Here is a 278,307-nt window from a genome sequence, read left to right on the forward strand (position 1 = left end):
AGTAAGTGGAAAACGGAAAAAATAAAAATAGAATGGGGAAAAATGGTGGGGGGGGGAGGGGTTTTGCGAGGAGGACATTATCTCCGAAGCGCCATCTTTTTCCAAGACCTCCTGGCAACCTTAGAGCCAGCAAAACTGAAAGATGGGGACCCCATCTCACACCGTCAACCACCATCAACGAGCGCAAGAGACAGAGATATTGAGAAAGAAAGAAAGGGAGGTAGGCTTACAGAGAGAGCATTACCAAACAACATGGTAGCTTTGAGGGCGTGGCTTGCCAACAATTCCATTGGTCGAAGTCCAAAAATGTCTGCTTAACGAGAGAGAGAGAGAGCAACTGCTGCCTGTGCGTTTGTATCTGATAGCTGAGAGTTTGTATCTATATCTGTACAAGAACTGGCCTGACGACTCGACAACTTGTCGGGCGAAACGCTCTCACAACGGTTTCGCAGCTCGAGCGGACAAGAAGGGTTCCCGGTGGCTGAAAAAACCTGTGAAAATTATCAACAAATCACGACGGGATTTTTGCGCGTGTTTCTAGTGCAGCTTAGTGGATTTATCTGCACTGACTTAAAGTTTTTAAAAACGTTTTGTGTAAAAGGTTGACTAAAAAATTCCAAAGAATTCGTTGAGATTATAAAAAAAAACTGCCTTGTTCAGTGGACTTTCCCATAAATATACATTTTCCGGACCAATAATAGGAAACATTTTCCTGCCTAAAAGTCCATAGACGCCTTCAAGATTCTCTCCTCACTGTGGACCCCGGCGACGCTGGCGGGCGGCGCAACAAACGGAGGAGGAGGCGGTGGCAGCACCAACAACTCCAGCACCACGCCCGACATTCCGCCCTCCAAGGCCAAGTTCAAGATCACCGTCGTGAGCACGCCCAGCCCCTCCCCACCGCCCACGCCCCCTTCTGCGATGCTTGCTCAAATGGTCGAGACCAGTTCACCGCCGGCGGGTTATACCCTCAAAAGATCGCCCAGCGATCTTGGCGAGCAGCAGCAACCACCTAGGCAAATCTCCCGATCTCCGGGAAACTCGGCCGCCTATCACCTGACCACCGCCATGCTCCTGAACTCCCAGCAATGTGGCTACTTGGGCCAGAGACTGCAATCGGTGCTCCAGCAGCAGCAGCATGCCCACCAACAGTCGCAGAGCCAAACCCCATCCTCCGACGACGGCAGCCAGTCGGGAGTCACAATTCTGGAGGAGGACAGAAGAGTAGGCGCTGCAGCGGCATCCCTCTTCACCATCGACAGCATTTTGGGCTCCAGACAACAACAACAACAGCAACAACAGGCTGGAGGATCTGCTGCTGCTGGAAACCAAGGCAACCACATCGGCAGTAATGGCAGCCAAAACGGTCTGACCTCGAATGGCATCAGTTTGGGACTGAAGCGGAGTGGCGCCGAGTCGCCCGCCTCGCCCAACTCCAACTCCAGTTCCAGCGCCGCCGCCAGTCCCATCCGACCGCAGAGGGTTCCTGCCATGCTGCAGCATCCCGGCCTGCATCTCGGTCACTTGGCGGCGGCAGCGGCCAGTGGTTTTGCCGCCTCTCCCTCGGATTTTCTAGGTAAGATTAGCTTTCAATCATTATATTCATTTAAATTATTGCAAAATTGGAAAAACTCAGTATGGTGCTTTTGTTGTAATATATAATCCATGTCAATATCGCTCTAAATAGTGATTAAACCCAAACTAGAGCGTAGGTTAGTTATCCCAGTGATAGAAACTTTACATTTCGAAATTGTGAATAGAACTAAACGGCCTTTATAAAGCTTTTTTAAGCTGATTGAAAAGGCTTACACAAATATTTTGTTAATTCCTCATTTCCTTCAATCAGTGAACACTTTTCCAAATATTTTTATTCTCCTATCTTCTTTCAAACTGTTATTGCGAAAACACCTTGAGGAAATCTACTCATGCAGTCAGCAATCACCCATTCACCCACTCTCATCCTGACAGTCTCACCCACTAAACCGAACCACTCTCATTCCCAAGCGAATCCTGAATGGCATTATTCATAATTAGGCAATGATCCGTGAAAGATGATTCCGCATTTCCCTTCCATTTCCCTTCGATTTTGCAGTGAGAGGATTTGCATTGGGGTCTAAGTCTCAGAAAAACTGTTTCCAGGGTGGTTTTAAGATGGGCCCGGGTTTTGTGTTGATTCGAGCGTGGATCTCGGCGGAGATTTATGCAGAATCCCGCTTAAATTCATTCAAAGGCTCCCCCGCAGGACATGAATATTAAAAACGTGGGCGCAACTTTTTTCCCCTAGCTTGCTGCAACCGGAAACGGAAGCCTCACATATGTTTACAGCTGGGGTCAATATAGTAGATTCAGTTAGAGTTATCCTACGCAACACTTTTAGTGAGAATTGATTTTATTATTTATAACTTGTGTTTTGATTTCACTTTATAGTATATTGGTTTTTATATTAACAAATGGAAAATCTTTTAAATTGTAACTACTCATTTTATCTCTGTTGTAAAGTCAACATGGCGGTCGTTTTTTTTTCCGCGTTTCGTTATGCGCATTTTTAAGGATTTACCCAGGAATATACCACTTACCCCCGCCTCCCTTGCCACTGCTTATTTGATGATGATATGACTGTTATTACAGCCAGGGAATAATGAATTTCCTTTTTGTTTTCCCTGCAGTGGCGTACCCCAACTTTTATCCAAACTACATGCACGCGGCTGCGGTGGCGCATGTGGCCGCTGCTCAGATGCAGGCGCATGTGAGTGGAGCAGCCGCCGGATTGGCGGGTCACGGTCACCACCCCCACCACCCCCACGGCCATCCGCACCACCCGCATTTGGGCGCCCACCACCACGGCCACGGGCAGCACCACCTGGGGCATCTGGGCCATGGGCCACCGCCGAAGAGAAAGCGTCGCCACCGCACAATTTTCACCGAGGAGCAGTTGGAGCAACTGGAGGCCACCTTCGACAAGACCCACTATCCGGATGTGGTGCTCAGGGAGCAACTGGCCCTCAAAGTAGATCTCAAGGAGGAAAGAGTTGAGGTGAGTTCAGAGTAAATCTTAAATTAGTAAAGTGGATTTAGAGATTGCATTTCCTCTCTAAAATGCTCAAAGATTTTTAAAAGAGTTTATTGATTCGAAATGGTTTGAAATATTATTGGTATTTAAGGGATACAGTACCATAAGCATAATTGGTTTCATTTATGAAATTTTTAAATTCAAGAAACAAATCAAAGCTAACTTTTCATGACTTACAAAATCAGTCACAATTCAATAAGGTTTTAAACTAAGTTTGATGTGTGATGAACAGAAATAATGGCTTCACTTTATAGCAGCCTCCCGCACCCCCGTTTTGACCATCAAACCAACAATCTTTTCTTCTATTTGGCTCTAATTTCACGCTCGTTTTAATTCCCCGCGTGAAACCAATTGAGTGCTACACCTCCGCTCTCACCCACTAACCATCATGAATCAGATTCCAAATCTGAATCGCTGGCATCTGCATCGCAATCTCTCTGCTGTGAGAACTTCTCGTTGTTTATTTAGTTGTCAGCGGCGCACATTTTGCGGGGCTTCTTTGCCGGCAAAAGCAAAACAATGCCAATCCCAATGATTCACTTAATTTGGGTAATGGGACTTGGGATACAACCGCATGTTTAAACGGAGGGTGATGGTTATTTGCTTGGTGGTTGTCCCTGAATCGTATCATTGTTAATGTAAATATGCAGGGATTCCGATTCCGTCTTCTGCGTCCTTGTAAATCCCACCCCGAGGGCCCCCAAGGGATGAACCATCCCTTTAACATCGACAATTGTGATTCAAAGTCCATTAGTGTCGAGGAAACCCGACAACAAACAAACAAATTGAGAGGTCACCAAGGAGGAAAGTGACTGCAAAAGTTGACAATTTAATTTGTTCACATTTTTGGTGCCTTGATGGGTTGCTATTTCGCGTCTTTGATACAGATTAACAACGCTTTTCGGGACCCCTTAGTTTCCCTGTTTCCCTGGCAATATGTTTGTCAACCGGTCAAATGTTTAACCTAACCCATCCAACCCCAATGTGAAACCCCTTCTTTGAACACCCTCACCTTTTGGAACGAGCAAGGAAGAAGGACAAGTGCGACATTTGTTGACACTCGACGGGGTGTGGGCTTATGTTTAGCCTTCAGCTTAAGACAACTTATACATTAACATTACTAAACATTTAGGATAATGAGCGGCGTTACTTAACCCGCAGGCGTATTGACGCCTGCTTTTTGATTAGGCGACAAACTTAACCCGCGGCCAACATTCGAATCCAAAACGGATTAGAATGCAGGTTGTGAGTTTAATGAGGGAGTTCTCTAAAAAAAATGAAAATACAATGGGGAAATGTCTACCAACTTTTCAACTAATTGGAAACCGGTGGATTCAAATCTGCTAGCTCATGGGGGCGACTAATTAACATACAACACACAAAAAGAGACTTCAAACTTGTCTCTGACAAGCAAAGTGGATGAAGAAAGAGACGGCATCAATCCCCAATCCACAATCCCCAATCTTGTGCTCAGTCATCGCTCGTCATTGACTTAAGCAGCATAATCAACTTCAAGCTCTGGCTTCCAGCTTGGAGCCTCGGCTTTCGACTGCTACTGTTTAGCATATTTGCATGCCAAGAGTTGCCACTCGAGACCCCTTGCGTCCCGCGATGCCAAGATGGTCTCCCTAAGTCCCCAGTCCGACCATAAGTGGCAATAATTATTGAAAATCTTGCCTAAGACAAACAGCAGTTATAACAAAAGAGAAAACAGAAGGAAAAAAGCGAACAAAAACTAAAGCCTACACAGGGGACATATAAATTAATCGGTGATCTGTTAAGTAACATTCGGTTAGAAATCATGCAGATAAAAATACTTTCATGAAGTAATCAAGATTAATATTTAAGGCATCAGAAACCCGATGGAAACTTATATGATTAGAAGAGTTTTTTTTGATAAAACTTGTATATCAAATTAAAAAAAAAACAACTTATCAGAAAACATTTAAACTACTTTTGTTCACAGAAAAAGTTAAAAAACATTTACGTAAGATCTTCGCATACTTAAACAAAGCTCGGTTCTCACAGATTTGTTTTCGAAACTTCCTCCCAACTACGCGTAATTATTCATTTCCCATCCAAAGATAGCTCAGCATATAAATGATCTGCTTATTTTGACTTCATAATTTACAATTATTATTCTTATTTAGACACTCGAGAGTCGGGTGGTATTGGTGGATCGGATTGGTTTGGACGGGATAGAGTTGGATCGAAGCGAGATCGGGTAAAACAGTAGCCCTACCTGTAGAGCAAACAAACTCGTTCGCTTTGTCAGTCTGGCTCTCTTTTTTCGCCTTACCTTCTTTGGTGCGTGCAAGTCAAATACGCCTAATCCCGCAGCTCAAGTGATCGCGGTGATTTCGTTCTCCGATCAGCGAGATAGAGAGGGATATATGGGAGGAATGCCTGAAGGGGACTTTAAATATTTGCCTTTGGTCGTCGCCAAGAAATTAGTAATCATCAGCTTGGCATAATTTGTGCTCCCCTCTCTCTCTCTCGTTCCGATCGCTCAACTCTACAAATATTGATGTTACCCCTTCGCAGACTCACATAGAGAATGGTAAGAAACGGCAGGCAGAAGAATGTGCCCACTCATCACTCCTCCATTGTGAACTGATCTGTGGTGTGTCTGCTGTTTTCTACTACTTTGTCGTTTTGTTTTGGCCAGGAATTGAAAAGGGCTTGTCACCCTATTGCCTTTCTTTCAAGGATCATCCCATAGCTCAAGCGTTGCCGCTTTGAAGTTGCACAATTGAGAGGCTTCTCAATCTCAAAATGGGTTCTGCTGGGCCACCTGCGTTGGCAATTAACTAAAATATTGCTTCTTTATTATTATTATTGTTGTCTTTCCTTAGATACAATAAACACATCTCCTTCCCCGATGTTTGTTTAGCCTCGAAATTGAATTAAAAACGGCAATGAGCTGGAATCATCAGATTTTCGTTAATTTTACCCGAGGTCACAAACCACCCAACCAACCACCACCCACTGAGTGGGCCACTCAACCACCCACTTTCCTTCCGCAAATCTCACACCCCAAACTCCCTGCAGTAAATGCTGTTGTTATAATTTTTCTTAATTTTCCATTATTCAAACACTTGAGTTTCGAGCATGCGAATTTTTCTGTATCCCCCCGAGAATTTGCGGGCAGCAAAGTGCGTTTATAACCTCAAGGCATGGCTAATGGAAAAGGGCAGGACTTTTCCGAGGGGAAGAGACACTTTTCCCATGTTTTCTTTACAGTTTTGGCTGTCGAAGCGTGTAACCATAGACAAATATTATTGCTGGGGGAGAAATGGGCCCTCGAAGCTGCATAAATTTACACAAAAACGCAAAAGTGAGTGGGTGGGTGGGTGATACAAAAGGTAAGGGACAGGTGCACTCCTTACTAAGCTTTTAAAAGTTCGCCCGTGTCGGCGATTAGCAGCAATAAAGTTACAGAAAAATATGGTTACTTACCGTTTACCGTTTTTTGAGGGTGAAAATTCATTAATTTTGATGGGCAAAATGTCAGAAAAATAATAGAACATCTTTTTCTGACTTATGGTCGATGTTTAAATATTCCTATAATCCGCATCACAGTTCATAATTGCGCACTTTTGATTTTGTAAAGAACAAATATTTCGTTCCTCTGAGCTGGAATATCTCAAAAAATTATGGAAAGTATTAAAGACAAATTTTTCACTCACCAATTTAGTATATGTTCGTCTCCCTCTTCTCATTTCTTCTATGCTTTGCCATTCTGAATAAATGAACAGTTAGATGATGTTGACGTACGATCCATTACTGGACATTGCTACTATGCATTTTGTAGACACGCGAACTTGGATTTATTTAAATTAATTAGTTATGTATCACTTAATATTGAATCATTAATAAAAAAAAAACAATTTAAATTGCATTCCCATTTAGAAAAAACAAATAAAAAAATGGCCGCCACAGGTATGCATGTATGTATGTATGTATGCATGAATGTATGTAAGGCAGAAAGCCCACACAAACATGCATACATATATACGCATTGCTGGTTTTTTTCTTTGTTGAAAAGCGTCATCATTGAAGTTCTATCATCTTTAAGTTCATATTGATTTGACAAATTAATTAACTCTTTTCTTTTGGTTATTTAAATGAATAAAAACTCGTGGGCTGCAGCACTGAATTTGCACCGCCATTGCACTTTGCCTTCCAAATCATAAAGAAAAAAAATGGTTGCCAAATAGTGAAACTGCAATGCATTTTTGTTGAATCTTTAAGTGCACAACACAAACATCAATATTCTTAATATATTTAAATAATTTGTGACTTTTTATTGCAATTTTAAACACCGAATAACACATTGTACGCCGCGGCTTTCCACTTTTGCAAATGAGTTCTTCTTCTTGCTCTCACAATTCCAACCATTTGCTCTTTTTTCTCTCACACTTCCAGCCATTTACTGCGTTGGAAAAGACCTTATCTGGACATTTAAGTTGGCTTTCCAATTAGAAAAACAACAAATAAAAAAATGTCAGCTTCAGGTATGCATGCATGTATGTATGCATGAATGCTTGTCAGGCAGAAAGCTCACACACACATGCATACATATATACACATTGCTGTTTTTTTTTCTTTGTTGAAAAGCGTCATTATCAAAGTTTTAGCATCTTTAAGTTCATATTTATTTGACAAATTAATTAACTCTTATCCGACATAAAAATGCGCTTTTCTTTTGGTTGTTCAAATCAATAAAAACTCGTGGGATAGATCACTGAATTTGCACCGCCGCCATTGCACTTTGTCTTCCAAATCAACAAGCCAAGAAAATGGATCCCAAAAAGTTAAGCTGCAAAGCCTTTTTGTTAAATCTTTAAGTGCACAACACAAACAACAATATTCTTAATTGATTTAAATAATTTGTGACTATTAACTGCAATTTAAACCACCGAAAAACACATTGTACGCCGCAGCTTTTCACTTTTGCAAATGAATTCTTCTTCTTGCTCTCACATTTCCATCCATTTGCTCTCCTTTCTCTCACACTTCCAGCAATTTACTGCTTCTTTTTCTCGTACTTCCAACTTGCATTTGTTGGTGGATTTCCAGCACCTTTTCTGGCGATTTAAATTTGGTACTAATGCGATCAGTAGCGCGGTCATTGGAATTAATTTTTGTTCTTAAAAAAGAATTTTGAAGCTCTTAACATTATACTGTTGTTAACTCTTATTTAAATTAGATAGACTCTTATACTATATCAGCTCTTTAATTAGTGCACATATGCACTTAACCCTTATGTACATACCTGCACTTAAATAAAAGGGCGAGCAATTTTCATGGCTCCACGATTTTAATCCAACAACACGGCAAAAACAGCGTCAACAAATTGCCAAAAATGGTTGGTAGAAAACTGGGAAGAGAAAATGGGGGGGGGGATGGAAAGGCACCACCCACCCATTTTGGTGACGAAGTTTCCAACCGACTTGTGCTGCCATTTTGGACTAATTAGAGCGACTGGCAAAAAGGCAGCCGCCATTTTGTGCTTTCCACCGCCCCATTTTCCGCCCAATCTGCCCCTCCCATTTTTATTAGCCTCTCCTAGACCCAGCCAAAATGTAATTTTCCTTTTTATTTTTCGGTCGCCTGGCTGGCGATGTTTCATTGTATTTTGGCTTTTGCCGGGGACAAAATTTTCCGGTCCAGGAAAAACACGAAAATGTTAGAAGGGAAAAATCGAAAGAGCAGGTGCAGCGATTATCGAAGCGCAAAGTTATCATAGCAGTGCAACTATGTGCTGCATTTTTGGGAAACATTTCATGGTAATCCAGCCACGCAGTCAGCAGACTGGCCAAAAAATCCAAAAACAACACACACACATCATGATGGTCAGTCTGCCATAATGCCCCGCCCCTTGAATTTCCCAATTTCCCAGGGGGGAAAGAAAAGGGGGGGCGTAGCGTAAAGCGCTTTTGTAGTTAATTAAAAATCAACTGCCGTGGGTCTGTTTGTTCAATGGATTTCATGCACGTTTTCGAATGTGTGCCGCTTCGGCCTTTTTGCCCCCTGGACTTTCCACCGCCGCCCCCTCGATTTTCCTGCGGTATCAGCGATTTATGCGCTTTTGGATGAAAAATCTGTGGCAATATTTGCAGTGGCCAGTGGTTCCAGAGATCTCGCGACTCCAAGGCGCGAGCCAATGCATGTCAAGTTTTGGCTCTTCCCGGTCCAAAAAAAAATCTGCATCGGACTCCTTTCTACACTGAAAGAACAAGTACTCTTTATACTCAGGGTATAATTAGCCATAAAGCTAATTTTTAATGAAAAAAGTTGTTTTCAAAAATGAATTGAAGAAACAAGTCAGTGTTGTCCTACTGATTTCAAAATCGTACTCCAGCTTAAATTTTTTTTTTCAAAACTGTTTTTGTGATTTTTATCTTAATAGGTATTACATTTCTTATTTTAAGACAATTAATCCTATTTTGAACGGAAGGGAATTTGGAATGGAGTTTTTGAATTTCATCTTTTTGTCTAACCCTTTGCGTATTATAAAGAAGTTGTTCTTGGCCTTTAAATATTCATACATCTCAGAGCTCAACAACGTTTGTGATTCAAGTCACCTTTTGCATATTATAACGAAGCTTTTCTCCGGTTTTAACACATTCATTTATCTCAGTGGGCGAATGCAGTTTCGCCATTTTGTTGCCATGTTGTTGAAGCCATCGCCATCAATCAACATGGAAAATCGCACACCACACAGATTCAGATTCAGATTCTGCCCCCTTGAAACAGCCACTTTTTTGCTTCTTTGTTTATTTAATTTCTCCAAATTTTCTCTGCGATTTTTGCAAGCGTGCCACAGCCAGCGAAAAGCGGCAAAAAACGCGCCCGCGGTTATGGCCAAATTGTTGTGCGTTAGTCAGATTTTAAACGCGTGGCGGAGGCGGAGAACTGGAGGAGGTGCAGGTGGAGGTGGAGGAAAGCCCGTCCGGAAACACTGTTGGCCGTACAAATTACGGGATTAGCAGAGCGCGCGTTTTTTTCCGGCGCACACACATGGCTAAACCCAAACCCAAACCCGGTTTTGGTAGTTCCGCCGGATTAGGGTTCAATGCGGTTCGCTGGCTAACATTTAATTAAAATATGAAACTTTAATAAGCGAATATGGCGAAAAAAATCAATCAGGCGGTAAAAATCGCCCGTGGCAAGTATTTTAGTTTTTATGGTTTTAGAAATTACGGATTAAAACTGTTGCATAGGTAATTATGGAGTTAGTTTGTGTTGACATAATTAAGCTGGCTAAATTCATTGCTGCAAAATTTTTGAAAAACGCCATGCATTTGTGTGGTCGTCTATGTTGCTTTAATAACTTAAGCTCATAAAATAATGCAAATTATGAAAATAAATATGTAAAATATACACACACAAACAAAAGGGAGTTGTCAAAAATCTAATTAAGCCGGGGCGAAATTGAAAAGTAAGTGCAAAATTCAACTGACATTTGGCGAGGACATCAAACGCGTTGCCAACTGGCAAAGTTCAAAGGTTGCTAGGGCAATGCAAAACAAAAAAAAAAAGAAAATGAAGTCCTAAGCAAATAAGTCCGTAAAAGCAGCTGCAAAAATGTTCACAAATTCCAAGCAAACTTAAATGAGCTCAAATATGAAATTCAGAGTTGCTTATAAGTTTATCGCATTTCTCTGTCATTTGCACATTTTCCACTTCCGCTTCCGCTATGTTGTTTCAACAAATTCAGTCGATTTGCTGCATAAACATTTGAACAAACCCCAGAGAAAACTCAACTTTTTCCTTGCAATGATAACATAATGGAAAATCAACTTTTCCACCGCTCCTAATTGTTCTAATTAAACTTTTTCCTGGCCGCCAACGACTGACTGCAAATTTTGCGCCCAGAATTTCCCCAGTATTTATTCAGCAAATAATCAACAAACAGACGGACAAATAAACAAATAGGGGTTGCAAACTCACCATTGCACTCGGATTGGGCAAATAGAGAATCGCAGGGAGAATCGGAGAGAGAAAAGACTCCGCCCTCTGAAAAGGAGTGGGTTTTTTGGGGTAGCTTTGGGGGCTAATGACAAGACAGATGGGTTCACTGCCCACAAGGGTGATTACATAAGGGATTCGTATTCCTCCTCTCCAACATCAAAACTCCCTTTTCCCGGAAAGAGATAACCTCCTGATGATGATTAACCCCTAAGTCACTTCACAGCCGCCTTTTGTTTTAATTAACTAAGTAGCAAAGGGTGGAGATTTAGCCGGAAAACGAGTAAAGTGGGACCTATGAAGGTTGTAGATGGGGTAGAAAAGCCTATGGGCGTGGCCAGAGACTAATTAAAAAGACCAAAAAGAATAAGTAAATACAGGAGTAAAAAAGAATATGGTTTTTTAACCTGACTTATCAGGAATACGCAGAAATGGCTGCGACAAAATTGTTTTCATTTTCTGTTTGCTAACCCTTAAATCTTAAATACAAAAATTAACTAGTAAATACAGGAGTAAAAAGAAAATGCAGTATCAGAATTACATTCTCTGTTTGTTAATCTTCGAATTAAGCAATGGACAAAAAATGTTTCAAAAACCCCTGTGGCACATAAATACATTTTTTTCTGTGACTTATTAATTTTAAATATAATACTTTGTTTCTTACATGTTAATAATAACCCTTACTTTCCTAAAAACATACATTTTTCCTTTTCTTTTGAACTACCCCATTCTGAATTCTCAATAAATAACAATTACAATAAGTCATCTCATTAAATCCGGAAAAATGAGAAAAGTAAATGGGAGTGGGTGGATTGCTGTCCTTGGCAACTGGCAAAAAGATAAACGCCAAGACTGAGAAAACGATGACTTGGAAGTGGGGTGAAAATTACTTAAAATATTTATGAGCAGAAATCCCAAGGAGCAGACGAAAGAATTTCCGAGCAAAACGGATGAAAGTGTTTTTGAAGCCCCGCGCTTAAAAGTAACCTAGGTAGCCAGCCAACCACCCAGGTCACCTAACCACTGAACCGAACAACTTGGCCAAGCGAAACAGTTGAGTTATATTGTGTTTATAACAATTTTTATAGCTAAAAATTAATACTACAAATTTAAGTTAATAAAAAACAAAAAGTTTTAAATTTTTCCCTATTAATAGAGTATTTTCCTATTATTTTTTCAGGTTTGGTTCAAGAACCGTCGGGCCAAGTGGCGCAAGCAAAAACGTGAGGAGCAGGAGCGGCTGCGAAAGTTACAGGAGGAGCAATGTGGCAGCACCACCAATGGCACCACCAACACCAACGGCAGCAGCGGTACCACCAGCACCACTGGAAATGGTTCTGCATCCGTAAAATGCCCCGCATCCGATCACTATTCCACGCAATTAGTGCACATCAAGAGCGATCCGAATGGGTATAGCGATGCCGATGAATCATCTGATCTGGAAGTGGCCTAAACAGTAGCCTAGTGGTTGAGTGTATATATGAAGAGCTAACCAAAAGTCGTAGGAATATTCCTAGGGCCAATTGATCAATGTCGAAACGGGGCTAAGAAGTCATTTAAAATAAGTATAAATTTACTTTTTATGATTTGAATGGTACTGGTACCCTTACAAAAATCTGTCAAATTGCATTTACTTACAACCCGTTAAAAATATTTAGGCTTAGTTAATTGAGTTAAAAAACTTATTTATTCATCGAATTGTTTATATGACTGAGTATCTAAAATTATCAAGTTCAAGGAGTAAATTTAAATGGACATTGCAAAATCGGCCCTTATCTCATAAGTTTTGTTTTGTATATAGACAAGAATAACATTTTTGAGCATTTTTTGTTACTAAGTTATAAGTTGAAAAAACACTAAGAAGAACTAGAAAAGTAACTTAATTATATTTAGTTAAATCTGTACAGTCACTAATTTTAGGTAAACACGTATGTGTGTGCGAGTGCATGTATTAAACTTTGAAGGTGTGAATGTGCATTTTGTCTTAACTTTTTCGTGTCCTGTGTCCAAGTCCAAGGTTAATTGCATCTAATATACAAATCTCCATTAAAGCCTATTGATAAACAAGCAACACATACCATACTAGACGAACGTTAAGTGTCATTCCTCCAACGATTAATTCTAATGTTAAAACTAACTTATTGAAAACCGAAAATAAAACAAAAAACTCGCCAAAAGTCAAATGAAAATGCCAAGAGAAGTTGTTTAACTTTGGGCTGGGAAACTTTGTATGATAAGTGGGAAGACCCGGCAAGAATCTTTCACACCTGCCACTCCGGGTAATAGGAGATCCCAGGATAACTGAAAATGGGAAAGGAAAATTGGGAGAAATTGGGGGAAACTGGGTGGAAAATGGGGGGCGGCAGCGGTCAGCCTGTTAGCAGCTTCGATGGACACTTTAATGGCTTCGCCTCCAATCAATTTGCACACAGACACGGACCACACAAAGGATCTGAAATGGCAGATGGGGATGGGTATGGAGGTGGGGCAGGAAAATCTATATGCATCTGCATCTTCTCCGCTCTGCGGCAGATGTATCTGCATGTCCTCTGCTGGCATTTGATGGCCATTCTCATTCTTGCATTGCGAATCGGGGGCAGTACCAAAACAAGATGGGAAGGCCACTTAAATCATCCCCTGCACTAAGAGAAAAATTGTGCTAAAATAGTATTTAATAGAATTATGGGACAATAACATTGTCTTTATAAATTAGGCAATAATTCATTTTTAAAAATATTAACAAATCAGTAAAATACAATAAGAAAAAAAAGATCCCAAATTGTGAGCATTTAAAGAAGAGAATATATTACATATGTTATCTATCTATTCTTATTATATTTGACTGATTTTTTAATACTTTTTTAACATTTAAATCGGACGCAATTAAAAAAAATTAATAGTTTTAAATCTTAACCTATCATGGCAAACATTTAAATTAAAAGGTATAATTTGTATACCTCTATCTTTTTTTAATAATATTTTACTTCTTATGTTAGGCATTAATACATTAGTATTTTATATGAGTAGTTTTGATATTCTTTTTTGTTAATTTTCTATACTCTAGTAAAATCGATTAAACATCTTTAAAAGAATAAAAATATAATCATAAATATTATTTTAAGTAGCCTCAACATTCACATATCCAGAAAATAGTTAAAATTTATTGATAAATTTTCTAATTATTTATTTTTTATATTAATAAGTCGGTGAAACTAATTGCTTTTTGGAAAGTGTCATGATTCTTTCTGTTCGACTTATATCACCGCCCCTGACATTCTGCTATCTTGCATTCTGCCACCCGAAATTTGACTGACAAATTGTTCCTTTTGGACTGTATTGTGTCCTTTTCAGCTTGTTTGCTCTCCACATTTTTTTTTTTGTGTTGTGTTTTTTTTCTTTTGCCAAAGTTTCCATCTTGTTATTTTCCTTTGGCAGAGCCAGAGCTGCAAGTTCAGGCCCATTGAGGTGAGAGAGACTCCGACGACTCGAATCGATGGCCAAAATTCAAATTCAAATTCAAATTTATTCTATCTTGACCTGAGGTTTTGGCTCCTTGTCTCACCCTTTATTTTGGTCCTCTGCGATTCCTGAGTCACCATTTTGTGCCCTGTCATTGCCCTGACTTATATTTGCATAGGCCATCCCGTACGATATGATCTCGAGTTACCCGAAAATCTCCAATCCCGAATCCGTGATCCTGGCTTCTGGTTTTTACGACGGGTTTTATTGTTTGCTGCCCGTTAATAGTTCGTGTAAAAATCTACAAATATTTGCACTCTATTAATTTTTCTGATTTCTTTTTTCCACTCCCCCGTCGCAAACCGTTCTCGTGTTTCTTTTGTTTTTCTAGTGCACGCTTCGCATAATTTTTTCCGTTCCTGTTCTGCATCAACACGAAATTTAATATACACTTCCCGGCCCATTTTCCCCCTACTCTTCAGTTTATGCCTATTTACTCGCATACAGACATAAAGGCTTTTTTTCGTAGTTGAAAACAAAATTTGTGCTTTTTTATACGATAGGTACGGTGCGTTTTAAAATTATATGGTTTGGTTAGCTTATTAGTTTTTGTACAAAAATATAAATTTATAAATTTAATATTTCTAAAACGAATGTGAGCTGTAAATATTTTTGTAGTTACGAAAGGTTTTATGTGAAAACATATTTCACGCACTGTAGGCGGATAAAAAAATGGTAAGCGAATTTTTTATACATTTTTTTGACAATTTCTTTTGACCCGCGAATGTACGTGTAAATGTATATGCAGCATATGAAATATTTACCCATTAAATTTGCCTTTAATTAAATGTGTTTGCCTCCCTGCCCTCAAGCTCGTTCCCCTTCAGACTGCTTTTTTTTCCTTTTTTATAGGAGCCAAGGGAGGAGGTCGGTCGACATTTCGTTTGTTGAAATAAAAATATTGTTAATTGCAATTTATTCACATGAACACCTCTCCGTGATCCAAACGGCAATGGGAGGACGCGGATGTGGGGCCAGAAGTCATTTCAGTCGCATTCGATTTTAATATTTCATTATTTAATATTGCCCTGTCGCAGTCGGTAGTGCAAATCGAATGCATATGCATAATGAATAACTCATTTGGAGAGATTCATGAGTGCCGGGGAAACTAATTGCGAAAGGATTGCACTGGCAGAGGAATTATGATGGCACATTGGAGGACCATTGCTCCGGGGAAGGATTAAAGCCGATTTAGGTTGCAATATGCTGGGATAGGAACTGCTTATAATTTGTATTTTTTAGGATATATGCATCAGGAAAAAGTCAATAATTTTAAATCCTCTTGATGAAGAGCCCGCAAAGGTTTTATAATTAAATGTATTTTTAAGATATCTGCATCAAAAAAAGGAAATAATTGTAAATCCTCTTGATGAAGAGTTCGGTAAAGTTTCTACAACTAAATGCGTTGTATTAACAATGACTCTTGTTAAATTTGTTATATTTTTTAAGATACATACATATATATATATATATTTATATATATATAATAAATAATTTTTAATCCGCTTAAGGAAAAGGCGGGAAAATTTTTATAATTAAAAGTATTTACTTACAATCATTTTAATTAAATGCTTTTTTTATAAAGGGTACCTTTGCGGTTTTAATCCTTAGTTATATACAATTTTTGTTATAATTAAAAGAATTTACAATCATTTTAATTAATTTTTGCAGTTTTAATCTATAGTCACATTAAATTTTACTATACACTTTAAAACCCAATTAAATCAAAACCATCTCCAGTTATTTTTCTATCCATCAATCAGAACAGACCCATGTCATAGCTCTTGGCAAGAATCCTGCCGTAGATTAGCAGATGAAGCAGGTGAGTTTAATCCATAAAATGTGCGATTATTGCGTTTATGCGGCCCGGGGCGCATTCGATATAAAATATAAACAAACGTTAGAGAAATTACAGCACAAAAGCCGAGCAAGGAGCAGAGCCCTCAGCTCTCCATCGCAAGGATGTCCTTATACCACACATGCCTTATGTATGTAGGTATATACCTGTAAAGCGCCCCCCTAAAAACCCACCTCCCCATTGCCCCTTGTTTTACAAGGGACCGACGCTTATTTGACTATCGATTAAAGTTTGTGGTCCTTGTGCACACAGCCCCGAGTGGCGAGTGCTCGTAATAATACCGAAGAAAAGATTTTCGATTAATTTTAAATGTGCCAGAGCAAGGAGTAGGAATCAGTTTGACAGGCTAGACAGACAAAAAACTATGTCGAAATTAAATATGATTTGAAGAAGCTCAGTCTACTCAAAATCAGTTCTTTGAATAAAGGCTAAAAATGTTTAAACATTAAAATGTACATTTCTGGAGCCTATAAAGTATATTTATTCTTGAAGAATAAATTTATTTAGAAGAGTGGATTAGAAATGTCCGCCTGTCCGTTTGTCTGTCCGTTCGTCTGTCCTTTCATCTGTCCGTTCATCTGTTCGATTCTTTTAGTTTTAAATTAAACTTTACGGTCTTCTTACAGAAAAAATGAATTTTAGTAAGAAATCGAAATAGTTTTGTTTTATAGAAAATTTAAATTTTGTAAAAGCTGCCAGGCTACATCAACTTTTTCTGGCCGAAGTTTGTTTCTTTTCTTGTTTTAACCGTGTTTAAAAAATTAAAAATATACAATTTTTTACTGACTTGTCAGATCTTCAATCACTTTTGGAAAAAAGACAGGCGAATTTCAGTGCGCATTGTTGCGCGACCTCATAACAGAAGATTATCCAATGGCAACCGGTCGCATTCTCATCCTCATCCGCATCCGCATCCGCAACCATGGGCCGTCATGTCAACCCTCGACCGGGGATAATAAACATTTTTTGGCCATCCGAGCGTGCTGGTGTGTATCTGATTCTGCGGCCTGTCCGCCCGCTGCGACATACACCTCAGCCTCAATTAGCTTATTGTCCTCGTCATTGTCAGATGCAAAATGGCTGACGACAGCATCCAAAAAGGGGGGTGGCATCTGGGTGGCCCTTGGCCTCGCAAAATCCACAAGGAGCTTGCCAAGGTGTTAAGCTAGCTGAGCCGGGTGCCCGTGCCTCCAGCAGCCAGTCTTTCACTCTCCGACGGGCCTCACCCAGCGTCAATCCCTTTAAGGCTTTGGCTTAAGTCCTGCAAGCTTTGCAGGCCCAGGAACTGTCTAATCCAGCCAGGGACACTCGCTCACTCACAATATTAATTAAGGCTAAATACGAAAAATATTTAAGCAAAATTTAGCAATAGCCCTTATAAACATTTCTGGAATTTGAAAATTAAAGAAAACATATTAAAGACAAACTTAAAACACAAACGACCTTACAGAAAAAACTTTCTTCCACAAAATCTGGGCAAAGGTATCAAACGAATGGGTATAAAAATATTGCCCTCAAGCCAGTTCTAAATCTCTAGATTAGAAGTCGACTTATTAATATATATTAAACAAATTTTCCATTCTATAAAACCACAATGAATACATTTTAATGAGTGTATGTTTTAAAATGATAGAGTAATGTCGGTTTTGCGATACATACATATTATAAATAAAACAACCAAAGTTAATTTGATAAACACACTGTTCATTGGAATTTAAATATAAAAACACATTTCATAAACAGAAGTGCTTTGCTTTAAATCCAACTTTGCCAACCCCGCCATTTGCCGCCCTCATTATGCCCTCATCCGCTATGAGCTTTTCCCTAAGCCGAGGCAGCTTGTAAATGAAGTCCAGGAGGGTCCTTCCCAAAGACTGCTTAGGTTCAGGTCCTGCAGGAGTCCACGGTTATCACAGTGAATGGAAATGGAAATTACAGTCGGCAGGAAGAGGAGAGCATTCAGAGACTCTTTGGCAATTGTTAAAAAGCAAAGCAAATGTTATTGCCGAACAAACAAAACTGAAACCCGAAATCCATTCAAATCGCACAATTAGTTTGCCTCTAATCCGACCCACAAATAGGGCGTGTGCAAAAGGGTGGGGCGTGGCAGGGGCGTAGGGGGATTCCATTGTTAGGCACACACATGCGGAATCCATAAAAGCTTAAACAGAACCTCGCCGGAAAAGGTAGCCAAGGACTCAAATTCCACTCTTCATACATTCAATTTTTCATGGCACTCAAACAGAATTTCTTTAAAGTTTTAGAAAACTTCACATTTTAGTTGTCAATTAAATATTTGTATTGTGTTACTGTTAGAAAAGTAAAGTTAAAGTTAAAAAGTGTACAACTTTTTTATAATCTCAAAGTTCTTTTTATTTGTTCAAAAATTATTTTTTCAAGTATTTTAAATCTTTAATCATTAAGTTACGGATTTTCTTAATCTAAGCAACGTTTGCAATTTAGCACTCTAAAATGATGTCACGATAATTAAAAATCAGAAATATGTTCCAAAGAAAAAATACCAAATTGTACGAAAAATTCAAAATAAATTTAAATTATGTCTTCATAAGTATAAATTGTAAATTAAAATAAAATTACCAAAATAAAAAGGTGTTTTAAAAGTTTTTAACGATAAATTGAAATCATAAATATAACCAATATAATTAATAACAAATTTTACCCAATCTAAAAAGTGTTTGGAAATATTTTTTGTAAAGTGGGGCGACCTTGCTTGGTGTTGAACTTAGGCTACGGCTTATCGACATTGACTAGAAAACAATAATAGAACTAGAACATGCTTCACACTTCATTATCCCCCCTCTAATCACCTTCATTTCCACACAAAGAGATGGAGCAACTTCAATTAAAGCTAGGATTGGATTAATTTAAGTTTACGATTAACTAAGAAAATAATTCACCTATGTTGGATTCACATAACATCACCAGCTCCCACTGAACCGCCTTCATGCTGGTGATGATGATGCAGTTGCTCCACGAGATCAGCGATTCCCTCCACGCCAATGCTCAACGATGGCAGCGTCTTGTCCAGCACCAAAAGTGAGGGTGGCGTCTTGGGATCGCCCTCCTCCATGCCAAAGGCGGACATGCCAATCCCCTCCAGGCACAGTTCATTGGAGGAGCCAACCAGCTGGGAGTGACCCACATAGGGCTGCATTTGCGACTGCTCCATGCTGAGGAGGCAGTCCGCCTTGAAGCTGTCGATCGTGAACTGGTCCACGTCCACGCTGAGGAACTTCATGTCATCGTAGCCGGAGGAGCCATCGGTGGTCATGTCCAGATTCAAGGAGGCGGCGAATTCCAGACCCTGCACTGATGAAAACAATTTAATAATAAAAATAAATATCTAGATAGTTAATTTATTGTTGAATATTTCATATTTAAATAATATATAAATTCATTATGTTGTACAAAATTATAATTTAATAAAATAAATTTGACCTAAACAGATTGTATTAAGGTTTAATATAAAATAAAAAAAAAAATATTTGATTTCCAAATTTAAAATAACAAAATTGCAGTGAACGGAAATTAAAGGGAAAAATAGTTAAATACTGTAATTTAATTTCTGTTGTCAGATATTAAAATCTATTCCAAAAATCGTGAAATAAAAAAACAGTTTTAGATGTTTATATTTAAAATAACTAAAAATCGCAATGGATGAACATTAAATTAATAAAATCTATTCCAAAAATGGTCAAATAAAAAAATGTATATTGAAAAAAAAATGTTCGAACTGCAATTGAGTATGTTTTTTACCAGTGTGATGGTGCTGATTCTGCTGATGCTGCTGGTGAGGATTCGAATGGGTTTGCATCTGTTGTGGCGGGTGCTGTTGTTGCTGAAGTTGATTTTCCGGGTCCATCTGCGGTTGTGTCTGCGCTTGCGTTTGCGGTGGATAGGTGGACCATTCCATGGAGAGACCACTGCCGCCTCGCTCCAGTCCCAGGTGGTCAATGTTGAGGTTGAGGAAAATGTTTGGCGACAGGCGGGAGGGCGACAAGGCTCCAGTGACGTAGGATGCCTTGAGTTCGTTGTCCAGGGAGTTGGAAGACTGCGGTGGAGTATCCGGCAGTAGGTTGCCCCCACCACCTGAAACATATACTTATTACAAAGTTACTCCCTGAAATCCTTTCAAGACTCCTACCCAGCGCACTATCCAGTTGACCCAGCACAGCACTATCGTCGTAGGCCACATCGAGATCCAGCGCTCCCTCCTTGTACTCCCCGCCCGGACCGACGATCTTCTCCTGCTTTCGCCACTTGGCCCGCCGGTTCTGGAACCACACCTGCACCCGTGCCTCCGTCAAATCGATGCGAACGGCCAGCTCCTCGCGGAAGAACACATCCGGATAGTGGGTGCGCTGGAATGCCCTCTCCAGCTCCTGCAGCTGCAGCGTGTTGAATGTGGTTCTGTGGCGGTAAGACAGTTCAATTGTTTATTAACGAATGTGCAAAGTATATATGGCTAATAGGAGCACTTTTATTTTTTAAATTCTGACTACTTTCGGTGAATGCCACACCCGATAACTTTACTAGTTAAAGGGAAGACTCCTTATATTCATCTAAAGTTTTAAATATTAGTTTTTGTCTCTTTGTAATTTGTAGACCTCGAATTAGGCATATTTGCAAAATGTTTTATGATTGTAGTAAGAAGATTGTAATACCACCAAAGTTCGTCTCTTTAAAAATAAAGTTAAAAATGTAATGCCTGAATGTTTAAAAAATTGTTGAATATTTGAAGGAAACGCAAATGCAAAAAATATGAATAATATATATATAACATTATCAAAAGCTTAAAACATTACTTTAAAATACAATTTTCTTAAAAATTCAGTCTCTTTATCGGTTAGTCACTTTTTCCAAATAAATAAAAAGTTAAAATGTAATTTATTTAAAAGAAGTTTATTTCTTTAACAGCACTATTTTTAAGGTATATATATATCCTAGAAGATCTCTACCTGTATCGCCTCTGCTTGCGCTTCATTGTGCCTTTGTCCATGCGAATCCTGAGTTGGGTGTGGGTGAGATTAGATGGATGGAGTAGATGGTGAGGTGGTGGCCACCACTGCGGCTTGGATCTCGCTCAATCTGAATATCTCCCTTGGCTGGATGGATGGGAATGGGAATGGGGGGGGTCTTCAAGCCCGTCGTGACATAGTCGCCGAGTGTTTTTCTATTTTTTAACGATTTTCGTCGACACTTCGAGGGCTTCGCGGCGATGCTTCGTTTCGCTTTTCCGCTTCGACAAATTCGACTGCGGAAAAACTGTACAATAACAACAGCGGATGGAGTCTCCCCAGAAATGCAGAGCTCAGCATAAATCCGCCACCAGAGGAAGCAACATCTCCTCCGGATTTCCGTCTTCTTGTTACACTCGATTTTAGCAGTTTGATGGCTATTGGGCAGTCAGATTTTCCGGCTGTGCATGTCAAACTGTGTGGCACAGGCAATGCTCTTGCCTCAACGACGCGAATTCGACTGAGGAGGATTTGGATGTCCACAGCGGACAGTGACAGTAGTGCGTGCTACCCGTCGACAGAAGCCCTAGAAGTCGCCCCGAGTCCACTGTTCCTCACACACTCGCGGGCTCCCTACGAGCAGAGGTCTATTCCATAGACTATAGTCGTCTACAGCCCAAAGGTCTGACCCGGTCTAGCCTCTTGGCCAGTCGTTCTAGCCGGACGCAGTTCGTTATGCCACAGGCGCTCCACCTGACCCAAGCTGGCCAAAATGGAAGGCACAGTGAGCTCATAGTAGGAGCGGAAAGAGGCGTTGGAGGATGGAATTTGGAAATATAGTTAAAGTAAACATAGAGGTACAACTTTTTAGCCTTCTTTAAAAAATAAAATTTTTAATTATTTTTCTATTAATACGGAAGACTAACTAGTAAGTATTAGAAACAAAAAATTATAAACAAAGTTTTGAATAATAATACCAGCAAAACATGAAACCAATCCAAGACCTACATAATTTATTTACTCAAAAAAAGAAATTGTCGAGGAAACTGAACTATTTTACATTAATTTAAAACAAAGCTACAAGAAAACAATATATAATTTTTTTTTAATTGAAGAATACCATCAACTTGAATGAAACTGATTGGAAATCTACAAAATAAGTTTATTTCCTCTGCAGAAGGAAATTCCGGAAAATTTAAATCCAATCGGAAATCCATTGAAACCAAGCCCATTTTACCCAAAAGTATTCTATAGTAAAACGTTATCGGAGCTATTTCGGAACCCAAAAAACCCACCCTGGTCAATGTCATCAATGGGTGGGGATCAGATTGCCTGCGTACAGTGTACACACATGTCTGGGTCAGTGGGCTTCCTTTGAGCACTGCCATTCCCACTGCCACTGCCACACCCACAGCCACCTCCACCTCTGGCGGCACTTGAGGCCTTAAAGCCATTTCCCCATTGAAAGCAGCAAAAAAGTATAAATAGCCGAACGACTCAACCCCATCAGCCAGTGGGCCACTTGAGCCTGGCGTGGTTTGTTGCCATTGTTGTGGTGTGTCAACTGTTGAATGTCCATTGTTTCATCCTGTCCAGGTGACGGACCGTAATGGATGCTGCTTGGCTGCTGCTGCCCTCCACACAACTCAGCCACAAAAGGTAATCCGAGCGGCGACCTTTGTCCTAAATGGGTATAAAAGTGTGGTGGCTTCTTGGCCAGAGCCCCAAAAGGAGTTCAGCACTGGCCAAGCACAGATCGAGCAGGATGCCGTGGGTAAGACATCTGAAATCTTAACAAAAATGTATAGTAACTTTACCTTTTTTTCCTCCACTAGTTGCCCTTTTCCATAACAGCGCTGGCGCTACTTAGCCTGGCTAATAAAGGATATGCCAATCTATACTCCAGTGATGGAGTCTTCGACGAGTTGGTGGGTCTAAGGAGCTGCGAACCGAAATGTCTGGAGCAGCAGGTGGAGGAGCAGCAATCCGATCGCAGCAGTACATCTAAAATGCTGAGTGCCCTTTTCGGCTTTGGTCCTAGTACTACACATCCCACAGAAATTACGATGGCGATGCCACATCAGCTGCCGCCCATGTATTACAACGATTTCTATGAGGATTTGCTGACCACCAAACGCAACGATGTCCATTCCACTGGCTGCGATTGTAAAGTCACGGTTTGTTTGTTTGTTTTTCCATCAATCATTAGTGGATGTTTACAGCTTTCTTTTAATCCCATCTAGAACGAACTCTTGGATCTGGGCAGACTGCATTTTCCTCGCTACCTGATGAATGCTGTTTGCGAATCGCACTCCGGACGGGACATGGCCAAGTGCACCCATGGGTCCAACTGCAGGCCACTGGAGTACAAGGTAAAGGTACTGGCACAGGGTCTACAGTCGGAGCATGAACATGCCAACTCTTGGATGAGCAACGAGCAATCGTGGCAGTTCAAAACCGTCACCGTAAACGCCGGCTGCTTCTGCGCCAAGTGATTGAGAAACGTTGAGGAACTGCCGATGTGTGAATGTGTAATATTTGTATATTAAAGCGCCAAAAAGACGTCAAAATTGCTTTATTGCTGAGAGGAGATTCAATTTGGATAAGGTTCTAATTTAAACGTCACGTACATAAATAAGGCATTGTTCGGGTCTTACAGAATATATAGACATGTTAACGAAGGATATATTGAGCTGGACAGGACATTTAAAGTACTGTGATAAAAAGTATTTCCCTATCATATTTAACTTTAATCAATAAGTAGAATTTTCTGCAGTTGAACATCACGAAATAATTATTGCTCTATAAAGCCAAATGCAGTCTAATCAAATTTGATAATTTACTATCTCAAAAAAATGGAATGAAAGAATAGAAACAAATTATTTGGTATGGGAAATGTTTCGAGATGTAATGCCTCACAAAATTGAGATATTCAACGGGCATGTCATTTTAGACAGCATAGAAAAATACATAAAAATACACAAAATATATGATAGGGGCTATGTTTCAAGTTAAAAAATTTAAATGTTGTTCGTTAAGAGTCTGAAAAATATTCGAGATAAGAGTCTACTTGTTAACTTGATAGAGGAAATGTTTGCAATGAAGAAGAGATACGTAGCTTGTTTAGAGTTTGTAAAGTATTCGAGATAAGTCTACTCTGTAACTTCAAGGCACTTGGACGGTCTACTAAACAAATGGACTGTGTAATCTACTTAGCTTACGGACGGATTTGTCGAATTAATACATCGGAGCGTTCTTATAATGCCGTTCGAGGCTAGGAGCGTGGAATCAGCCAGGATCCCACCCCTAAAAGTGTGATGATCAGGCCCAGACCGACTCCATAACTTTGTCTTGAGGTAGCGCCACTCTGTAATATGTTAGGATTAGATATTATAACTTTTTAACTTCATTTCTACCCACAATCACAAAGTAGTTGCACCGATCTCCCTGGCAGCACTCATTGCAGGCCCAATCCTCGTACCAGATGTGGGTGCAGTACAGCTGCATGTATCGTTTCCTCTTGGACTGGCACTGCTCCTTGGTCATGCATCGCTTGGACACATAGTACTGTTTGAGGGCTCCTTCCGAGAAATACGGCTGGGAGCCCCAGCGGATTTCAGTGCCGCAGACATTCTCGAAGGGCTCGCAGGTCTTGATGGTGTTCAGGCACTTTTCCGTATTGCCCGTCTGGTTGGAGCACACATAGCACTCCAATCCAGCCACAAAGTTCACTAAAAATATATGGTTTATTGGTTTAATACAAAAAGAAAACAATATTTAGGCGTGGCCCAAAGTCGGGCTTCAAAACTGAAGACTCACCCTGCGAGCACAAGTAAACTGCGGCAAGCGCCACGAGGGCTATCTCCCAGGATTTCATCGCTTATATCTTAAGTAATCTTGATTGATAAACAACCGATTAGCTGCAGGTAAATAAACGCTTTAAATTAACAAACACAACCACTCCCAAAAAAACATTAGCAACAAATTAGAAGAACGCGTGCCCTTTGCAGCACTAGTTTTCTGTCTTTACACAACACTGGAACTGGACGTTGGGTAGTGCTGCCACCTGTGGCTCTTAGTATTTGTTAGCTTGAAAACGGCTAAAAAAGTCTGTAAATTGTCTTAGCTGTCAGTGCTACAAGTTTAACCTGTTTAAGGCTAGATTTAGCTTCATTGAAAATGGTATAGTTCATGAAATTCTAAGTAGCCTATAGCGATAAATCTAGCTAATATGTAAGTCCATATAGTTAATAAATATAAATAGGCATTTAACTTGACTTTTTAAAATATTTTTAATTCAGATTCTTGCTCAACTGATCGACAGCTCAACTCCAAGCAACTCTGACATCTTTTAGCATTAATGCATTATACATAGCTAAAATTAGCTATGAATATTATGAGGCTAATAAAAGCCAAAACAAGCCAGATCCGGCGGAAAGGGAGCCGGTCTGCCATCACTGATTCAGCATTAAGTGCGCGCAACATTTTCTGCGCGAGATTTGCACAGGCATTCTGATCGCCGCCGCCGCCGGTGTTGATCCTCCTGTTTCCAGATTAAAGACGAATATAACGCGACACCAAGGACTCCGACTCGGACCCATGGCCAAGAATGAGCTGAAGGAGCTGTCACCGCCCAGGAAGCAGCCGGCAATGCCCGAGGGATTCCGCCAGCTGAAGACACAGGTGGCCGGCCACACATTTGAGGAGTCCAACGCGGAGGCAGTGGGTCTGCTGCAGGATCCCACCGCCGGATGCGTGCTGAAGCCCATGGGCAAACCGGAGTGCGGCGAGCGGGAGCTGCGCTTCTATGAGTCACTCGCAGCGGCAGGTGCTTCAGGTGATAATGACCTTGCCCTGCTCCGCGGTCACGTCCCCCGATTTTACGGCCCCCTGAAACTGGTTGTGAATCGGCGCGAACGCACGTTCCTCCGCCTGGAAGACCTTACGCGTGGGATGAGCCAGCCATGCGTCATGGATGTGAAGATGGGTAAACGAACCTGGGACCCGGAATCCTCGCCGAACAAGCGAAAACTGGAGGAGGCCAAGTACGTGATGTGCAAGCAAAAGCTGGGCCTTTGTTTGCCAGGATTCCAGGTGTACCTACCCAAGGATGCGGAGGAGGAGGAGGAGGAGAAGAAGGAGCATCCAACAATCCTGCGACATGGCAAGGACTATGGCAAGAGCTTGAATGTGGAGGGCTTCAAGCAGACCATGGCCTTGTTTTTCAATGCCAGCACAAGTGATTCCAAGACCAGAAGAGTCGGAACGGAGCTGCTCCTGAAGGAAGTGCTCCGCCAGCTGCAGGCAATCCTCTCCTGGTTCCAAAGGCAGCGCCTACTGCATTTCTATGCCAGTTCTTTGCTCATCTGCTACGATTACTCGAGACTGGCGAATTCCAATACCCAAAAGTCCCTGCTCAATGGCCACCATCGTCTCGAAAAAGATGATGACCCTGCCAATTGGGTGCGGGTCAGAATGATCGACTTTGCTCATGTCTATCCAGCGGATCGGGCCCTGCCAGATGAGAACTATCTGTTCGGCCTGAGGAGCCTGATAGAAGTTGTCCAGTCAATACTCCACCGATGATCATGCAACGGGACCAAGACCACCCAAAGATGTACTTGATGCAGTTGTTCCAATCTCTCATTGCAGTGAGACACTTTTGTATTATTGCCGAAGCCAAAAGATTAGTCCACAGTAGTGGCCCGCCTGTTCAGGGGTTGGCTAGCTACTCTAAACGTAGAATAAAACCCGGTTTTTTACACATTTGTAATGTAGTTTAGTGCGTGCTGGATCTTGGGGGATATTAAATATCTAGTCTCTGGTTTCCATGAAATAATAAAAACCGTATGATTTGTCATTGCATTATCTGTTCGACTAGTTCAGGCGAACAGTAAATATTTACGTTAAGTAAATACCCATCTTATCTGATAAAAGATAGTAAATCGCATGCGATTAGAACAAGAAACAGGTTTTGTAATGCTTTAAGTTCGGATTAGCGACGGCAAAGATGAGAAAAACATATTCTGCTATAGTTTGAATTGATATATTTGTATCTTAACGAATCTACTTGCTAGATGTTACAACTTAGAGCGCATAGTCCAGTTCGTACCGCTCGTACTGGTTCTTCGGATCGTTGGTAATCCGGGGATACCCGGCAATCAGTGCGTCCTGACCTCCAATGTACAGCGAATTGTAGATCTTCCAGTAGACATCCCTCACCTTGCGAGCGGGATGGAAAAGTCCCTGCAGCGTGTACTGCAGGATCTTGATGGGTCCCAGCGAAACCCTCAATCCATCCACGGAGTCCATGAAGGCCTGCACAAGATGGGGGGATGTTTCGAATATATTGGGCCACACGTAGTTGAGCAGATGCGTTAGAGCATCCTCGCAGCCGAAGCCATAGACGCCCAGAGACATATGCTTGATGGCCGAGCAGGCGGTTTGTCTGTGCACCAGATCTCGATCCATGAGGGCATCCTCCAGGAGCGGGCAGACAGCATATATGTAATCCTTGCCCATTTCACCGATATATTCGAAGAGGAAGGACAGCGACTTAAGGACACCGTTCTGGACGTTCAGCTCGGGCACACGGTACTCGTTCATCAGCGCAGGGAGCACGGTGAAAGGACGACACGACTCGGCCACAATGGCAATGGCCACCGTGGTGCACACGCGGTTCTGCCGCTCCTGCACTTTCAGATTATTCAGCAGAGTGGCCAGGACGTCGTGGGGACCAATAGCCTTGGCTATGTAGCCGAAGGTGTTGACCGTGGCCCTCCGGATAGCCTTCTTGTGGGCCTTGAGCAGTTCCAGGAGCTCAAAGCAGATGCGCATCCACTCGCGGGCAGACACATACTCTGGTCCACGATCCGCGATGCGGCCCACCAGGTCAATACAGTTCTCTTGCACCTTCTCGTGACGATTCTTTAGAATGGGTGTGAGCCGGGGCAGCAAGTCCTTGATGGGAGGCGTCATCTTGGTCATGCCAATCACGTTTACAATGGCCTTCAGGGCTCCCAGGATGCTGCCCAACACCTCCGGGTACTCCTCACCCAGGTACTCGTATAGCACAACACCCAGATGTCCCATTAGCTTCTCCTCCTGACACGTTTTCATGACCACCGCTATCCTGGAGATCAGATCCGCGGCTTGCTGACGCACCTTCGCGGATTTGTTGTTCAAACGCCAGAGAATCGTACCGCAAATCTGCGGCAAATAGGGCTTGACGCGCTTGCCCAGCTGATTCACAATGGTGCCGAAGCCATTCAGCATCACCACATCCTCGGTGGTCTGCTCCTGGAAGGCATACAGAATGCCATCGATGAGCTGCTCCTCCAGGCGCGAGTCGATGTCAGCTGCTCCCAGATTGCCCATGATCTTCTCGACCGTTTCCATCACCATTTTCCTGTACTGTTCGTTCTCGTCCTTCAGGTCATCCACCACACGATTGATGATCTCAGAAGCGCCCACCTTGTTGGCAATCTCCACGGTGGTGTCCACCAGCTGGCGGTAGTTGCGTCTGTCCAGCGCCATGCGATGGTTCCAAAAGAACTTGAAGAAGTGCGGCAGAATCTCCTCCTTGATGTACTGCGGTTCCACACCATCGGTGGCGCAACACTGCTTCACCACCTTCAGTACGATTTTCTTCATTTCCTCATCCGGCGACTGGAACTCACGGATTAGGATCAACATCACCTCACGGGTGTAGTAGTTGGCATACTCGGCATCCATCAGGGGAATCAAATAGCCAATGGCCTTGAGGAAGGCGGCCAGACCTTTGCCGCGATGGGTGCGAATACCCTTCCAAAGGGGCTTCAGCACGGAATCGAACGATTCAATGCCGTACGGAGTGGCTGCCTCCGCCAGGGCAGCAATGGCCAAGGCCGTAATTGTGCGCACCTTCTGCTGCTCATCCACCAAACCGTGCTCGATAATCTCCACCAGCGCCTTCAGATGGGGCAATATGGCGCAGCCCATTAGGATGGCTATCTGCTGCACAATCTTGATGCCCGTGTGACGTGCCTGCCACGATTTCTTCGACTTGCACACGGCTTTAAGGAAGGGCAACAGGGAGGGAATTCCCAGAGCTGAAGCCACAACGGCAAAGGCTCGCGCTGTGGTGTTTCTCACATACTCATCGATGTTGTCAATATCCGGTCTCATGGTGGAGATCATGGTGGCCAAACCGGCGGCCTTGGCCAGATTAGAAATGATTTCCCTGCCCTCTATGCGAGCATAATGATCTTCATCAATCAGTAGCGGTTCTATGACCACCAAAATCTTGTGCACATAGGGTCGCACCAAATCATCGAGTTTGTAGAGAACGCGATCGATCACCTTGACCAGCAAATGCCGCTCTTGATCCTCCAAAGTGGGCGACATGAGCAACGGTAGGATTTGGTTGAACAAAGGACCTGCTCCGAATTCCCTGGCCTTGTCTGTAATCTGCCTCAATGCTGATTTTCTCATGGGCGGCGAACCGTTCTTGATGGTCAGCAGCAGCTTCATGATCTTGCGCTCCTTGAGCTCCTCGGGCGACAAAGCATCTTCGTTGACGTCCACCAGAAGTTTATCGAAATATTGCGCATCCTCTGGCTTCATAAACGGCAGATTCTGCCCCTTTGGTTGATTATCCATAAATTTAGCATTTTTATCCTCCACTTGAATGAAGAATCCGGCTGGTGTGCCAGCAATTGGCGTGGGTGTGGCCATCAGCTTCCTGCCGGGAGTGCGAAGTGGCACATAGCCCGCCGGTGGGGGTAGAATCTTGTAGCCAGGCGGAAAGATCTGGTCCAGCTCGTCGTCGGTGTAGGGCCTGTTCCTCTCGTCGATCTCCTTTTCCCAGCGATAGGCCTGCAGCTGCTCGGGCGTCATGGCCGCCAGGGCTCCTGCCGATGGGGTGGCCATGGCCATTGCCTTGACTCCAATGGGTGTACTGCCTCCAGGCGTCAGCATTGGCGTAGCATGTCCCGGAGTTGCATGTGGCGTCATGCTGGGCGTCATATTCGGGGTCATGGCATTCGCGTTTGTGGGCGTTATAGCCGGCGTAGCATTCGATGGGGTCTCATCCCAGCGAGAGCGTCGCTTGGAGGCTCCCGGCGTAGACTCAATGGAGATGCTCTCCCCACCAGCTCCGGATCCTGTGCGATCTGGCTTCGGGGTCTCGGCCCATCCGCTGTGTCCGGGAGTCTCGCGCTCCGTCTTTGGCGTCTCATCCCAGCGATTCCTCCGCGCGGACTTCTCGTGTCCGGGCGTCTCATGACCCGGCGTCATGGCGTGAGCCGGTGTGGCGTCCCAGATGCGGGTGCCCAGGCCTGGAGTCGCTCCCGGCGTCTCGCTGCCCTTGTGTCCCGGAGTCTCATCCCAACGATGGTCCCCGGGAGTTTTCTGCGGAAGAACATTTATGATTAGTTATGCATTAAGAGTATAAAATGTGAATTTTCCAAAATTGTGAAATTGGTTAAGTTGCATAGTTATACCATTAATACTATATCTACTCACATCTTCCCAAGTAGGCGTGGCGGCGCTGCTGGGCGTGGCCACCTTGGCCGGAATAAAGCTGTCGCTGACCGTCTGATCCCATCTGCCCCGCTTCCTGCCGCCGTCCTTGGGAGCAGCCGACTCCCCATTGGCAGACGACGACGATGCGGAGGAGGAGGCGGACTTAACCAGAGTGCCCTCTTTGGTTTTCTCCAGGATGCGGCGCCGCAGCTCAGTTTCCTCGCCCTTAAGCATCTGCTCCCGCATAATATCCGTGTAGGTGCGAGAGCCCACATCCGGCGTCTTGCCGCCCTCGGCAAAGGGATCCGCTCGATCCGGTGAGATGATGATGCGACGACGCTTCTGCCGGTACTCATCCTCACGATCCGCAATCGTGGGACGCCGGCGATCCGCCATGGGATCCACATCCTCCTTTCCGTGGGTCACGTCCTTCAGCACGGAAGTGGGCGCCGTGTAGGTGGTGTGTTTCTGGGGCACCGGGAAGCCGTCGTCCTCCTCGTCCTCGTCTGCCTCCTCGGCATCGTTGGCCGCAATGGAGGTGTTGTAGCCCTCGTAGCGCCCCTGCTTCCCCTTGGCCTTCGCCTCATCGTCGTACAGGTCGCTGTCGAAGAAGCCACCGCTGCCCAGCAATCCCACGCCAGCTGCCGCAGCAGTGGCCTTGGCCAGCTCCGTCTTCTTCTCCTGGATCACGCTGATCTGTGCCTCGATGTCTGTGGGAAAAGTTTTTATTGAAGTAAATTGATTTTCATATAAGACCACCAGCCAGGAAAACCGGTGGTTTCAAAATGGCATGTGCAGGTGTTTCCGGTGGGTAAACTTGGTGCTCCTATGTACCAGGAGACGGTGGTTAGCCATGGCACTAAATTATTTGGCTTACCTTCATGTGTTCGCGGAATATTTTCCATTTTTAAAGAATTTTATCAAGACGCGTACATGAAAAATCTTTGGATCTTAGAGATGGACTTTTTGCGATAGATCGACAGTGACAATATTGCTAGCTATTATCGAAATGGCTAAATGAATGTGACCAATAAAAAAAGAGATTTAATACCTATCAAAAAAAGCTTATGTATATAACAGATAGAGATACTAACCCAGTTCTGATTCCAAGATATGTTAACATATATTTATGGGAAAATAAAAATAAGCAATGCTAAGTAAAGATATTATATAAACCTTTGTAGTTAATCGTTTTATTTAACTTAAATGCTTTTTATACAAAAAATATGGGACAAAAGATTCGGATTCAAATTTGAGTATTAGCATCGAAAATTAATCGATAGTTTTGCGCCAGGCCAGCCGTGCGATTTCCAGTGATTGTCTCACCACTAACAGAGAACTCGCGGCACGTGTTTATTTTTGTTTTGTCCACTTATTGAGCTGCTGCGAATGATGTTGGCCAAAAAACAGAAAATGCAGGTGGAAGCGGACTCTGAGCAGCAGGCCACGCCCCACACGATACAGGCGCGCCTCATTTCGGACACGGGCGAGGAGGCGGGGCCGCCCATCGACCTGCCGGCAGGGATTACCACCCAGCAACTGGGCTTGATTTGCAATGCACTGCTGAAAAACGAGGAGGCCACACCGTATCTGTTCTTCGTGGGCGAGGACGAGATCAAGAAGAGCTTGGAGGACACACTGGACTTGGCTTCCGTGGACACGGAGAACGTGATCGACATTGTGTACCAGCCGCAGGCGGTTTTCAAAGTGCGTCCGGTCACGAGATGCACGAGTTCCATGCCAGGACACGCGGAGGCAGTGGTTTCCCTCAATTTCAGCCCGGATGGAGCACATCTGGCCAGCGGAAGTGGCGACACCACAGTGCGACTGTGGGATCTGAACACGGAGACGCCCCACTTCACCTGCACGGGTCACAAGCAGTGGGTTTTATGCGTCGCCTGGGCTCCAGATGGCAAACGCCTGGCCAGCGGCTGCAAAGCTGGCTCCATAATCATCTGGGACCCGGAGACGGGCCAGCAGAAGGGTCGCCCCCTTAGTGGACACAAAAAGCACATCAACTGCCTCGCCTGGGAGCCGTATCACCGAGATCCCGAGTGCCGGAAACTTGCTTCCGCCAGCGGAGATGGGGACTGCCGGATCTGGGATGTGAAACTGGGCCAGTGCCTGATGAACATTGCAGGACACACGAATGCCGTCACTGCCGTACGCTGGGGAGGAGCAGGTCTTATTTACACATCATCCAAGGACCGCACTGTGAAGATGTGGCGCTCTGCTGATGGTATCCTATGTCGCACATTCTCTGGCCACGCCCACTGGGTTAACAACATTGCCCTCAGCACGGACTACGTTCTGCGTACGGGTCCATTCCATCCGGTCAAGGATCGCTCCAAGAGCCACCTCAGCCTGAGTAGTAAGAATTCATTAATTCTTAATTAAATATTATAAATCCATCTTAAAAATATTTTCATAGCTGAAGAGCTGCAGGAGTCCGCCTTGAAGCGCTACCAAGCGGTCTGCCCGGATGAGGTGGAGTCCCTGGTTTCCTGCTCCGATGACAACACACTCTACCTGTGGCGCAACAACCAGAACAAGTGTGTGGAGCGCATGACAGGCCACCAAATGTGGTCAACGATGTGAGATATTCACCGGATGTTAAGCTGATAGCCTCGGCTTCCTTTGACAAATCGGTGCGTCTGTGGCGGGCAGCAGATGGTCAGTACATGGCCACCTTCCGGGGTCATGTGCAGGCTGTATACACGTTGGCCTGGTCGGCGGACTCCCGCTTGATCGTTTCCGGCAGCAAGGACTCCACGCTGAAGGGTAAGTAATGTATCCAAACTGTGCCGACTCTTTTTAACCCATTACAAATCATTTTCATTTAGTTTGGAGTGTACAAACCAAGAAGCTGGCGCAGGAGTTGCCTGGACATGCGGATGAGGTGTTTGGAGTCGACTGGGCGCCCGATGGTTCTCGCGTTGCCTCTGGAGGCAAGGACAAAGTCATAAAGCTGTAAGTCATATAAACTAGACATATTTTTTTAACAATATTAATCGGTTTAATTGCATCTCTCAGATGGGCCTACTAGATACATTTTCATCTTGTACACTTAAGAAAATACTAAGGAACTTAGGAATAAAGCAATGGTCCTGAGTAAACGCCTTCGTGTTCTCTTCGTCTAAATGCTTTGCTGTTGTAAGATCTTCACAGTTTGCTTGTAGCGAGTCTCAAAGGTTTCCGCACTGGAAAAGTAGGCGTTCGGAACCGCTGACTCGGATTGCAGGGCCTTCTCGGCGGCCACAAAACCAGCGGCCACGCACTCATCGAGGATGCGCCCGCGCAGCAGGGCAGTGATGAATCCCGCACAGAAACTATCGCCCGCCCCCGACACATTGACAATGTTGTGCACCATGGGAGCGGCATAGAAGCGAGTGCAGTGCGGCGGTGTGGCTTTGCTCACGTCCAGGAGCAGCCTGGCATCGTTGTCGGCATCCTGGCGATAGCTTAGCAGCACCCCGTGGTCCCCCAACGTGGCTATGATGCAGTTAAAGTGGCAGTCGATTTTCTTAATCATGGCTTTCGCCTGCTGCAGCAGTTCCGCTTGAGGCAGCTTGGTGTCTGTGTCTGGATTCCAATTGACCTGCTGCCCGGTGATGGCCTCGGTGATGGTCTTCAACTCCTGGAGATTCGGTTTTATCAGGCGTATGTTCTTGGTCAACTCGGGCAGCAGTTTGAATGGCTTGCCGGCGATGAACATATCCGTGGGCTCGAAGAAGACGGGAATCTTGTTCATCTGCGCCTGCTGCAGTATGCTGGCCATGGCCTGCTCCGAGATGTTGCTGTCCATGATGATGAGCGGTGCTTCCCGGAAGAGTTGATGGTGCGCCTGAAGCGTTTCCGGCGTAATGCTCTGGTGGATTTCCATGCTGCCCAGGATAAGCTTGCAATCGCCAAATTTATCGAAGATCACCGAGCACAATGAGGTGTTATGGCTATCGGCTAGGATGAGACCACGCTGCAGTGCCTTTGGCATCATCTGGAGCAGTGTTTGGCCCATCTGATCGTTGCCCACGGCGGATATGAGGTTCACATCCCCGTACAGTTTGTAAATGCCCTCCGCAATGTTGCGACCCACTCCGCCAGCTGCCTGTGTGGCCACCGCCGAGTAGGTGGCTCCATCCAGCTTCATGTCGCGATTGTGGTCATCCACTCTGAAGGAGAGATCCAAAATGGAGGCTCCCACAACCAGTGGTTTGCGTTCGAAGCTTTTCTGAGCTGGATTCTCCTGATTTGTGGACACCTCGCAAAGCGAGGCAGCAATTTGAGCAGCCACTTTGGCATTGTTCTTGATCAAAGCTATGTTGGACTTTAGGCTCTTTCCCTCGGTGATTTTGGCTATGGCGGCCAGCAGGAAAGGAGTCACATCCTTGCCAGAAATGCCCTGTTCCTTGGCCTGCGAAGATGCCTCTTTGATGGCCTCCTCAATTTTCGATTTTTCGGCAGCAAACTCCTCGGGAATAGGCACTCCAATCAGCAGTCCCGACTCCATTTTCAGTTCTCCCCAGGATCGCAACAGCTCCGCCGCCTCCTTGGCACTACTTAGGTTATAGGGCACCTTGCAACCGCTATCACGTGTGTAGAAATCGGGAAACACGCCTCCGGGACTCTCGAAACTGGCCACACAAACGCCCTGCGTCTCCAGGTACTCCAGCGTGCGGGGAATGTCCAGGATGGATTTGACGCCGCTGCAGACGACGGCCACCGGAGTGCGACCCAGTTCGGTGAGATCGGCGGAAACGTCCAGCGACTCCTGTCCCTCGCGATGTACCCCGCCAATTCCGCCGGTGGCAAACACTCGGATTCCAACTCGGTGGGCAATGAGCATGGTGGCGGCCACAGTGGTGCCCCCACTCTGTCGGCGGGACACCACAAACGGCAGATCTCTGCGGGAGCACTTGATCACCTGCTCCCGGGGCTTCTTGGCCAGCGTGGTGAGCTCCTCGCGCGTCAGGCCCACCTTGATCCGGCCGTCCAGTATTCCAATGGTGGCGGGTATGGCTCCATTAAGACGCACTTGCTCCTCCACCGCCAGCGCAGTGAGGACATTCTCCGGCATCGGCATTCCGTGCGTTATGATCGTGGATTCCAGGGCCACCACTGGCTTTTGGTGCTGCAGCGCCTGCCGAATCTCCGGATGGAGCACAATGTGCAGGCTCCGGCGCACCGCCAGGCGGTTGGCGGAAAACGGAAACAGGAAACATCTCCGGAGCAACATCGAAATCAAAATCAAAACAAATCAAATCAAACGCACGCCTGCTGATCTGCAGGTGCTGGGAAAAGTGTGACCGTTTTAGGGGGATAGATTTTATTCCAATAATTGGGATATTCCATGAATGCTTGAATTGCTGAATTTCCAACAGCGATTTAACGGTTTTTCAAACTGTAAGTTTCCACACGATTTCTCGGGGTAACGGGTTTTCGTCTTATCAGACTATTCTATTCTATCCAATTAGTGAATTTCTGGAACGGTTGAATTTCTGAACGTTTTTGAATGGCATTTAACCAATTCGGCTGAAAGAGATTTCATTACACTTTCTCTAAAACATTTCTACAGTAAGAACCTTAGGAGCTGATGGTGATATGAAGATACCTCATATATATGTATGTATGTATACTTAGTAACTTTTTTCTCTTACACAAAATACATAACAAATCATTCCGCCAAGGAAGGTGGTATCAAACATCCCACATAGCAAGTGATTCTGAGAAACTATGGTACCATTTAAAAATATTTGTATATTGCTGGACAAAATGAAACAAAAATCATTTCGCAATTACTTTCAAACATCCATTTAAAAAGCAAAAATCTGTTTCAACAATTGTAAATTTCTAATAATATTATATATACAAAAAATAATATATATTATATATATATTTGTTAGACAATAGACACTACAAACAATAACAACATCCAAGAGAATTCTTAACAAACATCCCTCACTTAATTGAATCTGAGAGCGAAACATTTTCATATATATTAATTCGAAAATCGAATCATATATATTATATGATTTAAGAGATATATATATCTTATTCAATCAAATTGAAAAAGCAAAAGAGAATATTCTATTATTTAAAAACATTTGTATATTGTTATAATTCTTATCAAAAAGCCCACATTGCAAGTGAGAAAAAAAGGCGAGAAAAGTGCGCGGTCTATTTTCGGAACTCCCATCTTATTCCTACGCCCCGTCATGAGTACCATTCCGAATCCCATCCATCCAGATCCACATGCACATCCATCCCATATCCCATCCCATATCCCATCCCATATCCCATCCCATATCCCATCCCATCCGAACCGAGAGGCGTCTGCGGTTCAACAGCCGCTTGGGCAGCCTCATGCCGAGAATCCGCACAAACTGAACTGAACTGAGGCAATGGCAAACCGAAAGCATCGGTGTAGGAAATGTGGAGCTATTTTTAAGCACTGGGGCGACATTTTTCTTGTTTTCTCCCCGATTTCGTTTGCGAAAACACATAAAAATGTGCAAAAAAACAATGAGCAGGCCGTAGATATTAATAAAAGCAGCGCTGCTCGGCTGCGTTGGATTCGTATGGTTCCACTGGCGAATGGTGGGCCTGTCCACTGCATTCGTGAATTCGCCCGTGGAGTTGCACATCGTGTCGCTAGAAGCTGGTCATTGAGTAAGGTGAGTTACTCTTTCAATTTTATGTAATATATACCAGAGATTAATGCCCATTTTTTCTGCTGACCAACAAAACAAGACAAAAGTATGAATGTGGAGAAGCTGAAGCGCTTGCAGGCGCAGGTGAGGATCGGGGGAAAGGGCACTCCGCGCCGCAAGAAGAAGGTCATGCACCAGACGGCGGCCACCGACGACAAGAAGTTGCAGAGCTCGCTCAAGAAGCTATCGGTGAGCACGATTCCGGGCATCGAGGAGGTCAACATCATCAAGGACGACCTGACCGTGATTCACTTCAACAATCCCAAGGCGCAGGCCTCGCTTTCGGCCAATACCTTCGCGGTCACGGGTCACGGGGAAACCCGGAAAGTGGTCGAAATGCTGCCGGATATCCTACCCCAGTTGGGTCAGGAAACGGTCGTCCAACTGCGTATGTTTGCCAACGCCATGAACAATCAGAAGGGAGGTCCCTCCAACGGAGAGGAACCCATTGCCGTCGAGGAGGATGATGATGTGCCCCTGCTCGTCGGAGATTTCGATGAGGTGGCCAAGGTGGAGGCCACCAAACAGCCGGAGCAGGCACCAAAAGCTCCTGCGGAGAATAAACCCAAGGATAGGCAACAGAAGCAGCCCCAGAAATCCAACGAGAAACCCAAAGAGAAACAGGACAACAAGAAGGGTCAGGGCAAGGATAACAAGAAGAACGATCAGCAGGGCAACAGCAAAGACAAGCAGGATAAGAACAAAGATCAGGTCAAAGGTCAGCCAGCTCCTCAAGCCAACAAGGCTGAGGCACAAACTGCGGAGGCTCCCAAACAGGATCTACCAAAGCCGAAGCCAGAGCAGTCCAAACCCATTGAACAGAAGGTGGAGCAACCCAAACCCACTAAAAACCAGCAGAAAACTGAAACTAAACCTACTGAGCAGAAAGTAGAGCCACCCAAGGCGACAGAGAAACCCTCTGAAAAAGCCAAGCAGACTGATCAACCCAAGGCCAATGAACCAAAGGTGGATACCCAACCCAAAGTCACCGAACAGAAGATGGAGCAACCAAAACAGGTGGAGCAAAGGATTGAAGTTAAGCCTGCAGAGCAAAAACAGGAAACACCCAAGGCTACTCCACCGGAGACTCCTCCGAAGGCGCCAACTCCTGTTCAGAAGGCTCCATCTCCTGCTGTTCAGACTCCCACAAAGGCTCCATCTCCGGCTGTCCAGACTCTTGCCGAGATTGTGGCTTCGGAGCCGCCCAAGCAGGCAACACCACCCGAGAAACCGGCTCCTAAAATTGAAGAGCAGCCTGCTCCAGCTAAAACTGAACCGCCAGTAACCACTGCTCAGCCACCCAAGACTGTTTCTCCTCCCAAGAACACTCAGGATAAGCCCAAAGAGGCAATTTCAGCGCAGAATGCAACAGAGAAACCAAAACAAAAGACTCCGCCACCTGCCAAACAGGCTACTTTGGCAGCAGAAGAACCAAAGAATGCTCCCGAGGCTCTAAAAGCTATAGAAACCCCGAAGATTGCTGACATAGCTGCCAAGACTCCAGCTGCAGAAGTGGCCAAATCTACAGCTTCCGAAGAAACTAAACCTCAAGCACCAGAAGTGGCAAAACCTACAACTCCAGAAGTAGCCAAGCCACTAGCTTCCCAAGAAGCCAAGCCACCAGCTGAAGAAGCAGCAAAACCTGAAGCTCCAGAAATAAAGGATTCTGAGGCACCAGCAAAACCCAAAGATCCAGCTGCAGCTGCTCCTGGAAAGCCAGCGGAGGCGGGAAAGCCTGCTTCACCCAAGAAGGAGAGATCTCCGCCTAGCAAGCCAGTGACGCCCCCAGCTCCAGTGGCCTCCACAACCCCTGTGGCTGCACCCTCCCCAGTGGCTCCCTCCACTCCGCCAACGACTCCCACCTCCATGCCAGCCTCTGTGGCGGCTGTGACTCCGCCATCTCCTGCCGCCGTCACACCGCCATCGCCCGCTGCACTTACTCCGCCACAGAAGCAAAATGCCAAGAAGCAGGAGGCAGGTGGACAGAAGCCAAAGCAACAGCAGCCAGCCAACAAGCCGCAGCAGGCGCAGAAGCAACCACCAGGAGCAGGAGCAGGAGTCAAGCCCCAGCAGAAGCAGCCGAATCCAAATCCAAATGCCAAACCAGCTGTGGCTCCAAAGCCAGCCCAGCCTGCAGGGAAACCCGCTACTCCAAAAGCACCCAATCAGGGCAACCAACCCAATCAACAGCAACAACAACAGGGAAAAGCGGCAAACAAGGCTTCTCCGCCCAAGCAAACTGGAGCAACTGGAGGGCAGCAGAAGCCAGCGGCGAACTCCCCCAAGACCACGCCCTCTCCAAAGGCGGCTGGCTCCCCGAAAGCCACCTCGCCCAAGGCCGGGACTCCTCCCAATCCCGCATCCGCTCCTGCAGGCCCTAATTGATCCCGCCTCTAACATGCCCTTCAATTTGATCCCTTGCATTTCAAACCTACCGCGCATTTTCACACTCAGTTTTCGATTTCAAATAATATCTATTTACCCCAGGTACTAAACGTTTTGGATAAATTGTGCTTATTATATTTTTGAATAAATTTATAAATTTTCAAAATATGCTAGCAACTTCATTGATATGTGCGCCTTCCATTTGAAGCAAATGTGACTAATTTTTTATTAACTTGATTATTTAACTTGATCTTTATATCATCTTCATATAACCTCATGGGAACATTCCTCAGTGACTTAATAGTGTGGAGGATGTCTTCCTCATAAAATATGCCAAAATATTTGAATTTTCTTAACAAAATTTGAAAGTTGGTCCTAATTCTAAAATCCTTTCACATCAATTTTAAAAAACCAGTTTTTAATTTACATTTTTATTTCGGCACCTTTTGAATTTTGTAGAGAATTGTTTACGATTTGAGACAAGCGTGACTTATTTTCCTATTAACTTGGTTATCAACAAATTTAATTCTTTTATTTTAGTCGATTTAATCGACCATCATTAAGTAACAGCATTATCATATATCACTTCAGATGAAAATTAGTAAGAAATAAAAATAATTCCAGCATGTCTTCCTCGGAAAATATGCAAAAATCTTCAAATTTCTATAGATACAATTAATATCAACTTAATTATTTATGAACAGAATGTACTCTGGCGTTAGAGATGAATTTCTGTTTATCTGATTGTCTAATTCCACAAGAAATTGAAAAAACAAAAACAATTCTTGGCTTGTTTACAACGTATTTTGAATTTCCCGCTTACTTTGATATATGATTTATCGATATCGTACCCAACTAGGCCAGCCCTAGTTCGATAACATCTAAGGGCTTTACATATCTTATAAAATAATTGGATTTAAGTGCTTTTCGGGGGCTAATTGGCCTTGGCGTGACTGCCGGAGGGCTTCTCCTCCTCCTCCAGGGCCTGCTTCTTTTCCGGATTCAGCTTCCAGACGGCATAGTTCAGAGCAGTGGCGAATCCCAGCCAGGCGAGATAGGGTACAAAGAGCAGTCCGGCGACTTTGTTCACCCGGTAAAACAGAACTCCACACAAACCGGCGGTGGCCGTCAGTGCGACTATGTCAATAAGCCCCTGATGGAGGAAATGGATTAGATGTGATTAGATATGACAATGCTAATGCTAGTGATCCGTGGTGATATCACCAGTATCCAAAGCAGTACTCACGCCCTTGATGTTGTGCTGCCCGAAGAAGATGGGCGACCACGCCCAGTTAAGGGCTAGTTGGGTACCATAGGCGATTAGAGGCAGCCTGGCCGCCTCTCCTCCAAATCCTCCGCCATCGCGCCACACCAAATACGATCCGTAGCCCATGCCGGCGTACAGGGAGGTCCACACCGGAGCAAACACCCAGTTGGGGGGCTTGAAGGACGGGAACTTGAGGTGGGCATACCAGTTCTGGATGTGCTGCCTGGTCAGCCACCCATTGTAGATCCCGCCCAGATTGGGCAGGACTACGGCTCCGGCGATGCGGAGCATGTTTTCAGCACACGGACGATCAGCCATTTTCGAAATTCACACTGCAAATGAGTCGCAATATCGGCGTACGTTCTGTTTTCTCTGTTTTGTTTGCCGGCGACGATGGTGATTTCATTCGAATGCGCTAGTGTTGCGTGTGCACGGGGCGAATGCGCGACGGCTGATTGTGTGGGTAAGCTCTAGAGATGACCATTCGGCTCTATTCAAGCTAAATTTTTGTAGAAGGACAAAATATACAAATTAAAAAATATACGGAAACCAAATATTTAAATGTTAATCATGCAAACATATCTTAAACTTATAGAATTGGTTTAAAAGAATTTAGAAAGTAATTTTGCATAAACATTTCTACAAAAGCACGCCTCAATACATTAAATTTAGCTTGGAATTCTTTTTCTATTATGTATTTATATAAGAAAATTTTTCATGGTAAAAAACTAAATTAATATACATTTATTGACAAATATTTATTGATGATGAAGCTATTTTAAATATAGTTTCTAGCTTGCTTGTAAATTTCAGTTTGTTTATTTATTTCAGTTACTTATCAATAAATTTTTGAATGATTAATCAATCGAAAATTTGGCGTAATTTAATGTTGACATTTATTCCAATTTTATTGAATTCCTTGTGTTTATCTAGGTTATCATAGTTAACTTATTAAACTGCCAGGGCTGGACAAAAAACGTTAGGTAATGAAAATTTGGAATTTCAAAAACAATGCCTACTTTTGTTTATTGCTTATCAGTTGTAGTTCGCATTTCTTGGGAAATACCCTAGTTTTTTTTTTAAGAAACTGCAGGTCATTTTGTTTGCTTTCTCGATTACAATTGAAAAGTGCAGGTGAGTGCGATTAAAGTGGTATACATTATCTGATAAGTGTTGAACTCATAGAGCAAAGAAAACACTAATATAACAAATATATGGTGAAATAAAACTCAATATTTACTTACACTTCTTTGTTTTGGCTTAATCACCCTCAATGTCGGCTTTGAACCATTTGTTTGGCGCAACCCTGACAACCGTTGCTAAAGAAACCCATTTTCACAGTGTTTTGGTTTCTGCTGTTAACTTTTAAGGGCATTTAAGAGAAAACCATTGAGATGACACTGTATTTCGACACAAAAATAGAATTCCTGGATTCGGATGCGGTCAGCACCATCAGCAGTTGGCATCCCAGCGAACCGCTCTTTGCAGTGGCTTCTTTTAGCCCCGAAAGAGGCGGTTCTGTGACCATTTTTGCAGATACTGTGAGTATTTAATAACATAATCCTTCCGTTATGGAGTCTTCGTTATTGGAGACTATACACAAGAATGTTGCAATGCAATACACAGCTCGAAAACCCTTTTTTTTTAGCTCTTTAACGCTACTAATTTACTAATTACTAATTTGAAACTGTTAGCTTTTAATCACGTCCCAATTTAAGAAAAATGGTGGTCAAATAACTTTTAAGGCTTAAGAACAACAAATCCTTACGTAGCCTGGAGCTGAAATTCAGCTTAAATATTAATGTTCTTTGGCCGAATCATTATCGACCAATCAAATTTTATAAAATATAAATTAGACAAAATAGTGTTTTAAAAATAATAAAATAAACATTAAATAACAAGTTATACTTACACTGCTATCAAGTCAAATAAATAAATAACAATAAGAAAAAAAAGGGAGAAACTATAACTTGTTTAGCTTGGATCAAGTTCCTCTGAGTAATAGAAATAAAATTATTTTTAATTTTTTTTAGATTTAATCAAAGTACCTATTTTTTTGTTTGGATCAAGTTTTCCATAAATCTAAAACCAATGTACAAAATTGATGTAATAAGTTTTGATCAAGTTACCCAAGAATTTTAAATCAATGTACAAATTAAACTAAATTTTGCACATAAGTTCATTTGCGTAGGTCTTTTGATCGGGGTAAGTACTAATCTCTTCAAATAGTGCTATTAAAAAAAAAACTTATAGAAATGTACAGAAATAATCTGGAAAAACATTTTGCAGGGTGAGCCGCAGCGGGATGTCACCTATCCGGTGCACGCCACCTCCCAAGCGACGGCGATGTGCTGGCATCCGGAGAAGGCGCTGCTGGCCAGTGGCTGGGAGCACGGGGACATCCACGTGTGGTTCGCCGGCCACAGGGAGTTCGCCAGTGTGAGTGCACCGCACAAGGCGGCCATTGTGCTGCTGCAGTTCAGCGAACAGGGCGGACGGATGGTGACGGCGGATGCCATGGGCTTGGTCACCGGATGGCGCTGCGATGGTCAGTACCAGTTCCTGACCATGTTCTCCCACGACCTGCGGGAGGTGCTGCTGCTCATCTGCTTCCGCCGCACGGTGGAGAGTGAGGTGCGCGAGGAGATGGCCAATCTGGCCAAGGCAGCGGTGGCCGGAGACGAGAACGCCCTGGACACCCTGACCAACTGGAGGCCCAGAACTGCTGCCCGGAGCATCACCCATTCGGGGGTGAGGGACAACCACTGCTTCTACGCCTGCACCCAGGGAGGAGTGGTGTTCTACATCAACCAGGGAGGCGCCTGCGTGGAGGTCATGAAGTGCGGATCCCTGCCGCCCATTGTCCAGATGTTGTGGCACCCCAAAAAGTAAGAAACATTGCCTATATTATACATTTAAATATAAAGTTGTGGTAAAAATAACAGTCCATTTTCTTGTAAAACAAAAACGGTATCTAAAGTTTACTTAAAACTTAATTTATATGTTGTTATTTTTATCACTTATTTAAGCCCTTTATATTGTCCTTCTACTATTATCTTACCCGCATATGAAAATTGTTATATTGTATACCAAAAAGGCATTTTCATATTCGTTTATAATTTGTTCCTATTAACGTACTAACGTACTATTAATTAGCCTGCTGCTGTGACTTTAAACCTTTGCTTTTTTCAATTTTAGGGACGCCGTAATCTGCCTAATGGAGGACTTGACTGTCACTCTGTTTTTGGTAGAATCCACGGGCATTCTCACGGAACTGGATCGCGTCAAGATGAGCGGACGTGGAGGAGGTCGACAGGGAGGCATCGCCTGGTCTGGAAACTCGTTGGCCATCATCACCGGTTAGTAATAAACATGTGCTCTGGCACCTACTCTTCCAAACTAAAGTTCCACCCCATTAGGTGATCTTTTCGTGCGCATTTGGGACATCGAGAGGAGTGACAATTACCTGCTGAAAATGGATCTGCCCAGTGGAAACCAGATAGGTTCAACCTTGACCAGTTTGAGCAATGGCACCATGTCGTCGTCGAACCAATTCTTCAGCCATGACAGCACCGAGGGCAGCAGTGTGCCCCGCAAGGCACCGAAGTTTGGTCAGATGAGTGGCGAAGTGTTCACCTGTCTGGCCTACAGCTTAACAAGTCAAACGCTGTGTGCGGGAACCTCTCAGGGCAATCTGTACACCTGGAAGCGGAGTGGCAGCCGGCTGGTCAGTGCTCCCGAAGATGCCTGGCAGCTGACGAACATATCGGCGGTGAGAGGAGCCATCCGGAGCTGTGAGTGGGGCTTCAACGAGCTGGCCAAACCCTGCATGCTGGTCAACTGTCTGTCCAATGTGTTCATGCTAAAAGAGCAGCCCCTGCTGGCGTTCTATACCCGCGAACTGTGGGCTGTGCAGCGGTCAGCCAAAACGGTGCAGTTGACGCACTGCAGCGGTCGCGAGACCACTGTACAGTCGGAATTCGCCGTGACTGCCTTGGCCTTGAACGAACTGAGCCTGGTGATGAGTAATGGCCGGAGCATCTCGTCCTACAGTCTGCAGAAAGTGGAGAAGAGCCTGGATGAGTTTGAGGAGATTCTGGAGGCAGTGGAGGGCAGTGCTCCTGCATCTACAGCTACTACTACTCCCCTGAGTGTGAAGCTGCTCCAGACCTTTCCCGCCGAATGTTTGGCCCTGAGTCTATACAACCAGAACATATTCTGCTTGGCGAGCAGTGACATCATGGTCTACTCCGTGGGCGGAGTGGTGCTCCATCGCATCCAAGCCAGCGACATTGAGGGGAAGATCATTGGCATGGATTTGAGTGGCTGCTATCTCTCCGTTTTCACCATGAATGGCTATGTCAAGGCCTATGATGTCTCCAGGCACGATCCCAAACTGCTTTTCCCCAGCAAATCCGGACATGACATTTTCGATGACTTCGGAGAATTCATCCTGGTGAAGTGCAATAGTCTGGGCAACCATTTGGCATTGGTCATAGCCAGTAGCAATTTCACACCCATATCGACTCTATTCTGCTGGGACTTTGAGCGCAATAATCTACTTGAATATGATTTGGTGGAGCAGGAAAGTAGCTCTTCATCCAGTCTGCCTGTTCGGATTTTCTGGGATGCAGAGGAACCTCGTCTCTTGGCCATGGAGGTTAAGTCCATGACCACAATGCAGAAGACTCTGCCGCAAAAGAACTCTCCCAGTCACTTTGTTGTTTCAAAGATATTACTTTTATTTTATTCGGAGAAAGGATGCCTCAATGTCCTTGAGACTCAAGCCATGAGTCCAGGCTCCCAGTTATTGAGTCTTTGTGTGCCCAATGTGCTGCGCCTCAAGATCAATGCTGTGGAGGAGCAGCCTCTGCAGGATTTCGTGGACCTCCAGCAATGCGATCCAGTCATACGCAAGCGAGTCCTGAACTTCAGTCTCTATGTGGCAGAGGGAAACATGGATCTGGCGTATCGCAGCATTCGCTCCATTCAATCCAAAGTGATCTGGACAAATCTGGCCAAGATGTGCGTGCACACCAACCGATTGGATGTGGCCAAAGTCTGCATGGGCCACTTGGAGCAAGCCCGCTCCGTCCGTGCCCTACGGCTGGCCATTGAAGACGATGATCTGGAGAACGAGGCCAAAGTAGCGGTGCTGGCCATTGAACTGGGCATGATTGAGGAAGCCAAGGACCTCTACCGCCGATGCAAGCGTTTCGATTTGCTCAACAAGCTGCTCCAATCGACCGGGCACCTGGATGAGGCACTGCATCTGGCCGAGACCGAGGATCGCATTCATCTGAAGCACACGTACTACCAGAAGGCGCAGGAGTTGCGTGAGAGGGGCGATCTCAAGGGCGCCCTGGAATACTTTGAGAAGACACAGAATCCGGCGCAGAATATTACACAGCTGCTGCTGGAGAATCCGGCGGCCATGAAGCGCTACATTCAGACCACCAGCGATCCCAAGCTGCTCAAGTGGTGGGGCCAGTACATCGAGAGCTCCGGCGACATGGATGCTGCTCTGGCTGTCTACCACAAGGCGGAGGATTGGTTCTCTCAGGTATTTAGGTATCAAGTTTTAGCAGGGTTTAAAAATGCCCTCAATGCTTTACAATTTTTGATTTCTCTGCTATAATTGTACACATTTTTTTTGGAGGCCAAAAGCAAAACAACAACCATTTCCAAAGCAAAAGCAATGTTTCTAATTTTGCTGTTAATATTGCTGCGAAAGCCATTTTAAATCTGTTTTTCCTATGCTTTTGGATGTTCAATATTCTATTAATATTGCTGCGAAAGCAATTTTATGGCAATATAAAGCAAATCAAAGCAATCTTTCAAGCTTAATATTAATGGAAAAGGTATCTTTCTTTTTCGGCCAGCTATTCTGAACAAGAAAGCAATGTTTTGCCTTGCTTTGGGAAATCCGAAATGCTGACCATCAACGCAAAAGCAAAGTCAAATGCAATGAAATGCTTTCACAACACAGATTTTGTGCTTTTGCTTTGCCTTCATTATAAAGTTTTTCGCTTGATTTGCTGTCTTCGCAGCAAAGCAAAGGGAATACATTATTTTCAATATACCTTTTTGTGCTTTTGCTGTGCTTTTATGAGAACTAACAACTTGCTCTTTTTCAGGTGAAGATTCTTTGCTACTTGGGTAAGATCTCCAAGGCGGATGCGATTGCCAGGCAGTCTGGAGACAAAGCGGCCTGCTATCACTTGGCCAGACACTACGAGAACGTGGGCAAGTTCCAGGAGGCCATTATGTTCTTCACGCGTGCCCAGACCTTCAGCAATGCCATACGCATCTGCAAGGAGAACGACTTTCAGGAGGAACTCTGGACAGTGGCCAGTTCGTCAAGGCAGCGGGACAAGGCCATAGCGGCGGCCTATTTCGAAGAGTGCGGGAACTTTAAGCATGCCGTGGAGCTCTATCATCGGGCTGGAATGCTGCACAAAGCATTGGAGATGGCCTTTGAATCGCAACAGCCGGAAATTCTGGAGATCATAGCTTCTGATCTGGTGCCGGAGTCGGATGCCGAGTTGATCGACCGGTGTGCGGACTTCTTCTGCAGCATCGAGCAGTTCCAGAAGGCAGTACAGCTGCTGGCCAAGACGAGGCACCTGGAAAGGGCTTTGAGCATCTGCTTGGAGAAGGGCGTGCCCGTGACCGAAGAGCTGGCCGAGATGCTCACCCCGGAGAAGGGGGAGTTTGAGGAGGCCACGCGAGTCCACATCCTGGTCCAGTTGGGCGAGTTGCTCCAGCAGCAGGGTGACTACCACAGTGCCACCAAGAAGTTCACCCAGGCCGGAGACAAAGTGCGGGCCATGAAGAGTCTTTTGAAGTCGGGCAACACCGACAAAATCATATTCTTTGCCAACATGTCCAGGCAGCGTGAGGTCTACATTATGGCCGCCAATTATCTGCAAGCATTGGACTGGCAATCGGATCCACAGGTCCTCAAGCACATTGTCACTTTCTATACAAAGGGCCAGGCCTTCGATTCCCTGGCCAACTTCTATGCCATCTGCGCCCAGATCGAGATCGAGGAGTTCCAGGACTACGGCAAGGCCCTAACCGCCATGCAGGAGGCCTCGAAGTGCCTGGAGAAGCTCAGCCACGCCCAGCACGCCTACAACAATCTGCAGCGTACGGTGGCGGATGTCAAGGCCATCTTGGAGATCCAGCAGGCGCTGCGAGAAGGCGACCACCAGCTGGTCATCGGATCCTGCCGCAGCATGCTTAGTAAGTCGACTTCCTTAAAGGGAAAAAAAGGCTTTTTAAACTTAAACTACTCTTAAACTACTCTTTAGTTAAAAAACTAAAAACAAAAACATTTTAAAACATTTTTTTAGCAAATCAACTTTTTTTCTAAAGATAATGTAGATATATTGGTTAGAAAATCCATTTTTATTGATAAAATACATTATATAATTAAATATATATATAATTTAAGAAATCGCTTTAATAGTTTTTAAGTTATTTTGGTAAAGAGGCCATTTCTAGAACGCGGTTAAAATTAAGTTGGCACACTTATTTTAAATACTCATATCTTTGTTCTAATCAGCTTCAAACTTCGACAATATAAACAAAAATTAAATTATAAAATTGCAATTTAACAATCTTGTCTTTTCACATCAAGTTAAACCGGAGTTGCCGCCCATACGCCACGCCCACATCCTGTCCATGCTGGTGCGAGCCCTGGTCTACGCCAAGCAGTATCCCGAGGCTGGAAGAGCCCTCAAGGAGCTGGCCGTGAAGGACAACTCGTGGAGCGCCGCGGGGCTCTTGGATCGCGGCATAGTTCAAAAGATCGCCCATGAATGCGACCTGGATTTCGAACTCATCTGGAACTCGGGACGTCAGGTGACCGCCTCCACAAGCGGCACTGCCACCGTCACTGGAATGAGCAGCACCTCGGCCATGACAACCAGTGATGATGACGAGGCCGATGACGAGGAGATCACAGAAGAACTGCATTAGGTGATTCAATTCAGGGGCAGCGCAGAACTAGTCATGGCCCTAAATAATCCGCAGGTCGGATAAATTGTAAATATGCTATGCAAACGCCATAAATGGGGAAAATATTAGACTATCCTTAAAGCTAAAAACCCCAGTTATGAGAATTTGAAAAGTGGTTGCTTGAGATATAATCAATTCTTACCACCAGAGGTATTTCTACAACCCCCCTATTTCCCAATTAGAATTACGGACTATTTTTTGATTACTCAATTAGAATGATTGCCCTAGATGGCGGCTTATTCAGATGCACATTTACATTCTCCCAGGAACATATGGAATACTTCCGCAAGGACATCTTCCTGGGGAACATCTTTTTGTGGAAGTACTCCATTTGTTCCTGCGAGAATGAAATGGGCACGTCGTTCAAGTAGCAGAACACTGCATTCTCATTGAGAAAATTCAGAGCAATGTCACAACAATAATGACTTAATGGCATAACTATGATTAGTTACACGCCTTGTGGAAAGTACCTTTTTCTAAATCAAGTAGTAAACAAACGTCACTACGTGCAAAGTTCATAAACAAAACCCAGTGGAGGCAATGAGCAATCTATAAGCGAGTATTTAGCCAGATTGCTCACATCAGCTCTAGAAGAAGCCCCCAACCACCACTCCCTTTGACCCACTGGGCAATTTATGAATGAACCGTATACGGCATACGATATACGCGGGCCTAGTAAAAGCTTTCGTTATAAAGACGTACAGTGGGCGCAAGTGATAGACGTCACACCAAAACAAATATAAACAGTGATATGGATTTGGATCGTCATATTTGCCACCGGCGCCAGCGGAACAGAGGAAGAGAGCGGGCCATCGGATCGGATCGGATCGGATGGGCATGAATCACTTGCTCAAAAGCGTCCTCAGCTATGAAATCAGAATCATTTCCAGGAAGTCAGCGAAACTCAAACAAGCCGAAAGAGCAATTGAACGCTGATGTGCTCCAAATGGGTTATCGTCGGGGAATAAGCGTTATCCACGCACGTCAATAAAGTTGATTATTTTTGTACCAAAGCAATTTAAAGACCTCATTTGTATAAGTATTACTAAATAAAAACGTCATATGTTTTGTATATTACTTTAACAAGCCGAAAGAGAAATTGAAAGCTGATGATCTCTAAATGGGTTACAACAACTCCATTATTTTTGTATCAAAATAATCTGAGGAGCCTATTTTTATATTAAATTTTTAATTAATACAATAAGATAAATTCTTGACTCAAGTTTGTTAATGGACAGTTTTATATATATGGATATATAAAAAATATCTGTTCTTACAAAAAGTTGATTTGGTATACACATTAGAGAAACGTTTTGTTTGCTACGTTTGTAAACTTGATATCTGTAAAAAGGCTTCTGAAACACTTAAAAGTCACTGGGTAAATATTTGTTTTTTTTTTTAGTATTTATATTTATAAACATTAAATACCATCGATCTCTTTTTCTCTGTGTGATTTCAGTGAGGCGACCTGTTGCCAAATATCTCAGAGATACTCCGATATACTCACAAGTAGGCATAGGCCACAGACAACTAACGACTCATGCCCGATTTCCCAGAAAAATTACGAGGCAAAAGCAAGAAAAACGAATCCAAAACGAGAGGGGAATCGATGAATGAATTTTCGTTGGCCGCCAAACGACCTTACACCCACCGCCACCACCTCCTCGGGCCTACAGAAAGCCTGGGGAACTCCATCGGCTACCCAGCGATCGGCGGTTTGTTTGCTCTATGGACGAGTGAGTCATTCGGACAACTACAACTACTACCAGTTTCACTACGTCATGCTTAAGGTTGTTATTTGCTTACGATAAGCGGAGCAATCGGGAGAGCGTAAAGCTCTGGTGCCGAGTGGCCAATTCGGTCGGCAAACTGGTCCGAGCATCAGACAGCCCCTCGTTTGCAGACCGTTGATCATGGGGCTGCCGAGAGAGCCGGAGAGAGTGCAATAGCTTACGGAACCACGACTTCGTCATGTCTTTATCACCATGCGCCGAGTGGCCAATTCGACCGGCAAACTGGTCTCCAGCACCATATACCCCCTCTCTTGCAGCTAATTGAACATGGGGCTGCCGAGAGACCGGGAGAGAGCGTAAAAGCTCTCGGCGCAGCCGTGACTTCGTCATGGCTCTATCACATAGCGCCGGTGCTCCTCATTTGTTCCTCACTCGCCAATCCAATAGGTTCGCACGCTCGAGCAAAGATCGTCGATCTAGAGTGATCTACGGCGCTACTTTTGACCCTTTCGGTGGTTCTCTGTAATCGGTCAATAACGGTTATTAAAAGTTTTTCCTATCGCTAACTTTCCGCAAAAGATTTCCGCGATTTGCGGCACGTGCAAAGCCTACAGCTGACTCCACTTTTTGAGCCGGCAGGTGAAATACCGTGGCCAGAGGTGAATCATCCAGTCAGCCGGATCCACATCCTAAGTCCGTTTCGTTTTTCCACGATCATCAACCGGTTGAAGGCGATTAATAAATCCAATTCCGAGAATATTGTGATTAACTTAAAGCAAAAGTAAATTGTATGAATTTTATAGTGCAAGCCAATCGCCAAAAATAACTAACTGGGTCTTCGAGTTTTCACCGGTTAATGATCTTAAAGTGTATTTACCAGAAAACAAGGACTAGCCCAACATCCTAGTAGGGTTTTATTTATAAAACAAAACGGCGATAAATAAATTAAATTCTTAGAATTGTGATTAACTTAAAGCAATAATAAATTGTATTTATTTTATAGTGCAAACCGTCGCCAAAAATAATAAATGGGTCTACGACTTCCTAAGCCTTAAAGACCTTAAAGTGTAATTACCAGAAAACGAGGACGCATTTATTTAAAAGCGATAAGTTTAAAACTTTATATAATAAATAAATTGAATAATTTTAAAATGCTGATTCAAGCAAATTATGACGAACCGAAGTGAAAAGAAAAAGCCAAAAAAGTCCTTTAGCTGATAGTGTTTGTGTAACCAGCAGAAATCATTTGGAATTATCCTAAAATTTAATGGCCATTCTGCAGAGTAGCCGACAAAGCCACAACCAAATCCCACTCCACATCCAGACGATTCATAGTGTTTGGTGCCAACAGAGGTCCATTGATGCCATGCACCAGGATGTCCGGCCAAAAAGCATCGGAACCGGAAACGAGGCCCAACTGGAAGCGAAGGAGAAGAAAATGGGGGCAGATCCTGGAGCTGAAAAGGAGAGCTCTCCCAGCAGGAGAAGAAGGAGAAGGCGCTGCAGCAGCACTTCCACCAGTGACTCCAGTGGTTCCTCCGATTCCTCAACAGGCTCCGATACGGATTCCTCCTCCAGCAGTAGCAGTAGTAGTAGTAGTAGAAGCAAAACCAACTTACCACCCGCCCTCAACTTGCAAGTGCCACTCCCACTGGCCACACCCACTGGTCACTCGCCCAACCCATCTCCACCATGTAGAAAGGACTCCGTCGATTCCAATCGCAGCATCTCGCCGGTGGAAGTGCCTGTGGATCCACACGCCTGGTCCTCCGAGGACATTGCCAGCTGGGTGAAGTGGACAACGCGTAAATTCAAACTGGATCCAGAGCCGTTTATCGACAGGTTCCCCAAGGACGCCCAGGAGCTGTGCGAGCTGACCCGCGCCGACTTCTGGGTCTGTGCAGGATCGAGGCGTGGCGGCATGCTCCTCTCCAAGCACTTTGCGCTAAGCCTATACCACGCCACCGGACGGGAGACTAGTCCCATGCTCAACGACGACGATCCTGGTGAGTAACTATGAAAAAGTGTGAACAATAGTGTTCCAAGAAAGATTTTGTAAATTTGGTCTAACCACAGCAAACCAAAGTTTTGCTTTGTGTTTTAAATGAAACGATTTTAACAACATGTTTAAAATTTTGTTGCATTTCAAAACTATCCCCAACCATAATCTACATTCTTGTTCCTTGAATTACTGTAAAGAAAAACAGGGACTCAAGCCAAATAAATATATGTATATATTATATTATATTTCTCTTTTATAATGATTGTTTTAAATGAAAAGCTTTAAAAGTCATGGTCATACCTTTTTTTGTTTTAAAAGCCTAAACTATTCTGAAAATGCTGAGTTTCTAAAACTTATGCATTAGAAATGGTATTTAATTAAACGTATTTCGAATCTCACAGCGATCTTTAATCGAACCTTTTATAAAAGGACTTGGATTCACTTAGTGTAGTAGACCCACATTTTTCCCACTGTCCAGCAGGAGTAGCAAAACAACAGCGTTAATCTCGGACCACATAAATCTGAAGCGTCCAGAGGTCAGAGATTGAGCTGCTTGGTAATTGGGTTCACGTGCTATTCCCAGTGGTGCGATTCTCAGACTGTCGAATCCTTTGTGGTCAGGCATCAATTGAATCCTTTCGAGCTCCGCCAGCAGCCAAATGGCAACTTATTAAGATGTTGACTCGCTGATAGAGGCGTTACTTATGTGTTTCATTGATTGTTTGTCCCACCCTCCGCTCTCCTTGATTCTTCCCCTATTTAATGTGTTGATAAAGAAGCAAAGTGGTTCAAGGGAATGAGGAAAACCCACCTTTTAATTACCTTTTCCTTGACTTTGCCAACTTTCAGACTCCATAAACGTAAATCGCTTGGGAAAATCTCTGCGTGACAGCAGCAAAGTATGCAACACTTTTCCAGTTATTAACTGCTGATGAGTGGGGTCGCCCAAAAGGGCGGGGGGGGCGTGGCTTAGCGGGCGGTCGCGTCAAGTGATGAACTTAATAATAAACGATGTAAATATGATAATTTCTCGCAGGATGTGGCATCTAATAATAAAATCAAAATAATCCCATGCCAGCGACAAAAGTCGCCGAGTCAAGTCTTAGTCGGGCAGAAAAGTTGCGTGTGGGTGGCTGTGGGTGGCAGTGGGCGGCAGTTGGCGGCAGTGGGTGGTTGGGGTGGTTTGGATGGCTTGTCAGTGACAACAGCTCTGCGGGTGGTCAGCTTTCGGGCACAGGAAAATATTCATTCGTCGCATCCTTCCTGTGGCAGGAAGAGCAGCTGAAAAGCAGAGGAAAGCCTCCTGATTTGGGTTTGGCATATGTTGGTAGGAGGGCCGTATATATATAGCTATATAGCTGGCTTGATCCCGAGAGCAAGCGACGTCGATTTAATTGATTTGTTTTTTATGCCAAAGAGGATTACGCGTCGTCGCCGTCACGCAGATTTCATTTGTTGTTGAGGGCTACAGTTGTTCCAATGTCTGAGTCACCGCCTCTTTACATCGCTCCCATAAGGACAGATATCCAGGGTATATAGGAATTATTATAGGATGCAACAGTATAAAACCCTATAAAGCTCTTTTTTTAAGTTAAATTTTAAATTTATTAAACAAAAAATAGACAAAAATCGGTATGTTTCAACTAGTGACTTCAAAGACCAGGGAACAATTTATTAAAATAATTAAACGTTTAATTAAATAGATAATTTAGAACAGTATTTTAAAAATTTGTTTAATGACATGATATTTTCACATTAGAATAAGCTTGAACGATTGTTTTGATCATTAAGGATGATGGTTCTTTGTTGACTATTCAAATAGTTTCAACTGTCTAACTATTTTCAAACATATTAATTAATATTTTAGACAAGAATGCAGAAGCATTTTCTTGGATATTGGAAAATACTTTCCCACGCTCAAAGTTGTTTGCAATATTATCAAAATAACTAAGTGATTCATACTGGGTATTTATTAGTCGAATAACTGAAAAACAGCCTTATAGTTGTTTATTGTGTGCATTTAGGTTGGTTGGGTGGGTTGGGTTGGTTGCTGGTTGAGTGGCTGCACGTGGCCTCTGACTTTTGTCACTTCTCCGGCAAATGCCGAAGCAGCATTTACCACCAGCTGCGCAGGTGAGCCAAAATCGTTGCCGCAGCTTCGCTTGCTCCTCGGATGCTTGGCGAAGATGCCAGTCTGCCAGGCATCCATTTCGTCCGGTGATAAGGACCGAAATCCGACCAGCGATTTTGGATGACATTTCAGTTGCCAAATGGCCCTCGTCCGAAACGGTTCACAAGCTCCCGGGGAAAACTATAAGCTATAAAACTAATTTTACTTCCGAGTCAAAAGTCAAACCATTTGAGCATTTAAAGAAAACTATTAAAACTAAAGTATTGTGTTAAAAACAACAGTTTTAAAGTCAACAGCCATTGAAGAATTGAAAAATTAGCAACTGCTTCTTATTTACTCAATTTTAAGCAATTTCTTATTTAAGGAAATATTTAAAAGATATGAAAGTAACATAAATTTTGAAATAGTTTGAAATGTATTAAAATTAAATACATTTTATGCCGAACACATAAGCATCAACGTAAAAAAAAAACAAATATGTGTACAATCTGAATATCGATGGAATCAAAAAACAATATTATCAAGCCATTTAAGAGATGCCAATTAATTCTATTAAATACAGAGAACAAATAAACAAATAAAAATACGCCGGTAAAAGAAAACCAAATCTTCAAGAATGGTATAAGTTTTAATTGATACTTAATTGAACTTTGATCACAAGCTACTACCATAAAAACAACAATATTTGTTAAGTTGCAAATTTGGCATCTAGTGTAATTTTCAAAAGATTTAAAAAAGACCCACCATGAGTGTCAGCGTAGACGTGGGCGTCATGTGGCGCCTGTCTGAGGATTTCAACCGGCGGTTCGGCCTCCGGATGCAGACGGCACCGCCGGTCGGCCAGCATCCCCATCCGCACCACCCGGCCGTGCACCACCACTACCACCACCACCACCAGCATCACCAGCATCCGCACACCTCGATGATCTTCAATGGTAAGAGCGGCGTACATATGGCCGAAAATTCATCGGAATTTCCGCTGAGGCAGGGCCGAAATCAACGCGAAATATGTGAAATGAATGAACGGCGGCGAGGAGATCTCTCAATGGCAACCATTCGATCTCTGGCATTTCCGGCGAGCGGTGTGCCTAGAAATATGAATGGACACGAGAGATGGTGGGTCCAACGCTGCGGCATAGACTAGAAGTGAGAATTGTGTCTTGTGGCCGCGGCATTGCTTGATCAGCGAATGAGTCAACATTGTTATGGCACATTCGTGCTTTTGCAGCGGCTCTTTGAGGGGATTTTCCCCGTGGAGGTGCTCAGAGTACGGGATATGGGATTGTCCCCATGGCCAATAAACAAGAAAATTACCTGAAGGAGATTTTTATTCACAGGTGCAGTGCGTCTATGCATTAAGTTTAGAAACCCCATCTAAACTTACGCCACTTTAAAAAGGCAAAACTTCGATTTTAATAAAACTAAATAATTTGTGATTTAAACTATATAACAAAAAGAATTCTTGTAAAGTCCATATACTCAGCTGGTTTTCTAATATAGTTAATTAATTTAATTTCAATTACTGCCACAAAAATGCCACAAAATATATTGACCTATTTAAAGGTTTTCGGTATTTTGGAACATGTCAATTTATTTAACAAATTGTAACTTAATTTATGTTTTATAAATATATTCCACTCAATCTTAGTCGTGCAATTCGTTTAGTCGAACAGACCGGTTTTTCTCTGTGTGCAGTGTGAGTGCCAGGATTTATGTCCGTTTGCGGTTGATTTTCTGTGAATCCGCGCTGGCTTATGGCATTCAGTTCAGTTCCACTTGGCACTCTTGCCACGTCGTCGTCCCCCACCAGAAAATCTTGTTCCAATCGCGATTCTCTCTGGCTCGCTCGCTCTTTCAGTATCTCAGCGACCAAAGTATCTGTATCTGTATCTGTATCTGTATCTGTATCTGTATCTGTATCTGTATCTGTATCTGTATCTGTATCTGTATCTGTATCTGTATCTGTATCTGTATCTGTATCTGTATCTGTATCTGTATCTGTATCTGTATCTGTATCTGTATTTGTATCTGTTGCTGGAGGGGGCTGTATCTGTATGCAAGTATTCGCCACTAATACCCCGCCCCCGTCTCTTTTTTCAGATCCGTATCAGCTGCTGAACGCTGCCTCGCACCGATTGGTCGCCCAGGGCTCCGGGGGCCAAATTCAGTTGTGGCAGTTTCTGCTGGAGCTGCTCGCCGATTCGTCCAACGCCGCCGCCATCAGCTGGGAGGGCCAATCGGGCGAGTTCCGGCTCATCGACCCGGACGAGGTGGCTCGCAGGTGGGGCGAGCGCAAGGCCAAGCCCAACATGAACTACGACAAGCTGAGCAGGGCTCTCAGGTGAGTTTCGATTACTAAAGGGTATACTGCAGGGGTATACTGCATTACATTTAATATTACGCTGGGCATTATTCATTTAAATGAGAAGAATCATTTTTGAAATATAAAAACATTTATATAAAAATATAGTTTTCTCAAAACGTTAATTTCTTAAATATTAGCCGTTGATTTAAAAAAAAACTCATTTTGAAAAAGTCTGCAAACAAAAATAACAGATAGAAACTTCGTTTGGTTGATAATAATATATAGATTTTCTTGCAAACGACATCAAATAATTAATTACAAATTTTCTACAATTTAAAATCATATTTTTGGTTAAAATAATAATAATTTCTGAATGTGTGTAAATAAGTATTTGAATTTTTTTAATTAAGTACATGTTGTAAATTTGAGACAATTGTTTCTTTACTCTAAAGAACGAAGTTTGTAACAAAAAACTTGTTTTGAAGTTCAGATTGTAAGTTCAAGTAGTAAGTATATTATACCCAATTTATAATTAAGATCTCAAGTCATGGTAAAGAAAAGCCAAATTTATAAGATCTTATTTTTCCCAATTCACAGATACTACTACGACAAGAATATAATGACCAAGGTGCATGGAAAGCGGTATGCCTACAAGTTCGACTTCCACGGCCTGATGGCCGCTTGCCAGGCTCAGGCGCAGGGAGGAGATCCGGCCTCCGGTATGCTGGGCTCCTACAACCACCACGGAGGTGGGGCGATGCAGCTGGCCCGCCACCCGCCGCCGCCGCCGCCACTGCACCACCATCATCAGCACCACCAGCACTCGCACTCGCATCCGCACCAGCACCACTTCCTGCATCCGCACCACACGTCGCCCGCATCCACTAGCTCCAGTCTGGGATTCCCCTCGCCGTCGCCGGCCTCGTCGCAGCCATCGCCTGGCCAGGCACCCGCCGCCTCCTCCTCATCCGCATCCGCATCCACGTCGAATTTTACTGCTCCATTCCAAGGTGGGACTGCGGCCGGAGACCCAACCAGGACATCCTCATCGTCGACGGGGAACTACGACCAGGGCACTCCCACCACAAACGCATTTAATTGAGCCAGCAGAGCAACCCCAATTTGTCGCCAGGGTTGTGAGTTCCGAAGGATGCGGATGCGCATTGGACCACCCACTGCGCACTGAGAGCGTGGAGCCAACCATCCACCACCCACTTCCAACCACCCATCGAGGGTCAGACCTTTGGCCGTAAAAAGGTCATTTCGCATAATTCCAGCTACTTTGGGTTAATTGAGGAATTGTGATAACCTGGAGCATCGCAGAGCAATACTCGGAAACGAGAGCCAATTTGTTACTTCGCCTGTTGTCCTTCGCTTCTAGTTGTAAGCACACATTGGGCAGAGATCCCTTATTCCAAACGGGGTCTCACATCATTAAATAATTATAAGTTCGCACATAGAGTAAACAGTATTTACTTAATACATGAAAACGTAAATGCAAATATTAAATTTACAGTGCACCTTTACCTTAATTAAGTCTTGATTTTACATACTTTCGAGATGAATTGGCAACGATTGGCTTACTCAAGATAAAGGTGCATTGCGTTGAGTTTTTAAGGATCTAGAGCTATACAGCACAGATTATGGCCAGGATGAAGAAGGCCAGACTAAAGGCCACGAAGAAAATGCGATCCACGGCGGTGGCCAGCAACGCCCAGTCAAACTGGATGGCCTTGTAGCTCGGCATGCCCGAGGGATTGATGCCCAGCGGATTGGCGGCGTCGTCCTCGTCTGGGTTTTCGTACAGGTGCTCGCCCATCTCCTTGGTCTGCTCCTCCTGGGGCTCACCGGTCGTGCTGAACTGCGAGAGGAGCAGCCAGGTGCCCAGCTTCCCGTGGAGCAGCTTCTTCAGCACCTCCGGCACGCTCCTCTTGTGCTTGGCAGTGGCCAGGTACAGGACCATCACCTCAATGATCGTAGAGAAGCTTAGAAAGAGCAGGGTGGTGCTGTAGAAAATCACTGGAAGAAACGGATAACGTTTGGAGTTGATTAATTAAAAGTATTTTATATTACAGTTTTTATGGCCATGCTGAGTAGCATATCAAAAATCCCAGCCGCTGCATCGTTTACAACCAGCCTTAAAGAAATCGACAATAGTTGGAAGTTAAGATTTGAAAGTGTCCTTGGAAGAATAATTAGCAAGTAACTAAAATATTATAACCTCATTTGATTTTAGATAGTCTGCCTAGCATATTGAAACTATTAGAGTATTTAACGAATTGGTACAGCGGCTTCGTCTTTTGGAGTTTATATTTGATAGCTTATTTAATATAATTAACTATTATTATCTCAATTCCCTTTATATAGCCTTAATGCCTATGCTGCATAGAATATCAGAACAGTAGCTGCATCGTTTACAACCAGCTTTAAAACCAAGAACTCACCCACAAGCGGCGTTTTGTTGGACAGCACGGGCAGCAGTTGGGCGAAGTACATCAGGAAGGCGGCGATCACGATGATGAGCAGCCCGTTGATCATGATCTTCTCGCCACCCATGTGTGGTGGAAGCCAGAAGGCGGACAGTGCCAGGATGACGATGCAGGAGGCCGGCGTGTAGATGACGGCAGTATACATCGAGGATCGACGCTCGGCCGTCAAAGTGTACTCCATGTATCCGTAATAGTCCTGGCTGACAAACTTCGCCCTGGAGTCCACAATCTGCCACTCCGGAGACTGCACCTGGTCGTCGTAGTCCAGCGATTTACCCTTTGTCGTCGTGTTATCCGGCATGATGTTCTTCAGGCCCCAGGAGCCTATCTTCAAATTGCACGTCTGTCGGTCGTGTGGCCAATTCAGCATATTCAGGTTGCAGTAAGCCGTGTACAGGGCCGGAGGCATCCGCCGGAACTGGCCATCGTGACTGAGAATCACCTGGGTGTCCGCCAGTAGGCCACCCTCGTCGCCGTTGAAAAGCGTGATTTGTGGCGTCCACACCTCGCTGGCCTTCAAAGTTATCTCCTTGATGTTGTCATATTCCGATGGTTGCCACACGCGCTGCTCATCTCTCCAACGCTGTAAAGGATTACGTCAGTTAGTGTAGGATGTTTAATACTCCTAACTATATAGATTTCACAACTGATTCTTGAGAAGTGTGTTATATACATAAAAACAAGTGTAATGTTTCGAAAATCCGCAGTACCATTTCAGTAAAATTCATGGGGTGTACATTAAAATATGGAAACCATAATGTTGTCAAATACAGCTCATTTAGATAATGTTTTTACAAATTCCATTTATACTCGTATAATTTAATGTTTATCAAATGTAAGTGAACTTTAGGAAAAACACAACTTTATCTCTCAATATACGATATACGATGCAGGGGAAAGAACGGATTGTACTTACGATATTCAACCAGCAGTTGGTGTTATATGTATATGTACTACCGTATTTTATGTGGAGTTTAATGTTTATATGGATTGGACCTACGATATTCAACCAGCAGTTGTTGGTGTATATGTACTAACGTATTTTATGCGGAATTCAATGGGGAAAGAAAGGATTGTACTTACGATATTCAACCAGCAGTGGGTGGTCAGCTTGCCGTTCATCTCATCGATGTCGATGTAGTTGATCACCATGCCCAAGGAGACATTTGTGGGAGCACCTTGGAACTGGGGCTGCACATCGCTGTCGTAGTTGAGGAACAATCCTGCGTGGAGGCGATCCGGGGCCTTGACATTGTCGTTCCTTGGGTCCGGATCGGCTGTTGGGTATTTATATAGCAGTTATCAGCGGCTTATGCAACTGCAGAGATACAAACACTTACAAGTGGCGCCTGGTACGGAAGCCGAAAACAAAAACAATATCCCGACTAGCATTTGGAGTAGTCCAAGACCGGAAATCAGCGACTTTATCTTGGTAGACGACGGCATTGTTGAGAAAATAACTATGTATGTATATAAGTGTCTGCAGTATCCAATGTCCAATGCTTGCCTCGCGGAATCTGAAAGGGAACTGAGCTCAGCTCGCGGCTTGGCACATGGCCGAGGCCTGGATATCTCTGTGGATTCTCTGCCGGCGTTGGAGATAAAAGCCCACATATTGCATTTTTGTGTGGGATCCGAACTCATTTTAAGTTCGGAGAGAAACCGATTTGTAGCTACAATTTTCCCAGAACCGTAGTTTATTCACCCTTTTAACAAATTTTGCATAGGAAAAATTTGTATCACATAAGTCGACAATATCCTGCAGAGATCAAACCTTGATTTTCCGTTACAGTCGGACCCCTGACTGATTCAGAAAATATTACTAAACTCATTTTTTGTATGGATTTTTTTTTTTTTTCATTTCGGCTATTATTTATTCCTTATATTATTTTTTTTTAAATAAATTTATTTTGTTTATGGATTGTTTAAATATGTTTTAGCATTTATTACTATTTTTTGGTTATACTTTTATTATCTATTCTGTCTTATTGTATTTCAATTTAAATAAATTAGGATATTTTCCGTTGTAAATGGTATTTAACTTCTCCGGTATATTTATGGTATATTTTCGGCTGAACGCCGAACGGTCACACCATCTAGATTGTTGACGTGTGCTGCTGCGTGTCATTTCACGGTTTTTCACCCTCGCAAGCCGGCGACTTTTCAGCTCAGCTCAGGACAGGATTGGATTTGGATTTGGCGACCATGGCGGAGGAAGTGCTCGGAACCGTGAAGGAGGTGCTCAAGGGCATCATCGAGAATGTGAGCGCGCCGAAGAACGAGTCGGCGCCCGCGGAGAAGAAGCCCTCGACGCCGGAGGGCATGGCTGTGGCCTACAGTAGCCTGGTGGTGATGGCCATGCTGCCCATCATCTTCGGCTCCATTCGGTCGGTGAAGCTGCACAAGCTGAAGAAGGTATGTGCCCAGGCTAGGAGATCATGTCCAGAATTGCGCTTAAACCAAGAACTTTGATACCCTGCAGTCCACGGGCGAGAAGGCCGACACGATGACCAAAAAGGACGCAATGTACTTCCCGCTGATCGCCTCGTGCGCCCTCTTCGGGCTCTACCTGTTCTTCAAGATCTTCCAGAAGGTGCACATCAACTACCTGCTCACCGGCTACTTCTTTGTGCTGGGCGTGATTGCGCTGGCGCACCTGCTCAGCCCGGTGATCAACTCGCTGATGCCGGCCGCCGTGCCCAAGGTGCCCTTCCACATCCTGTTCACCAAGGGCGAGGGCAAGCACAAGGAGGACATCGTGAACTACAAGTTCTCCACGCACGACATCGTCTGTTTGGTGATCTCCTCGGTGATCGGTGTGTGGTACCTGCTGAAGAAGCACTGGATTGCCAACAACCTGTTCGGCCTGGCATTCGCCATCAACGGCGTGGAGATGCTGCACCTGAACAACTTTGTGACGGGCGTGATCCTGCTGAGCGGGCTGTTCTTCTACGACATCTTTTGGGTGTTCGGCACCAACGTGATGGTCACCGTGGCCAAGAGCTTCGAGGCGCCCATCAAGCTAGTGTTCCCCCAGGACCTGATCGAGAATGGCCTGAATGCCTCCAACTTCGCCATGCTGGGACTGGGCGACATCGTCATTCCGGGCATCTTCATTGCCCTGCTGCTGCGCTTCGACGACAGCAAGAAGCGCAAGACGCGCATCTACTTCTACTCCACGCTGATCGCCTACTTCCTGGGCCTGCTGGCCACCATCTTCGTGATGCACGTGTTCAAGCACGCGCAGCCGGCGCTGCTCTATCTGGTGCCAGCCTGCATGGGCACCCCGCTCCTGGTGGCTCTCATCCGCGGCGAGCTGAAGGTGCTCTTTGCGTAAGTCTCGCATCTATGTTGATATTTTCAAATATGTTAAACTGAGAAGGTTTATCCCCCTCCAGATACGAAGACCATCCCGAGGAGAAACCGGAAAAGAAGGAGAAGAAGGAAAAGGATGAGGGCACCAGCTCGTCCAGCAGCAAAAAGAAGGAGTCAAAGAAGGGCAAGTAAGGCCAGTTTGGACGCTCCCCGAACAGCATCTCCACCATTCGTTCCATCGTAACATGTCTTCAGCAACTAGCCAAGCTCCACTCTCTATCGCAACCCGTTTCTTCTACGGCACACCGCTACAAAAGACTATTCACTTATTGAGTTTTAGCTACGTTCCTTGGCCAGGCACAACAACCTTATTTAGTTTGATTAGGTTACAATTGTAGAAAATTACTTGTCAACTTTTTTACCAGAATCAAATTTAAATGTAGAATTCTATTAATTTATGTGGCTCCGCGCAAAGGAGGCGTACATTTAAGAAAACAGTTTATATACAAATATATTCCAATTTTTTGTAAAACAGCCCCTTTTCCAATAAATCCGTTAAAAGGTATCTGATTTAATAGGGAACCACTAAATATTAACAAATACAGCATTGCATTTCATAAGACCAAGTGCAAACATTAATGTAAACAGTTTAAATACGAATAAATTCAAATTTTCGTAACACCAAGGCTATGCCGTGTAACTTTTTTTGATTGGGTATGTGAATGACTGCTCACATAGGTATTCTTTAAAAAACAAAGTTGGTTTTATATTTGTGTTTTAACTTGTCACCTAAAAATATGTTGGGATCTCCTTTAGTTATAATAAATACTGTGATAAAGCTTGGGTATAATTTAAAAGATAGGCTTTATTTTAAACAATTACATGTACATTATTTATAAAAACAAAAATTTATTTTAATGTCATTTATTAAGTAAAATAAGGAACAGTTTGACTTAAATCTTTAAATAATTTAATGTACCGAATTTGATTACCTAAAAACTAGTTTGAATTTAAATAATTTAAAATGTTTAGTATATAAATGGTATTTTTTGTTAGGGTCACACTTGCTATCGATAACAATCGAGTGTGACCGTTTGCTTGGGCAAATTTAGACCTTTTGCGTGGACAAGACAAGCGTTCCTTTCCTGCGAAAATTGCGCTAGAATTTGCAAAAACCGTAAAACCCGGCGGCGGATAGCTAAAACTGGTCAATTTGCAGGCCTGTTGAAGTGTAAGCAGCACCGGAAAGGTAGGTCTACGCACCATTGGTTGGAGAAAAACCGCAAAAAGATAGTGCACACGCCAGTTACCCACACACACACAATTGCAGACAGACGCGCGTGCAAAAGCAAAGTGGGATTGTCAGAAAAGCAGGATTTCGGACTACATCTTGGGCAAAAGTAGGTGCTGACCATGTCCGGCATTGCAATCACGCGATTGGGCGAGGAGCGGAAGGCGTGGCGCAAGGATCACCCCTTCGGATTCGTGGCCCGTCCCGCCAAGAATCCCGACGGCACCCTCAACCTGATGATCTGGGAGTGCGCCATTCCCGGCAAGAAGTCCACGCCCTGGGAGGGCGGCCTCTACAAGCTGCGCATGATCTTCAAGGACGACTACCCCACCTCGCCGCCCAAGTGCAAGTTCGAGCCGCCGCTCTTCCACCCCAACGTCTATCCCTCGGGCACCGTCTGCCTGTCGCTGCTCGACGAGGAGAAGGACTGGCGCCCGGCCATCACCATCAAGCAGATCCTGCTGGGCATCCAGGACCTGCTCAACGAGCCCAACATCAAGGACCCGGCCCAGGCGGAGGCCTACACCATCTACTGCCAGAACCGCCTGGAGTACGAGAAGCGAGTCCGCGCCCAGGCCCGCGCCATGGCGGCCACCGAGTAGTCCGTGTAGTCTAGGTCCGCCTCCAGGTCCGAACCCACATAGGCATTAACATTAACAAACACACACACAAACACACATCTAGACGGAAAGCGTTTTCGTGAACGCTTCCACATCTATTTACTTTTACTAAGTTGACCTAATTGAACGAAACTCTACGGCACACAAAATCCACATTTGATTATATCTTTGCTCGATACCAGCTACTATGTGTAATTCATCATTTGAATAAAATCTAATAAGTCGATGCGTCATGTGGTTAGTGGCTACGTGGCACCCAGTTGTCACTCCTTCCCGGCTTTTAATCTTGGCAACTCCATAAGGAGAATCTTTAATTTATATAGTTGAGTGCATCATAAGTACATAATTTCAATAAAAATGTAATAGCTGTAAATGTGCAAGTAGGAGTACATCGTTTGAAAGGCTTTATCTCAAACTGATGGAAATAATTTGCGCTTGAAATCTTTAACAGTAATTCCAGGAAAGGATTGTGCTTATATATTTTCATTATTTAATAGGCTCCTTTAATTTTGAGTAAAGTCCGTCGTAAGTACTGCACAATTGCGTTTATCATTTAAATAAAAATTTAAAAGTTGCAAATGTGCCAGTATATAGTTTGAGAGACTTTCTCAAACTGTTGGAAAAAATTACTTTAAAATGAGATCGAACGTTGATCGTGCCACCGATAAGCCAGAGCAAGAGCGGTAATACAAAGCTCTTAAATTCCTGGTTTTAGTTCAGTTAATAACAATTTATTCACAGGCGCCTGATTTTCAAATTTGGTTTGGGGGTATTTTTTGATGTTCAAAATGGCCACCTTTAAATACGTTTTCCTGTCGATCCGGCCACCTTTCGTGGGAAATTAATCTGGCAGCGCACCTGCACGATTGCGGCATCCTCTTGTATAAAATTGTTGCATGTTTTTAGTCAGCCAAGAATTGTGCTCGCTGACAGAAGCTCATGTAACTGCGCGGTTAAAACCATCTTAAAAAAAATGATATCTCCGCCTATTTGAGGTCGTTAAACTTCGGAATTACTTGATTCTGCATGCCAAGCTACATGATAAAATTTGCACAAAATCGGACCGAAATTTCAAACCAAGTTTTAAACGCAGATTTTTAGATAACTAAGCCAAAGGACTTTAAATATATACCACTTTGAAATTGGATGCTTGAAAAAAAAGTTATGGAATTTAAACTTTAAGTTTTTGTTCACATTTTGCAAGGTTATTTTTCGGATATCAATTAAGCAGTTATATCGTAAAAATAACAAGCCAAAATTAAAACAAAAAACGTAAATGCAGTTTTCTAGAGGCTTAAGCCACAAGACTTTAGAGATATACCACTTTGACATCAGATGCCTGACAGAAAAGTTATGGATTTAAAACTGCAGGTTTTTGATCAGTTTTCTGCATAGACGATTTTTCCGGAGATTAGGAAAGGGGTTACATCATAAAATTGGCCTAAAATCGGCACGAAATTAGAAACTTAGTTTTGAACGCAGATTTTTAGAGAACTTAGCCACGCGACCTTAAAGATATAACACTTTGAAATTGGATGCTTGAAAAAAAAGTTATGGAATTTAAACTGTAAGTTTTTGTTCACATTTTGCAAGACTATTTTTCGGATATCAATTAAGCAGTAATATCGTAAAAATAACAAGCCAAAATTAAAACAAAAAACGAAAATGCAGTTTTTTAGATGCTTAAGCCACAAGACTTTAGAAATATACCACTTTGGCATCAGATGCCTGACAGAAAAGTTATGGATTTAAAACTGCAGGTTTTTGATCACTTTTCTGCATAGACGATTTTTCCGGAGATTAGGAAAGGGGTTACATCATAACACTTGCCAAAAATCGGCCCGAAATTAGAAACTTAGTTTTAAACGCAGATTTTTAGAGAACTAAGCCACACGACTTTAAAGATATGCCACTTTGAAATTGGATGCTTGAAAAAAAAGTTATGGAATTTAAACTGTAAGTTTTTGTTCACATTTTGCAAGGCTATTTTTCGGATATCAATTAAGCAGTAATATCGTAAAAATAACAAGCCAAAATTAAAACAAAAAACGTAAATGCAGTTTTCTAGAGGCTTAAGCCACAAGACTTTAGAGATATACCACTTTGACATCAGATGCCTGACAGAAAAGTTATGGATTTAAAACTGCAGGTTTTTGGTCACTTTTCTGCATAGACGATTTTTTCGGAGATTAGGAAAGGGGTTACATCATAAAATTGGCCTAAAATCGGCCCGAAATTAGAAACTTAGTTTTGAACGCAGATTTTTAGAGAACTTAGCCACACGACCTTAAAGATATACCACTTTGAAATTGGATGCTTGAAAAAAAAGTTATGGAATTTAAACTGTAAGTTTTTGTTCACATTTTGCAAGACTATTTTTCGGATATCAATTAAGCAGTAATATCGTTAAAATAACAAGCCAAAATTAAAACAAAAAACGAAAATGCAGTTTTTAGAGGCTTAAGCCACAAGACTTTAGAGATGTACCACTTTGACATCAGATGCCTGACAGAAAAGTTATGGATTTAAAACTGCAGGTTTTTGGTCACTTTTCTGCATAGACGATTTTTTCGGAGATTAGGAAAGGGGTTACATCATAAAATTTGCCTAAAATCGGCCCGAAATTAGAAACTTAGTTTTGAACGCAGATTTTTAGAGAACTAAGCCACACGAATTTAAAGATATACCACTTTGAAATTGGATGCTTGAAAAAAAAGTTATTGAATTTAAACTGTAAGTTTTTGTTAACATTTTGCAAGGCTATTTTTCGAATATCAATTAAGCAGTAATATCGTAAAAATAACAAGCCAAAATTAAAACAAAAAACGTAAATGCAGTTTTCTAGAGGCTTAAGCCACAAGACTTTAGAGATATATCACTTTGACATCAGATGCCTGACAGAAAAGTTATGGATTTAAAACTGCAGGTTTTTGATCACTTTTCTGCATAGACGATTTTTCCGGAGATTAGGAAAGGGGTTACATCATAAAATTTGCCAAAAATCGGCCCGAAATTAGAAACTTAGTTTTAAACGCAGATTTTTAGAGAACTTAGCCACACGACTTTAAAGATATGCCACTTTGAAATTGGATGCTTGAAAAAAATGTTATGGAATTTAAACTGTAAGTTTTTGTTTACATTTTGCAAGGCTATTTTTCGGATATCAATTAAGCAGTAATATCGTAAAAATAACAAGCCAAAATTAAAAAAAAAAAAACGTAAATGCAGTTTTCTAGATGCTTAAGCCACAAGACTTTAGAGATATACCACTTTGACATCAGATGCCTGACAGAAAAATTATGGATTTAAAACTGCAGGTTTTTAGTCACTTTTCTGCATAGACGATTTTTTCGGAGATTAGGAAAGGGGTAACATCATAAAATTGGCCTAAAATCGAACCGAAAATAAAAACTTAGTTTTGAACTCAGATTTTTAGAGACTAAGCCACACGACTTTAAAGATATACCACTTTGAAATTGGATGCTTGAAAAAAAAGTTATGGAATTTAAACTGTAAGTTTTTGTTCACATTTTGCAAGGCTATTTATCGGATATCAATTAAGCAGTAATATCGTAAAAATAACAAGCCAAAATTAAAAAAAAAAACGTAAATGCAGTTTCCTAGAGGCTAAAGTCTTGTGGCTTAAAAGTGCCTCTAGAAAACTGCATTTACGTTTATGTTGTTATTTTTACGATATTACTGCTTAATTGATATCCGATAAATAGCCTTGCAAAATGTGAACAAAAACTTACAGTTTAAATTCCATAACTTTTTTTTCAAGCATCCAATTTCAAAGTGGTATATCTTTAAAGTCGTGTGGCTTAGTTCTCTAAAAATCTGCGTTCAAAACTAAGTTTTTATTTTTGGTTCGATTTTAGGCCAATTTTATGATGTTACCCCTTTCCTAATCTCCGAAAAAATCGTCTATGCAGAAAAGTGACTAAAAACCTGCAGTTTTAAATCCATAACTTTTCTGTCAGGCATCTGATGTCAAAGTGGTATATCTCTAAAGTCTTGTGGTTTAAGCCTCTAGAAAACTGCATTTACGTTTTTGTTTTAATTTTGGCTTGTTATTTTTACGATATTACTGCTTAATTGATATCCGAAAAATAGCCTTGCAAAATGTGAACAAAAACTTACAGTTTAAATTCCATAACTTTTTTTTCAAGCATCCAATTTCAAAGTGGTATATCTTTAAAGTCGTGTGGCTTAGTTCTCTAAAAATCTGCGTTTAAAACTAAGTTTCTAATTTCGGGCCGATTTTTGGCAAGTTTTATGATGTAACCCCTTTCCTAATCTCCGGAAAAATCGTCTATGCAGAAAAGTGATCAAAAACCTGCAGTTTTAAATCCATAACTTTTCTGTCAGGCATCTGATGCCAAAGTGGTATATTTCTAAAGTCTTTTGGCTTAAGCCTCTAAAAAACTGCATTTTCGTTTTTTGTTTTAATTTTGGCTTGTTATTTTTACGATATTACTGCTTAATTGATATCCGAAAAATAGCCTTGCAAAATGAGAACAAAAACTTACAGTTTAAATTCCATATCTTTTTTTTCAAGAATCCAATTTCAAAGTGGTATATCTTTAAAGTCGTGTGGCTTAGTTCTCTAAAAATCTGCGTTCAAAACTAAGTTTATAATTTCGGGCCGATTTTAGGCCAATTTTATGATGTAACCCCTTTCCTAATCTCCGAAAAAATCGTCTATGCAGAAAAGTGACCAAAAACCTGCAGTTTTAAATCCATAACTTTTCTGTCAGGCATCTGATGTCAAAGTGGTATATCTCTAAAGTCTTGTGGCTTAAGCCTCTAGAAAACTGCATTTACGTTTTTTGTTTTAATTTTGGCTTGTTATTATTACGATATTACTGCTTAATTGATATCCGATAAATAGCCTTGCAAAATGTGAACAAAAACTTACAGTTTAAATTCCATAACTTTTTTTTCAAGCATCCAATTTCAAAGTGGTATATCTTTAAAGTCGTGTGGCTTAGTTCTCTAAAAATCTGCGTTCAAAACTAAGTTTTTATTTTCGGTACGATTTTAGGCCAATTTTATGATGTAACCCCTTTCCTAATCTCCGAAAAAGTCGTCTATGCAGAAAAGTGACCAAAAACCTGCAGTTTTAAATCCATAACTTTTCTGTCAGGCATCTGATGTCAAAGTGGTATATCTCTAAAGTCTTGTGGCTTAAGCCTCTAGAAAACAGCATTTACGTTTTTGTTTTTATTTTGGCTTGTTATTTTACGATATTACTGCTTAATTGATATCCGAAAAATAGCCTTGCAAAATGAGAACAAAAACTTACAGTTTAAATTCCATAACTTTTTTTTCAAGCATCCAATTTCAAAGTGGTATATCTTTAAAGTCGTGTGGCTTAGTTCTCTAAAAATCTGCGTTCAAAACTAAGTTAACAATTTCGGGCCGATTTTAGGCCAATTTTATGATGTAACCCCTTTCCTAATCTCCGAAAAAAGTCGTCTATGCAGAAAAGTGACCAAAAACCTGCAGTTTTAAATCCATAACTTTTCTGTCAGGCATCTGATGTCAAAGTGGTATATCTCTAAAGTCTTGTGGCTTAAGCCTCTAGAAAACTGCATTTACGTTTTTTGTTTTTATTTTGGGCTTGTTATTTTTACGATATTACTGCTTAATTGATATCCGAAAAATAGCCTTGCAAAATGAGAACAAAAACTTACAGTTTAAATTCCATAACTTTTTTTTCAAGCATCCAATTTCAAAGTGGTATATCTTTAAAGTCGTGTGGCTTAGTTCTCTAAAAATCTGCGTTCAAAACTAAGTTAACAATTTCGGGCCGATTTTAGGCCAATTTTATGATGTAACCCCTTTCCTAATCTCCGAAAAAATCGTCTATGCAGAAAAGTGACCAAAAACCTGAAGTTTTAAATCCATAACTTTTCTGTCAGGCATCCGATGTCAAAGTAGTATATCTCTAAAGTCTTGTGGCTTAAGCCTCTAGAAAACTGCATTTACGTTTTTTGTTTTAATTTTGGCTTGTTATTTTTACGATATTACTGCTTAATTGATATCCGAAAAATAGCCTTGCAAAATGTGAACAAAAACTTACAGTTTAAATTCCATAACTTTTTTTTCAAGCATCCAATTTCAAAGTGGTATATCTTTAAAGTCGTGTGGCTTAGTTCTCTAAAAATCTGCGTTCAAAACTAAGTTAATAATTTCGGGCCGATTTTAGGTCAATTTTATGATGTAATCCCTTTCCTAATCTCCGAAAAAATCGTCTATGCAGAAAAGTGACCAAAAACCTGCAGTTTTAAATCCATAACTTTTCTGTCAGGCATCTGATGTCAAAGTCGTATATCTCTAAAGTCTTGTGGCTTAAGCCTCTAGAAAACTGCATTTACGTTTTTTGTTTTATTTTGGCTTGTTATTTTTACGATATTACTGCTTAATTGATATCCGAAAAATAGCCTTGCAAAATGTGAACAAAAACTTACAGTTTAAATTCCATAACTTTTTTTTCAAGCATCCAATTTCAAAGTGGTATATCTTTAAAGTCGTGTGGCTTAGTTCTCTAAAAATCTGCGTTCAAAACTAAGTTTATAATTTCGGGCCGATTTTAGGCCAATTTTATGATGTAACCCCTTTCCTAATCTCCGAAAAAATCGTCTATGCAGAAAAGTGACCAAAAACCTGCAGTTTTAAATCCATAACTTTTCTGTCAGGCATCTGATGTCAAAGTCGTATATCTCTAAAGTCTTGTGGCTTAAGCCTCTAGAAAACTGCATTTACGTTTTTTGTTTTAATTTTGGCTATTACGATATTACTGCTTAATTGATATCCGAGAAATAGCCTTGCAAAATGTGAACAAAAACTTACAGTTTAAATTCCATAACTTTTTTTTCAAGCATCCAATTTCAAAGTGGTATATCTTTAAAGTCGTGTGGCTTAGTTCTCTAAAAATCTGCGTTCAAAACTAAGTTATAATTTCGGGCCGATTTTAGGCCAATTTTATGATGTAACCCCTTTCCTAATCTCCGAAAAAATCGTCTATGCAGAAAAGTGACCAAAAACCTGCAGTTTTAAATCCATAACTTTTCTGTCAGGCATCTGATGTCAAAGTCGTATATCTCTAAAGTCTTGTGGCTTAAGCCTCTAGAAAACTGCATTTACGTTTTTTGTTTTAATTTTGGCTTGTTATTTTTACGATATTACTGCTTAATTGATATCCGAAAAATAGCCTTGCAAAATGTGAACAAAAACTTACAGTTTAAATTCCATAACTTTTTTTTCAAGCATCCAATTTCAAAGTGGTATATCTTTAAAGTCGTGTGGCTTAGTTCTCTAAAAATCTGCGTTCAAAACTAAGTTTATAATTTCGGGCCGATTTTAGGCCAATTTTATGATGTAACCCCTTTCCTAATCTCCGAAAAAATCGTCTATGCAGAAAAGTGACCAAAAACCTGCAGTTTTAAATCCATAACTTTTCTGTCAGGCATCTGATGTCAAAGTCGTATATCTCTAAAGTCTTGTGGCTTAAGCCTCTAGAAAACTGCATTTACGTTTTTTGTTTTAATTTTGGCTTGTTATTTTTACGATATTACTGCTTAATTGATATCCGAAAAATAGCCTTGCAAAATGTGAACAAAAACTTACAGTTTAAATTCCATAACTTTTTTTTCAAGCATCCAATTTCAAAGTGGTATATCTTTAAAGTCGTGTGGCTTAGTTCTCTAAAAATCTGCGTTCAAAACTAAGTTTATAATTTCGGGCCGATTTTAGGCCAATTTTATGATGTAACCCCTTTCCTAATCTCCGAAAAAATCGTCTATGCAGAAAAGTGACCAAAAACCTGCAGTTTTAAATCCATAACTTTTCTGTCAGGCATCTGATGTCAAAGTCGTATATCTCTAAAGTCTTGTGGCTTAAGCCTCTAGAAAACTGCATTTACGTTTTTTGTTTTAATTTTGGCTTGTTATTTTACGATATTACTGCTTAATTGATATCCGAAAAATAGCCTTGCAAAATGTGAACAAAAACTTACAGTTTAAATTCCATAACTTTTTTTTCAAGCATCCAATTTCAAAGTGGTATATCTTTAAAGTCGTGTGGCTTAGTTCTCTAAAAATCTGCGTTCAAAACTAAGTTATAATTTCGGGCCGATTTTAGGCCAATTTTATGATGTAACCCCTTTCCTAATCTCCGAAAAAATCGTCTATGCAGAAAAGTGACCAAAAACCTGCAGTTTTAAATCCATAACTTTTCTGTCAGGCATCTGATGTCAAAGTCGTATATCTCTAAAGTCTTGTGGCTTAAGCCTCTAGAAAACTGCATTTACGTTTTTTGTTTTAATTTTGGCTTGTTATTTACGATATTACTGCTTAATTGATATCCGAAAAATAGCCTTGCAAAATGTGAACAAAAACTTACAGTTTAAATTCCATAACTTTTTTTTCAAGCATCCAATTTCAAAGTGGTATATCTTTAAAGTCGTGTGGCTTAGTTCTCTAAAAATCTGCGTTCAAAACTAAGTTATAATTTCGGGCCGATTTTAGGCCAATTTTATGATGTAACCCCTTTCCTAATCTCCGAAAAAATCGTCTATGCAGAAAAGTGACCAAAACCTGCAGTTTTAAATCCATAACTTTTCTGTCAGGCATCTGATGTCAAAGTCCTATATCTCTAAAGTCTTGTGGCTTAAGCCTCTAGAAAACTGCATTTACGTTTTTTGTTTTAATTTTGGCTTGTTATTTTTACGATATTACTGCTTAATTGATATCCGAAAAATAGCCTTGCAAAATGTGAACAAAAACTTACAGTTTAAATTCCATAACTTTTTTTTCAAGCATCCAATTTCAAAGTGGTATATCTTTAAAGTCGTGTGGCTTAGTTCTCTAAAAATCTGCGTTCAAAACTAAGTTTATAATTTCGGGCCGATTTTAGGCCAATTTTATGATGTAACCCCTTTCCTAATCTCCGAAAAAATCGTCTATGCAGAAAAGTGACCAAAAACCTGCAGTTTTAAATCCATAACTTTTCTGTCAGGCATCTGATGTCAAAGTCGTATATCTCTAAAGTCTTGTGGCTTAAGCCTCTAGAAAACTGCATTTACGTTTTTTGTTTTAATTTTGGCTTGTTATTTTTACGATATTACTGCTTAATTGATATCCGAAAAATAGCCTTGCAAAATGTGAACAAAAACTTACAGTTTAAATTCAATAACTTTTTTTTCAAGCATCCAATTTCAAAGTGGTATATCTTTAAAGTCGTGTGGCTTAGTTCTCTAAAAATCTGCGTTCAAAACTAAGTTATAATTTCGGGCCGATTTTAGGCCAATTTTATGATGTAACCCCTTTCCTAATCTCCGAAAAAATCGTCTATGCAGAAAAGTGACCAAAAACCTGCAGTTTTAAATCCATAACTTTTCTGTCAGGCATCTGATGTCAAAGTCCTATATCTCTAAAGTCTTGTGGCTTAAGCCTCTAGAAAACTGCATTTACGTTTTTTGTTTTAATTTTGGCTTGTTATATTTACGATATTACTGCTTAATTGATATCCGAAAAATAGCCTTGCAAAATGTGAACAAAAACTTACAGTTTAAATTCCATAACTTTTTTTTCAAGCATCCAATTTCAAAGTGGTATATCTTTAAAGTCGTGTGGCTTAGTTCTCTAAAAATCTGCGTTCAAAACTAAGTTATAATTTCGGGCCGATTTTAGGCCAATTTTATGATGTAACCCCTTTCCTAATCTCCGAAAAAATCGTCTATGCAGAAAAGTGACCAAAAACCTGCAGTTTTAAATCCATAACTTTTCTGTCAGGCATCTGATGTCAAAGTCGTATATCTCTAAAGTCTTGTGGCTTAAGCCTCTAGAAAACTGCATTTACGTTTTTTGTTTTAATTTTGGCTTGTTATTTTTACGATATTACTGCTTAATTGATATCCGAAAAATAGCCTTGCAAAATGTGAACAAAAACTTACAGTTTAAATTCCATAACTTTTTTTTCAAGCATCCAATTTCAAAGTGGTATATCTTTAAAGTCGTGTGGCTTAGTTCTCTAAAAATCTGCGTTCAAAACTAAGTTTATAATTTCGGGCCGATTTTAGGCCAATTTTATGATGTAACCCCTTTCCTAATCTCCGAAAAAATCGTCTATGCAGAAAAGTGACCAAAAACCTGCAGTTTTAAATCCATAACTTTTCTGTCAGGCATCTGATGTCAAAGTCGTATATCTCTAAAGTCTTGTGGCTTAAGCCTCTAGAAAACTGCATTTACGTTTTTGTTTTAATTTTGGCTTGTTATTTTACGATATTACTGCTTAATTGATATCCGAAAAATAGCCTTGCAAAATGTGAACAAAAACTTACAGTTTAAATTCCATAACTTTTTTTTCAAGCATCCAATTTCAAAGTGGTATATCTTTAAAGTCGTGTGGCTTAGTTCTCTAAAAATCTGCGTTCAAAACTAAGTTTATAATTTCGGGCCGATTTTAGGCCAATTTTATGATGTAACCCCTTTCCTAATCTCCGAAAAAATCGTCTATGCAGAAAAGTGACCAAAAACCTGCAGTTTAAATCCATAACTTTTCTGTCAGGCATCTGATGTCAAAGTCGTATATCTCTAAAGTCTTGTGGCTTAAGCCTCTAGAAAACTGCATTTACGTTTTTTGTTTTAATTTTGGCTTGTTATTTTTACGATATTACTGCTTAATTGATATCCGAAAAATAGCCTTGCAAAATGTGAACAAAAACTTACAGTTTAAATTCCATAACTTTTTTTTCAAGCATCCAATTTCAAAGTGGTATATCTTTAAAGTCGTGTGGCTTAGTTCTCTAAAAATCTGCGTTCAAAACTAAGTTTATAATTTCGGGCCGATTTTAGGCCAATTTTATGATGTAACCCCTTTCCTAATCTCCGAAAAAATCGTCTATGCAGAAAAGTGACCAAAAACCTGCAGTTTTAAATCCATAACTTTTCTGTCAGGCATCTGATGTCAAAGTCGTATATCTCTAAAGTCTTGTGGCTTAAGCCTCTAGAAAACTGCATTTACGTTTTTTGTTTTAATTTTGGCTTGTTATTTTTACGATATTACTGCTTAATTGATATCCGAAAAATAGCCTTGCAAAATGTGAACAAAAACTTACAGTTTAAATTCCATAACTTTTTTTCAAGCATCCAATTTCAAAGTGGTATATCTTTAAAGTCGTGTGGCTTAGTTCTCTAAAAATCTGCGTTCAAAACTAAGTTTATAATTTCGGGCCGATTTTAGGCCAATTTTATGATGTAACCCCTTTCCTAATCTCCGAAAAATCGTCTATGCAGAAAAGTGACCAAAAACCTGCAGTTTTAAATCCATAACTTTTCTGTCAGGCATCTGATGTCAAAGTCGTATATCTCTAAAGTCTTGTGGCTTAAGCCTCTAGAAAACTGCATTTACGTTTTTTGTTTTAATTTTGGCTTGTTATTTTTACGATATTACTGCTTAATTGATATCCGAAAAATAGCCTTGCAAAATGTGAACAAAAACTTACAGTTTAAATTCCATAACTTTTTTTTCAAGCATCCAATTTCAAAGTGGTATATCTTTAAAGTCGTGTGGCTTAGTTCTCTAAAAATCTGCGTTCAAAACTAAGTTATAATTTCGGGCCGATTTTAGGCCAATTTTATGATGTAACCCCTTTCCTAATCTCCGAAAAAATCGTCTATGCAGAAAAGTGACCAAAACCTGCAGTTTTAAATCCATAACTTTTCTGTCAGGCATCTGATGTCAAAGTCGTATATCTCTAAAGTCTTGTGGCTTAAGCCTCTAGAAAACTGCATTTACGTTTTTTGTTTTAATTTTGGCTTGTTATTTTTACGATATTACTGCTTAATTGATATCCGAAAAATAGCCTTGCAAAATGTGAACAAAAACTTACAGTTTAAATTCCATAACTTTTTTTTCAAGCATCCAATTTCAAAGTGGTATATCTTTAAAGTCGTGTGGCTTAGTTCTCTAAAAATCTGCGTTCAAAACTAAGTTTATAATTTCGGGCCGATTTTAGGCCAATTTTATGATGTAACCCCTTTCCTAATCTCCGAAAAAATCGTCTATGCAGAAAAGTGACCAAAAACCTGCAGTTTTAAATCCATAACTTTTCTGTCAGGCATCTGATGTCAAAGTCGTATATCTCTAAAGTCTTGTGGCTTAAGCCTCTAGAAAACTGCATTTACGTTTTTTGTTTTAATTTTGGCTTGTTATTTTTACGATATTACTGCTTAATTGATATCCGAAAAATAGCCTTGCAAAATGTGAACAAAAACTTACAGTTTAAATTCCATAACTTTTTTTTCAAGCATCCAATTTCAAAGTGGTATATCTTTAAAGTCGTGTGGCTTAGTTCTCTAAAAATCTGCGTTCAAAACTAAGTTATAATTTCGGGCCGATTTTAGGCCAATTTTATGATGTAACCCCTTTCCTAATCTCCGAAAAAATCGTCTATGCAGAAAAGTGACCAAAAACCTGCAGTTTTAAATCCATAACTTTTCTGTCAGGCATCTGATGTCAAAGTCGTATATCTCTAAAGTCTTGTGGCTTAAGCCTCTAGAAAACTGCATTTACGTTTTTTGTTTTAATTTTGGCTTGTTATTTTTACGATATTACTGCTTAATTGATATCCGAAAAATAGCCTTGCAAAATGTGAACAAAAACTTACAGTTTAAATTCCATAACTTTTTTTTCAAGCATCCAATTTCAAAGTGGTATATCTTTAAAGTCGTGTGGCTTAGTTCTCTAAAAATCTGCGTTCAAAACTAAGTTTATAATTTCGGGCCGATTTTAGGCCAATTTTATGATGTAACCCCTTTCCTAATCTCCGAAAAAATCGTCTATGCAGAAAAGTGACCAAAAACCTGCAGTTTTAAATCCATAACTTTTCTGTCAGGCATCTGATGTCAAAGTCGTATATCTCTAAAGTCTTGTGGCTTAAGCCTCTAGAAAACTGCATTTACGTTTTTTGTTTTAATTTTGGCTTGTTATTTTTACGATATTACTGCTTAATTGATATCCGAAAAATAGCCTTGCAAAATGTGAACAAAAACTTACAGTTTAAATTCCATAACTTTTTTTTCAAGCATCCAATTTCAAAGTGGTATATCTTTAAAGTCGTGTGGCTTAGTTCTCTAAAAATCTGCGTTCAAAACTAAGTTTATAATTTCGGGCCGATTTTAGGCCAATTTTATGATGTAACCCCTTTCCTAATCTCCGAAAAAATCGTCTATGCAGAAAAGTGACCAAAAACCTGCAGTTTTAAATCCATAACTTTTCTGTCAGGCATCTGATGTCAAAGTCGTATATCTCTAAAGTCTTGTGGCTTAAGCCTCTAGAAAACTGCATTTACGTTTTTTGTTTTAATTTTGGCTTGTTATTTTTACGATATTACTGCTTAATTGATATCCGAAAAATAGCCTTGCAAAATGTGAACAAAAACTTACAGTTTAAATTCCATAACTTTTTTTTCAAGCATCCAATTTCAAAGTGGTATATCTTTAAAGTCGTGTGGCTTAGTTCTCTAAAAATCTGCGTTCAAAACTAAGTTATAATTTCGGGCCGATTTTAGGCCAATTTTATGATGTAACCCCTTTCCTAATCTCCGAAAAAATCGTCTATGCAGAAAAGTGACCAAAAACCTGCAGTTTTAAATCCATAACTTTTCTGTCAGGCATCTGATGTCAAAGTCGTATATCTCTAAAGTCTTGTGGCTTAAGCCTCTAGAAAACTGCATTTACGTTTTTTGTTTTAATTTTGGCTTGTTATTTTTACGATATTACTGCTTAATTGATATCCGAAAAATAGCCTTGCAAAATGTGAACAAAAACTTACAGTTTAAATTCCATAACTTTTTTTCAAGCATCCAATTTCAAAGTGGTATATCTTTAAAGTCGTGTGGCTTAGTTCTCTAAAAATCTGCGTTCAAAACTAAGTTTATAATTTCGGGCCGATTTTAGGCCAATTTTATGATGTAACCCCTTTCCTAATCTCCGAAAAAATCGTCTATGCAGAAAAGTGACCAAAAACCTGCAGTTTTAAATCCATAACTTTTCTGTCAGGCATCTGATGTCAAAGTGCTATATCTCTAAAGTCTTGTGGCTTAAGCCTCTAGAAAACTGCATTTACGTTTTTTGTTTTAATTTTGGCTTGTTATTTTTACGATATTACTGCTTAATTGATATCCGAAAAATAGCCTTGCAAAATGTGAACAAAAACTTACAGTTTAAATTCCATAACTTTTTTTCAAGCATCCAATTTCAAAGTGGTATATCTTTAAAGTCGTGTGGCTTAGTTCTCTAAAAATCTGCGTTCAAAACTAAGTTTATAATTTCGGGCCGATTTTAGGCCAATTTTATGATGTAACCCCTTTCCTAATCTCCGAAAAAATCGTCTATGCAGAAAAGTGACCAAAAACCTGCAGTTTTAAATCCATAACTTTTCTGTCAGGCATCTGATGTCAAAGTGCGTATATCTCTAAAGTCTTGTGGCTTAAGCCTCTAGAAAACTGCATTTACGTTTTTTGTTTTAATTTTGGCTTGTTATTTTTACGATATTACTGCTTAATTGATATCCGAAAAATAGCCTTGCAAAATGTGAACAAAAACTTACAGTTTAAATTCCATAACTTTTTTTTCAAGCATCCAATTTCAAAGTGGTATATCTTTAAAGTCGTGTGGCTTAGTTCTCTAAAAATCTGCGTTCAAAACTAAGTTATAATTTCGGGCCGATTTTAGGCCAATTTTATGATGTAACCCCTTTCCTAATCTCCGAAAAAATCGTCTATGCAGAAAAGTGACCAAAAACCTGCAGTTTTAAATCCATAACTTTTCTGTCAGGCATCTGATGTCAAAGTGCTATATCTCTAAAGTCTTGTGGCTTAAGCCTCTAGAAAACTGCATTTACGTTTTTTGTTTTAATTTTGGCTTGTTATTTTTACGATATTACTGCTTAATTGATATCCGAAAAATAGCCTTGCAAAATGTGAACAAAAACTTACAGTTTAAATTCCATAACTTTTTTTTCAAGCATCCAATTTCAAAGTGGTATATCTTTAAAGTCGTGTGGCTTAGTTCTCTAAAAATCTGCGTTCAAAACTAAGTTATAATTTCGGGCCGATTTTAGGCCAATTTTATGATGTAACCCCTTTCCTAATCTCCGAAAAAATCGTCTATGCAGAAAAGTGACCAAAAACCTGCAGTTTTAAATCCATAACTTTTCTGTCAGGCATCTGATGTCAAAGTGCTATATCTCTAAAGTCTTGTGGCTTAAGCCTCTAGAAAACTGCATTTACGTTTTTTGTTTTAATTTTGGCTTGTTATTTTTACGATATTACTGCTTAATTGATATCCGAAAAATAGCCTTGCAAAATGTGAACAAAAACTTACAGTTTAAATTCCATAACTTTTTTTTCAAGCATCCAATTTCAAAGTGGTATATCTTTAAAGTCGTGTGGCTTAGTTCTCTAAAAATCTGCGTTCAAAACTAAGTTATAATTTCGGGCCGATTTTAGGCCAATTTTATGATGTAACCCCTTTCCTAATCTCCGAAAAAATCGTCTATGCAGAAAAGTGACCAAAAACCTGCAGTTTTAAATCCATAACTTTTCTGTCAGGCATCTGATGTCAAAGTGCTATATCTCTAAAGTCTTGTGGCTTAAGCCTCTAGAAAACTGCATTTACGTTTTTTGTTTTAATTTTGGCTTGTTATTTTTACGATATTACTGCTTAATTGATATCCGAAAAATAGCCTTGCAAAATGTGAACAAAAACTTACAGTTTAAATTCCATAACTTTTTTTTCAAGCATCCAATTTCAAAGTGGTATATCTTTAAAGTCGTGTGGCTTAGTTCTCTAAAAATCTGCGTTCAAAACTAAGTTATAATTTCGGGCCGATTTTAGGCCAATTTTATGATGTAACCCCTTTCCTAATCTCCGAAAAAATCGTCTATGCAGAAAAGTGACCAAAAACCTGCAGTTTTAAATCCATAACTTTTCTGTCAGGCATCTGATGTCAAAGTGGTATATCTCTAAAGTCTTGTGGCTTAAGCCTCTAGAAAACTGCATTTACGTTTTTTGTTTTAATTTTGGCTTGTTATTTTTACGATATTACTGCTTAATTGATATCCGAAAAATAGCCTTGCAAAATGTGAACAAAAACTTACAGTTTAAATTCCATAACTTTTTTTTCAAGCATCCAATTTCAAAGTGGTATATCTTTAAAGTCGTGTGGCTTAGTTCTCTAAAAATCTGCGTTCAAAACTAAGTTTATAATTTCGGGCCGATTTTAGGCCAATTTTATGATGTAACCCCTTTCCTAATCTCCGAAAAAATCGTCTATGCAGAAAAGTGACCAAAAACCTGCAGTTTTAAATCCATAACTTTTCTGTCAGGCATCTGATGTCAAAGTGCTATATCTCTAAAGTCTTGTGGCTTAAGCCTCTAGAAAACTGCATTTACGTTTTTTGTTTTAATTTTGGCTTGTTATTTTTACGATATTACTGCTTAATTGATATCCGAAAAATAGCCTTGCAAAATGTGAACAAAAACTTACAGTTTAAATTCCATAACTTTTTTTTCAAGCATCCAATTTCAAAGTGGTATATCTTTAAAGTCGTGTGGCTTAGTTCTCTAAAAATCTGCGTTCAAAACTAAGTTATAATTTCGGGCCGATTTTAGGCCAATTTTATGATGTAACCCCTTTCCTAATCTCCGAAAAAATCGTCTATGCAGAAAAGTGACCAAAAACCTGCAGTTTTAAATCCATAACTTTTCTGTCAGGCATCTGATGTCAAAGTGCTATATCTCTAAAGTCTTGTGGCTTAAGCCTCTAGAAAACTGCATTTACGTTTTTTGTTTTAATTTTGGCTTGTTATTTTTACGATATTACTGCTTAATTGATATCCGAAAAATAGCCTTGCAAAATGTGAACAAAAACTTACAGTTTAAATTCCATAACTTTTTTTTCAAGCATCCAATTTCAAAGTGGTATATCTTTAAAGTCGTGTGGCTTAGTTCTCTAAAAATCTGCGTTCAAAACTAAGTTTATAATTTCGGGCCGATTTTAGGCCAATTTTATGATGTAACCCCTTTCCTAATCTCCGAAAAAATCGTCTATGCAGAAAAGTGACCAAAAACCTGCAGTTTTAAATCCATAACTTTTCTGTCAGGCATCTGATGTCAAAGTGGTATATCTCTAAAGTCTTGTGGCTTAAGCCTCTAGAAAACTGCATTTACGTTTTTTGTTTTAATTTTGGCTTGTTATTTTTACGATATTACTGCTTAATTGATATCCGAAAAATAGCCTTGCAAAATGTGAACAAAAACTTACAGTTTAAATTCCATAACTTTTTTTTCAAGCATCCAATTTCAAAGTGGTATATCTTTAAAGTCGTGTGGCTTAGTTCTCTAAAAATCTGCGTTCAAAACTAAGTTTATAATTTCGGGCCGATTTTAGGCCAATTTTATGATGTAACCCCTTTCCTAATCTCCGAAAAAATCGTCTATGCAGAAAAGTGACCAAAAACCTGCAGTTTTAAATCCATAACTTTTCTGTCAGGCATCTGATGTCAAAGTGCTATATCTCTAAAGTCTTGTGGCTTAAGCCTCTAGAAAACTGCATTTACGTTTTTTGTTTTAATTTGGCTTGTTATTTTACGATATTACTGCTTAATTGATATCCGAAAAATAGCCTTGCAAAATGTGAACAAAAACTTACAGTTTAAATTCCATAACTTTTTTTCAAGCATCCAATTTCAAAGTGGTATATCTTTAAAGTCGTGTGGCTTAGTTCTCTAAAAATCTGCGTTCAAAACTAAGTTTATAATTTCGGGCCGATTTTAGGGCCAATTTTATGATGTAACCCCTTTCCTAATCTCCGAAAAAATCGTCTATGCAGAAAAGTGACCAAAAACCTGCAGTTTTAAATCCATAACTTTTCTGTCAGGCATCTGATGTCAAAGTGCTATATCTCTAAAGTCTTGTGGCTTAAGCCTCTAGAAAACTGCATTTACGTTTTTTGTTTTAATTTTGGCTTGTTATTTTTACGATATTACTGCTTAATTGATATCCGAAAAATAGCCTTGCAAAATGTGAACAAAAACTTACAGTTTAAATTCCATAACTTTTTTTTCAAGCATCCAATTTCAAAGTGGTATATCTTTAAAGTCGTGTGGCTTAGTTCTCTAAAAATCTGCGTTCAAAACTAAGTTATAATTTCGGGCCGATTTTAGGCCAATTTTATGATGTAACCCCTTTCCTAATCTCCGAAAAAATCGTCTATGCAGAAAAGTGACCAAAAACCTGCAGTTTTAAATCCATAACTTTTCTGTCAGGCATCTGATGTCAAAGTGCTATATCTCTAAAGTCTTGTGGCTTAAGCCTCTAGAAAACTGCATTTACGTTTTTTGTTTTAATTTTCGCTTGTTATTTTTACGATATTACTGCTTAATTGATATCCGAAAAATAGCCTTGCAAAATGTGAACAAAAACTTACAGTTTAAATTCCATAACTTTTTTTTCAAGCATCCAATTTCAAAGTGGTATATCTTTAAAGTCGTGTGGCTTAGTTCTCTAAAAATCTGCGTTCAAAACTAAGTTTATAATTTCGGGCCGATTTTAGGCCAATTTTATGATGTAACCCCTTTCCTAATCTCCGAAAAAATCGTCTATGCAGAAAAGTGACCAAAAACCTGCAGTTTTAAATCCATAACTTTTCTGTCAGGCATCTGATGTCAAAGTGCTATATCTCTAAAGTCTTGTGGCTTAAGCCTCTAGAAAACTGCATTTACGTTTTTGTTTTAATTTTGGCTTGTTATTTTTACGATATTACTGCTTAATTGATATCCGAAAAATAGCCTTGCAAAATGTGAACAAAAACTTACAGTTTAAATTCCATAACTTTTTTTTCAAGCATCCAATTTCAAAGTGGTATATCTTTAAAGTCGTGTGGCTTAGTTCTCTAAAAATCTGCGTTCAAAACTAAGTTTATAATTTCGGGCCGATTTTAGGCCAATTTTATGATGTAACCCCTTTCCTAATCTCCGAAAAAATCGTCTATGCAGAAAAGTGACCAAAAACCTGCAGTTTTAAATCCATAACTTTTCTGTCAGGCATCTGATGTCAAAGTGCGTATATCTCTAAAGTCTTGTGGCTTAAGCCTCTAGAAACTGCATTTACGTTTTTTGTTTTAATTTTCGCTTGTTATTTTTACGATATTACTGCTTAATTGATATCCGAAAAATAGCCTTGCAAAATGTGAACAAAAACTTACAGTTTAAATTCCATAACTTTTTTTCAAGCATCCAATTTCAAAGTGGTATATCTTTAAAGTCGTGTGGCTTAGTTCTCTAAAAATCTGCGTTCAAAACTAAGTTATAATTTCGGGCCGATTTTAGGCCAATTTTATGATGTAACCCCTTTCCTAATCTCCGAAAAAATCGTCTATGCAGAAAAGTGACCAAAAACCTGCAGTTTTAAATCCATAACTTTTCTGTCAGGCATCTGATGTCAAAGTGCTATATCTCTAAAGTCTTGTGGCTTAAGCCTCTAGAAAACTGCATTTACGTTTTTTGTTTTAATTTTGGCTTGTTATTTTTACGATATTACTGCTTAATTGATATCCGAAAATAGCCTTGCAAAATGTGAACAAAAACTTACAGTTTAAATTCCATAACTTTTTTTTCAAGCATCCAATTTCAAAGTGGTATATCTTTAAAGTCGTGTGGCTTAGTTCTCTAAAAATCTGCGTTCAAAACTAAGTTTAATAATTTCGGGCCGATTTTAGGCCAATTTATGATGTAACCCCTTTCCTAATCTCCGAAAAAATCGTCTATGCAGAAAAGTGACCAAAAACCTGCAGTTTTAAATCCATAACTTTCTGTCAGGCATCTGATGTCAAAGTGCTATATCTCTAAAGTCTTGTGGCTTAAGCCTCTAGAAAACTGCATTTACGTTTTTGTTTAATTTTCGGCTTGTTATTTTTACGATATTACTGCTTAATTGATATCCGAAAAATAGCCTTGCAAAATGTGAACAAAAACTTACAGTTAAATTCCATAACTTTTTTTTCAAGCATCCAATTTCAAAAGTGGTATATCTTTAAAGTCGTGTGGCTTAGTTCTCTAAAAATCTGCGTTCAAAACTAAGTTATAATTTCGGGCCGATTTTAGGGCCAATTTATGATGTAACCCCTTTCCTAATCTCCGAAAAAATCGTCTATGCAGAAAAGTGACCAAAAACCTGCAGTTTTAAATCCATAACTTTTCTGTCAGGCATCTGATGTCAAAGTGCTATATCTCTAAAGTCTTGTGGCTTAAGCCTCTAGAAAACTGCATTTACGTTTTTTGTTTTAATTTGGCTTGTTATTTTTACGATATTACTGCTTAATTGATATCCGAAAAATAGCCTTGCAAAATGTGAACAAAACTTACAGTTTAAATTCCATAACTTTTTTTTCAAGCATCCATTTCAAAGTGGTATATCGTTAAAGTCGTGTGGCTTAGTTCTCTAAAAATCTGCGTTCAAAACTAAGTTTATAATTTCGGGCCGATTTAGGCCAATTTTATGATGTAACCCCTTTCCTAATCTCCGAAAAAATCGTCTATGCAGAAAAGTGACCAAAAACCTGCAGTTTTAAATCCATAACTTTTCTGTCAGGCAGCTGATGTCAAAGTGTATATCTCTAAAGTCTTGTGGCTTAAGCCTCTAGAAAACTGCATTTACGTTTTTTGTTTTAATTTTGGCTTGTTATTTGTACGATATTACTGCTTAATTGATATCCGAAAAATAGCTTGCAAAATGTGACACAAAAACTTACAGTTTAAATTCCATAACTTTTTTTTCAGCATCCAATTTCAAAGTGGTATATCTTTAAAGTCGTGTGGCTTAGTTCTCTAAAAATGCTGCGTTCAAAACTAAGTTTATAATTCGGGCCGATTTTAGGCCAATTTTATGATGTAACCCCTTTCCTAATCTCCGAAAAAATCGTCTATGCAGAAAAGTGACCAAAAACCTGCAGTTTTAAATCCATAACTTTCTGTCAGGCTTGATGTCAAGTGGTATATCTCTAAAGTCTTGTGGCTTAAGCCTCTAGAAACTGCATTTACGTTTTTGTTTAATTTTGGTTGTTATTTTTACGATATTACTGCTAATTGATATCCGAAAAATAGCCTTGCAAAATGTGAACAAAAACTTACAGTTTAAATTCCATAACTTTTTTTTCAAGCATCCAATTTCAAAGTGGTATACTTTAAAGTCGTGTGGCTTAGTTTCTCTAAAAATCTGCGTTCAAAACTAAGTTTATAATTTCGGGCCGATTTTAGGCCAATTTTATGATGTAACCCCTTTCCTAATCTCCGAAAAAATCGTCTATGCAGAAAAGTGACCAAAAACCTGCAGTTTTAAATCCATAATTTTCTGTCAGGCATCTGATGTCAAAGTGGTATATCTCTAAAGTCTTGTGGCTTAAGCCTCTAGAAAACTGCATTACGGTTTTGTTTTAATTTTGGCTTGTTATTTTTACGATATTACTGCTTACATTGATATCCGAAAAATAGCCTTGCAAAATGTGAACAAAACTTACAGTTTTAAATTCCATAACTTTTTTTCAAGCATCCAATTTCAAGTGGTATATCTTTAAAGTCGTGTGGCTTAGTTCTCTAAAAATCTCGTTCAAAACTAAGTTTATAATTTCGGGCCGATTTTAGGCCAATTTTATGATGTAACCCCCTTTCCTAATCGCCGAAAAAATCGTCTATGCAGCAGAAAAGTGACCAAAAACCTGCAGTTTTAAATCCATAACTTTTCTGTCAGGCATCTGATGTCAAAGTGCTATATCTCTAAAGTCTTGTGGCTTAAGCCTCTAGAAAACTGCATTTACGTTTTTTTGTTTTAATTTGGCTTGTTATTTTTACGATATTACTGCTTAATTGATATCCGAAAAATAGCCTTGCAAAATGTGAACAAAAACTTACAGTTTAAATTCATAACTTTTTTTTCAAGCATCCAATTTCAAAGTGGTATAGAGCAGCCGTACTGTTTTCCTGTCCTGGCCATCTTGGCTGGCGGCTCTGCCGATGATGAGCCTGCCCCCTCGCCAGATCCTCCTGCTGCAGATCCTCCTGCTCCGGACTTATCACTGCCCGCGTCGTCCGTATCCTTGATGCGATGGGAGCAATAGTAGGCTTGATGCGCCTCCAGGGTGGAGGGCGAACTGAAGGCGATGCCGCAGGGCAGGCACATGAATCTGGCTGGCTTCAGCAGGGGTTCCACCACCGACTCCGGTGGGACTTGGTTCTCCGGCTTGATGAGCGGCGGCGGAGCCAGCAGACGAGAGTCCGGCAGGGTCAGCTCCTTGGCATCGGGCTTGAGGGCAGGATCCGAGGCCAGGAGCGCATTCAAACGCACCTTGGGGAACTTGGGCGAGGGACATGGAGAAGGTTCCGCCTCCGAGGGCGGAGTGGAGGGCTGCTCCAGCTTGGGAATCAGCTGGGGAGAGGAGCAGGGACTCCGGGGCGGAGTGCTAGGACTGTTGGCCACCGCTTCATTCTGCTCCTCCGACTGGTGATCCATCTCTGTCTCCCCCAAGTCCTGATCCTGCTCGGCAGTAGCCTCTTCTGGCTGATCGAAGTCACCATCTTCATCGCCTTCATCGTTATTGTTATTGTTGTTGTTGTTGTTCGTCTGGTGGACCCTGGCATCCTCCAGCTGATCCTCCAGTTCATCCTCCATCTGCTCCTGCTTCTCCACGCCCATCTCTTGGGCGGTCAAATCTTTGGAATCTGTAAAACAGAAAATGTATATTAGTGAATTAATCTTTAATTATTCTGCTTAAGACATTACGATGATTAGGATTATTAGAGGATTTCTTTTTAAATATAGAGATAAACACTTTTTTGTGCAATCTGTAAGATAATGTTCATTAGGGAAACATTTCTTATTGATAACGTAAAGTAATCTTGAAGTATAATTTATCTTTTTGGGACACTACTACTTTTTATTATAAATACAAAACAAAAATTAAATTTTTAAAAATGTGCCTAAACAGGTTTCCATTGTAAAATAAAGAGTTTAAAACTTAACACAAGAAGAAAAGAAATCCTAAAGTATATTAAATTGTCTAGCATTAGGATTATTAGACATTTCTTTTTCAACGGTAGCGTTTAATTAGTTTGTATAAATACCAAACAAAGATTTAATAGAAGCGTAAGCATTTTATAAACAGGCTTATGGAAAAATTTAATTATACACAAACGTTTTATAGAATATAAAATATTTTTTAAAGTTGCAAAAAGGGATCTTTTGACCCCAATCCAAGCATTCCTGGGAATCAGCTCCGGGGTCAGACTGTTACATGCCAGTTTAGTACCTCGATCGCCTTCCCAGAATCCATGGCATCCCATTTCTGCCAGCCTCTCGTGAGGAATCTATGTGTCAGCCAGCTGCTTGGCAATTATTATCGAACAAATTGTCAGTGGTCAGAGCTGTGAAAACAATGCGACAAGAGGAGCCGGCTGGACAAGCTGCTCTGCCCAAGATCGAGGAGCAGGGAGAAGTTTATCCACGCTGGCCATCTCTTACGTGGAAAACGCTGGTGGAAAAGGTAGAAGGAAAAGCGCATGGTGGCCAGCAAGCACTGATGATTAGGGCCCGCGGATCGCAGCTAAGTTCGAAGTTGGCCAGAATCCCCGAACTGACATCTGATTTGTTTCTGTTTGGGCCACTGCGAAATATTATAACGACCGAACGGCGATGCTGGCCGAGATTATGGCGGCGGACAGTGGATATGGAAGTGGTAGTGGAAGTGGACATGGACGTGGACATGGACATGGCACACACATGGCATGCAGATGGAGCCGCCGGATAAGCCTCGCAGTTTGCATCTCGCTTCGCCAGAAATTCGACATCTCGACCGCAGCAAACATTTGCTCTGCTCGTGCGGGCCACAGCTCCCAAAAGTCCCCTTTCTGGATTCCTCCTCTTGCCCCCGCCTTCCCTTCTTGGTGGCTGGAGAAGATGCGCGTTGACCTGTCAATTGATGGCTATTGAAATGTCAGCACATCCAGAGCGACTGAGTCTCAGGCAAGTAGGAAAAAACCAAAGGTTCCTACAGGAAAAAACATTTAAGAACTGGTACTTATAAACGATCTTACTGAACCAAAAAGTTATTCCTTTCCTTGAAAACTCACAGAAGTAGAAGAAAGAAAATCTTGGTAATTTTATTTTGGCCAACGGTACAAAAAATATTCATTAATACGCTAATAAAATCTAAGTTTAAATGATTCTTACAGTTTTTGTAGGATATTGTATGAAAACCAAATCAAACTCTATCTAAAACAGCTAAAGTTTCCCCAATTTTTCCCTGTGGGCATCAAGTTCGTCGCCTGAGTCTCTTGAATGCCCTGTGATTGTTTGTGTGCTGTTTATGTGTTGGTGCTGCTGCTGCTGCTGCTGCCACTGGAACTGCAACAAATATTGCAACTGTTGCCAAACTATTGACGGCCCGCCCTAATTGCCGCCGTCGATTTTTCACGAATTCACACAATTCTGCACGTGAGCAATCGGTTAGAAGAATCGCAACACCCCCAGCCCCGGTTTCTCCGCCAAATAAAGGGCTCTCTGCTGGCATTCCGAGGCATTCTGCTTATTTGTAAGATATTTATTGCCTTCGATTGGGTGGCGATAAGCCGCACACGTAAAGTGTTTTGTCCGGGAGAAGAGCAGCGAGATGGCCGAGCGCCGATAGAGTGCGAACGGGAGACTAACAGCTAACAATGGCTTTCAGTTTGGCTCTGGTTGTGGTTGTGGTTGTGGTTGTGGTTGTGGCTGTGTTTGAGGTTCTGGCTGGGATCTGGGATCTGGGATCCCAGCTTTGCCCCTAGCGACAGCTGCCTCTGCTTAAGGATTAGCCCAGGCCGGGATCTCTCGATCCAGGGGGGTTCAGCGGCATAGCATTTGGTGCAGCTGATCTCCTCCAGCGATTGTCTCGCGAGTGCCATCACAACACCCTCCCAAAGTTTTCATTGTTGTGCAGTCTCGGTTCTGAGCAGTGAAATCTCTTCCCCAAGATTTAGGCTTCATATGGAAAAAATTTGTTATGTTATTTTTGGAGATTTCTTTTACTAGATATTATCTTGCCAACTGTGTTTTATTTTAAAATTTATTGGAAAAAAAAGGTGAGAAACCATTTCATTAATTATTAATTAATTCAATTTCTATATTTGCATATAACGTATATTTCCAATCTATCGAAAATCAATGTAATAAATATTTAACTTATCAATTCAAAGCAGGTTTTTCATTGGAATCGAAAGATTTACATTTTATAATTCTTGATTAAATACTTCACTATTTCACTATTATAATTATCCCTATACATACACTAATAATAGACCACTTGCTAAGTTGTTTTTAATATTTGATAGAAGGCAAGTAAAGTAAATATTTCAAGATGGTTTTCTACTGTTTGCTACGTGGAAGAATTCCAAGGGAACATGCAGTCTTCGCTGAAACAGCGATCGGGCTATCGTTTGTTTAGCCATTTCATTACGTTACGCCGCCCCCCACCCTGTAACCCCCTCCTCACACCCCTCCCCCTCCTCCTGCGGCCAACGCCAACAATTGTTTATCAATTTGTTAAATCAGCTCGGCCGCCGTCTTCAGCTTCAGGTCTCTCTTCCCTTTTTCCCTTTGGCTGGAGCTGCGATCGATCCTCGCCGATAAGCGACACAACAAACACACACGCACTGGCAAAAAAAGGGAAAAGTAAAAATAAAAATCTGTCTATTGAATTTCAAATTATATAAATTACATTACATTGCATCATCAAAGTATTAAAATCTAATTGGAAAAAAAATTTAAAATCAATACTTTTATATTAAAAAAAAACTCAAAAACTGTAATGGTTATCAAAGGAAACAATATTTAAACTCAAATTAATTTAAAAAAATTGTTATATTATATGAATAACGGTCATAAATAAAAATCAAAGCGAATAATATTAAAATTGAGTACAAAATACATCGATTTACTACGCTTTTCTTACAAGTGCACAGTGAAGTTGAGAAGGGGATCCCAATCCAAGTGAGGTAGGGGATACAGGTGGGCAGGGGATGCCTGGCACTTTATCAGCCGGCAGATGATTGTTGCTGGTTTCTCACTTGGCCGCAACTTCACTCGGTGGGCGTTGTTGGCAGCCATAAACAATCGAACAATTTGGCCCAGGAAAAGAGGAAACGAGGAGGAGGGCAGCAAGGAGCCAGGAGAAGCAACAGATCCCCAGGATCGACCCTTTGTTCATTTGTCGCTGGCTTTCAACCCGCAGACCGCCGCCGCTGCTAATCGTTTCGGGGTCAGTTAACCCGAAATGGAGGAAAAAAGCCCAGCAAAACGAAAACGAAACTTTGGCAATCATTGCCAGATCTCTCTGTAGATGGAAGTAATCCCAAGGTGCCTAGGATGGCGGAGCAAGTCGCCAGTGCGTCTGGCTGGGCCTTACTACTTAGAGTTCCTTGGATGCCACTGGGGGTGTACGCGTAATGAGATTCAACGGGGCGGCGTTGTGCTGGATAATAAGTGCTGAAGCAGCAAATCGATTCAGTAGTATTAGATATTTTCGTACCATGTGTGCCGAGGTTTGAGTTTGGTGACTTTCAAAGCTTGACAGAAAATTTCGACAAGATCTGTTCATTTAGGACTATATGTAGAGCAATTCATTCCGGATTTTCATATCCTCTAAAGGCTTAAGATTTTACTTTGAAATTTTATAAAATAATAACCAAAAATACGCCTTTACGTACTGGTTTGTAATTTCGGGTGCATTTTCTTGAAGATTTATTATACTTTCTAATTTTAGAAAATAAAGACTTAGTCGAAAAGTGACCTAAATCCAATACTTATGAGTCAATAACTTTACTTATAGATGTACGATTTTGAAATTGCATACCTCTAATGGATTGTAGCTTTGTTTTCCATGCGTTTAGATGTAGGTTTGTGATTGCTGGTCGATTTTCTTGAAGTTTTAATGATGTAACTTTTTTCTAGTTATTATCAAAACAAATACAATTTTTCAAACATGCCTCATTAGTCACAGAAATTGTGCGCAGACTACTGCAGGCCGACTTGAAAATTCAGCAGGGAGTATAATTAAACAAATTACTGGAGTCGAAATCGATGATCGGGATTTTTTTGGGGGAGAACAGAAATTGAAAAACGTGAGTGAGCAGCCAAAAAAAAAAATAAAAAAAAAGGAGGAGGAACGGGGAAACGTCTGCAGCTGCCAATTGTGATAAGGGAAATCTTCATTTTCGCGCGAAAATTTTGCCACCTTGCCTTGGGTTTCCGGGACCGGGACCGGGACTGCGATTTCAAGTGGACTGCGGACTGCGGACTGTGAACCTGGCACGGGTAATCAACGCCATCAGCAGCTCTCGGGGATGCAGCCAGGTCTGTGGGCCAACTCCGCGCTTATCAATTGTTATTAATCAAAGAAAAGAAGGCCCCTCTGCGGCTCGCAAACGAATGCAAAGAGCGCAAAGTTCGCAAATTTCATTTCACTTCACACTTGGCCAGCAGAAGCAGGGGATACTAAGTTTCAGCAGATCTGTTTTTAGTTTATTTTTTGTTTTTTGCACCGTGTGTCCGTGTAAATAATCAACATTCTCATATCTTGGGGGCTTCCAAGCTATTCGTGATTTACTCGCCGTATCCTCTGCTCTTCTTCTCCGACTTAACTGCGATTCCGAGCTCTTGTTCTTGTAGTCAGCACCTCCGTTTGGGTTGTCTCTATGGGAACCCGGAGAGTAAAATTCCTTTGATTCAAGGATAAGCAATTTTGGCCCTTCTTCAGCCTCCTAAATGTATACCTTCTGTTGCCTTTTCACTCTTCGCTTGTCGTATTCCGGCCCAAATCAAACCAATAGGCTTCGAACAGAAGTTCGTATTTCGACCAGAACTAATTTAGTTCACTTGGTTCGACCAAAGTTGCTGATGTCAATGGAGGGTAGAGATTAAGAGGTTGAAATTGCAAGAGTGGGGGAGTTGTATACACCTGAGCGCAAAATTATAGCTCTGCAACTTGAAAAGGGTTTCAGTATAAATGTTTACTACTTATTTTGTTTTTTTTTTCGAATTGGTTTTAGTGACCATTAAATAATTGCATAAATCTAAACAATTGTAATAACTTTCATAACTTTTAACTTTAAGTTTTTGCAAGCGTATTGAAGATTAATCGTTAATTTTCTAAAATATACATTTTAGATTCTTTATTCCTATTTCGCTGTGTTATTTTTCTTACCGCAACTGTCTATTTAGACCAACCTATGTGGTACTATATCTTCGATCTATAGAAACCGAAACACAAGCCACAGACAAAGACAAAGACAGACGGCAGGCAATTCCTCGAAATCGCCCAAGTCAAAGTCTCTTTTTGATGTCTTAATTAAAAAACGTGCAAATGATGCAAGGGCAGGGGGCAGAAACAGGGGTGATCGTCTGGGCCTGTGCACAGAGTTCAATGTTGAGCAATTGATGCAACTGTTGAGATGTGTTGCTGCTGTTGCCTGTGTTGCAGTTGCTGTTGCTGTTGCAGTTGCATGGTGCGCTGATAACAAGAGGCGGGAGGAGGGTAGGAAAATTGTCGCAGTACTTGAAAATTTCGTGTGAGCACGCTCAGCGTCGATTGTTGCTGCATTGTTTGATCGCTTGATCAGCAGCAGCAGCAGCAGCAGCACAGCAACAGCAACAGCAGCAGGAGCAATTGCGATCTTGGCCATACACAATACTGTGTTGCCTGTTGCTCCCACAATCTCATGTGTTGCTGCTGCTGCTGCGGCAAGGAGTTGCTGCCGTGCCAGCAACTGTTGCACAAATTTAAATTGACCCAAGTGCAAGTTTGAATGTCGCTAATCTGCCATCGAATGTTGCTGGCTGGCTGGCTGGCTGGCGTTACCTGCAACATGTTGCTGCCGGGCTCATAATTTGCGTTTATTAAACAAGCCCGGCATTTGCATAAATGTCGCTCTCCCTGATTACCATCATCATTCGATGGTGGACATGGCGCAGCAGCAAAATCAGTTTAACTGCGGGAAGCAGCAGCAGCAACATGCCACAGCAGCAACATTTGCAATTGCTGTAAACAAATCACGCTTTTTGCAGATCAATCAAGCACTGACAACTGCCCCAAGAAGTCACAATTCAATTGTGATTTCCCCCTGCCTGCGATTCCATTTCCTTTTGGGCCATTTTCCCTTTGACACGACAGAGCAATAGCAACAGCTTGTTTCTCTTTACTGTTTTACTGGTGCACTCCGTTCGTGAGGGCGGATAACGGACGAAAGGGGCGTGGCAAGTCCAAAATCGTGTCTGGCATTGTGTTGCCTTCATTGCTCTTTTTTTTCGCTCTCTGTGCTGATGACTTTTGATGTGTTCATCAAGCAATCACGACAACAGCAACTAAACTGCGAGGGCAGCAGCAGGGTCTGGCATTTCTTTTCAACAGTAAATTAAAGAGGCGCGAAAATTGCCCGCAAGCTGTGTGAATGGGAATGAAATTCTCGCCGAAAAAAAGAGGGGGAAACAGTCGGTTCACAATGTGAAAAGGAGGCAGAACGAAGGACCCCACAGCAAGAGTTGCTGATGGGCAGAGGCGGGGAAACAGTCGTCCGAGTTGCTAACAAGATGCGCGCAGTCAGCGACAACGGCAACAACGGCAACAACAGGCAGTTAGCCAACTACAAAGCCAAAGGCCGCCAAGGAGTCCCTGAAGTCTAACTCCAATTCCAAGTTGGGTGCCCGATTCAAGTTCCCGGCGGACTTTTACTACCAGCCTGTTTGGCAACGCAGCAAAAAAGGCCACGCAACCTGGAAAAATACACGCGAATAAAAGGGTACTTTAATGTCAGTTCAAGAATGTTTCCAACTAATAAGTGGTTTAGCTTGAGATGACTTAAGAAAACACTTCTATAGATAAATATAAACAGAACAATCGAGTTTGTAAAACTAGTTAACATATCAGACAAAATATCTTGATGCCTTACAAATAATTTCTTTTGGTTTAATATTGTTAAAAAATATATATTTATTTAAATATTTCAATACATTGAGTTTTTCAATCACTATCTTTGATTAATTTGAAATTATTATCATTATACACTTATTTGAACATTAAAAACCGAAATTTAATATAATTTAAAGATATTTCTAGCAGAAATACAGTTGCTATACACATTACGCCAATAAAGTATGATAGACGCACCAAAAAGAAATGAATATACAATTTTCTCACCGTGATCTTATGAACTGACTAACAAAGCGGCAAGCCAGACACATCATTACCTACCAATTAGGCCCCGAAAAGTGTGTGCGTCTGTGTGGCGCAGGGTTTGAGTTGGGGAATGGGGATTGGGGCCAAAAGGAGGCAAGAAGCAGTTAAGAGGGAAAAAGGAGGAGAGTAGAATGGTAGCAAGACCAACACGAAGGCCCAGAGGACAGGGTTTGAGAACGAGAATGAGGCTGCGAATGGGATGATGGGATGATGGGATGATCGGGAAGGGGACTGTGGGGCTACTCTCTTGGTGGCACCATAAACGTTTACAACGTTGCGAATGAGTTGGGTTGGTCTTGTGGTTCGTGGACTGCAGGGGAGTGGCGGATGGGAGGTAGCCAAGTGACTGACAGGCAGCAAATAAGCCATAAATGCAGGAGGCATTCAGCCGAAGGAAGGACAGAGGGCTACCTGGAGATGATGAAGTGCAAAGTGCCTGCTAACAGCTTGTAATGAGCTCTGAAAGTGTTGCAAAAATTTAAGTAACTCAGGGGAGATAATACCGCTTTTTTTTACCTCAAAATTAAAACCATACACAATTCTGACTCGACAAATGTGGCAGTTTGAAGTCGATTTATGCGCATGGATTGCTGATCAACTTTCGCACTGTACAAATAAGTCAGTAAACACATCCAGCAATCATCAGCCAAAGCAAAATCAATCAGGAATCATCAACATCAATGACGAGGGTCATTCGTGCGTGAGTTAAGCAGTTGGAAAACGGCTAAAAGCCACGTTCAAACAGTCATGAGAATGTGGGAAAGTAAAAGAGGGTGGCTGTCACAAGGGGTTAATAGAAATCCAAGTTCAACTCAGATGACGAGCCAAAGAAAAGGAATTCATGGGATAAAAAGGCGCCGTGCTGATTTGCAGCTATTTGTTTGACGGGCATGTGTCAATGCTTAATGTCATTTCTCAATATCGATTTAAGTGGTTTAAAGCCTTTTAAAGGTGTAGGAGTAAGGAATAAATTATCAAAAGCTTATTCATCAGAAAGATTTTAAAAAGATGAGTTGAAGATCTAAAAAATATATAATTGTGCTTATATAAACTAGCAAAAAACATGTTTAATCAAATAAAGTAGCCTATACACTAAAAAACCTTTTCTTTTTATACTTCAATAATAGCTCTACTATTCGCCAAGTCGTGAGTTCCTAAAAAACTTTACGACATCTTTATGCAATCAATCCAAATTTTTAGGAATTTAGAAGACTTAAAAAGTAATGAGCCATAATTCCTAAAAAGAGTTGGGACGTTCCTTAGCGAAATTTAAATTTTATTCTAGACCTACAACTCCTTCTCCTAGAATCCCTTATTTTTGGGAACATGATAAAGAGCCCTATAATGCTTGCCATATACATAAAAAAAATTACAACATAAATCACACACGCTCACACTGGCACACGCACATTTACGAGCCAAACACACACACACGAACACGAACATACAAATTTCGGTTGTTGTATTAAAAATAATATCGTCGTCTGGTCGACAAAGATAAGAAAATTTATCCAAAGGATTGCGTTTGGTGTTATGGCCACCGCAAAAAGTGAGGCCAACCCCCTGGCTCCTTCTCCTTATCCTTCTCGTCCGATTTCCACCTCCTTTGTCTGCGCAACCGCAAGGACAAGGCAGAAAGGACTGTCCTCCTTCGACTTGATGCGAGTATTTTATGACCAAAGCCCCCAAGTCGAACCCATCATCATCATCATCATCATCCGAATCTGAATCCAAGGACCATGGGTCAGGCGGGAGTTTATGCAGTCAAGAGGCAGCAGGACCACCAGCTGCGATCTGTGGCCAGCGATAAGGCGGGAATACATTTCATAAATGCCGCGCCGCAAAAAGGATTACGGGGCTGCCACTTTGGATCCTGTTTCTGCTTTCGAGCACAGGGAAAAAATTATGAAAGTCCTAGATCAAAATTAACTATTTAGTTGAAAAATGTGAATAGTGCTTGAAGATATGAAGATAATTTAATATAATACAAACAATTGTAATTACTAAGCAACTAAAAGCAATGCATAAATATTGATTCGACCTTAGCATGTTCTTTTTTATATGTTTAGCAAACATTTACTTCCAGAAAAAAACGTCTGCTTGAAATTTATTGTTAAAATAGTACAAAATATATTTCTTCACCTGAAATCCTAAAACCCCAACTTTATGGATGCGAAATAAAGCAAAGCATAAAATACGAAGGCAATGAAGTGATATTGCAGTGCTTTATATACCCAATCATAAATCCAGAAAATAGTAGGCACCCAACCTGTACGATTTTACTGTTTTATGGTACACTTACACCAGCCCACATGTCGTATGCTTGGTATTTTTAGTAAGGATAAGAATGGAGGGGGCTTAAGTAGAGGGAACCAAGGGAAAGGGCTGTGTGTTGATGGAACGCAGCTGATAGAGCCGAGCGCCGTGTAATGGTTTTTTTTTCGATTACCCTGGCTGTCGATGTTTTTTGTGTTTGGCTGCACTCGCCGTTGCGCCTTTGGCCCGCAGCAATTGCAATGCGTCCCGCATGAACCCCAAAAAAAGTGGAGATAGAGATAGAGAAACGGAGCTTAAACCTTGTCAAATGATTAATTACATGCCGAAAAGCTATCTAACAATTTGACTCGCTGTCTGTGTGTGGTTCGGTTCGTTCGGTTTGGCTGGTTTGTCATTAAGCCAACAGCACAGCCCAGTGCGGCCACAGAGGGAGACATAATAAAAAATTATGCCATAGATAAAATGCCATTAGAGAGGACTTGAAGAGAGGGGTGTGCTGCCACGAGGGGGTCACCACTTAGCGCCATTAGAAGGCAGCCAACAGCCAACAACCGAGTGGCAAAGCAGAGTACCAGCCAACCAAAAAGCCAGGCCAAAAAGGGGGAGAGCCTGGGCTGCAAGTATGCAATTCTGCAAGATAAGCCGAAGCATTCATGAATTTCATAGATAAAAACCAAACACACACACAGGCACGAGGCAGGCGCTCACAGGGATACAAACACACACACACATACACACACACAGGGACACTGGGAGATGCGCTTACAGTACATTGCACAGAAGCAACAACAAATGAAGAGCGCCAAAAGTGAGCAACGTCATCATCATCATCGCCAGATACACCAGCGTGTGAAGCAGGAAAAGCGGAGTGAGGCACAGTGGCATCCAAGCAGCAGCAGCAGCAGAAGCCACCACCAACAAACAAGGGGCGGACCCAGAAAAACGTAAAAGATACAAAAGTACACACAGAAGATGGAATACCCTTCAGAGAGGAAAAAAGGTGTAACACTTAAATGTTCTGAAAATATCCTATGGATTTTAAGTACATTTGCTTATTGAAGGGCAAAGATCAGAAAATATTTTCATGATATTTTTATATCTTTTAGAAACTATCCAATATATATATTACGATTTCCTATTCCCCAAAATCTTATCTCGAACGAAGTTCATAAAACATTAAAATATTCCAAAAGTGTACTTTGTGTCTCTTTGCTAATTAAAGGCATTTTCAAGGCAGAAAACATAGACATATCCAAGACCGTTTAATGTTTTATAGAAAACTATCCGACTTTTAAAAATGTTTTGTTTTCCCCTTGTTGTTTTCCAAAGATCTTATCTAGAATGAATATAAAACAAATGAATGAATATATGATTTTAATTTAAGATCCTAAAAAAAATGAAAACCTACAATTAAATAAATAAAGTTTTCTAGGGGAATTAAATTCGAAAGACCACCACCACCGAGGGCCTAATCCAATTTGGCCGGCAATCTTTGGCCAAAAAATTGGGGGACAGTGGGTGGTGGCAGGGGGGCAGGCCCAAAGGAATGTCACACACTTTTCCCCACGTGTTTGTTGTTGGCTGACTGGCCTCGACTCTTCGACTCTTGGCGTCGCCATGGAGTGTCAACAGCCAGATAAAGATTAGCCCAGACAAACGCCCACTTTTTAGGCGAACTGTTACGCCCACTGGCCACTCGACCGCCCCCCTTTTTATGCCCCCATTCCCGATTCCATCTGTCTTTTTGGCCGTGGCCCTGTGTGTGTGTGTGTGTTGTGTGTGTGGTGTGCTGGAAATCTTTCACTGACGCAGCACAAAAACGGCCACGTGGAAGGGCTGAGATTTGGAGAGGCTGGGATAGGAATACCCTGCTCCAATTGCCCCCAGTTTCGGGGGATTATTAATGATGAATGCTCGAGATGGCAGCGAAATGGTGCGGAATGTAGTGCCCGAAAAGAGAAGGAGCGGAGTTGAGGTTTTAGATTACGGATTAAACTGCCCCATGGGATTTCGGATAATCTGAAAATTTATTGTTTTTAATTTGCTTCCTAATAAATATGAAATAAAAAACATATCTGTTTGTGCGATTAAAGAAATTATTAACTTTATTATGGAACTTTTTTTGCTCATTAACCTAAATCTAAACTAACCTTATTATAAATAAACAACCCCAAATTGGGTTAATTGCAAATCAAGAGTTAAATATTCAAAGCTTTTCGGCTAAACTCTAAAATTGTTCCCTGAACTTAACGATAATCCTCGGGGTTTACAGTCACCCTTTATCTACTGAAAACATTCAATTCCGCTCCTGGGAAACTCAGAAGGGTTGGGTTGGGGGGGACCGTGGGTCAGAGACATCGTCTCAATGACGTTGACATTGCCGATGATTATGAAGTGATATGAAATTGATGCCAATGATGTCGGAGTGAAGTCAAAATGCCACCCAAGAGGGAGGGTTAACCAAGGGGTTACAAAATAATGGAAAGGGCGCATATAAATAGACACTGAGTGCGAGCGAGAGACAGACTTGACCCGTTGTCATTTCCTGCAGTCCATCGGAGCGACTGAAACGAGGGTTGTGTCGCCGCCACCCTCTTTTACCGAATGGGTTTGGTTTATAAGGTCTGATGTCTGAGGTCTGAGGTGTCAAAATCACAAAAACCGCAGCAGGCGAATGGAAACAGTGCCAGTGCACTGATAAAAATTGTATTAAATTAGAGAGCTCTCTCGTCGTCTTCATCATTTTTTGGGATTAAATTTTTATTGGCGCAATATCAGCAGCTAGCAGCTAAGCGGCAGAGATGGGTAAATATTCCTGGGTCTACACACATCGAAAGGAAATTTATTATTGGGCATTAACGGGTTATGTCTGTCAGAGGGGGACAGCCATAGATAGAGAGCGGGACGGGGACAGTCGCCTGTTTCCTGCAGTCGCACAGATAAGAATTTATTTTTTGGCTTTGGCCCATTTCGTTTAAGCTGCAAACTTATCTCGGATTGAACGACGGACAAAAGACAACGGACAGGGGACAGGGGACAGGATGTAGCCTATTTGGAGGAGGATTTTCATATTCATTCGAGTATTTCCAGTCGACTTACCTCTACTGTCGACGGTCATCTCTTCTGTGGTATCGGAACAATCTCCTACAAGAGAGAGAAATTATAATTTAATCTAGGTATGAATGAATATTTAATTTATTTGCTAATAAAAAAGAATATTTCATAGTATTACCCAACCTAAGTCATAAACAAACGTTAGGATATGGGCTGAATTTTACGGATAATTTCCGCCCAAAGGTCTCGACTAATAGTTGCAGATATATATCGCAGATAGTTCCAGCCAAATGGGTTTACTTTAAAAGCGATAATAATTGCTGCGAGGGCCGCATTGTTTGGTTTTGTCCACCCATTCTCTGTTGCCCAGTATCTTTGTATCTTTTTCTGTTGGCAAAGTTACTACTACGCACAGTAGTTGGTTGGTTGGTTGGTTGGTTGTTTGCGAGGCCGGTGTCCAAGCCTTCACTTCACTTCACTCCACTCGATTACAATACAGTACCCGGTACGGTACGGTACCCCCTCTATACGACGTTCTCCTCTTCTCTGTGTTGTTTTTCTCATTTTTGATTTTATTTCGCTGATTATTCACTTCAAGGAATTATAATAACAATAATAACAACAATCCGCAGAATTCCTTCGTTTTTATTTCAGCTCCTCCCCTCGGCGGCCCCTTCTGCTTCCTCTTCTTCTTCGTTCGCCGCAGATCGCAGATAGCGCAGCACACACACAGATACAGATACTCGTACTCGTACTCACAGATGCAGATACGTATGTACATATGAGCCGGGCCAAACTGAGGCCGTGGAATGAATGTGAAGCCACACAGCGCAGATAGGCGACTGATAAACAACTGAAAGCTGGCTGCCATGGACGCGAAATGCGGACTTGGACTTGGACTACAGTGTCGGACATGTCGGACAGGACAGGCGGTACTCGGGGGACCCTTCTTCTCCCTCTTCCCCACACTTAAAGCCCCCTTTTTTCGGCCAGGGGGCCAGGGTCCAAAGGCTGGCTTCGATGGCAACTGCCGGGATTTGCCGTTTCCTACACCCACACATGACTTGCAGGTTGATTTGAGGGTTCAGCGAATTGAGCGGGAACTTCTACTGAACATCGTAATAAAACTATTCATAATTTATTTATATATTTGTGTATTTATATATATTAAAAGAATTTCATTTCATGTTTTTTTTTAATATAATGAATAATTTTAATTTAATCATAAATTTAAGTTCAGAGTGATAGGTTGAAAAAACAAACATTGTAGTATTATTTCTCTAGAAGTGATTAATACGTTTGCATACAAAGCCTTATACTCATTTCAATCCAAAACATAAGGAAATTAACATTTTAATAGAAAAAAATAACAAGACAAAATTTTATAGATTAAATTTTGTATAGTAATTTTCATTTCGTGTATGACGTGTATATGATTTTAGGAGTAATGTTAAACTTTTGTTGTATTTTTAAAAAATGAAAATTATATTTTCATTTAAACTTTCTTAAGTTACTAATAATGTCAACAAAGAAGGATATTTTTTGGTGTTTTTGGCATGGCCATAGTTGCTTTAAACTTCTTTGTTTAAACTTCTCTCACCTCTTGTGTTGCTGCTAAGCATTGTTTTCATATAAATAGTAATCCACTTGCTAGATAATCCAGGTTTAGTTGCGGCTTTTCACTTTCTCACTCGCACATGTTTTGGCTTTCGGATTGGGCCGTACTTATGCGGCAATTATGTTGTCACTTCACGTGGGAATTCACTTTGACTCACTCACTGTACACTGTAATACAATTATTCAAATTTGCGTTATGACGAACGTGTCGTATCGAATGGTTCGTTCGTTCTCTCTTCCTCGAACCGCTTTGAATATGAGTACCGCGCGTACCGCTCTTGGTTGCTGCTTGCTCCGCGTTCCACAGCAAACTGAAACTGAAACTCGGACCGGCTGAGGCAAGGCGGTGAGTAATGAAATTTTCGTGCGCCGCTGTGAGCTGTGAGCTGTGAGATACAGATACAACCGATACAGATACCGAGCGAACCGAGCGGCGATGACGATGACGACGCAGCACAGCACAGCACAGCTCAGCACAGCACAGCTCAGCACAGCACAGCACAGCTGATGTTTGTTGATGCCGGGACAACGCCGGGCCAAAGTTGTTTATCTTTGGTAGTCGAACTGGCACTGGATTCGTACTGGGATTCGTATCTGCAGCCGAGACACTCTCTTCGCTCCGCTGCCAACTGAAATAAGATATTGTGCCCGAGACCGAGGCTCTCTGCTGCGGTCGACTTCCTTCGCTCGCCTCGGAATTATTCGAAACAAAAACTGATAAAGCACTGATAAGCGGCGCAGCGCGGCGAGCTCTGCGCTTAGATAGCATCGCTGAAACAGAACCAACCAAGCAACCAGCCAGCCAACCAACCAACCAGCAGCGAACGGATACACAAACACTGAAACACCGAACCGACCCACTGCAGATACAGATACGGATACAGATACAAAGATACATTCAAAGAGGGTGTGCTTGTGTGTGTGTATGTGTGTGTGTGTGTGTCTGTGCGCGAGGGAGATGCTTTTTAGCGATATCGCGTCTACGGCTAATGGAATTCTGATTATTGCTTAGTGATAAGCGTTTTGTGTTTAATTGTATCTCTGTATCTGTATCTGAATGCACTGAGCAAAATGGGGTGTACAAAACATTTGGGCAATCTCTTTGGGAATACAAAAAAGGGATTCTTTGTTTGAGTTTTCGTATTTTTGAAGTAATCATACTCGTATTTAAGAAACTGTTTGTTTTAAGTCAACTTTTTGGTAAGATGAATTTAAGTACATTTCAGTGTATTTACTCTGGTACAATGAGATTTCGCACAGCGTTCGCCGACGCTTATCATTCACCTGCTGCCGCCGCATCCACATCCACATGGCCATTTCTATCTGCATCTCCATCAACTCTCCATCATCATTCTGCAGCTTTTGGCTCACGGGGCTGGTGCTTTTGTTCAGCGTTTTCTCGGGTTTCCTTGCGAGCGAGCTTATCGCCCGATGTAGATCTATTTTTATGCTGCTCTGGCTACTCTTTCCCTCGTTTTCGTTCCTTCCTGGCACTCCCCATCTGATTCTTATCGGCGTTTGGTTTATTTCCATTTCACTGGCAACTTTGCAGATGCAAAAAAAGAAAACGTTTTCTTCTTTCCCAGCGATAACAATCGCCGCCTGGTTTCTCCTGCTCATCCGCTTTTTCTCTCGTTTTGCTCTCCGTAATCAGCTGTTGCCACCGCATGATGTTGCGCATGCGTTGTGGCCTAGAGGTATAGTTATACGAATATCTACAGAGTTATAAGCAATCCAACCCACCACCACCCCCGCCGACGACTCCGTTGTTGTCTGCTGGCTGCCTTTGCGACGATTATCTCGTTAGCCATTGTTGACTTTTAATTAGATTCATTAAACGTGCCGCTTGCCGCCAACTCCCTTGCAACCCCCTTCGGTTAAACCCTGCGCCCAAGGTTTTCGGCACGACTTTAAGATACCCTAGATACCCACAAGGACGCATAAGTCTAGAGGAACGTGCAACAAAGAGGGGACTATTTGAATGATAAAAGACAAGACTTTAACAGTTTTTATTTCATATTTGACCTAGCTTTAGAAGCTGAAAGGTATCACGGTACAACACATTTTTCTTAAGACTTTGGCCAAAATACGAAGGAGTTTCAAGGGTTTAAAGGCTTAAAAAAGATATTTCATTTTATCAAAAATAAATAAAAAATAATGTTTATTGGTTAAACATTTTTTAAAACCATGTGTATATTTTATAATAATATATTATATTTTCCCTAACTTTTATCCTTTGTTATAAGCTACTGAGTATTTAGTGTTTGTAACTTTTTGCTTTCACTATCAACTTTAGCATTTCTTGCCTGCTTATGTGTTAGAATATATTTTCCACATTTTGTGGGTGTTTTTTTGTGTTTTGAGCTTATGCAGCGATAAACACTTCATGCGTGAATATCTGCAAAAAGGTTTTAGATAAATGCGCCCGCTGCGGTTGTTTGGCGTTGTTGTTGTTGTTGATGTTGCTGCTGGTTGTTGTTGGGGTGATGAACTGCCAACACTCGCACCTTCTCTTTCCCCCCTGTTTTGCCATCTCTCTTTTGGCGCTGGCAGAAGCAATTGTTTTGCAATTACGTTACTACAAGTCGGCACATACGATTGGCTCTGTGTGCGTGTGCATTTTTGTTGCTGTGTATCAGTGTTGTTACGTGCTCATTTATTGACATTAATATGAACAAATGCGACAGATCAACGTCTGCTGATTGCACTACATCGAAAAAGTGTTTTCAAGAAAATATGCTAAAAATACAAAGTCAACAACAACAAAGTACAGAAGCAGCAACTATTAAAGTTAAACACTACACAGAAAACATAAGCTATGCTATTTAAATTTAAGCTGGTTTTAGATTTTTAAACGAAAATAGAAAATAAGCCAGCTAAAAATTTTAGCGAAAGCAAAGCAATCAAGCGATGAATATTTGTTCTCTTTTTTCTCAAAAAATTTATTATAAACAAGTCATAATTTAATCATGTTTACAGTATAAAATAAACATATACATAAAATATGCAGCATTTGTACTGCAATTTAACATTAACATTTAACATTGTCTTGTTCTTACAAAAAAATTTTTTTTGCTATAAAGGTTTTATTTTTTTATTGATCTTCCAGTATGTTTCAGTGTTTTGGCTGCAAATCCGAATGACGCAGCACGTGGAGTCACACCCCCGCTTCCCTGCTGTTCCTTCTCTGACCTCGATGCCTCCACTCTCCCCCCCTCTTCTCCACTGAACAAAAAACTCCGCTGAGAGCGAAGATTCAAGCGAGTTGATAAGAGATCCTCACGCTGATAAAAAAACCAAAAGCAGCAAGAAAACTCACAGTTGTTGCTTATTTTTTTGGGGTTATTTCTACTTCTACTCTGTAGCCTTCCCTCTCTCTCTCTCTCCCTCTCTTTCTAGGTGTGTATATCCATCTCTTTCGCTGTTCGTCGCTTTATTTCATTTCGTTCGCTTTTCGGGTAGATGCATCGTTAAGATTAGCACAGGCAGCATTTGTTGTTGCTGTACAAAAAACATTTATCATGAAATAAATCTACTTAAGTTTTGTTTTTTTTTTGTCTGCGTTTTTGCCCCTCTCCAACTTCATCTCTCTTTTCAGACCACAACTTCTGCACAGGAAAATACTAATAATAGTTTTTTAATGCTTTTTTTTAAATCAAAAACATTTTTTTTACTTTGAAAATATGGGACCTAACATAAGCGTATTAAGAAATAATATGCAATCGTTACCCATTAAACACTACAGATATTTCTGAAATATTAAGTATTAATTTCTTATAAAAACGATGTTCTCAATTTTTAGTACAATTACAACAGTCCAAAAGATTTTTCGCTGTGTAAAATTTGTATCATTGTAACTTGAAACTCGCACATTACTATATAGCGGAAGAGAGGCAGGGGATCGGTGTTATATAATCAATGGAGCTCAGTTGCTCAACTCATTTCCACCGAAAAACACCAAAATTTTTCAACCTTGAGCTGACTCTTTCTGTCTCTCTCTCTCTCTCTCGCTCTCACTTACAATCGGTTGTCTCTTTCCCACACAGCAGGTGCTGAGCTGCTGACATTTTTGCTTCCCATTTCCCCCAACTTTTTTATTTACCCTTGTAGCCTGCATATTTATGAAGTCTGGCAGATAAGCGATGACTTCATTGTAGCGAAATTAAATCAATTAACATAAGCCAAGGTGCGAGCTAAGCCAGCAACCTCAGGGCCACCTTAAACCACCCTACACGCCACTGAGTACTTATCTCTGCGTGCCACCTTACCCCAGCTCGCTGTCTCTCTCTCTCTGTTTTTCTGTTTCCCTTTTCGGGCTAATCTAGCAATCAATCAAAGTGATTTAAATTTCATACCGCGTATCTGCACCACCACAATTTACAAATATGCTCGAGGTGGAGCTGGAGCTCGAAGTCCAAAATACATTTATGAAAATCACGATTAAGAACTCAACCGAAAGCCAGACTGAAGTTTGAGTTGTTGTCGCTGGAAAACAGACGAGGAGAAAAGGATTCACTACACTCCGAAAAATTCCTTGATTAAATGGAATTAGTATCGAAATAGTTTAAATATTTTAAAGTTGCAGTGCAAGGCGTGGCACTTGCAACTTTTATTATTTAATATTTTCAAGTGAATCACTGTAATATTTTATAGGACCTATCTTTATCTTCCCCATAAAATCCGATTCTTTACCTGCATCTGACTCATTTATCCGCCAAAGATCATCAATCTTTTATAGCCTTAGCTCCTTTATTTTCTACTGCCTGATCTTCGTCTATAGGAGTATGTTTATGCCCGTGAGTAATACAAACCCCAGTGGACGACGACTTGTTTTATTGACCTCATTTCTGGGGCCCTTGGCTCGAAAGTCTGGAGTTTGCTAAGTGGTCATAAAATATGCTTAATGCATCAGGAAGCCGCCTCTATGCGGGTGCCACAAGCAACCCCTTCGCCTCTCCTCGTCAGGTTTTTAACGTACAACGTATAGTACATACGCCCTGCTCTACTTCCCTTTTCGGCCGTCGTAAAACGTAAAACTCCTTATCTGGGATTTTCGACTGCGACTTCGGCTTCTCAGTCATCCGTTGGTAAGTGCGAGATTAAAATATTGGATAAAGCGGGAGCAGAAATGCACGGCGGGCGATAACGAAGAGTGGAAGTGGAAATGGAAATGGAAACGAATCGAAACGAAACGAAACGAAACGAATCGCTCCTTGGCTGTTGTCGCCGGTCTGGTCTTTCAAAAATATTTCTACGCTATCGACATCGCCGCCCTGTTTTAAATACTGGCTCGGCTTGAGGCTTGAGGCTCTCGGTTGCTTTGTAAGTGAGTGATAAACACGAGTTATCGCATCAATTAGTTTGGCGTCAAGTTGACGTCGTTAAAGGCAGCAAAACAAAGCCCACAGGCAGCCGACAGCCCGACTCATTTTCAATTTTTAACCAAGAAAGAGGCGCGGGCGAGAAGGCGCTCATATTTGAATGAGAAGGCGAAAGTCAAGCCGGAATGCCATAAAAACCTGAGTCGCGGTCTCCGTCCCTTTTTGACCCATCATGATTGTTGCCAACAATTCAGGGCTAAAATAGCTAAGAAAAGTAGGAAAAATAGCTAAAGACAGAAATGATTTTAAATTGACTTTTGATATTAAATCATTTGCTAACCTTTAAAGAATTTCAGCTAAATGTCCAAATTGGCAGCACTGTTGGTCAAGACGAAATTGGATATTTTATAAGACACAAGAGTGTCAATGATCCTATAACAGATATTGTCGTCCTTTTCTCTCTGCCCCTACCTGACTCTTTCTCCGTTTCCCTGTCTCTGGTGTCGCCGTACGCAAATTGAGCTGGAAAGTGGCTTGTAAAACATTAAACGTTTCTGGTCCAGTCGCCAGTCATCAAATGAGCAAACGACGCGTCCAAGGAGCGATGTGGGAGGGTCGAAGTCGGATTCCATTCAGATTCAGGTAGAGATGCAGATACAGCACACGCCAAATTCCGGGCTAATTGCCCAGGGTTCGTCTGTCGATGTCGAACTATCGCCCTCTCTCTCTCGGGCTTGCAGAGGCCGTCTCTTTCCCTGGTCTCCTTGGTCCTGTCAACGACTTCCACAGTGCGTCAAAAGATCTCGAGTGGATAACGATGACGATGACGCTGAACTGCCGACGACGAGGACGACGACGACGTCGGTTATCGCAGCCGGAAGTGCCATCATAAAAGGAAGGTGCAATAAAAATATTTTACACGCTCGCCATCTCTACCGCACCCACGGCAACCTTTGCCTGCGCCCTCTCTTTCCAAAATTTCAATGGGAATACCTCTTTTGGGTGCTTGCTTGATCAGCTCAATCGGAAAGGAAGTGGATGCCAAATGGCAGACCATGACAAATAATGCAATACACTTTCTCATTAGAAAAATGTCGAGACGAGACATCTTTAAGTGGTTTTAGATTTTCAAAAAATATGATGGCTGTTAATGGTGATGATAAATGGTTTCAAACCAAAGAATCCTTTACAATAAATTTATGGTTTCAATGTATTTGGGGTATAACTGTCAATGAAATCATAAATCCAACTATCTGCTGTAGTCGATATACCCTGTAACCAAGAAATTATCCAACAATGTAGCTGAGACAACCTTCCCTTGATTCACTACCGATTCTGATTTCTGCACACATGCAGGCCACATGTGAGATGACAACGGCGACGACGACGACGACGACGACGAAGGCCTCATCGGAAATGTTGGTCTATGCTGCCTTATCAGCTGGCACTGCTCCTGCTCCTCCCCAGATCCCATTGTTGACTGCTTCTGCTTCAGCTCCTGCCCCTTTTCCTGTTCCTGTTTCCCATACATGTATGTGTGGCTGACTAAAAGGAAAGATATCAGGGGAGCAGAAGGAATTGTCCTGAGACTCTGTGACTCATGGCCAAAAAGTGTTTCGGGGTCGCACCATAAAAATCATAACCATTTATGTCCTGTCTTTGCCCCACGTAAAAGTGTGCGGTGCCCCGAAGGCTTCTCCGCAAAAGAGAACTCATCAGTGCGAGTTCAGTGAGAGATTCCCATCAGCGAAAGTTGTGGTCAAATAAAAAAAAACACTTGTCCTGCGTAATAAATGCCCCCGCCCAAAGGGGCGTTCAAGGTTCAACTTCCAAGGATAATAACAATTTTCGTAAATTACAAATTACTTGTGGATCTGACTCTTTACATATATATGGGCTTGTACGCTCATGCCACCAAGGGAAAATTGGTAGTTAAGTATGTACAACTGAAGTATGAAATATTTTTAACAGAATTTACACCAATTAAAAATAAGACTTTATTATTAGTAAGATGGAAATGTAAATAAATAAGAATAACAAAACGAGAGTTTAATGAAATCAGTTTGTACTCTGAATTGCCTTTCTTTGCAGTCTTAAAAGTCAGCCCAGTTACTGATCTGTTGCAACTTTAATTCGGCAGCCCTATTTATTTGACCCCGGTTGTAAATAAGTCATGTTCATTTAAGCAAACTCAAAAAAGCACACACATAAATCGCTTATCCTTTATCCTGTTGCTGGTTTTTGGGGGCGTGTGGGTCAGCTGGGTGACTGGGCCATGATGATAAATCCTCATCCGACTTTGTGACTCTGCGGCCAGTGAGTGGACTGCAGCCGGCTAAATGACAAACTGCAAGGAGGCAGGACCAACAACAAAACACCAGCACGCAGGACAACGCAGCTGATAAGGAAAGTTGTGCGGCGAGGGAAGGGAATGAGACTCAAAGCGTTTGTCTCAGTGTAGCGAGCGAGCCATTAAATTGACAAAATACCAACAGAACGAGAGAGAGGGAGAGGGAGCGGGAGCTGGAACAGCCACAAAAAGGACATTCCTCAGAGCTGAGAGAAAAAGCGAGAGCGAGATAGGAGCCAACGCCATATTTTATATTTTACATTCTTATCGCAAAACTCTCACTCAGCCATTCCGTTTGGGCTGGAGGTTAAAAAGGGGGGTGGGGAAAGCAGGGCAGAGAGAAAGGGAGAAAGAGAAAACAGAAGCTGGAGAACTGATAACACCCGCGCTAATGGGACCAAACAATGCCAAATGGAGCAACGCAGCAGAACAACACAGAAGCGATGCACACAACCACGGCAAGGACACACGACTACCTCCCCATCCACCATCCACCATCACCCACACCTACACAACAAGGACACACAACACAGCAGCAACAACAATCGCACATCGGGTGTAGTAGACCCACCCAAAACTGGGCTGGGCCGTCTTATCTATGGCCATCAATCAGGCGAGCAGCGAGCGGCGATAAGCAAAAAGATTTTAAATGGAGTGCACACAGCCAACGAGAGAAAGGGAGAGGTGAAGGAGAGCGAGAAAGAAAGAGATGGGGACATACACTGAGCAAATAACTATTATATAAAAAACTTTCTTAGATGGTCTTCAGATTGATTATCACAATTAATCAAATTTAATTTTGATCGATTAAGCAATTTTTTTTAATCAACATTAAATTAAGTTTTAATTTAAATGTTTTAATGGAATTAATTCCAAGGGTTTCATATTATTTAACAATATTGTGTTGAAGAGTTCTAAGTTAGTTTAAGGTGTAAAAAAGGCAACTTTAAAAATATACATACATTCCTTTTTTTTAATTATGAAACAGGATTAACAAGATGCCATGTATTTCCTCCCAGTGTGTTTTGACAGGGGCAGCTCCCTTTTTGCTGCCCCATGCTATCTGCCGCCCCGCTGATGTCAGGAGCGCATCTCTGGCCGGGAATTGGGTGGCAGGGTTTTGTCCTACGACTGCTGGCAGAGATAAGCGAAGCTCAAACTGAATGCAGACAAAGGGGCGGGGATGGGGCGATAGTTCCTGGCCAGGTGATTCAGTGAATTCCATTTTCTGCTCGCGGCCCACGAATATTTTCACTTGCCGTTGGTGGCGTTGTCGTTATCAGTTCGCCCAGCTTTGCTCACGAGGATGTGAGGGGGTGGTAGGTGGGTGCTTTTGGGGGGTGGAAGGACGCGACAGGACACTGGAGGCAGTTGCTTATCATACACACACACAGAGGAACACAGTGGTGTTAACCATACGCCAGAAGCATCGGAGCAGCATAAAGCAATCGCGGCAGCAGGACAGAAACAATGACAACCAGTTGACAACCCCTTTCTGAACAACCCTACCCCCTTTTAAGCAACCAACCACGCCCCCTCAAAACCCCTTTGTAATCAAGCCTCTGTCGGTGTTGGAAAATGCGCAATTTTGCATTGAATGAAATGAAATTGTTAAATGAAATGATTCGCCTCCTTTCAAAGGCGATGGCGACGCTTTTATGCATTCGCCAATTGATTTCAGCCACGCCCACACTATCAGGCTACGCCCCCCTTGTGCTGTAGCGCCTTTACTTAATTAACTGAAGTGAAAATGGCGCCTGCATTGAAACTGATAAACAAACATTTTTCGGCCTCGACGGCAGGACCAAAAGACCCAGGAAAATTCCCATTGTGGCCAGAAAGAGGAGGAATAGTGGTAGTAGTAGTAGTTGGGGTAGAAGGGGTAGTAGGGGTAGTTCCACCGCTTATCGCAGTGTTTGGAATGTGCCAAGCCATCCGAGGCTCGACATCCAGGCAGCAGCAATGGAGATAAGGCGGCCCTAAACAGCAGAGCAGAGAACGGGGAACAGGAGTAGTAGAAACTACCCAGGCTAGCCCTAGCTCTATATTTTAGTGACTAAGGGGGTGTTTAGGGTTCCAGAGGGTCCTGACGTCCTTTTCATTGCGTGTGCGATACCAAAAATATACACAAACTCAGGTGTGCGGCCGAGCGGGGAAGAGGAAAGCACTTTGTGGTAAGCCAACTATACGAAAAGTCCATTTTATCTAAAAACCTACTTCTCGAGTTATGTTTTGGGCAGGTGACCACACTTTCCTATTTTTCCTTATTAACCTTCGCTCACACCTTTAATATACTGTGTTAAATATTTTTTTTTTAACATTTTTAATGTAATAATCTATATAAAAAGATCGTTTTATAAAATTTCTAAAATGTAAATTGTTTAAAAATGTATAAATATTGTTCAAATAAATACCCTTTTAGAACTTAACTTTTACTGTGCTTTCTCCGCGCACACACACACACACTCTTCACTCCGCGAAGTGCGTTTGTGTGTGTTGCCTTGTGTGTGGCGAAACAGGAGCGCAGGAATCGAGGACTCGGCTTTCAGATACATTTGTATCTTGCAGATGCCGAAGCTCATTGTGTGCGTATTTTTTGGCGACTTCGCTTCGCTTGTTGCTCTTTGACCGACCACGCAGCAATGTTTGGCAAATACTTGGCTGACCCAGATTATGCAATCGGCATCGGCAACGGCAAGAGGCCAAGGAGATATGGCGCAGAGGTCAGGTGTGCCGAGATATAGCCTCGCCTTGCTGCTCCGATATGGGCTCTGCATACCTTCGACTATAACCCGTCGAAGGGGGGCGAGGGGGAACAGTTCGATAACTATATCTCTGGACGCACGTGCAACACTCGCGAATTCATAAACACCGGCAGAGATTAAGTGGAACAGCTGAGCTCGCTGTTGCAGCTTATCAAACGCAGAATTATCACCACCTGCAGCTGCAAAAGAATATCAGAACAAGTTGCTAAAGACAAATTATCAAGAATCTAAAGCAGCAGCTGAAGCCAAATGGGATAATTAGATAGACAGCAAATCGGTTTGGAAACACATAGAGAAATATTGTACATAGAACAAGCAATTGATAGACTACAAAAAAAAATAATGATGATGATAATGATAATGATTCTTATTTTTAAATGGTAAAAAGTAATAAAAACAAGCAGACAATAGCCTCCAAAAAAAATTCATTTAAAAAATGCATAATTAAATCATATATTTAGATGGTAATAGGTAATTAGAATGAAGCTTAAGTATTATTTTCTCTAGTGTATCTCTAAGCAATTTCCTACTCTGGCCTCACAAAATTTGGCTCGATGCGAGCAACATTTAATGATGATTGCCCCTGATTGATAACATTTATTGCGTTTCGCATTCCTCTGCCCTTTAGCCACCATATGCACACACGGTTTCAACATATATAGTACATATATAAATGCTACTGATATATATCTTTTCGTTAATTTTTCGGATACAAAATTGTGGTTTATTTTGGGGGCCTCGTCGCTGTAGTCGATGCCAATTGCTGATTGGTCCGATGGACTCTTTGATGATAAGCGTTGCTTCTTTTTCTGCTGACGGCAGGCAGGCATATCCCCAAACCATAACTAATGCCTGAATAATTCATCAATCGATTCGAGAAAGTTAGACACATGACATATTAGAAAGGGCATTAATTTGATAGTAAAAATAAAGTGAATCGCACAATAAACTAATATTATTTTGATATAGTGGATCATCTTCCGCGTTTTCCAATTCTGATTAACTCTATAATTTCCTTTTTGTCGGATCGCTTAGATCCAGTTACGATCCAACTAAGATCCACGGAACTCGCTTTATGGGTGCTAAAAAGCTTCATGGTTTCCAATTCAACAGTGATAGGGAAAAAATCCGAAATTCGATTTCATTTACGACTCTGGGCCATAATATTTGTGACTTTATTTGGATCCCAGCCCCTCCCAAATTCGTTTGGGGTGTTGGATTACGCATGCAGGAGTATTGAGTATCGCTCAATATTGATGAGACTGTGGCTGTGGGCCAAAGATGCAAATGGTAATGGGAATCAAGTTGGCGCCCCATGACTAAATAACTAAATGTGCGACGCGAACAAACAGAGTCATAAACTTCTGCTTTATGACCATGCCAAACATACACACTCAAGCACTGTGGGCACACCTATAACAAGGTGTATCCGACACAGTTGCGGTCAAAATACTAACACTATAGTGCTAAAAAATATAAGGAAGTATATATTATAGTTTGTATATACCTAAAAACAATAAACTATTGTAAACTTCCTTTGGTTTTTGTAACCTTACAGAGGCTATTTTAATTTTTATTTAAAACGACTTTTAGAATATCGTTGTTTTCGTGACACCTTACAATTTGAATGTTTTTAAAATCACAGGTTGCTTTTGTGTACTTGTTTTTTGACCACAATTGCACATGGCTATATTGGAACATATATCGTCTGTCTATAGGGCGAACAACGCGCTTTGGGTTATATATCGACTATCGTTGGGTTAGGATCTCCTCTCTCCCTTGCCGCCATCTTTCTCATTTCCCTGAAAAGCCGAAACGAGTTATCGCTTAGTTGGCATCTCTTACTCCACTCCAACCCACCATCCCACCACCCCCAATCCCCACTTCCCATGTTAGCAGTAGAATATTTGCCAATAAAAGCAAAAACGAAAACTTTTTATAGACACGCATACACACACACACACACACACACACCAATTGGGGCAGACCTTATCAATCAATCTTAATTAATCACAAGCAAAGATCGCATAAAACCGAAAGGAATTGGAGGTGGGGCAGGTGATTGTGTGTATGCCACACAGGTGCCCCAATCGGAAAAAAAAAACAAACAAAAAAACAAAAGCAAACTAAATTCATTGGTTGCTGGGTCTAAGTTTTATATACAAATACAGTTCGGGCTCATGAAAGGAACCAAAGAATGTGAAATACAAAAGAAGTATTTTTAAATGCATTTTTCTCTTCATTAGTTTTTCTGAATACATTTTAAAAGCTGGAATGGGTACTATCTCTAAACAAAAATCATAACATAAAGGAAGTCATAATATCACACATTTAAACAAATTTCAAAAGAAATATTAAGTTCAATAAATTATAACGTTTTGAGGTTTTCGAAGAATTACGCGTGTTTTTTTAATTTTTAATGCTACGACTTATTCGTTCCCTGAATGAACTTAATTTTGCTTTAAATACTTTTAAAGGTCCCGTTTATGAAAGGTTCCTTTTAACATTTAATCAACACTAATAATATTTTAATCCTGTTCAAAACTACATTAATTTGTCCAAAATTTCTAAGGTTATTTTTTTCTGAGTGTTCCTTATCTCGTTTGGAATGAAACAAAAGGTAAAAGCAGCGAATCAAGGTATTCCCGGTCTGTATTTTCCCTGTTTCCTCCCTTGCTTTAGTCGCTCCTACTCGGTTGCCTCCACTTTCTGCCACACCTGCCCCAGTTTTTCTGGGTGAGCCAAAAGCGAACGGACTTTTATCAACTGCCGCCGTCGCCGTCGCAGCGATAATGAAGACGCCAGCGCCATCAGTTTGGGAATAAGGAACATCAGCGGATTCCGATTCCCCTCGTTTAACCTGCCCCGCCCCTTTTGGGAAGTTCCTCAAACAAAAGCCGCCGTCGTCTTTGTGGTTTTGCCTTGAAGCGCCACTCGAGCGCCACTTAGATGAGATGTCTTGATGTCTTGGCCGCTATATCTCGCCCCTTAACCCCCTTGTGCCCCTCATTTCTGTTATCGCACCCAACAAAAAAAAATAAAGAAAATTTTCATTAAAATGATTTATGGAAATGCGCTGACCGAAGCCAAGAAATGCGTTCGATTTGGATCGGAATGTGTATATAGCAGGCATCTGTGGGCAGGTGACAAATGGTGGCATTTAGTGTGGTTCTAACTTTTGCTCATAATTAATTACAATTTAGTTTATTAACCACCAAAGTTGTGTGGGGTTAATACGCGAAGGGGCAGTTTGATGAATCGACGTTGATAAAGTTGACAAATTTTGCTTTTAAGGTTTACCTAATGAGGGTTACCAAAATGAGGGAGTGAGAAAGTGGGACAAAATATTCAGGGGGTAGTGAAATCAAACCCATAAATGAGCACAAAATGCCAACTCAGCTGTGACGACAAATCAAAAGCCAGAATTAAGCCGAAGGATCAGGACTTAGGGCCTTGCTGAATCAGCAAAGTTAAGAAAGAAATAATGGGTAGCGAGAGATTTTAGATGTCTGCCAAAATATTAAAACATAATAATTCAGCATATCAAAGCTGGAAAATCGCATTAAAAAGCGCGTAACTTGCCATAAACAAAGAAAAGGGAAAACAAGAGACAGTACATGAACAGAAGAAGAAGACGACAAAATTACAGCGAGGCAGTAAAGTGAAAACAAAAATAACAACAATACCAACAGCCAGTTTAAGCTAGTTTGAAAATATAAACATTCAGTAACTCTTTAAGTTATACGTTATACTTTAAAACATAAATTAACAACGAAGATTTTTTTGGACCTTAAAACAGTTAAAATTTAATGTGTTTTACTGCACAATACCAACAGCAACAATTAAGTTTGTAAGAAGCCAATACCATGTAAAGACTGTTATATTATAATTAAATACTTAAGATTTCTCTGTGTTTCTTTTATTCCTTAATATTCCATATTATATAATTCCTAAAAAAAATACACTAAATTCTCCTTATCGGTGTGTTTATACTCCAAGTTTAACGACATACATATGTATTCCTGTAGCTTAATCTGGTGTCATCCTTTTCTCTCCAAAGGACATATAGATGTGTATATAAATATGCATCTCACCTTGAGCCTTTGCCCCCTGGTTTGTGTTTTTGTTGAGATTTGCGACCGGCATTGAACAGGCGCCCAGAAAAATGCAGAAAGGCGAGCCGGGGAACCCAGAGAAGGAACCCCAGACGAAACGGAGCGATATTCCGAAAAAAAGGCAAACAAAGAAACAGAAACCGATGGAAAAGGAGCTGCGGAGGGGTGTGTAGCTGTGTGTGTGCCCGGTGTTTATCTGTGAGTGTGAAGCAGGCAAATAAAAACGGCCTCAAAGATAAACAACATAAAAACAAACGAAGGCCAAAAGCCGGCAAAAAGTGAGAGAAAGAGAGAGAGAGAGAGAGAGCGAGAGCCCGAAAAATAAAGAGAAATCGAGCAGCAGGTGGAGGCAAACGGAAACAAACAAGCAAACAATCAAAATAAGAACAACAACTGCTGGTAAACAAGCAAACAAAACAGAAGCAACAACATATAAGCATTTTTCACCTGGGGAAAAAAAGGAATAAACGCCAATAAAGGTGTCCAGTAAGAAAGAGAGCGAAATATTTGGGGGTAGAAGAGATGGGAAAATGCTGAACTCGTGTTTTGTTTTTATTTTCAGTACCTGCTCCCTTCCTTTTTCCCTTTTAGCCATTCAGATAAGAATATTTTAGTCCACGTCCAGCTGATAAATCATTAAGGAAATAGGAAGTGAGAGGCTAGGATTAAGCCACCTCAGGACTTTCCAAAATTCCGCCAACTAAGCAACATTATTAAGCTTTCTCAGCTCTCTAACTTTCTTAATCGTAATCATGATTCATGACTCGAAAATCCAGCTAAATATAGTGAATATTCCTAAACGGCGACACAAAGTAGTGCTTCTTCTTTTCCGAAGAGCCAACAAAATTTTATGAAACGTAAAACGGGCGATAAGAAAGCCGAGTCAGGAATGCACTGAAACAAAGTGCATTGAATTAAACTTAGTTGTGGAACAAAAGAAAATATTGTCGACCCAATGTAAATATTATATATATAAATATGAAGGGATCATTGCTTTTAAAAAGCAATTTTCGGTAACTTTTCTGTCAGGCTTCTAAAACTTATAAAACATTTAAATAATACCTTGAAAATAATTTAAATGCAGGTAATGAGAAAATCAATGCACAAGTTTATGCCATATATTTCAATCACATTATATTACGACTCTTATTAATTTTTTTACAGATCAATAACCTATTTGTATCCCTTTCCTCCGAAAAGCTGGCCCAAGAACCTATATTTTCCCTCCATGTATCGATTGTGTCCTCCTGCACACACAAACACTTACACATAGGGATGCAGCAAGGAGGAAAAGTCAGGATGCAAGGCAGTCAGGAGTCAGAGTCGGCTATTATGCATTGTCATTACGAGTTGATTACGAAGTTTTAGGACGAGGATGCATGCAGAAGGGGGAGGAGGAAGGCCGGCTTGTTGTTGTTGCACCAGGCAGACCGCAAAAATGATACATTTTAATGCGAATCTTGATAGTGCCACAGAGATTGCTCGGTATAAAAAGAGCAGAGAAGAGAAGAGGAAACAAAACTTACGGCAGGCGAAGGCGAAGGAAGATGCACATGCTGTGGCAAATGCACACTGCTCAGTGTGCGATAAGCGGTCTTCCCTCTTCCCCTCCCTCCCCCTCTCCTCTTGGCAGTCTGCTCATTCGTGTGACAGCTGAAGAAGTTGTAAGCAAACTGAAGGGGGGCGGGGGGCGCAAGGACGAGAGAAAAAGGGGAGGGAAAACTGGGGCTAAGGAAACCGTCTGCAATCACTTGAATATTGCATTAACAGGCACGTAAAGCAGTCGCACACACACACTGCTGATTCAGACATGATTCGCGCTATAAAGACGTCGAAAGTTTTTAGTTGCCCACCCAAAAGTTGACAAACGCTGCGTATACGTAATGCAAAATTGCTCATACGCCACGCGGCCCTATCTCTGTGTGCGCAACGTGATTTCCTGCAGGAAAAGGCGGCAAGTAGGATGCAAAATGCTTGCAACTAACTGATAATTCGCATACCAGAAGGAGAAGTTGCCAACGTTAGCGAACAGCCTGCAATAGGATTAAATTTTGGTAATTTGTAGTAATTTTCCAGGTAGGAAAAATATTAATCAAAAAATAATACTTTGATAGAAAGAGATTTTTGTATAAACCCCATTAAAGGAATCTTTATGATAGGAAGTTAATATTTATTGTAAACTAATTGTTAAATCTATAACATTTTAGTAGACTGGAAAGAGCTTAAATTGTAATTATAGCCAGAAATGGCTTGTTTTATATATATTTTAGATTATTAAAAGCTTACCAAAAATTTCAAAATGTATGTAAAACGTTTATTAACCCACCTGGAATGAGAAAAACGCTTGATTAATGATTTTGTGCTGATTAACAATCTTTTTAAATCTTTAATAAAAAGCTTCGTAAAATAATACTAATAAATGTTTGGTATTTGATTTGTATAGCAATGTATTACACGTCGATAAATTTTAGAAATTGCATAGCTCATTAAAATCACATTTGATTCTGCCTAAATCATGATAAACGAATGATTTGCTTTCGTATACACATTTTTTTAAATAACTTAAAGCTTATCATCTGATGAGATTCAGAGATTTGTGCAATGGGATAACAAGCTTTAAGTTGGGACCATTAGAGATGGGGGCCAACAAAGTCGAGTTTGGTAAATCATTAAATGAGATCTAGAGCGAAGCTCGTTACGTTGTACAACTAATTATATGTGGCCAGCGCACACGGAAATATAAACATCTATATGGGCGAGTATCGAATCGAACTAAATAACCCCCTGCCCACCGAACAACTCTAATTACTCGATGATATCGGCATACATTTTATTTAAATTCAATTTACATCACAAAAACAACTGCGAATTGTTGATCAAAATGCAATTTAGAAACGAGAATTCATAATTTTTACCCTGGCCCCGTACAAAAATGGGCCTAGCATTAAGCCCACTGATGTGTAAACTGAAAAACTTCGATAATATTGTCAGCGTTTTCAATTTGCGCACAACACAAAACCAAATCCAATGCGGCCAACGTCACCAGCAGCAGCCACGCCCACACATTCTAGCCGGGCTAAATTGAACGACCAAAAAAAAAAGAAGCAAATAAATAAAAGAACGAGGAGGCAAACAAAACGAGGCGCAACAGTTTTGTCCACACGGATTGTCAGGATGGGAAAACAAGGCAGAGTTCGAGTTGTCAACACGAAAGCGGCCACAAGGAAAAACCCAAACCAGCAGTCGCGGTTAAAAAAAAAAATAAAGTGCGAAATGCAATATGCAATGGAATAAATGGAAATTTTTGTAACCTGCACACACAAACGGGGAAATGTCATCGCGATTTCAATTTAAATGCAATCGATAAAGAGGAATGACTGCGGGTAAGGTGAAATGGGTAAATATTGCGGAGAGGGAAATAACGTGCCCCTGGATTGTTCAGAACTATAAATTCAAAAACAAAATTTATTGTACAGATTGAGATAATATGGAGAAAGCCCGCGCAAAGTTTTGAGTATATTTAAGCAAATAGAGTTATGTATACTTTGGAACTTTAAAATAAAGAGAGTTATTCATTCATATACTAAACCTTCAAAATGTATATTTTTACTTAAGCTCCTCTTTAATTTATTTATTTTAAGCCTGCGCAAAGTTATGAACATATTGAAGCATTTCACTCATTTTTAAAATATAAACTTTTTTCCTTGAGAGTTTTATTTGAAAATGAAGCCAACAGACTGCATTTATTTACTAAACCTTCTCTTCAATTTTTCTCGCATCCAATTCAAAAGTCGCTTAAATCTTGAGAAATATTCCACGCTTTCGATGGCTGATGGTCGCCTTAACTGAGCGTTGATTTGCCACAGCGATAATTGGCCAAAATCTCTGGCTCTTTTGGCCGTGTGTGAGTGTGAGTGGAATGCCACACAAGCCAAAGGCGAAAGGTGGAAAGAAAATGCAAATTGCCAGAGAAGCGGCGGCGAGAAACTGGTTTCCTCCCCAACGAAGAACTGGTATCCAAGGACCAGATATATCTCCGCTCCATTCGCTCCGTTGTCCAACACTGCTCCTCTGGCTTGTCTGATCGACGCACTTTACAATATCTGCTTTCGGAGATCTGCCGCTGCTGTCTGCAACCATTTTGAATTCACTCTCCGCTCACACTATCTACAAAAAAAAGCGGGGGATATTTGCGGAGAAGTGGCTTCAGGGGGACCTCAAACCATGCAGATGGAGGGCCTCGAGCTCCCCACTTAACGCTGATTGGTGGCCCAAGTCGAGTGCGCCGCCCCAATCTGGTTTTACAGCCTCAAAACACAGCCTCGTTGGCTGAACACCGCCGCCGCGTTGGATGTGAGCTCCGTTTGAGTTTGAGCCAAGTCGGGTTTGATGCAGAGACTTATCTATTCGGAAAAATAGGGTTTGTAGAAAAGTTTTAAAATATATTTTATTAAAATTATTGAGAAGTATCGAAAATGTAACAACAGAGCAAGGAAATATCTGTTTGTCTGTGTAAGTAAAGGGAAATTGAAATTAATTTCATAATAGAAACACAAAAACTGAAATATTTTGAGGAACAACAATATCTTTTACAAAAATAAGACTTTTAGAAAACTTTAAATTTGTATATTTTTGAAATTCCTGAGATATATCAAAAATATATAAACAAACTATGGAAATTTAAATTTGTATATTTTTGAAATTTCTGAGATATATCAAAAATATATAAACAAACTATGGAAATTTATATTTGTCTACGTAAGTAAAGAGCAAAAGAAAATAAATTTTAAAATGGGACCACTTAGGCAAAACAAGAAAGAAATTTGTTTACTGCGTTACAAACTTTTAAATAAATTCATACAAGAAGTTTTAATTTAAATAAATAAAAAATTTGTTCTACTCTGTTAAATATGTATAATATATATATTTGCTTTCTAGTTAGTATCCTGTTTACCGAATTCTTGACCGCTTAATCATACAAAATCTCGTAAGCCATCGGCATTAAAAAAAGCCTTTATCTGAAATCTCCAGCCTACATATGAATGCCCCTCTGGTTGGCGCCCCTGACTGCTTATCGTTTATTTAAAATCAATTAATGCGATCATCCAAAACTGGTCCACTTAGAGTGCCGGCAGCGGGTCTAAAAGCAACGACCACAAGCCGAAAGCAGCGAAATCCAGCTAGATTGTGGCTCCGATAAGGCACTTCGATGACTTCATATGCCACAAAAATCCGAAATCACACCTCAGATGAATATAAAAATCGCTGAGCACTTAAACAGACATCTGCATATGGCCGGCGATCAGCGAATGTCTTTGTGGCGGGCCCATAAATTATAAACCCTCTATGTGGATAGATAGGCTAGCAATTTTATCGACGACCACTTTCCAATCGCGCAAATCAAATCCAAATGGGATCAAAACGAATCGAGGCACGCGGCGTATACGCAATTTTTATCAGCGCACTCAAAATAAACAACAATCGCAGCTCACAAATGTGTGCGGGGATTTCAATAAAATTAGAAATTTATGGAAATTGCCATTCGGCTGAGATAACAAAATCCATAGACAGCAAAAACAAAAAAAAAAAAAAGATCTGACAACAAAAGCCAAATATTTAAAAGCTTAAAACTAAAATTTGTCGTTAATGCGACACTCGGACAGTCGATTTGTATCTCGCGGGCTTTCGACTAATGCAAAAAAGATATACGACTCTTAGATGGCATGAGATTTGCATAAAAATCTGCGCTTTTAACCCATTTTTTGTCGCTTTCCGCTCGCTTTGTTTCATTTTATCTGTACAATCAAAAAAATAGCCGCAAAAAAATGGGCGTGGATGCAATCAGATGAATTTGGCCTGTCAGCATTTGCAGTCGGGAAAAACAGTGTAAATATCAACAGTATAGCAACAACAGACAAACACATACGAAGAATTAACATAAAGGACGTAGCATAATAGGGAGTTTAAGCGTTTTTATTCCCAACTGAACATCATCAGTCAGTGTCAGAGCAGTTGGCGTTTTGGCAGCTTCCGTCCCGCCATTTTACATTTAACATTTTCCTTTTATTTTCCAACACTTTTTTATACTGTTCTGAGATATTGCCGCGTTGATATAAAGGCATCCTTAAATGAGCAACTTTTTTCGCTATAAAAACTTTGATTACTGAATGCGGGGTACACCGAAAATGTTGTAATGTAATGATTGTTGGAAAATAGTTTATATATATTACTCGTATGTATTTGTTAAATAAGTGATTTTTTAAAATTCTAACTGGGGAATACAATAGTTTAATATTTTATAATCTCAAACAATTTGCATCAATATGCGATGGGTCTTCAAAACAAGATGTTGTACATTTTGAAAGTATTCATTCTTCGGATTGATGTATAAAATAAATATTTGATTTGCCTTCTCTTGTTATTTGTCTCGTTGCTTTGTACAGTATTTAGAAACGGATTCGCTGTGCGATATCGCAGCCTGCTATCTGCGTTCACTGTGCTCTGCGGTTTTGAAATCCGCCCACAAATTTATATGGCCCGCGATAAGTGCGATATTGCCAGAGTGTTTGTACGTATGTGTAACTTACTCACTTGGTACAAGCCACTTGCATGGTACATCGCATAGGCAGGAAAAGAGTTTTATCGCCTATCGACGGAAAAAGACGCCTAGAGAAGCGCCTGATAAACGGGGCCTCTCACCACCACCCAAAAACTCACAACTCACAGGCCCGCATCATTTCCAAAAAACCCCAAAACAACAGAAAAGAACCCCACAAAAATCGTTAAAACAATAATGAGGCAACAAAATGGCGGTCGTCTGGCAGTTGCTGACTGATGATTGGTGCAGAACTCACGGTTTGTCGTCCTTATCAACGAGCAATATCAGCCAAACTGATAAGATAAGGTAACAGCGGCTGCGGCAACGAAAGGCAGGGTTCAAAAAAAAGGGGGCAGGCGAAAGGAAAGGTAAACTGCATTGGAACCGACATCGGCTAATGGTCGAAATGCATGCGACATTTTAATTAAAATATTAACAGCCCAGTCGCTGTGAATTATGGGTAGAAGTCGGCGGCCAAAGATAATTGGTAGTTGGAATTTTCGGGACTCAAAATGGAGCTTAAAGACTTAACCGCAGAAAGCCGGAGGGTTTAATTAAATGCATAACATAACAGTTCCGTAAAGTATAATTGTAACTTACCGTAATAAGATATTAATTATTAATAAAGCAAATAAAAAACGTTGCTAAAAAATTTTTTGATTGACAAAAAAACTTCTAAATATTAATTTATATAATGGGATAGCCACAATTTATATGAGAAAATTGTATGTATAAATATATTATACTGTACAAATATATTTAATTATTTTTCCCTACCAACAATTGACTATAAATTTTTCTCAGCCATTTAAGGGTTAAGCATAAGCAACAAATCAAGACCAACTAACCGAAGAAGTGAAGAATGAAGTTCAAATCGAAAATGGAGAGAGCGGCAGCCCAAACTAGCCGACTTCATCGCCATCTTTTGCATTGTCGTGGAAATGGCTTATAATGGAAGTTGGCCACGAATATCCACGGCGTCAATTTAATATGGCGAAGAGGCCGGAGTGGGAGTCAAAGAAAGAGCCAAGATGATTTCAATGCAATTCGCACCTCATAAATCACGAAACGTGTCCCAGGAGGAAGAAAAAGCCAAGAAAAGAAGTAGTTTGGCCAGCAGAGATGGCAGGAAATGCAGGGAAAAGAGTTCCAAAAAGGGTAGACAGGTAATGCGGCTTTTTTAGGCCTTCGTCGTGCCTTCTAGCTGCTGCTTTGATTTGATAGCAAACTCTGGGATGCAATTTGTTTCGCTGGGCGGTTAAACAGAAAGCAAAAACAAAGAACACAGATTAACATAGTTTAGGGATCTAAAGAGAAATGACTAACTAACTAACTAAAGTCTATGAAGCACAAGCAAAAGTAAAAAATAACAGATCAAAAATATCATAAAGTTATAATAACATTATAATTATATTATAATTAATTATATTATATAATTATATATATACTCAGTTAGACGTTAGTAGGCAATAATAAACAATCGGTTATGAATTTTAAATATGCCAGAACTTAGTAAAACAAAAAGATGCACTTTTGTGCAGTTTCCCTGTAGTACAGTGTTCTCTTGGGCTATTGGCTTATTTGTAACACTTTGGCTTGGCCCTCAACTCTGCTCTCCGATTGGAGTTCGCTTCTTAACCCCTCAAATCCCGTCTTCCGTCTGCTCAATGTGGAATGTGTGGCCATTAATTGAAAATGCTTTTCTTGGATAGTAAAGTGCCTGAGAGACGGGCTAAATGAAAGATGGTGTCGAATCGTGCACACACACACAGACACAGACACAAACACACACACAGACAGACACACACACACATACATCCAGCAAACGGAGACTATGATCCACACCAATCACGATGGCATGCAAACGCCTCCAGGGAGGGAGAACCCAGGGAATCGAGAGCCCAATGGAGAACTCGTGCTCCTCTGGCGGCTAACTCCGTTGATCATCTCGTCCGATGACGCGGATGGCCAGCAAGAGCTAAACGAGCCGTGAAAGTGTTATAATGGGCAATGGGAACGGGATCCCATCCAGAGCAACATAATCGCACTTGGAAAAATTACAAGAAAATGTAATGGTTTTAGAAACAGATTTCGTTGTGGAAAGGACTTTTAGAAACCATTTCACTGGGAAATACGTGGGCATAACATATTTCATATTGGAAATTATGCGATGCTAACATTTTTCATAGCACCCTATTATTTTTTTCAGTGCCTTTCCATCTAGTACATCATAAGCATCGTTTTATGTTTGCCTTGGTTGTTAGTTCTGGTTTTTTTCTTCTCTGCGGGCTATATTGATATCATAATCGTTAATTGGACACGCCCATATAGAAAATACATATGTAGCAGGACGAAGGAAGACGAAGATAAAAAAGAAACCAAGATGAAAAGTTGAATTTTTGGTTTAGTTTTCTTTGGGATAAAATAGCAAAATAAATCAAAACCAATTTTAATGCAAATCTAACACCAATCTGACCCCTTACCCCGGCGAGAGCTTCGTGCAACTTCTTTCGGCAGAAAATGTATCTACAAATTGTGCGGATCAACTGTGCAACTGCAACTCCTGACCTCGCTGAACCAGCACGTTCGCTCTGCGCTTTTTGTGGCAATAACGTGGCCAGCACAGCACCAAACTATTTGGCTAAGCCCAAGAAGGACCAAAAGTTCGGGGAATTGGGGGAGGACCAAAGATGCAAAGGAAACGGCCCGATGGAGCAGAGCAATGCCAGACAAAATTAACACCTTTTTTCCAGCTGCTGACTGCGGAGCTGCACGAGCTGATTTTGCATTTGAGATGGACACCCAAAACCCAAAAGAAGGCAGAGCCGGAGAAAGGAAGGGAACCGAGCTGGGGAGGAGCAGGCCAGACCAGAGCGATTCCCACTCGAAAGAGAGGAGCCTAATTGGCATGCTAAACAAGCTGCGTTCAACACGATCTACACAAACCTATCAGCAGAAGCCGTCCAGCTCTGAAACGAATCCAAAATCCTCAAAGAACAGTGGTTTTAATTTAATTTATTGTAGATTTGAGTACCTAATAATATCTGTCGCATGGTAATTGGTAATTTTAGTTACAGGAATAAATGAAGAAGATATGATAGCAATTTAATTAAATTAATTTTTAAGAGCTATAAAAAGACCGTACAATTAAGATGCTAAATTGAATGTCTTTCGCCCCACTGTTACATGTCATTGCATTGGCTTGTTTGTTTAAATGGCATCGGGAATGGTCGAAGTGCGACATTAGTTTCACACGAACGCCCACACTTGGCTCAGATCAAGTCTTTTGGGGGACAGAGATAGAGCGCAGGGGCGTCTCAGAGGGAGGCAATCAAAAGTGGACGATGGCCATCGCTCCCCGACCCAAGAAAAAAGAGGCTGAGCCCCAAACACCGAGTCGAGGAGCAAAGGAAACTGCCCAAAGAGTTTATCAACTTTTCGAGATTCGCTCAAGCCTTTTGTGGCCAACAACAATTGAATGGCAAACGAGCTTATCCACAACCCACACGGGAGTGAAATAAAAGGTGGCTCTACCCATCAAAAAATAATAATAATATTCGACAATCGGAATGAGAAAAACATTGAAAAGGAAATTCTGAGAAGGGCGATCAGAATGGATTATGGTTGCCGCTGAATTTCCTTATAAGTTTAAAAGATCTAATTTTTTTATTTATAAGAGTATACTCCTCTGAGACAAACAAAAAATTAATAAACGAAGAATTCATATAAATAAAAATAAATAAATAGAATAAAAACAATATTAAAATGAGTAAGATTAAAGCAACATAATAATAACAATGAATAATATCTATAAGTAACAGTAATAACAATTTTGTTAGATTAGGAAATATCTTAAGATAACAAACAAATTTTAATATATTTAATCCCTTTTGACTTGTGCAATAAATAGAAGGCAAAACTTGTCGGGCTTAGTAAATATATAAATAAATAAATAATAAAAAAAAACAGATAGACAATCCGAAATATGAAATTTTCAAACTATATAAACTCGCCAACTGCCAGCTTTTATGACTCAGACCTTTCAGACGCCTTTCAATACATCGGCGCAAGACAAGAGAAAACAAAACGCACCCAAGGATGGGACATGATATCACCTATGGCCATGCGGGGCCCATCAAGCCCGGCGTCTGGCGGTCACATTTGGGATAACAGTTCTCGAGATACGCGCTTTGCTCTGTTCAAAAACCTTTTTCAGCCGCACATTATGAACAGGGATCGAAAACGGAGTATATGGTCGGTCAGCACAAGGTATGGTATGGTGTGGAACGTGGAACGTGGAGTGCTGCTATCGCTGCACTCAGTCAGTCAGTCAGTCAGTCGGGACTAATCTACACGGAGTTATCGGCCATGGAGCCAGCTCTCTCTCACCAAACGAAGCCCCTGCCCCCTTTTCTCCTCGTTGGGTTACGGCGAAGACGCCAAGTGAATCATGCTGGGTCTCGGATTGGATAAGCCCGATGTCGCTGCACTTATAAAATAATTATAAGAAGGCATTGGCGGGTTTGTCGGGGGGGCGCAACAACACCTCACCCACCTGTCCCCCTTTTGGATAGAACAACGAAGTGGGGGTCAGAAATGCGGGCCAGGCTTTGTACTCGTACTCGTACTCGGCGGTTTTTGTGTGGTCGATTCCAGTCGGGGAGTAATCGGACAAAATGCCTTTTGACTTTGACGTGCCAAACAAAAGTCGCGGCCTTATCACTGACCTCGATCTCTACGCAATGGGGGGAATTTAGGGAGGGAAAGAAAGGGAACTACACTGAAAGAAATCGAAAAATTATACTACATTAAACATATTATAACAAATTTAAAAAAAAACGGATTAAATCAAATTAAATATTGAGAATCATATTTAGAATCGAAAATTTGAACCACAAAGAATTTTCTTATAAGTATTATATAATGCTATCTTATAGTTAAAACTTAAAGCTGTAGCTATGTGGCTAGATATTTTCATTTCATAAAATTATGGTGTACTACAACCAATTTGAAATATGTTTAAATGCTAGTATTATTAGTTGGCAGTACTTGGTTATTTTTCGCTCTGCAAGAGAGGGGCGAGCTTGACAACCGAAATCCGAAAACGAAAGCAAACGACCAAAGGCAAATAATGACAGGCAATGAAAATCGAATCGAATGTAAAGCAAAGAAAGAAGCCGAGCAAAAACCGAAACCGAAATGAAATCAAAAGCAAATCAAATTCCAGCGCAATGTTCCACGTAAATCATAAATTGGTCTATCTCGCGAAGAGATCTACAAACGGATGCTCCAAAGCGGAGCAAACATAATTAAGAAAACCGAAACTGAAACCGAAATCGAAACTCAAACCCAAACTAAGAGATAGAGTGGGGCAGTTGGCAGGGGAGGGGTGCGGTGGTAGGGAGGACCGACGAGATGGATTGCCCAAATGGCAGCTCCATTCGTATCTATACTCGTCAGATACGAATGGCTCCGGAGACAGGGCAAATATCATGGCAGTAACTGGCTTGTCCAGATTCAGCTTCGATACACCCGATAACGATGATGGTTACTAGAGAATTTAGAAGATTTTTTGGCGAACCTCGGGATACCCAGCTGAGCATTAATAAATATCACAAGTGCTGGCTAATAGGAGTCGTAAAAAAATTGTATATTACTCTAAGGATTATAAGGTCTCTTAGGTAGATACAAATTGAAGCTAAAATCATAAAGCTAACAATTTTTTTTTTATCATTTCTCTTAATTTATATTACTCTAAGAATTATATGAATTAAAATCATACGGCCTAATATTTTAAAAATTTTAATTCATTTAATATTATGTTTTAAAATTATACAATTCGGTTGCCAAGTGAGAGTAAAGTTCAACTCATAGAGCTTGTTTTATTTAAAATTGTTTGATGAAATTTCCTCACTAATATCCCCTTCAAATTGTTAAGGTACCATAGCCAACACCAATTAGTGGAGATGGCGGAATTCAATGCCGGCGACAAAATGTCTTTATTCATTTTCTTGTTATTGCTTAATTTCTTTTCAAATCGAATTCATATTTCGCCCGTTCAAAGTGGCGATAAAAGAGGGCTGCAGTGCGGTGGGTAGCGGTCGATGGTCGATGGCCTTATCAGTTGCTCAATAAATGACGCACAATGACAGCGGCATCCGAAGAATCCGGGATGAGGTGGCGGTGGCGGAGTAAAACGAGAATGATGCGCAAGATTTGCCCAAGTGGAGAGGGACTAGGAACGGTTTTGCTATCAACATTCTCATAAATCGATGGCCAGTGGACAATCCATTGTAGAAGAGGGCGGGGTCCTTATCTAAATGCCATTTAAGAGAGGAAGAAGCCAAGTCAGAGGAGTAGGCGAATGAGGGACACCTTTCAAGAAACACAGAAACACACAGGCACAAGACACAGGTGCTGGACAAGTAGCAGCAGCAGAAAGAGCCACGCATTTTGTGGCCCCATAATTAAAATGTTTTAAACGCTAAAAGGACGGCCAGGGCCAGGGCCAGGACAGAACGCGAAAGGCAGACAGAACACGTTGTTAACATTCATCTAACCCCCGGCAGCCCCCGCCTTAACCCCCTAAAACCCCCGGCAATTACGCTAAACTGAACAAACAGCAAAGCTGTAAACAAACACGCATCCATCAGCGCCAAGCCCTCGGACCAGTTGCAAGTTGTAAGTCGCCGGTTGCTGCTTGTTGTTGGCTGTTGGTTGCAACAGGTATTTTAATCCCGCCACGCACTGCAAACCCGTTTCTCAAGGCAGGACAGTTCCGCCGGTCCACAAAGATCCCCAGATCCGAGATCTCAAGTGAGACCTGTGCAGCTCCTAATGGCGCCTGTTGCCATGTAAATTATGCTTCCTCAACACTTCTGCTCGCAGACTGTGATCTTAACCCAGCTCATTTATGGTGGGGTATTGTGAATAACCCTTGGATCTCAACTGACATGAGAATAATAATAAATGGAATGAGTAATAGAAAGAAAAAACTAATGGACTTAAACAAACATTTTACGCTTTAGGATTCATTTTTATTTTCCAATTGGAGCCGATTTGAACTACATAAAAATTTTAAAAAATAATATAAATTTATTTTAATACAATATGAATAAATCAAACCCAAACTTAGCTATGTAGCTAAAAGGCTATGTAGCCTTTTTGCTTATAAATCAGAAGACTGGGTAAAATTCTATTAAATAAGATCAGTCTAGATTAAGCACACTCTGTAAAGAGTATATTTAATTCGACCTTACTGAACTGCAAGTGGTTTCTTTTTACCCGCTCAATAGCCTCGATTCTCGACTCTCAATTGGCTCCACTTTGGCGACGCATTCGATAGCTCTTGGAGATATTCTCCTGTCCACGTGTGTATCCCCCTATCGTCATATCATAATGGAAGACGAGACTGTGAGGCTGGCATTTAGATAAGACTGGCGGCGGCGGCGGCGGCCAATGTCTCCTGTCTTCCATCTTCCATCTACCATCGACCATCTGTGGACCTCAGTCTTTCCTGCATCCGCATCTGCATCCCTGCGACAACCAAATGCAAGTTGTGGGCCATTCAGGTGATTAGGCTTAAAGTGCTCTGCAAGGCGGGACTCGGAATCCAGATTGCGCCGCGACTAAAGCTGTTATGGATTCGTCGCATTCTTTTGCCAAGCCAGGCGCCAAAATCACTTGATTGGGAGAGAAATCCACATCATCGATATTGAGGCGAAACAAAACCGAGCTAATGAGTTTTTTTTTTGTTTGGGGCTGATGACGCGATTTGACTGCTTCAGTCTCAAATGAATTTTTCGGCAGAGCTCGCAGATAAGAATCGAATAAAATATTTACTCCCCTCTGTAACATGAGTTATTCGTTTTTAATCTTCGATTTCGATTTACTGTTTGCAGTTGTCACACAGAAAGAAATGTTATATGTTTTGTATATTATTAATATAAATATGACAAATGCATTAAAAAGATTGGAAGGTTTAATGAAGGACAGCTCATAACAACTATGACAAATTACACAAGAAAGAAACTTTTGCGTAAATGAAAATTAGTTCGCTAATAAAATATTTATTAAATCATAACTAAATTTAAGGATAAACAAATAATTTTTTGAAAATAAAAGCTTGGAATTTAATTTTTGGAAAGATTATTTTTTGCATATAATCCGAATTGTTTTTTTCAGCGTATCAATATAAAGGGTACTGCTCTGGTTGAATTCAATGTTACTGAAAATTGAAAGTTGGGTTCGGCTCGAAGACAAGCCAAAGATAAACGAACAGAATGGCCACCGCCCGACATGAAGGAGCTCCAAATGCTCTGGGCTATCGTGGCGTGGGATCGGCGCAAAGCTAATGGCATAAATAGATTTCATATTGTCCTCCATTTACGCCCCCTCCCCTCCCCACCCTTACCCTCCCCATCTCTTGCCTTCAATCTTAATTACACATAGACAGAGTGCGTCGCTTTGATCAGCAAATGAAATCTAGAAATATAATTTTATGGATTTTTAATCGATTGCCGCACGTTGCCTTGTTGGTTTCGCCGGCCTCTTGGGCCACCGATTCCATCGATGGCATCTCGCTGCCATTCAGTTCGCTTTTGATTGTCGTGCGTAAACACAAGATACTCAGAAGAGTGAAAAAAATACAGGGGAATTCGGGAGCAGGTGGGGATTTCAGAAGTACAGAGAAAAAATACAAATTAGATACATGCAGACGCTGTAATAGAATTGAATTAGTTGCAAATTAGTTTTTGTTGCTTAACTTTGTTTCCAAATAGAAGTCTCATTTTAACAACGAGCTTAGAAGTAAAGATTTTGGCCTCTTTTTATTTTTATAAATATATTCTTTTATTTCTATTCCTTCAGTTTTGCTAGCATTGTACAAGATGGAATTTTGTCTTCTATCGGGTAATTAGTTTGCTTTTATGTTCCCCAATCCCCCACTTCTACGAATCGAATTGAGACATCCCAATTTTGGTTTATGCGTAGGTGTCTCAATACCACCAAACCATATCCCCATATTTCGTGTGCTTATCTCTAATGACAAATGTTTGCTTAAAAATCTTTTAATTGCACTTGTTTCGTGCTTCGTTGTGGCTTTTTCTGCGTCCGTGCTGTTGCCTCCTGATAAGCCAAATTAATCGCAGCACTTAAATTTTCATTTTTAAACTTTTCAGCAATGTGAGCGCGTCTAATTTTCTGTGTGGTATGTATGGCCCACGACTTTCGTTACGACTTCGTTTCGATTTCGATGGCAACTCAAGTACTTCCAGGCGCATGTAAACTTAATCAATTTATCACCAGACGGACAGGAGAGAGAAGTCGGGGGCCTAGATTGTCGTGTAAGCTGTACACTTTGTAATTAATAATTGATTGATGAGGTGTGTGAAATAAGCAAAACATAACTTTCAGTCGAGGGGCAATCGTAGCCAGTTCCAAAAAGTAGATCCACCGCAGAGTTTTGGGGGGAAACTGAAGAGTTGAAATCAAAGTGAATTTACCTGATAAGAGTTTATTTCTGTTTTAAATTTAAAAAGGCTATTGATGTTTTTAAAAGATTTATTGCTTTTACGTTTATGTTCCTCATAATTAGATTTAAGTATTAACTTATCCTTAACAAAGAATATAAGAAACAATCTTCTGAGTAATCTATACACATAATATAAGATTTAATATGATTTGTGGTTTTATCTTAAGATCTCAGTTATTAGAATTAGCTTTTAAAAGGATGTATATGTATTGAAGAGGCTTTCTGGATTAGTTAAACTTAACTGGGCAGCCCTCCTCCACATTGATTTTATTCGTGGCTTAAACATAGTCTATGGGACTTTCATTAACTATAGATTTTTTTGGCAGCCAGCTTCATCTAGCAATCTACACTCAATCTCGCTGGCTGGCTTAACAATTTTCAAGGTCTGCACTTTGACTGGCAACGGCCACCAGCAGATAATCGCCAAGAAAGAGCGCTCATACTATACGGGAACATATAAACACCATATATGTATATATGTGGTATATATGGAATATGTGGTATATGTGGCGATGATTTGCGGTCTAATGCCCCGGGGCAGGCGAGGCCCGGGCTTAATCAGAGATTGCAGATGGAAGCGACAACAACGAGGCAGCCAAGGAACGAATGCACACGGGATGGAGATGGAGATGGAGATGGAGGAGACTCAGAGGAGCACACCACGAGGATCGATGGATGGATGGATGGACAGACGTGGTTGGGTCAGTTCGGTTGGTCAATTAAACGAATGCTGCGCTGATCGCTGGGAATAGATAATAGGACCCCGGCATGAACTTTATTTCGAGATAAGGCCACGGCTCCCAAGATTGATAAAGAAAACCAAGAGCAAACCGAAAAGCGAATTTGAACAGAATGCCCAGAATCAAAACTAATTAAGTGGGTGGAAGAGCAGAAGGAGGAGCAGTCCAAGGAGGAGTAGTCAGGCGTACGATGATGATGATGATGATGATGATGATGATGCTTATCTCCACACGACGTTTCCCCTTGCCGAAATTGAAAATCGTCGGAAATCTCAAGTTGAAATCAAGGGGCAAACACTAGACGGAATTCGTCTTGCGAAGCGATAACGATAACGATTATCGCTGACAACGCACAAGAACATCACATCATACGAAGCACTCGAAATTGGAAACCCGCCAGATGAACGCACGCAGATAAGGTGTCGAAATTTGAACTGAGATTTGTCGCGCCGATATCTCAAAATGTCATTCTATCTCCCCCTTCTGTATCGCCATCTCTGTCTTTATATAAGTGGTAGTTTTAAACTTAAAGTGTATATTGTTTTGATGCATATTTGAAGCAAATGTTCTTTAACTCCATTTAACATGCAGAAACAACTTGATTTTGACACACAGCATTATAGGAAGCCCATTTAAGATCATTCTATTACTTAATTGATATAGATTAGAGATTAACACGGTCCTGTTATAGCACAAGTGATTTTCGATTGAACACAAAATAAATAGACGGCATGCTTAATATCAAAATATAGATAACATTGAAGATATAAATTTAATAACCATAACGAATAATTATTTATTCTATTACTTCATCTGTTTCAGTTTAGAGACGTTTTTAAAAAAAGACGACGTCATATAATTAATTTTGAATTAAAAAGATAAGCCTATATAGATGTAAATAGATAATATAAAATTTTGGGAAGCTTGAAACACAGTAAAAACAGGTCTATAAACGCCAGCTAGCCCTCTACTTTCTCTTTTCTCCCTTGTTTATATAGTAGGGTGGGTCTATCGGCCGATCGGTGGACACTAGAGCGATCAGTCGGTCGGTTAGTGGAACGATGATAAGAAATACTTCGCCTTTGGAGCTTCCCGTCGGTCGGCGGTGCCCACTGAATATAGAAATCAGTTCTATTTTTCGGCGGCCGATAGCCATCGCCTATCGGCAAGATTCGGAGGTTTCGAAGAGGCGCTGACAGAGATTTATGGCATTCAAAGTGTTTCGCTATCAACGCCCCCGGCGACAGTAAATTCATTGATTCTCCTGGGAATGCCTCTCGTCAAAGCAGGGTCATACGATGCGATTTCTGCCGATTCGATCATTCCGAATCGAAAATGGAACTGATATCAGATGCAAACGACGACTGGCGAATGGAAATTAATTAACCCGCCAGATATCGCGCCGTGGCCGAAGGGAAATCCGCAACTCAACGTTGGAGATCGATCATTCAGATACTGGCCGTATATTATACAATGTTACGAGTGTATATATATATATCGCTTTGAAACCCTATATAAATATATTGTCATTGCTCTGGGGATCTTTATCTGTATCCGACAAACCACATCACATTGACATTTTTATCTTTAGCTGAAAATCTCTTCAAATTGTTATAAACGAAAAACACACGACAACAATTGTTGTTGTTGGGCGAGTTCATTCTCTCATTTTTGAAGCAAAGCGCGACAATCTTGCCATCAGATCAGCTGATAAAAAACAACCGACCAGACCCCGGAGCATTGTACAAATCATACAACAACCGTCGCAGTAACAACATCGTAAAGTCAACCACAACAACAACCACATTCGACAGCTGTTTTAAGCGATTTTAAGCTTTATTTTCTCGTTTTGCTGCCTGGTTTGTTTGTATTTTACGAAGGGAATGTTTGGAAAATGACTACAAACCATTATCGCCGACCTGGCATCAAATTTCAAACTTATTTCGATTGCATTTAACGATTAAAGCTAAAATAAAACCTCGACTCGATACAGAGAGGGATAAAGTGAGGAAGATGGGGAATAGTTCAATTTCACTATCGCAGGTGATTAGCAAACTGTGGAAAAGAGTTATCACAAGCTCAAAATGCCTTTCCTTTGAGTCATGAAACGAATTATAAAGGGATTTCGAAAACAATTTTTGAATAATAGATCTTAAGAGCTCAAAACCCTTTGTACTGTTACACACGTTAGATTTTAACATTTTATTATTGCTAAATAAGTCCAATACCAAAATTATTTAACATACAACTGAAGGATCTTAACAAATTGAAAATTTTCTAAATGACTAAATTCCAGAATCGTTATTTTATACAAACTAAACTTTAAGCACTAATAAACTACCTAATTTTATTTTCTACACATTTTTTTATATTTTATAGTACTTATACCATGAAGGAAAAAAAAAACAATTAAGTGTCAGATCGATAAAAAATCAGACTGTGTAAAGAGTCACTTGAGCTTTTTCCAAAATTAATAATGATAATTCTTTTATACGTCAAAACTGTACGTCTGTTTCATGACTAACTCAATTTGATAGCTTATTTCCGTTGATGATGAGCGATTTTTTTGGGGAAAAGGAAATGGATCACTTTTATTAAAATGACTAATACGCTAATTTACATGAGTTTCTATGACATGAGTTTCATTAAATAAATTCAAGATTAAAAAAAACATTAAATCTGCATACCGATCTGAAGTGTTTCACATGATTAAGATCCCTTAGCTCATTCTTAAAACAAGTTTATCAGTTTTTTTGCAGTTGCCTTTCCCCATTGATTAATCACTTTTTGAATTTCCCTTCTCATGTGATAAGAGCGCAAAACAAAAACATGGCAAAAAACTGCAATAAATATATCGACAATCTGAATTTCGCTGGCTGACTAAGTCGATCGTCAAGTTACTCCCTCACCCCTATATCACACCCCTTGGGTGATGTCCACCCCAACCATTCATTCGCCTCACTTGATATGCAAATGTGCTGGCCAAAAACAACGATAATAAAATGCAACAAAGTGAAAAACAACATTTTGTAATTTGTAATGCTTGTTAATGTTTTTGTTTTTTGTTTTTTGTTGTTATTGGTATTGGTATTGTTGGTGGTTTTATCTGGTGATATTTCCTGGTCCGATTTCCAGCAAATCAACAAAACAGAGACAAAGAGAGAGTGTGAGAGGGAGAGAGGGAGAGGGAGAAGCTTATCGCAATTATTAAAATACAATGTCAAAATAGCCAAAGCTCGAGATTATCTTTGCCAATTGAAATGGACAGAACAGCCAGAGGCGGAGGGTCGAGCAAATATGATACAAAGGGGGGCCACAAGGGGCCTTGGCTTTGTAACCTGAGCCCTCGCTTTTTATCGCGGCTGCAACTGCAGCTCTTCGAATGCAAACTGTAATTGCAATACGCAGTTAGCTAGCTTTCTTATCGCTCAAACTCAGCTCTGCTCCATAGAACCCCTCTATATGGACCCCCTCAAAAAGCCCCCTCTTAACGCCAAAAAGCTAGCGACCCGCTTGACACGTACCCGCTCCGATTTAAGATATATGAAAGAGGGCCCCAGTGGAGCCCAACTCTGAGACACACGGAAAAATATTACACATAAATTACCCAAGCCGACTTTGAATGATGACCAATGTCGGTATCTGTTGAGACTATTTCTTTGTTTTTAAATACGATTTTTAATTTAAACACTTTTTAGCCTATTATTTGATATTTGGAAATATAATTATATTACACACAAAAACAATTGCCAAAGACAACAAAATATTGTTACATGAATTTTAAACTAGCAGGTATGAACAATTTCCCAATAGAAAAAGTATTACGAAAGAATCAAAACAAAACTTAAGTGGTTTAAAAATAAGGCATACATACATACATACTTAAATAGATTTTTGTTTTTTTTTCTCTTCCATTTCTTTCAATGTATTTGCGCTTGGCCCGCTTGAAATCGACTCAAACTCAAACTTGGCTTAACTTTTAGCTAAATTGTCACCCGCATTTAAATGACTATGTCGATGGGCCGATGTCTTTTGTTGGTGCTGCCGGAGAATAGCAACAACCGAACAACAAAACACACAAGCGAACATCCGGCAACCGACAACCAACAGCTGGCCATTAACATAAAATTAGTGATAAGCGTAATTAAAATTTATAAAAGCAAAACCAAAAGGCAAGCCAGCCACAAAAGTGTTTATCTATGTGCAACTGCACTCCCTCAGGTCTCGAAACTCTTAAATGGTATGAGATAGATATCAATGGCAGGTGGCACTTGGTTAAAATTATAATACCCCAGGAAATACCCTAGCAAAATAGTAAGTGAAAATATCTTTCATTATAAGTAAAAAAAAAGTTTAATGTGGAATAATCATTTTATTATTGAACTAAGCTTGTTTTTGGGTTTTGATTAATATTTCATGTTGAAGCATTTAACTTTTTAAGACATACACATAATAGTGGAAAACTGTTAAAATTTAAACAAAACCTATTTATTGTTTAGGGGTATTTGACCAATTTAAAAATTAAGAAGACCCCTTTTTAGAGTATTTCGAAAACGAATCCGAGGGCGTTGTCATCACGATTCCTGCACTCCGAGTTCGAGACTATACGCTCCGATACAAATGTCAGTTATTGAAGCTTATGTAAAGGCAACAATAACAACGCCTGGAGAATATCCAACAAAAGCTACGCAAGTTGATGTTATTTGCTGTTGTTCTTGTTGTTGTTCATTTTGTTGTTGTTGTTGCTGCCACTGCTGCTGCAATTGTGATAAAACTTTATCGAGTTGCGCTTTGAGTTCTTTTTTTCTCGCCTTCCAAGCCAACCACCTCCCATTGCCCATCGCCCACTAAGCTATGGAAAACAACGGGACAGAAGTGAAGCAAGTGTGCAAGAGATAAATATGCAAAGCACAAATGTTAGGGGGAGCAAGTGGGTGGGTGGTGGTGGTGTTGAATAGTTACCGAGGGATAACCCACTGATAGGGCAGGTGCAACAACAACAACAACAACAACAGAAGCCCCCAAAAACAACAATGGACTACAGCTGCGCAGATAAAAAATACCCTAAATTATCGTAACGCAAATGGTAAAGTTTTTCGTTATCCATTCCTCAGTACCCTATAAATAGTTGAACTTTTTTAGCTTAATAGATCTTGAGTACGAACAGATTTTAAAATAGGTTCTATAAATTAAAGAATTTCTTTATACATTGTTCGGGGCCTAAGTGCTTTTGCTAACTATTTATTTTATTCATTTAAACTTAAGCTTAAGGTATTGATAATTATTTGAGTACAAACATAATTTAAAATAGGTTACAAGATCTAAAGAATTTCTTTATCCATTGTTCGTTGCCCTATAAATAGTTTAAAAATGTAACCCTAATTGGTTTTAGTAACTATTCAAGTATAAATAGTATTTTCAAAGTTGCTGATTACAGTCTTCGGAACTTCATTAGTAGTTAAAAGCTATGGAGATTAAAGTTAAATACTTGCTTAAAATAGATTCAAAGGAATTATGAATATTCTTTAAATAATTCTAAGTAAAATGGGTGCTGATATGAGTAGTTATTTGAGTGAATATATTGTAGTAACAGATCCTAAGTGCTGGAATTCCCTTAATGATCGCTTGTGGAGATCTCTATAGAGTGTATCAAAAGCTTCGTTGGCCTCGCCTCAAGTTATCGATTCTGCTGCTTACTGCTGGAAGTTCCACTTTCATGACTCGGTGTGATATCACTCGCTGGGTAGTTGTTGGCTTGTGGGATTGGATGGAAATGGGGGTTCTGTTCAGCCAGCCGAGAAACGTGCTCGGAGCAGAAGCAGCGACAGCGATAAGGAGTCCAAAATGGCCAAGTCCAAAATGGATAAGCGGAAAACTGAGGCAGGCAGGGGACCTGAAACTGAGCTGAGTTCAGGTGTCTAGTGTCGCAGGTCCGGCACGTTTTATCGATTTCGAATCCGAAATGCATTCATTGGGTGTCAAATGGTACGGGGCCATAAATTTATCAAATGGCAAACAGCGAAATGTAATTAGTTAATACTCTCGAAGTACTCTCTCTTCTCGACTCCCCGACAATATTTATATTTATAAGGTGTGTCAGCTGCACGTACAACAGGTATCGATATCGATAACGAGGTGACAAAGAAATTTCATTTGAATGAGCAACAAAAGATGACAATTTGTTTAATACCCACTTAAATCTTGCATAACCAAACAGAAGTTAAAATATTCAAAAAGAGTATATAATATAATCTGCAAAAAAAAAGACATTTCTTCATTTTAAGTGATAACGATCTTTTTTGAGAAGTTGTTCGTTATCAATGTCTAAGTTAATCATTTTAACATAGTGTGCCTTATGGTCGCAAAAACTTGACTTTATCGTTCTCACTTGCTTTTGTTTATTTTTTTTTTCGACTGCTTTGTCATGGCATAGTTTATCAGCTGTACCCCTTCTTTGTTTTCTGTGTTTGCTGTGTGTTCGTTCACATGTTCTGCTGTCCAAAAAACGAGAGCTGCTGACCAAGCGAGCGAATTTGATTGGGTCAACTGGCGGTCAGATAGGAAAACCGATCGTGAAGAGTGGAAACATCGAAAAGGTATATACAAGTATTTATAAAGTATTAAATAAAAGTTTTGTCTTAATTTCTTTAACATTGTTTAGATGATTATATAGGATGATAAAGGAAATACACTTTTTATATTGGGTATAGCTACAAATTAAAATATTGGATACAAATTTATCTAAAATATTTTTTATTCTTAACATTTGTAAAGCAATAAATTTAGTAACTTTTTAAAATAATTTTTAAACACATAAATTCACTCCTAAACAACTTTTGATCGTCATTATAATGCTTTGTAATTTTATTAAGAATCGGCAAAAGGGGTGTGAGTAAAATAATTTTGGGTAAAATTAGTTGATATTATGACTTAATTATTATAATTTTAGAATTCAGGAAACCTTAGGATGACTCACCTTTATTCAACGGCTTGGGGTTGGACTGTTTGCGTCGTGACATTTCGAGTCCAGCTGCGGGACTGAGATATATGTGCAGCTACGTCGGCATCAAGTTTGCGGAAGATCCAAATCCGTTTCCCTTTTCGCGAACATTTACCGGCGGATGCAATCGCACTCACACACAGGCACTCACTCTCACACACACGTCGAGTATCAATTATGGGCAATCAATGCGATTATTTGTATTATTTGTATTATTGACGGCGATTAACAAGACTTAATGAATTTTTAACGATCGGCGCGGCAAAAAACGCGCGCGATTCGGATCGGAATGGAAGTGGAACTCCGATTGGAATGGTATGGATGAGCAGCTCCAATTGGAATGCAACAGGCGATAATCATCAGCTTTAGCTCGAATCGCATCAATATCTAATTAGTTTTTTGCTCTTGATATTATTATTATTCTTTATGGAGTCGCGTGTTTTTCGCCAAAAGCCTTTCGAATGGCAGCTTGGCATGCGGAGACGTCCGTTCAAAGCAATCGCTCGCTCACGAATGAAATGAAAATAAAAGCTCCCATTGGGGAGAAGAGAATGCTCTTATTGGAGCGCGCGCATTTGGGCTCTCTCTCTCTGTTTCCATTTTGTTTTGACTTGGATGTTCATTGCTTCGCTTGCTTTGGCGCCTGCTTCGCCGACTGATAAGAATCAAAACAAAAAAGCCGAAACTTTTACGCACGTTTTCACACTTTGCTTGCTGTCCTTCTTTCTCCTTCCTTACTTAAAAGTTAAAGCGGTTTTAACATTTATTTTATTGGATTTCATTTTGTAACTGTTTTAACAAGATTTTTCCAACTTTTAGCGTTTTGCTAGAGTAGAAATTTACTTTGTAAATCACTTTCAAGTCACTTCTAACTTTTAACTTATTTTGCTGTTTTACTTAAGTAAGTTTCTTTCAATTCGCTTAGTTTTATGTTTTTCTTCTACGCTTTTGACTACAACTACAGGCAAAAGGCGTTAGTAAATCGCCTTTTTATCTTAAACGAAATTGTGAGCAAGTGCCTGACTCTTGCCACTTTGGGCCGCCAGCTGGCGCTTTAGTTACCGATAGCTATGCATACTTTTAGGCTTTCCAAAGAGGGCGCCACTCAAAGGCGCTAACTTCAAATGAACAGGTCGCCTGGGTCCATTTAACCATGATTCATTTTAGTTTATGGCTTAAAAAATAAATAAATAATTACTGCAACGTCCACAGAATTCTATTTCCTGTGTGAACATTATTTTCAGCATTTTATTTAGCTGCACTTCCGTTCCTTTTTTTGGTTAATTTTTTATTTCGCTTCGCTTTGTCTTATAATTTGCACCTATTGCCAGGATTTAATGGGAATTTCTCCTGCTTTGCATTGGATGCTCATAGATTTTAAAAATTCCGACAGCAGCGGAAATGAAAAGCTTCCTGCGGGACAAGCTCGATGTGAAATGAGGGTGGTGGTGGGTGGCTGGAATTCTAAAGGCTGCATGCAAAGTGGGATGCATGGCAATAAATATCAGAAACCAGTTAGCAGGCCATAATCCACGCTAACATATGGCCGAGTCGATTAGCCACGCGACCTCTACTCCACGGGGTTTCCTCCTTACCCGTCCTTTCCTTTGGTCATTTGCGGTCTTCTTTCATTTATTTTTTCACCCAATGTATTCAAAACCGTCCCTTGGTTAATCGCTAATGAAGTATACGCACCGTTGACCTTCGCAACGTTCGTTCATCTTTGTCGCTGGCTTTTTAGGCAATCTCTGATCGCTATTTTTTCTGTTCTTGATGCAATTCAATTACTTTGTAATTCACACTACTTTGTAAATTCTTGTACATAACTAAAAGATTTGGTTAAGCATTAAAAGTAACTAAAATTTCGAAATGGTTAGGTATAAATACAACTCCTTCATTTATCATTAAATTTCAATTTAATACTTAATTTTATAAACCTTTCAAAACAATTAAAATTGTACCTACAAAATAGTTCCAAATATTGTTAAGTTAAAAAAAAAATTAAGAATAAACCATTTTGTTCATAAAAATAAAACAATACGACAAATTAGTTAGGTTAACACTTTCTAAATCTTGCGTTACACAAAATAATGGCCTTCGAACAAGCTAAAAACGAAAATACTGTTAGAGACACCGAAAAAAAATGTTGAATAGCCATAACTAATTTTTAAGGGGGATCCCAGTTAATTCGGCTTTAAGTCATATATTAAAATGAGTGGGCTGCTTCTTTGTCCGTAACATTGAAACTACATATATCAATCAGTTGTCTAAATACCCAATTGGTTGTAGTGTTTCACCGAATTTTTTGGCAAACAGAAAAAAACACCCAAAAAACGCAATAAACACATAAACACAATCCGTAACCGAGTCGGCCTCCTCTGTAATCATAGTGCATTACACTCGACTGGAGGCCTGATGGAGAGATTGGGGGATTGGGAGATCCGCACTGGGAGGTGATGAGGCGAGGTGAGCAACTTCCAGGTCAAGCAACTTCTGGCAGCAAGGCCATGCCCGTGACTGAAATGGAAATGGAAATGACAGCCGCGAAATAATAAAACAAAACAAAAAACGAACCGAATATCTGCCAAAATTTTGGCGGGGGAAGCGCATATCATTGACCCAAGGTGCAGTTACCTTGTGTGTTCGTGTTCCCTCCAAGTGCAATGATCCGATGATCTGATGCCATCCGATCGGAAGCGGCGTGTTTCCAACCCTGGGAGATTCGACCTTACCCTGAACGCAAAAGTATATGCACAAGTGTATGGGAAATGGGGGTCAATACACTAAACCAGTCAATTGTGAAAAGTATAGACTTGCATTCAGCTATTTACGAATATAGTTTAGGTTTTAAAGGTCATTACTATAGCTAAATTACACTTGGTTGAAAATAGATAAACAAAACCATTTTAATATAATTAATTTAATAATTAAAAAATGTATAAAATAAATCTGCTCTGTTGGACATATCATAGTATACGTTTCGACCACTGATTTATAAGTTGAAATTATAGAAAATGTATAATAAAATAGTAAATGGTAGATTTCATTAAAAACTTGGAACGACAATAGGAACAACACTACACAAATGTACAATCCCAACCTTTAAGATAAAGAAGTTGATGATCAAGATTTTAATTTTAAATACTTTAGGCAACTAAAATATTGACTTTTTATAAAAAAATGGTAAAAATCTTATTAGGAAAAGTATGTAAGTTTGGGAAATACTAAATATTATATCTTGCGTACGTTTTTTTTTTCCATTAAGCCTGCAATTCTCTTACACTCTCTTCTGGTGATCGGAACTCTTTGATCGCCTTCTCTTCTGACTGCTTTCTGATGCTGATCCACTCCCAAGATCTGCTCGGCTGGGCTCCTTGCATAAATTAAAACAGATGATGAAATTCACCAAGTCTGTCGCATAAGCGAGCCAAAAAACCAAACAAACTGTTGCCCAAGCGGAGATAAAATTATTCACTTATTTTTATAAAAAGCTTCTTTGTTTTTGGCCTTTTTACCGCCCCCTCCGCTGCTGCATTTGCCGTTATACAGACCGTCGACGACGCCCCCGAAAACTCACTGCATTCGGCCAAAGTCCAATTGGCCTGACCCGCCTCCTTTTCCCCCGATATTTAGGGGTATTGATAGGTATTTTTAGTTACAACAAATGCAATAGAATTTCCCTTCTTATTTTCGCATATTCAGTTGCTCCCTCGCTCGCTAACTTGTCGCCGATAGTTGGGGGCCGTCGCCATTGCGGTAGGTTCGTCCCATGCAGCGTATACGTAATGTCGAATGCCACAACTGCAGTTTTAAGTGACCATGTTCATGCCTACTTGTGGTGTACATTTGTCACCAAATAATTCAGGCATATAATTCAAGTATTAATAAAAACGAAACCAATTAAGACCGAAATAGTGTTGTTTTAGTTTTCTCAAGGATTTTACTATAAATTTACTTTTCAAGCAGTTCAGCAAAGTAAAAGATAAAATTGAATCAAATTAAAATAAATTTAAAAATTTATAAAAAAGGTTAATTTTTATTGAAATAGGTAAAAGGAAGAATGTCATTTCGAGAAAAAATTGCGTTTTAAGATTTAGTTTGGGAGGGCTAAACCTGCCACTTAAACGTGTGCAGGTTTTGGAAACTTAAATAATTATGATTTGAACCCTTTCACCACTTTGACATGACGTGAATTTATTTAGTACAGGCGTTCCTAACCTTAGATACCGCAGATGTGGGTTTTTCCCTGATCCACTTTCCCAAGTCGCTTATCTCGAGTCGGACGCCAATTCGCCGTTTCTATTTATAGCACTTCGCCTGAAGTTGCTCGGCCAGACAAAAGCGAAAGATGATGAAATATGTGTGATATGTTCGAGCTAAAATTGCTCACTTCGGCGATTACTCTTCCGATTACCATGATATTTCGGTATTTCGGTACTTCACCCACAAGTGGAACTCGCATGTCGGAATACTGCTTTAGCGAACTTTGCGCCTCCTTCAGTTATTCAGGGTCACCTTTCGAATCACCTTCACCTTCTACACATCGATCATTCGCCTCACGCATACATTTTTTGCACTGATCGACATTTGGAATAAAAAAGCTATGGGTGAACTCTACCGACGGGGGCAGACTGATTTGTTAAGAGGGAGAGTCACTCAAGTGACAGCGTTCCAAAGTTCAAACTCGCCCAAGACGCGCTTAAGTAATGATTTATGTACTAGTGCTGAGCGCGCTTTTATTTATACCTCTCAAAGTTCCAGGTTCTTAAATAATTTATGTAAACAACCAGTTTATACGAATACAATCTAATTTTGAGCCCTTGTCCGCATATACAATGGGCGGCTTGTCCGCTATAGAGAATAAAGGTCAGACTCGAGAACTATTTGGAATACAAATTGGTATTATAAAATGCTCATTTTCCAAAATGTATAATTATAAAAAGAACTATTTCCGATAAAAGTTGAAAATTCAAAATACACATAAATCCCTTTTTTATAATATGCACCCTTTTACTTTTTACAAACATAAATAAGTATATATTTGCCTTCTCTTGTCATAAGTTGTTATTATATATGTAAAAACTTTATACAAGTGCATAAAGGTATCCAATAATCGTAGAGTATGACCATTATTAATTTGTTTACTTGATTTTTCTGTTATTGTGGCGAATCTGACCGGCCTGCTTTACATTGTACTCCAGTACTTTACTCATCCAGCGACTGCGACTGCGACTGCAGTCAACGCCAGCGGCACTGTTTCCATTTTCATTTTATTTTTGAGACTTGACTTGGTTCAACGCATTGTGAATTTGCTCGTTGACCTTAAATGCAATTTGTAGCTACTGCTCGCTCATGTTTTGATTTTTAACTTCCGTTGTTGTCCTTGCCAAAGTGCAAAAGCCTCTAGCGAAAAAAACAAAAAATCGAATACGTATAATGTATATCTCATATGCCCTGTTTCGATTGTTGTATTTTGATACGATCACCCGATCAATAATTTGCAAAAATATGTTAATTTTTTCTTGGTCCTCAGGTGCCACGATGCCATCTCTCTTTTTCTTTTTCTGTTTCTGCTTCTATCTTCATATCAATAGCTTCGATTCATAGGCGCCCAGCTTTTGATAACTGAAAACGCGTCGGGTTTGCTAAAAATAAACAAAATGTGGGAAAGCACAGAGAGCAGCAACAAAATACATTTTTTGCGCTCGTGCTTCAATTAGCCATCAACAATCAGAGAAAAAGGCAGAAAAAGCAGGGCAGAGCAGCAGAATATGTGCTAAATACTCTAATCATTCTGCACGCTTCTCACGCATGACCATGGATCATCGGGGGAGAAAATTTCCAAGTGGGGGGATCACCAAAGTATTACGCGGAAAATTCCAGTTCACAAAAAAAAAATAAATGCAAATCTTAGCGTTATTTAAAAATTGATTATTAAACGTGGATTGATAGGTATTTGGCATATGCTCAATTATGATTTTAGATCCCAAAACAATCATTACAATTAAAAGAATATCGTAAATATATGCTCATTTAAATATTTTTGCAATACACCTTAGTGCTTTCAAAATAATGGCATACCAGACAAATATTTATATTTTTTTTAATAGTTTTTTTTTTTTAATGTGGATAGATAGATATTTAGGATATGTACTATTATTATAGCATATATCAAAACAAACATCACAAATAATTTAATGACGTAATGGCCCCAAAAATATATTAATTTCACAATTTTCGCAATACAATTTTTTAAGATTGCACTTTGCCTCCATTGAATGCGAAAAGAGAGAGAAAGCGAACAAAGAAAAGAAGGTGCTGTTACAAAATCTGATTCTGAAAACATAAGGGTCTTACAATCAATGCGTAGCTGCCTGTAATCGCCAGAGATAAGCGGGCAGACTGAGAAGTGCCCTCCCTTTTTCGACTCCCATCTCTCAGTGAACAGCAACAAACGCGCCCACTTAAACCAACAAACGCAACAATGTCAATATGGCAACAAAAATCAACAGAAAATTCCAACAAAATACACCGCAGTAATAAATGGCAAAAATGAAAGAGGAAGAAAGCGAGGTGAAGGAAAGAGAGGCAGATATACAATATACAATATGTATATACAGAAGTCGGAGCACTTGGGCAATTTCCATTGTTTGTCTGCCGGCAGAGAGTCTTCCTCCTATAGATTTTACAAAAGGGTTTACCGACCCGTCAAGGGCAATCCATTAATCGCGGGCTCGTCGCCTATCAACTCTAATTTTGTCGTATTTTGCGAAACGCAAAAGCAAAACAAGAGTGAAGGCACCAACGCCCAATAAACAAGGTCTGCTACGTCATGCCACGGGCTTAGATAAACACGCCGTCCGATTCCGATTCCGATTCCAAATCCGATTCCCGACCGATTCGCACTCGATTCATGCCCGTTTCCAAATGCGGTTGCGATGGTCACGTTGTCGGCGAATGACAATGAGTTCGATAAACAAAATCGGAAGTGGTGTGAGCTATATATATACATAGATATAGATGTAATGAGATGGGCACAGTGTCGACAGCACATTTCCTTATATAAATTGCGTAACACTGATGGATCTTATAGGATACAAAACATACTACCTTTTTTTGGTGATTATAAAGTTTGCGATGGAGAAAGAAGAGTCTTTTTTTGCCTTACACTACATCACATTTTTAATGAAAGGAACAGGAGATGTTTTGCTGGGACTGTACCGGTACATGATGAATCTTGTACAAAAAGGTAGTACATTTTATTAAATTACTTAAAAAAACTACACCTGTAATAACCCAATTAAATAATAATGAAAACTAATTCATATAAGATCAACTTTTACATCAATACAAATAATTGCCGAGAAAGACAGCTATAATCCCTAGCTTGAAGATAAAAGTCATTTAACGACTAAGTACAATTTAGATTCATAAGCAGAACGTTAATTTACAGCAGACGTCAGCCATTCACCGGAAGTCATAATTAAGCTGAATGAAACCCAACCCAGATAACCTCAACCCAATCCGCTAAAATAAATTCGATTCATTCAGAAATCTAGTCCGAGATCAGCAATGCAGATGACGAACCGAATCACCTGCATTTACGGCCCCCAATCGCATTCCCATCCCCGAGTGCCCAGGCCCAGTCCAGCCCCTCGCATATTGATAAACCCCCATTGACGCCGCATGGAAAGCGGATCCCACCCTCTCAGCTCTTCGGAAAGTGATAAGAACCCCAGCCGATAAGGGCCACGCCTCTCGCTCATGTTGTGACTGACTAACGGACAAGCGGACAAACGGACAAGCGGACTTACGGACAGATAGGCGGACCTATAGACTGTCCATGCGCTGACCAGCTGGGAATCGCGCTTATCAGTCCCGTTATTTCTTATCAGGCCGAACCGCCGTACCGAACCGAACCCCGATGTAGGGTTGATCCAAAAATGAACGACTGTCCAGGGGAGATGTCCGCCCCATTCCGCCGTATTATGAGTATTATGAATAACGCAATTATTATTATTCTTCGCGCGCTGTTCACGTTGACTTCACGTGGCCCCAATCAGACGCCCCAGCGACCTCGTCAACATCGGCATCGGAATTGGAATCGGAATCTACGTCGGCGGCGGCATACAAAAAACGGGTCTATCAGCGGGCCCCTGCCCTCGTCCATAAGCGCATATATTCTAGATTTATTTCTGTTTGTGCCATATATTTATACGCGGTACTCGTGGGGTCCAAGGGAATATTGTATTCGTACGAATATTTGTCGGTATAGACACCTGTTTATCGAGAGTGAGAAGGCCGCTGAAAAGGGTGTGAAGTGTGCCTAAGAGAGTGTATTAACTTCGATATCTACATCTCTTAGTGAGACACATACATAGAAGGGGTAGAAGACTATCAAAATTAGCGGTTAAATTAGTTAACCCACTTAGATATTGAGTTCTCTTAGTAACAAATACTGTGTCGAATCATAGTTGTAAGGTAATTAATTGACTGTAACTGTAATTAATTTAAAGAAGGTCCATAAAATAGCAGTATTATTATCAAGACTTGTCTTCTAGTGAATATTTACAGACATATGTAGTTTAATTCCAGAACCTTGGGTATCTTTGAGTCGGAAAATGGAAGCATTCTTACTTGTTTCTGTTTGTCCCATATACTATACTATATTTTCTACTTATTGATGATGTTGTTTGTTTATTCCCATCGCACGACTTATGAAGATGATGATGAACTGTCGTTGCCATTGAGGCAATCACCTGAACCGGTTCAGGGACGTCCTTATCCCAACTTTGCTATGGACCCGATCCCTCAACCACTGCCATTCACATACCATTTCGTTTTTGTCCCAGGGACAACAACTTTCAAGTTCAGATGGAACATTTGGCAGCTAAAGGAACTGGGCCAAGGTCGATTTTTACCGGTAGTCAGAACATGAGATGGTATGAGAAAAAAAGCGAGAGATGATCAAAAATAAATGAGAGGTAGAGAAAAACCATTAAAACAGTGACTGGGGGAAACCTTCGCATCATCGTAAATTTCCATTGGGAAGAGGGCAATCTCGATTGAAGGTCGTATTTGCCCCGTTCCCCATTTTCTGTTTACACGGTGTTTATAGCAGGCCTCTCAAGTAGCCTTGCTTGAAAGATTTGTTAACGTTGGTTCTCCAAAAAGGCGCCCCTCCCCCACATCGTTCTGCGGTTCGGTTCGTTCCATTCTGTTCCGTTTTTTAGCTTTCGGTTTTGGAGCAACGCGTCAGTAGGCACGTAGGCAGAGGCGTCGGCAGGGGCAGAGGGGATTAGAAAAGATCAGGGCTAGTTTTAGAGAAGCATCTATTTAAGACTACCAGCCTAGATACAACGATTAAGAGGGCATACAGTTAAGAGAAACTTTTCTATAACTCTCTTAACAAAACACAAAAATATACAATTAAGTAGTTAAGATTCCTTCTAATTTCCTTTTTTGCACATAACTCTAATTAAGTACTTAACGATCCAAGAGTTGATTAAAATCGATAATCTTTAATTAAAAGGGGAATTCGAAGAGGTTGCATGGTTCTTTTCAATTAAAGGTTTAAGTTGTATTTATTAAAATACTAGAGCTATCCTATCTTTTCTATGTTATATGCAATTATTAAGTTCATTTTTTGCCAGCGAATAATGAAATTGAAAAAATGAATTGCATTATTTTAAAAATAATTTTTTTACTTTGGGAGTAGGTCATGTGAGTCGTTATAGTGAAGACAAATGTGTTGGTACAATGTTAGCTTTGGTATATTGAAAAAAAAAAGTACGCAACGTGGTGAAATGTATGAAAAATTATAGATAGAAAAATTAAATTAAAAATTAAATGATTATTCGCTTAAAATGTTTTTATTAATATATGCTAGTGTTGAAAGACTTAACAAAGATAAAGTGACAATGCAACTCATATTAATAAATGTATAGTACTGTTTTTCTATTGTAAAGTTAAGGCCCAGACTAAGAGTGTTACCAAAACTAGGCCATTTTGATATTTTTGATTGATTCCACGCAACCAGTTTGAACTATTTCAAGAGCCCGCACAATCTGTTAAATTGTGGAAAATCTTCTTATACGTAAACATGTTTACAACTATGCTAAATGGAAATTTCTGTTTAATTCGTCTTTCATCAAATACAAAAATGAAGCATGAAGCTAACAATGTCTTCACATGGAGTCACGAGTTGGGCTCATGACGTCATGGAGAGTTTTGCCGATCTCGGCGCATTTTTTGAGTGGGGAATATAAAGGGTAGAGGAAATCGAACTTTACCCATGCCAAGAAAAGCCAACAAACAGAAATTTTGGGGCTAAAATGTTTGTGAAAGTGAACTTGAAACGGGCAATGGGAAGTAGATGAATGGGAAATGGGGAAAAATAGGAAAATGGGCGTCGCATTTGACGCTTTTGACGTTGTTGCCGTGGCGAATTATAGACCGATTTCTCATGACTTTTGCTCGGACTGTGTGCCACTCGCTGAGTACATGATTGAATGGATATGTATACAATTTGAACGCCTATGCCTGTGGCTCCATTCTGTTTGGGAATGCTCTCCACATTAATAAAGAATAAAGGCCTTGAACCCGGCGGAAGCTCACGCCAACGTCACGCTTCTTGCGCTTTGACCTTTGACGCGCAACAGGAGTAAAGCCAGCGTGGGTGTGACGTCACCAAGCCAACGAGTCGGCTACATATTACCAGATGCCAGACGAGAGTTACGTCAATGCGCAAACTCGCTCTGCTGAGAAGAAATAGCTATAACTAAGTCGCCTTCCCTCTCGTTCAAGATTTTGTCACACCGCAAACTTTTTTTTCCACTTTTTTGTGGTCAAAAGAATAGGATTTAGAAGTTTAATTAATTCTGAGTGAAATATTTAAGATTTCTTGGTATTCATTAGATCATCAAGTTCGGATCAATATTTCATTAGATCTGCATTGATAAAAATTAAAAATGGATTAAAATGTCCATCTTTATCTCAGGAACTGGAACAGCCATACCTACCAACTTCTCTGATGAAATCTTACAAATCAAACCAATAATTTTTTCTTATCAGTTTTTTTCAGTGGCCAGGGGACTACGTGCGATTGAGAATGTGCGTGGGCACACGTGAGTTCTGCGAGTCCGGATTTTGCCATCCGAGATAATGCGGGTGGGCGTGGGATCTCCGTGGGCGAATGCAAGTCAAGGAAACTGAACTTGAACCCGCCGGGGAGCCGAGATGTACAGCTAATTTTAGATCTAACCTGCGGCTGCTGATTGCTTTCAACGTAAGCAATGCATATAAATTGCAGCTTGATGGATTTGCGAGGAGTGGAGGTGGGTTGGGAAACGCAACTGCGGCGCAGTTTGCATTCAAAATCTGGGGGGAGTAATGTGAAGAGAGAGGTGCGGTAACGGTACGTCGGCCCATTTACACGCCCACATTCGCGAGAGAGTGGAGGCCATCGCTTCAGTTCCGCGCGAAATTTACACACGAATTCCGATTCCAATAACAAACACGAAGCGAAAACAAAAACAAAAACGCAAGTACTGCAAACACCCACACGCACACACTCGCACAGATAGGCACGCCACAGTCTGCTGGCTTTTTTTTATCGCCGCCACTCGCTCGCACTCACTCAGTCGTCCGCCGAGACAAAGTATCAACAAATGTTCACGTGAACATCATGAGGTCAACGCGTGATACCAGACGGACCCACACAGACACTCACACACACCGAAAGACACCCAGGCGAGCTCGCTCAGTTAGTAAGAAGGTTATTTGTTATGGGGTCGACTTGGGGATACCTTTTACAAACTAAGTTGTCTCGCTCTTTAATTGGAATTGGAATATTCTGAATTTTCACCATAGTAAGCTCAAAATTGCATTTCGTTGGGCGCCAACATTTGTTAAATTATTAATATTGAAAGATACTTTCTTTTAACATAAATTGGTGGCAATCTTAAAGGTACTATACAAATAAATAATCATTTTGGTTATACTAGTCCCAATCTGCAATTAGCTTAACGTTGGTAAGCAGCTTCTTTCCAAATTTAGACGCCTCCTCGTGGACTAGCGCCTTCCTATTATACCCCAGAATACCCTAGATGGCGTGAACAGTCGCCCCACAAGTCTGGTGTGGGGTATGGCGTGCTAGTTATTTGTTGAGGTTGTTGTTGTTTCGCAAGAGAGCTGAGGAGCGCCGCCTTATAATAGTCACAGCTGTTTCTGGTGTTCGCTCTTGCCCGCTCTTCGGTGTGTGTGCTGTGCACGAGCCCCTTTTTGCTTTGAAAACTGTTACAGGCGGTCCAAGTATTGCCAGGTGGAAATTATTGCTTATTAAGCAAGTTTCCAATTAATGAATTGCACAAATGATCGATTTAATCGTATTCCTTGCGACTGGTAAAAAAAGCTTACATTAAAATGCCTGTATGTCGTGACTCATCTTTGTTATCTCTCCATTACTTGGGACTGGCAATGCCTGTCGCTCAACTGTTGAGCTCCCACATTATCTTGCTTTCTCGCTCTGCCTTTCGTTTATTAATGAAATCTACGTCTGCTCAAAGTCAGACTTGGCTTTTAAAGTTAATGCAAATTTATTCGGCCAGGTTTTAGATTTCAATTTGAGGGGCGTCTTCCCAGATTTCGAGCCTGTTTTCAAGTTTTTTTTTGTTCGATTAATCACAGACTTCCGTGGCAACAACTGCGTCAGCTATTCAGTCACGGCTTTGGGGTGTGTCTGTGAGTGTTTGTGTGCGCTGTGCACGCGGCTTGGGCATGCACAGCCTATGAATAGACAGCCCCATGGAGCCCCTGCCCCTCGGCCGCATGTCCCGCTCTCTCTAGCACCACAAAACAAGACCCCATAGCAAACAGCTGATGACGTCCATGCGTTGGTTACGTGCTCCATTGGTCTGTGTCTGTCGATGTCTGTGTTTCTGCACAGAAAGAAAAAATTGATGACCAGAAGGTACCAGAATGTTTAATTGATAAGGCTGTTGATATTCATACGATTGTAACAGTATGCAGTAAGAGTAAGAATACACCTCAGAAGCGAACTAAAGGGGATGGTCCTTCTTAAGGATACTCCATTTATATTTTTAGTACACCAAGATACTTGTCTTGACCCACGCTATTTTGCTCTGTGATTTTAAAATATATCTCAATCAGCAAATATTAAAAAATACAGAAATGTGATTGGAACCTGGTTCTTCTTAGGAATGCTTTATGCATCTGTCTAATACACCAAAATACTAATCGAGACCCTCACTAGGTGTTTAATCAGTCATTTTGAACTATCTCATTATGTATTTTTAGCTATTTGATTGTCATCTTTTTTTTTATATCATCCACTAATCATACCAACATTGTCATAGTTAATATCGAGCTGTTTTTTTTCTCTGTATGTGTGGGTTGCTCAGAGGCGAGTGAGGAGGAGACCTGACCTTTTTCAAGCCAGAGAGCGAGAGAGAAAAAAAGTGGAGAGAGACACTGCCCACGCTGCTGCTGGGTGATGTCCGTCCGGGTTTCAGTGCACTGGTTGCTCCACTGCCGATGACGATTGCCCCTCACACACACTTGCCCACGTACAAGTGATTACGTCGGCGGTTCCACTCGCGACGTCGGCAGCGGCAGCTCTGCTGGGAGCTGAAAGCCTTTGCCTTTTTCATTCGTCTCTTGAATTCTGAACGCAACGGTTCGCCTCCGCTCCAAAACGGCTTAAGGCACTCGAAAAGCGCCAGTGCAAAATTAACTAAAGTGCAAAAATACACAAAACTGAGATTAGACCAAGTGATAAGCCAGAGAGCTACAGAAACAAACTAAAACAGACTATAAAAAACTCTTTAAAAGAGAGTGCAGTTGAAAGTGCAATGGACATGGATACCTTGCTACCTTCACCACCCGCAACGCCCCCGCTGAGGGATAATAAGTTGGAAAACGTAAGTGACCTACAAAGTGGATATATACCAGTGCGATTAGTGGTTTTTTATAGTGTGAATAGTGAGGATAGTGCATTCAATTCAAGGCAGCGGAAAATCAAACGGAATCGGACGTTAGCTCGTTCTCGCTTCCACTTGCCGCATTTCTAAAAACAAAAGTGCTACGTCCCGCTCGCACTCGCACCCAGCCGTCCGATCACGCAGTCAGCACGCGTTCACGTGAACACCGCATGCACAGGGAGTGATATGCGAGTGCGAGCGAGAGGGCCTTACCCTGAACATTGGACTTGGCACCACTAGGAAAAAACAACAGAAAATTCGAGAGAGAGAGAGAGAGCACAGACTTTGTTTGAGAGCGAAGGTGAGTTGCCAATTGGCAACTGTGGGCTAGCAAGAGAGGGGGCAAGAGCTAGGCAAACAGGCCAAGCCCCAACCCATAAAAATATGTCACATTTCTGGCTCTTTTTTTTATCTGGCCAAGAAAGAAACAAACAAACACAGCCGCACATTTGAGCGCAACGTGCCGAGCCCATAAAAAGATTTCGACGTCTCCACACGAGTCATAATACACCCCTCGAAATCGCCTTCCCCTTTAAATCACCCACCTGAAGCACGTCACAGTAATGTGGCTGCACTTTTCTTTGCCTGCTTTTTGGCGGCAAATTTGAATTCTATGGGGTTTTAAAACAAACCAATAATAGATTCTAAAAAATGCGTTAAAAGCTAGAAAAAAATTTGTTTTGAAGTAAAAGTTACAAAAAAATGTTAAATAAATAAATTTTTATCAACACGAACTTAGCAGTTATTGATTCATTACCTTGACAAAAAAAAATGTAAAAAATATATAATTACAAATATATGTACATATGTATATCATCAAATTAATGATTACTAAGGTTTTGGAAAGTTATAATTTAAAACGCAGCCGGTACCCAGTCGACATTTAATGAATCATTATTTCTCACCCTAATCGGCCTTTAAAACAGTTCAAAAACCGCCAAAAACAATGCCTTGGCCTTTTGAAGGAGCATTGAACCGGGGGGTTGGTTGGGTGCTGCAGGGTGTGCGAAGGTTAATGTTAACGGTGAACGGCCTTGCCAGTCGTCTGAGTAATTAGCGAATTGCGAGGGAAAAGTTATTGTGGGTCAATGCTGGTCAGCGAAAAGTGAATGGGAATGTGAATGCACTCCTGAAAACCTGAACTCAATGCTGTTGAACTCTCACTAACCTTGAACTTGTTCTTCTTTTGTCTTCTTCAGGTCGCTAAAGACGAGCAACAAGTGAGCGAGAACCTGCTCAAGGCCAAACTCAAGTTGGTGGCCCAAAAAAGCCAGAAGAATGGAGGGATTATCACACCCAATCCCTCGGACACGGAAGACGAGACTCCGGAAATGGGAGTTCCCAACAAGAAACCCCGCCTGGAGCAGCCTGCCATCACAATGACACCGCCACCGGATCAGAAGCTGGAAAGGGTTAGCGTCATCATGAGGGTCAACAGCTCGGGGGCCGTTTCCACCAGCAACCAAGACGAGAACTCATCCAGTTCTAGCTCCAGCTCCTGCTGCTCCAGTTCCTCCTTAAACTCCTCCACCATGAGTACAATTTCGGTTCCACCCACCGTGGAAGACGACTATCCAGAGGCCAATGTGTGGCGCAATCTCAAATTCAAGATGAACAGGAAGCGAGCTGCGGAAGTGGCTCTGACCCCAGGACAAAAGCCCGAGGCCGAAACACCAGCTCCATCTGCTCCAGCGGAAAAGCCACAAGAGGTGGAGGAAATCAAACCATATGTGACTCCGACTCCAATCTATGTGGCCCCAGTGTCTGCTGCTCCAGTAGCCAGCCAGCTCATCCTGCTCAGCACAGTGGCTGCCCAACAGAGTCCCACGCCCATACCCACCACACCCACAATGCCCGAGGAAAAGCACTCCACCAGAATCACTGCAGCTCAGGCGGCGGCCACCAGAAGTCGCATCTACGAGTGCAGTTTCCCCGAATGCGGCAAGAACTACTTCAAGAGCAGTCACCTGAAGGCCCACCAAAGGGTTCACACCGGCGAACGGCCCTTCATCTGCAAGTGGGAGAACTGCGACAAGAGATTCTCCCGCTCCGACGAGCTGTCGCGACACAAACGCACGCACACCGGCGAAAAGAAGTTCCAGTGCAGCGTGTGCCAGAAGAAGTTCATGAGGAGCGATCACCTGTCCAAGCATGTGAAGCGGCACAACAAGGACAAGGCAAACGGTGTGAACCGGCATGTCTCGCTGAACAGCAACAGCTCCTCCTCCTCCTCCTCTGCAGGAGCTCCTTCCGTCTGCGATGCCACGCTCCATTTGCGGGCGATAGCACCGGCCGCCGCCAGTACCTCCAGCTGCTCGCCCATCTCCTCCGCCAGTTTGCAAGTCTACAGCGCCCAGGATCTGCTTAGGTTGCAGCAGCAGGCTAACAGCTTCAGCTTCGGCGGAACCCTGATCCAGGTGCAGCGATGATGAAGACTGGAGGAACTGCAGCACCAGAACTAATCTCAGCCCGACAGTATCGCCAGCTCAATGGAGAAAAAACCCTTCTTTAAACTAGTGAAAAGATTTCTAAAATCCTATGGAAAGACCACACTATAAGATCGAATTTTCCCGCATCGAGAATGTTCCCTCTAATCTTAGAATTCAAAATATTATTTTGAAGTTTTTTCACTTCGAGTAGCTGGTGTAGACTTAAGCTTAGTTAAGAGCTAGATCTTGTCATCGTTTTGTGCATATATCACCTTAAATTCAATAAGATTCGCATCTGTTAATCACAAATCGAATGGATGCAATCTAAGCTTCTTTCTTTCCAAGAGCACAGAGCACGTTCTTTAGATTCAGATTTAGATTCTGTATACCCCTAGTGCTTGTACATATTATAAGGTGGCGCTTTCGACGCCCAACATCTGTGATATTTAAGTTTTCTTAACTCTTTTCTATTGTACCATAGTTATCGGTCTAATTCTCTAAAACTTAAACACACACAAACAATTGTATTTATTGCTAAATGTGGAAAAAAGAGAACAAAAAGAAAAAAGAAATACAGGATCCTCACACGATCCCAATCTCAACAAAAGAAAATAAACATATTTTCCAAATAATTTTAAACTGATTGTGTCAATTGGGAGGGAAAGAAATTACATTTTGGAATAAAGGATGCCTTACAGTGGAAATCACATGAACAAGTATGGTATGGCGGCTTTAAATTAAATGAAGAATAAATGAAAGAGTAAATACATTTTCTTACCTTCATGAATTTTGAATTAAAGCCGAATGATTAAAATAGATTCTTGAATAGTTCTTGAATGTATGATGATTTTCTTGATGAGTAGTGTGTACTTGTGTAAATTGTTGATTGTGTGGTTGATAAGGTTTTGATTTACCACAGTAAGATTTAAATGATGTGGTTAATGTGTTGTCCTTTTTTATTTTAGCTATATAAGCCGATTGTCTTAAAAGTATGTAGAATGTAGATCTTCAATAAGTAGAGGGGTTGGCCTCCTAAAACATAATCACAACATTAGAATCGCTTTTGATATTATAAAAAAGCCAGTTTAGAACCTACATGCAATCCCACTCTCTGTATTTACAGTTGCTAAACACCTAGAAAAGTGGTCAGCTCGCAGACTGATCTGGGCTTCGACTGCGGAGAGCACGCTTGCCGCACAGCCATTTCCCAGGTGTCCAGCAGGTGTGAGAGCGAATAGTTCTTGGGGAGCTTAGACATGCGAGCGATGAGAGCTTGTTGCACCATCTGCAGAAACGGCGTGGCCGAATACTCCTGCTCCGTTAAGGAGCAGTCCGGAGCCTGCCAAGGATACTCCTCCGGCACACTAACACTCACGGGCGGAACACTGGGCAATCGCTTGTCATCCAGACAGCAAATTAAACGGATGGCCTTGTTATTTATCTGCGATGTGGTGTCAAGTTTCACCTTAAACTTGGTATCCAGCCGTGCAATTTCGCCTTGAAGGACATGGGGAACATCCTGCTCGAAGGGCAAAGACTTCTCCTCCACTCGAGGTCGCTTCGCGGGCACTGGAGCTGCTATATCAGTTCCAAAGAGCAGTTCTAAGGTGGGTCGGAAGGTGCGATGCAGTGTGTGATTAGCCACAGGACTTTGCAGTGTGGTATTTATAACTTCCAATAGAGGATTTGATGATTTCTAAGTAAATTAATTTGTTATATCTTTTGACTTTGATTATATTATGCATTTCATATTACTTACGCCAAACTGCTGGCCTGAATATGAGATAAGATCCATCTTTTCCAGAGCTTTTTCGCATTTAAGAAGAGTTTCAAGAGGCACACGCTGTGTAGGATTGCAGAGAATCTCCAGCAATTTACTCATTTTGGTCATTTTCTCAACATCTATAAAAAATACCAAAGGTATTTATTAAATTGGTTGATTTCTGGAGTTAACTTACATTACAAAAGCGTTTGTTATGTTGTTACTAATTTACTTTAATTTCACCAAAACTGCTCAATAACTGTTTCAAATACAATTTTTCGATTTGTATCAACTCACTTGTTCCATCGTTGCTGATCTTGGCCAGCATCCGTTTGAGTGGCTCAATGTACTTGGTCAGCTGCTTGTACTTCTCGCGGTACAATGCCTCCTCCTGGGGATTGAACGGACTGTTTCCGGTGACCTGACCAGGCGTGTTTATCGAGGCACTCGGCGACTGCTGGCGGATGTTGCGCTGCGGGTTCTGCATGTGCATCATCTGCGGACTGGATTGGGGCACCAGTGCCGGACTGGGTATCATATTTGGCGTGGGCATTTGCGGAGTCGGTGGCTGCTGCGTGGGCGTTTGATTGCCTACCACCAGCTGCTGTTGTTGTTGCTGCTGCTGCTGCTGTTGTTGCTGCTGTTGTTGCATTTGCTGGAGCTGAGCCTGCTGCTGCTGCTGCAATTGCTGGGCATCCGCTGGCGAGGGACTGGAGCGCATGAAGGCCTGTCCCGGCTGCTGTCCGCCGACTCCAACGCCTCCACGATTGCCGGCGAACATCTGACCCGCCTGGCCCATCGGCATGTTGGGCTTTTGCTGCAGATTCGGCGGCATGTTTACGCCCATGCCGCCCATGGGATTCATGCCGCCCTGCTGCACCGCATTGGGCGGTACACCCACACCCACACCCACACCCACACCTACCTGTTGTTGAACCGCCGGACCGCCGACCACATTGTGCGGAACTCCCTGCTGCATGTTCTGGGGCATTCCTTGCATGCCCTGGCCGGGCATTCCTTGGGGTCCGCCCATGCCATTGCCCTGGCCCATGCGCATCATCGGATTCATGCCCATCTTTGGGAGAAAAGTTGGTATAATAGACCACAACTTGAAGAGTACTCACTTACCCCCATTTGGTTCTGCTGAATCTGCTGCATGGGCGGCATTTGCTGCATGGCATTTATGGGACCGCTCTGCATTTGATTTGGCCCCTGACCAGGTGCTCCTGGAGCAGCATTTGCTCCGCCAACGGCTCCTCCAACGGCGGGACCACTGTTTGGGCCCGGTCCCACCATCTGGTTGGGCATGCCCACGCCCACGCCCACGCCCATCTGCTGCTGTCCCGGATTGCCAACGATCTGTCCCTGATTCATCACTCCCGGGGCATTGCCGCCCTGCATCTGCTGCTGCATCATCTGCTGCTGGGGACCTCCGCCGCCGCCGGAGTTCATGGGCATTTGGCCCCGAATATTGGGCATCGGCTGCATTTGCTGCTGCCCGGGCCGCTGTTGATTCAGGGATTGCAGCAGATTGGAGGCTGTTCCCGGGCCACCGGGAACGGGGGCTCCTCCGCCGGCGCCCATGGGCAGCATCTGGGGATTGCGATTGCCCTGGCTGGCCAGGTTTTGCAGGGCATTCAATGGATCTTGCATCATGTTCTGCCCCCCGCCGCCCATTTCCGCGTTTGGGGGCGGGCCGCCCTGCTGCTGCTGCTGTTGTTGTTGTTGCTGCTGCTGGGACTTTCGGGACATGTCCTTGTAGTGCATGAAGAGCTTGGCCACCAGGCCCAAATACTCGTCCTTGGTGCGAGACTTTCGAAAGATGTGGTTCTCCATGACGCCGGCATTTTTCGATTGATCTTGCGCGTTTGGTGGCAACAAGTCGTGGCTGCAAAAAAAATCAAGACAATTTTTAAAACAGAAAATGCCAGTTTTCGACGGTCCTTACATCTTGGAGATGACATTCTGCCGGAACTTCTGACTCTGCCAGTCCTCTGTCATTTTTTCAACCACTTAAAAGCCACTTTTGATACCTTTAAATTAATTTTAATGCAAATTTCTTGCGCGTTCTTGCTTTTCTTACGCTTCTTTTTTTCAAGAATGGAAAATCATCTATGGTTGAGAACTTGGATAAGACGCAGTGTGACCGTACAGACGGTGCCCTGAAAGCCAGCAAAATGTTAACAATTCTGTTATTGTAAGTTTAACATCATGATAGCCCTTGACAGCTGTTAAGTGTTTTTTGACTTAACTGCTAACGGTTTTTAAAACACACATATGCCATATTCTTTATATTCTTAATAAAATTAAAATTAACGAAGTAGTCGTTTCTGAGGAAATATATGTAAAAAGTTTTAATATTCAAAAAGCTTTTTTTCCTTTTTAAAACAAGTTATTTACTTTGTTTCAAGTTAATGTTTTACATTTATAATGAAATTTTATTGTTTTAATTAAGTTTACTGGGTTTAGTACAATAACTATGGTTGATCAACTGCTCACTCAACAGTAATCACGTAGCTGTAGCATACATTCAGGCGAAATTGTTCGTTAGTGTGATTTCCTTTGTTTTTTATATATAATATTTGAGCAACAATTTGTATTTGCCTGGCGCGCCATTGTCGTTATATTTAAATTTTTTAATACAGGCGTTGCCAGGCAAATGGCATGCCAACCAAAAATATCTTACTATCGGTTATTTTGGAGTAACGGTGAATAGTACTAGAACGCCGGCGAGTTCAATTAGCACCTCCTTGCTTGCGTTAGTTTTTAACATTTACGCTACCATTGTTTACTAGTAGCATCAAATAAAACTGCAGGGAGAGAAACATTAACGTTAATTTAATGATAATAATTTACCATTCGACGGTTTTTTTGTCATAGTTAACATGAAGATTTCAAGATCTATAGTTAAATAGTTAACGAAATAAGGAATTCCTCTCCCTTTATCATTTTTTAAATTTTTAATGAACTGGGATAACTCATACTGTTTTTTTTAAGTGTATAGAAGAACCCCCCACCAACCACCTGTGTGAACTATCTCACTCGCACTCTGAGAGCGAAAGAGAGAGCGCTGAACTCTCTCCACGGCTTTCTCTCTCACTCTCTCCCGTTGTGGCGCGTGCTGAGCGCAATTAGCACTCATACGCCGTGTGTGCTTTTACCGTTTGTCCAGTCGCTCACTCGCGTTTTTTTCTTCGAAGAGAGCGGACGTGCACGGACGCGTACGCTGGCGCATCGCATCACTACATTCCGTTCTGGCGTGTTTTTTTCTGTTTGTCGCGTTGTTATTAACTTTTGTATTTTACTACCACTACGGAAGATTGTATAATTTCTGTTCTCCGCCGTTTACGCGCCGCTTTTTTTTTTGCCTTTTTGCCACCTGTACAAGTGTGTGCTGGAAAAAAGATAGTTCGGGAAACAGAGCATTTTCAATGCCGGCTTTAAAGTATGTGTTTTGCTGACGTTCCCAACCCAACTGTCATATCTAATTCGTGCTGGCGCTGTCAGAAGTAATAGTAATAACAAAAGTGGAAAGAGCAGAGCAAGAGTGCAAGCGTATACAATACATTCGGTTATTATCAGCAGATATCGCGTATACGACGCGTGTTACCTTGAAGGTAAAAACGCCAAATTTGTGCCACCTTTTCCCCCATAATTTATCTTTGTGTGTGTAAGTGCGTAGCCGAATATTAAGTGAATAACAGAAACAAAAACGAGCCGCAGCAGCAAGCACATTAGTTGCTATTAAATTATATTGCAAGTTACAAGCTGAGGGAGAAAAAACCAAAAAAAAAACAAAAAAACACAAAATAATCAAGCGAAACAAGCGAAACAAGGCAAAAAAAAAACCAACAAAAACAAACAATAACAGTGGCAGAGCAGACGCAGCGAAAAGAACGTTTAGGTGGGCAGCGACTGCGCCGTCGACGTCGGCTGCGGCAGCGGCAGAGGGTGCAACAGCAGCAGCAACAACAGCAGCAAATAAAGCAGCGAAAATAGCAACAAAATGTCGAAAAATTGTTGAGGTTCGTGCACAGCAAAAAATGTTTCTGTAAATAATGTATCTGTTTACGATTTTATAAGCATTCAATTAAAGTCACTAATTTTAAAGATCTACTCAAAATGCGTTATAACTAAAGAAGAAATTTCAAGAAATGTTAGTTGGTGTTTTAAAAGTGAAATAAGCAGTCTTAAAAGTGACTTATCATAAATAATAATCTCCATATATTTATATTAGTAATGGTATAAGAAATTCAAATTTATATAAATATATTATTATCAATATGAGATTCTATGTTAAAATAGGTATTTAATAAGAACCTTGTTAATATACATATATACATACATAAAGTACAATCTTTTGAAGTTCTATAACTTATGTTATAATATGTAACAAATATTAATTAAACTAACCATTTTATTTTAACTAGTCACCCCTTAATAGGAAATATAACATGATCGTTTTTTTTTTTGTTGGCGTGTACTTTTTTGTTAATATCTGTGCAAGTGTGTCAAGTAGGTGCGAGTGTGTGTGAATACGTGGTTTATTTGCTGGTTGAGTGCATACGCTCCCCCCCCCCCCCCATTCATTGCCCCCTCCCCCCGGCACTCGCACAATTTTGCTGAGTGCGGCTTACGCTGCTGGCGTCGCTGTCGACGTCGCTGCCTTCGCCGACTTGGGTGCTCTACTTTATTCTCTTCTTTGGGTTTTTTGTTTTGCGGCGACGGCAACAACAAAGTCGATTACAACGACAGTCCCAAAAAGCGCCACACAGACAGGAATAATAATAAAGCTCACCCAAAAAAGTTTCGACCCAAATATACCCTTTTGCATGTATGACAATCTAGAAGTAGGCTACACTTTTATCCCAGGATAACACAAGGCGGTTAGAAATTTAATTTTTTGGTTCAAAGCCATTTTATTTTGTTTTTTTTTTGTTTTGTTAACTTAATTTTATTGAAATGGAACATAAGAACAAGAATATATATACAATTATTTATTTAAGTGTGTGCTCTTTACAGATATTTTTAACTGTAATAGAATTTTGTGAAGATGGTTGATATACTTTCACTACCCTATCTATCCAGGGTATTACATCAACAATAATAAAAGTGTGTTGACATTTCTGTGTTTTTTTTTTTTGTCGATTTTTTACATACGTCTGTTTTGCTCCATACGCTATAGCAAGTGTGCGAGTGTGTGATGTCGTTGGGTGCTGGATTGTGGGGTATACGAGGGTGGTGGGCGGTGGTCGATGGGTGGCTCAGGGGGGGCAGTCCATGGCAGAGGCTCTAGTCGAGGGCTACGTGTTTAAATTATCAAGCCGAGCTTGTCATCGCCACACGCACGAACATCAAAACTACTGACACACATATGTATAGTACGAGTGTGCATGTTAACGTTCCTTTGCCAGATACTATGTATATACCCAAGTATATATAGATTTCTATATATGATTGAAGTGAGCTTGCCGGCTGGCAGTTGAATCGCATCGACATTTGAATTGCGAGCTCTCTGCCGCCGGGCAATCATAGAGAATGAATGACAAGCGGCCGAGCCTATTGATTTTCAATCAATACTTTTTGTCGTGGCCACATAACGTTCAGTTATTTACATAGGTATACAGTGGGGGTCAAACAAATAGCATTTCAGTGTGTGTAAAGCCATGTGGTTGGGTTTATGGTAATGCAAAAGGTTACAATTCCTCCCGGCAATAACATTAAAAATGTAAAAGGTTTTAAGTCAACATTAATTCCACAAGGTTTATTTCTATAAATAAGACAACTAAGTAAGTTTGACTATTATGTTTGTCTTGACACCAAAAGTTTGGGTCGTACACTCGGTACTCCTATAATTGCGACCTGAGTTATTTGCTTTTATACGATGACACCAAGTTTCTTTCTATCTTTCGTTGTTGTTAAAGTCGCTGGCTTCTATCTGTTCGCTGTTGTTCGATTTTCTTGAATTTGTTTTGCATTTGAATGTGGAATTGGGAATTGCTATAGCTTCTTCGGTTGCGCCCCTCGTTCTTCGCTCTTTGGGTTTCTTTGGGTTTCACCTCTGGAGACATCGCATATGTAGTATGCAAAATAATCGGGAACCGAAGCCCCACTGTGACAGCACTGCCGACGTCTCTGCCAGCGTAATCGTCGCTGCTTTATACTATCATTTGATTGCGTTGCCTTTGCCTTTGCCTTTATGATTGCCCGTTGGTGCTGTTTGTCGCCTATTTTATTGTTGATTTTCTCTACTTTTTCCAGCTTTTGCTTTTTGCCCATTTACTGCTCGTTGTTTATTTCAGTTCGCTTTTTTTAGGCTGCCCTCTCTGCACAGGAAAAAATCCTACAACATCGTTACTCATAAACATAACATTTTTAAATTGCTTAAATTTAATCATCGAATATGTCCTATAAATATAATTATAAATAGTAATATGGTTAGCTTACCCACTTTAAAGGGTTGTTTTTTTTTTGTTTTCTGTGTATCACCCCCCTCTTCAATTCTTTTACCACAAGCCAGATTTGTTGTTGTCGCTTGTTTGCTTGCTTACTGAATTTACTTAATTTGTTTTTGCGGTTGATGGTTTAGCCCCATTTAACCAACTCTCACTCCGCCAGGCCCCAAAGTTTTCTAGGGTCTGTCACCTCCCGGTGGAAAGCCCTCGATGCACTTTTCCAATCATTTCGGTTGCTCGAAGGCACTGGTAGTTATTATTTGTTCCGCCTCGTCATCGAACTGGAAATGGGAAATGGGAAATGGGAAAAGGGAAAAAGAAGGCAGTTGCAAACAACAAAATTTGAACGCTAATAGGAGCGTGGAGCTGTCATGTTTGCTAATGGACAGCGGCTTCATTTCCGCCCTTTTCAGGACTAAGGACCTGGATACAATCGAGCAGAGCAGGGTGTAATGTGGGAACTGGAGCTGTCACATGTCTGGTAAAAATGCTTTGGCTTCGGCTGCACTAGCTATGTGTAATTGGATTTATATGAATGGCATTTTGAACTAAGATATAGTAATACAGTAAAAGGAATTATAAGATATACATTCACAATTGTTTGCTTAGTTTATAAAAATGGAAAGTTCAACTAAGATATAACAAAATAAAATAATAAAAATATTTATAAATATAATATAATAATAACTTGTTGATAAAGATTTCGAAGTTTACCCTAATATCCTATCTAATAGTTTAAATTTGGAAAAACAAATTGGAAAATGCAGTGTTTCAACACTTGTGAAAAGGGTGCCGGTGCAGTCGCTTTACTTCTTCCCAGCTCAATCCTTTCGCTCTATTTTCGTGCCCGTTTTCTTCTCACCACGGCAACCACTTGTTTTCCCAAGCACAACAACAACGGACACACAACTACACACCCGGAAAATTCTTATAGAGAACCCACACAACTTACCACTCTCGCCTATTTTGTTGTCCGTCCTGTCTGCTCTTTTCCTTTTTTGTTATTTTCACCCCCCCCTTTCGCAGGGTTTTCCTCGTCGGCTTTTCCTTTTCGGCGTCTGCGTCGGCGCAGGCGTCGCTGCCGGCGGCGCAGTCAACGTCGCTGCCAATGTCAGCTTCGACGTCACATTCCTCGGCTTCAACAGATGAAAAAGTTTTTGCTGGAAAGTCGCACGCGCTGTCACGCCTCCTTCTCGTAAAAATAACTGCAGTCCTCAAAGTTTCATAATTAAAACAAAGGCAACGCTGTGTGGGGAATCCCCTCACACACACACACACACACACACACACACACATTCGTGTGGAGAACGTGTCCTTCCCGCGTGGGTGTGTATATTTGTGTATTGGTATGTTTGTGTGAGCCCGCGTTTTTTCTGTGCCCAACATATGGCAGCTTAATTCCTGGCATTTTTGGTAAGAATTTCATAAAAGCTGGCCCAAACTCTTGTTTAAATTTGTTATTGGTCTACATTGACATATTATTAGACTTCTAAAGAAGTCTTTTATTAATTTTTTTCCTTACAAGATTATTTATTATATTTTGTTTAAGGAAAAGAAAGCTTTTAAAAAGGCAGCTAACATAAATTAATCATTTAAGTTTATTAAAGTTTGTCTAAATTTTTTTTAAAATAAAATCAGGTATGAGTATAGTTCTGTTCATATGACACAAAAATTAAAAGAGAAATTCTTACTCAGTAAAAAGGCCATTGATAAAATGTAGTCTAAGTGAATGTACAAAATATTAAATAGGGCGTTGCGTGTAAATTTTCCAGTACATAAAACATTGATGATTTTTTTTTTTAATTATGTTTGTGAAATAAATGTACTAACAATATTCATACCTTATAAACAGGCCCTTTTTTTTCGGGCTTTAAGCAATTACTTAGTTCAATTTCTTTTGGATTCGGTCCGTATCCCGACAAACACACTAGTAGTTTTTATTCCGTCGGGGGGCAGCAAACTCATTAAATTCGATTGTGGTGATCTCCGATATCGGCGTGCCCCTGGGCGTATACGCAATGCGCTCGAATTACGAAGCTTCTCGGCTTTTGCACAAAAGTACATCGGATAGCAAGCCGAACTTCTTCGATTACCATTTCCCCCTTTCGGTTCGCCGGCTCTAGTAGTGATTTGCATTGCGATCTCATTTCGATTAAAGCCGTTGCTTCCAGTTGCCGCCGACTGGCAATCGCGATCTCATTTATTCCGGATGGTCGCTTCACGCCCAATTAGACTAAAAGCCCGACCCGAATCGAAACGAAACGGACCGATAGGCAGAGGTCGATTATCCGGAGCCGACTAATGGTCGAGAGCCCGGGTCATCAATAATATTCGCCTCGGGCGAAAGTGAATTATCATAATGAATTCCGTTTCGTCACTCGCCGTGCCCGGTGTACTATACTCCGCTTTTAATTTTATTCCGTGCGCGACGTTCTTTTGTTTCAATTGTCCGTTCTGTCCGTAAACCATGTGGCTGCCGGCGGACAGCAGTTGTCCATACGGATGGAACTGTCCCTGGTCCTCCTCGCAGGTGGTCGCCAATGGACTGTGGATGGAATTCCCACCTGGCTACTACGACCGCTTCAAAGGGAAGAAGGGTATGGCCACGGATTTCTACACTTCCGGGAAAAATGTTTGATAGATTGTCATAGATCTTTTTAAGATGCTTTTTATTTCACTTTAGAATTGTGAATTGAAAACTAAAGTTTAAAGGTTTCTAAAGAATGTTCTTCAGATCCACAATTAGTAGTGTACACATTTTAAGGTATATACAGACAGATTGGAAAACAATGAACAATTAAAATACTTGCATGTATGATGTGCCACTTCTTAAATAACACATATACATTATATGAAGTATTTAAAAAAAATAAATCTAAAGTGTGGATTCATCCTACGCCATATCAGATTTAATCTTGGCTTGAGTTTAAAGGTTGAACGCTATTTTCCAAGAGGAACCATTCTTATCGACATGCGAATTGATAATAATATTCTAGGAATTCTTGCATATTTGAATTAAAAATCTCGAATGAAATATGTGTTTCATACTGGTCAGTTCTGTGATGGCTTCCGCTGGAAAGACACGCTGCGTAAATGATACTCCTCAGATTTTTCTCAGTGTCCTGCTCCTGCCCGAGTTCACAGGTATTGATGATTAAGGAGCGGGGTTTCATTGCCTTCTGACAATTATCTGCGACAATTATTGGTTTTTCCCAGTGTGTGAGTGTTTGTGGCCCACTTTGTGGTGGGCGGTGACATTGAGTGGGCGCGGAAAAGGGGTCCGATTGTTGTGCTTCCAATTGCTCTTTGCATTGTCCATCCCTTTTGCCGGAGTGTGTGTGTGTGTGTGTGGCGGGGTCAATCATTAATATTTCATGAACATTCCACATTTCCATTTCACAAAGCCGAGGCGCGCGTTTCCTTTCGGTATCCCAGTCTGCGATGCACAGAAAGAAATAACTCATAGTAGATCATACAGCTTGTTTTAATCCCCACATACGTACTAAATATTTCAACATTTTAATAGGGTTCATTATATACACAGGCTTAAAATTCTTAAAGCTTTTAGATATTTGTATGTATAAATATGTAATATTATTGTTTTCTGTGCTTGGCTTTCCCTTCTACGCTGCATTTAGACATCAAAAAACCCCACTGACACACTTGCCAGGACAACGAAGGACCTGCGTGCCGTTGAAGACCACATTTAATGACCAACAAAAGCGAAATTGTCGCGGGGGCGTCGGGTGGTCGATGTTGTGGGGCTTTCCATTTTACATTCAAATGCCAGGGAATAATTGCTTTTTCCTGTTCGCGGTATGGGGGACTTAAACAATTGCGAATGCAATTTACAAATGCAGCCACGTGAACGAAAGGGGATATCCTCGAAAAAAGAGATCGGGCTAAACATGGGCACAAATTAATCTTATTAAAATTTAAAACGATTTTATGTTAAAGCATTTAAATTAGTTTTTTTTAAAGCCTTATCCATTAGTCAAGCAATTTGCGACAATTAACTTAAATATTTCTACTTTTTAAAGTTTCTATATCATCCTCATGGTATTTTAATTCAAGTTTCTTAGGTATCATATTCTGACTCAATATTGATTGATTAAATGACATTGGAACAATCGTGTTTTTAGCAAATTAGTAAAAAGTAAATATAAGAAAACAATGAGTAGTTTATGAATTCATACCTTATAAATGTAAACTTTTCAATTTAAGCATCTGTTAGTGGTTGTAAATTCTTACATGGAGTTCTATTAAATGTGAACATTATTGTTCTTTAAGCAGATTACTTAAAAGTAAATATCAGAATGGTGTTTTATAATGTCAGCCCTTTATTCTTAACACTAATTTCATAGTTTTAAATAGTAGTAGTAAATAAGTAGTTTTCCCTCCATACATTGAGTTATATTAAATTGCAACTTTATTTTCTCTTTGCAGCCAAGAAGATGCAAGCCGTCATGGACACGGCCGCCATGGCCATCGCCGTGGGCTCCGCCGGTTCCGGATCCGGATCCGTCTCCGGCTCCAGTTCCGGTCCCGGAAGCAGCAGCAGCAGTGGGAGCAGCAGCAGCGGCTATGGCAGTGCCACGACCACGCCCACTGGCGGCGGAGGCGGCGGCGGTCACTTCGACAACTCGCCCACCTCGATGCCAATGGCCACGATTGCGACAGTGGCTCCCTTCTACAGCGAAGCACTGACCTCGTTGGATGCCCAGCAGCGACAGCAACATCAGCAGCACCAGCAGCAGCACCAGCAGCAGCACCAGCAGCAACAGCAGAATCCCGGTCACTTTTACCACCAGAACTACGGATACGGAAATTCGCTGCCGCTGGATCCCGCCTACAACTACAGTGGAGCTCCGTACAACACGCACAGTGCGCCGACAGTGGGGCAGCAGCTGTCCAACACCAGTTATCCCGTAAGTGGAAACCACCGCTATGAAAAGTTGGCTTCAAGTTCGGGGATGAAATATGGAGGAAACCCGATTGGTGGAACTACGGGCATTAAGCCACAGGCCATGGCCACGCCCTTTTACGCCCAGCCACTGGGCGGTGGTGGGGCGACGGGATCGAGTGGATATATGGCTCAATCGAATGCCATGTACGATCCGTACAAGTACAAGATGCCCACCGCACAGGCTACGCCGCAATCCATGATGCCGAGCAACCAGGCAGGCAGTACGGCAATGCCTGGTCCATCGGCGGGTCAGCTGTACGGCCATGGCATATCCCTAAATCCCGCCGTGGCCCAGAAACCGCCGACGCAAATGACGCAGCAGCAGCCGCAGCTCACCCAGTTGGAGACGAACTATGCGGCCATTAAGCCGAACAGAAGCTACCAAGGAATGACGACCACGGGTGCGGTTTACGGCGCCACTGGTGGTGGTGGTGGTGGGAACGCCAATGGAGTGGTCAATAACCCTACGTCAGCGCAATATTACGACAAGTACGGAATGGCCATGTCCATGTATTCGCCAAATGGAGGACTGCCAGCCATGTACGGACAGACGGATCTGGGACCCGACACCGCAGGACTGCAATCCTACCGGAAGTCCACGAACAACTGTCACTGGGGAGTGGACTACAATGCGCCCAACTACAGATCTCTGCCGCCGGCGACGGTGGCCAACAGCTCGTACCATCACCCCCATCCAGGAGGTCCAGTAGGTCCAGTAGGTCCAGTAGGTCCGGGACCTGGTCCCAATCCCGGAACCCTCAACAGTGATCTATACTACGGCTCAACGAAGTACGATAAGTACGGAAGTACCTATGCCAGCAATCCGTATGCGGGTCCCTCGATTTCGCAGTCCTATGCCGGTAGAAACTTGTGGTCGGGTACGGAGAATGCGCCGGCCAATGCTCGCCAGAATTGTTGCTCCCAGGGATACGCCTTGAACCAGCAAAGCTGTTTCTACCCAAGGGGTAATGGCTATGGATCGATGTCGGGACCCTATGGAACAGCCGCCAGTGCCCCGCAATCACAGCCGCAATATCCTGGAACCGGATCCGCCGCCGCCGCCGCCACTGCCATGAAGCTGAAGCATCCAACGGACATGTACTATGAAGCCGCGCCCAGTCAACTGGGCTATGGATACAATCCCCAAGGATCCGGCACATCGAATAACATGAACAGCCAACGATATACGGCTCCGTTGGGCCTGGGAATGGGTGGCATGGGCATGGGCCTGGGAATGGGCATGGGCATGGGCATGGATCCCGGCAGCGGGGGCTACTACAACGACCTGAGTCTCAACAGCCTGGACAACTATGTGGCACCATCGATGCCGCAGCAGTCGCTGCGAACGCAACCCTATCAGGATTATCGCAAGAGATCGGGCATGCCCGTGGGTTCCGCCTCCACGGGAAGCTGTTACGTGGGACAAACGGGTATCGGAGGTGGAGGAGGAGGAGGACCGCTCACCAATCTCGATGCTCAAGTGGAAAACTATGTGGGCTTTAATCTCCATGCCTCGGCACCCGCCACCCTGAACTATGCGGTGGAATCTGGCAAAGTTACGCAGAACTACAACATTCGGGACTTTCTGTCCACCTGGAAGGTGGACGATGAGGATGAAGCCAGTGCTGTCCTGGAGATGGACCCTCCGGCTGTGGCAGTGGTGGCGCCCGTGATCCCCAACCCAACCGCCAACTTTATGTACGAATCTCTGCCGCCGACAGGACCTCAGGCCACAGCTGTCGTGGATCATCAGGGCATCAATTTGCCCGACATCATCATAGACATTGAAAAGGCCAGTGGAAGTGGAGGGGTTGGTGTGCCCGTGGACGACTCCTTTGCCAGCTTCGATGTGGAGAAGGAGTTGGACGAACTGCGGCTCAAGACCAGTGCCTCTGAGCAGCATCCTGTCAATGAAAGCGATGCTCTGGCGGAGATTCTTCGACAACCCGTGGTCACTGCTCCCCTTATGGTGGAACAACCCCCAGCTCTGCCCTTGCCCAGTCCCATTCTCAACAGCAGTGAGGTCTTTGTCAATGTGTCCCAACCGCCGGTGGCCATGGACTTTGACCAGAACAACAGCTCCAACTCGAACGAATCCACCTTTGCCAAGGAGTACGAGACCTTTATTCACAAGATCGAGGATTCCGAAAGTGAGACAGGGGAGACCACCGAGTACCGAGAGAATCCCAAGAGGTTTAAATTCTACAAGAGAAAGCGAAGGACCACGGAACCCGAAGAGCAGAGCTACGAAGTGAAAAAAGTGGAAGATGTTAGTAACCCAAGTCACAACGTTATCTCCCTGTCGCCGAAAGCATCGGCCAGAGCCAGTCAGAAGCTGCTGGCCAAAAAGCGGCGTAATCGCATTCAGATGCTGAAGATCCTGGAATTCGAGAGCCCGAAAATCAAGTATCGTCACTACTTTAGGGTCCTCAAAGTGCTGCGAAAGAGAACCGCCTCCAGTGGAACCAGAAAACTCCGAGCCATTCTAATGAAGAAACAGTTGACAAGGTTGAAGGAGAATCGACTGCCGCTGATCAAGAGGCTGATGAAGAAGTACGTTGCTGGGCCAAAACTTCGTTGTCCTCCCAGTCTCAAGGGTTTGAGTGTCTCGGCCTTGAATTCCTCCGCATTCAGAAGCTGTTTGTTGAGTGGAACAGATCGGGAGACGGTCATCAAGAGTGGCTATGACTATAAAGACAAGACTGAAGAGCTTCATGGAGAGCTGAGTATGGAGGAGCAGGGCCTGGACACCAAATCCCTGGAGCTGCAGTCCAACTTTAAGGGGTTCGATGACATTGAAAACACCAATATGTCGCCAAAAATTAATTTAAGAGTGGAGGAGGAGGAAGAGCAGGATGCTAAGAGCACCGTGGAGAACCCAGTCCAGGATGTTGTCCCAAATAAGGAGGAGCAAATACAAGCCTGGCTAAAGAATAGTGTGGTTCCCATAGCAGAAGAACTAGAACCATCCAAGCCAGTGGCTAGTGTAACAGTGCTATCATCCCCCTCGTCTTCTTCGAGCTCGAGTTCCAGCAGCTCCAGTTCCGACGACGACTCCAGCAGTACGAGCAGCCAAGAAGAGAACGAGGATGAAGCCTCGTCCAGCAGCACCAGTTCCAGTAGCTCCAGTTCCCAGAGCTCGACGATCGGAGAGGAAAGCGACTTCAACGAACTGGCTGCCCTGGAGAAGGAGCTATCCCAATCACAAAGCGAAGAACCCAAACGGGAACTTTCTCCACTGGAGACGATGATGACCCAAGGAGAGAAACCTGAGGAATCGCCACAAGAAGTGGAGGTCTCCAACCACGATATTGCCAAACTGAAGCAGATCCTGGAGAGCGATGGCGAGGAGATCGTGAACAGCTCCCGGTTCGCCAGCGTACCAAAGCTAAGTGACCTTAGTAAGATTGCCTTAAATAGTTCCTTAAAAACAAGAGAGTTAGTTGTAAGAGAGGAATCCAAAACTCCGGATGAAAGTGGTCCAGCTCCCCGGGAATTGAGCGTGGAGGAGGCGTTGGCGGAGATGTATCAACAAGTGGGCGTGGCCTCTGATCCCGAGGACTTCGAGGGCAAGGATGATGGCGATGATGATGATGCGGAACCGAATGTCAATGGTCAAGATGTCCTGCTCATCAGCCTGGCCGAAATCTTCGATTCCAGCAGTGATCTCTATGTGGTCCAGTGCGACATGAACGAGAACATCCTGGGCGTGGTGGCCAACGAGGATCAGGAGATCGAGGGAGAGCCCAATCAGGTCAATCTCGTCCAGGTGAGTCCCGCGGAGGTGGAGCAAGTCAACACCCTGCAGCTCATCCAGTTACTGGCCGAACCGCAGCCCGAGTTCGATGCCACACCATTGATACACCACGAGGAGATAATCCGGGACGAAAGGCCCGATCCCCAGAAGGATCGGCGGCAGTTTCTCAAGTATCTGCACGAGAAGTATGTCCAGAGTCGGATCAGTCGCTTCTACCACGCCCATCGAGTCCTGCGGAAGTACAAGCGCCAGCGGGCAGGCAAGAAACGCCCACGGAGGGTCAAATAGGACTCCAGCTTCAACCAAAGATATTTCTGGTCCCTGGATAGGATCAGATGTGTTCGGCTTGTCTGAATACACAATGCCTAATTGGATACCAACTGAAAGATACACCACACACACACACACACACACGTAGATACACCACAAAAAATCTTTAGATACGGATACAAATGCAGCTACTCTTTACCAGAATCTCAAGACTTTTTTTAATATTTTTGGATTTACATTAGGAAACGGAACATAGCATAATAATAACTGCAGTCGTTGTTTTAGGGAAATCATTATTTTTAAACTTTTACGATACCTTTTTTACATGTAATTATATAGAGTATGGTATATACATACATATATATTTTTTAGATATCTGTGCAATATTTACATGGAAAATGTCGTGTTTATCTAAAATGCACGAATTCGAATCTCGATGGGTTAAGCGTGAGTAAGCAGCGTTAGACGAGGGTTAATCGGGTTGTTTTGGGGTTTCGGTCCGAGTCGCGTGCAATTAACCAGATATATACATATTTTATCGGCTAATGTATCAGCGTTTTAGTCGCTCAGCGAGTCGGGCCATTTTAAAATGCTGTTTTGCCAAAGGTCAAGCCCAGATTGAGATACACATTCGCAGTACGACATATGCGTGTTAGCCTCGGCATTAGTTGAGGGCTTAGATCCCCGCCATCCCCTGTAGCTTAAATTTTGTATTGCCACCAAATGCAGCCTAGACCAAAAAGTGAAAAAAACTAAATAAATCTGTTGGAATTGTTTGATCTGTTAGTAGCCGAAGAAGAAGACTTTGTTTGTTTTTAGTGCAATTATTTGTTAGGTTCCTAGAGCATTTTGTTGTTTGTCTTAGGGTTAAGGGGAGTCACAGGACTCGTAGGCTTTCACCCCACACATCTGAATATAGAACCCATATTCCTTTATCGACCAGTAAGCCGAAGAAGGTTTAGTTTCACAGGGCACCCATCCCTAATTGATACCTTGTACAGTCTGCGATTTGAGGGCATAACAAATCCGGACAACTAATCAAATTTGGTATGGGGACCTTAAAGAATTCTCAACGCACGACTTATGAAAAATGCGAATGCGGAAAACAGTTCAAGGGCACCGACTTCGGAGCTGGTCCATAGTCTTAGATTCCCAGCCAACTTGTACACTAAAGTAATGTTATCTTAGCTTGTACTCGAGACCACCACCTAGATGTCATTTTTCTCTCGTAACACATTCCAAAGGACCAAACTTTTTAAAACTAATAAATATCTAATGTCTAGCTAAGCTTCTATATGTACGTTCTTTCGTTTGTAACATTTTTAAACTAAGTAATACGCTTAATTGTAGTACAAATAAAGTGCAAGAGCTAGCCCACTAAATGGAGTTATAATGTTTAGCAGTAACAATAATATTTATTGCGCAATATGTACATACCCTTCTCGCTTCACATTCCACAGTGGGTATACATGAGTATGCCTCTAGCTCTATTCGTGTATATCGAAGAGTTTTCACTGTACCTTAGCGTTAAGATTTGTGACTAGATCAATGTGAGTGTCTTTGAGCAAACCAAACAAAAGAAATGATATACGAAATCCTAAAAGTGAAATAAATGTTTTATGTAAATGTTAATCGATGGGTATTGTTTTAATGATCTTAAAATGGTTATGCTCTATTACAGCTTTATCCCAAGTAAGTAATTAGGGATCGTTTCTATGGAAACTTTTTTATATATAGCAGAAGTTCTTCGAGTTTATAAAATAAAAAAGGATCGCTTTGGTTTGAAAAACGACGAAGCTATAGTTTTTTTTTATTTTATATTCTGATTGGTTTTCCAGCAGCTTCCAATAAAAGAAGACTTTTGGGAATATATTGCAAACTGAGACTCATATATATGGAGAAACGATACTAACAAAAAATTTTAATTTAAAACCTTCAAGACAGTCTTAAAGCCGACTTGTTTGCTATTTTACAGAAATATTGCAATTTATTTTGTAGAATTAAAAAAGAACAGCACAGTTCACAAATCTAGAATTTGCAGGCTAAAAGTAAAAAACCAACTTTTGGGGGCTAGTTGGCGGCCAGTCGCCAGTCCGCCGCAACGTTTCATGTCCTCCGTATTATCATCGTGTGACCAACTATATATAGTTGATCACCAGCTTTGGTATCGTTTCTTGGCTCTCCATCCTAAGAGCTCTTTGGTGTCTCTCCATCAACCGATCTCTCTGTTCCGCTTTCGATCGATCACCGAAGTATCCAGTGTTGATCACTCGAAGTAGCGCTTCTTGAGGTCCGGCGGATAGGTCACGTAGATGTAGTGCTCATTCTGACCCATGGCCGCCTCCTGCTGCACAATCTCGTGCGTGGAGGCGGAGGCACGAAGGGATTGCTGCGAGGAGCCCACATGGCGATGCCTCGTCTCCAGCGGCCGCGGATGCGTGTTGTAGTGCCGCTGGGTATCGCCAGGTGCCCCTGCCACTTGTACCGATACCGATCCCGATCCCGATCCTGATCCTGATCCAGCCACCATATTGGGGCGCGAGGAGCTACTTGTATAGTCGCGTTGGTCTAAAATGTCCTGTGGGTAGGCCAGGCTCGTCGAGTGACGATGTTGCAGGTGGGGAGGATGTTGCTGCACCCGATGGTGCAACGGCGTGTTGGCGTTGGAGGAGCTGCTGCGAACGGCCCCTTGGGTGGGTGTGCCCACTGGACGTTGATCGGCGATGTAGTGCCGTGGACTGTGGCGATGGTACTGCACCTGCTCCGGATACAATTGCTGTTGTTGCTGTTGCTGCTGGTAGTAGAACTGCTGCTCCTGGAGCAACTGCTGCTGCTGCTGCTGTTGCTGTTGCTGACCAGCTATCACGCCGGCGTCCAGGTCGAGGTCGTGCCGCGTGGCATAGTCCACATGGTAGTGATGCCCCGCTACTGCTCCTGGCATGTAGATGCTCCCGCCGCCGGCGATGGCCCCCTGGCCGTAGTAGTGGTTCGCGCTGATTGTCGTCTCTTCGGAGCTGAAACAGATGACTTGGGTTCGCTCAATCTCAATGGAAGGAAGGACCAGGAGAGGCCAGGACACACTTACTCGAACAGGATCCAGATGATGTAGTAGCAGAAGCAGATCCCGGTGGACAGCACGAAGATCAGGATCACAATAAGTCCCCAGGGGAAGGCACGCGGCTCCAAGGGTCCATCCTCCCAGTAGCGATCGCAGGTCAAGTACCAGCACACCGCCTTGTTCATCTCCTCTGTGGAAAGGATGGAGTTTTTTTTAGTTTACTTATGATGATGATAATCCAAATAAAAATTGACCTTTTCTTTACATGTGTGCGAGTTTTGAGCTAACACAAAATACCTAATACACACCTTCCATCTCCTTAAAGGCCTGATCCGACATGGACAGAAGCAATCCACCGATGCAGCTCCTCAGCAGCATCTCGCAGCGGCTTTTCAGCTTGCTCAGCTCTTCCGGCTTGCAGTTGGCCCTGGCCTTATTCCCGTTTCCATTGGCACCCGATCCCTCCTCCGTTTTGGCCTCGTCAGCGGACTGGCCACTGCCCTCGGACCGTCCACTGCCCTCCTCGTCCTCCTCCTCGTCCGTCTCGTTCTGCCGGCTGGACTCCGGGTCCGCCGAGGACTTTAGGTGAGCCTTGCCCAGCTCCTTGAGCTTGTGCAGAAGCTTCTCGCCCGCCGATCTCGGCCTGGCCGCCGATCCGTCCTCCGGCGATGGTGATGGATCTAGGCGAAGCGGATTGGCTGTGGTGGAGTCGCGCTCTCGGTGATGAAGGTGGTGGGATTGGTGTGATTGGTGGGAGTGGGGAGGGATTCGCTCACCTGCCGGCGACTGATCCTGCTTGCTGGCCTGACTTGGCTTGTCTTGGATTAATTGACGGCTTTGTACTTTGGCGGCACGCGAGGCACCCAGTGTGGAAGTTCTAAACGCACAAAATGATGGTATTAAATATTTGAAATATATAAACATAGAATAGAAGGACCCACCTTGGTATTAAGCTCAAGTAGGCGGCATTCGCTTTGGCCAACGCTGAATTCTGGCCCAGGGAGTCGCCCCAGACCTCGATTTCCGTGACAATGTGCTGGTCCCCAAACTTGAGGCTCGACGCATCCTCCGTTTCGAACACCTCGCACCGCATAATGTCGCAGAAGTCGGCCAGGCAAACAGCATCCTCCGCCTAATAAAATTAAATGCAAATGCAGGTACCTATATTATAATCTGGTTCTTATATGATAATAACAGTTACAGAATTTTGTTAAATATATTATATTATTATATTATTAAATATTGGTAGTAAAAATAACAACACAGTTTTTCATATTTAAAAAAAATTAACATATGGTTTTGTTTTTATAAGTATTAAACTAGCTATGGAGTTTGAAAATAAAAAAAAATAATTAATCTGACTGTAACATTTTAAGATATTTATATAAGCCCAAAATGTTCTATTTAAAAAAGCATTACATTTATAGTGTTTATTTTAATAAAATTAATATTATATTCCCTTAAATAAGTTATAATTTAGCTTTTTAGTTTAAACACCCAAAACAAAAAGATATACACATAATTTGTTACTTTTGATAAGTTCAAAACCAATATTGTCAAACTCAATGAAAAATTCTGAAAATCTAAAAGCCAAAAATAAAATACAAATCTTGAATCCAATTACCTCATTGATGATGCTCTTGTGGCGTGTTTCAAAATGCAGATCCAGGTGCTTCTCCTGGTAGAAGCTCTTGCCACACTTCCTGCACGTCCACTGAGTGGGCCGATCCCTCTGCTTGGCATCCTGTCGGGGGGCGAAAACGTCCCGGAACGGATGCAGTGGGCACTCCAGCGGCAGCTTCACCTGATTAGATTGGATTAGATAAATAAAAGTCATCGTCTTGGAAGGGAACTTGCAGATATTCGACTCACTTGATGCTTGTCCAAAATGGGGGTCCATTTGGAGCGCACTATCTTCCGCACCAGTCGACTGTTATCTCGCGAGCAAAGGATTCTGATCACATTCGTGGGCGGCCATGGTATCAGCAGCAGAAAGTAGACCAGTGCAATCTGTAAATGTTTTTGTACATTGAGGTCTTTTTTAATATTTGGCATGAAACGGGGATGGATGAACTTGCGGAGCACGCAACTTTGCCGGCTAACCCCAAAACCACCCTTCCTTTTCTTTTTAGGTCACTTAAAGTTAAAGGGAAACCCCGCAGAAAATCGATAGCGAAAAAAGGAGAATGCGAGGGGTGGGTGCGAGCAGTTTCTGTTTCTTCGCGGAACACCGAATCCCTGGGATTGTGAACTGTGAAAGGGGCCCAAGAGGAGCCAGCAACTCACCTCAAAATTATGATATTTAGGCGACATTCATACTATGTATTTGTGGTCGCTTTTGTTTTTGGTGTCTTCTTTTCGGGGCCGCAGGTGCAAGTTATTGATGGTACGATTTTTTTTTGCGGGGAAATCGTTTATAAGGTAGTACAATATAAAAAGTTGACCACTTTTTCAGTGATTGGCTTTTCAGTTTCGGCTGGTGCTATCTGTAAAAAATAAAAGCCTGATTGAGCTTGTCCTACGTCCGCACTGGTGAAAATTTCTACGCTCTCTGAACGCGAAATAGCCATTTCCTGTGCCGCTCTCTCGCTCTTTTACTCTCTTTATAGACCGTTGTCCTGCGCCAGTTATCGACAGCTGACTCTATGTTGCATTCGTACAATTTATCGATTTCTTCGGTTAAATTAAAAGTTAAGCTTTTCTTATGTATAAATGTAAGCTGTTATCAAATTAAATTAGTAAATCGTATAGTAAAATGTATTTATAATTTAAATCGTTTTTTATTTTGTGGTGGTTGGTTTTTGAGTTGCAATTCCTTTATGTCAGCAGGAACTGCCTGTAGTGTTTCAGTTTCCCGCTCATTATCTTTTACTATTTTACAAAATTCTAAACTAAAATTAAATTGTTTTTATCGCACAACTTTTTTGAACAAAGTCATCTCTTGATTTGGGGGCGTCTTTTCTAGATCGAAACTGCCCAGCTAGACATTTAAATACTAGAGTACAGCCGGCGAGCGCTTTTTTGGGAGTGGGGCATCTGTGATTCACAGTCCATTGTAGATGCGATTGATGGAGGATTGGTCGAGTATTTTCTTGAGCGCTAAAATAAAGAAAATTAAAGATTAGTAGGAGTCATAAACATACATAGACCTTATTTTAAAGTTTCGTAAGGCAAATTTACGATTTACAAACTTTTTATATGAAATTTCAGTGAAAAGTGTGCCTAAACATCTTTTGCCCTCTGTGCATGTTCTCAAACTGACAAATATCACATTGTAAAAGTTAAGTAAGGTAGTATTTAAATACGAAATGTACTTGTGGCTTTTGTGATCTGTGTACAAAATATTCATAAGACACCCACCTTCCTTGTCCTCTTCCGTGAGATCCTTCTTGGGGAACTCCACGTCGAAGGTGATGTACAGGTTGCCGGTGAGGTTATTGTTCTCGAAGTTGGGCATGCCCTCGCCCTTCTTGCGAATCCTGGCGCCCGGCCACGTGACCTTCTCCCTGGTGACGGGCACCAGGTGACCATCGAGATGCTTGATCTCCATGGAGAAGCCGACGAGGGCGTCTTGCAGGCTGATGGTCACGTTGGTGTACAGATCATCGTCCTTGCGCAGGAATCGCGGATGCGGCATCTGCTGGACCTTGACGATGAGATCTCCGGGCTCGCCATCGATGTGAGGCTCTCCCTCGGCCACGAATCTCGTTTCCTGGCCATCCACCATGCCCTGCTCCACCTCCACCTCCAGGGTGCGCTCCTCGTTCACGAGCTTAACATTGGGGCACTCGTCGCACACGGTTTGCTGGATCATCTGGAAGCGACCGGGTCCCAGATTCCGCGTGACCATCTCCTGGCGGCAATTGCATTTTCTGGTGCCGGAGGCGGGTTTCGTTACGGGCTTGTTGCGGACAATCTCCACAAAGTTGCCGGAGTAGAGCTCCTCCAGGGAAACGTACAGGCTCATCACGATGTCCGCCCCCCGTGGAGTGTCCTGCTGCTGGGGATCCCCGTTGCCAAAGTGGAAACCAAAGTCGCCGAAGAAGCTGGAGAACGGATCACCGCCGTGATCCATCATGCCCTCCTTTTTCAGGCACTCTTCGCCGCAACGATCGTAGGTTTTCCGCTTGTCCGGATTGGAGAGCACCTCGTAGGCAGCGCCCAGGTCCTGGAACTTCTCGGAGGCATCCGGATCGTCCTTGTTCTTATCCGGATGCAATTCCTTCGCCAAACGGCGATACGCCTTCTTCACCTCGTTCGTGTTGGCGTTTTTCTTCACGTTCAATATCTTGTAGAAATCCCGGCCGGCGAATGCCTCCTCCACCAGCAAAAGGGCCAGCTGAACCACTACCAAGCACTTGATGAGCTGCATTTTGTCTTTGATCCTGTTTGTCTCAGCAATTCATTCTAATTTCCGGGAATACAAAATATTAAATGCTGGCAAAAACGTAAAAAATGTTGTAGTTGTTGCCGCTGGCTGCTTCGTTTGTATGTGTGCGTCGTGGTCTGCGCTGATTGGCCAGTGCCGGGTGTGCCAGTGTTTAATAACGTTTCCCAACACTAACAGCTGATTGCAACTAACAGTCCCGCTTACAGTGCCCTAACATTATACCGTAATTCATCTGGTCACACTGGCCAAAAGCGAAGCATAATAACGAAAATAAATTGTTTAATCCAATTAAACCAGGCAATCTTTAAGTTTGCAGCTAGTCTGTCGTTGTTTTAACCCGTCTGTCAACACGCAAGTGCCTTTATTTTTAGTTAGCCGCCGGTTTTCAGCGCATTTACAAAGACGCCTACGCCTGAGTTCCGAAGTAAAAAGTAATTGAATTTCAATAATCCTCTTTTATTTTCACAATATAACGGTAGTTTGTTTACTTTAAGCTATTTATTAGGACACCACCAAGTAGGCATTCCTCAAAAAACAATATTTCTTCCGCAATATTGAATATTTAACGTCAAGGCCAAGGCTACAATATCTGGACCCGAAACACAACTGCAACTGTGTGCGAGATAAAAAAGGTGAGTAATTCATCACTTAGCAAATGCAGCCGGTAATAAGTGTAATAATACGTGATCATTAGCAGTATACATAATCCCCAACCGATGATGTCAACACATTTCAGCTTGAGTTAGTCAAAGATCAAAGTTTCGGGTTCAGAAAATAGAAACATTCCATAAAGATTTGCATAATGTATGGAATAAGAACACTTAAACTATATTTTTAAAACTCTTATATAGTTTGAGTCACTAAAAGTTCTAGCTTCGGAAGTTCTACTGTAGTTTCAGACCCCCTTTTTGCGCATTATCAGCCATTGAACAAAGACGACTTTATAGTATAGAGCCCAATAATCCGACAAAAACAAGACTGACTCAGTCAACAAAAAACAATGGAGAAACCAGTGAACTAAAAATGCAATACGATATGCACTCGACTCTGATAAAAAGAGGCCCCGTTTCTATTACATTCCTATAACTTTGATGGAGGTCTTAACCAATATTTTAGATAAGTACATAAACAGTAGAGCAGATCTGACCCAACACATGTTAAGCGGCTTATCAAACGCGTCATTATCATTCAGCAGCTTATCTTATCAGTGCCATAAATAGGAACCCCTTGTGTGCGTTGGCATGCACCAATGATCTTGGCCAATCCCAAACAACAAACCACACATGAAATGGCAAAGAAATGCCGGAATTACCAAGATAGGGATATTGAATACTTATCTTACATTTTAAGCTGTCGATCATTTTCCCAGTAATTTCATTCATTAAACAATTTAATATAACCCTATATGCAAGATCAGTAAGCTGAAAAAACTTCAACTGCGTTATCTTTTAAGCTGGAAATATCCAGTTATGCAATCTTTTTAAGAGTCATTTTCTAATCTTAACAATTTAATATAGTTTTTTGCATATTTTGTTCAACGATTTTTGGTCAATTTAGCAATAAAAAGGTTACCCAGTTTTAAACTTTTTGGCTTAAAGCGGACTTATTCAAAACAAATTTCTAAAATCTCAAAAAAGTAATTAATTAATTAATTTTTTTTAACTTTTTAACTAAGATCCATTTTTTATTAATAACGAAAATTTTTTTGCAATGTCCACTCTTTGAACTTTCTATCAGGCAAACATTCCAGATTAGCGAAATCCAAAGATTAGTTACTGAACGAGTAGTAAACATCGAGTGGTTTCATTTAAAGACCCCAAGAAGCCCGCTAGCTGTCAGTTTCGCCCTGCACGGGGACGCCTGCGGTTGTGATAAGTCCAACAGTGTCCCGTCTGGAGTGTTTTCGATCCTTTTCAGTTGGGAATTGGTAAGTTTAGGCTGACTTAACAGTGGCAAGTGCTTGTTAACTGGGCAGATCTGCGGATGTCTGCACTTGAAGTTGGCTATAGCCCGAGTGGACTGTCCCCTAATCTTCTCCCGATGTCACAGCCACTGCAACGGACGTAAACGTCTCACTAAAGTATAGATGGACTTAATCGCAGATGGTTATCGAATACTTAAGCAGGGACAAAACAGTGATAAGCCGGGTGGCTTATTATTATTATTAGCAGCTCTGCTGGGTGCCAGAATGGATGGAACCGGGAACAGGCGTATAAAAATTCCCTGATTAGCCGCGATACGGTTTATGGACCTTGATTATGCAAACGAAAATAACCCACGAACTCTGCTCCATTTCCAGATGCAACGCAGTGCGTGAGTCCGTGAATAAAGTCCGTGAATCCTCCAAATCCTATATACCACCATGTGCTGCAAGTGCTGCGGGGAAACTCAACGAAAGGTCTGGGTATTCGGTCTGGGATCGCTTTTCCTGGTGCTGGGAATACTTACCGTGGTCTTCTGGCCCGGTATTGCAGATAATCTCGTGGAGGATGTAAGTATATTTAAATTGAAATCGAAATAAAACAAAAGAAGAACAAAGTCGAGGTTTTAAAGGTATCAAACCAAAATAGTACATTTTTTTTGTCAAACCATTTTCTTTGTTCCCTATCCAAAGTCATATATTAAACCATAAAGCTATTAGCCTTGATTATACCAGTTAACTTGTCAGGAATGTGTTATTTATATAGTAGTTGAATAAAATGAACTTTTCAAGTACTGTCATAATTCATAAATAATTGTCAATAATATTATCTGTAATAAACAAAGTGATATTTTAATTTACTCCAATGATTTGATGATATATACAATATATACATAACAAATTTTAACAAATTAATAAATAAGAATAGATAAAACCCAAATTTAATTACATAGATTTACAGTACTATATATATATCATCTTATCAAGGGATTTTTTTCGGCTTATAATTAAAATTGTGTTAATGGAGATACCAATATTATAAACTAATAAAAGACTTTTTTTCTGAGAATTTTATTTTTTCACAAGAAATATTAAAACATTTTCTTCTCTTTTATTAGGGCCTTACCCTGAAGCCTGGCACCGATGCCTACGACAGCTGGCTGGAGGCACCTATCCCCATTTACCTGAGCTTCTACATGTTCAACTGGACAAATCCCGAGGAGATAAGGAACCCGAACGTAAAGCCAAACTTCGTGGAGATGGGTCCGTACACCTTCTTGGAGAAGCACAAGAAGGAGAACTACACCTTCTACGACAATGCGACAGTGGCTTATTATGAGCGCCGCACGTGGTTCTTCGACCCGGAGAGATCTAATGGCACCCTGGACGATATGGTGACGGCTGCCCATGCCATCACGGCCACGGTGGCGGATGAGATGCGAAACCAGCGCAAGATCGTCAAGAAGATCATCAACTTTATGCTGAACCACGAGGGCGGCGAGTTGTACGTGACCAAGCCGGTGGGCGAGTGGGTGTTCGACGGATATCAGGACAACATTACCGATTTCCTGAATCTGTTCAACACCTCCATGATTGACATTCCCTACAAGCGCTTCGGCTGGCTGGCTGATCGAAATGAATCGCTGACCTACGATGGTTTGTTCACCATCCACACGGGCACGGATGACATATCCAATCTGGGCAGACTCACCCACTGGAATGGCAAAAATGAGACTGGTTTCTACGCGGAACCTTGCGGCGTGGTAAACGGAACCACCGGTGACTTGTTCCCGCCCAAGATGAATGTGAACGATGAGATAACGATTTTTGCCACCGATGCTTGCCGATATTTAAACCTCAGACCGCGGGGCAGCTATGAGAACCATGGCCTGACTGCCACCAAATGGGTTGGCACTGAGGAGACCCTCGACTCCGGGGAGAACTACCCGAACCAGGCCTGTTTCTGTGACCCCGAGCGGTTCGACGAGTGCCCCAAAACGGGTGTGGTGGAGTGCAAGGCCTGCCGCGACAAGGCGCCCATCTACTCCTCCTTCCCGCACTTCTACCTGGCCGATCTGTCGTATGTCGATGCTGTCACCGGTATGAAGCCGGATAAGGACAAGCACGAGTTCTTCCTGGCCGTGGAGCCCATCACTGGTGTGCCTGTACAGGTGCACGGCCGCATCCAGATAAACATGATGATTGAGCCCGACGACGACTTTGAGTGAGTACAAAATATGGGTTCATGTCATGCTCAAAGGCATTTTCCAACACAATTTGTTAAACAACACGCATTTGCATTTAGCGATGAACAAAAGAAATTCAAAGTAATTGTTGTTGGCTTGCCTTGGTCCTATCAAATATTGTCCAGTACCAAAAGGAATCAAACAATTTTAAATTCACAAACCAAATTTCCTTTTTCAGCATTTATCGAGGTGTCCCAAAGGTGCTGATGCCCATGTTCTGGTTCGATCAGTACGCGGAGCTCTCCTCCGAGCTGGCCTCCAAGGCCAAGGTGAGTCCTAGTCCCCATTTTTGAAGTCCAGACCATTTCAACGTGACGTTCTCCCTTTCAGTTGGCCATCAATCTGTCTAGCTATGGGATTATATTCGGATATTCTCTAATAGCCGTTGCCAGCGTCTTCCTAGTCACCGGCATTACTTTAACAGTAACGAAGAAGTGGGTGCGACGAACCCCTGAGGACGAGGATATGCTTACTAACTAGAGCAAAGAGAAAAGTTAACTTCTAGATAATTTTTATAGTCGCGAATTGCTTGTTGGTCGTTGCCAGTTACGCGTTATGTAATATGTAAGTGGTACGGATCGGCGTTCGTCTTGCAGATTGTGATAGCAAACCCTAATCTTAACTTAACCAAACCCTACTCTACCTGCAATATTATATTGCCATTCACAAATCATTTCCAAGCCGATACTTTCCGTTTGAGAGATTACTGATTTTACTTGATAAAACTTACTCATACAAAGCTAAAACACTCTTTACATTTTATTTTACGTTTTCCATTTGAATTTTTATTTTATTTTGCAAAGATAATTTTTACAAATTTTTTATGTTTTACTCAAGGACTTTTTACTTATCGTATACGATTGTTGGATGAGTCAACGATTTGCTTTATAAATGCATTAATTGAATGTTGTTGTTTTGTAAATTAATAAATTAAAATAAGTGTATATGTATATATATTTATTTATATATATATATATATTTGTGTATATGTAAGATATATGGCAAAAATTTTACATTTTCTCAAAGATCACATTCCTCAATTTAGCCATAGACTTTTAGTCGAGAAAAATCTACGCAAATATTTGTGACATCCATCAAAAACTCGAAATCATTTTTGCACGCACACTCACACATCCAAAAAAATAGTTAGGGGTTAATAATTGAACAAAAAATAAACAATCAAAGTGGATAATAAAAATAAATCATAATCATCGCGCTTACTACTAAGGTGGGATGGAGGGCAAGTCTAGGCACTCTTGAAATTCTTTAGTTCCTTTCGTCCAGCGATCAAATCGAGCAAAACCGATTCAAACCGTTTCAAAACCGATCCGATTTGAACGTTTTCCACTCGGTCCGTTCGTTGGCCCGATTCGTTGTGAGTATGTCTGTTTTATGTGTGAGGAGCGATTGCTACGTACTAAAAAATTTGCATAGTTTTATGTTGCGTTGTTCTTGCTGACTAAAATAGTTGTAAATTTAGTGTAAGTTTAAATAAAAATCAATCACAGTTGTTTGGGCGGAAGTAGTTAGTGTTAAGTATTCGCTTTTCTGGCCTAACTAAGTATTTGCAGCTAAGACTAAAGTTCTACGATGTAGTTTAGTTAATTAGAAGTGGTCGTATTTTATACTTGAGTATTGTTGCTTCCCATTTTGTTCTACTCTCTCTCTATTACCGATGATGGTGTGTCATTGTGGCTTGTGCTGTGGCTACGTTACCAATTCCCTTATGTGACTAGACTGGGTTCTGATTATTTGAATGCGTATTTGAGGTTTAGTTCCTGACGTCCCGTCTCTGTAGTTGGTGTAAAACTGGCTTCTGTTACTTTAGGCCTACGTCATGTAGTGAAAATATTAACTGTGTTTGTTAAGTTGTTTCAGCGGATCTAAGTTGTTTAGTTTTTTGTATTTTTCATCTGAATTCAGTGTTAGATTGACTTCAAAAGATGGAATGCTTAAGAATTCGCGAATATGATTTGTTTGTCCACTGTTAGGTGTATTCCGCTAAGGCTCATAATGCTTAAGAATTCGCGAATGGGCTTTTGTTTATTCCACCGTAAGGAGTACTCTGTCAAAGCTCCAAAAATAGTATTTTCATTTGCAATCTGGCTTTTTTGTAGTTAAATGCATGTTAGTTCCTATTAAGATGTTACTGTTTCTGCTGCTCTGTCACCTGATCTTTCCCCTTTGTGCCCAGCGAATTTCTACCCTTCGAAACACTGTGATCAAACATATAAACCCTTGACACTTCTCGCTCTATGCAAATTTTCGAACGCAGAAAAGCTCTCTACACATGGGCATACAAATACGTCGGCACTTCGAACAGCAATCGAACTAGAGAGAAGAGTGTCGTCTTGTCCATTTCCGTTTCCGGTTCCCGTTCCCGTTTAGCATTACGAGTCTAGCTGGTCTTGTGGTGCTGCTGTTGTTGCTTCATCATGACGGCGGGATCGATCACGTAGTTGTTGGCCTCCGCCAACTGTTGCACAGGCAAAGGTGGCAGCTTGTCCTGCGGATGACGGTGGCTTACGGTTGATCCCTTTCTGACCTTGCTCAGGGTTCCGCCTCCCGAGGAATTGGAGCCCCCATTGAGGGTGGCTCCCGAAGACTGCGAACCGGAGGGCGGCATCGGTATCTCCTGTCCCGTCTTCGGATTCACCATCACCTTGGTCTGTTTCAGCAAGGAGCGATCGTTGCAGAGCGCCGAGATCAGCGGCAGATCCAGATGTTTGCTCTTCTCCCGCAGCAGAGCAATGTCCAGAGCTTGGGCCTGAGCCTGGGCCTGCGACTCGGCTGCCATCGAGGCCTGCAGCTGCGCCAATATGCTGTTGTTGCCCCGGTTCAGTCCCAGGCCAAGACCCAAATCCGGCCGCGGACGCTCACCCGCCCACTGGGCGCCACTGGAGGTCTTTGTTAGCGGAAGGTTGGCGTGGTGAGGATTCAACGTGGGCGGTTTACGGGGCGGCAGCAGGCTCATCATGCTGGAACTGGGCTTCGAGGGTACTGAAAAGTGGAGAGAAAAACACAGTATAAGTGGTGGATCATAAAACAAGAAGTAGTCGAGAGCCCAGTCTATTAGATACCCTTTATTCAGCTTTATGCTGTAGTTTCCCTCAATGTTCTCACGAACGGACACAGAGACAAACGGACAGTAATACGGACATGGCCTGATCAACTAGCTATTGACCCTGATCAAGGAAACGCTTCCTTCTGCCTGTTACTTTTCAACCAATACATTGTACAATTTAGCTCTATGAACAACTGGGTACAAAAACCCAAAGGTTACTCACTTGGAGGTGGCTTTTCACTGGGCGCCGGCATGGGCGGTTTCTTCAGTCGCCTGTTCACATAGGGCGGTGGTGGTGGCGGCGGCAGCCGCTTTGTTTTGGGCATCGAATCGAGCGAGTTCAGAATATTATCGTCTGATCGCGATCGGGCAAACATCGCCGAAGAGGAGGAGGATTGGGCAGCGGCTGCGGCCAGAGCCGCCGGATGGAGGGGCGGCGGTGGTGGTGGCTCGTAGGAGGAGCACAGGCTGGCCATCGAGGGCGAGTAGAGGGGCGAGTAGCCCGGTCCCGGCAGCTGGACATACGTGTCCGACAGATTCTGGGTGGATGCATATCGCGAGTGGGCCGACAGAGCCAGCGGAAGATAGGGGGTGCTCCTGTAGATGGCGGGCGACACCTGCATGGCCAGGTACGGATGGTGCGGCGGTGGTGGTGCCGCCTGGGCCATGGCCGCCAGCAGGGAGCCCTGCTTGGCATCCAGATACTCTTGCTGGCTAACCGCCGGATCCTGAATGGGATAGATCACGTAGTCCACATCGCTGTAGAGCTGCTGCTGGTAGAGCTCCAGCTGCTTCCGGGCCAGCTCCCTTCCATACAGATGGCCCGCCAGATGCGGATGGTTGGGCGGCGGCGGCGGTGGTGGCTGCCGGGGCAAACTGGGCGGCGGTGGTGGCAGAAACTGACGCGGCTTGATCACCGGCAGCAGCACACACGACTGCTGATGATGCAACGAAGCCGTGCTCTTGTGCAGGCCGTAAGGAACTATTGGTATCCCAATGGCAGCCGATCCGGAGTGGCGGTGGTGCGCTGCCGGCAAATGATGGTGGTGCAGTGAGGCCTGCGAACTGCCCGCATAGTTGGAGTTGTGCAGCGACTGCTGGCTCAACTGGTGGCTGCACACCGATCCGTTGGAGGAGGCCACCGAGGAGCAGTGATGCGGGGCCGCATAGCTGGGCTTGGCTCCGTCGGGCAGCAGGCTGGTGTGGGCCTTCAGGATGCTGATCTGTGGCCTCGTGGTTATGAACCTGGCCGTCACCTCCTCGGACTTCAGGGAGCTCATCGAGCCCGCCGCACTGGGCGCAGGATTGGCCGACGAGCTCACCGATATTAGGGATGTGGGTCTGGGCTTGGAGCTAGCATATGGCGGCGGATCTCTTCTGCGCAGAGCCGCTGGTGGTGGTGCCGGAATGGCCGGTGCCGGTGGCACTGGGGGACTGCAGGGTGGCGTCTCCGGCTTGGGAGTCACCACAGCCATGGGCTTGGGCACTGGGCACATGGCGATCGGCGGGCCACAGAGACCCGTCTTCTCGTGCCTGGCACTGTAGGGCGGCGGCGGAGCTGGTGGCAAGTCCTGCTCTGCATGATCCACATCCTCGCCTCCCTGACTTCCCATGGGCAGGGTGACGTAGTCACAGTCCGAGTGCAGGGTGCTGGAAACCGTTTTCCGGCTGGGATAGGTACCCCGGCCCACAATCAGGTCGGTCAGCTCTTCGGCGGAGAGCAGGGAATGCTTGTTGTCCGTGGGATCGCTGCCATCGCCTCTGAAGGAACTCCCCGTACTGACGTTGGAGTCCGATCGCAGCCTGAACTCCTCTGGCTTCTTAACATCTACCGAATCGGAATGTGGCTCAAGGTTATCCTCGAGTTTCTGCGGCTGAAACATCCCGTAGTGTGAGCTCTTCTCCGACTCAGCCATCTCCGAAGATTGTCCGGTTAACTCACTGCTGTGCATGGTGTACACACCCGACGTTTCCGTGGGCGTGGCTCCGTGGGCTAGGGTATACACGCCAGATGCTCCCGACACACTCTCCATTTCCTCTCTCACCGATGTGGAGAGAAAGTCCTCGGGATTCGCGTCGCTTAGGGCGGAGTTTTGAGCGGTGTGACTAAAGCCCAGCTCCAGACTGGAGGAAGTGGAGTGCACGGGAATGGGGGCGCCTGATAGGGAAGCACCTGCACCGCCAGGCGAGGTCACCACCACAGTGCTGCAGGTGGAGGAGCACTGGGAGCCAATGTTGTGCTGCGAGCTGGGTGAATCTGTGGCCGTGGACGAATCATTGGCCGTGGCACCCATGGAATTTCTCTGCGCTGAGGAGTTCGTTATGGGTGGGGTCCCATTGGAACTCGCATCCGCTGGTCTCACACTCAAAACGGCCAGTTGTTCTTCCAGATCCTTCAGCGACATCTGACCCACACTCGAGGTTTGCCTGCTCACACTGGGTCTGTCCAGCAGATGGGCCAAGGCCAGACTTTCCGTGGACGGAGCTGCCAGGGGAGCCGGCGGTGTATTGATCATGATCTCCAGCTCGTCCTCGGAGTGCACTCGATCACTCACAATCCCAGAGGTGGTATTCGAACTGGTGCTCGAGATCACCGAAATGCGCTGCTCGTTCTTGCTTTTGTAGGGCAGCAGCAGACTTCTGGAGCAGGCGTAGCTGGCATGCAGCCTCTGCGACTCGGCAGCCTCTTCCTCCTCGCGCTTGGACACCTCCTTCAACCTGGCCGCCAGCTTCATGCTCCACTGATGCGTGTCCTTGCAGAGTGTGAGTAGGAGTTTGTTCTTCTCATCGGAGGCGGCATACAGGATGATCCTGCTCTCCCCGGATCTTATTTCAAACTTTTTCCGCTCGAACGAGAGCTTCGTTATGTTTGGCCAGAGAAAGGTGGTGCTGGCTTCGGCGGCCGACGAAGAGGATGAGCTGGTGCTGGTGCTGGTGCTCAACTCTCCGCCCAGGATCTTGATGCCTTTGGCGTAGACCACGAACCAAGCACTGCCCGAGCCCTGCTCGCTTTTGGCCAGCCGCATGCGGTAGATGTGGGCATTGATGGTTTCATGGAGACTGCAGGCCTGCTGGATGTACAGCAGTTCCGCCTCTGCCGTGGCCATGCCCAAGTGCTCCCGGTGGCAGGCCCGCATTGCACTTCGCGCCCAGGGAGTGTGCAGACCGCTGGGCAGGTAGTCCTCTATCCGGTAGTAGTCCACCCCGTTCGGTGGCAAAGTGGGTGGCAGCGGCATCGACGATTCCCTCTTCGAGGTGGAAGCCACATAGGTGGAGAGCCTTAGCATCCGCTCGTTGGCACGCTTGCTGATCTTGGGCAGCGTTGTGGTGACACTCAATCCTCTGCCGCCTCCAGACGGAGAGGTCGATGCCTCCTCGCCCGAATCCTCCTTGGAATTAGCCGATCCCGGCGGAGCATCGCCCAGATCCGCCTGCAGAGCCAGTCCGGCCAGGAAGACCAGCGCCTGCTCCGCCTGCTCGCGTGGCAAATCGCGCTGCAGGATGTTGTGGCGTAGCTGTAGGTAGTAATTGTGGCGGGACGTCTCATCTTTCAGCATGAACGGGCTCTCGATGTAGAACTGCACGCGGAAGTGTAGCTCCAGGAGCGGTCGTCCATTGGCATCCAGGCCCTGAAGTAAACATGTATGAGTCTTTATAAATCCCCTCGATTATTAATTTAAAATACTTACGTGTGTGTGCGAGGATCGCCAGCTCTTCGGGCCGTATTTGGAGAGCTTGCTCTCGGGATCTGCGAACATGTACTCGCCATCTGAAAGATATAAGGCAAACAAACCAAATTAATTTACTTATTTCGCCAACGGAATCCTTAACTGGCTTCTTAACTAAAGATTAACCAAACTTTATTGCTATATATATATTTTAATTTTATGAACTAGAGTTCAGTAATTGTATTTTAGGTTTTTGTCATTATTTCATTGACAAAAATAAAAGGAGACTACAATATTAGTTGCCAAGTCGGATTCCATCTCCTTGCGCAACTTCCGCTTGGACTAAGAAACTTTTTGGCGCGCCGCCTTCAAGGTCACTAATCAAAATTTTAAATGAACTTTCGGATATGCGAGAGTAGCCGTAACCGCAGCCTCCTTTCCTGTTCCGAATCGGGCTCAAATCGGATCGGACCGAGACCCCGACCAGACTTTTCTGTCAGTTTGTCAGGCAATAAACAAGCAACCCATTGACATCAACAAGAGTCAGAGTCTCCGTCTCCGGCAGATGGAGACTATGATGACGACGACATGTCAGGCTGTCAGAGGCCCGTTGCCCGATGCCCGATGCTTGGAAGAGGAGGTATCGGAGACCGGTATCGGGGTATCGGTGCCGGGTTATATAGCTCCCTTTCTCCCTCCCTCCGATTCCAGCAGAAGGGCCCAAGGGCATGTCGGTGGTGCTCGAGAAGGCAGGGAAATAACAACAACCAAATCAACACACACTTCATCGGACGAAAAATTGGAATTCCTGCATACGAAATGAAGAGCAGCAAGATGAAAAATAATAATTATGAAAAAAGCAGGCAGGCAGGCAGGTTAAAGGGGGGCCATGGATGGAATGGAGGCAACACGGCACAGCACAGCATCCACAACAGCAGCAGCAGCAACAATATCATAATAATCAGCGGCCGAATAAGTGCCTATCAATGACGACGTCGTGGACGTGGAGCTGAAGCTGAAGCTGGAGTGGAAGTGGCAACAAGTGGATGGCCAGGGGAGAAAAGCTATTCGAGTTCGAAGCACTCAAAAAAATATAATAAAAAATTAACTAAAAGAAAACTAATAATAATTTACACCCTGTCTTAAAACCTAATCATAATTTGTAGCCAACTTTTAATCAACATATACTCAAAGTCTTCGTAGCTAAAATAAATAAACAAATATACATTAAAACTGTTAACAATGGTTTTCAAACGAACTTTGTATATTTTTTTAGGCATGTACTTCAAATTAAATTGCACAAAAAAAAAAAATAAAAAATGTATATACATAATATTATAACCAGATTAGATTAAGACAATTTCCATTATTTTTTCAAAGTGTAGAACAAAGTCAGAGCGAGAGCGAGTGTTGCATACCAAGCCCAAAACGCAGCAACGAAAAAAGCCGAAGAGAAAGAGGAAAAAAAAACAGGTAGAAAGACAGGTAAGCAGCGCTGCAAAAAGAGGCAGCTGAAACCCAAGTCGTTCGGTTTTTAGCAGCAGTTTTTAGCCTCGAATCTTGAAACTCAAAGCAATTTCTTTTCGCATTCAAATTTCATTTCACTCCAGACCGCGAGGACTTTTTGGCCAACGGCCCTCCATCGGAACTCGAGATCCTCCTGTTCTACGAGCAGGTGTGAAGGCCAGAGAAGTCCGTTGAGTCTGAGGTAGCCAGTCGTCGGCCTGATGGATCCGAATCCTCACGCAATCCCTGCGTTCCATTCCACCATATCCGCTCCGCTCCCCCAGAGGCAAAAACCTAATAATTAACATATTTTCCATCGCATTCCACAGCGCTCACAATTAACACGCACGCACACGGGTTTGTGGAGGAGGGTTTCGAGAGGGGCATCGAAATAAATCTTCAATTTGAAACACATGCACCACAAATTACAGCCTCAAAAGCAGAGGCAGCAGCAGCAGCAGGAAAAAGGCAAAGGCTCATCAAGCGCTGGAATTCCAGGGCTAATGGCAGGAGGGCATGAGGGTCTAGAGATGAGGTCTGAAGTTGAAGCTGAAGATGGAGATGGAGAAAGAGAATACGACGTAGTCGGAGACAGCTGCGCCCAATGCCATGGCCTGGCATTCTTCAGATTCAGATTTATTTTCCAGAAGGTTGCAGTCCGAGTTTGAGTGGCCATAATAACCACAAAATACGGAGAAGGGCCACAGGTAAAACTAGACCAAAGAATACCCTGGAATATGATTTTAAAGAATCGGTGTATTTAAAATTAAATAAACAATAAAATACAACATGTAATAAGGTATAAAAAATGTAACACTAAACGTTCTTATTTTAATTTCCAAATGGTAAATAATTTTTAAAGTTCACGCATAGTCTAGAGACCAAATGTGAATTTTGTAGGGTATACCAAAAATGGACAGCCTCAGAGATAAATGTGTGTGTGCATCGAAACTGGCTAAAGAAAAAAGAGAACGAACGAACCAACAAACAAAAAAAACATAAAACCAAAAGAATTTTAATTTCCGATCTTATCAGATGCACGCAGCCCGAAGAGGAGAGGCAGAGCAGCTGGAAAGGATCAGGGGATGAGGAGGAGGGGTAGAAGGAGGAGGAGGAGGAGGAGGAGGAGAGGAGGCCAGCCGTTGCAAGGCCGAGTGTCCAAGTCCAAAGATTGAAGACGAAGACGAACCAGCCAACGCCATATAATAATGATTATGAGCCATTAACATTAAATGGAAAAGAAAATGCTGGTCTACAGATTACAGCCACAAGGGGGGCGGGCCCCGCAAAAAAGGGGCGGGGAAATGATGAGCCAAGGGGAAACCAAAAACCAAACCAAAAAGGTTCCTTCCTTTCCTGCCCCGGAATGCGGCAGTGTGGAATCCAAGCAATGCAACAGCCTAAAAATAACTCCAAACGGGGAGCATGAGGTTGAGTATGAGTAGATGGCCACTGGGATGACTGGGATGACAATGTTGCCAAATTGCCATCGGCCGAGTGCCACTTAAAGTGAATCTTGGCTGCCATTCCAAAGGAGCAGCGAAAATTTGCATAAAGATGAAATTTATCGACGCTGGCCGGCCATAAAATTTAAATTCATTTCCATCTCCATCAACGGACGCAGACGGGACATCATTTTGGCTTTTTCTGTCTCTCTCTTCATTTCTTTTTTTTTTTTTTGAAGGGCCATACCGAATAAAATCGAAAGACTCAGGCAACGAACTCGGAAACGGGGTAGAAGCAAACATTCCAGGCTAGCCATTCAAAGGAGAGGGGGTACACTGAAAATTAGGGGCTTGAGAACTGTACAACACTAGAAGAAAGTATGTTATTTTACACATTTCTTCAGGAATTAATCAAAAATAATAAAAAAGGAAGCCAAATTACCCTATAGGCTTTAAAAAAATTGTATGGTCAATGGTTCAACTATATCTAAGAACTGTATCTAAAAGTGTAATCAATAATACACTCTGCAAAGGTATTCAAATTGATTTCTATTCAATTTTGTGGCGATGTTCCAAAAGATTTGGTTCTTAAGATCACTAAAAATCCTAAATTTAGGTTTCCTTTTTAAGATTTGAAGAACAATTTTAAATGGTATTGAATAAATCATCATCACTATAATTACTATTAAAAATCAAATTAGCTTTGGTTCTCTTTTAGTCGGTTAATAATTCTATGATTTAGAATTCGTATATGTTTTTCAGTGTCCACATCTTTTGGGTCTGGTGAAAGAGTGCGGCGTGAAATGCTGGGCAAGAGAATGCGGGGACAGCAGTGGACGGACTTGAATCCAGGCAAGATGAAAAAACAACAACATAACCGCATGCCACTCACAAATACACTGTCAACTGACATTGGCAAGAATCCTGGGCCACAAACTCAAACTCAAACACACACACACACACTAAGGCAGAATGCAAACTGCCAATTTCATAGTTGAGCCAGAGGAATCCTCTGCGAGGCGAGGACGTTGGCATGCCCAGCCCCATCTTTAGATTCAGTTAAAGCTGCATCTATAGCAACAGCAGCGACTCCGCCGGCTTCAAACTGCATACCAAATTCTTTGCTGAAGATGTTGAGGCAACTTCCACGCTCTTCTGCCGCTTGCCACGAAATTGATGCCAACCAGATTCGAAAATTTACGTGTTGTGTTCTTGGGCTATTGCTCTAACATCGTAACAGCAAACAAGGGGTATACTGGCATAGTCAATGAGTTACTTTAGATACAACAACTTAATCCACCTCCGCAATTATTATGGAAAACTTTGATTAATGTTCACATGGATCCTTAAATCAAATTTTTCCCTATTTATATGTATTAGTTTTTTGTTTTTTCTCTTAAACATTTCACTTTTTTTCAGAGTAAAAGAACTTCGTATTGAAAGAAAATCGAGTTCCTCGCTGAACTGTTTCGTTGACTGTTTGTGTGTGCTTGTGGGTCTTTGGAGAACGCATATATCTGAGGCCAATGCCAACGACGTTGTCTGCTCGTTCTCCGAGTTTCAGTTCAGGCTCCGGATCTCTGGGCTCCTCCATTCTCCATCCTCCAACCACCAGCCTCCATCCTCGAAACTCCATCCTCCTTGGCTGTCGTTCGATTCGTTTGTGTTAATGCAACGCGCGACGGCTACCTGAATTACTGAACACGCGTCTTGTGTCTGTTCCCCTGCATCTGCTCCTCTTTTCCTGGGCCCCTCCGCTTTCTGTGTTCCTGAAATTGTTTGTTCGCCATGGAGGCGACGCGTTCTCTGGCTTTTTGTTCGTTTTATGTGCCATTTTTTGTGTTGCTCCGCTGTGTTGGTATTTTTATGTGTTTTGGCAGATCGCTTTGGCCAGAATGGAGGATGGTGGCTGGTGGATGGAGAGGCTGAATCTTCTGCTGCCGCTGTCGCTGCTGCTGCTGCTGCTGCTGCTGCTGTTGATGATGATGAGCAGCTTTTAGAGCGGACTGGTTTATGTTTATTAGTTGTATTTTTCATGCCTTATCGCTGGCATTTGGCTACTCCACAGATCGGATACAAATAAAGCCTGGAACGGAACGCCAGAGATTGAGATTCGGACTCACCTATGAGCACAGCCAGACCGAAGAGTTCGGTGTCCAGCATCCCTTGCGTGGCAAAGTGCAGACATGTCTGCGTGTAGACCTCGCGAACCCGACTCTTGGCATCGACTAGGAAGTACAATGTTTTCGGCTGCTGCTGCCCCAGAAGTCTGCAAATTACACAAAAAAAATTAAACAACCAGATTTTCGGGTAGCCGTTTCCACATTTCCGCATTGAACACTCACCTCAGGGCCAGGAATCGCGAGCCTGGTGATAGTTGCTCGGCTGAGGACGCGCATACTTCCAAAGGCGCGCTGACGGTGCAAAATGCTCGCATGCTGCATCATTTTCCGTATACAGCGCGCGCGTTCGAAATACGTTGCTGTTTGGATAAAAAAAGATTATTGATTAATATCTCAGAATCTTTTAAGGGTTATAACTTGAAAATTGGTTTACATTTAGTTTAGTAAACAAAAGCTTAAAATTTAACAAAACTTAATAATGAAAAGAAGAAAAATAAATATCAAAAATATTTGATTTAATATTCACATGTCAAGAAATAGGTATAACTTTTATAATTAATAATTCTATTTTGCTTTCGCTTTCTCTTTCTATTCGAACATATTAAAGGCCACATTGATATGCAATTTAAGCAAAACGAGTATAATTTGTATCAATTTTATTTCTGTGATTAAATAGCTTTCGGCAAATTCTGTGCTTAAAGGCTTTGAATTTGGCGTTTGTAGATGAAAACTCTTCGAATTCTGCAGATAGATCGCAGCATCATTTCTAACCGCATTTCTGGCTCATCAAATTCACATAAAGCTGCCGCTCGATCGACTTGGTTAGGCACCATTCTTTCAGGCAAATTGATGCCGCTGGAGCCGCCCCAGACGGAGTTGGAGACGAAAGGCGGAAGATGGCGATGTCGATGGCGATGGCGCCCGCCTCTTTTGGGCTCGCCGACTGCCGAACAATTTCACCAATCAATAACGAAAGACTTAGGCGACAAACTTGATTAGCGGGCAGGGGACTTCGACTTGGACTTGAATAGTGAACAGTGAATAGTGAATACTTGGTGACTGGGGATGTGAGGCGGTGCGTGCGTGGCAGCCAAACTCCCTCCCCCTCTCGATGCGTTGCGCATAAAATTATTAAAATTCAGTTAAAGAAAGTTCCAAAAGCCTGAGCAAAGAAAGAGAGAGAGAAGGAGGAGAGAAGGAGGGTCCGAAACTGGCCTCGTGATGAAAGAAAAGTATTTTATGCATAAATTAAAATCAAATCGAATCAAATCAACTTTTTTGTATAGAGTGCCGGCAGCAGCGGCGACGACTACAGTTTCTACCAACCCGGCGGAGACGCATAAATTTCAATATTGGCGCATTTTCTGTGTCTAATAAATATCAACGTCCAATAAATTTATTCAGAGACAAGTCGAGAGTCGGACTCCAGAGCCGATAGAGAGGGATAGTGGCATCTGCATGCCACTAAGACAGGGCAGACAGTAAGAGACAGAGGCTGGAAGAACCGCCCTGACTTATAAATATATGATCGGTTCGAGCAAAGGAACCACCACCACCTCCCTACCGAAAAACGATCATCAATCAAAGCGCGCATTTGACATAAATTAGAAACCAAAGAATATCTGGGAACAAACGTAACCCCCGTCCCCTCCTCCTGAAGGCCTCTCGAAAAAAGCTTTTGAAAAGCAATTATATTAAAGCCGATTTCCATGCCCACCTTGGACCTGGCTAAGGTGGTCTGGAGAACTGGCTCCGACAGACACTTTATGCCAGATCACCGACGATTACGAAACGAGAATTGGATTTCCAGGTCTCTAATGTGCTCCGATTGAGTTATTACCGAGGAATTTATCGGAGAAAAACAAAAACTACACTGTTGAGCTCTCAAGAGGAACTGGATTAAGCTATCACTCCAAATGAAATGTTGGGCGAGGGTTTCGAAAAATGTTTCACCATTCAATTGCTAAAAAAATTACTTGTCAAACTTCAGATTAATATTTTAAATTGTTTTATAAATGGAACGATAAGCCGGTTTCCCAATTAAATATCATTTAAATTCAAGTTTAATTTTATTAAGTGCTATACCATTAAACAATGCAACCTAGTCATTATTTGAAAGTTATAAAAAATGTATTTTCTAATTTAATGTGTAGTTACACAATAAAAGGAAGCAATGAATCGACTTTAACGAACAGATCCTATCAATTCTTACAACAATAAAAGGAAGCTAGTTAGAAAATTTCATTAAATGGATGGGAACGGCAAAGGAAACGAGTGATATAGGTGCATTCCTCCGGAAGTAAAGGCTAATTGCTTGATCAACGGGTACATGATGTCAGTGAGGCGATAATTCCACTGAAGACTACTTCGAAGCTCACAATGCCGGTCAATATGGAATCACCAATGCGGAAAAGCAAAAACCGAAACCTTGATTTCTTTGAGGATTAGTCAACAGAAAGAGGCCATAGCCAAAAGCGTTTTTAATTTCAAATGCAAACAAATTAAAAGCATTTAAAAATTTCAATCATAGCAAATTATCCGCATTCCGTTGTTTAATGAGAGCGGGAAGCGAAGAAAGCCGCGACGCTAATTATCAAAGCTAACAGTAGGAGGTTCGGTAGGTACACAAGAAGAAAAATGTGTATAATTTAGCAACAAATTTTATGATTTTACACATCATTTAGAAACAGAAACCAGCACATTGATTTGATGTCCAAAAATGTCAATAATTAATATTTAAAATAATAACTTTATTAAAATATAAGAAAAAGCTGTGTTTAAGATGGAGTCTTTTTGCATTGGCATTGTAATGTCGAGAGGAAATAGAGTGTAAAATCTATATATTTTTTTTATTATTCACACATTACTAAAGTAACGTCCTGGGTATATAAAATTGATGACAAACTTGTTTGTTTCTGTGTAGTTTGGTTGGTAATTAAAAATCGCAGCAAAGAAGCGAGCCAAGTGGAGCTGAGCAGGCGCAAGAGACACGCTAATCAACAATTAGCAAATGGCAATAAATATTTTGTTTATGATTAAGCAAGGGGCGAGGCTGTCCAGGGGCTGGTGGCTCCGTATTCGTTCGGAATGCAGACGCTTGTGGAGAAAGAGGACTGCATCTAGTGGCAATAAAATCCCACGGGCTCTGCCGCGACCAAAGTCAATTAAATGGCGCAAGCGCCAGCAATGAATGCTTTTCTGCTGGCTAAGCGAATGCCAAAAGGGGTGAAGAGAGAAGAAAGGCAGAGAGAGTCGGTGGAGACAGAAGCTGATACGTTCCGCATACGCCACGTTGTGCTGCGACAGCAACTCAAACAGCCAGTACTGCAAAAAGTTTCGAGCTAAAGTTTTAAGTGTCTCAAAGGTGCATACACCTTGAAGTTCCAAAAGTAAATGGCAACAAAGAAGGAAATTGGTAGGTCGTTTTAAAATTTAAACGATAAATAATATGTAATTTTTCAATATATTAAGCTCACATTTAAATTAAACCTATCTTTTAAATATAGCATAAGCATTAAGTGACACTCACGTGTTTTGAATTCCCCTTTTTTTTCCTGTGCACACCCCTCCAAGCAACTGCTTTGACAACTGCACATGCCAATGCACTGAGCTCATTCGGGGCGTGTGTTTGTCAACCGAGTTCCAACAATCGCAAAAGTCGAACGATCGATTGATCAGACCCCAGGCCTCAGAGCGGTGCAAAGAACGGCGGATTGAGGGGCGAGGTGAGACCTATAGAGCCGAGACTACGATAAGCTCTTTAACCGCATGTGCAGGCCCATTGAAATGCTGAACGAATCAAAAACGGAATCAGAAATAGAATTAGAAAATATCCATATGGATTTCAGCACGGAATGCAAGTGCGCATTGGGCAACTCAATAAACATGGCATTGTAAACGATCGTAAAATCGAGATCCGAGGATCCGAGTCAAGTTAAGAGATCTTCAAGCTGGGTGAAAAGCCAAACTATATATTCTAGAACTAGTCTGCTTACAAATATAACATTATCAAACGTTAAGGAAACCACAATTTCTTCAACTTTTTACACTAGTTGAGGGGTTAGGCCCCCTAGACACCGCCCACAGCGGTCTTTTGAGTCTGAGGTGAGTGCATGAGTACCGAGTGGCTCTCAAACTGGATTCGGATTCGCATTCTATTGAAAGTGTTTCGAGCGCTCTCAGCTCGCCAACTAATGAATGACGATCGGCGGTGAGCGGTTACTTTTGACGTGGAATATTTTTCTCATGAGCTGGCCTGGCGAGACCGGAATATGGACTGCTAAACCGGAGCGGGTTCTACGTAAATCTGGGCCTTTTAATTACCGATAGAACGGCAAACTGGCGTCAATGGGGCGGCCAGATATAGTTTTGTTCGGATTCAGTTTGGTGGCATTTTCACACGCTGGCCAACGCGGCGGATGCGCGTCATTGAGATCGAGGTCCACAAGTGTCATTGCAAAAGGGGTGTGGTGCTGTCGTCACGCAAATGGGTTTAGCCTCAGCCGATCTCTCAGAAAAAGTATAGCAATTTAAGGAACATGTCTATATCTAAAATCTACCCAACAATTTGTCAAATAAATATGTTAGCATTGTTATAATCTTAATTTTTAATCAATATACAAAATTGTGAAATCAAGTGGAACAAATGTTATGAAGTTTTCGGTATGTGGAGTAATCTATGCCATCAAATAGGCGAATAACTCCGCGTCTTTTTGCCAAACGACAAATATTGAAGAGGAGAAAACAGAAACAAGGCGAAGAAGCGACAAAGAAACGAAAGCAAACAGCGGCAACTGCCGAATTCCGAGACTCCACTTGTTGTGCCAGTTATGGCCAAACAATTTGGTGTCTTTGAAATGCGCGAAATGTCTCAGCCGATGATAATAATGAAAATGGTTTGGCTTTGCAACCAGCAGGGCGGAGTGGGCCAAATGAAACCAGCGCACACGTCGTCAAGCGACAACGCTTGGCTTCGGTTGTCTTGGCACCACCACATCGCACCACTCGGCAGCACACCGCACCACTTTGCACCACACCCCGCCTAAATGCCCAACTGGGCGGAGATGGTAACGGTGGAGGAGGCGATGGCCTCCGCAATGAGAGCAGCAAACAGCAAGACAGAAAAAAAAGAAGCCGCAACGTGCGCCGCATGCCAAATCAAAGGCGTGCGAAACTATGCCTGCCGTAATACCTTAGAAAAATGAGTAGTGCCAAAAGGGTATCTTGGTTAAACAGATGCGAGAGTTTTATAACTTCAATCACAAAGTTCCCGAATAGATCCTAAAGACAACAGCTTTTAATGTATTAAACAGCGAATTCCAAGTTGTTTAAAATATATACCTGAAACAGTTCGTTAGCATCTTTCAAAACAACAAGTTTGTTTAAACTACGTTTCTGAACAAATAAAAAGAGAAGTTAAGCTTTTAACGACTGGGAATAGTCGGAGTTCAAGTCAGCATGTTTCCTCGAACTTGAGTACCCTTAAAGGTCATTCATAAGTCTATCCCAAACTGAATGATCGGGCAAAGCCACGCCAAGTGTGCTGGGACGCTATATCTCTATTTCAGCCTCGACTCCGATTGTCATTCAAAATTTGTTTAATTTGTTGTACATTTTAATTGCTTGAATTGTTCGAAGCAACAGTCAACCGCACTTGTGGCTGTGTACATACGCATATTGACTGCGTGCAGGAATTTCGGTTTACGAAATTATTATTTTAAGTATTTATTATTATTGCTGTTGCCGTTGTCAGTTTCAATGCGAAAGCCCAGGGCCTGAGGTCAAGTGTGATGTGTACAGAGATGGGGATGGCTAAGTTGATGTAGATGTAGATGTCAGTGCTCAATCGAATACAACACAAAAAAACCACAAGACTACAACATCGATTCGAGAGATACATGTGTACATGGCGCGATACAGATACGTCTGTCCGGAGATTCAGTTACCCATAAGTATAATTGCCTGCTGGCAGAATCGTTTAACGATTAGAGTTAAACGTTTTAACCGCTTAAAGCTCATCGCCTGATACCTAAAGCGTGTGTTTTCCGCCATTTGTTTATCTTTCGCAGCTGATTTACATTCGAGATGTCTGATTCTGCTTGCCACGATTGCCGCAGGGGTTCCGATTTCAGTTATTGTTCCCCGGATCCCGATGGCCGATTGAAAAACCAAGCCCGGGACAAACAACAGAGCCCCATCCCCCAACGGTGGCTTTAATTTTCACTTAATTGTTCCGTTCCCGATCGCTTTCAGACAACAGTTTAAGCCCAACTGCTCGATAATCATAGCACTTTATTCACTGGAACACACCTATCTAGTCCACTTGAAAATATTAATTGGTTTTGGATCGAGTAGGGAATAAAATTCTAGGCAAATAATTGGAAGTATAGAATTGCTATAAAACTATAACCTAATAGAAAGTTACAATACCCAGTATACCCAGATTGACATAAGACAAGTTTCCCTCAAACAAATTCTGGGAGAAGAATTGAAAATTTAAAATTGCTTCAAACCTAGAGAACTATATAAATAACTATAATTTGTATATGTACCAAGTATTAAGGAAGAATCCCAGATATTTGATAATGAAACACTGATTCCCAATTTCCCTATACCCTCCATAAAGTAAAGAATTTGTCTGGCATTTGAAGTCCCATAAGCCGAAACGGGTTAATTGCACAATACGCTGGATTTTTTACACTTTAGCGGATCGCAAAAAAAGAGGGAACAAAGTTTTAAAACTGGTGACAACAACGAAAAGTTAAACAATCGTTGGACGTTGGCGATTTTATGGTTGGCAGATAAGAAATTCGCTGGCATTTGTTTTGTTTGTCGTTCGCTTTATAATTCCGTTTTCGGGGAGTCATTAAAATTCCGGGGAAATGGGCCCCATAACGTGTATACTGCTCTCTACATATGTCTTTCTCTTTCTTACCTTAAGCCGCTGCAAATGTCGGCATTGTTGCTTTTGTTGATTCTGCTGATGTTTCGCGTAATCCACAAAAATTGAGTTTTCAAGTTGAAGTTTTGTTAATTTTTAGCCCACTATACATATATTCACTTTTGAAATAAATCTATCGATTTGGCTATCGATAAATGACTAACAGTAAAATTTTCGTTGCTGTTGTTGTTTTCTGACCTCTTCCACGACGAGCGCTGCGACTGCGCAGTCAACAGCGAACGGTCCGCATTCCAGAGTCGCTGGAAGGGAAGGGGGCTGAGGGGCTGGGGCTTTTGGGGCTGAGTGTGGGAGAGGGAGAGCGCACAATTTTTTTAATCAAAATTCACTCACACCATCACACAAACACGCGCGCGGGAGAGCAATATCTGTGAGTGAGTTTGCTCTCTTCGGAGTCGTTGTTGTTGCGCGAAAGAATGCCGTTTGCTGGGTTGTTGTTTCTGCTGCCTGCTTTATTTGTTGTAATTTCCAGTGACCAGTTGTTGTTGTAGCTGGTTGTTTTTTTTTTTTTTTGACCAGCGCCAACTTTTTGGAGTTGGTTTTTTTTGAGTTGATTTCAGCAAGTCGGAGTTATTTTCGTGGCTTAAAGGCGCGTTTCCCCAAAAACAGCACTAGTTGCACTGCACACACCAACAAAAATCACTTTTTTCTGTTTCAGTGAAAAGCGAACTTTACTTTTGAGCCACGTTATCTATGTGTGTGTGTGTGTGTATCCGTATCTGAGCAAGCGGGTGTGTGTGTGTGGGCAATCTGCAGATTAAGTTTTCCGAAAGGTTCGAGTAAATTGATTAAACTATTTTCATGTTTTTTAGTGAAAACCACATGCTTTTCTATCCCGGCGATCAATTCGGTTACCGTCGACGTTTAGTGATATTTCTTTGCTGATTTTCCACTGACACGGACTCAACGAGCGGACTCCAACGACTGGAACGCTGGAAGATTGGAGGTTGGTTATATAGATTTTTTCGGAGAGAATTGACGACAAGAGAGCAGAAGAGAGAGCACTTGCATGTGTGTGTATCTATGTAATGTATGTATCTGATCTGTTTGTGAGTGTGTGAGCGGAATTCCAATGGTTATCACTGTCGCAGGGGGAGGGGTAGAATGGGATTGAAGTGGCCACAGCCACTGGAATGTGGAGCCCTTTGGAAGGAAAATCAAGGAGCTAATCAAGGGCTTAACTTGTACCCTATAAAGTTTCTAGGTTCAGATGCGGGTGGGAGATCTTAAATTTATAACATTGCAATTTGACAAATATTTTTAAAGCGGAATTACTTAAGGTTTAAGGAAAATAGTTGTAAGCATGTACAAAACTTAAGCTGTTAGTATAAGGAAATATTTATTTCTGGCATAAAAAGTAACATTTGATTTTAAAAATATACTTTTTAAAAATAATTAAATTAATATAATTAAATTTAATTAATTTAATACATTGATTTCAAACTATGCATCTAACAAAACGTTTGTTTCCATGCGTCAATTGTCTTTCCTTAGCCGACTTTCAGACTTTAATCATAAACAATAATGGCGGATCATAAAACCATTGAAAGCTTGCGGAATTCAAATCAACCCATCGCTTTTGTATGGCTATCGATGAGGCTATCTTAAATATAAAAGGTTGGGAAGGGGGGCTCAGAGGGTCTGGAAGACACTGCCTCTGCCGGCGTCCTCTGCTGCTACGATATCGTCACTTGGGCGCATTCCTCAGCATATTTTGTTTTCCTTTTTCTTTTGCGGCTCCCTCTTCCTTCTTCTGCTTTAGCTTTTTCTACTCCTACTCCTCATCTTCCCCCCTTTCCGCTTCTTCTTTGCTTCAAATATGCGGCATACACACGCCCCTTGACTTGAATGGGCGGCGAAAAGGGGGCCAGCGAATTCAAGGGCGTAGCCAGGTTTTAATAAAAAAAAATTGTTTTTTAATTTAAAATCATAAACAAAACAAAACGCTACTGCAGGCCAAGCCCTATTTTATTAAAGAAGTTTATTTTGTTAGTCTAAAAATATAACTTTTTTTCAGGATTATTATTCTTTTTTTCCAGGCGACTGCACCCTGGACTTTTCTGGCTACGCCCTTGGTTGTCGAGAACGGAGAGAGCACGTTCTTGACGGGTCGGGGGTCGGGTCTTCTTGCCATGGTCATAACTTGTTGACTGAAGTCAGGGAGGCGGCAAGGGGCGGGGCAAGTCGGGTAGGCGGGGGAACGGTGGGAACTCTCTGCACAGCCTTCGATTTCTCTGAGTGTACCCTGCGTTTTGCTGTGAACCATACTCTATTTTGGATGATATAGCCACAATTGGAATTTAATGAACTTAGACAGTTAATTATTAAAAATAACTTTTAATTTTGTAACTATAACTTTTGGAAGCGTTAATATTGGGCATTATTTTTATAAGACTAACCTGAGTCTTAGGCTAAATCAGTCTCTAAATTTACAAAATTAATTCATCTTATTATACTTCGATTTTAGTATTTCAAGATTGTTTGAAATATGACTATTGGTAATGATTAATTGTAAATTAAAATCTTTTGCAGGCCTTAATATGGGACATTATCCTTATCAGATGAATCTGAATTTAAGAGTACATCTGTCTTCGGCTTTTTGGATCCAACGCTTTTCATTCTTGTTTTTTCTTTTTTTTTTTTTTGTAGCCGTTCGTTGTTCTTTCGTCTTTGGTCGATCGCTTGGTCGCTGGTTCTCTAAGACCGGTTGTTGTTGTTGCGTTGTTGCTGTAAGCTGCCTTTTGGGCGCTACGTTCTTGGTCAACATTGTGTAGATATACGTTCTATATAGTTGTGTCTGTGCCGAGAGGTTTGGAGCCTGGTCGAGGCCAAAGTTTCGACCGCAGCGAGGAGAGCGAAAAAAAATACAGAAAGAAAGAAGCAAGAATTTTTTATGCAATTCCTTGAAGTCGATTTCAGTCTCCAAACTCCGGGTCCAGAATCTCAGTTGCGGAATTGGCGCGCAATTCTGGCCAGCTTTTTTTTTTGCGGTTTTTTATTAACTTTTTTTTTTTTTATCCAAGAGCAGCTGCTATTGATCCTCTTTCTATTCAAAAATGCTCGTGCTTTTTCGGTCTTTTTTGGCAATGATGATACGGAGAGAAGGCCTAAAAGTTTTCTCATAACCCGGGTCCCAACCCTCTGAAATGGTACATATGTGTGACTGTTTCTGGTGTGTTTTCGTTACGCTTCATTGCAGTCGAACGCTTGTCGATATTGCCGATTTTCGCATACTTTCTACCCTTTCTTGCTGGCATCTTTAGCTATCTTCTGTTCTACAATCGTATTAATAAGATCCTTAGCTCCGGCTACAAGAGCTGAATATCAATCTTACTATGTTGCCTTAGGAACCGATCTATAGTGTTTATCAAAAATGGAAAATAGTCATTAAAAATATATATTTTTATTGCAGCAGTTTCCCATCAATTGACTATTGCAATAAAGAGCACAGCTTTTTATTTATTAAGGGAAATAATTATTTACAGGATACTTTTAGTCCTATTCCGCAACTCCAATCCTGAACATGCATTTCTGACTCAACGAACACCTTGTCAGAGGGTATCGTAAGCTTCGATGAGTTGAAGATTTGGTTTCCACACTTCGATTCGCTGCTCGATTCGATTCGATTCGATTGGCTTTGTTTTGTATTCTTTTATTATGGTCAAATATTTCTGCTGGCCACGATAATGTTAATGGAGAGCCCCTCTTTCACCACGTCGTGCTTAGCCCATCAGCGTACCTTCTGTCCCAGGTATTTTTATTACTTTTGTTACACTAACTTACTTCCTATTCGAATCTCTGGCCTTTGGGCCTTGTTTTTGTTGTCACTAAAAGTATATAAGTTTTGGGTGGGGTGAATGGGTGTAATTCCACAGTTGATTGCTCGGACCGAGCGAGAATTTCCACTCTGACCTTTGACTGCACGGCGGAGTTTTGTTTATGTGAATTGAAAATATTCTGATTTCAAAGAAAAACAAGCATAGCAAAATAGTTTGAAAAAAATTTCAATTTGAATGATTAATTTGAAACAACCGTGTTTTAAGAGTATAAGAAACGAATTACTTTAATTCGACAATAGAATAGGAAACCAATATGAACAAAGTATTTTTAAAATAGTATCCACAGTATAAGTATACAACTTAGAATTAAACCCATACTTAAAGACAAGTGTTTATAGATTTCCAAGTTAGAGTCAGATCCATTCCAAAGAGTTCCAAGCCAAACAGAGTCTAATCTGCCTACCCTACTTTCACTCCATTTCCAGTCGGCGTCGAGACTCTATGGCATCTCATTCGATTCGATTCGATTCGATTCAATTTATTCGAACCGATCAGTTCTCTCTCATTTCTCTCAATTTTTAGTAAGCGAGGGGGAATCCGACTAAACTGCAGTGAAATTTCAGGCTGCCAATCGATTTAGCCGCTGCTGTAGCTTGGGATTTGCCTTTTTTGGGCTTTGGAATGCTGCATGTTGCTGCTGTGTTGCTGCTGTGTTGCTGCTGCTACTCCTCAGCTAAGCTCCCGGCAGCATAAGCAACAGCAACAGCAATAGCGACAGCAGCAGCAGCAACATCCAACAGCAGCAGCAACAATGTGTTCTAAATAAATTCCAGTGAAATGAAATTCAGGGAGCAGGGAGTCGAGGAGTCGCAGATGTATCTTGCAGATACAAATTCTGGACGCCGCGCGCAACGTGATTGCAATCTTTAGCATCGTCATCATCATCAGCAGCAGCAAAAATACACAGGAATAGACTCGACTTGGATATACCATGGACATTTAGGGATGCCATTTCTATGTTCAAAAAATGTATACTTCGTTTTGACCAAACTGGCGAAAAGAAATTTAAGTAACAGAACCTTCTAGGCACAAAAATTGTTGATACAAATATATTGTTTTTTAAGCTCCTGCTTGGACATTCCATTTCTGATACCCTCTAAATACCGGCTAGCAGCAAGAAGAAGAGCTACATGAGGCACGAGATTCGAGGCGGCCAAGGCTCCAAGGCCCCGAAATAAAAAAGAGGAAACAAAACACACACACTATTAAGGCAACCAAACGCAGCAGAGGACGCCGACGTCAACATCGCGCGTGCGCAGCCCGAACGGATGTGTACACAGAGAAAACAGCTAAATATTAAATAGGAAACTATTTAAAAAAAAATGGTATGTTATAAGCTTTTAACGATTACTTAAATAAATAGCTACAGATTAACTCAATCATTATGAACCAATTGACAAACCCTTAGGCCCCTTTTCTTATCCTTAGGGTTAACCTATGAAATAAGCCAGTTCGATACCTACCCTGCCAAAAAAAAATACATTTTTTAAATCAAAAACATAGTTTTTGCTTAAATTAGCAGTTGAAAACGTTTAAAAGTTTTATAAAATTGTTCAAATTTATAAATTAAATTGATCTTTGGTTTTATGTTTATGGCTAAATGATTTTAAAACAACAACAAACATCATGCGCATTTTTTATCTCTGCAAATTGGTTGGCTGTTGTTGACTTACCTGTTTCGGTCTTTCTTGTGCTTTTCTTCCCTCGGAGAAGACTTTTCCCCGGCAACTCTTGGCGAAACATTGTGGGGTTGGGGGGAATATGTGGCAACTAAAAATCGAAAAAATCAACCAAGGTCCGTACAGTAGCTGCTGCCTTGCTTGGTTACTCTTTTTTTAATGCTTTTAATGAGCTTTTATATGGGCTGCAGGATCGGAGAAATCGGGGGGGTGAAGCAGGAAAGACTCGGAGCAGCCAAGCTGCATCTCCATGTCCACCGAAGTGCTTTTTGCTCTTGCGGTCTACCCACAACAAACCTAGATATCGATTCCTTGGTTATCAATGGATTGGCGGTGAAGTATTTGGTTCCCATGGGCTAAAAAGAGCGAAATGGGTGCCTTGGTTATTATGGTAACACAGTTTTCGGGGGAGAAATAGAATCAACCGCAGAAACAACACTTGTTTAAACAGAGGCGTGTGGAAGGTGAGGAATGTACATATGTACATAAGTACACATGTATATAATTTCACACATGACACATGTTCCCCTTTAAATCAAGTTACAAACCAACCGACGTTAAAATCTGTGGATATTTCTATTAGACTTCAGTATACATATGAGTAAAGAAATTTGTAGAGACTCCAAATTACTTTGCAATCATTATAAAATGTAAAGATTTCTGTGGATGAATATACAGTTCATTTTATTTTACAACCTACTAAACTGAAAAGCATTACATATTTTTTTTTGTGAAGCAATGAAAAGCAAAACCCTACCTAAAGAACTTTGCACATTTTACTCGTTCAGCTCGTGCGCCAGAAATATTTGCAGGCCGCCACAGAAGGGGGTTTCGAGCGAAGGGGTGATCTTGGTCTGGGTCTGGGGTATCGGGGTATCTGGAGTATCTGGGAGCCCCGGCGAAATACCTTTCTCGACTCCAGTCGACTCGACTCAACTCACAGCTCAATCTGCAGCTGTCAGGTGTGGCCGGCTAATTGAGAGTCGCGTTACGAGATCATCTTGACACTTTGGAGGCACCTGCAGCCGGACGCGGCGAATCCGCCAGTGATTAACTAGTCACTCCGATTGAGGGGCAGTTGAACAGTGGAAAAGAGCTACGAACAAGTCGCTGCCATGTCTGTGATAAAAAAAAAAAAAAAATACAAAAAAAGCCCTGAATGCTGACGCATTTTGGCCCAAAGGCTGATAAGCCCAGTCAACGCGAATTCAATGCCAAAAAGAAAACGAAACTCTCTTCGAAAACGGAAATGAGCAAATACAAGATACAGATAGAGATAGAGACACAGGTAGATGTGTAGATACAGATACAGATACAAATACTTGTACACATGAACACGACCACAAAATGTGTTGGGATTTGCATTTAAACTTTGAAAACAAGCAAACATGTCCGGCTACTGTTCGTAAAACATTTAAAGACATTTAATTATTATTTAATTATCATAATATAATTATTATATTTATCTAAAAACTATTAATATTTAAATCTAAAATTTGTAAATAGGCCAAACTTGAATTCAATTGATAAATGGGTATACGATTAAGTTTAGACAAAACAAAGATAATTAATAAGTTACTTTGTTACTTTGGCTACCCAATTAACACGGAATTCGGTCCCCCACATTTTGCTAATATTATTTTCATGAGTCTAATTTAATTTGCATTTTCGTTTTTTGTATCCGTTTAGGAGGCTCCATTTTTCATTAAGCACATCTCGAGAGCGGTATTTAAATTTCGATAAGTATCTTGGCCCCCGAACCGTGGGATCTGTAATCTGTAATCCCCTGCTGGGAGAACTGTAGAGTTTCTAGAGTCTGGCCCCTTCTAGGCTGATAAATATTTAGCTTATGCATGCCAGCGCGATGAGTTCAACGTCGTCGGACGTTGCTCATTTAATTTTCAAACATTTATCAACAAATATTTGGCGCTTATCATTTGTTCGACTCAAACAAAGAGAAGGCAATGGAGGCGGAGTTGTTGGGGTAGTGGGACACTCCCCGCCAGAAGACACAGCTTTGGCTCCAGCATCAGCAGATTTGCTGACCTGAACACCTGACAAATGGCTAAACACATATACATATAGTACATACATGCATAATGATTCCTAAAACTCCACGAGTCTGTGCTGGATTTTTGCACAACATTTGCCGAAGCTTTTCTGCTGAGTCCGCTAATTAAAATGGTTAGAGTGGGGAGAACTGGTGGGTGGGTCTGAATCTAAGGTATTTCGCAACATGAATCGGTTTGCATTGACCGCAACCGAGGTACAAAAGGAAAACGAGAGTCATTCTTTGAGTAGTATTTGGCACTTCAGACCTGCCATTCTGTCAAGCTAAACAATCACCAATTTATATATAATATATGGTGGGCTTTCCTACAAAAATAATGTTATACTTTATGAAATTTCTTTGGTGACTCATAGCCAAAAAGAGATAAATACTTAATTTATTTGTGAAACTTTTTGTAACACATAATTTCCAAACTCATGTACATGTCTTCATTAAAACTTCCCTTCAATTTTACAGCTTGTAGTGCACATCCATAAACTGCAGATTGGTGGTAACTTCTGAACCTTCGGGCATCACATCTTTAGCTGCATTTAGATAGGACTTGGCTCCCATAATATCCCCTCCTTGGGCAGCTAACACAGCTAAGTTGTTAAGGGCAGCTCCATTCTGGCCATCTGATGTGAGACATAGCTGAAGACATCTCTTGGCCAGATTAAAATCGCCAGAGGTCTAACATAAAGATAAATATTGTTAGAGCAAGAGATTTAACTAAAAGACAAGCTTTTAAATTTACCTTTATGTCGGATAGCATTTTTATTGTAGGGATATCATTTTAGAAATTGTTGGAATTGGAAATATGATTATTATTTTATTATGATTTAACAGTATTTTAAGGTTTAATACAATTCATGCCTTATAGTTGAAGTAATGGAATAATTGTTTATTCTTTACATTATGGTCAAATACTTGTTAACAGTTTTGAATTTATGGAGGTTAATAAACCTTTAAACATAGTGAATATTAGAATTAATATTCTAATTTAAGCTAATGTCGCGAAAATCGCAGGGATATATATAAATAACCCTTCTGGGACTAAACTTGCCGCGATTTAATAGTTAAGTCATCAAAGTTTCAAATTACTTACCACCGCCACAAAGCTGAGATTGTACCAGATGTCCGCCTTTTGCTCGGGCTGAGTGGCCATGGCCAAAGCCCTTTGAAAACAGGGTAAAACCAAATCGATTTGTCCACCATACAGACAGCACAATGCTATATTGCAGTAGAGCTCAGCGGAGTGGGCTCCCAAGGACAGAATTCTGCGGTAGTACATTAGCTATATAAAAATAAGTTCATTAATAAGATATCTAAATACTAAAATTATATGATGGTTACTGCCATTTCCGGATTGTTGTCGTAGAAGTAACCCACGGCTATGCTGGCCAGAGACTCCACATTGATGGGCTGCAATTTGGCCACCAGTCTGTAGAGCTGCAGTGCATCCTCTTGCTGCTCCATGGCCTGATGAATCCTCGCCTGCTCCAGACGATAGGTGACATCAAAGGGTCGCGTGTCGACCACTTCGCCGATCAAGGATAACGCTTTCCCCGGCTGTTTTATCCGTTGGTAAAGTCTGGAGAGCAGTAAATAGGTATCCGGATGGGGAAAGTTGGCCAGGGATTGCTGCAGAAAGGGCTCCGCTTTGCGGGGATAGTGGAGGGCCAAGAGACATCGGCCCATCTGCTGTTGCCACCACCAGGACAAGTTGGATGCAGTGGCTCCACTGCCGGGCTTCTGGCGCTGAACTTCCATCACCGCTTGGCACAAAGAGTATGCCTTTTGCACATCCGATTCGTGGTAGTAGAGGAACTGGAACAGCGCCTTGACCAGGGTCTCCCGTTCGGCGTATATGGTGGGATTGAGGCGGGATGCCTGGTAGAGTTTGGCGGTGGCATCACCCACTTGGAAGGCCGCCGCCGAAGTGACTCGAACTCGGGAGGCAGTGCCGCAACGGGAGGCAGGTCTTTCTCCGCCCCCCAAAGAGGAGCCCGGTCGACTGAGAGTGGTGCCAGGACGAGCCACTGCCGCCGATCCTGGCCTGGAACTATTTAGGCGACCATCGCTGGAGTGGGCCACCTCGATGCCCACGCCCACGACCCTGCTCCTCGCCTGCTGCTGCGCCCTTTGACTGGTGAGGGGGCGTGGCTGGAAAGCGGTCTTTATGCTGCTCCCTGGTCGAGCAGCAGTTGCTATACGCTCGAACTCCACTTCCTCGTTGGCTAAAACAAATCGAACATTATAGTTTTTGTTTAATTTTGACTTAATTATATGAAAACAAGGTGAATACCCCCGCAGATTTTCACCTACTCACCCTCATCCCCGGCCTCATCCACCTCCAGATCGTCCAGGAATACGCGCTGCGTTAGGGCACGCATCTTTAATTGCCACACGCCCTCCATCAGCCAAGTGGGCATCATGATGGATGCTCCAGAGTCGGCTGCCCCAGCTCCTCCAGCTCCTCCTGCTGCTCCTCTTGGCCTGGGGCCAATGCGTTGCAAATTGCTACCGAATCTGGTGTGCTCCGCCTGCTGCTGCTCCACCTCCTCCTCTTCCTTGGTGGCGAACAGTTGGACATGGCCATCGTGACCGGCCTGCAGGAGTGCGTTGCAAAGCTCCGCACAGCTCTCGTAGGAGCGGCGGCGGTAGAGGGACACTGCCCTGAAGTAGTCAAGCTCCAGCGTCGCAGTCGCCATCGATTCGCGTCCTTCGCTTTTAGCGTAACACTCGAACAAATATTCTAAACAAAATATTTTGTATTTCACCTAAAAAGGAAGGAGGGATAAAAACATAAATTAATTCATTTAATAATTATTTATAATATTAGAATGTCTGCTTTCGAAACTACACCCAGAAAAATAGTCCTTGAAATTCTTAAACTTAAAAATATATATTAAGGTGAAGCGAAGTTTTCAATTATTTACAATTTCTAAGCTTCACTTAAGATTATCATAGTAAACTATTTTTTTTTCAATTTCAAGTACGTTTTTTAAAAGTTTTTTTCTGCTTGCAATATGTATCTGTGTTCGATCCAAAAAGTATTATTAAAATGTAATTTTTTGAAACTAGTTCTTAGTTATCTATACTTTTCAAACTCCTATGCTTCCTAAGAAAATCGTATTTAAGCTTTTTTTTCAATTTGTACACACATTCTCTTTATGTTTTTTTTTTCTGCGTGCAATGTGTATCTGTGTCCGATTCAAGTGTTCAAATTCCTTGGTTTGGTTCCTTTTTTCGGGTTCTTCTGCTGCGTTTTGATCGCTGGAATTTTAAAACCGGATGCGTGTCATCCCCTCCCCCTGCCACTCGAAGACCAAAATCCAGGGGCATCAGGAATGTGGCTGCTGCTGCTGCTGCCGCTGCCGCTTCTGCTTCCTGCGGTTCTTCTGGCGGCGGATTCCTCTGGGATCGAATTCGAATCTGGTCTTAGTTCTTGGCTCGTCTGCATGCCATCTAATTTTTCTATGCCCATAACTTGTACCTCCTCCACCGCCTACCTCTTTTCCACGGGACTTAATTTGTGGACTCCTCCGCTGCGGTTTTCTGTCTTCTGTATCGACTGGCCTGTGGCAGGTATGTATATGCACACATATGCGCCACATGGAAAGGGTCTTCCGGTTCGGTTCGGTTCGGTTTGGTTTGCTTTGGTTAGGTGATTGCCATGGAGACCTGGTAGGCCAAAACATTAATTGGTTTTGTAGTGCGCCTGCTCTTGTCCCTGTTGGGACAGTTGCGGCTAGAGACCACCATGTGCATCTACCTGGCATTCTAATTCCAATTCGAGTTTAAATCATTAAAAGTTAATGGCCCATGCAGGTAATATAACAATCTAATTGCTCAATACAATTTCCCGGAAGCTTGAACTACTCATTGGATAAGTTATAAAAAATAATTCAAATCTATATGGGAGATTATCCAGTGAAGTATAAAATCATTTATATTGTAATTATTATAAAATAGTAGTTTTGGATTTAATTTATATTTAATAATTGTAGAATAATTCTTATACAAATGAAAAATACAAGGACAAGAAAAGAAACAAGCTATAACCATATCATCAATGGTAGTGCGTCTCTGATAGTTACGATTTCATTTTGGTAAAATTAAACATATAATATAATGTTGTATTTAAAAGAATTTATTTTAGGGCCTCTGCAGCCAGTCGTAGATGGGATCCAGTCCCACTTTGGTGACCGCACTGGCCTCCACGATGGTCACCTGCTGGCGGATCTGCTTCTGCAACTTGGACATCTGCAGCATGAGCAGAGCCTCGTTTCGCATCTGTCGGTAGGAGTAGTCCATTTTGGCCAACACCAACAAGATCTTGACCTTCTGCAGGCGCGGCTCGGTGAGGATTGAATAGAAAAGAACACCGGCGGCGGAGATCTGGCAGAGATTGGAGGTATCCACCACATAGATCAGCTTCTTGACATCCTCGAAATACTGCCGCCACAAGGGCGCCATACTTCCACCGATCTCCAGGATCTGTATGGATTTGGGCAAATGTTTTCCACCATGAGGTATGTTAACCTGAGTATCTGCCGGGGGTGGCCTGTGTTTATCCCCGTTGGGCGATTTTGTGGGGAAATGTATGCGATAGATTCCAGTACCAATGGTGGGCATTGAGTAGGTCGTCTCATCGATGGAATCAGGGTCTTGTAGAGCTTTCAGCAGGTGCGTTTTACCCGCTCTTTTGGGACCCAAGCAAATGCATGAGGACATTTCTGTGTTTATTGACTTAATGTACAATAGATCAAACAAAAGTAGCCTTGGTAACCTAACAACAAATTAAAGTTAAAACTTTGTCTTTGTTCATGATTATTCCGCCAGAGGCGTGGCCAATAAAATTTAAAAACATGCTTGTTAGGGTGGCGCCATCTGTTCGAAAAATTCTGATGGTATTTTAAAAATTTCGCCTTGCAGCCACACTTTATGCTGTCTCATTGTAAACAAATTCGGAATTTAACTCTGGTTAATACCAAAAATGACCCCTGCACCAGATAAACCCCGCGAAATCGGCTTCGATCGGCAATTTTCAGTCGATGTGAATGGTGTGCCCACGGAGATAGTGTTCCATGGATTCGCCAACAAGTGGTTCCTTGTGGTCACCCAACTGGGCAAGATTCCCGGCTTCTACAACGTGCACTTCGATGTGAAGCGGGATGAGCGGGTGGTTCCCTACCTTCATGGACCCGTGGATAATCCGGAATTCCACGTTTCGGTGCCCATCACGATGAATTGTTGCCTGGGCCTGGACACCGATGAGACTCGCAGCGCCATTCAATTTTTGGTTAACAGAACCGGACTCCACAAGTGCCCCACGGAATTCGTGCTGGGATTGGGTCTCAAAGTGATTGATGGACCCCATCTGAGAGCTTTGGCCAAGGTTCTGCAGGAGATGGTTTTCTAGTTAACGTTTTTGTAAATTAATAAAAAATTCCTGTATGACAGCAATAACCTTATTGCTATATGACAGCGTTTGTATCAAATAGCCTTTTCCTTCCGATACATGAATAATTAACAAATTTATTCTAAATGAGAAAATTCGCCATTTTTAAAAACTGCATCTACCTCTGGCATATTCCTTCAAAAAATTTAGGACTAGGGTATTTGCAAGCGATCTTGAGTACTCTAAGCAACAAACCTATCACTGTGTCCGAGTAATATTCACACCGTTCCAGTAAACAAACAACAAATCACTTCATTTTTTAGCAAACGTCTTCTATATTTCCTCGAGTTTGTACATTAAAACGTGTACGCGGTCGGGGAAACACGACACACGTCCACCTCTCGAGGATTAGAGCACAAACACAACGGATGTCAGGTTGTCCAAATGGTCTCTAGACGATTCCAGATCCCGCTTAGTCGAACAGACCGAAGCCCATGTCGTCGTCCTCGGACTGGTCGGACTCCTCCACCTTCTTCTCCTCCTTCTTGGACTCGGCGGCTGGAGCGGCGGCGGCAGCTGGGGCAGCGCCTCCGGCGGGTGCGGCACCGACTCCGGATCCGATGTTGGTGATCAGATCCTTGACGTTGATGCCCTCCAGGGCCTTGGCGAAGAGGCCGGGCCAGTAGGGCTCCACCTCGACGTTGGCGGCCTTCAGAAGGGTGTTGATCTTCTCGCCCTGTTCGCAAATTTTAAGAAATATCATTAGCACGTGCCACTGGGTAAATTAATTCAAAGTAGGGACCGCAAATCCTTCAATATCGCTGCGAGATGCTTTGGGCTTTGGAGGATTTGCGCACCACGAAAATAGAAAAACAGAACTCACGGTGACGGCAACATCGTCATCGACCAGGATCAAGGAGGCGTAGACGCAGGCGAGCTCGGCTTTGGTGGACATGTCGAAGTGCTGTGGCTAATCACTGATTGTGCAAGTTGCCAAAAATTAATTGTTTATAACAAATGGCCTTAGCTCGGGACGAGAACAAGCACGCTGGTCAAAATCCTAAACCGGAAAGAGAAGGAAAAGGTAGGGATGGAAGCGAAGCTGTCAAAACATCGATAGCTCTATCGTGATATTGGTGGTCGGGCTGTCGTCGATATTATCACGAAAGTACAGATAATATTAAGGGTACTCCTAGATGCTTGACGAGTCAAAAAATCCAATAGTACATTTTATTGAAACTAATTAGTCATGTTAAATTATGAAGCTATTTTCAAATTTTTTGAACACAAAAACAGGTATAGTTTTAATATCTATATACTCGCAATTATGTATTTAATTAATTATGTATGATACCTTGAATAGAAGATTGGTATTAAAACTATAATTGTCATAAAATTTTTACTTTTATGTAACAAGATAAACTTAACTAAAAACCAAAGCCAATATATAATTGGAACGGGAAACCTATTTGTAACACATACGAATTTGATATTTCTATGGTTTGGTTTTTTATCTTACAAATAATTGAAATTATATGAAATTTTTTCATGTTTTTGTATCGTATGTTAATCTTCTAATCAGCATATAATATATAAATGTAAGAAACAATTTTCTTGTGGTTTTAAGCATTAGTCTTAAAAGCCGAGACTAGTAATATCAAATAAAAGCGACTTCAAAATCACATAAACGGATAACAAAATTTTTTTTTAATTGTTTTATTTTGTATTTTTAACTGTTTCCAAACAATTTAAATAGTTTACACTTCTTTTCACTGTTGATCAGTATTTTAACTTTAAATAATATTGCGTATTTCGTAATCTTTTAATTTTCTAAACTACTTTGGAATGACCCTAAAATGTTCTTTATTGAATTATCAAAACAATTTTTCCCATATTAGCATTAATTGTAATATTATGAAAGTGCATGATGAATTACATTTTTGTTATAATTATACTTGTTCTTCCAAACTTTATATTTTAGGATTTTGATTTTTTAACTTATCGGACTTTGTAACTTTCGATGTTTAAAAGAGAAATAGAATCATCGATAACATCGTTTGTGCTATCGATGTGTTTCCAGCCCTAATAAATGGTGACCCTGCTCCCTATGCGATAAAAAGTAAACAAAAAAAGGCGCGCAAAAATGTCGGACCAAGAAGATATGGAAATCAAGCAGGAAAACCAGACTTTATGTGATACCGATGAGAAGGACGAAAAGCCCGAAGATGAGGACCTAAAGGAAACCAACAAAATCAGTTCTCTGAAAACTCTGGGACCCTTTATAGCCGCCAAGGAAAACAGCCGGAATACGGTTTACTTGAGTGATGTTCCGGATATTTGCAAGGATAAACCCTGCATGCTGGGCGTGGACGAAGCGGGGCGTGGTCCCGTCCTGGGACCCATGGTCTATGGAATTTCCTACTGTCCGCTTGATAGCAAAAAGGCTCTCGAGGATCTGGGATGCGCCGATTCCAAACAATTGACCGAGGAGAAACGGGATGTCATCTTCAACGATATCAACACCAAGGAGTATGCCACCAGTTGCATTGGCTGGGCCGTGGAGATCATATCGCCGAATACAATCAGCACAAGCATGTACCGGAGATCCAAGTGCTCGCTAAACGAGGTTTCCATGGACTCCGCCATGGGTTTGATCCAGCAGGCCATCGATGCAGGCGTTAATATAGCGCAGGTGTATGTGGACACAGTGGGTCCGCCGGAAAAGTACCAGGAGAAGCTGCTCAAGCGCTTCCCCACTTTCAAGATCACTGTGGCCAAGAAGGCCGACTCCACCTATCCCATTGTCTCGGCAGCGAGTATCTGTGCCAAGGTAACCCGTGATCATGCCCTCAAGGTGTGGAAGTTTCCCGAGGGTTTGGTCATTAAAGACAATGCCTTTGGCAGCGGTTATCCTGGCGATCCGGTCACCAAGAGATTCCTGGCCGAGCACATCGATGTGGTGTTCGGATTTCCTCGTCTCGTGCGCTTTAGTTGGTCTACGGCGGAAAACGCCTTGGCGGACAAGGCCTACGACATGGAGTTCGATGAGCCGGACACCGAGAAGCCAAAGTACGCAGGAACCAAGCTTACCAAGTTCTTCAAAGGCACAACCAAATCCGGCGAGATGATACGCGAGGAGTGCCGCTTCTTCAAGCAACGACATCTGGGAAATGTCATAGAGTTCTAAACTTTGAATGATAATCTATACATTAAGCTAGTCAGCATATTGAAAATAGTTTGTCTCTAAGTTAGTAAAAGTTATTTTATATATTGTTTTCTTCTAACCCAAATAATAAAACTTTTTACCCCAAGTCGAAGAAAACTCAATTTAATTTGTATCTTTAATGGATTTTGCAGATGTTTTTGTTTTCGCCATTCTTGTGTTCTTAATATTTCTTAGGCTTATGTTCGTTTACAGACTATGTGGGGCTGCAGTTACACTGTTCTGAATGTATGCGTGAATCGGTCCAATCTGATCTCGTTGGATATCCCTTCATCTTAAAGGTAAAATGATGGGTTGGTTTAAGGATTTTTGAAGTTTTTTGTTGGCTGGCATCTTCGATCGACACAATAACAAAATGCATAAAGTTATACTAAACGATTTTTGTATAAAAAGGTACGACCTTAGAAACATAGAGCTTATAACTAAGTTTAAAAAGAGCCGAGTTGCACCTGCAGATCGGAAGAGAACAACAACCAAGTTGGAGCCTTTGAAATCCCAGGTGCATCTCGTTTTGTGTGTGACTCGGGATTAAGCGTACGAAAAAGACGTGGACAAAAGCGGTAGGATCTCAAGAGTTATACCTTAAAGAGCTAATTAGAACTTAAAGCAATTACAAATACAGATTGCAGGGCGGGATAGCTAAAAAAGGAGTTACATGCGTCCCAGATTCCAGCTTCAAGTCGATTAACATTGGCAAAATTGGAACTAGTTATGTTTCACTGCCCGAGAAAATGTAATATATAAATGTAGATCAAAGTTATATCGAATCTAACGCAAGTGAAATTTTATCAATTCCATTTCCACCAAATTAAGAGTTGAAAAAGGACACCTGACTAATATAAGCGTTTGCTTAATAGACGAAATCCAGCAGCGACTCCTCAGGAGATCAGAACTTTCGTAGATCCAGGACAAAAACGCTGCCATCTGAGGCGCTGGCGCCGACCTTAGTTCCCTTGGAGTTCCAGCAGACTTCGAAAATGCCGCCAGTGCCCTTGTAGCTGTGCACGAGTTGTCCCGTTTGCGTGCTCCAAATGTGTACGCACTTGTCGAAGCTGCCGGAGGCCAAATGCTTTCCGTCCGGACTGAAGGCCACTGAGTAGACCGGCTCCGTGTGCTTGGTCAGCGTGTGAATACAGCTACCTCTCTCCACATCCCACAGTCTCACCGTAGAATCGAACGAGGCTGAGGCGAGGATGAGGTTTGTGTTGGGATTATTGGTTCCCGGACCCGTCGGCGACCACTTTATCGTGTAGATCTCCTTGGAGTGCGCCTGCAGATCGTGGCAGCAGCGATCGCGATTCATGCTCCAGATCTTCAGGGTCATGTCATCGGAGCAGGAGGCCAGCAGCTGGCCCTGCGGACACCACTTGATCGCATTCACCTCGTTCGTGTGTCCCTTGAAAGTCTTGATGGGCTCATTTACCCCCAGTCGGCACACATGGATGCGCTGATCCGTACTGCACGAGGCGAAGGCCTGATTTGTCTGCCAGTCCACATCCAAGGCTGGCGCACTGTGAAAAGCGAATTGCTGCGTGCATTGGCCCGTGGATGCGTCCCAGATGATCGTTGTCTTGTCCACGCCAGCCGAGAGAATGTAGTTGCCGCACTTGTTCCATTTGAGCGCAAAGATCGGACCCTTGTGTTGGCCCAAAGTGGAGGCTAGTCGGCCGTCGGTCTTCCAAATCCGGGCGTAGCCGTCGTAACTGCCAGTGGCCAACAGGGAGCCATCGCACTATAAAAAAAACGTTAAGGAATTAAGGATTATAAATTTAGGCAGAATAAATGACTTCGACTTACATTCCAGTCCAGAGAGGTGACATCCTTGTTGCTGGGCACCTCGGCGCCGCCTTTCTGGATGCAGTGTCGCAGCACCAACTGGTTGGAGTTGGTGTTCGCATCGGACATGTCCCAGATCCTGGCAGTACTGTCGCCCGAACCGCTGGCCAGGAGATCCCTGCTCGGATTCCAGGCGCAGATAAACACCTCGCTTTCGTGACCGCGCAGCACACGAGCCTTGGACTCGGGTATTTCGATGCTCTCGTCAATATCCATGGGCACCAGAGCGGCGGGAGTTCCGGCGCCTCCACCGGTGGACGAGGAGATGGTTCCACTGGGCGCCGAGTTTTGGGCCGTTGACGAACCCGCCTGAACGCTATTTCCTTGGGCTCCCACTCGAATCGTGACTGCTCCACTGGGCGCCTTGGCGCCTGCTGCCGTGGACGCTACTCCGGCTGTCGCCGCGTCCGGATTGGAGGTGGATACAGTGCCGCCGCCAGCTGGCGTCACCCCGCTGGACGGCTGCTCAACGCTGCTGGAGGTGCTGCTATTGCCGTTTGTGGAAGTGGAGGAGGCTGCATCGTCGGTGCTGGTGGCATTCGCATTGCCCGCGTTGCCGCCGGATGAACTGCCCGCCTCATTGGAGCTCTGTGATTTCTTTTGACCTGCGCCTGGTTGGGCTGTTTCTCCGGCAGCTGGGTTATTAGTGTTATTGGTTCCTGCGGTGCTTGCCTGATTGCCTCCAGCTCCATTGTTGCCTGTATAGGTGGCTCCTCCCGTGCTATTTGCCGTGTTTCCGCTGGAGTCCACCTCACCGGCCGTCTGATCTGTCGGCGTGCTGGTGCCTGTAGTGCTGCCGGCGGTCTTGTTGCCGGCTGCTGCGCCCGCTGCTCCCGTGCCAGGTTCGATTTTGATCTCTGGCTTGGAGTTCTGACTGTTCTGGTTGCCACCTGCCGGGGCGGAGGAGTCCACTGCGCCGGAATGCTTTCCCGGTTCTGTTTTCACAATGGGCTTGGGGGGCTTCACCTCCGGCATGACGGCGTCTATCAGCGAGAGGCCCTCAATGGGGCGTGCCACCTCGCCGTCCTCACCCACACTCCACTCCACTTCGGTGTAGAGGAGACCCTTCTGCAGGATGGTGAGCAGTGCGGCCGGAGGCACCAGGGCGCCATTGATATTGCTCTGCGAGATGTGCGACTCGATGCCAAACACGTAGGCCGAGTGCAGAAAGCCTGGGAAACGGGGATTACAGAAGATTACGGGTACTTATCACCAAAAGGGGTCGTGGTCTACTCACCCGACTCCTGCAGGTATCGGTAAACCAGAAAGTTCACCTCGTCGCTGGAAAAACTCATGGCTGCCGGCTGTTGGCTCCTGCTACTGGCTCACTACAAAATCTCCAATCTTCTGTGCCAATTATGTTTTTGTGCGGTGCGAAAATTGGAACTCTGCTGCGTAACACATGCGTCTGCATTCGGCTCGTATCGCTTCCCTTGCAGGCAACGATATCCGGATATCCGCTGCTCCTGGTCGATTTGTGAGTCCTGTTGGTCCTGTGCTCTTAATTCTGCCAGTTTGCTGCTTGCCGCTGAAGCATTTCACATATTTTTTCACAAATAAAACCCACGAATCGAAAACGCGTTTCTGAAACGCGCAAAAAAATGGCGGAGTAATCGCACGGTGTGCGGACAGCGAGGTGGCGCACTGAATGCATTTTATGACGTCACAAGTTATGAAATTGATTTGTATTCAGGAGGGTTAAAATCATGTTTAACAATTATTGCAATTAACTTAAGGTACTTTTTTCCTCTTTAATGATGAGCTGGAATCAAAAATTATAAAAAAAACATTTTCTTTACTGATTTAAGCCCTTATAAACTTTTTAAACTCAACAGCAAGCTACAAATAAATACATATCAAAAAAGTGTTTAAAGAAAAGTTTTAAGAGAAACATCAAACTTGCATACTTAATTCCTATACGGTACGAGTTCCCGCATTAATTTCCTTTTTTGATAGGAGTTCACTTATTTCATATCCCATTTTAAAATAATAGTTTAATTCTTGCGGAAATTAAACACAGATAAATATATTAAAATTTAAATAAGTTAAGTTCAGTTTGCTTTGTAGCTCAATTTACTCGAATTATATGTTTGATTGCAGTTCTTGGGTTCGACATTTCAATAGAGAATTTATAGAATAAAAAGAGGGATACTACCGCCTGCTGAATTTTGTCGGAATAAAAATTTGATACTAATAGCTTTGCAGAAAAAATACATGAAGTTAGCCTTTTCTAAAAAAAAAAGTTTCGTGGTTGAGTGTTTGTCTTACAGAGACTTCACTGTTATTAGTGAACATTAAAAAAACCCTGTAAGGAAATAACACCTTACCTCAAAACATCACCCAGCCCTGCGGTATGGCGGCCTTACTCCCACTCGGTCCCACTAATCTGCACACCCGCGCCCGCTAGATGGCTCCACTCTCAGGCAGCGAGAGAGAAGAAAAATCAATAGAAATTTTCATTTTAGTGAATTGCTCTGCGCTCGGAAATAGTTAGCAATCAAATTAGCGGCGAAGCAGCGCGGCGAAATCGCCAGCCAGTTGGAGTTACATAAAGTGCAACACTCAGACCAAACATTCCGCGGCCAACACCCCGTATTCCTGATTCCGGATTGCGATTCCAAGCGATTCCAAGCGAAGCCAACTCCAAAACTCTCTCAGAAATTCCGCAACGCTCAACGATTTTGTCCGCTGTAACCGAGCATCGAACAAATCGGAAATCGGAGAAGTAAGCTCCCCAAAAAAAAAATTATAATACGCCCATTAATGTTTTTAATTTCGGTGGCTTCTTTGGTGTTTTATTTTGGGGCGAAATGCCTTCGTCATCCAGCGTTGAAAAAGTGACGTGACATGAAGGCAAGAAAGAAGGCGCAAAGAGAGCGCAGTGAAAAACAGAAAATAAAACGAAACAGAAAGCGAATCAGAAAACAGAAACAGAAGCCGGTGGTCGTCCGAAATAATACAAATAATGCCCAAGTGAACATCGCTTTTCGCCAAGCGATAAAAAGTGGGCGAGCGAGGTCACAGAGTCTTTATCAGCGTGCAAAACGCTGCCAAGTTGCAAATAAATCGGATGCCAAAACTGCGGGTGCTCCGCTTCCACGCGAAAATGTCAGAGTTCACCGAACATAAAGTGCACAGCGAGAAACACTCAGCATAGAAATCGACTATTTAATTCTCTAGATAAATGTTTACAGATTATCAGGCAACAACTCTTCATATAAATCGTTATCTGAGTTCCGTAGTATAGAAAATTATCGGGTGGATACATACTTTTTAAGACACCTATGATAAACTCCATAAACGTTTCATGGTTAAGCTAAATAATATTGTGCTCAATATGATTGTTTATATTTGTTATATTTTTTATATTGCGTTTATATTATTGATTTTGTATTTATGTTATCATTTCTTAAAATTGATTGTCTTCTAGGCGGTTACATTTTATTCTAAACAGTATCTTCACATTGGTTTAAATTTGTTTAATAGATACATTACTATTACATTATTGTATTATGTAAAATGTTACCTATGAGTAATATTACTAACATAACCTTTTATCGATCACTTATTTTCTCAATATCTAAATCCCTCTATTAATCAAAACTTTCTTCCGTTTTCAGATCGCAAAGGGCGTCGAAGAGCGTGATCCGAAGCAGAGAAATATAGACAGACAGAGCGGAAAGCAACTACTATATCTTTCTCCGGATCCGACGTCGAGTTCGAGCGATAAGAACGCCTCGAGTCTCGGCCGCCTTCGATCGACGATTTTCTTGCGCCCCCAGTTTGCATAAAACCAGCGAAAATTAACAAGCTAACTACCATGGCGCCGGTGCGGGGGGATGGCATGAGAGGCCTGGCCGTCTTTATATCGGATATAAGGAACTGTAAGTGCAGATCTCTTGGGTAACAACCATTAAATCCAATTGAGCAGGGCAGTAGTAGAGTGGCAAGAGATTTTCCATAGGGGCGGAATCAGCGCCAGTTCTTGATCAATTACCAGGAGCAGCGCACTCACAATAAAGCGGGGCGGCGCAAAGGCACACATATAGTAGGCACTCGATACAATGGATACGGTGTTTCACACTCTGTTCCATTTAAAACAAAGAATTCATACTTTAAGTTTCATCAGGAATCTAAAACAGCAACAAACAAAAACAATGTTTAGTTTTGGCTTTGTGATGCCGTGATAAGACCAAGTTTTTATTTCATCGATTCGACATTGACATTCATTACATTTGTTGCATGTTTTTTGTGTTGTTTAATACACTGCCTTATAGCAGATTTGAGCGCCCGTTCTTAGCTTAACTAGCTTCCTTCAAAGTTGTATCGCGACAATAGTTAACTTGAAGCCCCACTGTATGGTATTATCGTCACCGCTCGCTGTTTGCTACATATATGTTCTCGTATGCTGGTTACTAGTTACTGGTTTGTGGGCAGCATATCGGAGAGCTGAGGTTCCGCAGCGGATCGGTGACTGGTACTAATTGGTGCCTCTGTGAACCGGAGAAAAGTCGCGTCATGGAGAGAGTCGAGAAGTGTGAAGTTGTCGGCTCTCCCATCGATCAACCATGGGCCGAAAAAGAAAGCAGTGCTTCTGCCGACGAAACGCTTTTGTTTTACTGTGAATCTCCTTCTGTGACCTTCATCCACTTTTTTTCCATATTACTAATATATGTTTCCCCTCACCATCCACAGGTAAAAGCAAAGAGGCGGAGGTCAAACGCATAAACAAGGAGTTGGCCAATATCCGGAGCAAATTCAAAGGAGACAAAACCCTCGACGGCTATCAGAAGAAGAAATATGTATGCAAGCTGCTTTTCATCTTTCTCCTCGGCCATGACATCGACTTTGGCCACATGGAGGCGGTCAATCTGCTGTCCTCCAACAAATACTCAGAGAAGCAGATCGTGAGTACACCAAATAATTGTTTCCATAATCATTTTGTTATTCAGAGCGACCCGCAATAGATGAAATTTGTATATCACAATTAGTTATGTTAAAGTAAATGGTAAAAAGTATTTAAAAAAGTTAAAATTTTATTACAAAATCTTAGTTAAGAATTAATATTAAATGGTTTCAACATATTGCTTATATCACTATTATAACATTTCGCTTTTCGATTATAGGGCTACCTGTTCATCTCGGTGCTGGTGAACACGAATAGCGACCTCATCCGGTTGATCATCCAGTCGATCAAGAATGACTTGCAGTCGCGCAATCCTGTGCATGTTAACCTGGCGCTGCAGTGCATCGCCAACATCGGCAGCCGGGACATGGCCGAGTCCTTCTCCAACGAGATACCCAAGCTACTCGTCTCGGGCGACACCATGGACGTGGTGAAGCAGTCGGCGGCGCTGTGCCTGCTCCGCCTGTTCCGCTCCTCGCCGGACATCATTCCCGGCGGCGAGTGGACCTCGCGAATCATCCATTTGCTCAATGATCAGCACATGGGAGTAGTCACAGCGGCCACCTCGCTGATCGACGCCCTGGTGAAGCGCAATCCGGACGAGTACAAGGGTTGTGTCAATTTGGCCGTTTCACGCTTATCCCGGATCGTGACAGCCAGCTACACGGATCTTCAGGTGGGCTAAAAAGATTTGCTTTTAGTATGAAAGCACTCAATCTAATCTCCAAATCCCTTATGCAGGACTACACTTACTACTTTGTGCCGGCTCCATGGCTCTCCGTGAAACTTCTCCGACTGCTGCAGAACTACAATCCGGTGACCGAGGAGGCGGGCGTGCGGGCTCGATTGAACGAGACTCTGGAGACGATTCTGAACAAGGCGCAAGAGCCGCCGAAAAGCAAGAAGGTGCAGCACTCGAACGCCAAGAACGCTGTGCTCTTCGAGGCCATAAATCTGATAATTCACAGCGACAGCGAACCGAACCTTCTGGTGCGCGCCTGTAACCAGTTGGGCCAGTTCCTCAGCAATCGGGAGACCAACTTGCGCTACTTGGCTCTGGAGTCCATGTGCCACCTGGCCACGTCGGAGTTCTCGCACGAGGAGGTCAAGAAGCACCAGGAGGTGGTCATACTCTCGATGAAAATGGAGAAGGATGTTTCCGTGCGCCAAATGGCGGTGGATCTTTTGTACGCCATGTGCGATCGCGGCAATGCCGAGGAGATTGTTCAGGAGATGCTCAACTATCTGGAGACGGCCGACTACTCGATTCGTGAGGAGATGGTGCTCAAGGTGGCCATTCTGGCCGAGAAGTACGCCACGGACTATACCTGGTAAGCATTGATTTTTCCACCTTTGGGAACTGCAATTTTAGCTGCAATTTACATTTTCCCAGGTATGTGGATGTGATACTCAATCTAATCCGCATTGCCGGCGATTACGTGTCCGAGGAAGTTTGGTACCGCGTTATTCAGATCGTAATTAACCGCGAGGAGGTGCAGGGCTATGCAGCCAAGACCGTTTTTGAGGCGCTCCAGGCGCCTGCCTGCCACGAGAACATGGTCAAAGTGGGCGGATACATTTTGGGGGAGTTCGGTAACTTGATTGCCGGCGATTCCCGATCCGCACCTCTGGTGCAATTCAAGCTGCTGCACTCCAAGTACCATCTGTGCTCGCCCATGACGCGGGCCCTGCTACTTTCCACGTACATCAAGTTCATCAACCTGTTCCCGGAGATTCGCACCAATATCCAGGATGTGTTCCGCCAGCACAGCAATCTTCGGTCCGCTGATGCGGAATTGCAGCAGCGAGCCAGCGAATATCTGCAGCTCAGCATTGTGGCATCGACGGACGTGTTGGCCACCGTCCTGGAGGAGATGCCATCGTTCCCGGAGCGCGAGAGCTCCATTCTGGCAGTGCTGAAGAAGAAGAAGCCCGGCCGGGTGCCGGAGAACGAGATCCGGGAGTCGAAGAGCCCGGCTCCGCTGTCTTCTGTAACGCAGAACAATGCCCACGTGAACAACTCGCACAGCAAGCTGAACAACAGCAACGCGAACACGGATCTCCTGGGCTTGAGTACACCGCCATCGAATAATATTGGCGGTGGTAGCAATAGCAACAGCACACTCATCGATGTTTTGGGCGATATGTACAGCAGCAACAACAACTCGAGTGCCGTGTACAACACCAAGAAGTTCTTGTTTAAGAACAACGGAGTTCTTTTCGAAAACGAGATGCTGCAGATCGGCGTTAAGAGCGAGTTCCGTCAGAATCTGGGACGATTGGGCTTGTTTTATGGCAACAAGACGCAGGTTCCCCTGTCTGTAAGTACTTACTTGGTTAAATATCTTTGGTGGCATTACAATTTCCCGCCTTTTGTTTGCAGAACTTTAATCCCGTGTTGCAATGGTCCGCCGAGGATGCGCTCAAGCTGAACGTGCAGATGAAGGCGGTGGAGCCGACCCTGGAGGCCGGCGCCCAGATCCAACAACTCCTCACTGCAGAGTGCATCGAGGATTACGCCGATGCGCCAACCATCGAGATCAGTTTCCGCTACAACGGCACCCAGCAGAAGTTCAGCATCAAACTGCCATTGAGCGTGAACAAGTTCTTTGAGCCAACCGAAATGAATGCCGAATCCTTCTTTGCGCGATGGAAGAATTTAAGCGGGTAATTAAAGAGGGCTTCTACTGGAATTTCTGCTTGTGAATTAATGTGATTTTACTTGCAGGGAACAACAACGGTCACAGAAAGTGTTCAAGGCAGCCCAGCCACTGGATTTGGCCGGAGCTCGCAACAAGCTGATGGGCTTCGGCATGCAGCTACTGGACCAGGTCGATCCCAATCCAGACAACATGGTCTGTGCGGGCATTATCCATACGCAATCCCAGCAGGTGGGCTGCCTGATGCGATTGGAGCCGAATAAGCAGGCTCAGGTGAGTTGTTTGTGGACAGATGGGATTGATCAAAATTATGCTAATCCTACTCGTTCACAGATGTTCCGATTGACAGTTCGGGCCAGCAAGGAGACCGTGACCAGAGAGATCTGCGACCTACTGGCGGATCAGTTCTAAGCCACAACAATCATGGACGGGGAGGGGTCGAGATGGAGCTACGAAGCCACGGCAACCACTTTACAATGCACAATCCCAATCACCTATAGAAATATCAAAGCAAAGCGTTTAGTAATGCCAGTCACTCCTACTCTCTTCATACGTACCTTTTATCTTCTCCAGCAGCACGTTGCGGAGTGAGCTTTTTGTCCACTTTTCACTTTCCCGTTTCGTATTGATTTGAATAATATTTTTGTAAACCTATCCCTACCTTCACTCCCCCACATCCTAATCATCCGAATCCGTATCAGAATTCTTTGTAAATGTTAAGCTCAAAAAGTTCATAGTAGAGAAACGAGAGAACATAATTAGATTATGTTAATATGTATGACAAATTATATATTGTTGCATCATTTCGAGGCAGTAGCAATTGGATATTATATACCTATACACAGATATACATTCATACAAACCACATACATATACCTAGTATATACGTCGTTGTAATAAAAACAGAAAACAATTTAAAACAAAAAAGAAGGAAATTATTAAGATGCAGGCAAATGACAAATATGCAAATCGTTATCTAAATATTTATACACATATTGATTATTGCAATTGCATCAAAACGAAATTCATGTTTAGCGTTTTTGAGTGTGAAGATTTGATGATGAGGCCGCAGCAGCAGAAATCTCATTAAATAATAGACAAATAATTAAAGATGGTCAAACAAAAACTCTCCTTGATTATTCACTGTTGAGCAACTGAAAATTTATCGAAAATCGAAGAGAAGTCAAATTTAGAGGAAACAAAAGCAAACATTCAAAATATTATTATACTTATAGCAGAATTTTTCAATTGATCCTGTGTATTATTTTGTTTTGTATGTGTATCATAGATAAACTGAAGAGAACTACATGTTGTGCCGCTTCCTGGGAAGGAAAGCGATTTTTATAGCACCAAGTATTAACTTATCCGATGCAGTAGCAAGCCATGAATCTGCTGATAACTCCCTTCAATCGAGTCGCGGCAGCCGAAGAACAAAGAATTGTAAACTAAAATATACATTATATACATAGATACTAATACTGAATACCGATAATGGAAATTCTCATCGTATACTTATTACCAATTAACTCTCAATCCTTTCGTATCAACCAATGTGCATGTTAGTTGGAAGTGGGAAGCGGGAAGCCTTTCCAAAGTGCAATAGTTAAATGTTACAAAATTCGACAAAAATTCCATTCAACACTCACAGACAAAACAAAAGCGACTACAAACAGCAACAAGAACATAAACCACAACTACATATAGCAAATGCAGGAATTTAACTGTAAACGTAAACAAATATGTATTTAAATAAATAAATAAATATAAATTGAAAACATTTTCCAATTTTTCCAATACGATTTAGCCACCAAAAAATATGCAAACATTTTTTTTATCAACTTTATTAGTTAAAGGGATAAAATAAAGGCTAACAATAATAATCTTAGATTCAACTCAAATCTCGTTCAGCTTAAACCTGGCATTGATGTTGACCGAACTGAGTTCGGTTACCAGGAACTTGAAGGAGAAGGGGATCTCGATCATGGACACCAAACTGCTGTCCCCGCACAGGCGACACGTATCAGGCTGCGATGAGAGCAATCCCGTCTCGTTCCGCTTCACGATCTGCTGCAGTGGCGCCAGAATGGAACCACACTTGTGACACACCAGCGTGTGTGTTTTGTCCGAGTTGTGGAACAAGCGATCCTGCAGCAGAAAGGCGGCTCCGTGGGAGATCAAAGCATCTCGTTCCATCTCTCCGAATCTCACGCCGCCACCCCGTTTCCTTCCCTTAATTGGTTGATGGGTGCGGGCCTCCACGGCTCCCGTTGATCTCACCTGCCACTTGTCGAACACCATGTGCCGAAGGCGCTGATAATGGACCACTCCGAAGAAAATGTCCGCCGTCATCTCGCGGCCATCTATTCCCGAATACAATCTCTCCGTACCGTAGTAGTTGTAGCCTCCGGCCTCCAGCATCTTGCCGAAGTAATCAATGGCCGTGTTCTCTTCGGAAAAGCGGAAAGGGGTGGCATCGTAAACGTTGCCGTGGATCGCTGCACCCTTGCCCGCCATCGTTTCGATCATCATGGCAATTGTCATACGGGAGGGGAAACCGTGGGGGTTGAACACAATGTCTGGGATCAAGCCCGATTCCGTAAAGGGTAAATCCTCGGCGGGATATTTCTGCGAGCAAATACCCTTCTGACCGGCTCTCGACGCAAACTTATCGCCAATTGTGGCAGGTCGTGGAATCCTCAGGGTTATGGCCACCGTTTTCTTGGGCGTCAAATCGAAGCTTCCCAACTGCCGGATGCTCTCGACCATGCAATCCTCCTTTTCATCCATTTTCACCACTTTATAAGTGGCCACCTCGCCGTCAAAATAGCAGTATAGCGGGGAACCATAACTCAGTTTAGAGCCGGGATGTGGGAGGCCATCTGTGTCCAGATGTTTAACCAGCTCCGGCATGTGCGGGTGCCTGGCAAAGTAGCTACTCTTCTTGTCCAGCGTCACAAACTTCGTTTTGTAGATACTTCCGTAGGCGAATCCTCGCTCGTAGGCTGACTTGTTGATGATCATGGCGTCTTCCATGTCATAGCCGGTGTAGGAAATGACAGCCACTATGGCATTGCTGCCCATGGCAAAGTCATCCATCTGAATATTATCGTAGTGAACAGGCCGGAAAAGGGGCGTTGCTGGCGTCTGCAGGCGGTACAACTTATTGGCCGCTTGTTTGGGCCAATTTAAGCAGGGGGTTCCCATCGTTTGTTTTCCCATCTGACACTGGTACATATTACGAGGCGATTGATTGTAGTCCGGCATGGGAATCAAATTAGCCAGGTTGCTCATGAAGTGCGTCTTGGCCAACTCCAGATGGGTGGTAAAATCAGGATACATCTCTTTCTGATCGATGGCAATCTCCATGTACAGCTGTTCCAGTGTGCCAATATACTCCACCCTCTTCCACTTCAGGTTCCAAACGGGCCTCATCATCCTGGCAGGTCCTGTTGCAAGATAAAGTCCCGGGAACTGACCATTTTTCTTGAACGGTATAAAACCAATTTCCATCATTTGGGGAAGGGTGCCAAATATTTTTCCGTGGCGCAAATCTTCGACTATTTTGGAGGCATCTGATTGATGAATGTGACCCAGGTGTTTGCCATCCAGGAAGACCACGTAAAGTTTGGCCTCCGCCTCACTTTGGTTAGACAAAGGCAGCATTCCCATCTCTATCAGCTGTGATGGTATGACCTAGAAAAAAATGTATTTTAATAACACATCTGAATTAGTACAATTCTATGTACTTACATCCACCAACTTTGGATCCGGACGCTTGGAAATTTCGCAGGTCAGTGTCAAATGGTTCAGCAGACCGCAAGGCGTACCATCAGGAGTGTGGACGGGACAAATGAAGCCCCAGGCATCCGGGAGCAGCTGTCGCGCTTCCGTGGTCCTCATTGTTGTAAAGTAGGAGCCACGGTGAATGGCTCGGAAATGGGACATGTAACGCATCCTATTAATGTTCTCCGCCATGATGACCAATCCGCTGTTTTGCATCAGTCCAAGTCCAGTTCGACTGGCAATATTTCCCGTGGCCAGGAAGGACTCCATGGAGCGACCAACACCACCTGCTTGTCGCATGCACTGGGTCATCAAGGCACTGGTCAGCAGGCCATCCGGGGTGGTCAGCTTCTTTTGGAGACAACGGCGCACCTGTAGAGCCCAGGATTCAACGCGTTCACCTAGGTATTTCTGGTAAAGATGTCCTGGCAGCAGCACCTCCTGCATCATCGCCGAGTCGACGTTTTCCACTCGGTGTTTCCCCTGGGCGCATTGGAAGAGCTTTTGCACCATGAACACAATCAACTGAAATTTGTCCTCATAGGTATTCAGGTGAATCATTACTCTTTCCTTAAGAATAAAATCTGTGACATCCTCATCAGGTTGCCATTCCGGAACTTCTGGGAAGCGGGAACGGAAAAGATGGCCAATAAAGCTCCTGCACTGAGAATGTGTATAGACATTCTCGTTCTGCACTTCTCTCAGCATGCTCTGCACGCAGGACACGTAGTACTGATCGGATTCATAGCCCTGTACTAATCTGTTGTATATTTCCTCATCCGTATAGTCCATTAGGCACTTTAGGATTAGGCAAACGGGCACATAGGATAGTCTCTTGACGTGGGAGAACATAAATTTTGCGGTTCCATTGTTCAAATAGTGCAATACATTACTTAAAGACGATTCATCCTCGCGGACTGTTTGCACCAGCACGCCTAGGTCGCTGAAGTTCTGGCCACGATCCTTCCAGGAAGAGCGTTTAACGCAGATGGGATGGTTCCGCCTGGTCATGATCAGCATTCGCACGATCTTCTCATTTCCCCGGATCACGAAGATTCCGCCCCACTCGCTGTCGTGTTCGCCATGCTTAACCATGTCTTTCGGGGAAGCCTGTCCCAGGTTACAGGCCTTGGAACGCAGCATTATTGGCAATTCGCCCAGATCCATGTTTATGGGGGACTTTTCTACTCCATTGACACTCCAGCCTAATCTTACAGAGCACATGCCCGAGTAGGAGACATGGAGTTGCCTTGAATCCGTGGGATAAATCTCTCGGGTGCGCACATCAATCACATCCTGCGGCACCTGTGGCTTCGCTATCCAAATGGATTCCACTTTCATCGAAATCTTTTCGCCGGCAGGACTCTGCCAGTGGATGGGAATCATATGCTTGGCCACATAGTCCAGTCCCACGGACAACATCTCGTCGAAGGAGTCCACATGGGGTGCTCCCAAGTTGGCCAGGTGCTGTTAATTCGTATTCATTAGCATGTAAATTGGCAGTTATTTATATGTTGTTACCCTGTTTAGCTTTTTGGGTATCTCCTTGAACTCCGGCCGTGAATTGCTAAGCACCGGCATGCTCTTCATTTGCTTCATCTCCTCCAGCATTTTGCAGGTTTGTTTCTTTTAGAAAACCTCCGAAAAACAATATAAACCCAGAATGCTTTCCGTTGCACGTGTTGTTTTGAGTCGGAGCTAAATGGAACTGAACCGTTTTAAATGTGAAGCAGTCAGTGATGAGAGTGTTCACTTGCGGAACTAGTGCGGATTCGGCTTAAGAAATTGTAAGCGGAAACGGTTTTTCCAACAAAAGTTTTATTCATATTTTGTAACAAACCTAAAAATATGTTAAAATACCTTAAAAATAAAATGTTTTGTTGTTTAAATACCTTAAGCAAACATAAATGTCTAAACACATGAAACTCTTGCTGGTTCCAAAACAACTTTTGCTCATCTCTAGACAACAGAGCTGCCAACTAGTTTTATTGAACAGCTGATGGTGTGTGCGCGTTTTACAAGTTTTCTTATCAGTGACTTTAGGATATTTATCCAATTTGTGTGTTATTAAAGTATGTATTACTTCCAATTTGATAAATGTAACGATGCTCCATGCATTCGTGCAGCGCTTGCAGAGATATCCGGTAAGTGAGGCCCTGCTACTTCGGAAATGAGACTGCAACAGGATGTGAAGATGTGTCAACGTGTTGCTGTTCCTGATGTTGTTGTTGCATTGTTTTGTTAAAATATGTACATAGTTTAAACCCTTTCCAAATGTTTGCTTGATTGTCTGCCCGATTATTTATCCTTCTGACTGTAAATGCTTGTAAATGTCGTGTCCTCGAGACTGCAGTGAAAGAAATGTTTAAGATCTCCTTCGTATAAATGACCCAATTTAAGGCAGATTTTGTTTCCGTGTAAGGCACATTCTTGTACTCTACATTGTCCTTCGACGTTTTCCCAACTTTGACTTTCAGTCCAAGGTTTTCCAATTAACTTTCCTTTAGCTGCTAAAAGGTCATATGACAGGATATACATATAGCTGGCAGGATAATGGAGCTTCAGCAGAAACTTCCCTTTTGGCTGTTAATATAGGCGGTAGAGAAAATGAAGTGAAACTGCAAACTTTACAAATACAGTAAAAATGCTAAACACGGAAGCCAAGATATAATTAATGAATATTAATATATTAAAAAACTGCAATTTAAGCTTATACTTTCGAGGTATCCGATTTTAGCATTTTTTATAAGGGGTACCATCATCATTTTTATCGAAAATTTACCCAAAACAAAATTTTTGAGCTGTGAATGCCAATTTGTTGGAAATTTTATGACGAGTTCAAAGAGGTATGACATTCTAACATTAAACCAATATATTTCATAGCTTTGATCAAAAAACTGCAAATTAAGCTCATACTTTCGAGGTCTCCGATTTTAGCATTTTTTATAAGGGGTACCATCATCATTTTTATCGAAAATTTACCCAAAACAAAATTTTTGAGCTGTGAATGCCAATTTGTTGGAAATTTTATGACGAGTTCAACGAGGTATGACATTCTAACATTAAACCAATATATTTCATAGTTTTTATCAAAAAACTGCAATTTAAGCTTATACATTCGAGGTATCCGATTTTAGCATTTTTTATAAGGGGTACCATCATCATTTTTATCGAAAATTTACCCAAAACAAAATTTTTGAGCTGTGAATGCCAGTTTGTTGGAAATTTTATGACGAGTTTAACGAGGTATGACATTCTAACATTAAACCAATATATTTCATAGTTTTGATCAAAAAACTGCAATTTAAGCTCATATTTTCGAGGTCGCCGATTTTAGCATTTTTTATAAGGGGTACCATCATCATTTTTATCGAAAATTTACCCAAAACAAAATTTTTGAGCTGTGAATGCCAATTTGTTGGAAATTTTATGACGAGTTCAAAGAGGTATGACATTCTAACATTAAACCAATATATTTCATAGCTTTGATCAAAAAACTGCAATTTAAGCTTATACTTTCGAGGTATCCGATTTTAGCATTTTTTATAAGGGGTACCATCATCATTTTTATCGAAAATTTACCCAAAACAAAATTTTTGAGCTGTGAATGCCAATTTGTTGGAAATTTTATGACGAGTTCAAAGAGGTATGACATTCTAACATTAAACCAATATATTTCATAGCTTTGATCAAAAAACTGCAAATTAAGCTCATACTTTCGAGGTCTCCGATTTTAGCATTTTTTATAAGGGGTACCATCATCATTTTTATCGAAAATTTACCCAAAACAAAATTTTTGAGCTGTGAATGCCAATTTGTTGGAAATTTTATGACGAGTTCAACGAGGTATGACATTCTAACATTAAACCAATATATTTCATAGTTTTTATCAAAAAACTGCAATTTAAGCTTATACATTCGAGGTATCCGATTTTAGCATTTTTTATAAGGGGTACCATCATCATTTTATCGAAAATTTACCCAAAACAAAATTTTTGAGCTGTGAATGCCAGTTTGTTGGAAATTTTTTGACGAGTTTAACGAGGTATGACATTCTAACATTAAACCAATATATTTCATAGTTTTGATCAAAAAACTGCAATTTAAGCTCATATTTTCGAGGTCGCCGATTTTAGCATTTTTTATAAGGGGTACCATCATCATTTTGATCGAAAATTTACCCAAAACAAAATTTTTGAGCTGTGAATGCCAATTTGTTGGAAATTTATGACGAGTTCAACGAGGTATGACATTCTTACATTAAACCATTATTTTCCATAGTTTTGGTCAAAAAATTGCAATTTAAGCTCATACTTTCGAGGTCTCCGATTTTAGCATTTTTTTTAAGGGGTACCATCATCATTTTTGTCGAAAATTTACCCAAAACAAAATTTTTGAGCTGTGAATGCCAATTTGTTGGAAATTTTATGACGAGTTCAAAGAGGTATGACATTCTAACATTAAACCAATATATTTCATAGCTTTGATCAAAAAACTGCAAATTAAGCTCATACTTTCGAGGTCTCCGATTTTAGCATTTTTTATAAGGGGTACCATCATCATTTTTATCGAAAATTTACCCAAAACAAAATTTTTGAGCTGTGAATGCCAATTTGTTGGAAATTTTATGACGAGTTCAACGAGGTATGACATTCTAACATTAAACCAATATATTTCATAGTTTTTATCAAAAAACTGCAATTTAAGCTTATACATTCGAGGTATCCGATTTTAGCATTTTTTATAAGGGGTACCATCATCATTTTTATCGAAAATTTACCCAAAACAAAATTTTTGAGCTGTGAATGCCAGTTTGTTGGAAATTTTTTGACGAGTTTAACGAGGTATGACATTCTAACATTAAACCAATATATTTCATAGTTTTGATCAAAAAACTGCAATTTAAGCTCATATTTTCGAGGTCGCCGATTTTAGCATTTTTTATAAGGGGTACCATCATCATTTTGATCGAAAATTTACCCAAAACAAAATTTTTGAGCTGTGAATGCCAATTTGTTGGAAATTTATGACGAGTTCAACGAGGTATGACATTCTTACATTAAACCATTATTTTCCATAGTTTTGGTCAAAAAATTGCAATTTAAGCTCATACTTTCGAGGTCTCCGATTTTAGCATTTTTTTAAGGGGTACCATCATCATTTTTGTCGAAAATTTACCCAAAACAAAGTGAACTTAAATATTATTATTTTCCTGAAAATCAAAATTAATTTGTAAAGTTTTACGAATGTGCTATGTATACTTACTTACATTTGACTTTAATTGTTGTAACCTTTAGTAGTCAAATTTGTTCTCTTTGATTTTCAATTCAAGGTTGGCAAGGTTTTGGAAAATTGGCGATGGTGTGTTTTAAAGATTCAGTTATAAAATTTGATTGAAAGAACAGAAATTTTATATCTGGAGTGTTGCAGTGAGCGAAGTTTGACTGTTCCCCAAATCAGCCAAGGACAAATCTGAGGAGCTGCAGGAGCCCAAAGATAAGGGTGAGGACCTCAATCTGAGCCCAGTCGCTTCGGTTTATTATTCTATTATTATGAACACAATGCATTTTGTTGCAACTTTTTCCGGGCTGTCCTTGGCTGCTTCTCGTGTCCTCGAATCCTCGCAACTTTCAGCTTTCGCCTCACATTTGCCTGTGTGCAATCTTTGTAAAGTAGAGGGCGTGGCTGGGCCCAACTTTTGCCTGGCGCTTAAAGTTTTTAGCCGGCATTTTTTTGCCCTTTTTCAATCGTAACAAACAGCAGGGAGAACCAAAACAAATTGCATTGTTGATTTTCATTTTCAAGCCTGGCGACATTTTGCCAAATGTGTGCTTCCTCGAAAAAACTTCTACGCATCCTTGGTTTAAAGTCATTGCTGCGTGTTTCCCACTTTTCAAATGCGCGCACTGGAGCCAAAAAAAGGAAGCGGTGCAAAAATCAGCTAGCTAATGCATTTTTATTTTGAAACTTGCCCGCTGAAGTTTTCCACTGAGTTCGGAATCCTACGCACCCTTTGCCACCCTCACAAATTGGTTAATAAAGGTCCAGAAATGTATTCTCTTTGGGGACTGACAATAGCATACGGATGTGGGTCAAATGAGATTGTGTTAAGGAAAGTTTATGTTGAATAAGCACCCTGCTTAAAAAAAAGGGAAGGCAAATTAAGATAACTTTCAGTATTTATATTATTTTTAAAATATTTTATACATGTTTTAACTTAAATAGTTACATTCTTATTTTTCTTAGTATTAGATATGCCTTTAAAGGTCAACCATCTTTAGATCCAATTTCTGTGAATATCCTTTTCGCAATATTGAAGATCAATGACCTTGTAAGTGTTGCGGATCTATCTCTGGCAGCTCTTGACAACTGGTCGTGATCTTCATTTTCCTGACATGCGATGTGGCAAGAGTTTTGTTTTGATTTGCCCATTAGTCATAATTAAAATGACGCGTGGATCTAATTTTAAAATGTTTCATTATTTTCCTAATTAAATGTGCATAAAACTAAGAACAATATTTAAGAAATTTTGAAGGAGAGGGTCCTCAAAAGATTCTCAGACTAATTCTTAAGCCCTCATCATAAAATTTAGTTTTTCTAATGCACAAACAAAGCATTTTATGCGAGAATTCACTCTGAGCGAAGCCAAAATCGTGTGAAGACAGGAGAGACCAAAGTAGGTTAAAAATAGACCAATCTATTCGATGTTTTCTCAGTTTTTTCCCGAGCAGGCTAAGCGAAAAGTTGCGTTCGACCGTCGTACGGATAGAAAATTAGAATCGAAAAAATTTTCCAACGCCTCGAATACATATATTTACTTTATCATATGTATACTAGATAATTACTTTCGTTACTTTTCGTTATTTTCGAAGTGAGTTTATTGAGTGAAGTATTTGTGATAAATAACGAGACATAATTTTCTCGCACATCCTTGGTTGAAAAGTGAAAGTCAATAGATTATTGCGAAATCGAAAAACTCGTGTGTGATAGTCACCCACAGATATATACACATCGATATTTGTTGCTGTTTTCACGGCCCCTGTATTGGTGCTCATATCAATTGAAAGCGATCTGCTGTAGATCGGTGGATCGTTGGATTTTCTTTGTACCGACGAAGACATTCTTTCTCTAGAAGAAAAGTCGCATTAAAGCGGATCGTAAATTTTAACGCTTGCCAGGCGAAGACCATCCACATCGTCATCTGTATCTGCATCGGGGTAAACAACAGCTCATCACAACCGCATACCACAGCTCGTGCGCCTTTGTTCTCTTGGTGAAAATGGGAAATGCCGAGTCCACACAGTCTGCAGATGATACGCAGATGCAGGTGCAGCTGGCCACCGATGACGAGCCCTGGTGGAACGACATCGAGCATGAGAATCTGATTCTGGAACAGGCCCCTCAAGATACAGCAAGAAGAACAGAGGTGGAGCCTCCAAAATTAGCAATGGAAAATCGAAAAACTCAAAGTCCTGATAAATTGGAAAATAAATCAGAGGTCTCTCCTGAAAAAGAACAAAGCCTGGAGGACTTTAGGGAAGAGCTGCGTCTAAAAAGAGAAGTTCGCCAGAATGCTGTGAAGGAACTTAGAGATGAAATTGATAATCTCAAAAAACAATTGGCTCTAGAAAAATCCAGAAACCGAAGTCCTGAAAAATATGAAAGCGAAGAGGGAGGAGTTCAGGTGCAGAGTGAGGATACGAATATAGCTAGTCGACCAGATTCCGATCCAGATGATGAGAATCCCAGCTCCAGAAGTCGTCATGCCAATATCGAATTGGCCAGTGCCCAATTGGCTTTGCAGCAGGTCCAGGCTGAAAATTTGTCGCTGCGCGGCGAGGTGGAAGTGGTTCAACGCCAGGTGGGAACCCTCAAGGAAGTCATCTCCTGCTGCAAGCAAATGCTGAGTGTCAAGGAGGAACAGTGTGCTCAGGTGAGCTAGTAAATAAAATAACCTTTAGATCGTTTGGTACAGCAATTACTGTTCTTACTTATAGCTCAAGATGAAACTAACGCAAATCGAGAACTCATTCAGCGAACGTGAGATGAAAATTATGTCGAACAACCTTCGTCAGGAGTACGAGCGTCAGCTGGTGAATATACGCCAGCTGAGGCAACTTTATGAGGAACGTCAGCGAGTGGCTGCGGCAGAGTATGAAAATCTTCAGCGTTTAATATCGATCAAGAGGGATGAACTTACGGCCGAGCAGGAGAAGTAAGTTGAGCAGGTTTATATAAACCAAATAATTATGAAACTTGTTGTCAGGAAGAAAAAACTTAAATACTTAATGCATATTGCTAAGAACTCTTAAATAGGTAAATTTAGTACTTATTCATTTATGGTTAAAAAGTTAATAGATTTATATTTACACAATTAAAACCAAATTTTTAGAATTGTACAAAAATATTAATTAAAATTTTCAAAAATCTGCACTCTTAAAAAAAACACGATACTCGACATAACTTCGTTGTTTTTCAACAACTACTTTTACCGATTTTAAAAACAAATTTCCAACTAAATAAAAACTAACATAATTGACAAATCATTGATTTATTCTTATTATTTACTATACTATTTTTCATAAATTAGGACCAAAAACTTCGAGGAGCGCAATCAGAGCCTTTTAAAAGAGGTGGAGACGGCCAATGAGGAACTGGCCAAACTGAGGGAAGAGTGCAGCGAGCACAAGTTCGAGAAGCGTCTGCTAAGCGAGCAAGTGGGAGCTGTCAACTTGGTAAGTATGATAAGATTGAAAATATTGTACTAGAATTTTAAAATATCCCCAACACCATCAAACAGCTCTTCAGCCAGCTGATCATGGGCTTCAATGACAAGAGCAACATGGACATCGATCGCCTCAACCGAATGCTGGAGGAGAATCGCCAGCTGCTTAATCAAATGACCCAGGCCGAGGGAAACTGCAGCGATGGCGCCACTCTGCCCAAGTTGCTCTTCGAGCTCGTGGAGCAGGCCACTGGCCATGGGGATTGCGCCGAGGAATCAGAAAAAAGTCGCAGCGCCACGCCCACACCCACAAACGAGGACACCGTGGACAGTTGTCAAGCAGGAGCAGGAGCAGGAGTAGGAGGAGGAGTCATCAAAAAACACCGGAAGAGGGGTTCGGGAGCTTCGTTAAAAAGCCATGAGCCCGAAATTATGGGAAAAGTTGCCTCGGCCCAAGAAATCATTGGCAACTTGCCAAAAGTTTGGAAAGTGTTGATGGAGCTCTTGAGCCACCACAAAATCGAGCGCGTGCAGTTTGAGGAGCTGCCGTCCTGCAGTGGAAGAGCTTCCTCGAGTGCGGCTCCTGCAGAATCCTCCGCCTCCTCCTTTGGTCCTGAAAAGGACGGAGGAGAGTCCCACCGCAAGCCACCGGAGCTTAGCGTCAGCAAGACCTACATCAAACTGAAGGTGAGCCCACTTGCTCCACTGAGAGAAATAACGAAATATTACAGTTTTTAAAATTTGTAAAATGGTGGGATGTTTTTGGTTTTACTATGCTATAGAAGATACCAAGTTTCAGGTCATTACGCAGGGTAAAAATAGAATTATTATAGATCATCAAGTTAAAGTTACAAGTTGTGTTACACATTTAAAGCTGCGGTCAAGATATTAGCATTTTTTTGGTTTTGGAAATAGCAGCCAGGATTTACGACTATTTTTTAAATTTTTATAAAGCATTATGATAAGTTAAAAGAAAAGTTCCCCTATGCCTTAAAGGTATGTTTTTAATTTTGGGTATAGAAGCATTATTAATACACGATTTTTTCCTGTTCAGTCGCAGTTCCTCCAACTGTTCCTTCCCTTACAAGAGCTGCGGACAATCGGGCTTGTTAGTTGTCGTATCCGGTTTGCTGATGAAGTGCAGCCTGCCAGAGTCCCAATTTTTCCCCACTCAGACTCCCGCTTCAGGGATCTCCGTCTGTGGCTGTTGCAAAGTTTTGCATTATTCACTTAAGCGCTTTATATAGTCTAGTGCCGAGCGGGCGGCCGAGCACGAGCAGCTTCATTATTGCTGACGTCCTGCCGAGCATCAATGTAGAAAGGATGTGGAAGTGGAAGTGCATTGAGCGAAGTGGGCGGGTCCTTGGGGCAAGGTCCTGGCAGCCGAGTTTGTTGTTGTGCACATAATTGAATTTATCGGTCAGTTGTCGTTGACAGAAAACATGTTGCATATAGCTACCCTTGAATACAAGCGGTTACGTTTTGGTACTGGTCAGGTATTTTTTAATCTCAAGAATTTAGCTTAGTCATGCAGGAAACACCTATTATTTAAATTCAAGCAATTGCATCATAGGCTACTGTGGTTGTAACGGTATTTAAGCTTCCAGTTTTTAGGTTGGTTTTTATCAAACATCACTATTTTGTTTTAAATTCTATTTGACTGAAAATTGCACTTTAAAGTTTTATGTGCAGATTTAATCCCAACTTAAATGCACTTTACCATTTTACAGGATCTTATCTTGGAGAAGAAGTCGCTGGTGAAGGAAACCAACCGCTTGAAGACCCTCAACAGCCACCTGGACTACCGCCTCAACCAGCAGGAGAAGCGTTTGAGTGGGGTGAGCTTGGAGCTAACCAAAACGTGGCACCTGGTAGGCAAGATGCAGCGGCAGCATCGCCAGCTTCACACGCAGGAGCAGATTCTGCGCTACCAACTGCAGCAGAAGAGGCGTCTCTTGAGCGAACTGAAGGACGAGCTGGAGTACTGCCGCAGAAAGTGGGCTCTGGCCAGGGCCAAAAACGATGAGAGCCAGGAGCAGTGTGACGAATGGCGAAAGGAGTTTGCTAGGAGAAAGTTGGAGGATGCTAATCACTCGGCGGAGAGTGGCTATAGCGACTCGGGACCTCAATCGGATGAGGAGCGTGAGGTTATTAGTGCTGCAGATCCAGTGGAGGAGGCTCCCACTCTATCGGCCGTTTGTCGAAGAAAGCTTCTCAGGGATCAGTTCGAGCATACACGCAAGATTAAGCGGATGCAAAGCACCTCACCTGGTCGTCAGGGTTTCGCAGGCGAAGAAGATGACTCCGAGGACATAGTGCTGCGCTGGAACAGCGCTCCACCGACTTGTGGTTGGCGAGAAGAAGGAACGGATCCTGCCGAAGAAGAGTATGAGGAGGACGGAGCGCACGGTGGAATACCAGCAAAGACTCCACACAGTTCTAGGAGCAGACAAAGAAGCCAGGCAGATTCACCCAGCAGCTCGGGTACAGTCAGTCGCATTCAGAAGCTGGAGGAGCAATGCAAAAATCTCATCCAGCAGGTTTTGGAAACCTCTGGCAATCGCGAACGCCTCGAGATCCAGCTGTGCCAGTTTCAAGATGACATTTCACCCGCCCAGCATGCTGTGCCCCTAGAGGAATTCATCAATAGGAAGCGTATGGAGCGAATGACCAGGGCCAGTTCGGCACCAGCCACCGGCAGTCTAACTCCCCGAGAGGAAGAGTATACCAGGAAAAGATCGGAGCGATTAGGACGCCTGGAGGAGGAGTCCCGCCAGCTTATGTCCAGGATTAGGCGTACTGCAGACCGAGGACACTATCTTAAGAAATCCCTAGACAGGATTAGAAGAGCGCCAAGTCGCGAGGCGAGTTTTGAAAGTAACACAGAGGAGGAAGCTGCTGTTCTTCCGCCATCCAAAGACGAATCCCCACTAACCGCTGAGGAAGAGGAGTATACATCCAGAAGAACAGCGAGGATACAGCGTTTAGAGCAGGAGAGTCGGCAGTTGATATCGCAGCTCTCAAGGAATACTGAACGCGGCGCAACCTTGGCCACCAAGCTGGATACGTTGCATGAGCAGCATTGTTCTAATCCTCAGCTGGAACAGCCCCAAACCTCGGCTAGCATTTCGCAAACTGTCGAGCAGCGATTGGAGGACATTGAGAGGGTATCGGCCAATAGGGCCGAACGTCTCCGTCTGCTGGAGACGCAGGGTAATGAACTGATTGCCAGGTTGAGCTCCACATCCGAAAGGGGAACGGCCATGATCAACAGGATTGCGGAAAGGGAGGCCAGTCGGCGACAGGAGGCTGAACTTGTTGAGCAAACGGTGCCGACCGAGGAAGCCACCGGTTCGGTCAACTCCATAGCCAGCACTAGAATTGTGGGTGAGGAAGCGGAGGAGGAAGTCGGCGGAGCGGCTTGTTGCGCAACTGTGACCACCACCCCCAGTCAATTGGCTTTGAAGCTACAATCCACGGGAGCCATTCCCAAAAACACGATGACGAGCAGACCGCAATCTCAGTTATGTGCTGCCACCCGAAAAGATGATGCGGCCAAGAAGAGATCTTCTGAAAAGGAAGCTGCCAAAGAGGAGGCACCCGAAACCCTCGAAGATATGGTGCAGCGACTGCGGGCATTGCCTTTTCCAGAAAAATCCCAGGAAAATAAGGAATCCGAAAGAGAACAGACCTTAACGAAGGAACTTAATCAGGAAACAATAAACTCAAACGACCAGGATGAATCGGAGTTGGATGAAATTAGGGATATGAAATCTAAATCTGAAGACCAAGAGAGTTCCTCGAAAATAGAAGAAAAGAAAAAAGAAACTACAGACCAGAAAACCGAGGAACCGTTAGAGGAGCAACTGGAACACCAGGAGGACATCAATGACGAGCACTGAAAGATGTTCACTAGCATTAACTTCGATTTTTAAATTTCACTGATAAAACTGTAAGGACCAGTGACCAAATCAAACTACACTTTTGTGAGTTGTAATAAACTACATCGAAAAAAATACTCACACTATGCTTTTATTTGAAGTCTTAAATAAGAAGAATGTCAATTAACACGAAGCCAGTGTCAAACTGATGTCTTCTATTTATCAATCTGACACAAAAACCAAGTAAACCCAATAGTTCATTTTGAATTTATTTATTTTTTATTTTCCATAGGATAGAAGTAAAAAAAATGTTTTTTTTTTCTATGTTTCCGTAGGTAACATCTTTTACCTACATTAAAAATCTTAAATCTCAACGGTAGCGAGTTTCATAGGCAAAGCAAAGCGTTTTCTAACTAATAAGTTTGATGGAAATTGGCAAAATCTAAAATAATGCAGCTGATTTAATTCATTTGCATTTGCGTTTGTCGTGCAGCCATACTCCTTAAGTCTCGTTATTTTCCTCTGAGAATGAATCCGTTTGTATCCGACCCCACATGTTCATGCATATATCACTAATCAGCAAAGATGGTATCCGCGTCCTTGGCTCCCAGCCTGGAGTCTCCTCCGTCTTGCCATCCAGCCATCCTTCACCCAAAGGAGCGGACACGGAGACGGAGTGGCTCGTCTATCCGGGGGACTTATGTGCTCTCTTAGCTACGCACGCAGCCATGACATGGCACAGAATGCGGAATACGGAATACGGCACTGACGTGTGTGGGTGGCAGTCGGTCGAGATGTGAAGGGGGCGGCAAGGACGTGGCCATTGGGCGGCAATGGGCGGCAATGGGCGGCGCATTATCTCTGCATATGCAAGTAAAAATGCCAGCGTCCGCTAACAAGTTGGCGGCATCGTCATCGTCATACGACTCGACATGGCTGCTTTATGCAAATGCCACCCCCTCATTTCAAGGCGTGTAAACAGCAATTGGTGGGTGGATGGATGGTGGGTGGCAAAGTCTGGGCGGGTGACTCTGTTCAGGCATAAAAAAACATCGCCTCATATGCTTTTAAAGCGAACAGAGATTGTACATTAACTTATCCGCTGTCTTCCGCCCAACAGCAAAATGTCAACAGCGTGAAATTCTCAATCTGCCTCACCAGAAATAATTTTACATACGTATGTACATATGTAGGTAGTTCTGTTGGCAAACAATTTTTAAGGGTATCTTGGCCAAAATATGTTAAGGGTTCATCTGGCTAATCCCCTCACGAAAATGAACACTTCCAGTCGTTAACATAACTGTTGAGTGCAAAGCTCTGTTGAGAAATAATTTTCAAGGGACTATTTAGCAGAAGCCTGTTAAGGGTTCACTCTGATAACTACCCCTCATGAAAATGAATACTTTCAGTTGTTTAATGATTCTATTAACATAACTGTTAAAGCCCTTAATGCCTCATGTAACTTCAGTTGACCTAGTTTTTCAAATGTTGAATGGCAGCAAGTTTGATGGGGGAAAGTAACAGGACTGCGTAACAGTGCAAGGTTGTAGGAGATCAATTTGTTTTAGGATCCTTAAAGTTAAATTCTAAAGTATAAAAAAATTTGTTAAGTCGTGGGAATTTGTTAAGAATACCTTATTAGTGGAATTCGACAAATTACAGCCATATATGAATTTAATAAAGGTGGCTAAAATAACACACTTTAAATTGTTGGCCTGCAAACTTTCTCTGCCGGTTAGATCGAACTGCAGTTTAAGGAGAAAGACTTTCAACCTGCATGACCACCCCCTAAAAGTTGCATACTTTACAGCGTATAAGAGTGAACCCAACTCAATCGCCATCTTCTGGACTTGCCCAAAACTCAGCTAACAGTTTAGAGAGCTTTTTTGAGCTTCTCGTACAGCTTTAAAGGGGAACCCGTAACGAATGGTCGGCTTAATTAGATGGAACCGAATATCAGGTCCCATTTCTGGACTAATTGTTGTGGGACCCCGTCTACGTCCCCGCCCAAAAAAAAAGAAGGAGCACCCTCTGGAGCTGAAAATGTATACAAATTGTTGCACCGTTAACTGCTCTCTGGCTGGTTCAGGCAGAGATCATCTCGGGCACTGCCGGCCTGCAACTGGAAACGTCAAATTAATAAACTGCCGGACGTACCACAAGCTGTGAAAAAGCAATCTTTGTCTGCATGCCAGGCCTCTAGAGTGTTTTTCCAGCTTGTTAGTCCACCTCAAATCCACTCCCATTCCGATCCACTCCTCGTTTTAAGGGCTTACTCTGAGCCTTTCAAGATTTATGCAGTTCGCGCGGATGTCGGAGATCCGAGGAAGCGCCGCTCCATTTCAAAAACCAAATAAGAACCGAAGAACTGCACTCAAAAAAATTGTGTGTTTAGAAATTTGTGGCGTAAAATAGTGCCCTTTAAAAATAAATAGAAAAAAAATAAAAATTTTATAATGTCAACTTATGTATACGTATATGTTTTTTGTTTTAAATATATATAATCATAAAAAAACTTTACAAAAAATGTTTACAAAAATAGAAAATTCTACGAAAAGGAAAAACAACGACGTTTCAATAAATTTAAAAACGGTTTACTGTTTTGTAATATGTAACTATTATATAAGTATAATATTGGGGTTGCCTTTATCAAGAAAATAATATCGATTTTCATAGTCATATTATATTTGAAGTGATAATATGAAGGGTAATCTAATTTATTAAAAGTGCAGCCTCTGCTTGGAAGAAAAAGAAAGAGAGCAACAGCAAGTCTCGTTTGGGTTTTGATTTACGCTGAAATAAATTAAAATATCATAAAAAGGAAATTAAAATTCACTCGCACAACAAAGCCAGTCTCCGACTCCCGACTCTCGACTGCCGACTCCCGACCCCGAGTCCATTTCGAATCCCGACTGGGGGCTCTTAGCTAATTTCTGAACAAGTAAAAATACAAATAAATATTTTAATGTGTGATTTACGACAATGGCTCGCACAGGGAGTCGACTTGGGCCACATCGGTGTTGGTTTTAAGATCCAACTTCGACTATAACTCCAATTTTGAGTCTTGGTCTTGAGTCGGAGCTGTGGTGTTGGTGGCGTCTTGGGCTGCGTTTTGATTGGATTTCTGCGCTTCTGGCGCTCGTGTAGAGTGCCAAGCCCGGATTCAAGACCAAGTTCCACATTGAAACACAATTTAAGCGCCTTAAATGAACAGTGGAACAAATCGGAAAAGTACAAAGGGCTTCGTAAGGATTTTCGACTAAAAGATAAAAATTACCCATGGTCTTATAACTTAAATGCATTTTATTAAGAGTGTCATATTGCTCTTTTAAAAAGCAGCATACCCGTTCGATTATAAGTACCGTGTACGAATATTAAACAAATGCCATTTAATCTCCAGGAGATTTGACGACCACTGCAGAGATTTAATTTGGAAATTATTTTTATGGACATAGATAATTGTTATTGGCACATCCAGTGAGACAAATTTAACGATCCCCCATCGCATCGCGTTGAATCGAATCGCATCGAATCGAGTTGGGTTGCATTAATGGCCGACGATCAATTTCAGATTTATGGGAGTTCCCCAAGCGAGGTATATATATATATATATATATATCTGCATATAAAAAAGAGAAAATCTCGTATAGCATCGAGAGGGGGCAGCCCGAAAATGGCCTGCAATTAATTAAAAAACCATTGACATTCATAAAAAGTAAATTGTGGCAACAGCGAGCGGAAGCAAACATAATGTCCCACTATTATGAAATTTATCAAACAATTTTACAGCACACCTACCGAGCCCCCAGTTTCCCTGCGTTTCTTTCCTTTTAAGAGTGCCAGGCGATGAGTATTTATTAACAGGCTGCGACGAAGCGAATCGATCGTCATTTCCATGCCAAAACACCTGTCAGGCACTGCAATTTTAAACTAGGGAGGAGAGCGTGACTCTTACGGGAAAATTTATTATATTTTAAATCACAGGAAACCCCTTCAAAATGTATTTTTCCTTCTCAAAGTTTAGACCATAACTTAAAAAACTTGTTTTTCAAAAATATAGATTTGGCACAATTATTAAAACAAAAAAAAATACTTAAATAAGTAAAAATCATTGATATTATAAAATTATAATCTATGATTTTAAAGAATGGAAAATATTAAATTAAGAAGGGGTCTCACTTGTCTTAAATTCAAATTCATTTTACTAATACTAAAAACTGTTTTCACTAAATATGTTGACCCATCTCTATGCTATGAGTGATCGAAGTTCATCAGCATGATGCTGTTGACGATGATGGGCATTGGGACTGATGATGGAGTTGGTTATGCTGATGGATCTGGCGATGGGCTGGATCTGCAGCCCCGAGCAGGGTAACGAGCGCGAAGTAATGCGCGAAATGTGGAGCAGGGAGATGGTCGATCTGAGTGTCTCCTCCCAGAGCCTGAAAACTGGGAACCTGAAACTGGCAAACAGGGGAGCAGACCCACCTGATCCGGCAGCCTGGCAACGGTGGCGACTGACAGAATTATAATCAATTAGTGGAGCGGCCGCGTGAGCGCATAAAATTATATATTCCGAGGCCGAGGGACTGCTGCTGCTGGTGCTCCGATCCCAATTCGTGTAACGCGTAGCGTAATTTAGTTTAAATTAAAATAAATTCAATTACGAGAACATGAAAATCCATTACGCAAATTATTGTCATTAAATGTGCAATTTGGCCGCCGAGCGTTTATAAAATTTTTGATTAAATTTCTGACGCTTCGCTAAAAGTCAGAAACGAAAGACTTTGGCAACGAACTCGTTCGCGGAGACCTGCACATGTCCGACCATGAAGATGGAAAGATGGGTTGTGAGATCGCTGCCGGCTAATTAATTAATTATAATCCCAACGATTAGCATAGCCCCGCCATCCAGATCTCCCCATCTCCACTTCTCTCACCTGAATCCCAGTCAGTCGCTTTCATTCATAGATCGCCAGCTCGGCCGAGTCACACGCCACTGAAACGGGTTAGACTTGCTAAACGATTCGTTAGATAAGATATGCCTATATATATGTCCGTGATCGCATATGGCCAGCTAACTTACTCGCGAATTTGGATGGCTAGTTAGTTATAGCCACTAAGTTAGTTAGTAGGTGAGTGACTGACGCCTCTGATGGAAACACGCTGCCGAGCGTCGCACTCAATTTTTAAACCCAGCTAATCAGCTAAAGCTTTGAGCTGGCTTTAAGCCAGGATTTTATTTCGGAGCACAAACGTCATTTCTCAGTGCCATATGTGCCTGAGCTTATAGCTTATTATTTCGAATTTATATATAGTTTGTAGCATATCAATAGAATTCAGGTTCGAATAAAAAGTTACTTCAACTCATCTTTACTTTGCTAAATGTGGTTAAAATAGGGTTGTTTCTTCCTTAACCCAGCTTGTAGGGCAGCGCGTCAGATTAAAAATGGCGAGAACATAATAAAAAAATATTTTAAACGCAAATTAAAAACAGTATTTGTAAAAATAAGTTTAAATAAGTCCATTCATGAATAAAATTGTTTCAAATTGAATTACTAAGAATTTAATCTTTTAAAACAGCACACAAGTCTTGAGCACATTCACAAAGTCACACTTTTTGAATTCTAAACTATATACATTTAAACATTTCAAATATTTGCTCCTTTCACGCTCCTTTTATAATTTTTATTTGCCCATTTTAGTTCTTTCCTTTTTGTCCGCTCAGTTGCTAAATGATTGCCGGGCCAGCTGCAGTTCGACTCGAAAATTGCTAGACCAAACAAAAACCAAACTACTTAGCCGCACACTCGCCGCATCGGTAATTGAAAATCGATAATCTGTTTGAACCAGTTTGGTCTGCTGATCGCTGCCCCTCCAGAATCTCCACCTTAGGACTAACCAGCCATGTTGGCTTTTTTGTGTTACCCACAAAGAAATAAAAAAAACGGAACCGCAAATCGTCTGCAAATTGTAACCGCAGATGAAGGTGGTTGGGGAAAGGTTCGGTTGTGGGGGGAGGTGATGCAATTGCGATTGATTTTAGCACGCTTAATGGTTATTGGTTTAGCTATGGCTGGATCAGGAACTTGCACTCCACTCCAGCTCCAGGTTGCTCGACGACGATGCCTCCTCCTTTGGATGGGTAATAATCCTCTTTTGCTGTTGCTGCCCCATACCATAAATTACAAATAATTCGATTTACACAAGATTTTCACTCTTAATGGCCGAAAATGGCCTCGGCCGTGAAAATAATGATGAAAACAAACAAACTTAATAAGATTTTAAGCGATCTGCTGCTGCGGGTAATTGCTTGGAAGATTGAAATATCAGGCAAATAATGTAGGAATTGCTCGAAATGTGACCAATGCTCTCGGCCAGATCCGGAGTCACTGCCACATTTGCCACATTAAGCCATTAAAGTTTTGGCCAGGAGCAACCTTCTGCTCTCGCTCTTGTCACCAAAATGCTTGGGATTCCCGACTAAATGGCAAATTAGTGAGCCGAGCGGGCTAAAAAGGTAGGCTGGCAGCTCCTTTTTTTTGGTAGTCACGTCCAAATATGTCAATGAAATTGCACTTTGGAAAATTAATTATTTTGTAAAATTTTTAGAATGTGTATAATGGTAATAGGGAAACTATTTTACTTTATATTTACACCTTAACAAAAAATGTACCATGTTTTAGCATTTTTTATTAGGTTTTAAGAGCAAAGAAATCCTTTAAGCTCAAACATTTTTAAAATAAACTTTTATAAAGAATTTTTCAATGGTTTTTGGTTTGGCTTAAGGAAATATGTAATAGAATGAGAGAGTTGAAACAATGTGTACTTTTTGCGACTTTTAGCTAGCTGGAGCTTTTTTTAGTCCACTTTAAACCACACGTTCTGGAATAACTATACGGTAAACTAATAAGATTGCTTATTTACCGTCCCTAATTTCTGCCAGTGTTTGGGGGCAGCTGCTTGCAGCGTCCTATTTAATTTCACATTTCACATACATATTTTTATTATGCTCTTGCCGCTTGTCAGATTTTGCAGCGTCGCATGCTGCGGATGCCTCGTCGGATGGCTATTTTAATTTGTGGTAAACTCGAATTATATTTCGCATTGCGAAGTGGCCGTTGGCCGAGTTAATTACTGCAGCCCCGCAATTATCGAAAGGTAACCGCTCCACTTATCGAGTGTACGAGCAACGGCTTTTGTTTTGATCTCCAATCGTTGGCTTTCTGGTTTTCTTTATATTCCTGCCCCGACTGCGGCTGATCCAGCTGATTAGTCTAATCTAATCTTGCACGCTGCAACACCTACGACTGAAAAATAGTCGAAAACGGTTTAATCAGCTCATTATCGATCCTAATGCCCAGCTGCGTGGGTTTGAGTCCCCAAATCGAGTGGAATATGCTAATTCGCTTAAGCGATCCGATCTCTTACACATGTTGCTCGCAGATAAGCTAAGGAGGCGTAGATAATATGCCCGACCCGAGACTTTTATGTTTATTTAATTAGCGCATTCATTCCGAGTCTCCTCGATTTGATTCGAATTATGAATTCACAGCCCGCATGGGAATGGGTCAGTAGGATGTTACACATCGGACTATATATAGGATGCCATATGTCATTCAAAGTAATTATGTGGGAATGTTTTATTTTCAATATTTATGCAAATAAATTCTGATCGAATTAAGTGCTTAATTAACATTGTAGGTTTTACAAAAATTTCAACTTTGGGTAGTCAACAATTGAGTTATTCAACTTATATGTGTTATTTTATCATTGTTAAGTAACCAATTATTTTTTTTATATTTTTAAAATCATTTCTAGTTATATATTTTATTTGTATATATGTTGGTTTTCTCTTAAATAAATTATGCAGGATCAATAATATAAATGTTAGCCCGTCATAAGTACTAGAAAATCTCTGCTGCTCTGTGATGGCAAATCCCTGAACTCACCTTGCGTGTGAGGTGTGCCCCGTGAAGTGATTCGTGCTAAGTTGTTGCTGCTTCTGCGGCTGCTGTTCAGCTACCAATTGCAGAAGCCCCACCTCAGAGTCCCGGGATCCCGATCTCGAGTGGCAGCCATAAGCAGAGATTCAGGCATCTCCACATCCATGCCTACACATATAGGTATACCCAGCTAACTCTCCGAGATGTCGATAAGGATCAATGTTTAGCTGAGCTACGTTTTAATATTGTCTTGGCCCGGCACACGTTGCCATGATTTGGGGCGGGCCTAAGGAAACTATGGAAAAGGGGGGGATTGGGAATATTGAAGTCCCCAAGCTGGATTCTTTACTTACAGCAACTTCAGTAGTGGTTCTCTGTCTCTGTTCCACCCTCTTGTAAGTTCAGTTTCAGTTTGCTTCGCATTCGTGATGAGTCATCACTTGTATGGATAATGTCCACTTTATATAGCTTACCCGATTCCCCACTCTTCGCCCTTTCTACATTCTTTCAGTGTTTCTGCTTTGGTGTTTCGTTTTCCTTTGGGTGGCTTTCAGTGTCTTGACTTTTGCTTGTCAATGCGCGACGTCTTTGATAACTAATTGCCACGGCGCCAAATGTTTCTCATTTTGTCTTCCTTTTTTATTTTTTGGGGCCTTTTCTGTGGGTTCCGTGTCGCCTTGGTGAAGTATAATAAAAGTCACATCGTTACCGTTTTGTCGGCACTTATGAGGTCGCAGGTTCCGAAACCCCTCATCCCCTAATGATTTATATTCAAAATTGTAGCACATGGTTCATAAAAAGTTCGAAGAAATTCACATATTTCATATTTCAAAAGGATGGATATCAAAACAGGCCTTGTTTCACCCGTGCCCTCATAAATAAATAGTGACAAACCCACTTGGAATGCGACGAGAGGTTAATAAAATCATCGTAAACATATTTCTATTATAATGGTAAGTGTATTTGTCATCTTATATTTCGATAAGGTGATTTCGAATATAATCTGATAAATTTGCCCAAAAAACTCGCATTTATTGATGAGATTATCTCATCGCTGATCCCACTTCAACTGCTCTACAAATATATGCATATGTAACTGGATTTTTGGATTCATTCAAATTCGAACAGTCTTATGTTGCTGCTTCTTTTCCCTTCTTCCCTTCATCCTCAATTCCAGCAGAAAGTTCGTTGCCTAAGTCTTTTGTTTGTCCCAATGAATTTATAATTTCCGATCGATTCTCACCGCCAGGTACTGCTATATCCCAAACAAATGTTAGGCTGTGTGATTTTATAGCCAATTTATGAGCATTTATAAATATATTTATATATACATACATCAGGGCCAAACGGCCCTGAATTAAATTGAATTAAGATTTCTGCGAATTTGTATTAGCATTTACCCATTTTTGCGGTTACTACTCATGAAAAATTGCAAACATTTTCATTTTCCATTTTCGTTTAAATTTTTGTTGTTGCCAAGCTTAATCAAAGTGGCGCTAATTAGTTTAAGTCGCTTGGATAATTGCAAATTAAACGCAAACTTAATTGCGCCGACACACGAAACACACACACACATGTGCACCACAGCAATTACATATCCAGCAGATACAAAATAAAAGTAAACAACTGAAAAAACTAAAGCTGCATTTTGTCTGGCAAGGCAACAACATAATATATGGAGAAGGAAGGAAAAAACGGCCCTGGTTTCCTTATGTTGTTGTTGCTGCTGCTGACTTGTGGCTCGTGGAATTCAAAATAAAGTTTGCGTTGAAATTAAATTAAATTAAAACCAAACAAAGAAACACTTTATTTGAAAGTTTCTGTACAAATTTGCTAACAAATTAATTGCAGTTACTAAAATACAATAGAGATGTTAGACAAATAGGTAGCGTGCACTAAGAGATAAATTTAATTATTGTTATAATTGTAAGCTAGGCTCCTAGAGAAATAAAACAAGTGCTAGCACTTAATAAATGTTTATACATACTGAAATTAATTTTGTTATTTCATGAGTTGTGTGGAATTTCAAATAATCTTGACAAAAAGTTATTAATTGTTTGAATATTCATTTTTGGATTATATAAATTAAAGAACTTTGTGTCAATTCCATTTTCTTAACTAAACAAACATCATATCAAAATGCAGGCGTAGTAATTTAGATTCAGTCTTTCAACGTCAGCGTTAATTAGTCGCCTTAATTAAAGATTATTAATATGGTTGTTGGAACACCATCTTTGCCTAACTATATATATTTATGCACTCCCATTGACTTGATTATTATGCAAATTAATTGTTTGGATCTTGGTTCTTCAGTTCTCGTTCGCTTTCTGCATTTGACGAACTCATTGAAATTCATAAAACGTTACCAGCCTCTGAAGGGAGTTGAAAAACATTATGCAGTCCCGTCGGTTAAACATGATTATCACAGTTCCACCTCAACGCAATTACCAGGCCATCTGAGGCGGAGTCCATATCCATGTTATTTTTCCGCTTCGAGTTTTGGGTCGAAAAAAAATGAGCGGCTGACCAAAAATCTGGTAATCGAATTAGGCAACTTCGTGTTTTATAAATGTTATCATAAATATTCCATTTTATTAATTACCGCGCATAATTCACCAACAAAAGCGAAGAGAGACAGAGATTTCGTTAGTGTCCGCCTCTCTCCTTAAAATTGTTCGTCTCCGAACGGCGCGTCTCATTAGCATACTTAATTTGTATCTAATTTATTCATAAATTTCTATTTGTTCCACCCTCTCACAGAAGATGACTGCCTGGTTTTTGTTTTTGATCATACCAACTCTTTTCTTCCCCAGTCCGCTGCCCCATCACTTGCTGATTTATGGCAATAGCACTGATTAATGGCAGCTTCGACTCCGGATCTGAGTTGAAATCGTACCGAGCTTCCAAGACTGGCTGTGATTCAGTTTCTGGGTTGGCTTAAGCTTCTTTTTCTCCTTCTTTTCACCTGAGTAGGTGTTGTTACGCACATTATACAGGGGCGTCTGTCCATTAGACCTGGGCTTATGGTTATTTTGTGGGAATTGGGATTGTTTGGATATTAAATCCTTCAGGTATGGTTTCTTGATTTCGATACACTACACCTTTTGATTGAGAGTTAATTAAACATTTTGGCTACGTTCACGAAAATAAAATTTCACTTTATATTAGCTTTACATGATTATTTCTGATCTTGCATTTAAAACAATACGCAAATATGTGACGAATGTCAGTGTAGAGTCAAGAAAAAGACAAAAATAATTTATTTCAGGTCTAGCGATGATAAAAAAAACTCAAATCTTGTGTTTTACTTGTTGATTTATTAAAAATTCCGTGTTAAATACATACAATATAATAACTTATTGGCTTAAGACTACGGTGAACGGGCAATGTTTTTGCACTTGGGTTTGGGATGTTCTTCCTGACCATCGTATTCTCCAACGCATCCTTGAAAATCTCCACCTCCACCTCCAGCTAGCTGACCACATCGTTTCCATGTCCATTTTGCCGCAGCAGCTCCAGCTTCAGTTCATGCTCCCTGGCCTTCAGACGCAGGGCGGCAATGGAGGAAGTGCGTCTGTCCTCGGGGGGCGTGGAAGATCTGGGCGGGGCAGGTGGGGGCTGATGCGAGGGGGGTGGTGGAGGCAGATGTCGCTGGGGGGAGTGTGACAGTGTCAAGGCCACCGGTGAAGTCTGAGTGGGCGATAGACAGGAGGGCGCCTGGTGTTGGGTCAAGGCAATTCCAACCAGCTGTTGGGGCGAAAGTTGAGCTGGCTGCACTCCAACTGGCATTTGGGGAGGGGCCTGCGGAGGGGGAGGCGGATGGGCGGCCGGATGCTGCTGATGCTGGGAGGCGTGGCAGGAGACGGGCGAAGTGGGCGGCGAGGCAAGCAGGTGGTTGGGCGAATGCAAATCGGGAGATCCTACCAGAAGGGCGGCTGGTTTTCCTAGAGGCGGTCCCCGCGGCACCGCCGTCATGTTCGCCAGCAGGGATTGGAAGGAGCTCGATGGGGAGTACATGCCCGCCATCCCGTGGGGCAACATGTGTGGAGGAGCCCTGAATGAATTGAGTAAAGTGAATGTATAATTAGAACCTACTTTAATAAATAACTTATTATACAAGTGTGAATATATTGTGCATCTGTGTTACATAAATGTAACCTTTATGTTTTTGACGTGTTATTATATTGATAAAAATATACTTTTCTAATAGACTTTGGATCACTGATCTCACACCTGGTCCCAACAATTTTTTTCAATGTATTTTTTTTGGTGTAAAACAGTTTTAATTAAATCTTACAAACGGAGTTGGTTTAACAATTATTTAAGTTAAATAAAAATGCCACTGAGTATTTAAAGTTTTAGTCTTCTTGATATGAAATCTTAATAACAACTAAATATTTTTAAATAATTTTTTAGTGGTATAGGGCTTGAAGTCGCGTCAAATACGGGTTGGCCTTTATTTGGATTGAAATTCTAAGTTAATTCTAAAGAGTTATGATTATTACATAAATATAATGATTACATTCTCTGGTTGGAATCGAATATAAATGTTATTAGTTTGGCTAGAATTCCTGGGGATTACTCACCTCTGGAATTGGTTGAAGTAGCCCGACGGAATCATGGGGGCGGCGGAGAGGTGTGGGTAGCGGAAGGCGGCCAGGTTGGCGGCGTGTTGGGCGTCGAAGGGCTTGCGCAGTTGGAAGCCCAGGTGGGTGAAGGGATTGGGCGGCAGGGCGGCCCCCACCACCGTCTGCATGGTTGCGGCGCCGCTGGGCAGGTAGGGATTATACGGATGCGATTGGGGGCCGACCTTCTCCTGCTTGCGCCACTTGGCCCGCCGGTTCTGGAACCAGACCTGCAAAAAGGTTGCCAGGAATGGGGATCATGAGTTATGTGCTGGTGGCAGGCTACTGTATCCTGCATCTACTATGATGCACACTACTACACTCTCAAAGCATCCAATTAATGGGCGTTGTTATTGAAAACGCCTCTTTAATTAGTTTTTAACATAACAATCTGAATACGGAGTCCGTCGCAGGACGACGGCTACTGATTGCACTCGGAATGGGAGCCGGAAAAGGAGTCCCAGTCGAAATAATGTTGTTTAGCATGAGCAGTAATTAAAAAGAAGCAGCGAATTCACGGCCATAAACTGACCGGGCATGTAATGACTGGCACTAAAACAGAATTAAATGAATTTCTCCATCCAGCTGTCTGACCGTCTAGTCCCTTCCCGTCTCGTCTCGTCTTTTCTCGATTTCATTAGTAGCGACATGCTCCATTATTTTTCAATTTTCAACATTGTTGGCTGCACGTGGGCCACGCGAATTAACCGCAAATCTGCGCAGCTTGGAGCCCTGAATTCTCCTCTTTGTGAAATGCTTACCTGTATGCGCGCCTCGGTTAATCCAATTTTCATCGCCAGCTCCTCTCTGCAAGAAGATGAAAGAGAAACCTCGGTTAGCTAGAAAAAACTACAATGATTTAGGGCAGTTCATCAATTGAAATGGTCGGACATCAACTACGTGTTCTATACGATTTTCAAAATGTTTGGCTAAGAGAATGTAGATTGATTAATATCATTACCATTCGAAATTATACCAAAATGTGTTTACAAATCCCCCGCTGCCTACTCATATCGTTGACCTAAACTCACCTCGCCGAGCCATTCATTCCAGCCACTTAGAAGCTAATTGAAGCTTATACTGAAATCAAAGGTGATTTGATTTATTTGCTTAATTAATTGCTGAGCATTAAAATGAACCCGCAGCCTAATGAATTGAAAATTACCAGCGACACGGCAAAAAAGTTGATCTAATTGTGGCTGCGATCGACTTTGTAAGCTTACTTTTTTATTTCGGTTTTTTGTTTGGGTTTGAGCTTCGTGCGGTCTCAATTAGCGTTCTCTGACTGGCTTTTAATTTATGGCAGTTACTGTGGCTGTCTTTCAACCACATTGCTGCATGCTAATTGCAAACTTTACAGTTTCTTAGGGCAAAGAATCCAAGATTGTGTTATTGTGGCTATCCCAGAGGGAGTTCCATAAACAGCTGCTCCAAATAAGATCGATCGATCCACTCAGGGGGGTCGCCTCGTTATGAGCATTATTATTATTATCACCTGAACGTTTTCCACATTCGTGTCGTAAAACCGAGAATTGACTTTCAAGCCTTTGTCGCGCCTCGATGAGCGATTTATGCAAATTTCTCTTCTTCTGGGGCACTCATTTTGTTGGGCTTTAAGGCTCTTATCGCATTTCGTCATAAGTTACTCACCTCGTAAACACGTCGGGATAATGGGTCCGCGAGAAGGCCTTCTCCAGCTCCTCGAGCTGAAAGCTGGTGAAGGTTGTGCGATAACGCCGCTGCTTCCGCTTTGGGGCGTACTCGTCCGCCTCGCAGTCGCTGTTCCCGTCCGAAATGGGGCTGTTGGTGCCGCCACTGGCTCCACTTGCTCCACTGGGCGCCACTCCGCCGGAGACCGACATCGAAACCGTTAGCGCTGCGCCGACGGAGGCGTCCGACGATCCGGGGGCACGGTCCACCAGCCCTACGGCATCCGGGTGCGCTAGCTTGGCTTCTTGCGGTAGTTCCTCCAGCTTGATCTCCTCCGATATGCCCATAATCCAGGAGGGCGATCTGATCAATGCTCGACGGCAGCGGCTGCACAGGGAGAAATAAGTATCATATTAGCAAAATTAATTCATGAAATTTATGTATGTATAGTTTACTTTCTATTACAATTATATTTTTGAGTGTAGAGAAATAATTCTCGTTTAAAAATCACCTCGGAGAGAAAATGTTTTTCTAATGTATGTATTTGTACACAGAAAAAAAATGCAAGTATCAATTTGATGTTCAGAGCTTTTCGCAAGTTTTTTTTTGCTGTTTTCAAATTTTTACCAATATATTTCGAGGCAGTATCAGTTTGCTATCTCAGAATGACTGTTTTAATTTAATAAACGAGAACGATCTTTTTAAGTATATTTAATTCTTCATAAATATTTACAGTCACAGCTAAATAACTTAGTTATAAAACTGAGCTTTTGAAATTAAATCGGATTTTTTCAATTACACTTATAATAGAAATGCAAATGTTATACTACTTTTTTGTGATGTGATAAAAAGAGGTATATATATATCTAGTTCGTCGCACATTAGAAGTTCGTAATTCAATAAACGCTAAACGTGCAATTATCGTGCACTTTATTATGCCAATTTCCGTAATTTGCCATCTAGCCATGACCAAGTCATCGGTTAGATCGGGACTCGCCGCTCGAGGTTAGCTGCGGTTACACTGGCTAACTGGGCATCGTGGTTAAGGGTCTGGGGAGTGGCAGAACTCGTTGGAGAGGGAGTGCTAGAATAACCCTGAGAAAGGGTCAATGCAGCGCAGACCATTTTTGAAATGGCAGACAAATTTACTATCGTTTTTTTATTACGTGTGCTTAATACTTTTCTAAATTGTATATTGCCAAAGGCGGAAAGTAAACGTACTAAATACTAAATACAAACGTACTAAATTATATATACAGTAATGAATATTCGTAGACAATCTTCATAATAATAAAACGAACTATAACCATTTGTAAATCTTTAAAAGTACATAATAGTAAATTCATAAAGAATGTATTTTAATTTAACAAAATGCTCGGGGACAGATCTTATTTTATTGACATTTAAAACAAGATATCTTTTAATCTACTGGCGGAAAAACACGTTAAAACTTTATCTTCTGACCATTTTTCTCTTCTATTACCACCATTAAAAATTGATTTATTACTTTCTATTCCAGAAGCTCCAGGAGCCTTTCTTATGTTTAAGTGCCAAAATTTCGCCTAGCGGAGTGCTTTTCCTATGGGTTAGTTAGTCGATTGACTCCTCTGCGGTCTAGAAGCGTGCCTCATGCTCATGGCTTCCACTTTATTTCCAGATTCAACTTCGGGTTGAGGTTTCCGCTGCTGCTGCTGCTGGCAAGTTGCAGCTGCTGACGAACTTGCCTCAATGCAAATCGATGACCACAGCATGGGGCTGATCTCTTCCATCAACACGTCTTTCATCGAGCACGGGCACTGAGTTGGGTTTATTTTGCTCTCCGGCAACAGCAGCAGCAGCTTTCATGTGCAGATCGTTTGGAATTTTAATTAAATTGGGCGGCAACTTCATTTTCATCATCATCAACTCAACGACTGCACTGCGCTCAGGCAGTTTCGAGAGCCGTGTCCAAGTGGCTTCTATCAGATCAAATTAATATCAGGTGCCAGTTTAGCCCGAAGTGTTTCTTCAACCAACTGCATTCGAAGTTTGGCTTTGGTAACTGCATGATTTCCTAATTAATATACGACATCATTTAATGACAACTAAATGGTTAGAGCCGGTGTGTAACCTTCCCAATACTCCGCTGCCATCTCTGAACTTCAGAAGTCAAGGGCACATCTCCTCCAGACCCTGTCCCATGCCCAAAACTCGGCTTGATTGATGGCCGCCGCTTCTGTTGACATCCCTACATATATCAAAATTGTCCAAATACCTTGTTAAATGGCAAATTAGTGTGGCGGTGATTGATTTAGTTGCATTCTTGCGCGGAATGAAGTTGCAACCGGCAAACAATCACGGCCAGACAAGAGAAAGAAATAGTACACTTGAAAATATTTATTGGAATTGGGTCCTAAAAACATAAATAATTTTATCAAGAGATGGGACAAGTCCATTGATAGTAATCATGATTATTTAAAAATTAAATGACTTCAAAAGAATTGGATGTTATGGAGAATTATATATACTAGTTTTTACATTTACGGAAATCTTTTTCCAAGTGCACAACAACTTGTTCATGAGCTTTGCCAATGTCAGCAAGGTTCAGCTTGAGTGGCATCTTTCTTCACCTCGCTGAAGCATTCCGCATGCATCTTTGCAGCAAGTAAAACTCCAGTTCATAACTCATTTCTGGGCTTGATCATAACTTCGGTTATGAGTTTGGCTGTCAGTTTCCAATGTTGTCAACGAATTCCGCGCATTGACAGCTGACAAACTTAATTTGCGGACTGCAAATTATTAAATTAGTGGTACTTATTATGCTACCACTACCAGTTCCCCCCTGAGCTGAGTTCATTATAAGACCCGCACTGATTAATTCATTGCATGCTGAATGCGAATGCGAATGGGAACCGTATAGCAGTATAGAGCTATGTGGGGAATGTGTGCCGTTCGGCTTTGTTGTAGAGCCGCCTTATAATTGTATCCGCGTTACGACTTTATTAGAGCCTATGGCCCAGGCAATCGGAGCAGGAGGAATCCTCCGCTGATTGACGTTTCGTTGGGTAATTAAAAGGCAGAGACTTCGCTAGAAACTGTCAGGTTTTTGACGTCTGCCTACCGATTTGGCCTGGTCGGTTTGGCATGGCTTCATTTACTTTTAGTCAGTGGCTGGCCAGCAACTAATCAAGTTAACGCTGAACCTGCTCGGTCCATATCCAGATACCGGGCACTCCAGGAAGCCTTGGATATCCATATGGATGGGTGGGGATGTGCGGATCTGCGGACCTGCGGAATTGCGGACTTCTGGCGGGGGCGATTTCGTGGCTAACATTTTGACACAACTTCTCGGCGTCTCTGGGCCTCTTAGTTCCTGCATGCTAATCAGGCCAAGCGCCAGTCCAACTCCCAGACCAAGTTCCATTTCGAATCTCAGTCAAAGTCTGGGCTTTTGAGTTGCAGTCTGTGTCCGAGTCTGGCAACTTGTTTGCGGTTGCTTGTTCCGTTTAGAGATAAGCTCCATTAGTGTCTGGGGAAATATTTAAGAGCAACATTGTAGGCTGTGTGGGTTTCGTAGCCCAGCCTAGTCATAAAGGCACTGACAAAATCTCGAAGAGCATTTTAATTCGTACAGCTTAGGAGAGTACTTTAAAGAACCTTAAAAGTAACCTAACTATGAAGACACTGAGAAAGAGATTATCACTAAATATACATTTTTTTTTAAATTTTGGAAAAATCTGTCAATAAGTCAACAAAAGATTTTTAAATTTTAAAATAATTTGACTTTTAAAGATTTTAAAATATTGTTATACAAAATTGTCCTTGAGCTCAAATTGTTCTTTAAATTTTTTTACATGTTACTTTTAAGCAAACTATTCTCTCAGTGCAGACATATTGAAAGTTAAGAAGTTTATTCGTAATGTAAGGCGGTAGCTTAATTCGGTTTTATACTGTATATTGTCCTTGGCCTACTGTCCGTTTTTCTTTTAAAGTAGTTACAATGTAGCCCATTTTGAACCTACAAACACGACATTCTCTCAGTGCAGACATATGGAAAATAAAGAAATTAATTCGTAAAGCGAAACAAGTGTACGGCGGTGGTTCGATTCGGATGTCCACTGTCCGTTGTCTTTGGCCCACTGTCCGCTGTCCGCTGTCCGCCGTCCGTTGTCGTCACTTCTGTCATTTCGATAAGCATCAATGTTTCTGGCCTGCCTGGCCGTTCTTGCCACAACTCAAGTCGGCCCGAACTCTTCGCCACAGAAGACTCGTCTTCAGCTGGCTCCTTCATGTTTGGTGTCGTTTTTATGGTTGCACTTTTGTGTTTTTAGCTCCTCCAGCTCCCGATCTTCCCGATCCGAGCCTCGATTCTTGGTGTCTTCGGACTTTTGTGCTGGCATATTTCATTAAAAGACGGTCCGAAGGGACGGCATCAGGTAGAACAGCAAACAGAAGCTCTTTTCTGGCATTTTGTAGTGAGTCTCCGTCTGCGTCTCGGGTCTCCAGTCACCAGTCCCCAGTTTTCAGACTCCAGTTTCCAGTCAGTCCCCGGTCTGGCCAGTATCTGGGCTGCTTATTTATGGGTTTACATTAGGCTAAACCACTTTAGTCACACTTTGATGATCGGCATTGTAATTTCGCCCCCGGGGCCCACGATAATGGCAAGCATTTTGGGTGGCTTAACTTTTGGCCCCGGGCGAAAGCTCACTGGCTGTCCACATCCACCGATATCAATGTGTGGTCCCTCTGGGAAGTTGATGGATTGGCCAGAGAGACGTTCTCGAGACTCTTGCCTAATAGTTTCGGTTCGATAAGGTCAATTATTAATTTTCGACCAGATCTTGTGAGTCACCCAGAAATCCATAAAAAGCAGATATCACACGCAGCTGAGAGGGCTTATCCCATATTATGCTGCACCTGAGCCCTCCGTTGGATATTCGTGGTTCGGTGTTCGTTGCTCGTTGTTCGTTGTTCACCTTTCAGTTGTTCGGTTGTTTGTTTCTTGGCGCCGTCTTTTGGCCCAGGTGCGATAAGGCAGCATTCTTTTTGTTGGCCAGGCGCCGTCATCACCGTCTCTGTCTCTCCTGTTCTGGGGTGTACGTTATGGACCTCTAATGCACACACTCCCAATTATAATTAGTTTATTCATATCCTGTGTCGAAGCTGCTGCCTCATTTGTTTTTACTTTGCTGCAATCTTAATTCAATTTATTGGCTATCAGCCGGAGTTGCAACGAATTAAAAATTACCCTAACATAAGAGGATGTCAGGTGAAAATATAGTTGGCTGCTATGACCCTCTAATAAATTCGACAGTAAAATTGTTGAAATGCAAAATTAGGTTTTCTAGTTATTATTTGTTACTCTATATAATTTTCGTTAAATAAATAAATACTTTACTTTGTCAAAAAGTATTATTAATTTCATTGGCAATCTAAGAGCTTTAGATATTAAAAAAATATATTTATTAAAATACATAAAATACTTATTAAAAGGTAAAAAAATCCAAACTCTTTTTCCAAGAATTTTCATAAAATTGTAGGCAATCTAGCAGCTCCATATATTAAAATTTTTTTTTTTAAATAGATGTAGCAATCTATCAAAAACCATTATTATAAGATTAGATTACCCGTAATAATATTAATATTTTTAGTAAAATTTTAAGTGTGTGGAGCTTTTTGATGTTCAATAATTTTATCAATGATATTTAGCAAACCGGCCGGCTATTAAACTCCTGTTAATCACTTGGGTACTTTGTAGAACTGATACCGTTGGTGTTATAGCACATGCTAAAATTAACATTACCATGGATTTGCAATAAATTTTGATTGGCTTGAGTCGTAAATGGGTTGCAAGGGCATTTAAGCGTCGGTGCCAGGTAGCAAGTCTTCGCCAGTGGCCACCCTAATGGAGAAGATTGCTGGGACGGTAGCCCTAAGGTAGTCGCAGGTTCAAATTGTGACTCAGAGTCAGAATCAGAGTCAGATTCAGAGTCAGAGACTCAAGACCCAGACAGAAGACCATGATGTTGTTGATGGTGAATGGAGAATGGAGATGCTGTAGCTACAAGCTTAGCCCATGTTGGTGATGTTGATGCGGGGCCAATTACTCATAAAATGCATGTTAAGAACAGCAGAAGTCGAAGTGAGGAGGAATTAAGTGGATCGGGGATACGGGAGGATCTGGGGATTGGACAACTGTTGCCCGACGCCATCTCCATCTGCCCTTTGTCATTGTCTTGTGTGGCTTGATAAGCGAATCCGAGGCAGACGGTGGGCAATTTGAGGACGACGAAGTCGAGTTCTCATGTTTGCATGTTCCATTTAGTGGGGGGTTGGGGCCAAGAATTAATGAAGCACATCCCAATGGGCTCTGGCGCCATCTTCCCGCTGGAGCAAATACATCTCCGGGGGTGTGTCGCCATCAAGCAGCAACCCTTCAAAAGACAGCGCCCCAAATTGGGAGCTGTCAAACGATCGAAATCAAATCAGAGTTCGTGTTCAGATAGCTGCCAAAAATTCGGTTGTATATCTACGAGATACCAAACCAATATCTAGAGTATCGGCAAACAACTGTAATAACTGCCGTAATTGAATTGAAATGCTAGTGCCGTGAAGAACATATTTTAATTTTGGGCGGCCCCAAAAAAACAAGTTAATTTTATCGCTCACTGAGAATCTTTCGGGCATTATCTATTGTGCAAGATGCTATCTCAGAGATACAAAAACACTGCGTGCTATTTGCGTCACAAATTCGTTTAAAAACTGTGTTGACAAGTCACATGCGTTATAAGTATTAATTAAATCAGTCGGCCAAGTGCCCGATTATCACCAGGAAGGAGAACTTCAGGACACCTCGGTGGGTTCCCGGGTTTCTTCGGGTTTATCTGGACCCACATATCTGTCTATATATATGTGTGTTATTTTCACTATAAGCTGGAGGCCCTCGTCCACGTCAAGAAGTCAAGTGGTCAGGGGCTTTTGACACGATTATCGGCGAGTGATAGCTGTGGCCAGTTAATTTCATTTATTCTGTAGGTACACACGGGTACAAGTAGAAGACTGTGCCCCCTCCGAAAATTGAACAAAAACAGCTAGACAAAACGTGATTTATTGGCACTGACTGCGCCGCTGACAATTTGTTCTCTTTAATGGTGTTTAATTAAACCCAATCAGCGATAAACTCATCGAGCTATCAGCATGAGGCAAAGGCAAAGTCTTCTGCCCCCCAAAATTGAGTTAATCAAATTCTTATTCTATAGCGATGATATTGGCTTGATATTTGTCTGATTTGATATGTCCAGGTGGGGAATTAATCAAATTTAATGATATTTAATTTTCGTTATTTATTTTTGTTTTTACCCACTTCTGACTGATTTGGATGATTAGACAGGGGAATTATGAAATATGAAGATTGCTTGTACTTGTAATATTTGTCAATCATGCTGAGAAGTAGGTTGGGCTCAAGGAGTGATTTTAGATTCGTAGGGTCGGGGGTGTCGGAAGTTATCTTGAATGGGGCACAGAAGTGTTAGAGGTAATAATGAGGTAAGCCAGATCAGGGCTATGAAAAAATTCGCCTAATCAATTTATGGAAATCAAATATGAGGGTCACAATGGTTTCGCGACAGCGAGTATAAATTTTGAAATCAACCCGAGGAGAAGTACTTCATATTTCCTTAATGTTTATTTTATTTTTTATATTCTGATCAAATAGATGTTTTTAAGCTCGTTGTCTTATCTTTATAATTACAATTTTTAGATAATTTCAAAATGTCAAAAAATTATGATAACTAAATATAAAATTTATTTTAATATGGATTATCAAATGGGTACTATGCAAAACGAACACCGTTGGTGTAATTACACATTGATCAGTTCGTTTTTTACTGCAATAGACTTACCTTTTTTATCGTGATTGTTTGTAGACCTATTTATGGATTATGTAGTCGTAATTCTTGGTGACCTCTTCAGAGTTGGTTTTATCTTCCGGTGTGTTTAGATTTGCTGTTCTTGTGTCCACTGGCCTTATCGAGTTTTTTCCTTTACACCAACCGGAACACTTGCCGACGGACTTTTGGCTACTCCGTCAATCAACCAGAAATGGAAGGTCTTAACTGTCCAATCGGATCGCGGTATAATGGGGTGCATTTATGAGTTTTTTTTTTATTTACAGGTTGCCGACACCTTGACAAATTTTTCGCGCACTCTTCTTCGGTAACAACGATATTTTATAAGCTCGTCACTACTCGAGTCGAAACGAATCGAATCGAATCGAATCGGAACCGAAAGAACCGAACGCGACGATGATGACCGGGCTGTTTCAAAGCCGCCAGCAAACTGAACTCAGGTGAAAACTCAGGTGGGTCTGAGACAACCGGTTGGAGTTGTTGTTTTCCGATGTTGCGAGAGTGGTTTTCTGGCCTTCAAATGTTTTCTTTTTTTTCGTAGTGCTGAAGAGCGAGAGGGAGCTATGCGATCGGAGCGTGTCGATCGATCGTCGCAGGTGTCGCAGGTGAGGCGGCAGGTGGGCAGGAGGTGGACTCCGCCCCTTTCCGGGCATCCGACCTATGGGAATGCAGCGTTCAGCGGAGCGAAATAATGGCGGAGCTGCTCTCTACCCCTCTCTGTCGCTCCGCATCGCCCTCTCTCTCGCTCTCCTGCTCCCTCCGATTGGGGAGTAATTGAATAAGCCCCGCACAAAGTGCAATAAATTTGATTAGCCAAATGGAAATTTATTTGCCCCGCAGCTCGACGCGTTTCCTCCGGTTGCCATAGACGCAGTTGTTGCGGCTCATAAATTAAATAATTTAGCCAAGACATATGGGTAAAAGGGTTTTGTGGATTGGAAATGGAGTTGGGGACTTAGACCCCGGCACATAGACCGTTTTGGTAGTGTTAAGGGCCTCGTTAATGACTTTGTTGGCTTTATTGGATGATTCCCGGACTGTAGAATTGTTTACCTTTCGGAGTTGGGGTGTCAAGTCAGGAAATTCAATGACCCACGGAAAGGGCTAATAAGAGAGCTAAGCAGGTGACTCAATTATGAGTTTAAACTGGAATACTGTTATGATCGTTAGGTCTTTCTTAACACAGCACTTCACCTCTATTTACCTACCTAGGAACGTAAAACTCCCCCAACTGTTTTAGCAGTCATTTTATACCTTGTGAAAAGTTTTGAATTATTTTAAGATATTTTCTTTGATTGTACCATCATATTATATGTTAATATTTTATACCAATATTACCATCCTGGTATTTTTAAATAATATCCGTTCATACAAACATTTATATTTATTATATAAAAACCGCCTATCGAATTTGATTTCGACATTACATATTACATTTTAATTACTTTTTCACTGTTTTAGTCTTCATAAAAAAACCCAACCCTCAGTTGTTTTTACCATACCACCAATACCATTACTTTTCCAACTTTTTGGATCAGGATAATTAAATGTAATTAATCCAATGAAAACTGTTTCATTGCTCAATCTGAAAAAAAAACTGATCCCAGTCCTGGTCTTGCCAATTCCAAGTAGACCTAGTAGATTCCGTTCCTTGATAACTACTTCATTAGGCCTGATATAAACGGACCTTATACATCGACAGCTCCATTCCAGCGGCATTTTGCACTGGAAGCTGGCCCCCGCTCCAAACTCCATGCACAGCCCAATTTGCTCGTTTCGCGAGGCAATAAATAAAGTGTTAATGGCAATTGCATACAAATAGTTTGGTGTTGCCATTATATGGCCATATTATCCCATTGTCAGGTCTTAACAAGAAGTAAACAATGCGACGCTCTCCGAGTTCCATTCGAAATCGGAGCAGTGAGGGATAGGAATCGGAATCGGAGTTGGAGTTGGATCGAGTCCGCTGCACTGCAGCCAATTTCACGCTTCATTTACACGCGAAATGCAAACAAAAGACCGGCGACCAGCGACCAGCGACCGTCGACCGTCGACCGTCGAGGAGTGACCATTTGGCCGACGGGTTCAATGGACAGCAAACCCAGAACGGGATCGGGAAAACTGAGTACCGAGTACCGAGTACCATGGTATCTCTCGTCCCCATGTGGCCGTGTCAATCAGCTCGTCGCGCAAGGTGTTCACTTGTTATACCCAGTACTTTTGAAACCAGGGCATATTATATATATAGAGCACTCAAACCAACACCAAAAAACTAAAATTAGTTCTAAGTATAAAAGAAGGTCTTATAATTATGAATGATACCCGAAAAAAACTAAAATGTCCTTAAATAAAGTTTATTTTTCCTAAAATGTAATCCATTTTTAAACTTTTAGGTAATTTTTTAAAAATTTGAGTCTTATTTCAAAGGTAAGAAAATAAAAGATGTTCGGAAAAGTGAAGTAAAGATGATTAAGGTTTAGCAGGTATTCTTTAGTCGAACAAAACTAGCGGCGGCATTATTCTCCGTTTTGGTCCCGATTAGGGTCCACTCTAGGCTGTCCTTATTTCAGCTCCGATCGCTCCACAGCGAATGCGAGACAGAAAAAGAGGCTCAAAGTGAGAGAGTCGCGCATGCGCGCACGTCCTAATGTAATTATTATCTCAACAATTGAATTTCCGGTCCCGACTTCGACTCCGACTCCGAGTCCAAGCTGTGGGTCTGCATCCACTCCTGCACATGGGACAGATGTCGCGCAAAACGTTACAAATGTGCACTTAATTGCGCAATTAAATAATTTTATTTCTGCTCCGCGTTTATTTATTTTTTCTTCTTTTACATTTCCCCCCTTAAGTCATTCTCTCGTTTTTCTTCTGGCCGAGACGATATCAAACAAATTGCAGCCAAGTGGCCAAGTCCATTTGGCCGGTTCCTATCGCCTGTCTTAGGTGTCTTATTCATTATGCAGCTTAGATAGAAGCATTTACCAGTTGCCATTTGTTATTTGCCAGTTGGATGAAGGAATTCGATCTGAGGGGCTGTCCATTAGGCTGTGTTCTCTCACTTTAGATGGTATGGTTTATTCTTAATAACATTAGTTTTAAACTGCGGCATTCCCTCTTTAATAATCTTGTTTTGAAAATAGATTTTAACAGCTTAGTTTAAAAATTAAAAGTAAATTAAGTTAGGTTCTATCTCTCTTAATGATATTAGTTTAAAACTGAGGCTTTCTCTCTTAAATTTGCTTATTTCGGAAATTGATTTTAACAGTTCACTTTAAACATCGAGAGAGATTTACGTTCGTTTTCACCACGCTCTTCGTTTAAAGTACGAGCAATTGGTTTGCTTGTTATTTATGGAACTTAAACAAAAAAGTTACCCAATTACAACCATTACTTCGGCCTGGATTTCCCTCACCACATCACCCGCCCATCAAAACATCAAGTCAGTGAAAATGGTGTAGCAAACGAAACGCAACTGTAAACGATACCAAATTATATTTAATTACGTGCGATTAGTTAGGGTTACTGGAGTCGCGCGATGAATTGCCAGCGATAAGGCCCCGCCCCCGCCCCCGAATGTCACCTGGCCCATAAATAGTACACCCAACTAACTATCCGACCATTCTCAGAGCCCGGCATTAATTCAATTACAAATGGCTGCGGTTCACTCAGCGAGCAGGGCGTGTGACATAATCAGGCAACAAAACTGTCGCTAGATGGCAGCTATATGTACACAATACTGACGGCTAATGGCCGAGTACCAGGTATAGCTGGTATTTCGGCTGGCATTTCCTTGGACCTCCCCCAGATCATTATTTGGTAATTTGATACGACGATTTGTCTTGCTTTCGTTGCTTTCGGCGACATTGCATTTTCACTCAATTGTCGTGTAGGCCCGAATTTGACTTGGGCGGAAGCGCGTTATTAACTGGTTTATGCAACCCAAAATTGCCAGATTTCCAACCAGCGATAAGGCCCCTCTGCTTGGCTGATTATGTACATACACGTACAAGTACACGTACATGTACACACTGGAACTGTAACATAGTTTAACTTTGTTAAGCTTTACAATTAAATTCCTATCACTTGTATCAAGACGTCTTATTAATATTCATTGGAGGTGACCTCAGACGATGTTTGTCCAACGCTTTTATCAAAGAAGTAGTCTTGATCAAAACACATTCATCGCATTTTAGTCATCGTTTCTTTCTTATCTACTCTATAAATGGGTTTGATCTGCCGTTGTCCAGTTTGGGTTCCGATTAAGTTCTGACCAGTGGCAGCTGTCGATAGGTTCTGTAGCACTCTGGGATCGAATCCACGCTTATCCTTTTTACCATCCCTCTTCTTCCTTCTTCTTAGCCCGCTTTGATCATCGAATTAGTTGTATTTTATATAATTGATTAATTAGAGGCCGGCTTCTGATCCCACGAGATCGTGTTGGGAAAGAGGGAACCTTCTGTTCCGTTCGGGGCTATCGGTAGAATTATAATTGGGCTGCGGCCGGGTTCGAGCCATATAGGAGATATACGATATATGGAAGTGTTGTCCCTAATGCTAATATCCTGTGCGCTATTGTATTGTTGGCTGTCGGCAATTTGTTTGTTCTTCGGCTGCCCAAATTGATTTTATTGACTTGTAAATGATGTTGAGTGCCCGCTGCTGTTCCCCCTTCACCATCTCCTTCCCGTTTTATCTTTGTTGACTGGCTTCCGTATGGCGGATACGCCCCTTTCGGTTCGTTAATCTAGGATTGCCTGCCTTGTAGCTGCCTCCTTTGGCCTTATGCGCCTCCTGCCAATCGATGGCCAGTTTGCATATTTAATTTATTGATTTCACGCGGCCTCTGGAGGAGTGCTCTACCCTTTTCGCCCCGTTGTGCTTCTTTGTGGCGCCGTTTGCAGCATTAAGCTGGGGTTCAAACATAATTACTTTTTGTAATTAGTTGCAGGTCCACAGAGGGCCAAGCGAAAAGTTGGCAACGAGGAGCATAAAGATTGATAACGAGCTAATGAATGTAAATTTCATACGTGGCCTGTCAGCTGGTCCGTCAGTCAGTCAGTCATTATGAAAGAGGAGGTGAACCAAGGCAGATGCCCCTTCATTTATGAGTTGCAAAACCTTCTCTAAGACCCGCACCTTAAATTTAATTTCGTGCTAAGCCCGGCTTCTGTTTCGCAAAGAATCAAGCTTGGTGGTCGTCCACGTCTTTGAGGTACAGTGAAAACTTGCTTATAATAATAAGTACCTACTCCTGACTGTTGCATAATTTGTTTATGGAAATCTCTATTGACTTTGTTAACATCTGATTTCAACGGGGCAAGTATAATATTAGGTTTCAAAAAGCCTTTTTGTCTTCAGAACGAAAACAAATCACTTTCCATCATTTTGTAAGCTATTTTTATTAAAGCAAGGCATAAAAGGTATAATTTTTAAATTTGAATTTTTTATATTCCCCTTCGTACAAAAAGACAAATTAACAGCAGAATTGACAATGTTTTTTTTAATAGAGTGTTTTACATTTAAGTAGAGGGTTCACATACACTTCAAATTTTATATTATAAAACTGAGTCCCAAATGGTATTTCACGATCAATATCAAGTTAAGTGTTCGCCTAATTAATCACCACTGTACCCATTTAACGGCCCGGTCAAAAGGAGGTGGTGCGAGGCAATGCAATTATGCGGAGGCTACCTGCCAACATATATTGGTAATTAAATAGATGGCTGGGGCTACCTTTGAGGGAGATCTTCGGAAGGCCGCGAAGTCGGGAGGGTGACGTTGACATATGAGTTCATCAACAGCCCGAGTGGTAGCAGTAGCCCAACATCTTTTTCGGAAGGAGGATGGTGAGTTGAGATTGTGTAGAGTGAAAAGCGATTCATTTTTCGCCATTTGTGGCTTGGTGCGGTCGTTTAATAAACAATTTAATAGCGCGCATAAATTTATCCAGCCACCATACTTATAATAAACCCATTTGTCTTCGGAACGGGCCAGCACTCATATAGGTAAATCCCCCCTCTTCGATCCCCGAAGTGAGGGTTATTAAATTATGCGGCTCAAGCGTAAAAATAAACCGTAGCAAATGAGTATGTAGGACGCACCTTCAGACTCAGACTCTCCTAACGAGCCCTAATAGTGGAAAGAGCCTGTCTTTCCTATAACATACAATCTCGCCGACTTTGTAGACTTTCTCCCGCGAGTCGGCTTCAATTAATCAGCGTAGATTCGAATAAATCAAGTGCCATAAAGTGACACAGCGTGAGATGCACAGAGAGATGAATATTAAATTAGGAACAAATTAAAAATGCAAATAAAGTGGAACTACCATGGCGACTCCTTTTATTATTAATCGATAGACTCTCATAATTAGTTGGCCATTACAAAGGCGACCCGTGGAGCGGTGATCTTGGCCCTCTTCTCCGTCTTCTATTCCGGGTATTATTCTCATCGTGGGGCATCTTTTTGTGGCTCTTTTCTATAAGCTAATTGGAGATCGACGCTGCGGCTTTGATTGCCATCTGTTACGGACGCGTGCTCGGGGATCTCCTACCCATTTTATTTGTTTTACAAAGGGGAATTTTTCTTGCTTATTAACAATCGTAGGCATTCTTATCTGAACAAAATCGGCTTTCAATTCTTTCACTGCACCCAAACGAGGTCATTTATTTATTTTTTTTGTCGCGTAGAACGACAGACAAATTGCTCCTAATTGAATATTACCCGTAGTATATGATTGACGTCCGTTTTGGGAGCGATATCACGCTGCCCAAAATGCTATAATCTCAAAAGGTTTCAATGGTTTTGGACACTCATCGCGGATAACTCACAGCCTAATCAAAGTCATATCGTTATCAACACGAACGAAACATACGTATGTGTTTTAATTAAACAACATTTAGTAGAGCATTTTCTATTTACAAAGGCTACTTAGTTTCATCAGATTTTGTGATGTGATTTACCAAACAAGAAAAAAAAAAAGGCATACGCCTTTTAAAAAACGGATATCTGTATAAAAATTACTGCAAAGAAATTTTATTTTAAATTAAAATTTTGTTAAATCGCCTATAAAATCCACACAAAACATAAGACCAAAATTTGAATGCAGATTCTTAAAAAACTAAACCCCAAACCTTCTTAAGGTTTGCCTTTTTAAAATCGGATTTTAACAATGTCAAGTTTGGGAAATTTAAATTTCATTGAATCGCCAAGAAAACCCACTCAAAATATAGGACCAAAATTTAAACACAGATTATTAGAAAAGTTAACCACAAGCATCTAACTGTGGTTACCGATAAAGTCTCTACGCCCGCTTCTTTAGAAACCACTGGAGAACAACTTAATTAAGGTTCGATCTTCCGATATAGGAAAGAAAGATCGTTTTTGGCCAAGCCAAGCGAAGGCATTAAACAATTTGTATTCAGGTATCACACAGCAACAAGTCATTTCACACTTTGATCACGCTGCTGCAGCTGCAATTCAGCCAGCCAACTGGCAACTGTCCTGGCCCAAAGCCTTGGAGCCCGGCCTTAAAAGGATCTGCGACTCGACTGTGTACAACTGTGGAATGCGTTGCCTTGCATATATTAATCGAATATCGAATGGCCAAGTCGGCCAGTTGCTGGAATTGTCGAGGTCCGCACCCGCAGTCGGAATCGAAGTCGGAGGCACCTTTTCAGTAATTAACTTGTTTCAATAATTACGCATGCATATTTGCACATGTTGCAAGACCCTGCCGCCCCTGCCCCGCCCCCTGCCCACTTGTTACAGTTTGCAACAAGATTTTTGCATTGCGTGTGCTACGCACGGTCTGTAGAAACAGACTCCGTTTTGGTCAGGGTATGTTGGACAAAATGTATAGCTCAGCAAATGCAAATCTAATTTTACACACAGTCCAGCTAAAATAATGGATTGCAAGATTTTAATAACTTAAGGGCTTGGCCAGTTTCTTTAACTTGAAAATTTTTGTGCCACAAACAATTGTAGAAATTGTAGTAAGGTGCTTATGTTGCTTAAATAATTGATAACAAACAAAAAGTGTTATGTTATGAAAGGCAGAATAAAAAGGGGTTACGTATAATTCATTACTTGACTTAATTTTTAATTAATTATTTTTAAGGCCAAGCTGATATATTTTAGTTTGCTTAGTCCACTTCTTAGTCCAGTATACGATATACGGTATTTTTAGGTTGTTATACAACAAATATTTTTTGCCGAACACACTCAATTGGAATGTTTGTTTTTAGCTGCAAATTTATGCAGCAGCCGCCGCTTATTAAGAATTCGTTGGCCCCTGCTCCCACTTTTTACTCAGGGATCCCGTCTTCCTGGACTCCTGCTTTCCTTGCCACTCCACAATATCCAGTTGTTTTTCCTCTCCAGCGTCTGCCACATCGTTCGACACTTAATTATTGATAGCATTACAAACGCGGTTCACTGGGTCACCAAGTGTACATGTCAAGAAGTTTTTCAATAAAGGCAGGAGGAGCTCCTTGAGATCTTAATTTTTGGACTGCTGTCTTGGTACAATTTTGGATATTTGTACGGTTCATACCAGATTTAAACCGCAGAACCAGGGCTTTTTCTATCTTGTAGTAATAAATGCCATCAACACCAAAAACACAAATTTTTTTATTTTAGGAGATAAGCCGGTTTGATCCGATGAGTCAAAGTATTTGCTCATGAAGCTCAAATTTCAGACTAAACAAAAGAAACATATAAAAGGTAGCTAAACAAATTTTGAGCAATTTACCAACGATTAAAATCAAGAATATTGTGGTACAAATAACATTTTAACAAGGATCGTGCATGTATCTTTTAGAATAGATTATATTGACATATATTTCGTAAAAACAGAATTGGGCTTTCAAAAAAAAAAAGTCATTGAAATATCTGATAAAGATATAACACTATCGTTGGGTGACCTCACTCTATTTGGGCTTACCCCAAAATATTTCTTTGCCCTACGCACTTTTCCAATTAATTTCATTTCCGTTTCGTAGTCGCGGTCCCGGAACACATGTTTCAATCTTCAAAAGGTAGCGAAAACATAGAATCAATAATTAAGAAATGTCAAACATAAAACGAGAGGCCCGCAACGTGTGATAAGAAGAGTACAAGGAACCAGAGGTGCTGCCTCAAACCTGCGACTTATTTTTGGGGCTCGCGTGACAAATCATAATTGATTGTTCGCTTAATTGAATTGGAGTCTGATAAGGAGAGGAATTCTTTCGAGCAGGTGATCGTAATGGGCTCCCAAAAAGATCAATGACTCACGGCCACCCATCAAAAGCCGGCACGTGACTCATGATCTTGTCTATACTAGT

General features: G+C 41.8%; 33 protein-coding genes and 1 long non-coding RNA gene across 55 annotated transcripts; 17 read left to right on the forward strand and 17 right to left on the reverse strand.

The window, feature by feature from the left end:
• Window positions 1-461: 461 nt before the first annotated feature.
• LOC128253562 (homeobox protein goosecoid) lies at window positions 462-13,382 on the forward strand. Its single transcript, XM_052982029.1, has 3 exons — window positions 462-1,576; window positions 2,667-3,034; window positions 12,228-13,382. Exons 1-3 carry the CDS (start codon window positions 922-924, stop codon window positions 12,498-12,500), a joined length of 1,296 nt encoding a protein of 431 aa, XP_052837989.1. The 5' UTR covers window positions 462-921; the 3' UTR covers window positions 12,501-13,382.
• Window positions 13,383-17,207: 3,825 nt separating this feature from the next.
• Window positions 17,208-22,302, reverse strand: LOC128253563 (homeobox protein orthopedia). Of its 2 annotated transcripts, XM_052982031.1 has the most exons (5): window positions 21,404-22,302; window positions 20,590-20,855; window positions 20,202-20,534; window positions 19,343-19,754; window positions 17,208-17,758 (listed from the first exon to the last, which is right to left on the reverse strand). In XM_052982031.1, exons 1-4 carry the CDS (start codon window positions 21,442-21,444, stop codon window positions 19,354-19,356), a joined length of 1,041 nt encoding a protein of 346 aa, XP_052837991.1. In that variant the 5' UTR covers window positions 21,445-22,302; the 3' UTR covers window positions 17,208-17,758; window positions 19,343-19,353. The 2 variants fall into 2 exon arrangements, with proteins under 2 accessions (XP_052837991.1, XP_052837990.1); XM_052982030.1 differs by lacking the exon at window positions 17,208-17,758 and having other exon boundaries at window positions 18,913-19,754; window positions 21,404-22,301.
• A 583-nt stretch (window positions 22,303-22,885) lies between these two features.
• LOC128253565 (uncharacterized) lies at window positions 22,886-23,965 on the forward strand. Its single transcript, XM_052982034.1, has 3 exons — window positions 22,886-23,177; window positions 23,239-23,580; window positions 23,647-23,965. The coding sequence occupies exons 1-3, from the start codon at window positions 23,091-23,093 to the stop codon at window positions 23,896-23,898; spliced, it is 681 nt and encodes a 226-aa protein (XP_052837994.1). The 5' UTR covers window positions 22,886-23,090; the 3' UTR covers window positions 23,899-23,965.
• On the reverse strand, window positions 23,941-25,438 carry LOC128253567 (uncharacterized). Its single transcript, XM_052982036.1, has 3 exons — window positions 25,223-25,438; window positions 24,824-25,134; window positions 23,941-24,770 (listed from the first exon to the last, which is right to left on the reverse strand). Exons 1-3 carry the CDS (start codon window positions 25,278-25,280, stop codon window positions 24,678-24,680), a joined length of 462 nt encoding a protein of 153 aa, XP_052837996.1. The 5' UTR covers window positions 25,281-25,438; the 3' UTR covers window positions 23,941-24,677.
• Window positions 25,439-25,848: 410 nt separating this feature from the next.
• On the forward strand, window positions 25,849-27,371 carry LOC128253564 (inositol polyphosphate multikinase). The gene has a single exon (XM_052982033.1). It carries the CDS (start codon window positions 26,003-26,005, stop codon window positions 26,987-26,989), a length of 987 nt encoding a protein of 328 aa, XP_052837993.1. The 5' UTR covers window positions 25,849-26,002; the 3' UTR covers window positions 26,990-27,371.
• A 62-nt stretch (window positions 27,372-27,433) lies between these two features.
• Window positions 27,434-31,917, reverse strand: LOC128253558 (splicing factor 3B subunit 1). The gene is made up of 3 exons (XM_052982025.1): window positions 31,785-31,917; window positions 30,908-31,617; window positions 27,434-30,793 (listed from the first exon to the last, which is right to left on the reverse strand). Exons 1-3 carry the CDS (start codon window positions 31,810-31,812, stop codon window positions 27,491-27,493), a joined length of 4,041 nt encoding a protein of 1,346 aa, XP_052837985.1. The 5' UTR covers window positions 31,813-31,917; the 3' UTR covers window positions 27,434-27,490.
• Window positions 31,918-32,219: 302 nt separating this feature from the next.
• On the forward strand, window positions 32,220-34,048 carry LOC128253561 (protein Notchless). The gene is given in 5 exon segments (XM_052982028.1): window positions 32,220-33,278; window positions 33,339-33,482; window positions 33,485-33,688; window positions 33,751-33,877; window positions 33,941-34,048. Coding segments are annotated over 5 exon segments (1,470 nt in total). The 5' UTR covers window positions 32,220-32,296; the 3' UTR covers window positions 33,954-34,048.
• LOC128253560 (uncharacterized) lies at window positions 33,890-36,213 on the reverse strand. The gene has a single exon (XM_052982027.1). The coding sequence runs from the start codon at window positions 36,138-36,140 to the stop codon at window positions 34,044-34,046; it is 2,097 nt and encodes a 698-aa protein (XP_052837987.1). The 5' UTR covers window positions 36,141-36,213; the 3' UTR covers window positions 33,890-34,043.
• A 1,215-nt stretch (window positions 36,214-37,428) lies between these two features.
• Window positions 37,429-40,165, forward strand: LOC128253559 (proteoglycan 4). The gene is made up of 2 exons (XM_052982026.1): window positions 37,429-37,578; window positions 37,655-40,165. The coding sequence occupies exon 2, from the start codon at window positions 37,663-37,665 to the stop codon at window positions 39,997-39,999; it is 2,337 nt and encodes a 778-aa protein (XP_052837986.1). The 5' UTR covers window positions 37,429-37,578; window positions 37,655-37,662; the 3' UTR covers window positions 40,000-40,165.
• Window positions 40,166-40,500: 335 nt separating this feature from the next.
• On the reverse strand, window positions 40,501-41,584 carry LOC128253566 (translocator protein). Its single transcript, XM_052982035.1, has 2 exons — window positions 41,246-41,584; window positions 40,501-41,152 (listed from the first exon to the last, which is right to left on the reverse strand). Exons 1-2 carry the CDS (start codon window positions 41,582-41,584, stop codon window positions 40,934-40,936), a joined length of 558 nt encoding a protein of 185 aa, XP_052837995.1. The 3' UTR covers window positions 40,501-40,933.
• A 3-nt stretch (window positions 41,585-41,587) lies between these two features.
• Window positions 41,588-50,359, forward strand: LOC128253556 (intraflagellar transport protein 140 homolog). 5 transcript variants are annotated; one of them, XM_052982020.1, is made up of 7 exons: window positions 41,588-41,729; window positions 42,689-42,807; window positions 43,556-44,154; window positions 44,465-44,625; window positions 44,686-46,829; window positions 47,404-48,514; window positions 48,912-50,359. In XM_052982020.1, exons 1-7 carry the CDS (start codon window positions 41,660-41,662, stop codon window positions 49,250-49,252), a joined length of 4,545 nt encoding a protein of 1,514 aa, XP_052837980.1. In that variant the 5' UTR covers window positions 41,588-41,659; the 3' UTR covers window positions 49,253-50,359. The 5 variants fall into 5 exon arrangements, with proteins under 5 accessions (XP_052837980.1, XP_052837981.1, XP_052837979.1 ...); XM_052982021.1 differs by having other exon boundaries at window positions 41,607-41,729; window positions 42,637-42,807; XM_052982019.1 differs by having other exon boundaries at window positions 41,647-41,729; window positions 42,647-42,807.
• Window positions 50,360-51,281: 922 nt separating this feature from the next.
• On the forward strand, window positions 51,282-58,971 carry LOC128253544 (DNA-binding protein D-ETS-6). 6 transcript variants are annotated; one of them, XM_052982002.1, is made up of 4 exons: window positions 51,282-51,812; window positions 52,264-53,030; window positions 57,258-57,498; window positions 58,060-58,971. In XM_052982002.1, the coding sequence occupies exons 2-4, from the start codon at window positions 52,292-52,294 to the stop codon at window positions 58,562-58,564; spliced, it is 1,485 nt and encodes a 494-aa protein (XP_052837962.1). In that variant the 5' UTR covers window positions 51,282-51,812; window positions 52,264-52,291; the 3' UTR covers window positions 58,565-58,971. The 6 variants fall into 6 exon arrangements, with proteins under 6 accessions (XP_052837962.1, XP_052837961.1, XP_052837964.1 ...); XM_052982001.1 differs by having other exon boundaries at window positions 51,283-51,717; window positions 52,028-53,030; XM_052982004.1 differs by having other exon boundaries at window positions 51,283-51,683; window positions 52,028-53,030.
• On the reverse strand, window positions 58,857-61,593 carry LOC128253543 (neuronal acetylcholine receptor subunit alpha-5). Its single transcript, XM_052982000.1, has 4 exons — window positions 61,292-61,593; window positions 61,035-61,228; window positions 59,907-60,534; window positions 58,857-59,481 (listed from the first exon to the last, which is right to left on the reverse strand). The coding sequence occupies exons 1-4, from the start codon at window positions 61,563-61,565 to the stop codon at window positions 59,090-59,092; spliced, it is 1,488 nt and encodes a 495-aa protein (XP_052837960.1). The 5' UTR covers window positions 61,566-61,593; the 3' UTR covers window positions 58,857-59,089.
• A 443-nt stretch (window positions 61,594-62,036) lies between these two features.
• On the forward strand, window positions 62,037-63,951 carry LOC128253550 (minor histocompatibility antigen H13). Its single transcript, XM_052982013.1, has 3 exons — window positions 62,037-62,366; window positions 62,434-63,284; window positions 63,350-63,951. The coding sequence occupies exons 1-3, from the start codon at window positions 62,157-62,159 to the stop codon at window positions 63,456-63,458; spliced, it is 1,170 nt and encodes a 389-aa protein (XP_052837973.1). The 5' UTR covers window positions 62,037-62,156; the 3' UTR covers window positions 63,459-63,951.
• A 403-nt stretch (window positions 63,952-64,354) lies between these two features.
• On the forward strand, window positions 64,355-65,403 carry LOC128253552 (SUMO-conjugating enzyme UBC9-B). Its single transcript, XM_052982015.1, has 2 exons — window positions 64,355-64,515; window positions 64,597-65,403. The coding sequence occupies exon 2, from the start codon at window positions 64,680-64,682 to the stop codon at window positions 65,157-65,159; it is 480 nt and encodes a 159-aa protein (XP_052837975.1). The 5' UTR covers window positions 64,355-64,515; window positions 64,597-64,679; the 3' UTR covers window positions 65,160-65,403.
• Window positions 65,404-87,190: 21,787 nt separating this feature from the next.
• On the reverse strand, window positions 87,191-141,876 carry LOC128253597 (zinc finger protein ush). Its single transcript, XM_052982109.1, has 3 exons — window positions 140,847-141,876; window positions 100,878-100,922; window positions 87,191-87,960 (listed from the first exon to the last, which is right to left on the reverse strand). Exons 1-3 carry the CDS (start codon window positions 140,887-140,889, stop codon window positions 87,191-87,193), a joined length of 858 nt encoding a protein of 285 aa, XP_052838069.1. The 5' UTR covers window positions 140,890-141,876.
• Window positions 141,877-142,931: 1,055 nt separating this feature from the next.
• Window positions 142,932-161,171, reverse strand: LOC128253573 (mediator of RNA polymerase II transcription subunit 15). 2 transcript variants are annotated; one of them, XM_052982063.1, is made up of 8 exons: window positions 161,010-161,171; window positions 160,190-160,949; window positions 159,359-160,136; window positions 159,059-159,201; window positions 158,396-158,995; window positions 158,078-158,331; window positions 143,445-143,603; window positions 142,932-143,387 (listed from the first exon to the last, which is right to left on the reverse strand). In XM_052982063.1, the coding sequence occupies exons 1-5, from the start codon at window positions 161,060-161,062 to the stop codon at window positions 158,426-158,428; spliced, it is 2,304 nt and encodes a 767-aa protein (XP_052838023.1). In that variant the 5' UTR covers window positions 161,063-161,171; the 3' UTR covers window positions 142,932-143,387; window positions 143,445-143,603; window positions 158,078-158,331; window positions 158,396-158,425. The 2 variants fall into 2 exon arrangements, with proteins under 2 accessions (XP_052838023.1, XP_052838024.1); XM_052982064.1 differs by having other exon boundaries at window positions 142,933-143,387; window positions 143,505-143,603.
• On the forward strand, window positions 154,486-157,938 carry LOC128253574 (Krueppel-like factor 10). Its single transcript, XM_052982065.1, has 2 exons — window positions 154,486-154,810; window positions 156,070-157,938. Exons 1-2 carry the CDS (start codon window positions 154,742-154,744, stop codon window positions 157,297-157,299), a joined length of 1,299 nt encoding a protein of 432 aa, XP_052838025.1. The 5' UTR covers window positions 154,486-154,741; the 3' UTR covers window positions 157,300-157,938.
• A 1,055-nt stretch (window positions 161,172-162,226) lies between the features above and the next one.
• LOC128253572 (uncharacterized) lies at window positions 162,227-176,141 on the forward strand. Of its 5 annotated transcripts, XM_052982058.1 has the most exons (3): window positions 162,227-162,678; window positions 162,737-163,086; window positions 169,963-176,141. In XM_052982058.1, the coding sequence occupies exon 3, from the start codon at window positions 169,971-169,973 to the stop codon at window positions 174,525-174,527; it is 4,557 nt and encodes a 1,518-aa protein (XP_052838018.1). In that variant the 5' UTR covers window positions 162,227-162,678; window positions 162,737-163,086; window positions 169,963-169,970; the 3' UTR covers window positions 174,528-176,141. The 5 variants fall into 5 exon arrangements, with proteins under 5 accessions (XP_052838018.1, XP_052838021.1, XP_052838020.1 ...); XM_052982061.1 differs by lacking the exon at window positions 162,737-163,086; XM_052982060.1 differs by lacking the exons at window positions 162,227-162,678; window positions 162,737-163,086 and adding an exon at window positions 166,661-166,929.
• Window positions 176,142-176,367: 226 nt separating this feature from the next.
• On the reverse strand, window positions 176,368-180,203 carry LOC128253589 (uncharacterized). Of its 4 annotated transcripts, none has more exons than XM_052982095.1 (8): window positions 179,854-180,203; window positions 179,440-179,577; window positions 179,192-179,371; window positions 178,509-178,699; window positions 178,344-178,444; window positions 177,876-178,247; window positions 177,595-177,757; window positions 176,368-177,523 (listed from the first exon to the last, which is right to left on the reverse strand). In XM_052982095.1, the coding sequence occupies exons 1-8, from the start codon at window positions 179,878-179,880 to the stop codon at window positions 176,776-176,778; spliced, it is 1,920 nt and encodes a 639-aa protein (XP_052838055.1). In that variant the 5' UTR covers window positions 179,881-180,203; the 3' UTR covers window positions 176,368-176,775. The 4 variants fall into 4 exon arrangements, with proteins under 4 accessions (XP_052838055.1, XP_052838054.1, XP_052838053.1 ...); XM_052982094.1 differs by having other exon boundaries at window positions 177,876-178,265; XM_052982093.1 differs by having other exon boundaries at window positions 177,876-178,444.
• Window positions 180,204-180,327: 124 nt separating this feature from the next.
• Window positions 180,328-182,090, reverse strand: LOC128253591 (dnaJ homolog shv). Its single transcript, XM_052982102.1, has 2 exons — window positions 180,928-182,090; window positions 180,328-180,666 (listed from the first exon to the last, which is right to left on the reverse strand). Exons 1-2 carry the CDS (start codon window positions 181,937-181,939, stop codon window positions 180,611-180,613), a joined length of 1,068 nt encoding a protein of 355 aa, XP_052838062.1. The 5' UTR covers window positions 181,940-182,090; the 3' UTR covers window positions 180,328-180,610.
• A 131-nt stretch (window positions 182,091-182,221) lies between these two features.
• On the forward strand, window positions 182,222-186,870 carry LOC128253590 (protein croquemort). Of its 4 annotated transcripts, none has more exons than XM_052982099.1 (7): window positions 182,222-182,388; window positions 182,452-182,589; window positions 183,695-183,884; window positions 184,257-184,448; window positions 184,997-186,102; window positions 186,303-186,393; window positions 186,455-186,870. In XM_052982099.1, exons 4-7 carry the CDS (start codon window positions 184,320-184,322, stop codon window positions 186,602-186,604), a joined length of 1,476 nt encoding a protein of 491 aa, XP_052838059.1. In that variant the 5' UTR covers window positions 182,222-182,388; window positions 182,452-182,589; window positions 183,695-183,884; window positions 184,257-184,319; the 3' UTR covers window positions 186,605-186,870. The 4 variants fall into 4 exon arrangements, with proteins under 4 accessions (XP_052838059.1, XP_052838061.1, XP_052838058.1 ...); XM_052982101.1 differs by having other exon boundaries at window positions 182,463-182,589; XM_052982098.1 differs by lacking the exon at window positions 183,695-183,884 and having other exon boundaries at window positions 182,223-182,388.
• Window positions 186,871-186,916: 46 nt separating this feature from the next.
• On the reverse strand, window positions 186,917-205,807 carry LOC128253588 (protein expanded). Its single transcript, XM_052982092.1, has 6 exons — window positions 204,865-205,807; window positions 198,153-198,289; window positions 197,931-198,076; window positions 192,878-192,957; window positions 189,412-192,817; window positions 186,917-189,124 (listed from the first exon to the last, which is right to left on the reverse strand). Exons 2-6 carry the CDS (start codon window positions 198,242-198,244, stop codon window positions 188,523-188,525), a joined length of 4,326 nt encoding a protein of 1,441 aa, XP_052838052.1. The 5' UTR covers window positions 198,245-198,289; window positions 204,865-205,807; the 3' UTR covers window positions 186,917-188,522.
• Window positions 205,808-212,063: 6,256 nt separating this feature from the next.
• LOC128253537 (tetratricopeptide repeat protein 8) lies at window positions 212,064-216,052 on the reverse strand. The gene is made up of 5 exons (XM_052981992.1): window positions 215,969-216,052; window positions 214,786-215,236; window positions 213,810-214,693; window positions 213,562-213,750; window positions 212,064-213,146 (listed from the first exon to the last, which is right to left on the reverse strand). Exons 2-5 carry the CDS (start codon window positions 215,165-215,167, stop codon window positions 212,928-212,930), a joined length of 1,674 nt encoding a protein of 557 aa, XP_052837952.1. The 5' UTR covers window positions 215,168-215,236; window positions 215,969-216,052; the 3' UTR covers window positions 212,064-212,927.
• A 562-nt stretch (window positions 216,053-216,614) lies between these two features.
• Window positions 216,615-217,244, reverse strand: LOC128253546 (ADP-ribosylation factor-like protein 16). The gene has a single exon (XM_052982009.1). It carries the CDS (start codon window positions 217,191-217,193, stop codon window positions 216,615-216,617), a length of 579 nt encoding a protein of 192 aa, XP_052837969.1. The 5' UTR covers window positions 217,194-217,244.
• A 140-nt stretch (window positions 217,245-217,384) lies between these two features.
• LOC128253547 (uncharacterized) lies at window positions 217,385-217,945 on the forward strand. Its single transcript, XM_052982010.1, has one exon. It carries the CDS (start codon window positions 217,456-217,458, stop codon window positions 217,879-217,881), a length of 426 nt encoding a protein of 141 aa, XP_052837970.1. The 5' UTR covers window positions 217,385-217,455; the 3' UTR covers window positions 217,882-217,945.
• A 226-nt stretch (window positions 217,946-218,171) lies between these two features.
• Window positions 218,172-218,944, reverse strand: LOC128253548 (60S acidic ribosomal protein P1). Its single transcript, XM_052982011.1, has 2 exons — window positions 218,744-218,944; window positions 218,172-218,596 (listed from the first exon to the last, which is right to left on the reverse strand). Exons 1-2 carry the CDS (start codon window positions 218,813-218,815, stop codon window positions 218,333-218,335), a joined length of 336 nt encoding a protein of 111 aa, XP_052837971.1. The 5' UTR covers window positions 218,816-218,944; the 3' UTR covers window positions 218,172-218,332.
• A 994-nt stretch (window positions 218,945-219,938) lies between these two features.
• LOC128253595 (ribonuclease H2 subunit A) lies at window positions 219,939-221,166 on the forward strand. Its single transcript, XM_052982107.1, has one exon. It carries the CDS (start codon window positions 220,004-220,006, stop codon window positions 221,045-221,047), a length of 1,044 nt encoding a protein of 347 aa, XP_052838067.1. The 5' UTR covers window positions 219,939-220,003; the 3' UTR covers window positions 221,048-221,166.
• Window positions 221,167-221,187: 21 nt separating this feature from the next.
• Window positions 221,188-224,548, reverse strand: LOC128253594 (F-box-like/WD repeat-containing protein ebi). The gene is made up of 3 exons (XM_052982105.1): window positions 224,157-224,548; window positions 222,881-224,091; window positions 221,188-222,815 (listed from the first exon to the last, which is right to left on the reverse strand). The coding sequence occupies exons 1-3, from the start codon at window positions 224,212-224,214 to the stop codon at window positions 221,970-221,972; spliced, it is 2,115 nt and encodes a 704-aa protein (XP_052838065.1). The 5' UTR covers window positions 224,215-224,548; the 3' UTR covers window positions 221,188-221,969.
• Window positions 224,549-225,286: 738 nt separating this feature from the next.
• Window positions 225,287-232,260, forward strand: LOC128253593 (AP-2 complex subunit alpha). Its single transcript, XM_052982104.1, has 9 exons — window positions 225,287-225,644; window positions 226,540-226,803; window positions 227,615-227,826; window positions 228,046-228,501; window positions 228,567-229,156; window positions 229,219-230,146; window positions 230,209-230,492; window positions 230,554-230,758; window positions 230,819-232,260. The coding sequence occupies exons 2-9, from the start codon at window positions 226,740-226,742 to the stop codon at window positions 230,894-230,896; spliced, it is 2,817 nt and encodes a 938-aa protein (XP_052838064.1). The 5' UTR covers window positions 225,287-225,644; window positions 226,540-226,739; the 3' UTR covers window positions 230,897-232,260.
• A 70-nt stretch (window positions 232,261-232,330) lies between these two features.
• Window positions 232,331-236,034, reverse strand: LOC128253545 (DNA-directed RNA polymerase I subunit RPA2). Its single transcript, XM_052982008.1, has 3 exons — window positions 235,790-236,034; window positions 234,236-235,735; window positions 232,331-234,178 (listed from the first exon to the last, which is right to left on the reverse strand). Exons 1-3 carry the CDS (start codon window positions 235,877-235,879, stop codon window positions 232,379-232,381), a joined length of 3,390 nt encoding a protein of 1,129 aa, XP_052837968.1. The 5' UTR covers window positions 235,880-236,034; the 3' UTR covers window positions 232,331-232,378.
• A 197-nt stretch (window positions 236,035-236,231) lies between these two features.
• On the forward strand, window positions 236,232-264,619 carry LOC128253532 (uncharacterized). Its single transcript, XR_008267470.1, has 3 exons — window positions 236,232-236,412; window positions 262,615-262,680; window positions 262,753-264,619. It is a non-coding gene; the product is annotated as an uncharacterized LOC128253532 (long non-coding RNA).
• LOC128253530 (uncharacterized) lies at window positions 240,983-247,011 on the forward strand. Its single transcript, XM_052981984.1, has 5 exons — window positions 240,983-242,201; window positions 242,266-242,483; window positions 242,859-243,003; window positions 243,069-243,680; window positions 244,724-247,011. Exons 1-5 carry the CDS (start codon window positions 241,548-241,550, stop codon window positions 246,893-246,895), a joined length of 3,801 nt encoding a protein of 1,266 aa, XP_052837944.1. The 5' UTR covers window positions 240,983-241,547; the 3' UTR covers window positions 246,896-247,011.
• On the reverse strand, window positions 258,118-269,398 carry LOC128253531 (homeobox protein aristaless). The gene is made up of 5 exons (XM_052981985.1): window positions 268,976-269,398; window positions 261,096-261,482; window positions 260,207-260,252; window positions 259,407-259,675; window positions 258,118-258,874 (listed from the first exon to the last, which is right to left on the reverse strand). The coding sequence occupies exons 2-5, from the start codon at window positions 261,440-261,442 to the stop codon at window positions 258,292-258,294; spliced, it is 1,245 nt and encodes a 414-aa protein (XP_052837945.1). The 5' UTR covers window positions 261,443-261,482; window positions 268,976-269,398; the 3' UTR covers window positions 258,118-258,291.
• Between the last annotated feature and the right edge of the window lie 8,909 nt (window positions 269,399-278,307).

Source organism: Drosophila gunungcola (genome assembly GCF_025200985.1).
Source record: "Drosophila gunungcola strain Sukarami chromosome 2L unlocalized genomic scaffold, Dgunungcola_SK_2 000052F, whole genome shotgun sequence".
Taxonomy (NCBI): domain Eukaryota; kingdom Metazoa; phylum Arthropoda; class Insecta; order Diptera; family Drosophilidae; genus Drosophila; species Drosophila gunungcola.

Bases quoted from the DNA above. Each gene is read 5' to 3' on its own strand.
- LOC128253562 (XM_052982029.1), top strand. From the start codon at position 922: ATGCTTGCTCAAATGGTCGAGACCAGTTCACCGCCGGCGGGTTATACC. The intron at 1,577-2,666 runs GTAAGATTAGCT...TTTTCCCTGCAG, and splicing joins CTCTCCCTCGGATTTTCTAG to TGGCGTACCCCAACTTTTAT. The intron at 3,035-12,227 runs GTGAGTTCAGAG...TTATTTTTTCAG, and splicing joins TCAAGGAGGAAAGAGTTGAG to GTTTGGTTCAAGAACCGTCG.
- LOC128253563 (XM_052982031.1), bottom strand. From the start codon at position 21,444: ATGGACAAAGGCACAATGAAGCGCAAGCAGAGGCGATACAG. The intron at 20,856-21,403 runs GTAGAGATCTTC...TTACCGCCACAG, and splicing joins CGCAAGCAGAGGCGATACAG to AACCACATTCAACACGCTGC. The intron at 20,535-20,589 runs GTAGGAGTCTTG...TATATGTTTCAG, and splicing joins TCAACTGGATAGTGCGCTGG to GTGGTGGGGGCAACCTACTG.
- LOC128253565 (XM_052982034.1), top strand. From the start codon at position 23,091: ATGGGTATAAAAGTGTGGTGGCTTCTTGGCCAGAGCCCCAAAAGGAGT. The intron at 23,178-23,238 runs GTAAGACATCTG...TTCCTCCACTAG, and splicing joins GATCGAGCAGGATGCCGTGG to TTGCCCTTTTCCATAACAGC. The intron at 23,581-23,646 runs GTTTGTTTGTTT...AATCCCATCTAG, and splicing joins GCTGCGATTGTAAAGTCACG to AACGAACTCTTGGATCTGGG.
- LOC128253567 (XM_052982036.1), bottom strand. From the start codon at position 25,280: ATGAAATCCTGGGAGATAGCCCTCGTGGCGCTTGCCGCAGTTTACTTG. The intron at 25,135-25,222 runs GTGAGTCTTCAG...ATATATTTTTAG, and splicing joins AGTTTACTTGTGCTCGCAGG to TGAACTTTGTGGCTGGATTG. The intron at 24,771-24,823 runs GTGGGTAGAAAT...AACATATTACAG, and splicing joins GGTGCAACTACTTTGTGATT to AGTGGCGCTACCTCAAGACA.
- LOC128253564 (XM_052982033.1), top strand. From the start codon at position 26,003: ATGGCCAAGAATGAGCTGAAGGAGCTGTCACCGCCCAGGAAGCAGCCG.
- LOC128253558 (XM_052982025.1), bottom strand. From the start codon at position 31,812: ATGGAAAATATTCCGCGAACACATGAAG. The intron at 31,618-31,784 runs GTAAGCCAAATA...CTTTTCCCACAG, and splicing joins TATTCCGCGAACACATGAAG to ACATCGAGGCACAGATCAGC. The intron at 30,794-30,907 runs GTGAGTAGATAT...GTTCTTCCGCAG, and splicing joins CCACGCCTACTTGGGAAGAT to AAAACTCCCGGGGACCATCG.
- LOC128253560 (XM_052982027.1), bottom strand. From the start codon at position 36,140: ATGTTGCTCCGGAGATGTTTCCTGTTTCCGTTTTCCGCCAACCGCCTG.
- LOC128253559 (XM_052982026.1), top strand. From the start codon at position 37,663: ATGAATGTGGAGAAGCTGAAGCGCTTGCAGGCGCAGGTGAGGATCGGG.
- LOC128253566 (XM_052982035.1), bottom strand. From the start codon at position 41,584: ATGGCTGATCGTCCGTGTGCTGAAAACATGCTCCGCATCGCCGGAGCC. The intron at 41,153-41,245 runs GTGAGTACTGCT...TTCCTCCATCAG, and splicing joins GGCAGCACAACATCAAGGGC to GGGCTTATTGACATAGTCGC.
- LOC128253556 (XM_052982019.1), top strand. From the start codon at position 41,660: ATGGTGATTTCATTCGAATGCGCTAGTGTTGCGTGTGCACGGGGCGAA. The intron at 41,730-42,646 runs GTAAGCTCTAGA...AGGGCATTTAAG, and splicing joins CGCGACGGCTGATTGTGTGG to AGAAAACCATTGAGATGACA. The intron at 46,830-47,403 runs GTATTTAGGTAT...GCTCTTTTTCAG, and splicing joins CGGAGGATTGGTTCTCTCAG to GTGAAGATTCTTTGCTACTT.
- LOC128253544 (XM_052982002.1), top strand. From the start codon at position 52,292: ATGGCCATTCTGCAGAGTAGCCGACAAAGCCACAACCAAATCCCACTC. The intron at 53,031-57,257 runs GTGAGTAACTAT...CTCTTTTTTCAG, and splicing joins GCTCAACGACGACGATCCTG to ATCCGTATCAGCTGCTGAAC. The intron at 57,499-58,059 runs GTGAGTTTCGAT...CCCAATTCACAG, and splicing joins AAGCTGAGCAGGGCTCTCAG to ATACTACTACGACAAGAATA.
- LOC128253543 (XM_052982000.1), bottom strand. From the start codon at position 61,565: ATGTGGGCTTTTATCTCCAACGCCGGCAGAGAATCCACAGAGATATCC. The intron at 61,229-61,291 runs GTAAGTGTTTGT...AATACCCAACAG, and splicing joins TTCCGTACCAGGCGCCACTT to CCGATCCGGACCCAAGGAAC. The intron at 60,535-61,034 runs GTAAGTACAATC...AATCCTTTACAG, and splicing joins CCCACTGCTGGTTGAATATC to CGTTGGAGAGATGAGCAGCG.
- LOC128253550 (XM_052982013.1), top strand. From the start codon at position 62,157: ATGGCGGAGGAAGTGCTCGGAACCGTGAAGGAGGTGCTCAAGGGCATC. The intron at 62,367-62,433 runs GTATGTGCCCAG...GATACCCTGCAG, and splicing joins AGCTGCACAAGCTGAAGAAG to TCCACGGGCGAGAAGGCCGA. The intron at 63,285-63,349 runs GTAAGTCTCGCA...ATCCCCCTCCAG, and splicing joins GAGCTGAAGGTGCTCTTTGC to ATACGAAGACCATCCCGAGG.
- LOC128253552 (XM_052982015.1), top strand. From the start codon at position 64,680: ATGTCCGGCATTGCAATCACGCGATTGGGCGAGGAGCGGAAGGCGTGG.
- LOC128253597 (XM_052982109.1), bottom strand. From the start codon at position 140,889: ATGTCACGACGCAAACAGTCCAACCCCAAGCCGTTGAATAAAG. The intron at 100,923-140,846 runs GTGAGTCATCCT...TCTCTCTTGTAG, and splicing joins CCCCAAGCCGTTGAATAAAG to GAGATTGTTCCGATACCACA. The intron at 87,961-100,877 runs GTAAGTCGACTG...TCTGTTTTACAG, and splicing joins GATGACCGTCGACAGTAGAG to ATTCCAAAGATTTGACCGCC.
- LOC128253574 (XM_052982065.1), top strand. From the start codon at position 154,742: ATGGACATGGATACCTTGCTACCTTCACCACCCGCAACGCCCCCGCTG. The intron at 154,811-156,069 runs GTAAGTGACCTA...TGTCTTCTTCAG, and splicing joins GGGATAATAAGTTGGAAAAC to GTCGCTAAAGACGAGCAACA.
- LOC128253573 (XM_052982063.1), bottom strand. From the start codon at position 161,062: ATGACAGAGGACTGGCAGAGTCAGAAGTTCCGGCAGAATGTCATCTCC. The intron at 160,950-161,009 runs GTAAGGACCGTC...TTTTTTTTGCAG, and splicing joins CAGAATGTCATCTCCAAGAT to CCACGACTTGTTGCCACCAA. The intron at 160,137-160,189 runs GTAAGTGAGTAC...TTTCTCCCAAAG, and splicing joins TTCAGCAGAACCAAATGGGG to ATGGGCATGAATCCGATGAT.
- LOC128253572 (XM_052982057.1), top strand. From the start codon at position 167,984: ATGTGGCTGCCGGCGGACAGCAGTTGTCCATACGGATGGAACTGTCCC. The intron at 168,114-169,962 runs GTATGGCCACGG...TTCTCTTTGCAG, and splicing joins CCGCTTCAAAGGGAAGAAGG to CCAAGAAGATGCAAGCCGTC.
- LOC128253589 (XM_052982093.1), bottom strand. From the start codon at position 179,880: ATGTCGCCTAAATATCATAATTTTGAG. The intron at 179,578-179,853 runs GTGAGTTGCTGG...AAACATTTACAG, and splicing joins CTAAATATCATAATTTTGAG to ATTGCACTGGTCTACTTTCT. The intron at 177,758-177,875 runs GTGTGTATTAGG...TCCTTTCCACAG, and splicing joins GGCCTTTAAGGAGATGGAAG to AGGAGATGAACAAGGCGGTG.
- LOC128253591 (XM_052982102.1), bottom strand. From the start codon at position 181,939: ATGCAGCTCATCAAGTGCTTGGTAGTGGTTCAGCTGGCCCTTTTGCTG. The intron at 180,667-180,927 runs GTGGGTGTCTTA...TCTTTATTTTAG, and splicing joins CACGGAAGAGGACAAGGAAG to CGCTCAAGAAAATACTCGAC.
- LOC128253590 (XM_052982099.1), top strand. From the start codon at position 184,320: ATGTGCTGCAAGTGCTGCGGGGAAACTCAACGAAAGGTCTGGGTATTC. The intron at 186,103-186,302 runs GTGAGTACAAAA...TTCCTTTTTCAG, and splicing joins GAGCCCGACGACGACTTTGA to CATTTATCGAGGTGTCCCAA. The intron at 186,394-186,454 runs GTGAGTCCTAGT...TCTCCCTTTCAG, and splicing joins AGCTGGCCTCCAAGGCCAAG to TTGGCCATCAATCTGTCTAG.
- LOC128253588 (XM_052982092.1), bottom strand. From the start codon at position 198,244: ATGCGAGCATTTTGCACCGTCAGCGCGCCTTTGGAAGTATGCGCGTCC. The intron at 198,077-198,152 runs GTGAGTGTTCAA...TGTAATTTGCAG, and splicing joins TCGCGATTCCTGGCCCTGAG to ACTTCTGGGGCAGCAGCAGC. The intron at 192,818-192,877 runs GTAAGTATTTTA...TGTTTACTTCAG, and splicing joins GGCGATCCTCGCACACACAC to GGCCTGGATGCCAATGGACG.
- LOC128253537 (XM_052981992.1), bottom strand. From the start codon at position 215,167: ATGGCGACTGCGACGCTGGAGCTTGACTACTTCAGGGCAGTGTCCCTC. The intron at 214,694-214,785 runs GTGAGTAGGTGA...GATTTGTTTTAG, and splicing joins GGATGAGGCCGGGGATGAGG to CCAACGAGGAAGTGGAGTTC. The intron at 213,751-213,809 runs GTAACCATCATA...ATTTTTATATAG, and splicing joins ACAACAATCCGGAAATGGCA to CTAATGTACTACCGCAGAAT.
- LOC128253546 (XM_052982009.1), bottom strand. From the start codon at position 217,193: ATGTCCTCATGCATTTGCTTGGGTCCCAAAAGAGCGGGTAAAACGCAC.
- LOC128253547 (XM_052982010.1), top strand. From the start codon at position 217,456: ATGACCCCTGCACCAGATAAACCCCGCGAAATCGGCTTCGATCGGCAA.
- LOC128253548 (XM_052982011.1), bottom strand. From the start codon at position 218,815: ATGTCCACCAAAGCCGAGCTCGCCTGCGTCTACGCCTCCTTGATCCTG. The intron at 218,597-218,743 runs GTGAGTTCTGTT...ATTTGCGAACAG, and splicing joins ATGACGATGTTGCCGTCACC to GGCGAGAAGATCAACACCCT.
- LOC128253595 (XM_052982107.1), top strand. From the start codon at position 220,004: ATGTCGGACCAAGAAGATATGGAAATCAAGCAGGAAAACCAGACTTTA.
- LOC128253594 (XM_052982105.1), bottom strand. From the start codon at position 224,214: ATGAGTTTTTCCAGCGACGAGGTGAACTTTCTGGTTTACCGATACCTG. The intron at 224,092-224,156 runs GTGAGTAGACCA...CCCGTTTCCCAG, and splicing joins CCGATACCTGCAGGAGTCGG to GCTTTCTGCACTCGGCCTAC. The intron at 222,816-222,880 runs GTAAGTCGAAGT...TTTTTTTTATAG, and splicing joins TCACCTCTCTGGACTGGAAT to TGCGATGGCTCCCTGTTGGC.
- LOC128253593 (XM_052982104.1), top strand. From the start codon at position 226,740: ATGGCGCCGGTGCGGGGGGATGGCATGAGAGGCCTGGCCGTCTTTATA. The intron at 229,157-229,218 runs GTAAGCATTGAT...ACATTTTCCCAG, and splicing joins TACGCCACGGACTATACCTG to GTATGTGGATGTGATACTCA. The intron at 230,759-230,818 runs GTGAGTTGTTTG...ACTCGTTCACAG, and splicing joins AGCCGAATAAGCAGGCTCAG to ATGTTCCGATTGACAGTTCG.
- LOC128253545 (XM_052982008.1), bottom strand. From the start codon at position 235,879: ATGCTGGAGGAGATGAAGCAAATGAAGAGCATGCCGGTGCTTAGCAAT. The intron at 235,736-235,789 runs GTAACAACATAT...ACGAATTAACAG, and splicing joins TACCCAAAAAGCTAAACAGG to CACCTGGCCAACTTGGGAGC. The intron at 234,179-234,235 runs GTAAGTACATAG...ATTTTTTTCTAG, and splicing joins CGGATCCAAAGTTGGTGGAT to GTCATACCATCACAGCTGAT.
- LOC128253530 (XM_052981984.1), top strand. From the start codon at position 241,548: ATGGGAAATGCCGAGTCCACACAGTCTGCAGATGATACGCAGATGCAG. The intron at 242,484-242,858 runs GTAAGTTGAGCA...TTCATAAATTAG, and splicing joins CTTACGGCCGAGCAGGAGAA to GACCAAAAACTTCGAGGAGC. The intron at 243,681-244,723 runs GTGAGCCCACTT...ACCATTTTACAG, and splicing joins AGACCTACATCAAACTGAAG to GATCTTATCTTGGAGAAGAA.
- LOC128253531 (XM_052981985.1), bottom strand. From the start codon at position 261,442: ATGGGCATATCGGAGGAGATCAAGCTGGAGGAACTACCGCAAGAAGCC. The intron at 259,676-260,206 runs GTAAGCATTTCA...ACCTTTTTGCAG, and splicing joins TAACCGAGGCGCGCATACAG to GTCTGGTTCCAGAACCGGCG. The intron at 258,875-259,406 runs GTGAGTAATCCC...CAATTCATTCAG, and splicing joins TACTTCAACCAATTCCAGAG to GGCTCCTCCACACATGTTGC.